The sequence below is a fragment of the Geotrypetes seraphini genome, chromosome 13 (genome assembly GCF_902459505.1).
Source record: "Geotrypetes seraphini chromosome 13, aGeoSer1.1, whole genome shotgun sequence".
NCBI lineage: Eukaryota > Metazoa > Chordata > Amphibia > Gymnophiona > Dermophiidae > Geotrypetes > Geotrypetes seraphini.
Genome location: NC_047096.1, coordinates 70,184,461 through 70,472,818, shown reverse-complemented (window position 1 = coordinate 70,472,818; position 288,358 = coordinate 70,184,461). Strand labels below are relative to the sequence as shown.

At 43.6% G+C, this 288,358-nt stretch overlaps 3 protein-coding genes and 1 long non-coding RNA gene across 8 annotated transcripts; 3 read left to right on the top strand and 1 right to left on the bottom strand.

Moving 5' to 3' along the window:
* The first annotated feature begins 5,134 nt into the window (after positions 1 to 5,134).
* ITGB3 (integrin subunit beta 3) lies at positions 5,135 to 93,997 on the top strand. The gene is made up of 15 exons (XM_033918966.1): positions 5,135 to 5,507; positions 27,324 to 27,409; positions 42,676 to 42,865; positions 44,073 to 44,325; positions 48,384 to 48,546; positions 49,971 to 50,132; positions 50,724 to 50,819; positions 57,442 to 57,531; positions 62,012 to 62,146; positions 62,396 to 62,825; positions 69,275 to 69,497; positions 77,824 to 77,924; positions 78,837 to 78,956; positions 90,590 to 90,756; positions 92,864 to 93,997. The coding sequence occupies exons 1-15, from the start codon at positions 5,432 to 5,434 to the stop codon at positions 92,933 to 92,935; spliced, it is 2,364 nt and encodes a 787-aa protein (XP_033774857.1). The 5' UTR covers positions 5,135 to 5,431; the 3' UTR covers positions 92,936 to 93,997.
* A 6,042-nt stretch (positions 93,998 to 100,039) lies between these two features.
* METTL2A (methyltransferase like 2A) lies at positions 100,040 to 119,311 on the top strand. Of its 3 annotated transcripts, none has more exons than XM_033919044.1 (9): positions 100,040 to 100,184; positions 102,523 to 102,614; positions 103,809 to 104,203; positions 105,032 to 105,081; positions 106,766 to 106,826; positions 108,666 to 108,805; positions 109,145 to 109,251; positions 109,436 to 109,501; positions 118,156 to 119,311. In XM_033919044.1, exons 1-9 carry the CDS (start codon positions 100,093 to 100,095, stop codon positions 118,290 to 118,292), a joined length of 1,140 nt encoding a protein of 379 aa, XP_033774935.1. In that variant the 5' UTR covers positions 100,040 to 100,092; the 3' UTR covers positions 118,293 to 119,311. The 3 variants fall into 3 exon arrangements, with proteins under 3 accessions (XP_033774935.1, XP_033774934.1, XP_033774936.1); XM_033919043.1 differs by having other exon boundaries at positions 103,809 to 104,218; XM_033919045.1 differs by lacking the exon at positions 100,040 to 100,184 and adding an exon at positions 100,587 to 100,605 and having other exon boundaries at positions 103,809 to 104,218.
* A 1,463-nt stretch (positions 119,312 to 120,774) lies between these two features.
* LOC117347734 lies at positions 120,775 to 125,672 on the bottom strand. Its single transcript, XR_004536826.1, has 2 exons — positions 125,605 to 125,672; positions 120,775 to 122,087 (listed from the first exon to the last, which is right to left on the bottom strand). It is a non-coding gene; the product is annotated as an uncharacterized LOC117347734 (long non-coding RNA).
* Positions 125,673 to 131,142: 5,470 nt separating this feature from the next.
* TLK2 (tousled like kinase 2) lies at positions 131,143 to 279,611 on the top strand. 3 transcript variants are annotated; one of them, XM_033919041.1, is made up of 21 exons: positions 131,143 to 131,268; positions 136,757 to 136,839; positions 143,579 to 143,650; positions 159,013 to 159,082; positions 182,674 to 182,717; positions 183,034 to 183,135; positions 188,157 to 188,252; positions 189,764 to 189,856; positions 191,210 to 191,320; positions 205,800 to 205,936; positions 218,445 to 218,597; positions 219,123 to 219,189; positions 242,079 to 242,176; positions 242,343 to 242,424; positions 261,226 to 261,317; positions 265,123 to 265,212; positions 266,097 to 266,266; positions 272,093 to 272,231; positions 272,348 to 272,459; positions 272,881 to 272,988; positions 278,689 to 279,611. In XM_033919041.1, exons 2-21 carry the CDS (start codon positions 136,759 to 136,761, stop codon positions 278,860 to 278,862), a joined length of 2,091 nt encoding a protein of 696 aa, XP_033774932.1. In that variant the 5' UTR covers positions 131,143 to 131,268; positions 136,757 to 136,758; the 3' UTR covers positions 278,863 to 279,611. The 3 variants fall into 3 exon arrangements, with proteins under 3 accessions (XP_033774932.1, XP_033774931.1, XP_033774933.1); XM_033919040.1 differs by lacking the exon at positions 131,143 to 131,268 and adding an exon at positions 131,274 to 131,328; XM_033919042.1 differs by lacking the exons at positions 131,143 to 131,268; positions 182,674 to 182,717 and having other exon boundaries at positions 136,770 to 136,839.
* The last annotated feature ends 8,747 nt before the right edge of the window (positions 279,612 to 288,358 follow it).

Genomic DNA, 288,358 nt, shown 5'->3' with positions numbered 1-288,358 from the left:
GCTTATGGGCATGGGTCCTCTTCTCTATGAGTCCCTAACCCACCCCCAAGATGACTTAAGCTGCCTCTGGGCTGGACGACTAGGCTTTCCTATGCCAGGCTGGTCATGGATGGTCTGGAGGCTGAAATTTAAAGTTGTGAATAAAATTTTTATGGAGGTGGGGGGTTGGTGATCACTGGGGTAGTGTGTGGAGGGTCTATGTTATGTGTTTGAAGTGCTTATCTGGTGAGTTTAGGTGGGTGTTTGTGACTTAGACCATGTCACTAAGTCACAATGTCCAAGTTCCGTCTAAGCTCTGTTGTAAAACTTTCGGTTTTACATGCTGTACGATTAAGTCTAAGCCGGCCCAGGTCCCGCCCAACTCCCACCCTTGACACGCCTCCTGTAATGCCCTGTTTAGCTTTGGACGTTGAGCGGCACTATGAAGGCCTAGGTCGTTTAAAAATACGTCCAAAACTCATTTTTATTATCGGCACCTGGACGTTTTTGAGAAATGTTCGTCCAAGTGCCGACTTAGGCCAGTTTTTGGACATTTTTCTCTTTCGATTATGAGCCCCAGAACATCACCAAACATCAAAAGAGACATGGTTATGGGTGGGGTTGACTTTCGGTGCCACTAAGCTTGATTCTACGTTGAAGGTAAGCACCATAAATGGAGGCCTGTAAAGCCCTAGCCTACATTTCCAGCGCCTACCTTTGACTCGGGGCACAATGCTGAACAGCGCCATTATCAGAGTGACAAGTGACAGCACCGTTTCTTCAGGCGCCTGCCGATTACTTTGCCGCTTTCAGAATCCGGGCCTCAATCCCTCAGAAACATTCTCTTACAGGCTTAAATATTTGAATTATACCTCCTATGTTTTGAGGATTAGGGCCCTGATTCTATAAAAGATGGCTAAAGTTTGATGCCTAGATCGATACGCCTAGCCGTATGCCTGGAACAGACTGCCTGAATCAATACATCATGCTCCGTCCCTGGAAGTGTTCAAATCCAAGCTAAAGGCCCACTTTTTTGAAACTACTTTCAACTCTTAACTCCCCTCACTGCTGTCAGACACCTATACCCACTATAATCTCCCCAACCCTGAAATGTCCTGTCTAAATTATATTGTAAGACCTTCTGAGTAGGGACTGTCTATTGTGCGTACACCTTTCAGCACTATAGAAATAATAAATAGTAGCCAGTCTAGATGCTTAACAATTTTTTTTTTTTTTAAGCCTTAATTGGTGCTATTAATTGAAAATTGCAATTAAATTGTAATTAATTAGATGGTAGGTGCCTATCACTTTGAGGTAGGCGTGTACTCCAAGGCACCGCCAAAAAGTAGAAAAAATGGGCTAAGAACGGAAGCTAAAAACAGAAGCTAAAAAGTTCTTGAAGAATTCAAATTAAAAGGTGTCTTGTGGCCAAAATGCACATAGGACTACGGAGGTAGATGCTGGAGGGTTCACAGATTAAGTTCAGTTGTAATTGTGTATTTAATTATCTCTACAGCCCAGGTACAAAGGCTATTCCATGGATGTTTCTGGTTGCTGAACAAAAAACAATATCCAAACGAACTGCAGCTCAAAGTCGAAAGAGAAGAACAAAGGACAAACTGCAGATGCGATGTACAAGTTGTGAAAACTGATCTTTATTAAAGAAGGTTCAATGTAGCATTCAAAACTGAATAAAAATAATTAAAAAAAAGGTTCTCAGATGTGAGTCCACAGGACCTGACATGGTCCGAGCTTCGGAAAACACTCCTTCCTCAGGAGTCCAAAATTCCAAATGTTTTTGTTGGCCCACATATTTCGCACTGCTGCTGGATAGATTTCATGCGCCTCAAGGCTTCATTTGTTTTGTCTGGTTCTATGAGTCTGCATTTGGAATTTTGACCCCTGAGGAAGGAGTGTTTTCCAAAAACACAGACCGTGTCGGGTCCTGTGGACTCACACCTGAGAACCATTTTTTTATTTATTTATTTTTATTCAGTTTTGAATGCTACATGGAACCTTCTTTAATAAAGATCAGTTTTCACAACCAACTTGTACATCACATCTGCAATTTGTCCTTTGTTCTTCTTTCTGGTTTTTGTACAGTAAAAGAAGCTGAGGCCAATTTATTTCCAGCCTTTTGTCCTCTTTACGTACTGAGCAGGCTTGGCTAGATATGTGACTTTAGATTTGGGGGGTGGGGTAGGTTCTTGCAGAGGGGTGGGTTGTTTCAGATCTCCATATTAAGCAGGCTGATAAACAGCAAAGTGTTCAAATCCTTTTGCCACTCCATTGTTTCAGGTAGAAATTTGGATTAAGTGCAAAATTCAATACTTAACCATCTAAATTAAACTGGATAAAGATAGGGCTATTTTATAATAATAACTTTATTTTTTCTATACCGCCACAATCTTACGACTTCTAGGCGGTTTACACTGAAGAGAGCTGGACAATCAGCGAATTACAGAATACAAATAGTAAAAATACACATATTTCTCAAAGTTATCAGTATGGTGTTATTAATTTTAAAATGGTATCTGATTAGGAGAAAAATCTGTCTTAATTTCTTTCCAAAATGCGCCGTAGGTCAGCCGGGCTCCGTTGATGTAATTACCTAGCCAGGTCTGCTGTTTACTAGTTTGAAACTTAAAAGTTCTGTCCAGAAGGGACCTGTATTTGCAATCAGAGATCCTTGGATAGGCAAAAAGATTACAATTTCTGGTTGTCCTAGTGGGGATGTGTAGCTCGAAATGTGGTAAGAGATAGGTAGAGGCCATTCCCCAAACCAGTTTAAAACAAATGCAAGAGAACTTGAACATTATTCGTGCCTCCATTGGCAACCAGTGTAGTAGTTTGTAGTAGGGACTAACATGCTCGCGGGAAGGGGTAAAACACGGACCTCGCGGATATAAAACCGCACGTCCTTAAAAATCTGAGGTCCATGCCACTTGTAGTTTCTGGCTCTGACAGACCTCGATGACTAATTTAGCGCTGACAGATCCTAATACTTTTCCCTCCCTATGCTGAAACTAGCGGCAAAACTTTTGTCCTGAGGTCTGTGCAACTTTTAGTCTCAGCATAGGGAGGGAAAAGCATTAGGATCCGTCAGCGACTAAAATGTCATAGAGGTCTGTCAGAGCCAGAGACTAAAAGTAGCGTGGACCTCAGATTTTTAAGGATGTGCATTGTGCAGTTCAGATCCGTGAGGTCCACGAGGTCAGATGCACTGCAGACCTTTGCACACATTTTTTTAAACCCCCCCCCCCAGCTATTTGCCATCCAGTGTCATATCGCTGGGGCTCTCAGAATCAGTGCGGAGGGAGAGATCTGGAGGAAGGGACGATCGGGCTAATTAGCAAAAGCCACGGTGCGCCTCCTCCCTCCTTAGCCATTAGGAAAGGCAGAGCTGGGGGCCTGAGCTGAGCGTGCAGGGAAAGCGGTGAAATAAGCTAAAAAGGCGGACCTCAGATTTTTAAGGACGTGCAGTTTTAGATCCGCGAGGTCCATAAGGTCCGTGAGGTCCGCATTTTACCCCTTCCCCATGCGCGCTTTTCTTCAATCTGAATATTAAGTGGACGGCCGTGTTCTGCACTATTCTTAATTTTCTCACTGTTTTTTTAGGTATACCCAAGTAAATGATGTTGCAGTAGTCCAATATAGATAGAACCAATGACTGAACTAGTAGTCTAAAAGATAAAGGGTCGAAATATTTTTTAATGGTCTTTAATTTCCTTAGTGCATAAAAGGACTTCTTGACGTCATCAGTGACACGCCAGAGGGAATCACTGGCAGGAAAAAGCCGCGAAGCAGCCTGCTTAGAGTGAAGCGGTGCTGTTTAGAGTCTCGAGATGGGAGGGAGGGAGAGATAGGAGGGGAGAGTAGCAGTCTGTCCAGGGTGCTCGGCCTGGCGTCATGAAGTTCTTCAGCTAGCAACAGCATTTACAATTCACTGCTGTTGCCGGCTTCAAGCCTTCCTCTCTGCTGGATCCTGCCTACTTCCTGTTTCCATGAAGGCAGGACCTGACAGAGAAGAAGGCCCGAAGCTGGCAACAGCAGCGAATTGTAAATGCTGTTGCTAGCTGAAGAACTTCATGACGCTCCGAGAGAGCGAGACCAAAAGGCTTTGAGCATGCGCAAATGCTCAAAGCCTAGTCCAGCCCGGCACAGGAAGAAGGAGGATCTCTCTCGCACCGCCGAGCCCAGCCCAACCCAACGAGGGAGGATCTTCAGGCACTGGCACTGGCACATCCTGTGCATTGGTGCTGGTGCCGGTGCCCAATCGGGTAAGAGTTGTCTTTGCGGTGCTGGGGGGGGGATGTAGTATCGCGGGGGGGGGGGGGGGGGAGGGCGGGGGTGACGCGAGCAGGGGAGGGAGGATGCCGGTTCACAGGGGGAATGCCGGAGCCCAGCCCAGCCCAACCCAACGAGGGAGGATCTTCGGGCACTGGCACTGGCACATCCTGTGCATTGGTGCTGGTGCCGGTGCCCAATCGGGTAAGAGTTGTCTTTGCGGTGCTGGGGGGGATGTAGGATCGCGGGGGAGGGGGGGGGTGACGCGAGCGGGGGGGGAGGATGCCGGTTCGGAGTAGGCGGGAGGAGGTTTTAGCATGCGCGGTATTCGCGTGTGCGCGCTATATTAAAATTTTATTACATAAATTTCTGTTCCCCGCGCTCTATACCCGTGTGCGCGTTTTACACGGTTGCGCGGTATATGAGTGAAAAAAAATACGGTACATATGGAAAGAGTTCAGAGTTAAAGTCCTGGATAAGTAGGTGGGAAGGGAAGGAAGGGGGTTTGTTCAGAGATGAAAAACTGCACTGGTATGCTAATCTTTGTTTTGAATTTAAAAAAGAAATAGAAGTGAATAAGAAAACAGATAAAGGGGGTGGGGGTATGGGTGGGGTGTGGGCAGGGCAGGGCAGGGGGGCTCGAAGAATTAATCCTGCCCTGGATATACATATAGCATGAACATATGTTATGCACTAGAAACAGATAGATTCGTACTAGAGTCAGAATTCAACAGAGCAGACCATTTCTCAACAAAGACACGCATTAACCAAGCAATTTCTCTTAACAGAATCGTTTTGTTTTTTTTGTAAAACTTCGAAATAGCAGAAGGTGCTCAGAGCTGCAGAGATCTGGAAGCTGAAGTCGAGTTTGAGGCTCTCTTTCCCGGGAGGTAGCCTGGAGCTAGCCCTGCCCATTCCAGAGGGAGGGTTTCCTTTCTAGCTGGAGAGATGGGGGCAAGCTGGTGCCCTAGCCGGGTGGAGGGCACACCCCCCCACCGGTGATTCAAACCTGGCGGAGTCACTTCCTGCTGGGAGCCCTACAGAGAGAGGTGGATGTGAGCACAGCCCCTGGGTCATGTTGTCAAGAGTTTGTGATTCATTTCCTTGAGGGCTGAACAGGATCCAGACAGCTCTGGCAGACTTTTCCATTTGAGGCACAGAAGAAATGGGGAGAAGACAGCTGCTCTTTCACCTGGCTGGCTGCCTCCTCAGCCTGCTGCTGTCCCCTGCTGCAGTCTGGGGTAAGTTGGGAAGTGTGGGCAAGGGACATGATAGAGAGGAGAAAGTTTCCAGGGATCTTTGTACGGATGAGTTTAACCAGAGATTAGACTCAGCCTTTTACGTTGTTTCATTTCTATAACTCCCTATAAAATGTTTTTATTCCGATTTTTATGGTAGTGATCACTGGGAGAGTGTGTGTGTATGGGGGGGGGGGGGGGTCTGTACTTTATGTCTGCAGTGGTTATCTGGTCACTTTGGATACCTTCTGGGCACTTTTAAATTGCCTAAGTCACAACATATAAATTCCATCCAGGCAGCCTTGTAAAACTTTCGATTATCCCTGCGGTACGACTAAATCTAGAACAGCCCACGTCCTGCCCAAATCCCACACTCATCACTCTTCCAAAAATGCCCCTTTCAGCTCTGGGTGCACAGCGGCATTCAGAGGCCTAAAATGTCCCTGGATACGTCTAAAAAGCCATTTCGAGTATCAGCACTTGGACGACCTGCCTTTTAGGTCGTTCAAGTTGCAACTTGGGTGGGTTTTTAGATGTATTTCCATTTCGATTATGAGCCCCATAGTATACATTTAACAAGTTACGATTTGCACTGGATTTGCCATAGCAAATAAATAAATAAACCCAAACCAGCGAGCTATACAATGAATTACATAGGGGTGATGTGAGTCCCTTTCCTGGAGGGCTTATAATCTACCTGAGGAAATGGAAAATAAAATGACTTGCCCAATGTCAATGGCACAGCTGGATTTGAACCCAGGTTTGCCATTTCGTAGCCCAGTAGGTATCAGTCTGACCAGCTCTGCTCTTTTGAGACAACCTTTCATCGAAATTCAGACTATTTTTAGGAAACAAAAGTCGCCATGTCTGTGCCTGGAGTGTTACTGGAAGTGAAGTGTCCTTATAATAGAGTTCACCTGCAAAATATCTTTGATGCTTGCTGAGATTTGGAAAGAAGGTTCCCATAGCTTGGGGTGAAAGAGAACGAAGAGAGAGACTGAACTGGAAAGCCTGGAAAATTCTCTTTCCGTTCCCCAGCTGAGCACTGCTGCCTTTCAGGAGGTCATTTAACCTCCCTGTCTTTAAGCTGTGACTGTAAGCTCAAAGAGATAGGGACATAATAAGTGCTATCATTTGCCCTTCTTCCCATAGGAAGGGGCTCATTTACCCCTGACAGATGTTCCTCTAAGTGGCTCTTCTTTTATTCCAAAAGTTCTCGTGAAAAGTATTTCCTCTGTGTTTGAAGTCACACATGTGTACAGAATGTGTTCGTACTTGGATGCAATCAGGGCCACTTTAATGGATGGTCCCAGTTTTATTACTTTCTGTATTCCTGCCACCTTCTGCCTTCTCCCTCCCCCACTCCCAAGCCAGCCCCTACCTACTTCTAACCCAGGGTTGGGCAACGTTATACACAGTGGGCCTCATAAATGCCTGTACTATCCCTGGTAGGCTGCCACATTACTTAATGTTGGAACCAGAAATGCACAGAGCTCCATATAAGAAAATATTGAACTAAAAATAATGGAAACAAACTGCTACAGTGGCTATTTGAGCTATTTACAAAATACAGTATTTAAAATGGCCAAACTCTGGTTAATTATGTTTTCTGTGTATAGTTCCCATGGTCTCGCAGCTACAGATTGCTCCTACCAGCACCTAATCAAACCTGCCCCCATACTAGGGTTACCAGACATCTTTTTAGAGGACTGTCGAAGTGCCTGGAGGGATTTCCAAAACCCAGAAGTTTGTCCAGGTTTTGGAAGTCCCTGAGCTGAGTCACGTCTGGAGATCCTCTGTGCATGCATGGATGTCTGCAATGAGGTCATTTGCACATGTGCATGCGTGTGATGTCATCATGTCAACATCCATGCATGCGCAGGGGCCCTCCAGATGCGGCCCTGAAAACTGGAGGTTTCTATGGGGTGGAGCTGGGGTAGAATGGGACGAAGCTGGAGGCAGAACAGGGCAGGGCTGAGGGCAGAATGGGGTGGGCCAGGTGTCCTTTTTATTCAAAGAGGAAATCTGGCAACCCTACCCCATAACCTATCACAGATCCACCCATTACTGCAGTTACATGCCACTTCCTTCTTAATGGACCGATTCAAACACACATGCTTCCTCTTCCTGGTCCATGAGAACCTCTGCAAGCCTATGAGGTAACCTTGTCCTTCCATCACCCATGTAGGGTTACCAGACTCCAAGATTTCCTCGGACATGTCCGGAGGTCCAGATAGCTTTTCAAAACCTGGCACTTTGTCCAGGTTTTGAAAAGCTTCTGACATCGGGACGGCATCCACAAACACGCAGATGCAATGAGGTGACATCACACGCACACACGTGATGCCATTGCATTGCATGTGCGGATTAGTGCTGCCCGATACAGGAAAAAAAAATTTCGATTCGATTCAGCCTATTGAATTGTTTTTTTGATTTGATTCGATTTTCCTGCCCAATTGGGTGTTTTTTTCAAACATCATGGTGGGTTTATTTTATAGCCTCTTCACCCCCTTTGCCTTCTCCTAACCACATTGGCGTTTTGGTGTAATCAAAATAAACAAACAAAAAATACTTTTCCTCTCTCTGTTAAATCCTAGCTCACGTTTGTGGTCTAACACCAGCTCGGCAAGATACACGTTTCAAATCTGACATATTGTAATCACAAAACAGAAAATAAAATTAGATTTTCTACCTTTTGTTGTCTGGTCATTATTCAAATCTTGTTGATCCCAAGCTCTGCTTGTCCTCTGATAACTTGCTTGCCAAGGTCTCCTTCTTTCTTCTTTCTCCGTGCTAACCATCCATCTGCCATCTCTAACCTCCCCTTCCATTTCCCTTCCCTCCAGAGGTCTGGCATCTTTCCTTTTTTATCGTTTCCCTCTCTTTTTTTCATCAGCCTCCCTTTCATCTAGCATCTCTCCTTTCTTCCCCACCACCCCAGGGTCCACCATCTCTCCCTTTCTTTTCCCAACTACCCTCCTATCCAGTATCTCTATCCCCACTCCACACCATCCCTTGTGTCCAACTTCTCTCCCTTTCTGTTCCTTCCCTCCCTAAATCCCATTGTCCATCATCTCTCTCCTTCTCCTCTATTTTTAGACCCATTATTTCTTCCCCCCCCAAAGTCCAGCATATGCATGTCTCTTTGAACCCCCCCTTCCATCCCTCCCTCTGTGTACTTCTACACCAGGGCCCCCCTCCCCTGAAGGTCTGTCCCCTCTGAAGGCCTGCACCTCCCCCTGAAGGCCTGCATCCCATCCCTGAAGGCCTGTCTGCCTGTCCCCCCTGTAGGCCTGTCCCCCCGACCCCTCCCAAAGGATTGCTCCCCCCCATAAGGCCTGCATGTTCCCCCTAACCTCCCACTGGTGTCCGGCTTCCCCCCTGGCCTCCCCGAACCATTTACCTTATAGGAGCAGCCTGCAGAGAAGATCGCGGTGCTAGTAATCTTTGCAAACTGCTTCAGAGCTGTTGCCTCTGCCGCGGTCCCACCCCTCCTCTGATGTCAGAGGCAGGATCGCGGTGGAGGAAATCGCTCTGAAGCAGTTTGCAAAGATCGCTAACTCCGTAGATGACGTCACCCACATGTGAGAATATCTGCCTGCTGTCCCTGGATAACACCTGTTACGGTAAGTAACTGTGCTTTCTCTGCAGGCTGCTCCTATAAGGTAAATGGTGCGGGGAGGCCAGGGGGAAGCCGGACGCCAGGGGGGGCAACCGGTAGCCAGGGGGGAAGTCGAACACCAGTATTTCCCGACTGACCCTACCCCCTCACCCTCTAAAGCAGGTGCGACAGCAGCCGGCCAGCAAGAACAGCGCTGCCGCTCCTGCTTTAGGGGCAAGGGGGGAGGGTCATCTGAATCAGGAAGCCAATTGTTTTTTGTTTTAAATCGATTTGAATCGATTCACCCGAAGTGAATCGGTGAACCGATTCGAATTGGGAATTGGGTAATACTAGTTCGGATGTCATCCCGACACATCAACAGGTTAAGGGAGTGGGGCTGGAGGTGGGATAGGGTGTGATGTGGGCGGAACTGGGTGGGCCTGGGGGGCGTGCCAATTGGTCCTGATTTTCCTTCGGGACAATGTGATCAGGACTGGCTCTAGAGATTACGGTGGCAAAGCCCATGGCCCGCTCCCAGTCATGCCCCATCCCAATCTATGCCCCTTCCCCCAGCCAGTTCCCTTTTCCGACGCTACTGCTCAGATGCAGTTTCATAAGCCAACTGCTGCAAGGAGGAGAGGGAGAGCCAGCAACAGTGTCGAGCAGTAGCGTCAGAGGAGAGAGATGCAGCACTTCCCTCCTCTGATGCTGATGCAGACCTTCCCCCTTCGCAGCAGCTGGCCTATAAAGCCACACCCTGCTGGGACCGGACATCAGCATTAAAAGGAGGAGGTGGAGGGAAGTGTTCAAGCCTCAAGGTAAGCTTAATTTATGGGCTAGTGATATCATGGCCCTGGGCATTTGGTGCACTTTAGCACTGGAACCCTGGTCCACCTCAGCTGATCCATAGGTTAAGCCAACCCTGAATGTGTTCTTTTCCTGTGGAAAGAGGGCTTACAACTTGCAGCACCATTGTCCATTGAAAAATCCCAATTGAATCTACTTCCTCAATCAAAATCTTAGGTGTCATCATTGACAACAAACTTTCCTACCGTCCCCAAATTAGAGCTCTTGTTAAAATCTGCTTAGGCTCTTAGATTCTCATTATCTTAATATCTTGATTCACTCCCATGTCACTTCAAAAACAGGCTTAGGCAGGCAAGCAGGAGGCAGGAAAAGAGAAGAAGAGAGCAGAAGGAGAGAAAAGCAGAGCAGAGAACAGGAGAGGGGAAGAAGAAGCAACAAAAGGCAGGAGAGAGCAAGGGGCATCGGTGAGAGGTAACTCTCCACCCCCTGATATCATCCACCAGAGCTCCTCCTTAAAAGGGGAGGGGCCAACAGAGCTCAGTTAAACAGGCTTGAGCAGGCAAGCAGGAGGCAGGAAAAGAGAAGGAGAGAAAAAAACAGAGCAGAAAACAGGAGAGGGGAAGAAGGAGCAACAGAAGGCAGGAGAGAGCAAGGGGCATTGGCGAGAGGTAGCTCCGCCCACCCCTGACATCATCCCCCGGAGCTCCTCCTTAGAAGGGGAAGGGCCAATGGTGCTCAGCCGTTCAGTGTGCATTGAAGGCGAGCATTAGCGAGAGCGCCTTTGCGAAAGGGCCTTGAGAAGGGCCTTAAGAAAGGACGAGCCACCACTAAAGGAGAGCAGAAGGAGACCACAACAGGCGCAGAGGACACACAAACAGGCAGACAAATAGGACACAGCAGGCGCAGAGGACACACAGCCAGGCAGACACAGAGGACACAGCAGATGGAGAGGACACAGAACCTGGCAGACATAGCAGGTACAGAGGACACACAACCAGGAAGACACAGAGGACACAGCAGGTGCAGAGGACACAGCAGGCACAGAGAACACAGAACCAGGCAGACACAGCAGGTACAGAGGACACACAACCAGGCAGACACAGAGGATACAGCAGGCACAGAGGACAGCCACAGCAGACCGGCGAGTGGGCAGCAATGGAAGCAGCAGACAGAAGCAGGATGTTGAGCTACCCAGTTTTCTGCACCATCTGCCATATCTCCCCTCTGGGAGGCGGTCTTATGTATGCGCTCGATGTGGAGAACGAGAGCCTGAAGAAACAAGTCAGACTCCTGGAGGGCAGAATACTGGAACTGGAGGCACTTCAAACAGTGGAGGATGAAGACAGAGATGCAGAGAACATCAAGACAGAGGATGCATAGAACATCAAGAAAGAGGACACCATCGCCGAGAGATGGAGAAGTTCATAGAGGAGGCATACAGGGATGCCGTGGAAAATCACCAGCAACAGTGGAACTGCTGAGATACACCTACAGAGAGTGTGGACCACCCGACGGACAACCACCAGGAAGAAATGTGTGACACAGCAGCGAGATCTGGAAATATGCATCAGCAGGAATATGCAGTGAGAAGCTGTTTGAGACAACCTCAAGGAGAGGGGACATGTCATTTTAGTGAGCATGAAACCTCTAATTGGTTAAAAACTGGGCATTAAAAATTGAATTCTTCCTCTGGTGGAAAATACTATCTCCCCTTCTTCTATTAAACTGTGCTAGCAGTTTTTAGCACAGAGAGCCACGCTGAATAACTCGTGCTGCTCCCGATGCTCATCGGAACTCTAGCTAGCTAGCTAGCGCAGTTTAATAGAAGAGGCCCTATGTAAGCTGGTTGAGGAGACTGGATGAACCATACTCATCTTTTTCTGCTGTCATTTACTATGTACTTTATGGGTGGGGAGACGGACATTATGATTTTGACTCCTTTTGCACATGTCAAGTTTGAAATACATTGTTGGGTGCCCTGGAGAGTGATACAAAAGAGCCTTATTGGGGTTTTGGTTAAGGCATCACTGGATGGCCCAATGGCCCTGCCAGCAGTTCTGTTGGACTGTTACATGGGGAGAGCCTGGGAGAGGGCAGAAGCTGGGGGAGGAAAGAATTGCTGATGGAGTTCGGGGAAGCTTTATCTACTATTCTAAAAACACTCAGAACTGAACAGCCTACAGGACTGGGAAGGAAAGGAAATGAGACACTCGGTGAACTAGTGATGCAGGCTTTCCATTATCAGCTGCCTTCAGGCTGTCATCTCTTCCCCTTCTAACTGGTTGACTAGTGACAAGGAACACCACAATAACCACAGCACATGAATCAGGGACTGCCAGGTATGGGGTGTACATGAAACCCATATTTTGCATTTTTGGGTCATTTTGAGATTTTTTTTAGTCAGTGTTTGAACTTTTTTTTAAACCAAAACCCCAGAGGGTATCCCTATTATCAAGGCTTCGAAGAACACCAAGAGGTGAAGGAATAAAGACCAGTATGGGGGAGGAGAAGAAATATAATTAGACTGCTCCAAAGAGGCTGGGGAGAGGAGTAGAACCTTACATCTACAGACTTGAGCTGCAGAATTTATTTTTTTAGAAGGAATCACTTCTTGGGTCTTGAAGGCAATCACAATTCAGAAGGATAAGGGCCCTCAATCTTGGTATTTTATTGTTGCTTTTAATGGGTTTAGGATCTAGAATGGAAATTGTGCAACAGCATAGGGGGTAGGGAATGTTCTTTGCCACTTGGGTCAATTTTTTGGAGTCACAGTCTAGAGGAGGGGTGTCCAACCTTTTGGCTTTGCAGGGCCGCATTGGCCTAAAAAATGTTTCTGGGGCTGCACAAACGCTGCAGCAAGACAAAGGAGGGAGTCGGCAAGACGGTAAACACCCGGAGGCAGCAGAGGAAAATACTGCATCGCCCTCGACCGGAGCCACACAAAATACTTCACGGGGCCACATGCGGCTCTCGGGCCGCAGGTTTGACACCTCTGGTTTAAAGGCTGGATTGTGCCAGGGAGCAGATTTGCATCACATTTCAAAAACTAGACCATTGTAACATAAACATAGTAAATAACAGTCCATGTAGTCTGACACTGCATTGCATTATAAATTCATTATTACATTAAATTATCTTTTTTTCTTAGTTTTTTTCTGGGCCATTAACGGTAACTATGGCAAATTCTAATCTGTTAACTGTATATTATGTATGCTAGCATGTAACCCATTCTGAGCTCTTTGGGGGGGGGGACAGGATAGAAAACTAACTAAATAAATAAAGTCCACCTAATATTGTTCTTAGGTTCCAGCTACCGGAGTTGACATCAAAGCTCACTCCAGCCTATCATAAGAACATAAGAAGTGCCTCTGTTGGGTCAGACCAAAGGTCCATCATGCCCAGCAGTCTGCTCACACGGGGGCCCACCAGGTCCAGGACCTGTATAGTAACCCTCTATCTATACCCTTCTATCCCCTTTTCCTTCAGAAAATTGTCCAAACCCTTCTTGAACTCCAATACTGTACCTTGTCCTATCACGCCCTCTGGAAGCGCATTCCAGGTGTCCACCACCCATTGGGTGAAGAAGAACTTCCTAGCATTGGTTCTGAATCTGTCCCCTCTTAATTTTTCCGAATGGCCTCTCGTTCTTGTAGTTTTCGAAAGTTTGAAGAATCTGTCCCTCTCCACTTTCTCTATGCCCTTCAAAATCTTGTAAGTCTCTATCATGTCCCCTCTAAGTCTCCGCTTCTCCAGGGAAAAGAGCCCCAGTTTTTCCAATCTTTCGGCGTCTGAAAGGTTTTCCATACCTTTTATCAAATGTGTTGCTCTCTTCTGAACCCTCTCGAGTATCGCCATATCCTTCTTTAGGTATGGCGACCAATATTGGATGCAGTACTCCAGATGTGGGCGCACCATCACCCAATACAATGGCAGGATAACTTCTTTCATTCTGGTTGTAATATCCTTCTTGATTATACCTAGCATTCTATTTGCTTTCTTAGCGGCCGCTGTGCACTGCGCCAACGGCTTCATTGTCTTGTCGACTATTACCCCCAAGTCCCTTTCTTGGGTACTCTCACTCAATAACAGCCCTCCATCGTGTAGCTGTATCTCGGGTTTCTGTTTCCTACATGCAAGACTTTACATTTCTCTACATTGAATTTCATCTGCCATCTCATCGCCCACTCCCCTAGTTTGTTCAGGTCCCTTTGTAAACCTTCGCAGTCCTCTATAGTCCTAGCCCCACTAGATAGTTTGGTGTCGTCTGCAAATTTTATTACTTCACACTTCATCCCTGTTTCTAGATAATTTATGAATACATTGAATAGCAGCGGTCCGAGAACTGACCCCTGCGGAACACCACTCGTGACCCTCCTCCAGTCCGAGTAGTGGCCCTTCACTCCTACTGTTTCCTACCTACCAACCAATTCCTGATCCTTCTGTGTACGTCTCCTTCAGTTTCCGAAGTAGGCATTTATGGGGTACCTATCCAAATCATCTTTGTTTGCGGGATACAGACCATAGAGTCTATCCAGAACCATCCTCATGTTGCAAATTGCTGTATTTCCCATTGAAGCCCTATTCAGGACAGACCAGGCAAGTCTGCCTGGTACCGGCTTTAGTTCATCAATTTATACCATTCATTTTCTAATAGATCTTCTGTGGTTATCCCACACTTTTTTGAATTCAATCACAATTTTCCTTTTCACCCTTGGGAGGACATTTAAGGCATCCACCACTCTCTCAGTGAAAAAGAATTTCCTAACATTACTCCTAAGTGTACCACCCTGCAACCTCAATTTATGTCCTCTAGTTTTACCATTTTTTCTTTCCTGGAAAAAATTTGGTTCTATATTAATATATTTCAAATACTTAAATGTCTGTATCATATCTCCCCTGCCCCTCCTCTAGAGTATACGTATTCAGGTCTTCCAATCTCTTTTCATATGCCTTTTGGCACAAACCCCCTACCATTTTCGTCGTCTTCCAAGTCTTCTTATATCCTTAGCCAGATTGGCCTCCAAAACTGAACACAATACTCCAAGTGTGGTCTCATCAATGACCTGTACAGGGGGCATCAATAACTCCTTTCTTCTGCTGGTTATGCTTCTCTCTATACAGCCCAGCATCCTTCTGGCTACAGCCACCATTTCGTCACACTATTTAGTTGCCTTCAGGTCCTTGGACACTATCAGCCTCTCACCTCCCAGCACATATGGAAACAGAGATTAGGGGTAAATGGACAATACTTGGACTGGAAAAGCGTCACGAGTGGAGTGCTGCAGGGTTTAGTGCTCTTCAACATATTTATAAACGACCTGGAAATTGGTAGTTCAGAGATGAATTTTGTCTTCTGGCCTACATCCTGTTATCCACCCTGGCCAGGTACTTAACACTTTCTGAAGGCAGATGGCTCAATCCTTTCTTTTGTGTTCTTGGGTCAGGCAATAATTCCAGCTGAAGGAGCTCTGCTGAGTCCAAACTTGCACAACATGTTCAAATAAGAATGTAATTAAGTGCAAACAGTTTTTATGTCTTTAATTATCTTTTCCTCATTGCTGAATTGATGGTGTTGCAATGTAAAATCTGTCAAGTAGAATTATTTTCTCCTGCCTGTATTACTGCCTGCTTGATAACTATGGGGATTGGATTCAGCTGCTGCAAAAATGGTGCTGACACTGCAGGATAATGGGCTGTCTTTCCTCTACTGATACTCCAGGGCAGTATATTGTGTTGTGGGAGTTACTGACACAGCTTGGCAGTTCTAGGGGAGGCACTGAGCTTTGGGAGGTAATGTCCTTCCAATACTGACACTGCAAGGCAGTGCTAAGAGAAGTGCTGAGCTCTATGGGGTGCTGTCCTTCCAATACTGATGCAGCAGGGCAGTGCCAAGAGAGACACTGAACTCTAGTGGATGCTGTCCTTCCAAGGCAGTGCTGTTCTTCCTATACTGCCACTGAGCTGCAGGGGGAGATTTAAATGAAGGAACTGCACTGTGAGAGGAGCATTTTTTTCCGCTCCCGGCACTGTAGTGTTGATCCTTCTGAGAACCCTATGGAGGCACTGTCATCGATATTCTTGAAAAGTATGAAAATTCTAAATAGTGACCTCAGGGCAGGATATTTTTAAATAACAAGAGGGTGTGGCCAACATGAAAATCATACTCTCTTAATTCCAAAGATCATATAAGTATTCCATAAATATAATTTATTAGAGCAAAAGAATACCCCAGAATACATTTAGGAAGAGGTGCAGCAGATCAAGATACCAGTGCAAGTAAGAACTACAACTGTGGATGTTTCTAGAGCAACCCAGGCAAAAGTTTCTTCAGTATAAATCTCAAGTTTTGACATTGGGTGCTATTTTTTTTCTGAAATTTCCAGCCAAGTGTATGATTACTTATTTAAAGAAGTCTTATGGCGCCGATCCAAGATGGCAACTGAGAGCAGGACGCGCTGAGTTGCTCGTCTCAGAACAGCGATTTTTGGAAGGAATTTCTTAACGGTAGTTTTACTTACCGTGATGCCTAAGAGACGGGCCGGAGCGCTGCTTCTGCCTCCTGGAGCTCTGGGTCTCAGCAATATTTAGGATCTTCTGAGGCTTATGCAGGAGGTCTCGGCAACATCGGATGGTGGCCTGCTGAGGACACAGGGAGGCGAACCTACGGTGGACACTCTTGGGCCTGACACTACTCTAAGCCCCGATGTTAGGGGGCCGCCCCCGCAGCCTCAGATTACCAGCTCTCCCAGGGGCGGGGAAACCCCGGATTCTGAAGTATTCTTTTCTCCAGAGGCAAGCAAGGATCTTCAGGAGAGCTTGGAGGCTGGGGCTCGTACTACAAGGGCCCCAATGGAGATATATGGGGCACTACCATCTCAGCATGAGGGGGAAGGACAGAAGACATGCCCCAAAGAAAATTTTCAGAACGGTGAGCACTTTACACTCACACAAGCTCCAATTGTATTGATTAAGCCTGCTGAAGTGACTCTAGATTCCATTTGGGACTTAATGGCTGATGTTGTTAAGACCATTACTCCTACCTTTCAACAAATTGAAGGGAAAATTAAGGAACATAATAAAGAATTGAAGGATATAAGGAAAAAAAAAAATACTTCTAATTCATCTATTCAGAAAATTGAAAAGGAAATTATAACATCCAAACAATTGCAAGAGACTTTAGTTAAAGATAATATTAACCTAAGGAAGAAAATTGAAATGCTTGAGAACAGCTCACGTAGTAATAATTTAAGGTTAATTAACTTTCCAAGACTTGATTTGGTAACACCTAGAGATATGCTTAAGAGATATCTAGTGGAAATTTTGGAGATATCTGAAGAATTGTTACCATCATTCTCACGGGTCTATTATTTGCCTGATAAAGGACAAAACCAACAGCAAAAAGAAAAATCTTCAGACCAAGAACCCTTAAATAGTTCACAAATTCTAGAGACATCTGAAGAAATTGGATATGTTTGGAGATCATTTCTGGCCTCTACATTATGTCCCCAGATGCATCTGACTTCCAAATGGCAGAGAAAGTATGGGGCAGGAATTGGGACCTAATCCTTTTCAACATCTGAGAAGGACTTGGCATCATCAGCCACTATGATTATTACTTTAGCCTTACCAATTGATAAAACATGGTTGTTAAAGCTTTACTTTAAAAATAGACAAAAAAGTTTCCTTGGTCACAAAATACAAATGTTTCCAGATTTGGCACAGGAGACGCAAAAGCGCCGCCGTGAATTTCTTCTTTTGAAACCTGGGGTTATTTCTTTGGGGGCAACTTTTTATTTGAAACATCCGTGTAAATGTACTGTGTGTTACCGTATTGTTAAGTACGTGTTTTTTTGAACCATCTCAACTGACAAACTGTGTGGCAATGTCTCGTCTGAATGGAAGTCATCTTTGAGCCCTATAATTTGACTATTGACGACCTCATTTCAGTGCTATAGCTTTCAGCTTCTTGAGTAATTATTAGTATTTTTCTTTATGTTTCATCATTTTTTCTTTTGACTCTTGGATCCTAAGTTGAGGACTTGAGCATAAATAGTAAATTTATCAACTTATGAGTTATATTTACATTGTATTTAATATCTATGCTATTATTGCTTTCTGTACAAGTGAAATACTTGAAATTTAAATTGAAAATCAATAAAGATTTAAGTAATATATCAGAGAAGAAAAAGACTTATCTTTTAAAAAAATTTAAAAAGCTTACCTTTTTAAAAACGCATTCAACCTTTCACCTTCTGTCTATTGATCAGAAGTCTCAAGTCTTGAAACTATTTTACCCTTCCTTTTGCCCATTTCTTTTTTGTTTTTTTTTCTATCAAAGAATTGTAACTTCCCCCCTTTCCTCCACGACTCATGTAAGTTTTACCCAACAACTCTGAAGTTATTTTGTTTGTTTTCATACCCTGTTTTTTTATCAAACTGTACATCGCTTAGTAAACTAAATAAGCGATCCATCAAATATTAATAAAAACTTGAAACTTGAAAACTTGAAGTCTTATGTGGGATTTTTTAACCTCATCAATTAGAGAGATTCCTGTTAGATAAAGAGGCTGTTACTGGGAGTAAAAAAGTGGAAAATTGATGCAAACATTTCCTGTAATGATTTGCAGATTTAAATATTTTTTTCCTTCTCTCTCCCATGATGTGGACTCTTATATTTGCTTTAGAATGTGAGTTTATTATGTATGATCATAAAAAAAATACCCCAACTACAACTGTATTGCCAGCACTGAGCAGGCAGCACCTGGCTCAGAGGTTGTTGAGATTCCAGGCCCTGCAGTCACATCTCCTGCGTGCCTCACTCATAACATTTCATTGTGTGGCTGGCAGCCAGGTGCGTTGCCTATACACAGTACAGATAGGTAATATCCCTGCAAACTTTGTTCTGTTTTTCAGGGCCAGCAGGGTTAGATTTAAACACATGCACAGGGTGCCAAAACACAGCACCTAGGGTGCCAAATTCTGAAGGTGCTCAAAATGGGAAGTGGGACCCTCACTCTCCAGTCTGGGGAATTCCTTTCCCCCACTGGTCTTCTCCCTTTGGATGCCGTAATCTTAAATCCAGTGCCGTGAGCTTGGGCGTGGAAGGAATAAGGGAAGGAGGGTATAGGGTTATCTTGCTCTTCAACTCTTTCTCCATTTCTCTGCTCCACCAACTCTTTCAGTGCCATGTGCTCATCACAACCCCTGCTATTGTGACTGAGAGGAGGAACTGTGAACTCAGCTAGCTCTTATCACTAAACTCAGCTTGTAACATAGAAAATCAACAGTGAGATTTCAGTTTAGCAGCCAGGGTAATCCTGGGTGTTGTCTCAACTCTGTTTTTTTATAGATCCTTCTGCCCTGGTGGAAAAGAGAGACCTCCTTTGTTTGTGTTGATTGTAATAAGACTTTCTCTGTGCCATGTTTCCCAGCTCTAAATGGGGATTTTCCTAGTGGGAAAATGTCCTTTGATGATTCAGGCCCTATGAGTCCCAGCAAACATTTCGGTATAACTTGACCTTCACTAAAGCTAAATCTTTCAGAGAGGTTTAGAAACTTGCCCCACACTTTTTGAAGCCGCATTAGCATTTTTTATCGCTGGCCACAGTGGTAATTTAAATTGTTGTTTGATTTGTACACGCTAGCTCTGAGTATTTTTCTTGATTTCTGATTTTGAAACTCTGGACCGACCAACTGTGAAATTTGGTTGTCGGTGTTTTCCACTGGGCCATTATATTATATTATTTGGCATCCTGCTCCTGATGAAGACACGAAACGGAGCTCTGTCGAGTGGTGATGAATGACGATGAATGACGATATGTTCTTGGTTTGAGTGGTACTGTGTGTGTAAATGTGTGGGGTTGGTAATAGTCTGAGCCCCTGGTTATATGTCATAGTTAATTGTTATAGTACTGATACTTTATTAGTCACTATAGTTGGGTTATATGAGTGATATTCACACATTTTTTATATTTGCACTTGAATGTTTGAAATTCAATTGGTACTTGAGTCATTGTACTTTATTTTAATGAGAAAGATTTTGCTGCTATTATAGACAGGAATTCCTGTATTGGTGCTGGCACTGGCACTTTTCATGAGCATACAATTTGTTATCGTACTGTAGTTATTTGTTTCTCAGGGTCTGGGCAGATTTGCACAATTAGCACAATTTTGCACATTACAATTATTTTAATGGATCCTCATATTTATTTAGATTAACTTTTAGATGTTATACATTAATTTATTAATTTAAATGTTTTAGTATTTATTAAATTTGAGGTTTAAAATCATGCATGTGTAAATCTTTAACCACCATTCACATATTTTCCTTAGTTTTCATAACTTACTATATTTATTGTGTTGGTTTAGTCTGTGATGGGGTATTTGTTTGTTATGTCCTTATATTCCCCTTGTCCCTGAACTATAAGCCTGTATTTTTTCACTTGAAATGAATGATTTTGTTTATAGAAGATGGTCACAGATTTGATGATGTATGAGGCAATTCTCATTCAGACGTACGTCTGGTGCTAGTCACCTGTGAGACTTAGCCTGAGCCAAAAGGTTCCCATGATTCATGGTGGGCTCATACTGATATCTTTGACCTTAACTTCATTACTGTTCTTGTATTTAGTACAGCTACAGACTTCTGACTCAGGCACAAGGGGATTTAGCCAACTTTAGGAGTATTTTGATAATAGTTTTTATTGGCTATATATCTTGTAGGGTTTTCTTTTTTACTCTAGGTTAGCCACGCTTGTAATACTATATTTGCCAAGCTTCTTTTGCCATACTATGCTTGTCATGCTATGCTTCACCATACCATGTTTTATCATATTGTTTTACCATGCTTTGTTAACTCTATTTTACCATCTTTGTCAGACAATGTCCTGCCATGACTTAGTATAAATACGCTTTATTATGTATGCAAACTTGTATGTGTGTAAACTTGTAACCCATTCTGAACTCTCCTGGGAGGACGGGATGAAAAGAATCCCAAAATTAATTAATTATCTCTGACTTGAGTCTTGTTTTTGGAAACTTCCTTTCTAGTACTTTGCGAATGGCAGTATATCAAGTTTTTAGAAATAAAAATAAATAAATAACCCCCCCCCCCTTTTACTAAACCGCAATAGTGGTTATAAGTGCGGGGAGCTGTGCTGAATGCGCCACGCTCATAGAGTTCCTATGGACTGTTTGTAGTTTTTTAGTTAAAACCCTAGGACAACCCATGTACTCAATGTTACAGTAGTTCAGCTATGAGAACAATAAAGATTTAACACCTAAAATAAAAGTTGGCAATTTCAGGTACTTCTTAATAGCTCTCTGTTTCCTCATCAGCAGAAATGACTGTTTTATTACTTTTAATCCACATGAATGCACAGAAATAAAGGCCAACAGAGATTACTCAGCTTCAAGAGGGAAATTTGAGGCCTGCCCTAGAGTATTAGCCCTGCAACACTGATTTCAATGAGTGGAATTAGGGTCTACAGATCCCTTCCTGAACCTGAGTAAATTGGCAGCTCTGTGACAAACACATAAAATAATATAAACTGTAAGCTTTTAGTTGGATTATCATCTTATGCAGATTTTTGGGCATGTTGTCTTATTTTCAATACATTAATTTCAATACCTTATTTTCAATACCTGCAAAACCAGGAAGCAACCAACCTCTATATAAAAACTGTGAGTAAATGACGGAGAAATAACAAACCCCAGTGGTTCTCCGCGGAGATCTCGGAACTTGTAAAACAGAAGAAAAGAGCATGTGTATTCTACAAACAATCAGAACGACTGGAAACCAAAGAAGCCTATCTGGTGAAATCTAGAACTGTTAAAAGAGCAGTCAGAGATGCCAAACTCCGGATGGAAGAAAATTTAGCTAAGAATATTAAAAAGAGGGATAAATCCTTTTTCAGGTATGTTAGTGACAGAAAAAGGAACACAGACGGGATAGTGCGCCTAAGGAAACCCGACGGTAACTATGTAGAATCGGACTCTGATAAAGCCGAACTACTAAATTAATACTTCTGCTCAATCTTTACCTGTGAGGCGCTGGGATCCGGTCCACAGCTGCAAACAAAGGAGAGCTCAGAAGACCCGTTCTGGAATTTTGAATTTACCACCAGCAGCGTCTACCAAGAACTATCAAGGCTCAAAATGAACAAAGCCATGGGACCGGATAAACTGCACTCCAGAGTGCTTAGGGAATTGAGAGATGTCCTGGCGGAGCCGTTAGCCGCACTCTTCAATCTTTCCCTAAGCACGGGAAAAGTCCTATTGGACTGGAAAACAGCTAACGTCATTCCGCTCCACATAAAGGGTTGCAGGTCAGAGACTGCAAATTACAGACCGGTAAGTCTCACATCCATAGTGTGTAAACTTATGGAAACGTTGATTAAACACAAATTAGATACAATTCTAAACGACGAGAGGCTGAGGGATCCCCACCAGCATGGATTTACAAAGGGAAGATCCTGCCAATCCAATCTAATCAGCTTCTTTGGCTGGGTAACGAGAAAGCTAGATAAGGGAGAGTCCCTGGATGTCGTGTATTTGGACTTCAGTAAGGCTTTTGATAGTGTCCCACACCGTAGATTATTGAACAAGATAAGTTCGTTGGGACTAGGAGCAACATTGACTGCATGGGTTAAAGACTGGCTCAGTGGCAGACTTTAAAGGGTGGTGGTAAATGGTACTCCCTCCGAAATGTCGGAAGTGATCAGTGGAGTGCCGCAGGGCTCGGTCTTGGGTCCAGTCCTATTTAATATCTTTGTACGGGACCTGCCTCAGTGACTTCGAGGTAAAATTACATTATTTGCCGATGACGCTAAACTATGCAACGTAGTAGGCGGAGTTACTGGGCCCGACACTATGACACAGGACCTACTTTTACTGGAGAAATGGTCTACTACTTGGCAACTGAATTTTAATGCCAAAAAGTGTAAGGTTATGCACCTTGGTAGCAGAAACCCAAGTGGAACTTACACTCTGAATGGCGAGACCTTAACAAGAATTGTTGCAGAATGGGACCTGGGAGTAATCATTAGTGAAGATATGAAGACTGCCAATCAAGTGGAGAAAGCTTCATCCAAGGCTAGACAATTGCTGGGTTGCATCCAAAGAAGTTTTGTCAGCCAAGAGCCTGAAGTGGTAATACCGCTGTACGGGTCCATGGAGAGACCTCATCTGGAGTATTGTGTTCAATTTTGGAGGCCACATTATCAAAAGGATGTGCTGAGAATAGAGTCGGTTCAGCGAATGGCCACTAGAATGGTCTTAGTGCCCCCAGTGCCACCTTCCTATGTCCATAGTGCCCCTAGTGCCTCTGTCCTGTGTCCCTAGTGCCTCCTTTCCATGTCCATAGTGCCCCAGCACCTCTGTCCTGTGTCCTTAGTGCCCCCAGTGCCTGTCCTGTGTCTCTAGTGTTGGAATCAGGATATTGGGTTTGATGGACCTTCGGTCTGTCCCAGTATGGCAATTGTTATAATTTTGCATATGCTGCCTCCATTGTATGCAAATCTCTTTCATGCATATTCATTTTGGATAGCCTGAAAACCTGACTGGCAATGGGATACTCCAGGACTAACTTGGGAAACACAGCCTTGTGACCTTGGGTGAGTCACTTCTCCTTCCAACTTTATCCAAAATTGAGCTCACTCAAACACTGGTTTGGAAAAACAAGTAACTAGCAGCAAGTTAACAATTTTAATCCCCCTCCCCCCTTTTTACTAAACCGCAATAGCGGTTATTAGTGCAGGAAGCCGTGCTGAATGCTCTGCACTGCTCCCGACACTCATAGGAACTCTATTAGCGTTGGGAGCAGCATGCAGCATTTAGTGCAGCTCCCTGCGCTAATAACCACTATGAGTTCCTATGAGCGTTGGGAGCAGCACGGGCCATTCAGCGCAGCTCTCTGCGCTAAAAATTGCTATCTCATTTTCTTAGAAGAGGGGGGTCTGCCTTGTTCTCCCTCTGGTTATTTCCTCTCCTGATCATCAAAGCTTTCTTAAATTTATAGTCTGATGTACCCCTGGCAGCTTTCCAGTTTCTCCAAAGATGAGATTTAGATTTTCTATTATACTGGATATGCCTTTGAGCAGTTCAGCTGCACAACTAACTTAAGGACCCTGTTACTAAGCCGCAGCAAATTCTGGGATTAGCACATGCTAACCTTGGGTGTTGCTAAGCTCATTTTTAACAAGGCGGTACTGAGGCCATTTTAAATTTATTTTTGGCAAATCCCTTACTAATGTGTTCATTAGTGCACAGAACCAGAAAACATTAACACAGGAACACTTACCACCTTCTAAATGCTTCCTCATTTAAAAAAAAACCCCTTTCACTAAAGTTTGGTATGTGCTAAATATTAAGATGCCCATTTTACGCCTAGGGGTATCTTAGCATTTAGCCTGCATTAAGCTTTAGTAAAAGGGCCCCAACTTATCCAGTTAGTATATGTTTATTGGAATACACTAACTGGATAACACTTCCACATCCATGAAAGGGAAAGGGGATGGGACTTGATATACTGCCTTTCTGTGGTTACAGTCCAAGCAGTTTACATATTATATACAGGTACTTATTTTCAGTGATGTAGCGGGGGTGGGGAGGGGCAGACCTCCCCAGGCACTGGCAATGGGTCTCTGAGAGGCACCTCCCCCAACCTCCCCTTCTTCAAATCTTCTCCAGCAGTGAGCAGGCTGCCCTTTGTGCTGCTTACGCTGGCCTCACCCTCACACTGATGTCACTTCCTGTTTCCAGGACCAAGAAGTGACTTCAGAAGAAGGGTCAGCCAGCGCAAGCACCGGATATGGTAGCCTGTTTGCAGCCAGTGAAGATGTGAAGAGGTACAGGCGTGCAGCGATGTTGGGGTAGCAGGGAGCATGGCAATGTCAGGGCAGCAGAGAAGAGCACATTGGGGGTGCATGGGGCAGCGATGCCAGACACCTCTGCCCTAGGCGCCATCTTCTCTTACTATACCAATACCACTGCTTATTATGTACTTGGGCAATGAAGGGTTGAGTGACTTGTCCACAGTTATAAGGAGCTGCCGTAGTAATTGAACTCAGTTTGACTAGTTCACAGGCCACTGCACTCCAAACTCCTCCACTCCATGACACCACCACCCCTGAAACTAATTTTCAAAGATTCAGTAGCACACCATTAGCATTAGCATTAGCATGCTACTGGTGTGCTAATAGTGTACCACTGTACTACTGCAGCTCCTTATAACTGTGGACAAGTTACAGCAAAACGCTTTAATGGTGTAAGCTTGTTTTTCTGTGTTAAACACGTGTTAACATTTAACATGGTTTGGTGAAAAAGCCCTTTACTGTAGCAATTAAATTTTTGTGAGGAATACAGATACATTTTGGCTGTCTAGATGTGTGGTTATAATAACTCACATTTGCTCAGTTTGCTGGAAAAGAAATCACCTGTTATGCTTGGGTATTGCAGAGTTCTAAAGGCATATTCATTGTATACATGATATATGCTGTGTACACCTAGTAGAAATGATTAATAGTAGTAGTGGTTGCTTTCACTCAATTAGTTTATACATGCATCTGGGCTCTGTAACCAAATTTGGGCACCTATCCGTGGGTGACTTATATAGAATTGGGATACTGACTAGTCCTAGTTTTCTGACGGTTCCCTCTGGTACTCACAACTTGTACAAGAAAGGTCTACAAAGAACACATTGCTCTTTTAGTTTGTGAGCTACTTTTAAAATGACCAAGTCAAAATGGTCTACCAACAATAAAATTAAAAAAAAAACCCACAAAGCACACTGTATGCAGAGAAAATGCTAATTATAATTTATATTCGGGGTTTTTTTTTTCAAAGAGGTCAAGGCAAATGACTTTAAAATATGCAATGTCACCTCAGTAACAACTATACAAAAATAGACAAATATACCCCTTCTCCTTTTACTAAACCGCATAGTGGTTTTTAGCGCAGGGAGCTGTGTTGAATGGGGTGCTCATAGTCTCCCTGCGCTAAAAACTGCTATTTCGGTTTAGAAAAAGAGGGCCATAGAGCAAAATATAGACAGCAGATATAAATTCTCAAAATGGACACATTTTGATCACTAAATTGAAAATAAAATCATTTTTCCTACCTTTGTTGTCTGGTGATTTCATGAGTCTCTGGTTGCACTTCCTTCTGACTGTGCATGCAATATTTCTTCCCTTCTTTCTGCCTCCTGCATGTGTCCTCTCCTCCAGACCTCATTCCACTCTCCAACCAACATCTCTCTCTGTCCCTCCATGAGTCCAACTTTTTCTTCCTCTCTCCCTGCCCCCTCCTCCCCTTTCTTTCTTTCTCTCTCTCTCTCTCTCTGCCCCCTTCTTTCTTTCTGCCTTTCTTTCTCTCTCCCTGCCCCCCCTTTTTTTCTTTCTCCCTTGTCTCTTTCCAGTTAGTTGGTCATTGGAGGAACAACATCCTGTTTAGTTCCAGGAAACATGAAGCTCTGTGTCTTTCTTTCTCTCTCCCTGCCCCACAAGCCACCGTCTTTCTTTCTCCCTGCCCCCATTCCCAGCTACCTACCGACGACGATGATTTCTCCCTGCATCCCCGATGCTCAAAAGCCAGTCTTGTGCATCCACTGCACAAGCGCTGGGTCCACAAGCCTCTTCCCCTGATGTCAATTCTGACGTTGGAGAGGAAGTTACAGGCCAGCCAGGCAGCAATTGGTTGGGCCGGAACTTCCGCTCCAATGTCAGAATTGATGTTGGGGGATGAGGCTTGTGGGCCCAGCGCTTGTGCAGTGGCTGCACGCACTTGGCTTTTGCGGCGTCGGGGAAGCAGGCAGAATGCAAAGGCAATGCGGGTCTATTGCGGAGCCCGGGATGGGTTCTGCGATTGACTCGCATTGCCCTTGCAATCAACTGGCCGATCGCGATCGACCTTTTGGGCACCCCTACTCTAAGATATACAATCAAGACTGGCCAGAACAGTGGCGCCCCCCACACCCTCCTCTCTGTGCCCCCCCCCACTCCTTCCCACCCTCATTTCACACTTGTACTCTCCCCTCCTGTACCTCTTAATCTTCACCAGTGTGAGTGTCTTCTGCAGCATGCTCCTTGCGCCAGCACTGGATTTCTCTTTGTTGTCACTTCCTGGCTCCGTGACCTGGAAGTGATTCAAAGGGGAACCAAGCTGGCGCTCGCAATAGTGAAGATAATATGGAGGTACAGGGTGGGGGGGGGGGAGGGATGGCACGAGGGCAGGGTGGGGTGGAAAGGTGCTAGCGCCCCTACCGACTTGGCGCATGGGGCGATCTGCACCCTTCGTAACCCCCTTACTAAGCCACTGGACCAGAACGATCTCTCCTAGAAATGGGTCACAACACTTGAAGATTTAGGCCACCAGCCTGGGCCAGCCTTTAACCCTGCTTGTATTGCCTTTTGCAGGTTCCAGTATCTGTGCAACCCGAGGGGTGAATTCCTGTAAGCAGTGCCTGGCTGTGAGTCCCCTGTGTGCCTGGTGTGCCCAGGAGGTAAGAAAAAGGTGCACTCTACACATGGCAGACAAAGATGACATTTTTTTTCTTTAGCATAGTCAGTACTGTCAGGAGATGCAGGGGTGACATCCATCAGGATTCATAATGTTGGGTTCCCTTGTGGAATGGGTCTAAGAGGGAGTACTCATACTATTCCAATCAGGTCTTCGTCCTCTCTGGATTATTGTTCACTGGTTTTATAGGACAGAGACTTCTCAAACTTCTAAAACCATTAGCCCTGCCCTCAGCCTCTCAAGCAGTATACTGAGGCAAAGGATTCAGAAGGCTAAACATTTTAATTAGCATCAGGTAAACGTAAAGAAAGAATATCATTCTGTTCAATTTTTACTAGACAGGGTTTCTCTGTATTCTTACCACTTCTCAAATGAATACACGGTTAATCCCCAAGTTTACTTCTTCAATCCATAAAGTCTCCACCTATATTTTCCTTTCAACTTGCCTCCTCTTTATATGGAAACTTCCCCTCCCTCCATTCTCTGAACTCAGAGCTAGAGGGTGGATTCAAAAAGAGGAACTTCAACCACCCTTTGAAGCCACATCTTTTCCCCAAAGTTAGGGTTGTCAGATTTCCTCTTTAAAAAACCGTGAATACTAAAAAACCGCGAAAAATATTCTGGACGGTTCTGCCCCTAACCCCTGCTTCCCCCCAGCTATTTTAAGCCCTGTAAGCCCCCCCTTAAGCCTTACCTGGAGGTCTAGCAGGTTTTCGGGGCAGGAGCTATCTTCCCACGCTCCTGCCCCATGCAAATCGCTCATAGGAAATGGCTGCTTTGAGCTTTCGTTGTAGTCTCGAGAGACTACGGGAGCTCAAGGCAGCCATTTCCTATGAATGATCTGCATGGGGCAGGAGCGTCGGAAGATCGCTCCTGCCCCGAAAACCTGCTAGACCAGGTAAGGCTTAAGGGGGGGCTTTAAGGGCTTAAAATAGCTTGAAAAATTAAAATGTGTTTTTTTGTTTTGTTTAAAAATCATGAATGGGGGGTTATGTGGTACCTAAATGGACGTCCGAACACGGAGCTCCGCTCTAACTCCCCCAGCTGGGAGGCCGACGCTGCTGCTCCGCTTGTGCTGTTGACTTTTGGGTTTGTCTATTGTACTAGATTTTCTCATGGGTGCTGGTAAGATTGCTAGCTTTAATATTGATGGGTTGCACTCTTCTGTTAAGCGTAATAAGGTGCTTCAGAATTGTAAGAAATTACATGGTGATGTCCTGCTCCTACAGGAGACTCACCTTAGTGTCTCTGAGCACGCCAAGCTGAAGAGGGCCTGGGTGGGGGAGGTAGCGTATGCTTCATACAATAGTAGACAACGAGGCGTTGCTATCCTCTTTCACAAAAAACATCCTTGTACATTACATAAAGTGATTCAGGATACTGAAGGCCATTATGTGATTTGGGCCAGGGTCTTTTGGGGGAAAAATATGTCTTTTGCTCCCTCTATGCCCCTAATGTATACTCTCATAGATTTTTTTCTGTATTAGTGGCTGCTCTCACTCCTTTCTCAGAATATCAGCTAGTGTTAGGTGGGGATTTTAACAATACCACTGACCCCCCTCATTGAATTTAAGCCTCCCAAACCTAAATTGAAAGGGGGCAACCACAAAGGGGTGAATTTTGTCATGTGACAGCTGGGCCTAGTGGATCTGTGGCGTATGCTCCATCCTGACGAATCTGACTTCACTTTCCACTCCCTATTCCATAATGTACACAGTCGCCTAGACTCTTTACTGGTGGCCCCTTCTCTTTTGTCAGGAGTATCCCAGGTGATGATCGAAGATGGTGTCATGTCTGATCATCACTTTGGATGGAGATGCTTGACACACAGGTGTCCAGCAGTCGCAAACTGGCTGGCGTATGAATCCCATGCTGTATGAGGATGCAGAGTTTCGTGCTTTGCTTGGACGGCAGTGGGATTCTTATACTGTATAGCCAACAATACTGTTTCCAACATTTCAGAGGTGGTGTTTTGGGAGGACAGTAAAGCTATCTTAAGGGATAAAATCCCTGAGTACACTGCGCGAAAACGGAAAGCTCAAGATAAGGCACTGTTGGACTTAGCACAGCATTTGAGCGTAGTGTGGGGGGATCTCCATAAATCTGGCGCTCCTACTGCCAGGTCTCAATACTTAACTTTAAGACGTCAAATTAATGATTTACTGGCGGACAAAGCCCTTAGGGATATCCGGTTGTACAAATAAGGCAGGTAAATTGTTGGCCTCATTGGTTACTGCAAGGGCTCAAAAGCACCTTATTCCTAAAATAAGGGCCCCGAATGGGAGTGAGGTAATGACTCTGTCAGATATACAGTAGAGTTTTGTTGACTTTTATCAGGCTCTGTATGATCAAGGGACTTGCGACACTGAACAGAGGACTGCCTTCTTTAGGAACCTTCAGCTTCCGACTTTGGGGCAGGAACAACGGGATGTGTAGAACGCTCCTGTGCAAGGGCTGGAATTCAGAAAGCTATTAAGGCCTTGAAGTTAGCTAAAGCACCTGGGCCTGATGGGCTGGGTCCTGAATACTACAAACTGTGGTGGGCCCTTTTCAAGCCCTGTGTAGGGCCGTTTGTCATGGGGGGGTTGTGGTTCTCCCGAAACCAGGCAGGATAGAAGATCAGTTGGGGTCCTACCAGCCCATTTCATTGCTTAATCAAGATATAAAGTTATTTGCAGCCATCATGACTGCTCGTTTGGGCCAGGTTTTGCCCAGCCTGGTTCACCTGGACCAGGCTGGCTTTGTGCCGGGCCGATATTCGTCTGCTAATGTCCTGCGTGCGCTATCGGTGTTGCAAAATCCTGGACTTTTGGGAGGGGTATCCTGGCCAGCAGAACGCCCTCATTGTTAGTCTGGATGCTGAAAAAGCATTCGATAAGGTGTTGTGGGATTACCTTTTTGAGGTTTTGTCCCAGTTGGGAATTCTGGGGAGTTTTCTGGCTGGGATCCGCTCCTTATATGCTCAACCTACTGCCCAGATTTTGGTAAATGGGGAGCTCACTTCTTTCATTTTAGTAAGAGGTACACGACAGGGCTGTCCCCTTTCTCCTGTTATTTGTTTTGGCCTTGGAGCCTCTAGCAGCAAAACTACACCAGCACCGGACCTTGCACGGTATCCAGATGGGATCCCAGGAATTTTAAATTAACTTATTTGCGGACGATATGCTCATCTTTTTGGGTGATGCTGTAACGGGAGTTCCTCAGTTGAGAGCTTATTCAGCAATTTGGTGCATTCTCCGGGCTGCGGATTAACTTCGATAAGTCTGAGACCTTGGCAGTCAACCCTCCTTGCGCTCTGTGGCATGATCCCTCCTTTCCGTTGCAGTGGTCCAAGGGTATGATTAAGTATTTGGGGGTTTATTTGCACGCAGATCCTGGGGTGGTTTATCAGAAGAACGTGCTTGATAAACTGGACGCTATAAGAGCCCAATGCAAGAGGTGGAGCTTCCACTAATGTTTCTTTGGCGTATCGCCCTTATCAAAATGGTCCTTTTACCCAAACTGCTTTATCCTCTTCAAATGGAGCCGCTTTGGATTAAGCAAAAGGATGTGCAGGCTTATAAGGGGGTTGTTTCTTCTTTTGTGTGGCGCTTGCGATGGGTGAGAATTGGGTATCACAAGCTTGTCCGGGAACGTGAGTGGTGTGGCGCGAATCTACCTGATCTGCGTCTTTAAAATGTTGCTGCTCTACTGCGGTGGGTGCACGAAGTATATACGCTCCAGCAGGGTTTTGGCATCTCTTGGGGTCGATCTTTAATATTCTGTGGCAAGGAGTCGGAGCTTATGCCTCTATGCTTCGGCCCTTGCGCATGGCGTGGTGTTAGTGGCGGTCTTCTCTGGGAAAAGCGGTAAGCCCTTCATCCACTTGGAATACTGTATCCAACACTGGTCTCCCTACCTAAAGAAGGATATAACACTGTATGCCAGTTTTTTAAAAAGGTAGGCGCAGATCTCAAATTTAGTGATATAGTAAGGGGGGGGGGGCAGATCATCCTGGGTGCTGTCTTGGTAGGGGCACCAGCACCTCTACACCCCCACGCTATGCTTGTACCTATTTAAAATCTTCACCAGCGCAAGCAACTACTTTTAGCCTGCTACTTATGCTGGCCTGGCTCCCTCTGAAATCACTTCTGGGTTGTGGGGACAGCAAGTGAGGTCAGAAGGAGTGAAAGTGGGCACCAAACTACCAGCAGGCTAAAGAAGCTGCTCGCACAGTGAAGAGGACACGAGTGTGGTGCAGAAAGAGCGGGGGAGGGATTGGTGTGGAAGATGCAGGGAGGTGGAGAAGATGGCACGTGCGACCACCCTGGGCACCTCCTACCCTTGCTATGCCCCTGGCTAGGTGGCCGCAATTATGACGGCTAGTGGTGCCTAATGTAGGCACTTTGTATAGAATATGGCCCCCCTGTGCATTACTAAAATTTTAGCTGCAATTAATTTTTTTGAACTTTTGCTCAAAATTTTGAACTCCCCTCTGTAGTCCAGCATTGCTTTCTCTCCCCTTGCCTTTCCCACAGTCCAAAACCTCAAAAGGCTTCAACACTTGATTTAAGGCTTCAACAATTGATTTAAGGTCTATCTCTATAAGTAATCAGTTAGATGAATACCTTAAATAATCTATTCTTAGACCTCAGCGGTGCTACTGTGCATATAACAATTTCTACACACAGGTCAAAAGCACCAATCTCTTCATCGGTCTAATATTCTTTTCTAAATATTTTAAACTATTTTATACTTCTTTTAAAGTGCTTAATAGTGCATTTAAAGTTTTAATAAATACTCATCTATATAAACACGGCTAGGGGTGCATATTCCGACTTAGGACTATGTTTCGCCACAGGCTGTTTCAAGGAAATCCCCCTTTAAGTTGCCGGTTCCATGTTACCTGATAGAATATTACGATACGGGTAACATGGAACCGGCATGCTGAGTATTTATTAAAACTTTAAATGTGCTATTAAGCACTTTAAAAGAAGTATAAAATAGTTTAAAATATTTAGGCTGGAACACTGCCCATACGCTGAGAGGTTGGATAGGCTGGGGCTCTTCTCTCTGGAAAAAAGGAGGCTCAGGGGAGATATGATAGAGACCTTCAAGATCATGAGGGGCATAGAGAGGGTGGATAGGGACAGATTCTTCAGGCTGAGGGGGACAACAGGTACGAGGGGGCATTCGGAGAAACTGAAGGGAGATAGGTTCAAAACAAATGCAAGGAAGTTTTTTTTCACCCAAAGGGTCGTGGACACTTGGAATACGCTACCGGAGGAAGTGATCAGGCAGAGTACGGTACAGGGATTCAAACAGGGATTGGACGGATTCCTGAGGGATAAAGGGATCGTGGGATACTGAGGGAGGAGCTGGGATGTAACACAAGTATAGAAAGCTAACCAGGTAATAAGTATAGAAACCCAACCAGGTCGTGCATGCGCAAACCGGAGGGTTAGGACTTTGATGGGAAGATAGGACTTCAATGAGAAACCAAGGTGGCAAGGGAGCCCCTTCTGGTGATTCAGACAGGTCGTGACCTGTTTGGGCCGCCGCGGGAGCGGACTGCCGGGCAGGATGGACCTATGGTCTGACCCGGCGGAGGCACTGCTTATGTTCTTATGTTCTTAGAAAAGAATATTAGACCGATGAAGAGGTTGGTGCTTTTGACCTGTGTGTAGAAATTGTTTCCCACAGTCCAGCATCTCTTCTCCCACCTCCCTGTATTTATCTTATCAGGCTTGGCTCTTCATAGGGTCATTGGCAGAGTCAGAAATTCCCACACCCTCTCTGGAGCTGACTCGGAAGCCTTCCCCTGCTGTGTCCTGCCTCTCCCCAGCACAGCTTCCTATTTTGTCTTTGCATGCTGTGATTAAGCACGATTAATTATGCAATTATAATTTTTTAATTGCATGATTAATCATGATTTTAATGTTTAAACCTTGCCCACCCTTACATTAAATACATTTGTAAATGATGAAAATTAGTTTAGTTTACTAAAATCTTGATATACCGTCCCTCAGGGAACTCAGATCTGTGTACAATAAAAACATTAATATAAAATCATAATTACTTTTTATTATCAACTGTTACTGGTAGATATATAAAGATTAATAGATATAGATATATGTTTATGTTATGTTATACCATATCTTCTATATATTAACGTAAAATTGATTTCCTACTTAATTGAGAGAGCCTCTTAAATGTTATGGTTCAGGAGTCACACACATAAATCCTGTTCTGATGTGGAGTTAGGGTGGAGACCTGGTGCCTCCAGGAGGATTGGAAGATGGAAGGAAAAAGTGGATGATATGTCACAGGGACTGGGACATGGGAGCAGCTTAATCGTAGTTCTGTCTCCCTTTCTCCCAGCTTGCATCCAGAGATTTCTAAAAAAGGCAATTTTCCCCTGAAAGCGGAAGCTGTGCTCAATGATAGACAGATGTGATAATTAAATTGAGAGAGTTCAAGGGGAGGGGGGGCTTCCACAAACAATGGTGGTATCCATGGTGGATAGCTGGCAGTAACCCTGAATACTGCCTGAAGTGCCCCACAAGCCCAGAAACATCTGGCCTAGATTTTCATTCCTGAAGTGAAGAGGTCTCCCTTGGGATCCCCAGCCCTGCCTTCTACCTACACATTTAAAGCCACAGTCCCTTTTCATGTTATCCTCCCATTGTTCTGTTCAGACAGAAATACCTTGAACAACTAACTGTCTACATACATTTCTTTTGAAAGCGTTTTTCTCTTCAATTTCAAAGTTGGGAATTAAAGTGTCTCAAATTTCCACAGCTGGGAGGGTTCGTGGGAACCATGTGCTTCTAGATTACCAGGGACTGGTTTTATTCCATTGCATGCTGGAATTTGTAGTTCCTGCTTTTCATACGTCTGTGCATCACACAGATATTCTGACTGGGATTAGTTTGACCTGCAGAAATGGAGATGGTACAAAACATCAGACATTACAGGGATACTGTATATATATGGAAAGCAAGGTTAAATTTGCTCAGCAATGTTGAAACCTCTGAACTGCTCGAATGAACACTAGTTAATATGAACCTACAGGGTTTGTATCCATGCTCTTCTGATTGGTAAAATAAAGATACTTTTAAAAAGAGAATCACACTCCATGGGTGTGCATTGCCTTGCATCAGAATACTGGATCCTGGGATCAGAATTTTCTATGCTAGTCATTCTGCTCTTTTTTGGACACACTAGAACCAACACAACTTCTTCTGCACTCAGGGCAGATATTCAAAATTACCCTCCTCCTCCCCCATCTGTTTTTTGTTTGTTTGTTTTTTAATTTGAGCTCCCTTTAGCGGTGAGGGTAGGGGATTGATTGGAGCAGTGGCTCTGATTCTTTCAGGATCTGCCAGGGCTGGTTAACCTGTCAGTAAAAGCAGTGGCGTACCTAGTATATCTGATACCTGGTGCCAATCATTTTTTAACACCCCCAATATAAATTTTTTTTAGTAATAATCCACAAGTCACACAACAAGGGTACACCTAGGAAAAGGCAGCATCTTAAACGCTGCAGTGAGCACTAGAACATCACGAAGATTGTAAAACTAAACAAGGCAGATTAATACAGATTGATCCTGCACAATCAATGCTAACAGAAAACCTTGTTCTTTTCATGCACACAGAACACAGATACACCCTCGCACAGTATGGAATAAGTAATAGCAAACTAAAAATAGAAATATGTAGACAAACGTTTAACTGAACCACCAAGAAGCTAGACTCTGCATCAATGCACCACAGAAACAGACACATGTTCCTTAATACTGTGCAAAATATAAAGATAGCAGATGTAAATTTGAAAAAAAAAAATCCCAACAAATAACAATCATCACTTTACTAATTAACAAATAAAAAGAAACAAAAAATAGAAAATAAGAAAATACCATTTTGTTGGATTAATCCATTTTTTTCAATTAGCTTTCAGAGGCCAAAACCACTTTCTTTGGGTCAGTACAGTATACTGTGGTTAAAGTATCCTGTCCTGACCTGAAGAAGAGGTTTTGGTCTCTGAAAGTTAGTAAAAAATATATTAAAATTAGTCCATAAAAAGATTACCTTATTTCCATTTTCTATTTATAAACATTTATCAATACAACTACAATACTACTTTATTCTAAAGCAACAAAAATATCTTTCTTCTACCTTTTGTCATTTCTGCTTTTATCATCTACTCTTCATTCCTCTCTCTCCCTTCTGTGCAGCATCTGGCCTCTCTCTCTCTGCCCCTTCCATCCACTGTCTGCCTTCTCCCCCTTCCATATGGCATCTTCCCTCTTTCTAAGCCCCTTCCATAAACTGTCTATCCTGTGCCCCTTCTCTCCTTTGTACATGATTAATTTCAGCTTTACCCCTTCTCCATTTTTCCCTCTCTGTCTCCACCCCCTCCTCCATGCTCTGACATCTCTCTCTTCTACTTTCCTTCCTTCCTACCGTACCCTATAGTCTGGCATTTCTGTCTCCTTCCCTTCTCTCCCCCGCATGCTCAAGCATCTCTCTCCTCTTCTTCCATTCCATCTCTGCCTCTTCTTCCATGCTCTGGGGGTGTACATGTGGGCAAAGCATGTGCAGGCCATGGGCCTATCTCCCAGTTATGCCATTGACATGCTATAAACTCGGATCATACAAAATCCACCTGGAAAAAAATCAACAAACAATGCAAATCACAATTAAAGGACAAGAGAAAAGCACACTACACCAACCTAATAGGCACTGAAACCCAAGACACCAAAAAACTATTCCAAATTCTAAAAACCCTAACTGACACCAAACCCTACCTGACCACTAACAATACTACCCCCCCCTCAGCCACTCTATTAGCAGAACACTTCCAAAATAAAATTACCAATGCAAGAGCTACCCTCAATGACACCTCTACCCATCCTAACAAATTCACAGTTCTCCCCATAGATAGAGATTCTACTGCAGCAGATAGAATATGGTCTCAATTCCCCAACATACAATGGCCTGAATTCAACAAATACTACAAAAAATACAGCCATGCATCCTGTGACCTCAACAACTGTCCACCATATCTCCTAAAAACATCCAGCACAAAATTATTCACTCACCGCTGAGGGTCATTACCGACATCATACCATCCTATTCACAGATAAGTTTTGTCTATCTGGTATTTATATAATCTTTTGGTGGATGGTTGCGGGGACAGTGAAAAACTATGATGGTCCCCTAAATGAACCCCAGTTTGGTGATAACACCAGTCACGGGTTTAGGGTCTGAGATTTTCACAACATTCAATTATTGGATTTAATTATTGGATTTAATTATAAGTTTAACTGTGATTATAGAAGGTATTGTTTAATCACAGATAAAGTATACACATGGTTTGAAGGATTCCTTAAATCAAGAACCTATAGAGTAAAATCAGACAAACAAAAATCTGAATCTTGGTCAAACCCCTGCGGAGTTCCCCAAGGATCCCCTCTATCCCCGACTCTCTTCAATCTCTGTACAGCCTCCCTCAGCTCTCACCTGGACAAACAAGGCATAACCTCCTACAGCTATGCCGATGACATTACCATTCTCATACCCTTCGATCAACCTGAACTCTCCATGACAAACACAATATACCAAACATTAAAATCAATAGCAACCTGGATGAAAGATCACAAACTGAAATTGAACCCAGATAAAATGAAATTCATCCTCCTAGAAAACAACAAAATACCAACCATAACCAACATTGAAATCAACGCAATCAACTACCCCATACAAGCCACCCTAAAACTGCTAGGAATAACTATCGACAGATGCTGCACCATGCAACCGCAAATCAATAAAACAATACAAAAGTCATTCTTAAGCATGAGAAACTTAAGACAAGTTCGGAAATTCTTCGAGAAAACTCAATTCCAGCTCATAGTTCAATCCTTCATACTAGGCCTACTTGACTACGGAAGTCCGACGCAGGCGGGGATCGTGAGAGGAGCCACCGCCGCGTCTTTCAACTAAAAAATACAATACGGCAAGGAGCAGCAGGGAGCAGGGCAGACTGAAAAACTGAACCGTAAGCCGCGCATGCGCAGTCCTACCTGCGGGTCGCTACAGCTCACGGACAACGGACGCACGCGATGGGAGTGCGCATGCGCGGCCTAGCGTTTTATTATATTAGATGATGATATGTTCAGCTCAAAGGATTCCATAAGGAAAGAAGGAAAGAGCCTCCGACTCCCAGCCTACCACTACTCAAGTTTCAAGTTTATTCGTTATTTGATGGATCGCCTATCACAGTTACTAAGCGATGTACATAAACTATAAATATAAGGTAAACAATAACAAGAATATATAAAAAATATAAAAATCTTTTAAAAATAGACCAATTACAACAGGAAACACTAGGATAGAAGGGAGCGAAATACATGTTATGATAGGTAAGGAAGAACATTTAAGGGTAATATACAAAGGGAAAGGGAAAACGAAATAGTTTATTGCAAGTAAAATACACAATTGAACAAAATGAACGGCAGTTATAAAGAGCAATTGGCATTTCAATTAGATATTGAAAGCGTCTTTAAAAAGAAAGCTCTTAAGTTGGCTTTTAAATTTATCAAAATTTTTCTCCTGTCTTAAGTAAAGTGGGAGAGAGTTCCAAGTTTGTGGTGCTGTAACGGTAAAAATATATCGCCTTCGTGTATTAATCATTTTAAGGGTAGGACTACTCATTAGCTTTCAAGTAGGCTGTATTCATGAGCTACCTCATTGGCTCAAAAACCTCCTCCCTATGTTTCTATATTAATTTTATAATTCCCTATCAGTTTTATAATTTCATCATCAAATAATTAATTTTATAATTTTTAATTTTTTTTTTTTTTTTTGTATATATATTTTTTATTCTTTTTTTTAAATTCTTACATCAAGTGAAATACATGTAATACATTCAATTATACAAAAAAAAACACTTGAAATTATCATTAAATTTTCTTACAATGTGAATTAAATAAACCCTTTTTCAGAATTTATATCATATTAATATTACAATAGTTTTCCCTCCCTACCCCTTCTATATGTTCTATACATGTGTTATTATATCTGATCAGTGGAATAAATTGTCAATGGTCTCCATATTTTATTAAATTTATTAATATAACCTTGTTGTAATGCCAATACTTTTTCCATTTTATATATATGACAAATTGAATTCCACCAAAAAGTGTAATTCAATTTAGTGTAATCCTTCCAGTTCTTTTATTAATTTTAACAGGGGTAGCCATACAGCAAATTACTTATAATTTTTAATGTAGTAATAAATCATTTTATAATTTTTAAATAAGTTTTTATATTAAAAACCCTTCTCAGAGCTAAACACTACATTCCAGAGTTGCATTCTTAAACTGGACAAGATTTCCACAGGCCCCAGTGATTTATGTATTCTGTGACTTACATGAACATTTCAATGGACGGGAATTGTAAATGTTTGGGCTTGTTTTGCTGTGTATCTCTTCCATTCCTTTTTTGGTGATCAGTTTCCTTTTTCATGCATAAGGGTCAGCCTTCACTTGCATCTGATGAGAGGGAGGGAGGAGAAAGACGGATATAGGAAAGAGCAGACTTGCCTCTGTTGGAACGCTGTTAGCACAGTTCTGTTCCAAATAAACATTTCTGGAATGTTTTACAAGACGACTGCATTTTTTGGCTGGTCAAATGGTCAGAGAAATGAAATGGGGGAGGGGGGAGGTTAGTGGAGTGATTAGTATGAGGGGCAGAGGAGGAAATAGAGAATTTTTCCTTATTTAGAGAGACCTACTATAGATTAAAATCACATTGACCGGATTCTTGGACAAATTCTGACAGCAAAGCATAACCAAATATTACATAAAATTCAGTATTATATAAATAACACATAACCATTATACAACATATTACATCCAAACAGTGGCGTACCTAGGGTATGTGGCACCCGGGGCCCATAATTTTTTGACACCCCCCCATGTAATAAAATATTTTTTGTAATAACCATAAAACTGAATAAATGGTCATAATAGAAACAGGCAGTGAAAATTTTCTTTTATTGAACCTCATATATGTAACCATTATTCCAAACATACCATAACATAACATAAATTATGTCTGAATTGTCATGACATCAGAAGTACATATGGAGTAGTTGCAGGTGATGCTTGGGACAGTTTTGATTGTGTTAGTTCAGTTTTATGTGTTTTTTGAATAGAAGGGTTTTTATTTCTTTTTGAAGGTTTTGCAGTATGTGGTCGATGTCAATTGGTTGTAGGGTTGGGGGTCGAGTGTTGCAGCTCGAATGGCTAGGAGGTTGTCGAACAGTTTTTTTCTTTTGACGTTTTTGGTTGGAGGGTGTGTGAATGGTGTGTGAGTTCTCCTATGTCTGGTTGAGGTGGATTGAATTATTTAGCTGAAGAAATTAGTTACCCCCCCATTCCACACACATTAATTCTCTTCCATTTTTGTTCCCATTATAAAAAACACTGATAAGTTCTCAGAAAAAAAATACATTAAAATAAGAAGTGAAAACAAAGGCCCCTACAGATGAAAACATAACATAAGAATAGCCTAACTGGGTCAGACCAATGGTCCATCATGCCCAGTAACCCATTCTCATGGAAGCCAATCCAGGTCATTAGTACCTGGTCAAAACTCAAAGAGTAGCAACATTCCATGCTACCGATCCAGGGCAAGCAGATGTTTCCCCCATGTCTTAATAACAGACTATGGACTTTTCCTCCAGGAATTTGTCCAAACCTTTCTTAAAACCAGCTACGCTATCTGCTTTTACCATAACTTCTGGCCACTTCATTTTTAAGCTGAGATCTTTCCTTCCAAACAGAGACTTTGCTAGATGTCAAATACAGCACAAGGTAACTTCACACGGACTTAGCTGTGCAGGAAATGTGAATCTCCTCATACACCCACCATATAGTGCAAAAATGTGCAAAGGTCTGGTTTTTTCTTTCGATCACTACATAGACTAATGCCACACAAGCAGCACTGTTACAAACATATTCTGTAGGTCAGTGCTAAGGTTAACAAAGTTTCCTTCCTTGGACCAGAAGGAGATACTGACAAACCACTGGAAGAGATCCCAAAACAACTACCCAGGAACAACACCCAAAGACCCACTCAGTGTGTGAACCAGTTGAGTGGAGTGGACTAACTGGGGGGTGGAAATGGACCTGGAGTTTGCTCAGCAGAATTTCCCAGATCACCTCTTCCTCTCAACACATTGACACGCTGCCACCACCACCACTAGGAACACCTCACCAGGTAGGCCAGCAATACTATAAACTTTATAAAACACATTATTATATTTTCTTATAAAGCACATATTTTAACTGAACTCTCTGACATCCTCAGCCTTTCCAATCACAAAAATAGAAGGAAGAAAAGTTCCCATTTCCTGCTGTCTCATGTCCCCGCCTATACAATATTTTTCTTCTGCAGAGTGCAGACCCTTCAAAAATCTGACTAAATCCTCATTTCACTTGCATTATAAAGTACTGAGGATGCCATCTCTCCCCAATCCCAGGTCCTAAAGTCTAAGACAGTAGCGCAAACTAGTGCTGCCAGATTCAGGAAAAAAAAATTTGATTCGATTCAGCCTACTGAATTGGTTTATCGATTCGATTTTCCTGCCCAATTGGGTGTTTTTTTCAAACATCCTGGTGGGTTTATTTTATAGCTTTTTTACCCCCCTTTGGCTTCTCCTAACCACACAGGCGCTGTGGTGTAAATAAAATAAAGAAACAAAAAGGACTTTTCCTCTCTCTGTTAAATCCTAGCTCACGTTTGCGGTCTAACACCAGCTCTGGCAGGATATCTGACATATTGTAATCACAAAACAGAAAATAAAATTAGTTTTTCTACCTTTTTGTTGTCTGGTTATTTTTCAAATCTTGTTGGTCCAAGGCTCTGGTTGTCTTCTGATAACTTGCTTGCCAGGGTCTCCTTCTTTCTTCTTTCTCCGTGCTAACCATCCATCTGCCATCTCTGTCCTCCCCTTCCGTTTCCCTTCCCTCCCCCGGATGTCTGGCATCTTTTCTTTTTTTGTCTCCCTCCACAGATCCACCTTTCCTTAACTACCCTTTCATCCAGCAGCTCTCCCTCCTTCCCCACCACCCCAGGATCCACCATCTCTCCCTTTCTTTTCCCAACTACTCTCCTAACCAGTATCTCTATTCCCCTCCCCCTCCACACCATCCCTTGTGTCCAACTTCTCTCTCTTTCTGTTCCTTCCCTCCCTAAAACCCATGTCCATCATCTCTCTCTCTCTCTCCTCTATTTTCAGACCCATTATTTCTTCCCACCCAAAGTCCGGCATATGCACGTCTCTTTGAACCCCTCCCCCTTCCCTCCGTGTACTTCTACACCAGGGCCCTCCTCCCCTGAAGGCCTGTCCCCCCCTTAAAGGTCTGCATCCCACCCCTGAAGGCCTGTCCCTCCCCCTTGAAGGCCTGCCTGCCTGCTCCCCTTGAAGGCCGGCACAGGGGGGGGGAACCGGACCGGACCGGGATCACCCCCTCAGGGCTTGGCACCCGGGGCGGACCGCCCCCCACGCCCCCCCCTTGGTACGCCACTGTCAGATAGCACTGGATCGGATTCAGTGTGAGCAAATGAATTAACAGTTAGATTAATGGTTAAGTTAGCAGTAAATCAGATGGCACTAAATTCACATTAATAGCATTCAATAGCAGGTAAATTAACAGTTAAATTAATAGTTCAGGAACTGAAGCTGCAAATCTCAAGACTGCAACACTGGGTAAATCTTTCCTATTCCCCATCCATTCTTATATCTACTATTCTTTCCATACATCTTCCCACTGTTCACCTTCCTGTTCCCCGTAATAGAATCCCCTAAATAGAAAGTTCCTTGGGGTGAAGGCCCCATTTCAAAGGAATACACCTCAGGCACAAGGACATGGGACTATATTGCTGGAACAGTGTTATCTGGCCAAGGGGTGCAGGGGTTAAATATTTTTTCTTAAATGCTTTTGCCAGTTATTTGCCTTCTGGGAGGAACACTGAGATAAAGAGTCAAGTTAGGTGCAGAACCCTCTAAGACTCAAATCAAACATGAGTGGAATGGAACCTGACTGTTTCAAAAGAGATTAAACCCTTGTACAGATGTACAGAGAAGCACAGCAGATCTTGTCCTTCATAGTGCCAAAAACTTTCGCTGAATGTCTCCAACACAGACCAAGTCCAGCATATTGCTTCCTCTGAATAGATTCTTTTTTGTGTCCTTGGCAGGATTTGGAGAGGGGGGCACCTCGCTGTGATGTTCCAAGCAAGCTGATAGAGAATGGCTGTAGGCAGGAGAACCTTGAGTCACCGGTCAGTAGCCTCAACACTGTAGAGGACAAATCTCTCAGTGACAAAGGCTCAGGAGGATACATTACCCAGTTGAGCCCTCAGAAAATTGAACTCCACCTGCGGCCAGGTAGGGACCAGAATTTACATCCATAATTTGGCACGGTTGTGATAATAATTTTGTCCTGACTTCATGGCTAGAAAATGAATTATATAAATGTTGTTAGAAAATTCCAAACTCACACAAACTGAAAGTAAGCACGCTCATCAATCATTAAGGACTCCTTTTAACAAGTTGTGCCGGTGCGGTAAATGCTTCAACGCTCACAGAATTCCTATGAGCATTGAAGCACTTACCTCACCAGCCTGTGCTAAAAACCTCTAGTGCAACTTGATAAGGGGGGGGGGTAAGATTCATCATCACCAATAATATTTATAAAACATTCCAGGGGGGTAGGAAAAGCTTTTCAACTGGAAAGGTGGGGGGAGGGGGGGAGGCACGATAAGGAGAATTTTTGAACTGCATTGGTAGAAAGATAAATAGACTGTTTTTGAGACTATGATTGTTAGAAGCTATAGTTCAAAATTATTGGTTGAAAAATATTTCTAAGAGGGGAGGTTTTTAGGCCTGTGACTGAAAACGGGGAGCTTTAAATGTTTAAAGATTTTTCTGTGAAACTCCTGTGTATACTTCTAAGGCTTTTTCTGCTCCCCAGAATACTTTATAAATGCTATTGGTGACGATGAAAATGTATGCTTTCTTTTATCAAACCACGGTAAAGCTTTTTACAGCAGGCTGGCGACGTAAGTGCTCCAATGCTCATAGGAATTGAATGAGCGACAGAGTATTTACCTCAGTGGCCCGCGGTAATAAGCTCTACCGCGGTTTGATTACAGGAACACTTAATGATTGGTGGCTGTGCATTTTGAGCTTGTGTGAGTTTGTTTACAATAATTCGCACACTTTCCTACTTTGCATCAAGTTATGAAATGTCAGACAACAAGGAGCAAAATATGCTAGAGTTAAAGAAAGTCAAGATTGGATTTGAATTTAACCATACTGATGTAATTCCTTCCACCTGCTATCTGGTTTAGCCAGACCAATTCAGATTAATTTGGCATGGAACCTTTAATCTAAGGATATGCTGCTGATTGATGTGATTAGAGGAGCAAGTGTGAGAAAAAAGATAAACAAGTTAAAAGTAAAACTTGGGTTGTATTCCTACAATGAAGTTTCCTCAACAGTCTTGACCTGCCCTCATCACACTTGTGCCTTGACATTTCTTCATCGTATGAGCCCCAGCAACCAACACTAAATTTGTTGTCTTCCCTTTCAGATGATGCCAAAACCTTCTCCATCCAAGTACGCCAAGTAGAAGACTACCCTGTGGACATCTATTACCTAATGGACCTTTCACATTCCATGAAGGATGACTTGCAGAAGATTCAAACTCTAGGTACCAACCTAACCGAGAAGATGCGGAAAGTGACCAGCAACCTACACATTGGCTTTGGGGCCTTTGTAGACAAGCCCATGTCCCCCTATATGTATCTCTCTCCAAAGGAGGCTATTGAAAACCCTTGCCTGAAGTAAGTCACTGCTATCCCCAAAGACAACCTATAGAACATGGCTCTTCATTCAAAAACTAGAGTACCAAAGTACAGTGGGGAAGCTAGGGTCATGTACAATTTTGGCCAGTCAGAGTAGACAAGGTGTCATTTTACCAACTGAGGTCGTTAGGCAGGGATTCTAAGTGCTGGCTGTGTATAGGACAGCCTGAAAAAGGTAAAAAATTGGAACTTTGGAATAGGCTGTTTAACAACTGATATAAATCTGTCCTCTATATTAGCCATAAACCTCCTACCATTGGAAGCCTCCACAAGGTGAGTTTTCCATATGATGCTGGCAACCCGGCTCCTGCCCTAGGTGCAAGTATTAGTGCTCTTTGGAGGGCGTATATGTGGTATATTTGGGAGCCATTAACGTCCTTTTGTCATGATTGATGCCATTTTTTGAATATTTTTCTATTAATTATGTAAGATTTAGGGTTGGGTGGGGGGTGGGTTTCCATTATATGAAAATATAATAAGTAGAGGGATTCGAGGGTGGGAGGGGGAGGGTTATATTTATAATTATAAGATATAATGATAAGATGCACAAGTGCTTAGATTTATTTTATTTGTTATACATTTTTGTACACTTGATGAAAGTTTTAAAATGAATAAAGAATTTTTTTAAAAAAAGTGCTCTTTGGAGGACCACTCTGGAATAAGAACAGCAGAGAAAAAGAAAAGAGGGAAAAAAACCTTCCACCAACAATTGCCAGTTCCTAGTTTTATTATCCAGTTCAGTTTGCACTGGTTCTGATACAGCCACACCGGCTGATGATGCTTGGAAAAGATTTATCACAAACAAAGCTCTCCTTTTACAGCAAGTCCTTGTTTCAATCAGGAAAGAACCCCCCCCCCAAAAAAAAAAAATATATATTTTCCTTTAAACCAGGGTTTTTTTTTTCTCACAATTCAGCTTCCCTGCTTTGCACAGTTCTGGGCAGCATTCTGGTTTCAAAAACTTACATACAAGAGCCCCTATGGACCAGCCAGCCCTAGACTTTAGCTCCATGCCTTTTTAGGCTTGGCACAATTATTGTATTGAGCCCACTGTGTTTCTTCAGGAAGTTCTCCCCATCTGACTATCTGAATTATAAATACCCCCCACTACCCTTCTTATTTCTGGACAGTGGGCTGGGAACCCTCTACCCTTGTTTTAAATAGTCTAAGATTCCCCTCCCAAAGTTCCCACTATCAGGGATGTGAAATGTCAAGTCACTGAATCCACTCTGGGCTTTATTTCTCCTTTTAAGGTTAGTTAGCATTACCCATCCCCCCACTTACTATGCTTTGCTTGCATACAGGGATTCTGTTTTAATTTCTGCTATTAGGCAATCCTCACATTCACACATCAAACTCTCATTCATTATACAGTCCCTCCTAAGGACAGAAATGTTTCTTTTAAGTACTTTAGACCAGGGTTGCCCACACTTTATGGACATGAGAGCTACTTTTATAATGACTAAGTCAAAATGATCTACCAACAATAAAATTAAAAAAAAAACACAAAGCACACTGAAAGGCAGAGAAAATGTTAATTATTCATATTCCGGGTTTTTTCAAAAAGGTCACGGCAGATGACTCTATGCAATGTCACCTCAGTAACAAAATACAAAAATAGACAAATACACCCCCTCCCTTTTTACTAAACCACAATAGTAGGTTTTAGCACCGGGAGTTACACTGAATGCCTCGCGCTGCTCTCAATGCTCATAGGCTCCCTGCGCTAAAAAAACACTATTGCGGTTTAGTAAAAGGGAGCCATAGTGCAAAATATAGACAGCAGATATAAATTCTCAAAACCGACACATTTTGATCACTAAATTGAAAATAAAATCATTTTTCCTACCTTTGCTGTTTGGTGATTTCATGAGTCTCTGGTTGCACTTTCTTCTTCTGACTGTGCATCCAATCTTTCTTCCTATCTTTCAGCCTCCTGTATGTTTCCTCTCCTCCAAACCTCATTCTCTCCCCCAATTTTTTCTTTCTGTCTCCCTGTTCCTCCTTCTTTCTGTCTCCCTGTCTGCCCCCTTTCTTTCTTTCTCCGTGCCCTCCCCCAAGCCACTCGGTTTGCTGCCACCGCCATCGGGGAACAGCCCCCAAGCCACAGACGTCCCAAGCTTTCCCTGCAGAAGCATCGCGCTGACCAGCATTCCGCTCCCTGACGTCAATTCTGACGTAGGAGAGGAAGTTCCGGGCCAACAAGGCATTTCTCCTCATTCCATCCAGCCTGAGCCCCATCTCTCCTTGATCCAGCATTTCCCTTCTGTGTCTGTCAGAATTACCATTCCATCTATTTTCCAGCATCACCCTTCTTTGTGTCCATCTCACCTATATCCCTATCTCACCACTTTTTCAGAATCTTCATTTCTCTCTGTCCTTGTCTTTACCCCATGTTCACCATTTGCCCTTTCAATGTCTTTATTCCCCCCCACACACTTTTTCAGCATTACTTCTATGTCTCTATTTCACCTCCTCTTCATGTCCCCTCTGTATCTCTATCCTTATTCGTAGGTCCTGCTTACCCTTTCTCTTCTTTGTGTCACTATCTCCATTTTCAGCTTTCCCCCCTTTTCCTTTGTTTCTGCACCCGGTAGCCAGAATCTTTCCACCCTCCCTCCACTCCGGCCCAGCCCAGTATGAAATATTTCCTTTTGTTTCCCTCCCCTCTCTCTTTCTCTCTCTCTTCTCCTCCCTCACCCACGAGTTCTGCATCTGGCCCTCTCCCTTCTACCTTCACCTGGCAACACCCCCCTGCTCCGCGGCTCTCTTAAGCAACTCGTCAGCAGCGGTGATCAAGACAAGCTGCCGACATCGAGGCCTTCCTATCTCCCTCCCTTCTACCTGCTTCCGGCCACACCCCCCTGCTCCGTGGCTCTCTTCGGCAACTCAGCTGCAGCGATCGACACAAGCTTCTGACGTCGTGGCCTACCCTCTACGAGTCCCGCCTTTGTGGAAAAAGGAAGTTGAAACAAGCGGGACTCACAGAGGGTAGGCCACGACGTCAGAAGCTTGTGTCGATCGCTGCAGCTGAGTTGCCGAAGAGAGCCGCGGAGCAGGGGGGTGTGGCCGGAAGCAGGTAGAAGGGAGGGAGATAGGAAGGCTGTAGAAGCTCCGGAGCATTACACCGACCCCGGCCAGGATGATTTCTTTTTCAGGCTGCCGCTGCCACGCTTCCCTACCCCCCCCCCCCCGGAATGACAAAAACAGCCTAAAGTGGATGCCCGGCGTCGGCGTCTTTGACGTCGGGGAGAGGAAGGCTGATAGGCCCGGTAGATCGGGACGGCAACACGAGTCTATCACGGAGCCCGGGATGGGCTCTGCGATCGACTCACGTTGCCTTCCACGGGGCGGTGAATGGCCTTGTCCCCGTCCCCGCAGAGGCTGCTATTTCTCATTCCACGTTTTGGCGGGTTACCCGCGGCTAAACGCGGTAGCCGTGGGTAAACCGCCACCGTGTCATTCTCTACTTTGTAACTTCATTGAGTGTCCTCTAGTCTTTGTAAATCTCAATGCAGTAAAAAAATCGATCAATTGTACCTGTTTTTACACCACTCAGGATTTTGTAGACTTCAATCATATCTCGCCGTCCCCGCAGGATCTATCTCCATTCCCATCCTATCCCTGTGAGTTATGTCCCTGTCCTTGCCCCATCTCTGCAAGCTTTGTCCTCATCTGCACTTATAAGTGTTCAAGACTCGTGCAGATGAGAACAGAACTTGCAGGGATGGGACAGAGATAGAGAATATGAAACACAATCCAAGCTACTTTAAATGAAGTCCATGTTTTCAAAAGGAGCCAATGTAAATCACACAAAAACTACATTCTCGTATCTAGATAATTGAAAAATTAAGTGAACTGCCATGCTTTCAATAAGTTGCAATTTTTGTAGTAAAACATTGTTTAAACCAAGATGTAAGGAATTGCAATAGTCAAGTTGTTGTAAGATTAACATCAGGACTAAATGAGCAAGTTGACGTGGGTGACCAAATGATCTCAAATTGTCTTGCATTTACCACTGCCTGCATTTCTTCTAGACTAATGTCCACTTGTTTGCCCATGTTTGGATACAAACATGTCCTGGAACTCACTGATGAAGTCAAACGTTTCAATGAGGAAGTACAAAAGCAGAGCGTGTCCCGCAACCGTGATGCACCTGAGGGGGGCTTTGATGCCATTTTACAGGCTACTGTTTGTGACGTAAGAATTTGTTACAAGGCTGTATGACATCGAGTTGTTTCATGAAAGAGTTGCCAGCTTTGTCTCTCTGGTCTTTCCACTGTCTGTTACTTGTATACAGACTATTCACTTGGTTGCGTCACTGGTTTATTGAGTGATGGATCTTCAGAGACCACTGACATCTTTGCTTACAGTGATTGTAACTTACCTATCATGAAGTTCATTGCAATAAGTAACCTAAGAGTTTGAAAGGTTTGAGGTACTCTGAGCCAGCCTTTCCTTTGCAGCATCCCCACCCTTCTCCCTACAGCCAACTTTTGCTTTGTGGTATCCCTCTTCCCCCTCCCCATGGTCAACTTTAGCTTTGTGGTGCTCTCCCCCTGCCTGCATCGGCCCTTTAAGCCATGGGACGAGCGTATTGTTTTTCTCCCATCTCTGTGTTCGCCACCCTGCATAATGGCTGGCACCACCACAGGTTTAAGCATGAGATCAGGAAATACCTGTTCTTTGTGGTAAAACTGTGGCAGTGCCGGTAGCCTTGCAGAGAAAAGAACACATTCTTGCTAGGGTTACAATATGGCTCCAGAAAAAGGAGGATGGGTTGAGATATCCAGGTTTTACTTCCACAGTGGAAGTAAAACCCAGATGTAACAATCTGTCATGCCTCACCCTACAGTGCAGTGGTACCAAAGAGAGAGGATGGGTCCATTCACAGCTGATGCCAGGTTGTCTGATGAAGATCCATCATTCTGGGTGCCCTTTCTAAATTTGTCATCTTGGGGGGGGGCTTCATTTTAACTGATGTCACTGATCCTGGTTCCAAAATAAGCTCTTTTGAATGGTATGAGGGGAGTCATTTCATTGTATTAAGGTACAGTAAAACCTTGGTTTGTGATCATAATTCGTTCCAGAAGCATGCTTGTAATCCAAAGCACTCGTATATCAAAGCGAATTTCCCCATAGGAAATAACAGAAGCTCATGGCTATTTGTTCCACAACCCAAAACCTTTAATTGAAAATACTATTCGTACTTGTATTGCAAGACCTCGCTCATTTAGAACAGTCACTACACTATTGCTGCGTCAGAGAGAGAAGAACCATCGGCTCAGTTGTGATGTGTGTATACTGTATGTACTTTTACTGCAAGACATTGCTTGTATATCAAGTTAAAATTTAATAAAATGTTTTGCTTGTCTTGCAAAACGCTTGCAAACCAAGGTTTTATTATATACTGTATACTATAGCTTCTCTCTCAAGTTCAATTCTTGTGGGCTGTGGAACTCAGTTTAATATTCACGTCTAGATTGAGAAAGTCACGACTTTGGGCTAGACAGCTGAAGCGCTTTCCCCACAGATATTAAATTTGTCAAACCCCTTGCAGGATCATGTCACCCTTTATAACCCCTGTCAGGTTTTAAAATCTGTGTGGATGCATTTCCCTACAGGACAAGATAGGTTGGAGGAACGAAGCTTCCCGCTTGCTAGTGTTCACGACAGATGCCAAGACCCACATTGCTCTAGATGGAAGGCTGGCAGGAATCGTGCAACCCAATGATGGGCAGTGCCACATTGGGTCAAATAACCATTACTCTGCCACCACCACCTTGGTAAGTGCTACAATGGATATCTGTTTTAGGCCTAGGAAGAGTTTGGCTTGCCTCAGGCAATCAACTACAGGAAATTATGAATTGGACCCAAAGATGAGAAATTATTCTCTCCTATAAAAATGCAGAGTGAAATGTGTGCCTTCTCCTCTTTGTTCTTTAGTTGATGGCTTATGTATGGCTTCCTCTTCAAGGAAGAGGTTTTCACCATTCATGGAAACCATATCCCAAAAGGGTTTGTAGGCTAGGAGATGGCTCAGGAACCACTGGAAGATGTGAAAACATAGGGAAGGGAATAGCAAAATGAAAGAAAGAGATCATTTAAAGGGAGATAAAGTGATGGCCAAGGCTGGGCTTGGAAAGACTTCAAGTATCAGCATATGCTGGGATAGAGTTACAGCAGAAGACAGAACTTTCTAGAAAGATGATGAACTCTTTACTTTAAACAGTGCCATCACATCAGGAATAGCTTTATCAGTCCCTCAACCTGATATACACATCTCTGAATTTTGACTCTAAACCTCTGTCATAATTTTGTATATTTTTAGAATCGTATAATATTTATGTAATAATTTTCATATTGGCCTTTGGCAGGATTATCCATCGTTGGGTCTGATGACTGAGAAACTTTCTGAAAAAAACATCAATCTGATTTTCGCTGTGACGAGTTCCGTTGTGGATCTATACAAGGTATGTGTTGCCCCTTTCTTTGGTCAGGGGCAATAAACTGTGTTTGCTTCTCAGATGCCTGAGCTGTTGGGTTCAAACTGCCATGCTCTAAAACCAAATCAAAAGCCTGCTCCACCTTCCGAGCTCCAGCTAAGCTAGTAAGAGAACCCTGTTGCCTCAAAGCCTTGACTTCTCTTTTTTATGCTTCCTTTACTCCACCCCTTTAGGGTGGTGAGGAAGGCTAGAGATGGAAAAGCCACATTTCCAGAAATAACCAAAACCATCAGATAAGGTTTTTCATGTTTCCTTAACAAAGGCTCAAAGGGTAACCATAAACTTCTCTCTCCCCTTCTGCAATATTTATCTATGATGGGCAGCTGTGGAGCACAATTAAAGAAATGGTAGGTTCCAGTGAGAGAAGAGAGACGCAGGCAGATCAAATGACCCATATAGGCTGTACTCTTACTTGAAATATCTGCCTTTCTGGAGCCTGACATCAGCTCAATGAAAAGGCATGGCAGGAGTTTAAAAAGGGAGGGACTTGATATACTGCCTTTCTGTGTGGTTACAATCAAGGTGGTTTACATATTTTTTTTAGACAGGTACTTATTTTGTACTTAGGGCAATGATGTGTTAAGTTACTTGCCCAGAGTCAGAAGAGCTGCAGAAGGAATTGAACTCGCAATCTCAGGGTGTTAAGGCAGCACCGCTAATCACTAGGCCAAGAGATATTTCTATAACTGTGTGTCTGTAAACAGACACCCAGAAGGCTCCTGTCCTTGATAGAATACTAGTGCATATAATTTAGGCATGAGCACTTGCACCAGTCATAGAGTTGTGTCTAAATTCTGGAAATAAGCACATAACTTACATAGAAACATGATGGCAGATAAAGGCCAAATGGCCCATCTAATCTGCCCATCCACAGTAACCATTATCGCTTTCTCTCTCCGAGAGAACCCATGTGCCTATACCAGGCCCTTTTGAATTCAGACAGTCTCTGTCTCCACCACCTCTTCTGGGAGACTATTCCATGCATCGACCACCCTTTCTGTAAAAAAATATTTCCTTAAAGTACTCCTGAGCTTATCACCTCTTAACTTCATCCTATGCCTTCTCATTGCAGTTTCCTTTCAAATTAAAGAGACTCAACTCATGCACATTTACATTACGTAGGTATTTAAACATCTCTATCATATCTCCCCTCTCCCACCTTTCCTCCAAAGTATACAGATTGAGATCTTTAAGTCTGTCCCCATACGCCTTATGATGAAAACCACTTACCATTTTAATAGCCTTCCTCTGGACAGACTCCATGCTTTTTATATATTTTTGAAGTGCAGTCTCCAGAATTGAACACAATATTCTAAATGAGGTCTCACCAGAGTCTTATACAGGGGCATCAATACCTCCTTTTCTTTAGCACTCTCCAGACCAGTAGAGGTTAATCTTTACGAATGGGTATATATCCAATCATGACCAGCAGGTGGAGACTGAAAACAAAACTGTGGAATAGTATATAATATATTCCCTTCTCTATTATCCCAGGACAAGCAGGCAGCATATTCTCGACATGTGGGTGACGTCATCCACAGAGCCCCGTCGCGGACAGTTTTTCAAGCAAACTTGATTGAAGAGCTCAAAGTTTGCTAGTGCTGCCCATGCATGCGTGTGCCTTCCTGCTCCACTAGAGGGCGCATCCCCTCCTCGTGGTCTTCAGTTCTTAGTTTTCCACGGAGCCAGAAAGCCCTGTCTCTGTTCTCTGCGTTTCTCTAAGTGTGTTTCTAGCACTGCGGCTTCTTTATTTTATTTGGGAGTCGCTGTGTGCTTTGTTTGTTTCTTTTTCTTCTTGCTCATGCGTTTTTTTCTCAAAAAAAAAAAATTTCGTCTCGGTGACCGGGGACTCCCAGTTTGCCGTGGCCGCTTGGCTCGCGTGGCTGCGGCCGTTTGACTACCTTATGTCCCGGCCCCTTACCGGGTTTAAGAAGTGCTCCCAGTGCGGTAGGGGTTCAGCCGGGGGAATTCCTGACTTCTCTCGCTCTGGCCTATTTGCCTGTTTCCATTTGGGCCTCTCATCAGCTCTTTCTTCGCTTTGCGATATTGGGTCAGCACTATCAGTTCTTTGTGCTTCCCTTGGGCCTGGCCACGACTCCCTGGACGTTCACCAAGGTGATGGTGGTTGTCGCGGCGGCATTGCAGTTGGAGGGCATTCTGGTGCACCCCTACTGGGATGACTGGTTGATTCAGGCGAAGTCGTTGCAGGAGAGCACCCGGGTTACGGCTCAGGTGGTTGAGTTTCTCCGGTTGCTGGGCTGGGTGGTCAACCTTTCCAAGAGTCGGTTGGTCCCAGCTCAGCGTCTGGAGTACCTTAGGGTTCTGTTCGACACCTCCTTGGGGAAGTTCTTCCTTCCAGAGACCCGGGTAAGCAAATTGCAATCTCAGATTCGCCTTCTTTTGGCGTCCCGGTGTCCTCGGGCGCAGGATTTCTTCCAAGTCTTGGGTTCGATGGCAGCGTTCCTGGACGTGGTGAGGTGGGCGCGGGACCACATGTGACCTCTTCAGTATGCTCTGCTCCAGAGGCACAGTTTGGATGTCCCTGTCCCTCTGCGAGGCTTGGCGCGCTGCAGTCTTCGTTGGTGGCTCCAGACCTCTCATCTGGTCCAGAGGGTAAGTCTGGATCTACCGCAGTGGACGGTGCTTCTCATGGATGCCAGTCTCCTCGGTTGGGGGGGCTCAGTGTCTAGGTCATTCAGCTCAGGGCACCTGGTCCATGGAGGAGGCATCCTGGTCGATCAACATGTTGGAGACTAGAGCCGTCCATCTGGCGCTGTTAGCCTTCCGCTCCCTCTTGATGGGCAAGTCCTGTCGGACAATGCCATGGCAGTGGCTTATGCCAATCATTGGGGCACCAAGAGCGCGCAGGAGGCGGCTCGGCTCGTGCTTTGGGCAGATCACACCTTCTGGACCTCTCGGTCTCTCACATAGCCGGGGTGGAGAATGTTCAGGCGGACTTCCTCTGTCGTCACATCTTAGATCCCGGAGAGTGGTGTCTCAGTCCCGTGGCTTTTCAGTTGATAGTGCAGGCTTGGGGGCAGCCCCTGATGGACCTGATGGCCACGAGTGGCAACACCAAGGAGTCCCACTTCTTCAGTCGTCGCAGGGCTGGACTGGCCGAGGGTCTGGATGCTCTGGTTCAACCATGGCCAACAGAGGGGGCTGTTCCCTCAGTGGCCATTAGTGGGCAGAGTTCTTCTCCGCATTGTTCGCAATCCGGGTCTGGTGGTTCTGGTGGCTCCGGATTGGCCTCGACATCCGTGGTACGCGGATCTGGTGACGCTCTGGTGGTGGATCCTCTTCCTCTGCCTCTCTTGGATGGCCTTCTGACGCAGGGTCCCGTCTCCCTTCTGTCTTATGGCTTGGCTTTTGAAAGGGGTCGCCTTGGTAAGAAGGGTATTCAGATAAGGTGATCTTTACACTCTTAGGGTCCTGAAGGCTTTCTTCCTCTCAGGCTTCTGTGCGGGTTTGGCGCCTCTTTGAGGGGTGGTGCGAGGTGCGGGGAGTGGTCTCTTTTCGCGCTTCTCTGCCTAACATCCTAGAGTTCTTGCAAGATGGCCTGGATAGAGGCCTGGCTTGGTCTTCTCTCCGGGTTCAGCTTGCGGCCTTGTCAGCCTTTCGGGGGTTAGTGACAGGTCAGCATTTGACAGCCATATGGCCTATCTAATCCTACCAATCCATATCATCCACTTTCTCTTCCTCCCTCTAAGAGATTCCACAAGCCTCTCCCATTCTTTCTAGAATTCAGATACAGTCCTCGTCTTCCACTTCCACTAGGAGATTGTTGTACGCATCCACCACCTTTTCTGTAAAGAAGTATTTCCTGAGATTACTTTTGAGTAGGGTTGTCAGATTTCCTCTATTAAAAAAGAGGACACCTGGATCAGTCCCGTTCTGCCCCCAGCCTTGCTGCATTCTGCCTCCACCTCCACCTCCCTTGCCCTGTCCCCACACAAACCTCTCCGAGATTGGGACCACATCTGGAGGGCATCTGTGCATTTGCGGATGTCAACACAATGATGTCATGCGTATGACATGCATATGACATCATCACGTTGACGTCTGCACATGCACAGATGCCCTCCAGGCGCAGCCCTAAGGTCAAGCACTTCCAAAACCTGGACAAACTGCTGGGTTTTGGAAATTCCTCTGGGCACCCGGATAGTCCTCTAAAAAGAAGTCATGTCCGGGTTTTCCTGGACATCTAGTAACCCTACTTTTTATCGCCTTTCAACTTCTATTTTTATAGGGTTACTCCCTCAGAGTGAACCATCATGCTCTTAGGTCTTGACCATACTTGGAATGTTACATAGATGAGGTTTTTTGCTTCTGAAGACTTCCCATCTCATACAGGTTGGGAAGCCACACAAGGCAAGTTTATTTAAGGTATGTTTCCCTTGGAAAATTGCAATTAAACTGTATATACTTGAATATAAGCCAACCTGACTATAAGCCAAGGTAGCCCTTTTCCTCCCCAAAAGGAGGAAAAAGGGTTGACTCGAATATAAGCTGGGGTGTTAATATTCAAGTGCCGTGCTCAGCATCCCGCCCCCTCCTTCACTCCATCCTCTGCCCTGTCAGGCTGTGCTCCCAGTCCCCTCCCATCCTACACTGCCAGGCTCTGCACCCTGTTCTCCCTCCCTCCTTTCCTTCCCTGTACCCTCTTGCTCACAATGCCTTGCAGGCCTTCACCGGACCTGCTGTAAGACCTGGTGGTCCCGTGGTGGGTTAGGCCAAGAGGGATCTCTCCTACTTCCTGTCCTGACCGACTCTAAAAACTTTTACTTCCCTCCCCTCTCCCACATATCTTTTGAATTCCCTGGCAGTCTTGCGGTCTTGCAGTGAGCTGGGACAGGAGGGAAACCCTCCCATCTCTGTCCTAGCCAACTAAGCCAATTTTTACCTCCCTCCCGCCTCCCCCGCGTACCTTTCAATTTCCTGGTGGTCCAGTGGTGAACCAAGGAGGAGCAATTTTCCAGCGCTCCTGCTGGGCGAAGAGCTGCTAGCTGAATGACTGCTGCGAGTTCTCACAAGTACACCAATCTGGGAGTCAAAATGTCTCCTAAATTCCATACTTTAGTCTGAGGTAGTAAACAAATGTCCACAGGTTAGAATAACAGTGCCTTCTGTTAATTCGTAGAATCTCAATTTTCCTGAGATTTCGTACACAGTAACATAGATGTCCTGGAAAACCCGGATATGTCTTTTTTTTTTTAGAGGATTGTAATGTAATGTAATGTAATTTATTTCTTATATACCGCTACATCCGTTAGGTTCTAAGCGGTTTACAGAAAATATACATTAAGATTAGAAATAAGAAAGGTACTTGAAAAATTCCCTTACTGTCCCGAAGGCTCACAATCTAACTAAAGTACCTGGAGGGTAATAGAGAAGTGAAAAGTAGAGTTAGAGGAAAAATAAAAATAAAATAAACATTTTAACAAGACAGCATTGATCTAAATACTTTGGGAGGTAGAAGAGAGGAGAGAAAGGAATAGAAGCAGAAGGGGGAGCCGTTGAACAGTAGAATTCTGGAGAAATTTAAATGATAGAAATAGAACAAAACAAAGACAAAAGGCAAAACAATAGATAAGATTAAAGATAAATCATAAGCTGGAAAGAAAAATAAAATAAAACTTTGTCTTCAATCCACGGTTTCAGCGTCAGTGATGAAGTGGAGCAAGTAAGTTTAGGAGGAGCGATTGACGTTTCCAGAAAGGGATTGTCTGGGATCACAGATGAACTTTCCAAAACCCAGCATTTGTCTGGGTTTTGGAAAGCCCCGACAAGCTCAGGCTGCGTCTGAGAGGGCCTCTGAGCATACACGGATGACATCACACATATCTGCGCATGCTCCAGGCCTTCCAGACGCAGCTGGAGCTCATCCGGAATAAGAGAGGAGGCTTTGTGGGGGTAGGGCTGGAGTTGAATGGGCGGCGTCATATGTCTAGGGTTTCCCAGAGGAAAATATGGTAACCTTATACAATGATGGCAGATAGCAATCAGTATGGTCCCTCTATACTCCCCAGTAAGATGGCTAGAGTCATACTGCTGATCCATACAAATTGTATCCTTCTATGCTCCTGTTTGGGAATTCACCATTTCAAGACTTTCTGACATTGCAGAATATTTATTTTTCACCGGTAGAACTTCATCCATAGAAACTCTATACTTGACTCCAGGGAAGACAAACTCTTCCAATTGGTTTCAAATATATGTTAAAACAGCATCAGATAAAGGGTGGAGCCCTAGGAAACAATCTCCATCACATAACCCATGGCCAGTCATTAAACCTAAGAAGAGCCAGCCTGAGTCAGACCCAAATCCTTTGAGCCCAGCATCCTGTCCCTAACATGGTCACAGAGAAACAGTAGATCACATATCTCATTTCTAAGGAGAAGTAGCGGCTTTCCCCAAACTGTCTGTCTAATGGTTTATCATGGACTTCTCCTCCAGGAATGTAATCAAACCTCTTTCAAATCATGCTATGTTAGTCGACCATCCCCTCTAACAACATATTCCACAACTTTACTGTGCACTGTGTGAAAAATGTATTTTCAGTCTGTTTCTCCTCTCATTTTCTTCCCAGATGTACAGCGAATTGATCCCAGGTACTACCGTAGGGACTCTGTCTGATGACTCCAGCAACGTCATTCAGCTTATAGTGGACTCCTATGAGGTGACTCATTCCTTGCACCAGCTGCCACAGTCTCTAGCATTCTTATACAATAAACCCTGTGCACTAAGTAAGAGCAGCCCCAGGGATTTCCTGGTTATTTCCTAAAAGCGTTGTCTCCTGGTTGTGTGTCCGTTCTTATTGGACCAGAGATCTCCAAACCCACTGAATGTACCCTGGCTATTCCTGGCCTTTCAGCCAACTCCCTCTAACCCCAATTTAAAAATACAGAATTACTACTCCCATAATGCACTAGGAGGTCATACTAGGGAGAGACTGCACTTATCTTACTAGGGAGAGACTGCATTTATCACCTATTGCAAAGCCCCACATACATCACCTCCCACTCCTAGTCCTTCAGTTTCCCTTTTTACATGTACCTTGTACATAGGTAACTATTAGCACTGCCAAGTGAATCCACATCCACCCTGAAGGGGTGATGCTATAAATCAGTGTGTCGCAAACTTTTTAAGCTGCACCACACTAATCTTGGGGCAATGGCTGGAGGGCACCTGGAAATGTGCGGACATTGCAGACATGCGCGGATGTTCTCCAGCTGCAGCCCTGAGCCTTCTGCAGTTGGGGGATGCTGCAGAAGGAGAAGTGAGGAGAAGGAGCATAGGCGCCGGAGCTGGATGACTGACTACAGGATGTGCCTCTCGCCGCAGGAGGCTCGTCCTGCAAGCATTCAGCCAGCGCCTCTCCTCCTCACCGATATCTTGAGGCACACTTGGAATCTGCTAGGGCACACAGTTTGCGATACACTGTTCTAAAGGCTGTCACAGGTCAAGCACTGAGATGCAACATTCAAAGCACTAATTTTATAACACCATATGAGAATCTAGATTCCATTTGAGCATTCTAGTGTGTGAGCATTTATGCGTCAACATATTCGCCTAGGGTTCCATAGTGTTGGTGGAACAGAGTTGAGTTCCTTACATCTGCTCTTTCCTACCTCACTCTCTCCATTTTTCTTTTCCCACACCTGTTTATTATGTCTTTTTATTTCTCCATAACTACTGTCATCAAATATCTTCTGATAAATTCAGTCACTAGCAACCAGTGCCCAGCTGAACATTTCTCAGTATGAGGCTGGATGACTTTCATGTGTTTTATAGAAACACTAGTCTTTAAGCCCATTACATTAACGGGTGCTAGAATATGTATGTGTGTGTGTATTTCTTTCTTTCTCTCTCTTTTTTCTTAGCCTGTTTCTGTATTTCTTTCTTTCTGTCTTTCTTTTTCCTCGGCGGTCCACCACCACCCCTTGCCTGCTCCCCCTGTCCATTCTCCCTTCCTTTTTCTTCCCCTGTGTCCACCACCACCCCTTCACTGGTCCCCTTATCCAGCAGCAGCCCTTCTCCCTTTGTTTTAACTCCCCCCCTGTTCAACAGCACCTCTTTCTTGCTCCCCCCTGTCCAGCAGTAGGCCTCCCTTCCTTTTTTTGCCCCCCCCGTCCATCAGCACCTCTTCCCCTGTCCAGCAGTACCTCTTTTCTGTTCCCCCTGTCCAGCAGTACCTCTTTTCTGTTCCCCCTGTCCAGCAGTAGGCCTCCGTTCTTTTCCCCCCGTCCATCAGCACCTCTTCCCCTGTCCAGCAGTACCTCTTTTCTGTTCCTTCTGTCCAGCAGTAGGCCTCCCTTCCTTTCCCCCCCCCCCCCCGTCCATCAGCACCTCTTCCCATGTCCAGCAGCAACCCTTACCTCCACCGACATCTGCCTAAAGCCGCCGCGGCCTGCAGGCACCGACAGACTCTGCAGCCTACTCCCACTCCTTCCTCGCCGTCTGTCCGTCCCCCTCCCCTCTCCCCGGGAAGCTTTGTTTCCGGCTTTGGCAGCCTCCTGTCTGCGGGCCGGCCGCCCGCGCCGCAGCTCCTCTCTCAATCCCCGCCTGGTGCGGTTCAAGAGAGGAGCCGCGGCGGGTGGGTGAGGAGGGTGAGAAGATCCTGGTAGGTGCGCCTGTGCCCCCCTCCCCCTCCAAATCAGCGGCAGACTGCAAACCGCCAAATGCGGAGAAGACGACAGCCGAGAAAGCTCCACAGTTGCGCGCCTCCAGCCCCCGCATGCGCCCTGAGGTTTAGAATGTTGCCACAGAAGCACACCTCAGGGCGCCAGCGCTGACGAATTTTCAAGAGCGCATGCGCCTCTAGCATTTTATTATTATTGATAGGTTCTGAGTAGAGGACATTAGCTATGATTTGGAGAATGCTGGATCTAAGCATTACAAAGAAGCGCCTATTAAGAGGTCCAGCAACAAGACAATAAACTGCTCTGCTTGACAGGTGCTCAGTAATAATGCCTTGTGTCAGCTCCTGGAGACTCTTTGTTTGGCACCAGACAAGATTGGGTTGAACAGAAGAGAGCGAGTCAAAATCAGAAAGAGCAGATGTTAGGAACGCAACTCTGTTCCACCAACACTATGGAACCCTATGGCGATTACACGCCATAGTCTGGGTATGAGCGTTTAGTATTGATAACAATGCCTCTAATTCTTACTGATCTTTGTGTCTCTGATTCTCATATCTTCATTACCCCCGCTCTCTTTATCATTTCCTGCGCTTTCATGTCGACCCTTTGCCTTTCTTCTACCCTCTGATGGTTTGTAAACATGTAGCTCCTATCCCTAATGTATTTTAGTTTTTTTTGTAACCTCTACTTCTATTGTAGTAGTATTGTAAACCACTTAATACTCACATACTAGCGGTATTTCAAATGTAATAAATCCAATCCAAAATATAGGTGCACCCATTTAAGCCATGTCGATAGGTGTAAATGCACACTTCATTTAATATTCTGTAAGTGATACACATAAATGTTGGACATGCCCATGCACCACCCATACACTTCTCCCCTGTAAAAGTCCCCTCGCCTTTGTGTGCTAGTGGGCACTCAAATCATAGAATACCACTGAGCACGCAGCCAGCACGTATGGTCCATAACCGTAACATTCACTTGCATAAGTGCTAGTATACTACAAATTTGTCCCTGGATTCTATATGTGGTGCCCAAAATTGAGTGCCAATCCAATTAAATTGGCTAACGAGTCAATTAAAGCCAATAATTGGGTACTAATTGGCACCAATTTGGATTCGTGCTCACATCTTGCTTATGTACTATTCTATCCCATAGCTTCCAACCTGAAAGGGGGCAAGGTCATGGGAAGTACATGGGCAGGGTTACCAGATGTCCGGGAAAACCTGGACATGTCCTCTTTTTAGAGGACTGTCCAGGTGCCTGGAAGGATTGCCCAGGTTTTGGAAGTCCTCGAGGTCAGGGCCAAGTCTGGAGGCCCTCTGCGCATTCATGGACATCGACACAATAACATCATACACATGCGCATGAAGTCATTGTGTTGATGTCTGCGCATACACAGAGGACCCCAGGACAGGAGGTTCAGTTGGGGGCGGAGCGGGACCAGGTGTCCGCTTTTTTTAAGGATGAAATCTGGCACCCCTAGTTCAAGGAGAGGCAAACGAGATGTACATACAACCAAAATAGTTACATTTATTGTATTCAAGTCCATAAATATATATCATTTTAAAAAGTCCCAAGATAATAGCGCAATTGGAGAACCAATCTTCTCCACTGAAGTCCTGACTAGGATCTCAGTTTCGGCTATGCCTTCCTTGAGCAGGACTTGATTTCGAATTGATCAATCTGGTTGTACAAAGTATTGAAAGTTCTAAAGCCGTGTCAGTGGGACTTCAGCAGAGAAGATTGGTTCTCCAATTGCACTATTATCTTGGGATTTTTTTAATGATATATCTCTACTTATAGACTTGAATACAATAAATGTAACTATTTTAGTTGTATATACATCTTGCATGCCTCTATCTGATGCTTAGTTTTTACTTTTCCCCGAGGCGAGTTTTTTGTCGTCTTTTTTCTCTTTGTAACCCTAGGTCAGGGGCATTCCTAAAATTTGCACACAGTGTTATAGAATACCAGGGATGTGCACCCAAATTGAGCAGAAACAAGCAAAAGCAGAGATGACCAAGGTGTCAAGCTGGTATACAAACTTTAATTAGAGTCCAACATATACATGAAATTGATGCTGGAAGACTTGCCAAAATACAGCCTATGTGGGGTCTGTGTTCCAATTTGATGCGTATATTAGACTCTAATTAAAGTTTGTATACCAGCTTGACACTTTTGATCATCTCTGCTTTGCTTGTTTCTACTTATATTTGACGCCTGGTTTCAGCAGGCGTAAGCCCTGGCACCCAAATTTGGGGGAAGGGTGCATCAAAATCTACACTCAATGCTATTTTATAATAGGTGTTCATCTCTGATTTTTGAGCACCATATACAGAATCTAGCCCTTGGTGGATAACTTTAGCCAACCTGTTATAGAATGAGAGTGAGTGACCATCCGGCTCCTCGGGGAATCCGTATTCATCCTCTTTACAGGTGACTGAACTCTCCTCCCATGAGCCATCCATTTATCGCCCCTTCACCCATCTTTCATTCGTCTTCTCCCTGCAGAAAATCCGCTCCAAGGTGGAGCTGGAGGTGCGTGATCTTCCTGAGGAGCTGTCGCTATCTTTTAATGCCACATGTGTAAACGGCGAGGTCATCCCAGGGCTCAAATCCTGCTCTGGGCTAAAGATTGGAGACACGGTATGTGAGAGGGCCTGGGAGTGCTGTTTTGGGGGGAGGGGAAGCCTTTGGTAATATGGAGGGTAGGGAAACATCTCAGGGAGAATGGATATGTAGAAGAAGATGGAGGTTAAATACCAGTTTTCAGAGGGGGAAAAGTTTGAAATGGCTAAGGAGCCCACATTTGGCTCTAGGGAAGCTCCTACCTGAACATGCACAGAGAGGGAAACATGAAAAAAAAAATACTCTTATGCCATTTCCCTTTCTTAGGTGACTTTCAGCATAGAAGCCAAAGTTCGTGGCTGCCCTGAGGAGAAGTCAAAAACCTTCACTATTAAGCCTGTTGGCTTCAGGGACACCCTGACTGTCACTGTCAAGTTCAACTGTGACTGTGCATGCCAGGAATTCGCTGTGGCCAACAGTGACAAGTGCAATGGAGGCAACGGGACCTTTGAATGTGGCATCTGCCGTTGCTACCCAGGCCGGCTGGGTCCACACTGTGAGTGCTCGGAGGAGGAGTACAGCCCATCACAGCAGGACCAGTGCAGCCCCCGAGAGGGCTCGCCCATCTGCAGCCAGCGGGGCGAGTGCATCTGCGGCCAGTGCGTCTGCCACAACAGCGACTTTGGCAAGGTGTGGGGCAAATTCTGCGAGTGTGATGACTTCTCCTGCCCCAGGTTTAAAGGAGAGATGTGCTCAGGTGAGTACAGGCCCGGTGGGGTAGAAGGAGGAGGGCGGGGATCTTAGTAGTTGGCACCTCATCAAAAGGTCAGCTGGGAGCAATAACTTGACACAATCCTGTAAGCCAGGGGTAGGGAACTAAGGTCCTCAAGAGCCGTATTCCAGTCGGGTTTTCAGGACTTCCCCAATGAATATGCATTGAAAGCAGTGCATGCAAATAGATCTCATGCATATTCATTAGGGAAATCCTGAAAACCCGACTGGAATATGGCTCTCGAGGACCGGAGTTCCCTACCCTGCTGTAAGCCATAGAGCAGGGGTGTCAAAGTCCCTCCTCGAGGGCCGGAATCCAGTCGGGTTTTCAGGATTTCCCCAATGAATATGCATTGAAAGCAGTGCATGCAAATAGATCTCATGCAGATTCATTGGGGAAATCCTGAAAACCCGACTGGATTCTGGCCCTCGAGGACCGACTTTGACACCTGTGCCATAGAGCTTCCAAGTTAGCCAGTTGTAGGAGTGAGATTTTAGACCATTTCTGGTGCATTATGGGACCTGTTGCAGTGAATTCAATAGAATCAGGTATTCAAATCTCACATTTTTTTAGGATGTAAATTTAAAACCGGTACTAGCCAAAAAGTCTCCCTAGAACCAGTTGAATGTTTTCAGAATAGGCTGATGCCAGATACAGGCAGGGACTTGTAGTTTGGATTAAGTAAGCAAAGATATGAGTATTACCAGGGCTGGATTTGCCTAACCAGCAAAAATGGAGCCAGCTGGTGCAGTGTAGTAGTAAGGTGCATGCCTGTACAACCAGTTAAAACAAATTTGCCAGGTCCAGTCCTTGAGGGCTGCAAACAGGCCATATTTTCAGGCTATCCCTAATGAATGTGTATGAGAGAGATTTATATGCTCACTACCTCCACTCTATGGAGATCTGTTTTATGCATATTCATTAGGGATAGGAGGACGGATTGAGACATCCAGATATTACTTCTGTTGAAAGCAATGAAAGTAAGGAGGACAGATTGAGACATCTGTCCATTGAAAGCAATGGAAGCAAAACCCGGATGTCTCAAGCCGTCCTCCTTTTTCTGGAGCCATATGGTAACCCTAATTAGGGATATCCTGAAAACTTAGCCTGTTTGTGACCCTGGATAGGGTTATCATATGGCTCCAGAAAAAGGAGGACAGATTGAGACATCCGTGTTTTACTTCCATTGCTTTCAATGGAAGTAAAACCCGGATGTCTCAATCTGTCTTCCTTTTTCTGGAGCCATATGGTAACTCTAACCCTAGACTAGAGGACTGGGTTAAGGAATGGTAACCCCTAATTGTGGCAGTTAAATAGATTCAGGAGCAGGAACAATAACCCCAGCACCTCCTCCACCACTACAGTCTGTCAAAAGGGAGAGGCGAGGAGCAAAAAAAGGAACCAACATTGAAATGATCAATTCAGCTTCCTTAAAATTTGAAGGAAAAATGAGGGGGCAAAGGCTAGATGTGTACAATGCCCTTCCTATCCTCTGGGATGCCAGGAGTATTATGTCTCCCTTTTAGTATGTATTATATCTCTCCCACCATGGAGCTGTCCTTCCCCCAGATTTTTCATCATAACACTCTTCTTCACACCTCCCTAGCACTCATTTTCTTCAGTCTCTCCTACCCACTAATCATACCTTTCTCTGTCCTCCACTACTCCACCTCTCCCTTCCTTCCCTGCCCATCCTCTATCTTCATACTGCTCTCCTATTTTTCTGACACCATCCCACCCCTCATTGCCCTCCTCCACCTTTGTTCTCTCTCACCCCCCTGCCCTCTCTAAACTGTTAGAACCTTTTGAGGTACTGTGTATCTGAGATAAGCCATCTTGGTGCTAAGGAACTAAATTAATAGAAACATGATGTCATATAAAGGCCAAATGGCCCATCTAGTCTGCCCATCCGCAGTAACCATTATCTCTTTCTCTCTCCAAGAGATCCCACGTGCCTATCCCAGGCCCTTTTGAATTCAGACACCATCTCTGTCTCCACCACCTCTTCTGGGAGATTGTTCCATGCATCATAGAAACATAGAGTATGAAGGCAGAAAAGGGCTGATGGCCCAACAAGTCTGCCCACCCAAGAACCCTCCCTCCCTCTCATCTATTAAGCATTCCTCTGGAGCGACCCCACCTGTCTGACCCATCGTCCCTTGAAGTCGAGCGTGTTGCTGGCTTCGATTACCTAACTTGGAAGACCATTCCATCGATCAATTACCCTTTCGGTGAAGAAGTATTTCCTGGTGTCCCCATGAAATCTTCCCCCTCTGAGCTTTAGCGGATGTCCTCTAGTCGCCGTGGGACCGATAAGAAAAAAGATTTCTTCCTCCTCCTCAATGTGGCCCGTGATGTATTTGAATGTTTCTATCATGTCCCCCCTTTCTCTGCGCTCTTCAAGAGAATATAAGCGCAGCCTGCTCAGACGTTCTTCATATGGGAGATCTTTAAGTCCTGAGACCATCCTAGTGGCCATTCTCTTCACGTCCTTTAGATAATGTGGCCTCCAAAACTGAACACAGTACTCCAGGTGAGGTCTCACCATGGATCTGTATAACGGTAGTATAACTTCAGGCTTTCGGCTGATAAAGCTCCTTCTGATGCAACCCAGCATTTGTCTAGCCTTTGCTGAAGCTTTCTCCACCTGATTGGCAGCTTTCATGTCTTCCTGGATGATTACTCCCAAGTCCCGTTCTGCTACAGTTCTTGTTAAGTTTTCACCATTTAGGGTGTATGTTCTGCATGGATTTCCACTACCAAGGTGCATCACCTTACATTTTTTGGCATTAAAATTCAGTTGCCAAGTTCTGGACCATTGTTCCAGTAAAAGAAGGTCCTGTTTCATAGTGTCGGACGTAGTTACGCTGTCAGGTTCTGCTGCGCTGCCCACAACGTTGCATAGTTTAGTGTCATCGCCAAATAATATAATTTTGTCACGAAGTCCCTGAGGCAGATCCCTTACAAAGATATTAAATAGTTTCGGGCCCAAGTCTGAGCCCTGTGGTCACTTCCGATGTTTTTGAGGGAATAACGTTTACCATCACCCTTTGAAGTCTGCCGCTAAGCCAGTCTTCCACCCATGCAGTCAGTGTTTCTCCTAGGCCCATTGCATTCATCTTGTTCAATAATCTACGGTGTGGGGCACTATCAGAAGCCTTACTGAAGTCCAAATACACGATGTCCAGGGACTCTCCCCCATCCAGTTTTTTTGTTACCCAGTCAAAGAAGCTTATCAGATTGGATTGACAAGACCTTCCCTTCATAAAGCCATGCTGGTGTGGATCCCTTTTTTTAAAAAAATTCTTTATTCATTTTTACATAGTACAACAAGTGTAACATAGAAACACTTATTCAACATCACTTGATTAACTTACATATATCACATAAATATAATGAATAAACCCCCTCAACCCTGATAATGCATATATTATATAAAATTCATTGTATTAATAATATTCCTAATTACAACTCTTAATACCAGATCTGAGATCCCTCCCCATTCTTTACATATGTCCAACCCTAACCCTCCAAACATAATCATATATTTTATACAACAAACTATTTTCTAAAATATTACCCACCCATCTCCATCCCATCATTACAATTATTTTATCTTTGGGAAAATGTTCATTACTCATTACAGAAATCAGTTAATGGTCCCCACACCTCCTGAAATTTACCAAAATATCCTCTCTGTGTTGCTATTGGGTTTTGAGATAAGAGAAAGTGAGCTGCCAAGTGTGAATATGTATGTGTACTGGCAGTACAGCACACATACCTCCCCAGGGGCAGGGTGTTCAGGAATTTCTTGAAAATGAGGTGCCAGGTTTCTTGGCTTAGCTTTTTTTTTTTTTTTTTTTTTAAGGGGGAGGCGAAAACCTGTCCATAAATGAATACCCAGGGATAAATAAGATTTCTCTGAATGCCAGTGGAAACTCCTTCTGCATGTGATAGCTATGAACTGAATGCCAAATGAAATAATTTTCTCACCTAATGTGATTAGTGTTGCCCATCTTGTCCCTGTTCTTCTTTCAGTAGCTTCTCCATTCAATTCTGGAGGGCTCTTAGAGAATTTGAGGGATGCCTAAACCCATCCCAGTCTCTATTGCTGATATAGCCTACTGGAAGGGTACTTAGAGCCATTAATACCCAAATCTTTGGCCCCATCTCCCTACCACATTAACTGCTACAGGTCATTTATCCTTGGACCCCTAATGAAATCCCAAATACTTGCATCCTCCCCAAAATAAATGGGACTCTTTCAGAACCACTTTGAAGCATGTGCGCCTCTCATTATCATTTCTTTTTTTGAGGTGGGGGGAGGAAAGGATGATAACCACATATTTAAAAGCAGGAAGAGAAACACTAAGTACATTACAAACTTATGTTCTTATGTTCATTTACCCCCACTCTCTGTTTCCTATCCGCCAGCCAATTTTTAATCCATGCGAGTATTTCACCCTCGATTCCATGGCTCGCAATTTTTTGAAGTAGTCGTTCATGTGGAACCTTGTCAAACGCCTTCTGAAAATCCAGATATACAATATCAACCGGGTCACCCTTGACTATCTGCCTGTTTACTCCCACGAAGAAGTGCAGCAAGTTCATCAAGCAAGATCTTCCTTTGCTGAAGCCATGCTGGCTGGTCCTCATCAGATCATGTCCATCAAGGTAATCAATGATACGGTACTTTATCAGCGCCTCTACCATCTTTCACAGTACCAAGGTCAAACTCAGCGGTCTGTAGTTTCCCAGATCTCCCCTCGAACCTTTCTTGAAGATTGGTGTAACATTCGCCACCTTCCAGTCTTCCGGAATCCTTCTCGATTTGATTGACAGATTGGCTATTGAAACAGTTCAGCTATAGCCCCTTTCAGTTCCATGATTACCCTCAGATGGATGCCATCCGGTCTCGGGGATTTATCTTTTTAAGCCTATTAATCTGCCTGCATACCTCTTCTAAATTGATTGTCAACCCCGTCAGTTTCCCGTCTTCGTTTCCTGCGTATAGCCTGTCGGCTTCCGGTATGTTGTGTATATCCTCTTCGGTAAATTCAGATGCAAAAAATGTGTTCAGTTTGTCGGCAATGGCTTTGTCCTCCTTTAGCACTCCCTTTATTCCATGGTCATCCAACGGCCCCACCACTTCCTTCGCGGGTCTTTTCCCCTTAATATATCAAAAGAACGGCTTGAAGTTTTTTGCCTCCTTGGCTATTTTCTCCTCGTAGTCTCTTTTGGCCCCTCTTATCGCCTTATGGCACCTGCTTTGATGTTTGTGCTTTTTCTAGTTTTCGTCCATTTTTTACCTTTTCCAGTCCTTGAAGTCTTCTTATCTCTGATGCACAATACCTGGCAGAGCTCTGGGTTTCTGGCCCAGAAATATCTAAGAAAATGAACAATTTAAATTAAATTATTAAATTATAGAGAGTTGTATGTTTGGGCAGACTGAATGGACTATTCAGGTCTTATGTGTCTTATGGTCTATGTTACTATGTGTGCCCCAAGGATCACCAATTGTTTGGTAGATAAAGATCATAGGTGATTTATACAGGTATTGCCTCCGGCTCCACTGAGTGCAGGTTCATGCATGCTAGGACTAGCCACTAAAGCTCTGAACACCCCCTTTCCCTCCCTAGTCCCTACAAACAAACACCTCTGTTCTATACCCCCCACTGATCATCCCCTATAATAAAACCCTTAGCGCGCATGCACACTTCAAACTCTGTGCATCCGTGCTTCTGTGCCGCACATGCGCAGTGCCTGCCTCAGCTGATTTCCTGCTCCGATCTCTGACACCAGCTGACTTTCTGCCTTCTGACTACGCTGCCGGGACGCCTCTTCTTCTCGCCCCCAGACCAGCAACGGCAGCAGCTGCGGGGCATTTGCTAGGCCAGCCCACTTCGATAATGTGAGGCGGGCCAGCCTAGCAAAAGCCCTGAGACTGCCCGGGCTAGCAGGGAAGGGAGAAGGGGTACTTCTGGACAGGGGGGAGGTAAAAGTAAGGGAGAAGGGCTAATGTAGGACAGGGGGAGCAGGGAAAGGGTACTGCTGGACAGGGGGGGAGGTAAAAGGAAGGGAGAAGGGCTACTGCTGGACGGGGGGAGCAAGGAAGGGGTGCTGCTGGACAGGGGGGAGAGACAGAAAGAAAGACAGACAGAAAGGGAAAAAGAAAGACAGACAGACAGGGGGCCAGGGAGAGAGACAGAAAGAAAGACAGACAGGCAGGGGACAGGGAGAAATAGAGAAAGAAAGACAGGGGGAGAGAGACAAAGAAAGGCAGACAGACAGGGGGCAGGGAGAGAAAAAGAAAGAAAGGGGGCAGGGAGAGAGAAAGACAGACATACAGAAAGAAATGCCTAAGTCTACACATCTATTCTACCACGTGTTAATGTAACAGGCTGAAAAACTAGTATATTTATATTCTTTCCCAGGCCATGGACAGTGCAACTGTGGGGACTGCAGCTGTGAATCTGATTGGACAGGAGATTACTGTAACTGCACCACTCGGACAGACACATGCCTGGCTAGCAGCGGTCTGCTCTGCAGTGGCTATGGACAGTGCATTTGTGGCAAGTGTGATTGTACCCAGCCCGGGTCCTATGGGACCACCTGTGAGAAGTGCCCCACCTGTCCAGATGCCTGTACCATTAAGAGGTAAGTACCAAACCCAGGGAAATAGGTTTCGTTGGTTCATGGGAGTCAGGGGCAACCAGGGGTGTCCATAGCTAGAATCAGCACCCTTTGTAACATGCCCATGGTGCCCCCACCATGCCCACTGCACTACAGTCACCACAAGGAAAACAATGGACAAAGAGTATTTTTTGTGTCCTTGTTTCCCTTACAACCTATGTGGACATACCACCCACAAAAACCTCAGGACAGCCCTGGGGTCAACTATATAATATGGGGACAAGTGGAGACCAGAGCTGGCTGAAGGGACTGTGGAAGGGTTACCATATGGCTCCAGAAAAAGTAGGACAGATTGAGACATCCAGGTTTACTTCCACTGAAAGCAATGGAAGTAAAGAGAACACATAGCGACATCTGGGCTTTACTTCTATTGAAAGTAATGGAAGTAAAACATCTGGGCTTTACTTCTATTGAAAATAATGGAAGTAAAACTCGGATGTCTCAATCCATCCTCCTTTTCCTGGAGCCATATGTGTCACACCCCCTGGCCCCACCTACAAAGTGTCCATAAACTACCTACCGAGGATTTAGACCAAATGTCCTAGCTACCTGGAGTTCAGATGCTCCAAGAAGGTTTCAGGCTTACTGAGAGTTAGGCTGAAGCCAGCATCCCTCCTCTCGAGAGTTACCCTGGATCTCTTGTTTCCAAGAACTCAAAATATGCTCCTTTCTGTTGGGAGTCCATTAAACAACCCCCCTTTCAGTTCAGGGTGAGATCCCTCTTGACCTCCCTCAAAATGTCATCTGAGGATTGAGGGGGTCTAAGCCAAAGCTCCTCTCACTATCAGGAGTCCAGTTTAAGGCTTTAGGAGTCTCTTTTCTTTCAAAATCACCCCTTTTCTCTGCAATTCACTTTTTATGCAAATTAGTTATTCCAGTCCAATGGCAAGTTCATTCAATCTTTACTATTGGGCAACAGAATACTCCGGGGAATAGGGGTAGCTGGTTTCTAACACCACCCACTTAGTCTTTCTCTATGACTAGAATCACCCCATTAGGAACTACAGTAAACCAAATTACTCGTATATCAAAGCGAGTTTCCCCATAGGAAGTAAGGGAAACTCGCTTGATTTGTTCCGCCTGCCCCCCCCGGCCATCGGCGCTGCTCCACCCCACCACATCCCCAAAAGACCCCCCCCCCCCCCCACTCCCGAGGCCACTGGTGCACTTCCACATCCCCCATCTTGCGAACGCTGCCCCCCCGCGAACCAGCATCCTCCGCCTGCCCAAACTGAAGGCTTACCCCCAATCTGGCACAGGCACGCAGCACCTACCCACAGGAGGTGCCGGTGCCTGAAGATCATGTTGCTTGCCGGACTGGGCCTTGAGCATCTGCACATGCTCAAGGCCTTCTGGCTCCTGCCTCTCTCCGCCTCTCAAGGCCCAGTCTGGCAAGCAGCAAGTTTGTGGATGGGGAGACTTGCAAATCAAGTCAATGCTCGGTTTGCGAGTCACTATTTGCAAAAATGTTTTGCTCATCTTGCAAAACACTCGCAAACTGCAGTACCCGCAAACCAAAGTTTGACTGTAGTTGAACCCTGCAATTCCCTGTTTAACCCTGATTACCTATTGCCCATGGGAACTCTGGGGAGAGCTAGACTCCGGTGTAGCCCTCCCTCGGGAAAGTACTCTCTCACGTGATGGGACATACACCCCATCATATACCTCCCCCCATTTTCGAAGGGCTTTTTGTCCTTCTGAATCACTCACTGGTTTGATGCCAGGAGATCAAATCGGGCAGGATTCTGGAAGATGGCGAATGTTGTGCCCATCTTCAAGAAAGGTTCGAGGGGAGATTCGGGAAACTACAGACCGGTGAGTCTGACCTCGGTACCCGGAAAGATGGTAGAGGCACTGATAAAGGACCGCAGCATTGATCACCTTGACGGACACGATCTGATGAAGACCAGCCAGCACGGCTTCAACAAAGGAGAAGTTCTTAAACTAGAAAGCCAACACTCAACCGATAGAGTTGATAGTTCAGGAACCGGTATACCCGGAGGATACCATGTAGGATGATAGAGGGGAGGACTCACCAGGTTACCGTGCAGAAAGATAGAGGGGAAGACTCACCAGAGGAAACCATGCAGGAAGATAGAAGAGAGGACTCACTGGCAAGACAGACCGAAAGAGACACAAGAAGAAAGGAAATGCAAGAATAGAACAGGCCACAAACTCAACACGAACACAGTTGTTATCCAGGGACAGCAGGCAGCTATTCTCACGTCCCACCCACCTCCCCTGGGTTGGCTTCTCTGCTAGCTATCTGAACTGAGGAGACACGCCAGGTGCATCGGGCGGGAAGGCACTCGCGCAGGCGCGGTGCGGGCATCTCGAAACTTCTGAAGTTTCTTCAAGCAAGTATGCTTGTGAGACGTCCGCATCGAGGCTCTGTTGGATGACATCACCCACTAGTGAGAATAGCTGCCTGCTGTCCCTGGATAACAACTGTTACGGTAAGTAACATTGCTTTCTGGACTTAATTCTAAATGGACTGCGAGGACCGACACAAGATGTAGAAGTAGAAGGGATGCTGAGAGGCAGCGATCACAATATGATCCGCTTCGACCTGGATGCAGGGGAGAAACATCGGTCCGGAATGAAGGCCACGGTGCTGAACTTCCGAAAAGGGAATTATGAAGGGATGAGACTCATGGTAGGGAAAAAAATTGAGAAGAGGATAAGCACTGTAAAAACGTGAAAAGGACAAAATCTATATATACCGTGTATCAACAAAGGATCCAAAAGGAAAAAGAACAAAGAACCGGCGTGGCTTACTGTAGAGGTGAAGGAAGCAATCAGAGATAAGAAAACTTCATTTAAGGAAGGGAAAAGGTCAAAAACGGACAAAAACTGGAATAAGCACAAACAGCATCAACGCAGGTGCCATAAGGCGGTAAAAGGGGCTAAAAGAGACTACGAGGAAAAAATAGCCAAGGAGGCAAAAAACAAGCCATTCTTTCGATATATTAAGGGGGAAGCGGTGTGACCGTTGGATGACCATGGCATAAAGGGAGTGCTTAAGGAGGACAAAGAAATCAGCCAAACTGAACACATTTTTTGTGTCTGTATTTACTGAAGAGGGTCTACACAGCAAACCGGAACCCATCAGGCTATATGGAGGAAACGAAGATAGGAAACTGACAGGGTTGACAGTCTATAAGAGGTATGCAGGCAGATTGATAGGCTTAAGAGCGATAAATCCCCAGGATCGGATGGCATCCATCTGAGGGTCATCAAGGAACTAAAAGGGACTATAGCTAAACTGCTTCAACTAATAGCCAATCTGTTGATCAAATCGGGAAAGATTCCGGAAGACTGGAAAGTGGCGAATATTACGCTGATCTTCAAAAAAGGTTCGAGGGGAGATCGGGGAAACTACAGATTGGCGAGTCTGACCTCAGTACCGGGAAAAATGGTAGAGGCGCTGATAAAGGACCGCATCATTGATCACTTTGACAAACACGGATTAATGAGGACCAGCCAGCACGGTTTCAGCAAAGGCAGATCTTGCCTGTCGAACTTTGAGGGAGTAAACAGGCAGATAGACAAGGGCGACCCAGTCGACATTGTATATCTGGATTTTCAGAAGGCATTTCACAAGCTTCTGCATGAATGACTACTTCCGAAAATTGCAAGCCATGGAATCGAGGGTGAAATACTCACGTGGATTAAAAACTGGCTGGAGCATAGGAAACAGAGAGTGGGGGTAAATGGACAATACTTGGACTGGAAGAGTGTCACCAGCGGGGTGCCGCAGGGCTCGGTGCTCTTCAACATCTTTATAAATGATCTGGACATTGGTAGGACTTGTGAGGTGATTAAGTTTGCGGATGATACAAAGTTAGTCAGAGTAGTGAAGACACAGGGGGATTGCGAAGATCTACAAAGTGACATAATCAAGCTTGAGAAATGGACAGCGACATGACATGGCAAATGAGGTTCAACATGGATAAGTGCAAAGTGATGCATGTCGGTAACAAAAATCTCATGCATGAATACAGGATGTCCAGGGCATGGACGTGGAAGCAGATTCCGATAAAGCCGAACTACTGAATGAATACTTCTGCTCAGTCTTCACCTGTGAGGCACCGGGACACGGTCCGCAGTTGAAGGCAACACAAAGCACAAAAGACCCGTTTCAGAATTTTGAGTTCACACCAGGTGAAGTTTACAGTGAACTGGCAAGACTCAAGGTGAACAAAGCCATGGGACCAGACAATTTGCACCCAAGAGTGCTCAGAGAATTGAGCGATGTCCTGGCAAAACCGTTGGCTGAGCTATTCAATCTCTCCCTAAGTAAGGGGAAAGTTCCCCTGGACTGGAAATTAGCTAATGTTGTTCCTCTGCATAAAAAGGGTTGCAGGGCAGAGGCTGCGAATTATAGACCGGTGAGTCTCACATCAATAGTGTGCAAACTCATGGAAACACTAATTAAAAGCAAATTGGACACGATCTTGAAGGGAATCTTCGGGATCCCAGTCAGCATGGATTCACCAAGGGTAGGTCCTGCCAATCCAATCTCATAAGAACATAAGCACTGCCTCTGCCGGGTCAGACCAGGGGTCCATCGTGCCCGGCAATCCGCTCCCGCGGCGGCCCCCCAGGTCCATGACCTGAAAGTGTTCCCTACCAAACCTAAAGTATCCATACCCTATTCGCTCAATGTCCTGTAAGGTAAACCTCTATCTGTACCCTGTTATCCCCTTCGCTTCCAGGAAGTCATCCAGTCCCTTTTTGAACCCCAGAATTGTACTCTGTCTTATCACCTCTCCGGGAAGTGCGTTCCAGGTGTCCACCACCCTCTGAGTGAAGAAGAACTTCCTTGTATTCGTTATGAATCTGTCTCCTCTCAGTTTTTCTGAATGACCTCTTGTTTTAGTTGTCCCTGCTAGTCTAAAGAATCTGTCCCTCTCCACCTTCTCTATGCCTTTCATGATTTTATAAGTCTCTCATGTCCCCTCTCAGTCTCCGCTTCTCCAAGGTAAAGAGCCCCAGCCTGTCTAACCGTTCGGCATATGAAAGGTTCTCCATACCCTTTATCATCCTCGTTGCTCTCCTCTGGACCCTCTCTAGTATTGCCATGTCCTTCTTGACCAGTATTGGACACAGTATTCCAGATGTGGGCGCACCATTGCTCAATACAGTGGCAGGATAACTTCCTTCGTTCTGGTAGTGATACCTTTTTTGATAATGCCCAACATTCTGCTCACTTTTTTTGAGGCCGCTGCACATTGCGCCGCCGGCTTCATTGTGTTATCCACCAATACCCCCGGATCTTTTTCTTGGCTGCCTTCCCCGAGTACCCTCCCTCCCATCGTATAGCTGTACATGGAGTTCCCCTTCCCTATGTGCAAGACCGTACATTTCTCCACATTGAAGCTCATCTGCCATTTTTTTGCCCACTCACTCAGTTTGTTCAGGTCGCTCTGCAGTTCTTTGCATTCCTCAACAGTTCTGACCCTGCTGGAGAGTTTTGTGTCATCCGCGAACTTGATAACTTCGCACTTCGTCCCCGTTTCTAGATCATTAATAAATATATTGAACAGCAGTGGTCCCAGCACTGACCCTTGCGGAACACCACTTGTGACCCCTATCCAGTCAGAGTAGTGCCCCTTTACTCCTACCCTCTGTTTCCTGTCTGCCAGCCAATTTTTGATCCATCTGTGCACATCCCCTTCCACCCCGTGACTCCACAGTTTCTTCAGTAGGCATTCATGGGGTAAAAAGAAAGTTGGACTTGGGAGAGTTTTTGGACGTCATGTACCTGGACTTCAGTAAAGCTTTTGACAGTGTCCCACACCGCAGGCTGCTAAGCAAGATGGAATCGATGGGGTTAGGAGAGACACTATCTGCATGGGTCAATGATTGGCTGAGTGGCAGACTTCAGAGGGTGGTGGTTAATGGTACCCTCTCTAAAACATCGGAGGTGACCAGTGGAGTGCCACAGGGCTCGGTCCTGGGTCCACTCCTTTTCAACATATTCATAGGGGATCTGACTCAAGGGCTTCAAGGTAAAATAACACTATTCACCGATGACTATGTAATATAGTAAGTGAATGCAGTTTAAAGAATTATATGGCGCAGGACCTGCTTAGATTGGAAAGTTGGTCCTCAACCTGGCAGCTAGGCTTCAATGCTAAGAAATGTAAGGTCATGCACCTCGGAAGCGGAAATCCATGCAAGACGTACTTCTTGAACGGAGAAACTTTAACTAGGACTTCAGCAGAACGAGATTTAGGAGTAATCATTAGTGCAGACATGAAAACTGCCAATCAAGTGGAGAAGGCTTCATCTAAGGCAAGGCAGATATTGGGTTGTATCAATAGAAGTTTCGTCAGCCAAAAGCCTGAAGTCATAATGCCGTTGTACAGGGCCATGGTGAGACCTCATCTGGAGTACTGTGTGCAATTCTGGAGGCCACATTACAGTAAAGATGTGCGCAGAATTGAATCGGTTCAGCGGACAGCCACCAGGATTATCTCGGGGCTCAAGGGTCTCTCGTATGAAGAGAGACTGAACAAATCGCTTATTTACTTTACTAAGTGATTTACAAATTTAAAAAAAGGTATAAACATATATCAAATTAGTCATTAAATATGTGTTTAACTGACAGACTTACAGACTAACAGATACATAAGGTAAGAAGGGCAGAACTACAATTGTATTTATTAGAATATAGGTGAAGACATGAATGGAAAAAACAATGGGGAGGGGAAGGAAAAAATAAGAAAGGACTAAAATGAACTTTAAACATAATTAAAGATTAAAAGTGTCTTTCAAAAGGAACTCTTCAGATTACCTTTAAAGCGACTAAAGTCATTTTCTTCTCTTATATATTGAGGTAAGGTATTCCATAGTTGCGGGGCCATTACTGAGAACATGTCATGCCAACGAGTACCAGTTTCAATGAGGGAACTGCTATAAGTTTTTGATTAGTGGACCTAAGGGACGTGATGTATTATGAGGGGAGAATGGGGTGAATGGACAATACTCGGACTGGAAAAGTGTCATAAGTGGAGTGCCGCAGGGTTCTGTGCTTGGACCCGTGCTCTTCAACATATTTATAAACGACCTGCAAATTGGTACGATGAGTGAGATGATTACATTTGCAGACAATACGAAGTTATTCAGAGTAGTGAAGACGCAGGAGGATTGCGAAGACCTGCAACGTGACATAAACATGCACGAGAAATGGGCTGTGACATGGCAAATGAGGTTTAATGTGGATAAGTGTAAGGTGATGCATGTCGGTAATAAAAATCTTATACACGACTACATGATGTCCAGTGCAGTACTTGGAGAGACCCCCCCAGGAAAGAGACTTAGGAGTACTGGTCGACAAGTCAATGAAGTTTTCAGCGCAATGTGCGTCGGTGGCAAAAAGGGTGAACGGAATGCTAGGAATGATTAAGAAGGGGATCACGAGCAGATCGGGCTATGGTACGCCCTCACCTGGAATACTGCATCCAGCACTGGTCGCCGTACATGAAGAAGGACACAGTACTATTCGAAAGGGTCCAGAGAAGAGCGATTAAAATGGTTAAGGGGCTGGAGGAGTTGTCGTACAGCAAGAGATTAGAGAAACTGGGCCTCTTCTCCCTTGAAAAGAGGCTGAGAGGGGACATGATTGAAATGTTCAAGATAATGAAGGAAATAGACAATAGATAAAGACAGGTTGTTTACCCTCGGGAAAGTACTCTCTTACGTGATGGGATATACACCCCATCACAATATGGTAACCCTAGACTGTGGTGTCCTGAGCCAACTTTTGTTTGTGTTCTGGGTCAACTTCTGTGGCCACAGGAAGTTACATAAAAGGGGGTGGAGCATAGCAGAGGGAAGATGCCCAGGGCTGGTGTGAGTAGCATTAGGTGAAACATTGCTGGTACTTGGAAGATAGAGGGTGGCCTGAGGGAGGCCACCTTTATAAGTAGAGGATGGCTGGGAGTGTGGGACACGCTGCTGCTAGTCGGAGGAGAAAGTTTTAACCACTGCAGGGTAGCAGATGAAGCTGGCTCACTTGGTCTGTGTCTTGAACCAAACCTGGTGGAGCCACTCCTTATCTCCCTCTTCTCACATTAAGTAGGACCTTCTGGTCCTCAATTTTTGCTGTGGGATAAGAGCTTTGACTTCTGACACCCTGTCAGATCACAGGTTATTCATCAGCTGGTTTCAAAATGACGGTGAATCACCTCCACAGCTTCCAAGCTGCTCTCTGAAGTTCCGTGATCATTATTGTTTCCACACCTCCCCGATGACTGGTTTCTGTTTTTCCTCTACCCTGCAGGGAGTGCGTGGAGTGCAAGAAGTTTGAAAGGGGTCCCTGGTTTGAGGATAACTCCTGCAACCGGATCTGTCGTGATGAGATTGATTCAGTGATGGAACTGGGTGAGTGCAGGAGAAGTACCCTAGATGTGACTGCATTTACAGTGGGTATAAAGTTTTGGGTAGTACGTGATTCCTAATGATTTTTGTTAGTGAGCAAAAGGTAGAGTTGCCAAATGGCTCCAGATTCACTGTTGCATGTAGGGTTTTACTCTTGTTTTTCTTAGGGAATCCAATTTGGAAATCAGAACAAGTTCCAGCATGCAATGGGGTAAAATCTGGACTGGATCAACCCTGTTGGATGAATCTGGAACCAACTGACAATCCTAGCAGAAGGGGTAATAATAAAGAGCCCAATATTCAACCAGTGGTGATCAACATTTTTGCTGACCGCCACCGGCGTTAAACCCCAAAATTCAATGCAGTTCATGTCTGGGCACCAGCATTGAATTTCTTGGTTTTAAGAGACAGCTAACACATAGCTGGTTCAATGTGATATTCAGTACTTAACCAGCTATGGGTTACCACATAAAGATAGAACTGACTTTCATGAGGTCCTATATATGCAGTGAACCTGGCCAATTAAGTGCTATCAGCAGTTAACCATTTAAGTGCCAGCTCAACACCAAAGTGAAAACCAGCTATTTGGGGGCATTCTGGGGGCAAACTGGTTATTTTCAGCAGTACTAACTGGTTAAATACTGCTGAAAATTAGCAGTTAGCTTCAAACAGGTGATTTAACCAGTTAGGAGCAGTTTCTGGCTAGTTAAATTTCTTTGAATATTGACCCCAAAGATAGAAGTTCCTGCAGAGTGAGCAGCAAATCGCAGGCCATCAGAGAAGGATTTTTAGTTCCAAGTTGTCCCTCCATGTTAAACTAGGACTGGATCAGTTGGGGGAGGGGGATTTGAGCCTGCTGGTGACACTAGCAGCATGTGACATCCAAGCATTGACTGTCTCTCCCCACCTTGCCAGTGGATAATGGAAAGAACGCTGTGAATTGTACATACAAGGATGAGAATGACTGTGTGGTGAGATTCCAGTACCATGAGGATGTCAGCGGCAAATCGATCCTGTATGTCATCAGTGAAGCAGGTAAGTGGGCCCCACACTTGTTCTTTATAACAAAAATCTGATTATTTTCAGTAGAGAACTAAATAATCCCAAAGTCTCCAGTCCGTCAATGTTGTACACCAGGGTTTCATTCAAATTTACTATAGGTTTTTGGGGGCTGAGCCACTTCAAGGCATTTCTCCCATTCTGTGTATCTGGGAAAACCTTGATGAAATCAGCCTTTAATTTATGCAACAATTCAGTAAAAAATGTGTCCAATAATTAGTCTTCACCTTTTATAACATAATAAAGATCACGAAGCAAAAAAACAAAAACAAGTATCCATATACTAAACAGAGCGGGTTGAATATGCGCAGGCGTGAGACAGGAAGAGCATCGGTAAGGGATTAAGGACTCAAGCCAGCCTTGCGCTTATTCAGTCTCCTTAATGCAAATGATGATGCTGCGCATTAGATGAGACATTAGAAACACAGCAACATTCACTTTCCCCGATGAAGGTCAGATGACTGAAATGCTTGAATAAAAACAGAGCGTTGGGCAGATTAAGTTCCAAGACCAACGTTGGATTAGCAGCATGCTTTATAAGCTAAGGGCTCCTTTTACTAAGCTACATTAGGGCTTTAACGCCCGGAATAGCGTGCGCTACAATGCTGCGTGCGCTAGACGTAACGCCAGCATTGAGCCCGGGAGAGGCGTCCTATTCAGAATCGGCCTACACCAAAACCCCGATTCTGTTACAGACGCTGGTTAGAGAATCGGGTTAGATTAGACACGGCCCGCTACACTTATCACGGCAAGGGATCTCTCTGCCGCTATAAGTATAGCGGGCCGAGGCGTGTCCGATCGGATGCCCCCCCTCCGACACTACCGACCGCCCCCCCGACACTACCAACCGCCTCCCCCGACATTACCGATCTCCCCCCCCGACAATATGGATCGCAGGCAGGAGGGTGCCCAATCCCTCCTGCCCGAAGACGGACGCACCCCCCCCCTGGCGCTAACAACCCCCAAACTAACCTGTTCTTCAGGCCAGACGGTTCTTGCCCGTCCAGCTGGTAGGCCCGCCTCGTCGAAATGAGGCAGGCCCGCCCCTTCCCGGTCCATCCCGCCGAAGCCTAAGGCCTGATTGGCCCAGGCTCTAGAAGCCTGGACCAATCAGGTCTTAGGCATAGTGGGTCCGCCCATCCCCACTAAGTCTAAGGTCTGATTGGCCAAGTGGGGATGGGCGGACCCGCTATGCTGACAGCTGATTCAGCATCCCCGCTCTGATGAGGCTCACTTCTGAAGAGGCTCACCGTAGCTGTAATAGAAGTGATTGGGAGAACCAAGAGCGTGCATCCCTGCTCATCAGAATGGGGATGCAGAAGCCTATGGCTGCTCCCACTGTCAGCGGTGTACGTGGAGTATCACTCAGTCAGGGTAAGTATTACTGCTTTTTTGGGTTCCTCTTTAATGAAGGTTTATTATTAGATACGTACATCTTCTATATTATTGATTGCAAATTTGCTGAACCTTTTTTTAGCTTATCAGCTAGTGTTAGTGTTTGTGCGGCCCCAGAAAAATGTTTTCGGCCAATGCGGCCCAGGGAAGCCAAAAGGTTGGACACCCCTGGTATAGATGATTATATACTGTGGACAGAATGTGGACTTAGGATAAGGTATGTTATGTGAGGTCTTATGCATTGAGAACTGCCAATATTATATGATATACCCTCCTCCCAGTTTATAAAATTGGTTTTGGATAAAAGGGAAAGAAAGAACAAGAAATAATTAAATAGATATATTAATTTGTAGGCATATGCAAGCCAAGTATTATTACATGAATTGATCATTAAATGTCCGATAACCCTGTTAGTCTGAATACAAAGATGTTCTCCAAGACATCCACTTAATCTCAGAAACTTATTTCAACAATGCCCTATTCTCTTAAATGTACTTATTGTTTCTTTGGGTTGAGATGCTTTCCCTTATGAACCCGAATGACAGGGGTCAGTACCCTTAGGAATTGCTGTTCCATCAGATGATGGGAAAGCATCGGGTCACTTTCTAGCTACTGATGACTCTGAAACCAGGCAGTATTTGAAAACTGTTCAGCCCTGCTGTGGCTTGTGGTAATCCCTGGCATGAGCTTGTGGTTACCCTTGAAATGCTTCCTACTCCTCCCTGCAGCCTCCACAGTTAGGGATATAATCCATCCACCTCCAGGCTTGGCAATTACAAGGATTTGCAACACTGATCAACTATATCTGGGGATCTTCTTGTTTTGATCAAGGGATTTGGCCTCAGGCTATGATGAGAATGCAGTCTGGCATTTGAAGGATATTTTGCCTATACTAGGGATAGCAGGACTACTTGTTTCATTTCACAGGACATATGCAATCTTGGGATTGCAGCAAGGGCTCTGGATTAGTACCTTAGTACCCCTGTACTAAGGTACTAGTCCAGCCGGTCAGGTTTTCATGCTATCCACAATAGATATGCATGAGATACATTTACAAGCACTTCTTCCACTTTGTGCAAATGTATCTCATGCATATTTATTGTGGGTATCCTGACATCCTCCAGGCTCTGTCCTGTCTGTTTTTCTGCACCATATGCCTGGAACAAACTGCCCAAATCCCTACAATAGGCTCATCTCTGGCAGTGTTCGAGTCCAAGTTAAAAGCCCACCTTTTCAAGAGCGCTTTCAACTCCTAACTCCTCTCACCTTGGGTTCTGCATCCCCAACCCCATATGTCATGTCTGTCTGTCCAAGTTAGATTGTAAGCTCTTCCGAGCAGGGACTATCTATTAAAGGTCAAAATGTACATCGCTGTGTTTGCCTTTCAGCGCTATAGAAGTGATAGTAGTAGTAGAAGTAGTAGCCTGACTGGTTGAGTGCCTCTCAAACTAGGGTTACCATATGGCCCCAGAAAAAGAAGAATGGATTGAGACATCTGGGTTTTCAATGGAAGTGAAACCCAGAATGTCTCAAACCATCCTACTTTTTCTGTAGCTCTATGGTAACCCTACAAAAATTGGATTAAGAGCCCCTGCCTTAGTACTATGTGCAAAATAGTGTAGGAGAGGGTCGAAGTATAAAATACACAATGAAGCAAAAAAAGCACCAAGGACCATCCAGATTCATGTCCTAAGAATAAAACACCATTTCCTGAATCTGGTGCTTTTTTCATTTCATTTAGTATTATGTGCATGAGACACACTTACCTTTGCAAATGTGTCAGCACAATCTGTTCAAAGAGATAAAAAGGGCAAATGTTTCTCGTTCTTCACTCTGACAATCCAATAAAATTGTTTTTACTGGCTTGGTTAAAGTTATCTTTCTGGCCCTAAAGGGAATTCTTTCATGAGAACATCATGGTGCAGAAATGAGAACCATGGTCTTAGGGCTTGGTGACGGTGGTGACAGCAGGCAGGGAACTGGAGTTTGGGCAGATTTTCTCCCTGTTTCTGCTCTGAGGGTACCTGAGAGCTCTTGATTTGGGGGAAGCCTATATATGAAATGGAAAGAAGGGACAGCCGAAGGGCTGGGGGCTCTGTGGCCAAGAGAACGTTGCTACCTAACCTCTGTAAAACATAGATACCTGGGTTTAGACCCCTCCCCCCCTACGCCTACCACATCCATGCTTCCAAGCAGGCAATGTGTGAAACAGTTACTCAGTTGGGTAATAGTAATTGTAATAAAAAAACAAAAACTCTGGCTTCAAATGCTTTTGGTGGGCCATATATGAATGTTGCTCTGGTGCTTACTTCACTGACAACCTTTGGAACACCTACCTTACCGTAATTTCCACTAAAACCCAACCAAAACCAGGATGTTTTTTTGTTTCAGCTGAAACTGAATCTGCAGCCAAAACTGGCCACTTGGATTCAGCTGAAACCAAAGCTGAAAATGATAAAAGCCCCCCCTTCTCCCCCCCCCCGAATATCACCCACACTCGCTCCCTTGACCTGAAAGAGCCTCCCTCCCAGATCTACACCTGAACCTCTCAAGTCCCCTCGCAAGCCTACTGTCCCCACTCACTCCTGCCCTCTTTGGCTCCTGTGTCAAAATGTCTTCTGGGACCTACAGTAGTTTGAAGGTTCCATTTGATGCAGGAGCCAGATTGGGCAGAAATGAGTGGGGACCATTCCTGTCCCCATTAACCCTGGGAGGAGGGATGCTGCTGACATATAGGTCCAGGAAGGAGGTCTTTCTGGTTGGGTGGGGGTGGAGGGGAGAGTGTGAGGGCTGTACAGCACAGTTTCAGCCAAAACCGAAAAAGGACAAACTTGAATCTTGGTCCACTTTCATTGCCAAAGCCAAAACTGAAACTGAATTTCAGTCAGCCTCTCATTTCTACTGCAGTGTTTGCCAGAGCAGCCAGCAAATTATCTCTAATGCAGAGGTTTTCAAGCCACTCTGGTTTTCAGGATATCCACAATGAATATGCATGAGAGAAATTTGCATACACTGCCCTCATTGTATGTAAATCTATGTCATGCACAGAGGGGAAGATTCTCAAATGTTCACGGTAAAATCCGATGGGCTGCTGTTGCAGCTGCTATTGTAATGATTTCAAAAAGGCGAGTTGCTCTTTAAAAAATACGCATGTAAATGAGGTTCATGGAGGGTCACTAAATTTGCATGTGCCGATTGCTGGTGATAGAGATCGGCACATGCACAGAATGAACCCACAAATGAAAATTTTAAAAGACCCCAAATCAAAGATCTGCAGGAAGGATGCCCACTCCCTCCTGCCGCCAATGTCAAGCAACCTCCCCTCCCCCCCATCAGCGGGAGAGATGCCCACTCCCTCCTGCCGCTATCATTAAGCAACAACCCTCCTGGCAGCGAGAGGAATGCCCACACCCTCCCCCCAAAGCCATTGTGCCCCCGATGACCCCAATCACTCCCCCGTTCCCCCTTACCTTGTTTACGAAGGCCAGTTGGAGGGATGCCTACTTCTCCAGCCAGCAGGCCCACCTCTTCAAAATGGCGGGCCTTCCCCTCCCCGGTGCATCCTGGGCTTATTAGCTCAGATTGCTTAAGGCCTTAAGCAACCTGATCTAATCAGAGCCTTATGCCCATTCTCGGCACATCCCAGGATGCACCGGGGAGGGGAAGGCCCGTCATTTTGAAGAGGCGGGTCTGCTGTCGGAGGGAGTAGACATCCCTCTGGCTGGCCTTCCTAAACAAGGTAAGGGGGATCGTTGGAAGCACAAAGGGGTGGGGTGGAGGTAGTAGGCATCCTTCCTGCTGTCAGAGTGCGTGTGTGGGGGGGGTTGCTTAACGTTAGCGGTGGGAGGGAGTGGGCATCTCTCCTGCTGCCAGGGAATGGGTTGCTTAACAGTAGCGGCAGGAGGGAGTGAGCATCCCTCCCGCTGCCGGGGGGGGGGGGAGGGGGTTGCTTGATGGCAGCAAAATTTTCTGGCAGGTCTGAGCTATCAAACCTTACTTTCCTGTCAATGCCTGAGCCAATTAGTGCTCAGGCACTGAGCATAAAATAAGACTAGGACAGCTCAAATCTGCTAGAAAATTTTGCTCACAAATGTAGGACAGCGAGGTTAGGGAATCACCCGGCGATTATAGAGAATCGCCCGGAGTGCTCCTTTAAATATTAATGAACTCGTTGTAATATATTTGCTTGGAAGAGTTGGAGACTGCTAACAAGCACGGAAAAGACCACGGTAAGCAGTTTTGATAATCTGCCGCTAAAATACATGTACGCTAAACCAGCAGCTGGAACTGGTTTAGCGACCATAAAGTTTTGAGAATCTTCCCCTCAGTGTGGGTATTCTGTAAACCTGACTGATTGGGTGTGTCCCGAGAACTAGGTTGAGAACTCCTGCTCCCATTCAATAAATGCAGCAGAACCGGCCTAATCAGTAACAAGCTAGGCAATCGCCTAGGGCAGCAGCTTCTGGGAGGCAGCAAAGAGTGGTTGTAGACAAAGCAAAAGAATAGGTTCCCACCGCTACACAAAATCAAAGAATCATTAGCATATACTTTTTCTTGCAGGAAGGACAGTTTTTCTAGTCCAATTACCTTACCATATATCATCTAAATGTGCATCTTTTATAGGATTTTTGTGAGAAGGATGTTGTTGGGATTATCATGATGGTTAAGTTTAATTGGCAAAATCTTGGAGGGTGTGCAAAGGGTCTTCAAATTAACTGAGAGGGGGTTCAAGTGAGAAGGTCCACCTGGAGTGCCTAAACTCTTGCCTTGGTCTTGATATTATGTGTGATTTTAGGATGGGATGACAACTCAATAAGAATGGACTTAATGCTTACAGTTTACTTGTGGTTGTAAGAGGGTGCCAACTGCACCTACTCCCTGCCCCGCCTCACTCTTTGTGCATATGATGTAGCTCCAGAAGCCAGACATGAGGGAAGAGGTGAGATGCTGTCTCACCATTTCCCTCACGTCTGGCTTCTGGGGCTAGGTCATAAGCATCAGGAGTAGAATGGGGGCAGGGAGGAGTTACAGTTAGCATCCTGAGCTGTAATTAAAACTGCAGGCTGCAGTCAGATGAAAGGGAGACAAGCAAACAAGTGAGACCACATGGGGAAAACCCATGGCCAAAGCTCTGATTTCACTGTGCTCCGAAGCACAGGGGAGGAGTGGGATGGAGGGCAGTGCTAGCCCAGGACAGCTGAGCTCAGCACCCACCTGCAAGATCATGGACTTTGACAGTGCTCATCCACAAAAGATTACCTCTCTCATCTCATGCTTATCCCCTGATTACACCCCCACCCACACTGGTCCATTTCTACAGTACGTATTTAATAGTAACATTGTGTCAGGTTTCCAAACAGGGGAAGGCGGGGAAGTTCAAGGATCACACTTGAGATATACCACCTTTCTATGGTACAACCAAAATAGTTTACATATTATGCACAGGTACTTTTCTCTGTCCCCTGGTGGGCTCACAGTTTAAATGTTTGTACCTGGGGCAGTGAAGGGTTAAGTCACTTGTCCGGGGTCACAAGGAGCTAAAGATGAATATCTTCCCAAAGCACTCTTTCATTGGGTTTGTACATGGGGTTTGACTCCCATAGCTAACCATATCTTGAACCTGTCCATCTGTCTGAGAGAGATTAATGTCTTAGTCTTAATTGGACAGCATGATTCAAAAAAGCAGAAAACTAAGGGGGTCCTTTTACCAAGGTGTGCTACTGCGTCTTAGTGCGTGCTAAATGCTAATGTGTGCTAACGCATCCATAGGATATCATGAACGCGTGAGCATGCGTTAGCATTTATCGTGCGCTAAGACGCACAAGCACGCTTTAGTAAAAAGACCCCTAAGATTAGGATAGCTTGTCCCTTTGTTCTTAGTCTTTTGGATACCGCTCAGACATCCAGGACTCTTTACTTAACTGCCTTCCCCACCATAACTGAATTATCAGCACGCGGTCTGCAGCTGAGACTTTGAAAACTGCAGTCATGGGAAAAGGTTCTTTCCCACGCTCCAAAAATGGATTTTTCACAATCTGTGAATTATTACTGTCTGTCCAACAGGTTCCCTAAGGGATAGAGGAAAGAGCTGCTGGGGAGAGGAGGCAAGGAGTTGGGTGGAGAAGGGAAGAAATGAGGTAGCACCTCCAGTAGCGAAGTCTCTGAACTAAGAAGAAGGATTTGTACTGAGTGTTGAGGATATTGCTACACAGTTAATAAGTTAGCATAGAAATCTTCACTATTATTCAAACTGGGGCCATTTTGTCAAAGACGTTTCAGTATGAGAGCCTGGACTATCAAAGGTCAACACAAACGAAAAAAGGAAGAACCAACAAAATCTGCAGTAAAAGGGTCGAAGACAAAACAAAACAAGGAGAACTGCAGTAACATGTACAACGATACAGGCAAAGTTTATTAAAATAATTGCGGTTAAAAACAACACCTTAAAATTAAACCACGGGATCCAACACGGTCCGTGTTTCAGTACACACTTTCTTCAGGGGTCCTAGGTTGGAAAGGAGTCAAATTGAACGCAAAAAAACATGCTGAAGCCTGTGTGAAGACGAACATCGAAGAGCAGCTTGTACTTGGGCTGCTAGATTTTTTTCGGTTCAATTTGACTCCTTTCCAACCTAGGACCCCTGAAGAAGGCGTGTACCAAAACACGGACTGTTTAATTTTAAGGTATTTTTAACCGCAACTATCAAAAGTCAAAGCAGCTAGTTTACGGGATTTACTTCCATTGCTTTCAAGGCAAATAAGGCCCAGATGTCTCAATCTATCTTCATTACTTCCATTGCTTTCAATAGAAGTAAAATCTGGATGTCTCGATCCATCCTCCTTTTTCTGGAGCCATATGGTAACTCTAGATGGGGAGCAAGAGGGAGAGTCTCACTGCTCAGGTGTTCTTTGAGGGACAGCTGTAACCAAAACATCCATCTGAGGGTAATAAAGGAACTGAAAGGGGTTATAGCTGAACTGATTCAACTAATAACCAATCTGTCGATCAAATCGGGAAGAATTCTGGAAGACTGGAAAGTGGCGAATGTTATACCGATCTTCAAGAAAGGTTCGAGGGGAGATCCGGGAAACTACAGGCCGGTGAGTCTGACCTCAGTATTGGGAAAGATAGTAGAGGCGCTGATAAAGGACCGCATCGTTGACCACTTTGACGGATACAATCTGATGAGGACCAGCCAGCACAGCTTCAATAAAGGAAGATCTTGCTTGACAAACTTGCTGCACTTTTTCGAGTGAGTTAACAGGCAGATAGACAAAGGTGACATTGTATATCTGGATTTTCAGAAGGCGTTTGACAAGGTCCCGCATGAACAACTACTTCGAAAAATTGCAAGCCATGGGATTGAGGGTGAAATACGTGGATCAAAAACTGGTTGGCGGATAGAAAACAGAGAGTGGGGGTAAATGGACAATACTCGGACTGGAAAAGCGTCACCAGTGGAATGCCATAGGGTTTGGTGCTTGGGCCCATGCTCTTCAACATATTTAAAAACGACCTGGAAATTGGAATGACGAGCGAGGTGATTAAATTTGCAGATGATACGAAGTTATTCAGAGTAGTGAAGACGCAGGAGGATTGCGATGACCTGCAACAGGACATAAACGTGCTCGAGAAATGGGCCGAGACATGGCAAATGAAGTTTAATGTGGATAAGTGTAAGGTGATGCATGTCGGTAACAAAAATCTTGTACATGAATACAGGATGTCTAGTGCAGTACTCGGAGAGACCCCCCCAGGAAAGAGACTTGGGAGTACTGGTCGACCAGTCGATAAAGTTTTCCGCTTGGAATGATTAAGAAGGGGTTCATGAACAGATCAGAGAAGGTTATCATGCTGCTGTACCGGGCCATGGTGCGACCCCACTTGGAATACTGCGTTCAGCACTGGTCGCCGTACTTGAAGAAGGGCACGGTACTAATCGAAAGGGTCCAGCGAAGAGCGACTAAAATGGTTAAAGGGCTGGAGGAGTGGTCGTAAAGCAAGAGATTAGAGAAACTGGGCCTCTTCTCCCTTGAAAAGAGGAGACGTTCAAGATAATGAAGGGAATAAACTTAGTAGATAAAGACAGGTTGTTCACCCTCTCCAAGGTAGGGAGAATGAGAAGGCACTCTATAAAGTTAAAAGGGGATAGATTCCGTACAAACGTAAGGAATTTCTTTTTCACCCAGAGAGTGGTGGAAAACTGGAACGCTCTTCCTGAGGTTGTCCAGGGATTCAAGACAAAGTTAGACAAGTTCCTGCTAGACCAGAACGTACACAGGTAAGGCTAGACTCAGTTAGGGCTCTGGTTCCTGACCTAAGGGCTGCTATGGGAGCGGACTGCTGGGCACTATGGACCACTGGTCTGACCCAGCAGTGGCTATTCTTATATTCTAAAGTCTGCTACACATCCTTTCCCTCTCTTCCCCCAAACAAAACCCCAATATTAACACTCTCATCTCCCTAATACACCCATTCCCCAACCCCATCCCAGCCAGTCTCATCTCCCATCTTCTTATCCTGTATAAGCCCCTATCTCTGCCCCTTCCTCCTCCAAGCCAGCTCTCCCCAGTTTATTAATCTCTCCTCGCTTTCTTGGACATGCCTCAGGACAATGTTTTGTTTTTCCTTCTCATACTGTGTGGCTCTCCTCTCAGTGAGTTTCAGCCCCATGGTGCCTAAACTCTTGTGCTGCTCTCACAGTCTCACAAGAATAGCACAGAATCGGGACACTTACGGAGTCTTTACTGTAAGTGTACATTTTTTTTCCTTATGACTCTAATCTAAACTGCGTTTTCTGAATCGCACTATGCCTAAGTAGGTTCAAGGCGACTTACAATGCAATTTAAATAGATACAATATAGTATAGTACAGGATATTCTTGGTAGTAGATTATAATACAGTTTTGAGGGGGGAGGGTAAAATACAACAGAGGAGAGCTAGTACTGTTTGAGAGGGATGAAAAGAGTTAGACATTTCCTTACAGTGCAATTTTAAAAGAGAGATGGTTTACAACTATCCAAGGATGCTAAAAAAAAGGTACATTGATGCCATGAGGTACAGATTGTCTGTTATAGTGCATCGTCAGGTGGTTGAACTGTACATATGATTCAGGAGAGGTTACAGGGTGATTTGTGGGCACATTGGTCAGTTTTCTTGAGTGAGGATAGTGTCGCAATGAAAAATCAAATTAATAAATTATCTGAACAAAGCTGCATGTTTGAGGAGAAAAATCACAAGCTGTTTTGTGGTGGTGGTGCTGACACAAAATCTCCAAAGTAGGGGAGGGAAAGGGATGTAATTGGGGGAAAGAGTCAGACATATAGGGTCAGTGAGAGTTGCAACCTTATCATCAGCTCTGTCTTAGAAGAGCAGAGGTCTGACCCAGTGGTGTAGTGAAGGGGGTGTGTGTGGGGGGGGGGGGTCCGAACCGGGTGCGTTCTTCCTTGTGGTGCTGGTACCCCTCCTGCTCTCCACCCCTTTCCCACTCCTCCCCCTGCCATGCGCCTCTTCCTTTCCCCCCTGGACCTTTTTAACTTCGGCATGAGCAGCCACGAACTGGCTGCTCATGTCAGCTTTGGTGCTCTCTTCCGTGCCTAGGAAGTGATGTCAGAAAGAGCGCCGAAGCCAACATGAGCAGCAAATTTGCGGCTGCTTGCACCGAAGATAAAAAGGCACGGGGAAGGGGTGCACTTGCGGGGGGGGGGGGGGCTGTGGAAGCGGGCAGAAGAGGGGCACCACTGCCTCAGGCGCCACTCACCCCCATTATGTCACTGGTCTGACCAATACAGCTTTCTGGCTGTCTTCTTTTTCTATCCCATCCCCTTTCCATACATGCATCTATAACCAATTCTACAGCACAAAAAAATATTTCTTTTCCAATCTTCAAATCTGGCCATCACTTAAGCGCCTGCTTCAGTGCTTTTCCCCACATCTTGCAAAAAGAATGCATTTCTTGACTGTGCCCAGATAAGGAATATGTCTCCCCACCCGCTGTGCTACAAGTAGCCAGGCTCAGAGACAAGCAGCACACTTCCTGAGCCCAAGGCAAACCAATAATATGAAGACAATTCAGTATTTAGTTTAGAAATGACTTGAAACTGATTTCTCAGCAGCAGATAAGGATGATGAAGAAGGACTTTATAACTTTCTATAGTAAATACATGTATAGATGTTTGGTATTAAAACTACCTGTTGTTTTCTCTCTCAACAGAGTGCCCAGAGGGACCCGATATCCTGGTGGTTCTTTTGTCAGTAATGGGCGCCATTCTCCTAATTGGCTTGGCTGCCCTTCTGATTTGGAAGCTCCTCATCACCATTCACGACCGACGAGAGTTTGCCAAATTTGAAGAGGAGAGAGCGAAAGCCAAGTGGGATACTGTAAGTCATATGCCAGTACAGACCCAAATGGGAGGGGGCTGAGGGAACCTGAGGGAGAACTACACCATACCTCACACATCAGAGCATATACAGGTTAGCTCTAAATGTCTCTTCAAAAAAGTCAATTTTGTCAATAGAAGGTAATGCATATTAAGGATGACTTGCCTGGGAAACCCTAGGACACATTTCACGGTATGAGAACAGAATTCAGGAGGTCTTGGTGTCTTCTTACTGTAAGACTTCAGGGTCATGTACAAACAATGAGATTTTTTTTTCATTCCTGGCTCTTGCATTGTGAACCTGCCGTATAAAGTTGAGGCTGTATGGGGCATCACTGAGTTTTCCATACTAAATTTTCTTGTAGTAGAGTGTGGCTGACTTTCTTGATCAGGATATGAGCTAAGGATGGTCCTTTTTCACTGAAACTGTACATTATGGGGAGAGGGAGGAGGGAATATACACGGCTACCTTAGTAGCCCTGCACATTCAGCTGTGATGTGTACTGTGTCACGGTCTTCAGGAAACATCACTAATAATAAAATCCTAAGTGCGCATGCACACTCCTACCTGCATGATCCGTAGCTCCTTGGCCGGCAGAGAAATGTTAAAGCGTGCGGCGCATGCTCATTCAGCACGGTTTGCATGGTTGGAGCGTGCGCGCATGACGGTTTGCTACGAGTGCGCATGTGGCAGTTTAGTGGTTATTGTGTGCAACACAATGCTTGATTTAAAAAAAAAAAAAAAAAGATAGGTAGAAGAAGGGGCATGATAAATAGACAGGCAGTGGGCAGGGACATTGACAGACAGATATAAATAGAGGAGGGATTTGAAGAGGAGGGCAAACGCGAATGAAGAGCAGCAGCAGCGGCAGCGGTTCGTGCCGGTGGGCCAGGAAGCCGGGATGGAGGGAGGGTAGGAACGGCGGTTTGGGAGCAAGTATTAGTGAGCAGGAAAGAGGTGCTGCTGGACAGGGAGGAGAAAAAACAAAGGGAGAAGGGCTGCTGCTGGACAGGGGGAGCAGGGAAGGGGTGCTGCTGGACAGGGGGAGGTAAAAGGAAGGTAGAAGGGCTACTTCTGGACAGGGGGAGCAGGGAAGGGATGCTGCTGGACATGGGGGAGGTTAAAGGGGTGACAGGGGGAGCAGGCAAGGGGTGGTAGTGGACAGCCGAGGAAAGAGAGAGACAGAAAGAAAGACAGACAGACAGTGGCCAAGGAGAGAGACAGACAGAAAGCGGCCAAGGAGAGAGAGAGAGAGAGAGAGAGAGAGAGAGAGAGAATGAAAGACAGACACACACGTCTATTCTAGCACCCGTTAATGTAATGGGCTTAAAGACTAGTTCCTTATATTTTCCCAACAATACTCTAAAACTCCTTTGGGAATATATTGCACCCAAATCAGTTCCCAGGAACCATGGCTTAGAAAACCGAGCATGAGCTGAATCGGGAGACTTTCATGCAGAAGTTTGATTGAGCGGTATAAAAAATTTTAATAAAACTTGAAACTTGTCATCTTGTAACACTATTGGCTGTGCCTCAAGATTGCTCAAGTGGTTTTTGGGACACCTGGTGGTAGTTTTTTGAACTACATCAACTACTTTTTACCTTTTCTGCTGTTCTAGCTGATTTCATTAAAAAAAAATAAAAATAAAAAAAATTACCAGCTCTTAAAGTCTGACAGGAGTGTTGCCAGTGTCCATAAAGTGCTCACATGTCCAGAGAATTGTGGGGGGATTAACAATATGACCCTCCCTTATTTGCTTAGAAATAAAGTGGGTCCCCATAACTTGCATGAGCAAAATTCCAGCACATGAAAAATGGGGAGACAAAATTTCATCTGTCTTTCACCCCTGAGATGCCAGGTCATTTGATTAATTGCTAGTACAGCCCCTGCAGTTCAATTTCTGCTTCTTATCCACCAGTGATTAATATGGAAGTCATTATCCTTCTGTCTGAATTAGCTGGAAATACTGAAAGAATCCTATCACATGTTCCACTAGAAGTGAAGAAAGGATACAACCTTATTTCTAACCTCTTACCTATATATAGTTAGTAGTTTTTACTAGGTATTATATATAATATGGTGTGTGTATGTGATTTGTCTCTACAGGCCAACAATCCCCTGTACAAAGGAGCTACCTCCACATTTACAAACATCACATACCGTGGCAAGTCAGAATGAGACTCTCTAGTCTACTCTCAAACCTGTGGAGAAGTGTACCCAATCCTGTTTTCTTCACCTGCTGTACCTACATAATTTCAACCACCACACTTGCCAGTGAGAACCAGCTGGCACCTTCTCTGTTTCTGACAGTGGTCTGAGAACAGTCGGCCAGATAGAAGCTTTTCTTTGGCGAGTTGGAGCAGGACAATGCCCTTACAGTATCTCAGGGTCTGAATCTATTGTGGGCAGTGATGACTCCCAGTAACCAAAGAGAGATAGCCAGGGGATTAGAGGGCTCTGTACAGTAATAAAAAGAAATCACAAATACTCTGCAGATGTTGAAGATGGGACAGGATTGGCAGAAGGAGAGTGGGGGGGGGGGGGGGTTCTATGTTCCACTGAAAGAAGCTGGAAACAAATTATCATCATAGCCAGGGATGATTCATGGAATAATTATCTCATCAGATGGACAGATCCTGACTAAGGAATTGGGCTGTTTCAGTAACCTTGCTCTTGGTTCTCTGAGAAGTATGTATGTGTGTGTGTCTTTTTAATCGAGCTCACATTCACACTGTGTCTGTTAGCACTACAGGAAGACCATTAACTGTATGAATTACCAAACCAATGCAGAAACCTCTGTTGACATTTCTTTTTCAAAACTCAAGAGAGGGGTTTGGAGGGTAGGAGGGTTTAGCACCACTAGCATTGATCATAAGCAGCTAAGAGCAGGGTAACCTCCTTTTATAAAGCTTTGATCCCTTCTAACCCCCTCCCCCCTCCAAAATAAATGTGCCTTCTAAAAATGATAAAGCCAGTACCAGATTACATTACATTACATTAGTGATTTCTATTCCGCCATTACCTTGTGGTTTAAGGCGGATTACATATGAATTGTCAGGACATTTAGAGGTACATAAGGAGTAATCTGAACATTTTCTAAGTTGCTAAGGATTGGAGTATTGCAGGTGATGCTTGAGATAGATCTAGCTGTGTTAGTTTGGTTTTATGTATTTTTTGTAGGGTTTTTGTTTCTTTTTTGAAGATTTTGTAGTCTGTGGTCGAGATCAGTAAGTTGGAGAGTTGGTGGTCCAGTAAAACTGGACCACCAACTCTCCAACTTACTGATCTCGACCACATACAGTTTTTTTCGTTTGACGTTTTTGGTTGGAGGGTGCGTGAATGGTATGTTGGTTTTCCTGTGTCTGGTTGAGGTGGACTGAATTAGTCAGTTGTTCAAGTAGGCTGGGCTATTTCCGTTTATGGCTTTAAAAAGTAGGCAGTAGAATTTGAAGAGTACTCTCGCTTGTATTGGGAGCCACTGTGAGTTGTGGTATGCCTCTGATGTGATCGTATTTCTTCTGGCTTAGGGCTGTGTTTTATATTGTTTGTAGTTGTTTTATCATGGTTGCTGGGCAAGGGAGATATAGTATGTTGCAGTAGTCTATTAAACCTAGGACTAGGGATTGTACCACTATTTGGAACTGTTTTCTGTCGAAGAATTTTCGAACTTGCCAGATTGTTACTAGCAATACCTGGATGAGCACTGGCATGAGAAAATAAAGTTTGATTGATTACAGTAAATGCTTTACTATCCAAAACTTTAAATTGCCACATGAGCTTCCTGTCTGCTGGCATATTTTTGTCCATTTGCAACACACAAGCAATAAGACCTGGCCAGGAACAAGTTTTAGACCCTGAGAATTGAACACCAAGGCCCTGACGCTGAGGATTGTCTTACTGCCTTTGGAAAACAGCTCACTTGAAAGAAGAAAAAAAAAAAAGACCCCTAAACTAGGGTTGTGCATTTGTTAGCAAACATTTGGCTTGTCAGCGTGCCTTAAAAATATTAGCACTTTCCATGTATGTTTATTGCACATTGAGCCATATAGTAGCACACATAGTTAATTTGTGGTTATCATAAAGATACTAAATTTTGAAATGAATAAAAATAATGGCCAAAATCTGGAGAAAAGTCCAAAAATTACCTAAAAATGAATAAAAACATTATTCCCCAGATTCTATATGTGGGCATCAATATTTGGACACCGATCCAAGATGTGCACCCAATTAAATTGGCTGAGGAGCCAATTGGTGCCAATAATTGGATGCTAATTGGTACTAATTTGGATTTGCATGTATATTCAATATTACAATGTGTATCCAAATACCATAGCGTGCAACTTGAAAAGGGGTGTGGCCATGGGAGGTACATGGGTGGGTCAGGAGTGTTCCTAAAATTTGCATGCAATGTTATAGAATACCAGGAATGTGCACCCAAACTGGGCACTGGGATTTATACTTGTTTCAGCAGGCAGAAATCCTGACATCTAAATTTGGGCACCAAAATTGGCATCCAGTGATCTTCTGTAATAGGTGCTCATCCTTGAGTGCTTACTATAGAATAGAATTGAGTGCCAGTTTTTCTGGGCACCATTTATATAATTTTCCTCTATGTGCACATCCCTCCCCCAATCCAACATAGATCATAAATGGTCTGTTTTTTCGGTGATAAGGAGCATGGATCAGCAGTAAGATAAAACAGTTATGTGAGTTCATCTGCCCAGTAATGACATTCTCTTAACAATAATTGGTTTCTAATGCAACACTGAACATGATCTGCTGAGGGGGAGGGGGGAATGATCACAGGCTGTGTTTGCATTTTATTATAGGGGTGGTAAGGATCTGTAGATTTGGTCTGTTGCCTGTAAGACTAGAAGAGATGATGGATACTTTTTGTTACTGTCGAACGTTCACATTTCATGGAACCACCGCCATGCTGTCCAATGTGTTGGTAAATAGCTCAGCCCTCACTGTGCTTGTGGTCATAATAAATCTGATTTTGAAGGGACTTCTAATGCATTGAGAAATGCCTGCACTGACTTTGTCTTAGTAGTTTTTCACTGGCACCTGATGCTCTAGCCTCCTGAACAGGTAACATCATCGTGATGCTGATGCCTAGTTGGACCATTCTGCGTCATCACACAACTTCTGTGTGAGCCAGGACTCCAGTGATGATTCACTTTTCAGTCATGTGTGTCTCTCACTCTACTTTTGATAATTTAATGAATTCTACCAATGCATTAGGGTTCTGCCCTGCAGCTCGCTTGACAGTTCTAATACTGGAACTCTCCACACAGCTCTGCTGAAACAGCTCCTTGTTTTTCCATCTGCTACTCTACTAATGTATCGGATTCCTACCCTGCTCTTCCAGGATTCAGGTCCTCTATACAAACATAGCTCTGCTAATGCATCTCAGTTCTGCCCTGCAGCTCCCCTGTTATTCCAGTACTGAAACCTCACCCAATCCTACCTTACTGGTAGGTTGAGCAATAACACAATTAATGAAATAAAAATCTGGTTTTATTCTAAACAATTTTTATTGGTGAAAGGGAACAATATTACAAAGTTTGAATACCAAAAAACAAAGATAATAAAGTCATGTAACTTTGATATGCCACACATTGGCAGACACAATTTTCACCATTTTATAGTAACTCAATAAATAGTTATTCCCTTCCCAAAAACTAATGTTTTTATTCATTTTTAGGGAAGTAACTCAATAAATAGTTATTTCCCTCTCACCTTCCCCTTGGAGATGCTTATGATAATTCCAAATAAAAATCTGCTTTTAAATGTATGACTTGGAAGTACTGATCTTTTTCATTGATGACCTTCTCTGCATTTTGGTTGAATGTAACATAACATTGTGTTTATTAACCTCAACGTGGTTTACAAAAGATTCTAAACAGTAAACATAATCTAAGAAATAGGAATAAGTTAATCAACCAAATATTTAGAAAAGAGATAAGTTATCAACTGTGTAATAAAATGTTTAAGAATAAGTAACAATGATCGAAATTCTTTGTCGTGGAAAGCTACCTGAAACGCTAAAGTGTGATTAAGAAATTTCTTACTTTTGCATCCCTGTACAGAGGGAAAATTGAACAAAGTTTGAGTTTTCCTGCTATGTTTATATGAAGCTATGGAAAGTCTATTAACCAAGTAGAGAGGAGTTGTGCCATATAAAGCTTTATAACAAAAGCAACCCAGCTTAAACAATACCCGGGCCTCTACTGGTAACCAATGCAGCTCACAATAAAAAGACGTGACATGGTCATACTTCTTCAGGCCGTAGATCAATCTAACTGCTGTGTTCTGAATCAGTAGCAATCTTACCAGCTCTTTCTTAGTGATTGTCAGATAGATAATATTGCAGTAATCAAGAAGACTCAATAGTGGCGATTGAACCAGAAGTCTAAAAGCAGCAAATTCAAAATATAATTATGATATAGTATAATTATAATAAAGTATAATTGTTCATAGTTTCCATAAGGTAAAATAACTTTTGCATACCACTACATCTACTGTATCTGATTTGTTTAGGCTCCTTCCTAAGAAAGTCCCTGATTGGTTCAGATGCATTTTTTAAAATCACTGAACCATGATAGAGCACACTGATTCCGTGATTTAAAAAATGCTTTTTTGCCCTATGGAAATTAAAGACCATAAAAAAATATTTTGATCCTTTATTCTTTAGATTATTGGTGCAGGCTTTAGTTTTATCTATACTGGACTATTGCAATATTGTTTATTTAGGAGCTTCTAAGAAAGTATTGAGAAAATTGAGAATAGAGCAGAATATGGCTGTCCGATTGATATTTGGATTGACGAAAAATGACCACATTAGTCCTTACTATTGTTTGTTGCATTGGCTGCCGGTAGAGGCGCGAGTACTATTCAAATTTTCTTGTATCTGTTTTAAGCTGATTTGGGGATTGTCCCCAACTTATTTTTTTATCTCATTTCATGTTGTACAGTCCAATGAGGAAAACTAGAAGTTTACATTTATTCGCTTATCCAAAAATTACTGGTTGCAGATACAAGACTTTTTTTGGATAAGACACGTTTCAAGCAGGTAAACAGCAGTCCTGGTGGGTAAATGCATTGGTCAAGCTATGTAGTCTTATGGTGTATTTCGAAAAGTAATTAAGACGGCGTTGTTTGACAAATTCATTTCCTAAATGTGGATGCTATTGTTAGTAAAATATTGTAATGAGTATATTTAAGAAAATTGTTGTATTTTTAACCTTTTGTATTTCGCTGATTGTCCAGCCTTCTTCTGTGTAAACCACCTAGAAATCGTTTGGTTGTGGCGGTATCCTTCCTGCCTTATTTTTGTTCTGGGTCATCGTTGGGGGTGGGGGTGGGTGGGCAGGGGTGGCATGGCATTTTTTTTTTAATAAGGCAGATGCATGTGTTACACATACACATCTGTGTCCATAGAAAAAACATGGCAGACCTGTCAGTCTAGACATGTTGGGTTTTTCGAGCGGTCCCTTATGGCTTTGCAATGTTAGGCCATCAATCGGATGGCTCATTTTAATATTAATGACCTCATTTTAATAGTAATGAGGTCATTTGAATGAGAATGTACGAACCCAAAGTAAATTTTGAACATCTGGTTAGCAAATTCAGTCAGTCGCTAAACCAATCAAACTGTTTTAGCGACCGTTGGTACACAATCGGAGCATTTAGTGCATCTAGACCTGAAATCACAAGCAGACTCAGCATCAGCGAAGCGTCTATCAAGCACAGGCAGCGCTTGAGTGGTTCAGGGCTGGCTAAGTCAACTTTTATATTGCCAACCTCCATCCCCGCAATCTGGTATCTCTCTCCTTCCTCTCCCCCCTTCTGTAATCCAGTATCTCCCCCTCTACCTCAAGTCTATTCCTTCTGCTGCTGGACCAGGTGAAGCCCTGGCCCAGGGTGCCAGTGATAAAGGATGCTAAAATTCCAGTCTGGTTTACTTAGGGTTACCAGACATCCGGGAAAACCCAGACATGTCCTCTTTTTAGAGGTTCTCGAATGGACTTTCCAAAACCCAGCAGTTTATCCAGGTTTTGGAAAGCCCCGATGAGCTTCATCCATGTCTGGAGGGCCTCTGAGCACGTGTGGATGATGTCACACACATCCGCACATGCATGAGGCCTTCCAGACTCGGCCGGAATTCTTCAGGGAAGAAGATGAGGTTTTGAGGGGGTGGGGTGGGGTGGAACAGGATGGAATTTAAGGTGGGAATCAGGCGGGGCTGGATGTGGGACAAAGTGGGGACAGGGCGGAATGGGGCGGGGCCATGTATCCGGGTCGTAAGGCGCCAAATATGGTAATCCTAGGTCTACCTTCAAACTTCTAGATTTTGACACTTTTTATTACAAATACCCTGAGCCAGTGCCTCACCTGGTCCAGCAGCAGGAGGGGTAGATTTGAGGGAGAGGGGGGAGATACTGGATTACAGATGGGGGGAGGGGAAGGAGAGAGATACCAGATTGTGGGGGTGGAGGATGGCAATACAAGCCACAATCCTTTAAGCCAGCCCTGCTGTGGACAAAGGCAGTGCAATGGTTTGCAGCTTCAGCCTAGTTTTTGGAAAAGGTAGAGTGGATGGAGGAGATGTTGAATTGAGAGGTAAGGAGGAGGTTAAGAAAGGAAGGGGAAACGCTAGCCTGGGGCGGTACAACCTTGAGCCCTTTCTCAGAAGAGGAGGGGGGGGGGGACATGGCTAAAGTTTCAGAATAAAGCCCATCTCTTTTGAGAGTGGTTTTGACTCCTAACTCCTCTCACCTTGGATTCTACATCCCCAACCCTATATGTCCTGTCTGTCTATCCAAGTTAGATTGTAAGCCCTTCCGAGAAGGGACCGTCTATTCCAGTGATTCCCAACCCTGTCCTGGAGGAACACCAGGCCAATCGGGTTTTCAGGCTAGCCCTAATGAATATGCATGAGAGAGATTTGCATATGATGGAAGTGATAGGCATGCAAATTTGCTTCATGCATATTCATTAGGGCTAGCCTGAAAACCCAATTGGCCTGGTGTTCCTCCAGGACAGGGTTGGGAACCACTGGTCTATTCAATGTCAAAATGTACAGCGCTGCGTACGCCTTTCAGCGCCATATAAGTGATACATAGTTCGTAGTAGTAGTTCTCTTTAAGCGGATCACCAGAGGGCACTAATGCTGCTATCGGGTGCCTCACGCCTCAGCACTGGTGTAAGGTCCTGACGCAGGCGTTGTCATAGTAACCAGGATTTCCTTCCCCGCTCCGCCCAATCACCTTTCTTCTTGCTATGACAGGAAATGCTCACGCGTGTGATGATTTCCGTCTTCCTGTCCCATCATGGCGGCGCCCTGCAAAAACTGCGGGAAGAGACCGCCGTTTGGCTCGCGGTTTCTGACCGACCCAGGCAGGGTGTTTCAGCACAACGCCTGGTAAGAATAAAGGACCCGTATGGGGGTAGGCGATAGGAGCTTTCCGCCCCATGGAAGGTGGGAGCGGAATCTCCTGTGTAGCTTTTGTAGTTCAGCGGCTAGTGGGGGGAATGCGAGTGAAGTTGCTCTCGTGGGCTGGAACGGCATGTCTGCATAATTCAGTCAATTGTGGAGGAATCGTCCTTGGGCCGGTGAACATTTGAGAGTGAATGATCCTTTGGGCCAGAGATGTGCACAGAAATAGTGCTGATGGGGAGGAGGAATGCCAGCCCTGCAGATTTTGGGACCAGTAGACTGAATCAGAGTGAAACCAACCATGAACAGGAGTACCAGTTGTCATAGGAATCAACTTTTCAAAATGATTGGGAGTGCTAAACCCAATAGAAATTACCCCTCCCTGCACATAATCAAGGAGTTGTTGGTTGGTTTTTTTTTTTTTTTTTTTTTAAATCAATATTGGGGGTGCTCAAGCACCCACAGAGCTGGCTTCAATGGTAGTTGTAAATAACTATAATATATAGCTTCACATATCATATGATTTGACATCATTGGTATTTTATGGAAAAATCTTTACAATGCAAAATCAAATGAAATAGGGATAAACTCTAGAACAGCTAAAATAGCAGGGGAGCAAGGGGATAAAGGAAAGGTGGCATAGGGATAGGAGACAGAAGAGGGAGATAGGCACTGGTGCAGTTACAACACATCATCAAAGGCCTGCTTAAATAGATGTTTTGAGGGTAGCTCTAAATTTTGGGTGGGAGGGAGGGGATAGTGGAAGTGAGTTTTATAATAGAAGACAGCTCAGCAAAAGAAACTGAGTTTTTGAGTTTTTGTACTGGTTTTAGTTCTAGCAAAACATATCTTGTGCCCTTCAGAGGATATTATTGATGTATTTTCTATGTTTATTAGTTAATTCAGCTGTCTTGTGAATTGTGCTGATGGGCAGCCAATATTGATTTATCATTTGCAGGGCTGTGGTCATACTTTTAGCTTAAATACTTTTAAAAAGCAACAAGTACTGGATTATGAAGTACTTAAGTAAAAGTGGTAAGTAAGGGGTCCAGAAATTGCTTAAAAGTACAAATGTACTAGGGTAAAACATGTTTTAATTACAAAGTAAAAAGTATCATTATATCTGTCCGCTGCTGATTTCACTCCTCCTGAAAGGTCACTTTGGGCAGCCAAAAAAACTAGAGACTTGAAGAAAGCACAGATGGTTTATTAGCATATGTATGCGACTCCCAAGCTGGCTTCAGAAGTGCCGAAACCAGGATGTTACAGAGATATTTATACATTCTTCTGGCTATACAACTGAATTCTAGAAAAAACTTTTCACATGTTACTTTTCTTAACAATCATTGGTTCTCAGCTCACACTAGCAGGTCACTTATCTAGGCCCTACAGTCTTTCTGTTACATGTCATTTATGCTGAGATAGCCATAAGAAGTTAGAATGTCCAAGCTAACACTCAAGGCAGGCAGGCTAGAACATGAGATAAGTTAGGTCTGCAGCTAAACATAATTCAGCATTTTATTAAAGAGAAAACTTAGTTCAACACTTAGGAAAACCAGTCTCAGACTCCTTCACTCCAATGTTGTGTATGTACAACATGGAGGCTGAAGACGGTGACTATTCTCTTCATTATTGAACTTGTCTCATTCATCATTCTTGTTCACCACAGCTGCTGCTGATCACAGGGCCTTGGCTTCTATGCACTCAGCTGCCACCTCCACCCCCTCTGAAAATGACTTCCTATTAGGGAGGGATGTTTCTGGCAGAGCAGCAGAAGTGCAAATGGAAGATGAAGACAGCGATTATTTCCATTCTCTTTTAGTTTGTTGAACTTGATCTTCATTCACCATTCTCACCCCCGTAGCAGGGTGAAAAGGGGAGACAAACCGAGATGCTGAATGGAAATGGGGCACGCTTCCTGTTAAAGTTCAAGCTTTTTTGCAAATGACTTTTTAACTTGAGTACTTCGTTACAAAGTAGGGAAGTATGCAAGAAAAGTAATTGGTTACAAGTACAAAGTGCCTTATTTGTTTTATATCTCATTACAGGCAAAAAGTATATAAAAAAAAAGTAACAAAGTAAAATTATTTTACTACATTGTTACATGGCCCTGACTACACCCAGTACAGTAAAATGTAGCCTTAATCAGAGAGGACAGAATTCATTGTAATGAACAGAAGATAGACATTTGGTATCATAATAAGTTGCAAATTAACAATTAATTTGATGTGGCTTTATTTTGACACAAGCTAGAAGCTGGTTGGCTTGCTTTACCGTTCTAAAGATAAGGACATATTTCATGTTTATTTTTTCCCCCTTTTAGGGATAACGTGGAATGGTCTGATGAGCAGGAAGCAGTGGCCCAGGAGAAAGTTAGAGAACACAGTGAGCAGCTGGTCCCTCTAGAGAAGCAAGGTATTGAAATTTTGGAGAAAGGAACATAAGAATCTCTTTGGGCTGGTAAAATGGTGTCTGGTAAAGTGGCATATGTTTTTAATAGAAATCAATGCTCAGTGAGGTGACAGGCAGATGAAACCAGTTTGGATCTCAGAAATTCCTTTCTTACAAATTGTCTCTTGGAGTACTGTGGAAATTGTAAGAATATTACTGTCTTCTTCTAAATACCCTCTTGCCACCCACCCCTACCAGCTAATATGTTAAGAGCATTTCTTCATAAGAATGGGGATGAGCTAGATGCTGCTAGAAAGTTCTTATTGACTGAATAAAGCTTCTGTTCTATAGCAGAAAAATACCTAGGTACCAGTTCACCTAGGCCTAAAATTCATGGTCTGTGATGTTCCTCAGATAAGCTGCTCTTAGCTTTACTCTTCTCCTCCACTGCCAATTCCAGACTTCATTCCTTTCATCTAACTGCCCTCTATGCCTGGAATAAATTACTTGAGTTTGTCCATCAAGCCCCTTACCTTACCTTGTTTAAAAGCAGACTGAAAACCCATCTTTTTGATATAGCCTTCAATCCTTAACCCTACTCCTCTGCCCTCCAATCCAGCAAGCAGATTAACCATTCCCCTTAACTGTATCCATGACATCCTGTTTGTCTTAGCTGTTTAGATTGTAAGCTCTGTGTACGTCTAGTAGTGCTATAGAAATAATTAATAGTAGTAGTAGTCGCCAAACTTGGATGCAGGTGCTGCCATAGCTGGGGCCAGGCTAGCTTCTGGGCTGCAAAAGGAAGAGGCTATTTGGGAAGGGTAAATAGGGAGAGCAGAAATGGCAGAATAAAGCAACATTTAGATTTAGGACAAGCAGAAATTCTATAAAGAATGTTTTCCACTTACTGAAGACTTTCAAAATATTTTTCTACTGCTGGCCTACATTCATAACATCCCTGGGTGCTATGAGTCTTTGAGGTTTTGCTTTCTAGGGGCTCCTTTTACAAAGCCACAGTAGTGATTCTCTTGAAGCCCATAGGAATGCAGGAGAATCGCTACCATGGCTTTGTAAAAGAGGTCCTAGGTTTGGAATTTTGTGTGAGTTGCTTACATTTTGATCTTTGTCTAGTTGAGCTGTCTCTCTTCTGCATACTTTTTTTTTTTTTTGTAAAGATAAGCTTATTGTTGCTATGGTTGTTTTAATCTCCTTTTACAGTGGAATATGAGACCAAGGCCAGCAAATACTGGAATGATTTCTATATGATCCATGAAAATGGCTTTTTTAAGGACAGGCACTGGCTTTTCACTGAATTTCCAGAACTGGCACCAAACTGGCCACAGAGACAGTCACAGAAACTGATGTCACCAGCGATGGTCTTGCAGAATAGCAGCTGTGAAGGTGCTATTGATCCTAATCAGAAGAGTAGGGAAGACTGGCCCAGTTTTGCAGAGACCCAAATGCCAGAGCAAATGGTGAATACAGAACAGAATCCTCTTCATAAGCGTCACGTTGAAGATTTTGATTTGCTTTGGGACCCATTAAGGAAACTTAATGACATGAAAATCACTGATGACTTCCCAGGGTCCTTGGCCTCATTTCGTATATTGGAGGTACTTTATGCTTTGGTATGAATTTAGATAAATTTCTATTTCAGTCAGCCCTAACAAAGAGGAGACTTAATCTCCAGTACCTTGGCACTGACCCTCAAACAAAACATTGAATTTGGAACTTGGAAGACATGAAATGACTACTTATTCTTCCCTTTTTTTTTTTTTTTCTTCAAATTTTTCACTCCAGCTGTTCACACTATATTCTTGCTTTGTGAGTTGATATGATAACTACATAAAGAGGGGGTGCTGATTGTAGTAAGCACAGCAGCACTAAGTCAGTTAAGTGACATAGTGAGAGAAACTCTAAAAAGTAACATTTACAAGTAAAATTAGTCTTGTTTTGATGGTGGTGTATGTAGTTGGGTTATCTGACTCTATTTTGATTACTACATGGCACCCTGATGGTGATGTTTTAGACTACATTACAGTGAGTCAAAGGGCTCCTTTTACAAAGGTGTGCTAGCGTTTTAGCGCACGCACTGGATTAGCGTGCGCTATAGCGCGTGCTACCTGAAAAATTACCGCCTGTTCAAGAGGAGGCGGTAACGGCTAGCGCACGCAGTATTTTAGCGCGTGTTAAGGCCCTTTGTGAAAGGAGCCCAAAGTTTAATTAACATGTGCTGGATTGTGCCTGGAATTTTTTTTTAAATGTTTTTTGTTTGTATTTTAAAGATAGAGTCTTGTGTTTTTTAAAACTTGAAATGTCATAACTCTTTTCTGTCATGGTTATTTTTTCCCAGTTTTGGATGGCCTTTTATTAATTTTGAGCAATTGTTGTGGGACTGTAAGAATCCGGGAGGAATGATTATTATATTTATCTTTTAACAGGTTGGCTGTGGAGTTGGAAATACTGTCTTTCCAATCTTACAAACAAATAAGTAAGTTTTAGTTTGATCCAAAATAGCCTTTAATGTCAGATTTTGTCCTCTAACTCTAGTGATCTGGCCCTTGAGTTTTCTAAAGAGCAAACATATGGTACGGTAGCTAACCTTTCTGTGTACTCCAGCAGTGATGAGACAAGTAGAGTCTGATTCACTAAGCTATTTTTCCCCATAAATACAGAATGAGTAAAAAAGTTATAATGAATCATTCAGTGTGCTGGGAAGCTATCTTTGCCTGTTCTTGGGAAAAGATTGGTGTAGTCTGAAAATATTCAGTCTAGGGCTTGGTTTTTTTTTGTTCGGAGGAAAGATGAAAGCATATAGTTTTATCCAGAACCAATAAAACCATTAGACTTCTGCACATTTGTCATTGTAATTATATTTTTTTAATTATTATTATACAGGATGGGGCTCATAATAAAATTTTTTTTAAAAACCCAAAACATCTAAAAAGTGGCCTAAATAGGTACAGTGGTACCTGTTTACGAGTGCACCAGTTTGCGAGTGTTTTGCAAGACGAGCAAAACATTTGCAAAATCGGCACCTCAGAAACCGAGCGTCGCTCAATTTACGAGCGCCCCCCTGTGATCTGGCACCCCCCCCCCGACGCGATCGAGCACCCCCCTCCGCAATTGGGCACCCCCCCCCCCCCCCCGCCGCTTCTTACAGTCATCTGGGCACCGGCATGTCCTGTGCTTGGTGCCGGTGCCCGAAGATCGTCCTCCTCTGCTGGGCCTTGAGCATCTGCACATGCTCAAGGCCTGCGAGTTCACGTTCTGAACAATCCGGGCAGGAAGGAGCCCAAATTCTCCTGCCCAGGCGACCCCCCCCACCCTGCCTGACAACGATCTGGGAAGGAGGAAGCCCAACCCCTCCTGCCCAGGCGACCCCCCACTAAGATACGGGCAGGAGGGATCCCAAGCCTTCCTGCCCCGATACAGCCCCCCACGACTGTCCCCCGAATCCCCAATCGGCCCACCGAACACCCCCCACCTGCGAGACCACCCCCCCCCACGCCGACCCTGCGACACCACCAGACACTCTCCCCCCTGTACCTGTAAAAAAGTTGGCTGGACGGACAGGTCCCAAGCCCATCCGTCTGGCAGGCCCGTCATCCATCGAATGGCAAGCCTTAGGGTCTGATTGGCCCAGGCGCCTCAAACCCCGCCCACAGGTGGGGCCTGAGGTTGGGCTATTGCGGCAGGGTAGATGAGCCAATCTCTACTGCCATGATAGTTGCTGGGGGGGGGGGTGGATTCTGTAACCGATGTTGTTTTTGACAGACACCGGTTACAGAATCCAGCTTTTAGGTGAAGGACTGGCTCCTCCTTCACCTAAAAGGCCTGGCTTTGGGCGTTTGGGACTTAGGCTTTTTTTTTTGGTTCATTATATGCGGTAAGTGTAGATGTAGTGGTGGTCTGGGTGTTTAAACAGCTGAACATAGAGGCAGGCCATTATCAAAAAAATCTCATATTGGATGTTTTTTTTGATAATGGACATTTTCCCTGCTTCTACTTTCAACGTTTAGGGCCTTAGGCCAAAAGGGGACTTGGATGTTTTTTTTTTATTATGCCCCTCCACAAGTCTAATGGTGCAGTTGGAAAAGCTGAGAGTAAAGTTCTTCCCCTGTTTTAAACTCCTGGAAAGATTTTGTAACATTGTCTGTCTTCCTCTTCTTCAGTGATCCATCTCTCTTTGTATATTGCTGTGATTTCTCCAGCACTGCTGTGGAACTTCTCAAGGTGTGTGGCATGTGTGTGCAGTATCATAACCCATTGAACCAGGGTGAGATGGAATAATTTCAAGCTTTGGTTTATCACTCATTTTAGAGGCTCATCCTTCCCATGCTTCTTAAAAGCACAGTAATATCTGTATGAAAATCCAGGCATTAAGAGTTAAGACATGCTAGTCATTTCAGAAATCCTAATTGTACTATCCCAATACTCACATTGTGTTCCTATTTAGATTGTTGTTCAGTATTATGGAACATACTCCTCTATCCCAAAATGTCTTAACATGTCTATAGATCAGTTTGAGATTCTTTTATAAAATTGACTTAATTTTTCTTGTATAACCTATGACAGTTGGTGAAATCAGAAAGCATCCATCTGCTGTGAGGTTCAACATATTCATGAATCACATCTGTTCAAGAAATCCTGTATAGGTGGAGTCCCTGTTCCAAAGAGTTGATAGTTTAAGTAAGCACCTGAGTCAGTGGGAGTTTGCAAGTAGCCTCTGTGACAGAAACAGGGTTTTAGCCCTGAGCTTTGGTGTTCTTAGCCCACTACCCTAACCTCAGGCCCTGCCTCTTTTTTAACTGAAAGCTCAGCCCTGCTCTGTATTACCACAACGGTTTAAAAATATAATCGGAAGACAATTCAAAAACACATTATAGTAGGTGTTTAGAAAATGGAATTTTAAATGGTGCTACCTTTAGCATAGGACACGAGTCTCTCCATCTTGTCTTACATAGTAACATAGTAGATGACGGCAGATAAAGACCCGAATGGTCCATCCAGTCTGCCCAACCTGATTCAATTTAAATTTTTATTTTTTTAATTTTTTTTCTTCTTAGATATTTCTGGGCAAGAATCTAAAGCTTTACCCGGTACTGTGCTTGGGTTCCAACTGCCGAAATCTCTGTTAAGACTTACTCCAGCCCATCTACACCCTCCCAGCCATTGAAGCCCTCCCCAGCCCATCCTCTACCAAACGACCATACACAGACACAGACCGTGCAAGTCTGCCCAGTACTGGCCTAGTTCAATATTTAATATTATTTTCTGATTCTAAATCTTCTGTGTTCATCCCACGCTTCTTTGAACTCAGTCACAGTTTTATTCTCTACCACCTCTCTTGGGAGCGCATTCCAGGCATCCACTACCCTCTCCGTAAAGTAGAATTTCCTAACATTGCCCCTGAATCTACCACCCTTCAACCTCAAATTATGTCCTCTGGTTTTACCATTTTCCTTTCTCTGGAAAAGATTTTGTTCTACGTTAATACCCTTCTAGTATTTGAACGTCTGAATCATATCTCCCCTGTCTCTCCTTTCCTCTAGGGTATACATATTCAGGTCTTGTAGTGTATTATCTTTTATAACTTTACATTTTCAGCAGTATATTCTTTGCTCTTCTACTAATTTATTGATACAAGTCTCACATAGTACTTTGGAGAATTTGTAATACCAGAAACTAGAAGAATCTCCTTTTGGTTCACAGGATGCATAAAACTAGAAGTTTTGAAAAGTTGCAGGAAGCTTTACCTGGCTCTTGGTAACAACACCCTGTGTGTAGAGGTTGTTTGCAAAATTTGCTTTCATTCTGTCTAGGGCAGGGGTAGGGAACTTCGGTCCTCGAGAGCCGTATTCCAGTCGGGTTTTCAGGATTTCCGCAATGAATATGCATAAGATCTATTTGCATGCACTACTTTCAATGCATATTCATTGGGGAAATCCTGAAAACCCGACTGGAATACAGCTCTCGAAGACCGGAGTTCCCTACCCCTGTTCTAGGGAAAAGTGATTACATACTATAGGTCCCCAGTATGGGGAAATTCATGTGTGGTTTCTTTTTTTCCAGGGCCATCCAGCATATGATCCTTCCCGCTGTTTTGCCTTCGTTCATGACATAGCAGAGGAGCAGTTTGATTATCCAGTGCCAGAACATAGTCTGGATATTGTCATTCTTATCTTTGTCTTGTCAGCAATTCTCCCAGACAAGTAAGCTCATCCACTCCTTTGTGCCATGCTGCAGCTGCTGTGGATTTAGCAAGATTTAGCCAGTTAATAAGTGGTGAAGAGCATATGTGTGCATGAAAGAAGATACCTTTTTTTTAAGTATGTATAAGATTTCTGCCTTTTTCTGCATTGCATCAGAAAGGCAAGTAGGCAAATATTTGTTAGACTGCTTAGCACCAGAGGTTCCCAAGGCTTTGTAGGGGTAGAAGATCCAGGTGGAATTAGGCTACAGATTGCGGGAGCTGGGGTTAGCCTGCCTTAAGATTGCTGCAGTGCCAGTAATTTGGTGGGTTTTTTTTGTCACTTACCCTCTTTCTCCAGGATGCAGAGTGCTATTAATAGATTAAGCCGGCTGCTGAAGCCTGGAGGGCTGATTCTCTTAAGAGATTATGGACAGTATGACATGGCCCAACTGCGGTTCAAAAAAGGTACCAAATCTCTTCCACTTTCTCTTTTCCTTTGATCAGGTATCTAGGAGACTGCCATTTATCTGCTGGAGTTTCTGTTGGATTCCTATTGCTCTGGTTGCTGTTTACACATATGATCTTCATTATTTCACTGTAGTTTTCTGTTGACCTGCACTGGTGATATTAGTCCCTCTTCCCTCTACAGGTCATTGTCTGTCTGAGAATTTCTACGTGAGAGGAGATGGGACCAGAGTCTACTTTTTCACACAAGGTACCAAACTGAGCAGTTATTATCTAAAAGCTATTTATCTTTCCAGATCATACTGATTTCCCAGAGAATCAAATTCAAATGTAGTGGTTTAAGGGATTCCAAAATTTTTCTGTGACTTTTTTTTATTATGCATACATAGTTACTTTTTATTTTTTCCATCATGCACCGTGTTCCTAACTGGGCTGGGAGGGTATAGATGGGCTGGAGTGAGATTTGATGGAGACTTCAACAATTGGAACCCAAGCACAGTACCGGGTAGAGCTTTGGATTCTTGCCCAGAAATAGCTAAGAAGAAAAATTTAAATTTATAAAATTTAAATTGAATTGGGTTGGGCAGACTGGATGGACCATTCTGGTCTTTATCTGCTGTCATCTACTATGTTATCTAGTCTGCCCAGTTATTTGTATCCATCCTGTTTGATAGAGGCTTGGTTTGCTCCTTACCCAAAGCCAGTATTTGTTCTCTAAAATCTTGGGTACACATAATCCAGTGTGCAGCCACCCACACATCCTTGGCATCAAGTTTTGGTAGCTGCCTACATCATTATAAAAAAGTAGTGAGATGATAACCTGAACATCTAACTTCATAGAGGCATGTGCCCTTTCTGGTGGAGCAACAGATAAAATCTCTTAACTGCAGCTTTTCAAGAGTGGTGTACACAGTGCTCTGTAGTGGGAGGTTTTCCCTGATGAAAGGGATCAGAAATGCAGCTATTGTGATTTTAGGGTTTAAACTCTATATTTGATCCAAAAGATAACTTTATTTCTGAAATTCAAGTTCAATTTCACCATCTCCCTCAGCCAATCATTGAGAGGAGGAATGCTGGCTTTGGCCTAACTCTTGGTAAGCCCGAAACCTTTTCGGAGCATCTAAACTCCAGCTAGCTAGGACATTCGGCCTACATCCTTGGTAGGTGGTGTACGAACACTTGGCCTATACTCCGGTAGGCGGTGAATAGAAACTCGGCCTACACCTTCGGGTAGGTCGGGCCAAGGGTGTGACAAACAGTTTAATGTCATCTGCAAATTTCATCACTGTACATTAAACACACAGGAGATGATCCCTTCTTGACAGAGCCTTATGACAGAATATATGCAGTTCATGTAGGGAAATACAAAGGGATGAAGAGGTAGAGAGGGTCAGGGACTACAGGAGAAATGATAGACAAATAAGGTGCTTTTACAAATCAGTGGGGTTAGGACTTGATTTGAATACTGCCAGAGATGGAGCCTCACAAACCGAGTCAGGTAGGTTGTTCCAGGCATACGGTGCAGCAATGCATAAGGGATGGAGTCGGGAGTTGGCAGTAGAGGATAAGAGAATAGACTTAGTAGATAAAGACAGATTGTTCACCCTCTCCAAGGTAGAGAGAACGAGAGGGCACTCTCTAAAAGTTAAAAGCGGATAGATTATGTATAAACGTAAGGAAGTTCTTCTTCACCCAGAAAGTGGTAGAAAACTGGAACGCTCTTCCGGAGGCTGTTATAGGGGAAAACACCCTTCAGGGATTCAAGACAAAGTTAGACAAGTTCCTGCTGAACCAGCGAACCAAAACAGATCCTGCAGAGAGCTGTTCTGCTCTGCCAGTTGCCCTTTTTGAAAAAGGCAGCCTGAGTTATAGATTTGCATCAGATTCTTAGTTTTAAATCTGACTTCTTTAGCACTCTCCAGACTGATGTAGGATCTTACAAGTGGGTATATATCCCATCATGACCAGCAGGTGGAGACTGAAACAAAACTGTGGAATAGTACACTAAAGGTAGCTTTCCCTATCAATCTTCTTTCAGTCTCAGCAGGTGTGAGGAGCTGTACTCATTTCCCTTGGTAGGGCTGTTGGAATTTGTTTAGGATCCTGGCCCCCGTTTTTGTGTCGGATTGAACTTGGGTGGGCCCTGTTTGGGGGTCTGTCTGACTTTAGGGGTGTCAAACCCGATGGTTCTCATGCTGGGTCCCTCCCCCCCCTTTCCTCCACCTCCCCAACATTTTTTTAGAGGTGCCTCAGCAGTAAGCCTTGCCACAAATTCAAGTAGGGCATACTGCTTTGAGAGCTAGTAGAGTCTGTTCTGTGGAAAAAAAAAAAATCCTGAGGTAGTGCCAGTCTGAAGGGTTGCTTTCCCTTAAAATTTGCTGTAAATTACTGTACTTTTTAACTAACTGGCACTTTTTCTTTAGTTAGGTCGCGTATGGAGCAATGAGCACTTTGCAGGGGAAAAAGTGCTCATTCTGCTCCAGACACGAGGCATTCGGCTCCGTTTGAAGGTGTCCAGAACTCCCCGCTGCTAGTGCCTCACAAGTTGGCTGGGAGCAGTGGGGAAGCCCGATGGGGAGGACCAGTCAGCACAGTTTTAGCAAAGGCAGATCATGTTTGACGAACTTGCTACACTTCTTTGAGGGAGTAAACAGAGAGATAGACAAGGGCGACCCGGTTGCCCTTGTCTATCTAGATTTTCAGAAGGCATTTGACAAGGTTCCGCATGAACGAGTACTTTGGAAAATTGCGAGCAATGGAATCAAGGGTGAAATACTCACGTGGATTAAAAACTGGCTGGAACATAGGAAACAGAGAGTGGGGGTAAATGGACAATGCTCGGACTGGAAGAGTGTCACCAGTAGGTAGCCGCAGGGTTCGGTGCTTGGACCCGTGCTCTTCAACATCTTTATAAACAATCTGGACATTGGTATGATGAGTGAGGTGATTAAATTTGCGGATGACACAAAGTTATTCAGAATAGTGAAGACACAGGGGGATTGCGAAGATCTGCAACGTGACATAATCAGGCTCGAGGAATGGGCATTGACATGGCAAATAAGATTCAACGTGGATAAGTGTAAAGTGATGCATGTCGTTAACAAAAATCTCATGCATATCTCAGGATATCCGGGGCGGTACTTGGAGAGACCTCCCAGGAAAGAGACTTGGGAGTTCTGATCGACGATGAAGCCGTCCACGCAAAGTGCGGCAGCAGCGAAAAGGGCGAACAGAATGCTAGGAATGATAAAGGGGTTCACAAACAGATCGGAGAAGGTTATCATGCTGCTGTACCGGGCCATGGTGTGCCCTCACCTGGAGTACTGCGTCCAGCACTGGTCGCCGTACATGAAGGACATGGTACTACTCAAAAGGGTCCAGAGAAGAGCGACTAAGATGGTTAAGGGGCTGGAGGAGTTGCCATACAGTGAAAGATTACAGAAACTGGACCTCTTCTCCCTCGAACAGAGGAGATTGAGAGGTGACATGATCGAAACATTCAAGGGAATAGACTTAGTAGATAGACAGGTTATTCAGCCTCTCCAAGGTAGGGAGAATGATAGGGCACTCTCTAAAATTGAAAGGGGATAGATTCCGTACGAATGTAAGGAAGTTCTTCTTCACCCAGAGAGTGGTAGAAAACTGGAATGCTCTTCCGGAGTTTGTCATAGGGGAAAACACCCTCCAGGGATTCAAGACAAAGTTAGACAAGTTCCTGCTGAACCAGAACGTCTATAGGTAAGGCTAGTCTCAGTTAGGTTAGGCTGGTCTTTGATCAGAGGGCCGCCGCGTGAGCGGACTGCTGGGCACGACGAACCACTGGTCTGACCCAGCAGCGGCAATTCTTATGTTCTGTTCTCCTACGAAAGGATTTCCTCAGCCGCCGACAGTGAGGGTAAAAAGGATTCCCTTTCCGCCAGTTCGGCTGGGGACTCCCTCACAGCTGTTTCTTTAACAGCTGATGTCGGCTTGCCTGCTTTAGCAGCTGGGACAGTTCAGGCTTCCCAGCTGCTACAGGCCCTTCCATTTTGTCTGCAACCTCAGGTGACCTTCCCCCTGAATTGGAAAAACAGGGGCAGGTTTCTTCTGGGTCCCCTGCTGTGGCAGGGAATCCCATGGGACCCCCAGGCTTTTTTCCCCGATTTAATTTTTGCTTTGTGCAGAGCCTGTTTTCAGGTGGCTGAGGGTCTCACGTGTGCCCAGGGGGTTTTGGGGGGAGTGTTCCCTCTGCAACCCCTGTGGCTTTGCCTTCTTCTATACCTTTGGCGTCCCCTCTTCATCTTCCCTCGTCCAAGTGCCCAAGGGTGTCTTGGGATGAGGATTTGTGGTCGGAGGAGCATGTCAGCTTGGTTGAGGACCTGGATCCTTTTGGTGGCGGGGCATCTGGTTTCCTGCTTTCCAGCGAAGAGGTGTCTGTGGTGTGCCTGTTTCAGAGGGATGAGCTGCCAGACCTGATTCAGCAGGTCTCTTCGGTGCTGTGCTTTGAAGAGGCACCACCCGAGACCCCGCGTGTGGGGGACTTTCTTAGGGGGATCCGCGCTGCTTTCAGCTCTTTTACTATATATTAGGATATTCGGGATTTTGTCCTGGCGTAGTGGAATACGCTGCAGGTGCTGTTTCGGTTGGCGCGTGCCATGGCTCCTTCGTATCCCATCCCGGAGGGGGATAGGGCTACCTTGAAGGCACCGGTGATAGACGTGGTAGTCTTGGTGATTGCTAAGTGGCATACCGTACCTGTTGAGGGCGGTTCTGCCTTGCGGGACTCTGAGGAGCGTAAGTTGGAGACCATTCTTAAACAGAATTTTGAGGTCTCGGCCTTGGGGGTCCAGGTGGATATTTGTGGGGGGCTGGTGGCTTGTGCCATTTTTCGGTGGACCGAGCGTGTCCTGGATCATGAGTCCAATGACTGGTCCTTGGTGGATCAGGAGGTGGCAAAGATTGAGATGGCTGCCTCGTTCCTCTCTGATGCCCTTTATGACTTGGTGTGGACGTCAGCCAAGTCTATAGTTTTTGGAGTGGCCACGCGTCGTACCTTGTGGTTTCACGCTTGGTCGGCGGATCCAAAACTAAGTTCACTAAATTTAGCTTTCAGGTGTCCTTTTTATTTGGACAGGATTTAGATAAGTTGGTTCAGACTCTGATGGACTCTAAAGTGCCCAACTGCCTGAGGACAATGCCCGCCCGGCGGCTCGGTGTGGCACTGCCCGGGGGCATCTGCGGGAGTTCCGGTGTGGCACTGCCCGGGGGCATCTGCGGGAGTTCCGTTGCTGCCATCTTGGCTGTGGGGCTGCTACTTTTCTGGCTTTGGGATTTTCCCAGGGTCGTTTTTATCAGCACATGCAGTACTTTGGGGGGGTCCCGTCGGAGGGCTGGGAATCCCTCCGCTGGTTCCCCCGCTGCCCATCCTGCCCAATGACTGCTTGCCGGTGCCCTCTCTGGTTCCGGTGGGTGCCCGGCTGTGCAAATTTTTCTCCAAATTGGCTGCAATCCGATCAGTGGGTCCTGGAGGTGGTGTGGGACGGATATGCTCTGGAGTTTGCCCGCTCTCTGCCAGATCTTTTTCTAGCTTCTCCGTGTTGGGCGGCATGGAAGATGCATGCCTTGCGCCAGACCCTTCAACGCTTGCTAGATCTCAAAGTGATTGTTCCAGTACCCCCTCAGGAGTGTGGCACCGGCAGGTGCTCAATTTACTTTGTGGTGCCCAAGGAGGGGACTTTTCGGCCCATCTTACATTTAAAAGGGGTCAACAGAGCTCTCAAAATTTCCTCTTTTCGCATGGAGGCACTGCGGTCTGTCATTCTGGCAGCTTCTCTCGATCTGACCGAGGCCTAATTGCATGTTCCAATTCGGGCCTCCCATCAGCGCTTCCTTTGCTTTGCGATCTTGGGTCAGCACTATTAGTTTTGCGTGCTTCCTTTTGGTCTGGCCACGGCATCCTGTATGTTCACCAAGGTTATGGTGGTTGTCGCAGCAGCCTTGCAGACAGAGGGCATTCTGGTGCACCCCTACCTGGATGACTGGTTGATTCATGCGAAGTCGTTTCAGGAGACAAGACAACCAGTCTACGTTTAAAACCTATATCTTATATCTCAAACATCTAATTTTAATCAGTCCTTACTTATAGGACCTAATTTTCCTTTTATTCTTCTTTTCTTTTTTCTTTCTCTCTTCTTTTTTGCTTATTTTTCATTCTTTGCCCCCCCTGATGTTACCCATAAATGTTCTCTTTCTGCTTTGATTGTATTTCACACACCCCTTCCTTTTGTATCTGTACTAAATTTTTTATGTATGCATTATTTTGTAATAAATTGTTGTAAAATCTTTCCCCTATTCTAATTTGTAATACACTTTGAAATATTTGACATTGCATACACATCAAATTTTAATAAAACTTGAGAGCACCTGGGTCATGGCTTGGGTGGTGGAGTTCCTGCAGTTGTTGGGTGGTCGAACTTTCCAAAAGTCGGTTGGCCCCATCTCAACGTCTGGAGTACCTTGGGGTTCTATTCGACACCTCCTTGGGGAAGGCGGGGTGTGAGGCGCTGCAGTCTCCGTTGGTGGCTCCAGCCCTCCTCTCTTGTTCAAGGGACGAGTCTGGATCAACTACAATGGACAGTGCCAGTCAACCACAGTGGAAGGTGCCAGTCTCCTCGGAGCTCAGTGTCTAGTCACTCAGCTCAGGGCACCTGGTCTATGGAAGAGGCGTCCTGGTCGATCAATGTTCTGGAGACCAGAGCCATCCATCTGGCGCTTTTAGCATTCCGCTCCTTCTTGACGGGCATGTCAGTCAGGGTTCTGTCGGACAATGTCATGACGGTGGCCTATGTCAATCATTAGGAGGCACCAAGAGCACTCGGGTGGTGCAGGAGGCAGCTCTGCTCATGGTCTGGGCAGAGTCTCACCTTCTGGACATCTTCGCCTCTTACATAGCCGGGGTGGAAAATATTCAAGCAAACTTCCTCAGTCATCATGTGCTAGATCCGGAGAGTGGTGTCTCAGCCACGTGGCCTTTCAGTTGATAGTGCAGTCTTGGGGTCAGCCTCTCATGGAACTGATGACCACGAGTGTCAATGCCAAAACACCCCGCTTCTTCATTCGTCGCAGACATGGTCAGGCTGTGGGCCTGGATGCTCTGGTTCAACCATGGCCAACGGAGGGGCTGTTGTATGTGTTCCCCCCGTGGCCATTAGTGGGCAAAATTCTTCTCTGCGTTGTTCATCTCCCGGGCATTGTTCATCTTCTCTCTGGGTTCAGCTGGCAACCTTGTTGGCCTTTGTGGGGTTGTTATGAGGTCAGCGGTTGACTGCCATTCCCGATGTTGTTCACTTCTTGTGGGCAGCCAAATTGCTCAAGCCTCCCGTGCAGCCATCGGTTCCCTTTTGGGATTTGAATCTGGTCTTGTCCAGGCTGGTGCACCCACCTTTTGAGCCTTTGGGCGCCTGCTTGTTGAAGTACCTTACTCACTTCTGCTAGATGTGTTTCGGAGCTGCAGGCTCTCTTGTAGGTCTCCTTTCTTGGAATTTCTAGGGAGCGGGTAGTGTTGAGGCCTTTTCCTTCCTTTCTGCCAAAGGTAGTTTCTCCTTTTCATATTAATCAGGCAGTGGTCCTCCCGGTGTTGGGTAGTCAGGAGGGATCTTCCGAGCAGAAGAAGTTGCGCAAGCTAGATGTCTGTTGGGTTCTTCACACTTAAAAACATAATAGCCTTACTGTATCAGACCAGTCATTCATCAAGCCCAGTAGTCCGTTCTCACGGTGGCCAATCCAAGTCACTAGTACCTGGCCAAATCCCAAGGTGTAGCAATATTCCATGTTACCAATACAGGGCAAGTAGTGGCTTCCCCCTTGTCTTTCTCAATAACACACTATGGACTTTCCTCCAGGAACTTGTCCAAACCTTTCTTAAAACCAGCTACGCTATCCGTTCTTACCATATCTTCTGGCATCGCGTTCCAGAGCTTAACTATTCTCTCATGTGCAGAAGACCCAAAAGTTCAGGAAATCAGATCATCTCTTTGTCCTTCTTGCAGGTCCTCGTAAGGAGGATGGCGTTTCCAAGGCTGCCATTGCGCGTTGGATCAAAGAAGTTCTTGTGTTCACGTATCTTCTTCAGAAAAAACCTGTTCCAAAATTTCTCAAGGCTCATTCCACTCAGGGTCAAGCGGCGTCTTGGGCTGAGTCTCGTTATTGCCTCCGGTGGATATTTGTAAGGCTGCTGTTTGGTCTTCCTTGCATTCCTTTGTCAGATACTACCGTGTGGACGTTCAGGCGCGTTGGGACACGGTGTTCGGTGACCATGTTCTGGTGTCGGCCCTTCGGGGGTCCCACCCATGATGGGGACTGCTTTTGTACGTCCCGCTTGTAAGATCCTATACCGGTCTGGAGAGTGCCAAAGGAGAAATTAGGTTATCTGCTAATTTACTTTTTTAGCTTCTCCAGACCGGTATAGGACTCTACCCTATTGTCATGTTGTTCTTGTGGCTGTTGTGCATGCAGATTTTGTTTTTCCTGCGGGTTCTAGTATTTTTCTAGGGCCGGGGAGAATTGAAGAACAGTGGCTGTGGCTCGGCTGGCATAGCTGGCGAGCTGTGGGGACATTTTCTTGCTGGGATCTCTCCTTTGCATTTTCCAACAGCATTTGGGTATGTTAGTTGTTACTCCTGTTTCAAATTCTTAGTTCTGCTTGGTTATTCAGCAGACTGATAGGAATAGGGGAAGGTACCTATTATGTACTATGCCAGTTTTGTTTGTCTCCACCTGCTGATACATACCGCTTGTAAGATCCTATACCGGTCTGGAGAAGCTAAAAGAAAGTAAATTAGCAGGTAAGAACCTAATTTTTCCTTTTCATTATTTCCTAAAGTAGGCAACTGAAGAGCATTCAGTAATGTTGGCTTTTTCACTTAGATGAGTTACACAGACTCTTCACTGTTGCTGGGCTGCAAAAGGTGCAGAACATAGTTGATCGCCGTCTGCAGGTGAACCGTGGAAAGCAGCTGACCATGTACCGTATGTGGATCCAATGCAAATATCACAAACCATGACTTTTGGACAAGAGGCCTCCATTGTATACAGAACTCTCTTAATGTGTGTTTTATTGTGGAAATCCTGGAAATCTGACTGGCTAGTTATGCACCAAAGACTGGGTTGAGAAGCACTAATCTAGGTTCTGTTTTGATGGGCATTGTGTCTGATAAATACCAACTTTTTTTTCTTTCTGGATTTGGTGGTAACTACCACAGATCTATCATTCTGCGTCAGCAAAAGCACTATTCCAGTTGCCACTGGAAACAGTTCCCACAGTTTGCTGCTAGTCTTGGTAATAAACAATGCCTTATTAAGGATATTTTTTATTATTTTAAGATTGGTCCTATTATGGACTATGTGTCCAGCTAAGTGCTTGTTTTCAGTCTCTATGAGATTTAGCCCTCTCAGATACAAACTTGTGGTACATGACAATCCTCAGCCTGGGTTTAAAGGACCTGGAGTACTATTTGTCTATCTTTTAGCAGATGGGAGAGAGAAAGAATATTGGATTGATGCTGTGATTGAAATTTGCATCATTTTAGAAATATGAGACTAGTTTTTTAGCCCGTTACATTAACAGGTGCTAGAATAGATGTGTAGACTTAGGCATTTCTTTCTTTCTGTCTGTCTTTCTTTCTTTCAAAATTTATTTCCGCCAAAGGGGCAGTCTATTACTATAACATGAGTTTTCTGTTGAAGTCATCTAGCTCAATTAAGAAATATTAGAGAGTCTCCTACCCCTATCTTTTGTTTTCCTTATGTTTTTTGGTTTTATATTTCAGCAACCTAACTCTGTCTCCATATATTGTGGACAACCTACTTCTTGTGAAAATTTTCCCTTTCTTTTGTGAAATTGTTATATTTCATTGATTAAGGTTTGTTAACAAGATTTTTTTCTTTTGGACTATAAGATTGTCAAAATTTATAAATGAAGAATTGAAAAAAAAAAAAAATGTCTTACACAGCTCTTTCGTTGTTAACAAGTTATATGACAATATTGCAGTAATTCTCTTATGTAATAAAATCTGTCTTTTAAAATGTTTGGTGTTATTCCTGTGCTGGTGGAGCAGGTTTTGAGCACAGTTTCTCGTGGTACAATCTCAATGAAAAATTAAATATGTGTACAAATGACAAACGACAAACTTTCTCTGCTTTTCTAGAAGAGTGTGCTCAATAACCTACCCTCCCGCTGGCCTATACTGTTCATCTATTGTGTGTATGGAATGGCCTGGGCTTCAGTTAGTGTAATAGCACCCAAATTCAAACTGGAGTATAAGCATGAGCCTTGCTGCAGGAATGAACTAAGCCTTGAGAGCTAAATAGGGGCATATTACTGATAATCTGAAGAACAGTTCCAGCGACCCCTGCGCCTGATTGTCATGTGAATGACATCTGATTTAAATAAAACATCTTAAAGCTGTTCTTTTAGTCTTCTGCAGCTGACATCATGGTTGTTGAAGTTTTCCAGGTCTTGCTGTGGCTTTGATGGCATTTCAATTATCATGTTGTGGCTTTCTCCTCAACTTCAAGGGGGACAACATCTTTAAACTTCCCAAAGCATTTTCCATTCTATGAGAAAAAGAGACCAATGGATTTTCCCACCACAATCACATCGTGACCAATGGACTTTCCTGCCTCATTCACCTCAAGCCCATCAGATTTGAAGACACACTATATATAAAGACAAACTGTAGACCTCAAAACATACCCTGAAGCAAGATCATCAAAACATCAGTTCTACCTACAAAGATGCAGCGAGACCTGGAAAACTGCAACAAGCATCTTAGAAGCTGTTTTTTTGGGGAAAAAGTGATTAGAGGGATGGCCAAATCCAGTCCTCAGGACTTGGAGATACTTCTCAGAATCTCAGTATACATAAGATATTTGCATATGATGCGGGACAATGCTTGTAAAAATAGTTAAGCCCATTTGAAACTTGCATTTAGCATCTTTTGGTTCAACTTTTCTCATGCTGGTATTTTAATATAAAATTGTAAAAAAAAAAAAAAAAAGGATTTCTAAATCAGCAAGTGGTGTTACAAGATTAACAATACTGTGTCCAACCAAAAGGCCATCAAGCTCAGTGTCTTCTTTCAGTATAAAACAAGCCAGGTCACATGGTCCAAAAATGAAAGGGAGATGAATGTCTAATTAAGAGCCTGTACATAAAGATAAGTTACAATGATCTCCATTTTTACTAGTTCAATATTTTTATTGAATTATTTGGAATTAAGGAAAATTATTTAAAAGGAAAAAACAGTTATAGGTTAGCAGAGCTAAAGGCAGCCATTTATCCTTCATTGAGCATTCTCCAGCCTCGACAGAGACAGAAATGTTGTCAGTTGTGAGGGTTCAAAGAAAACAAATCTTTGTGATTTATAATGAATTATACATTTACAAGAATAATGAAGAAAAAAAGTAGCTCCCACGGCTATAATACCAGGTCTTAATAAAATAAATTCTTTACTTTGCCTCTGTGTATCCCAGGCTAAATCTGGAAACATTTGAACTTTAAAACCAAAGAATTCTTTTTGCTTATTTTTTTTTTTTTTAAAGCAATCTGTTTATTAATTTTGCAAAAGAAAAAAGAACACACAAAACGCACGAGTACATGGTAGTCAACAGAATACATGAATACCAACATTCTCCCAAACTTCACCACATACCTAAGCTCCTACCCTCCCCCACCCCATCCAAATCCCAATACAACATGAAACACTCCATTCCAGAGTACACTACAAAATAAAAATCAAACATTAAGCAAATGACTACGAGCTCTGTGTGTTAAAGTGAGCCAAAAGGGTTCCCAGCAAAAACTAAAAGTTCGTCCAAAGAAGAAAATTGTAAACGTTCCATAGAGGCCTGCTGCAGCATCAAAGTTTGCCAGTGAGAGAGCGTGGGGGAATCCGAGGAAATCCAACAGTACAGAATCATCTTTTTCCCCAACAACACTGAGCGAGCCAAAAAACTCCTGAACCCTTTTGGAGAGGGGAGCGGAAGATGGTCCAAAGTGAACAACATTACAGGACAGAGGACAAAATTGTATTTCCACATAGTCTGGATATGTCGATGAATCTGCTGCCAAAAGGTTTGTACCCTCGAACAAGACCAAAACTGATGTCCAAGAGTAGACGGAGAGTAGGAACATTTGAGGCATTGTGCCGAGGCACACATCTTTGCCCGGAATAAATATGAAGGAGACCTATGTAGACGAAGCAAAAATTTGTAGTTCATTTCGATCAGTAGCACATTAGGCATCAAATGAGCCATCTTAGGGATCCCTCTCTTAATCATTTGTGCAGTCACTGTACAGGGAAGATCCAAAGACCATTTTGCAGCATAGGTCTCATATGGAAGTTCACCCAAGCATTCTTGAAGATGACGATGATGGAATCTCAAAGGAATCGGTTCCTGTGCAGATAAACTCAAGACCTCAGATATGGTTTCCATTCGCCGATCAGTAAGAGCGTCTCGCGGTAGGGAATGAACATAAGAAAAGAGCTGAAGATACGAAAACCAGTCTTTCTCCATCCAGCCATGTTCCCTTTTAAGGTCATCAAATGATTTCAAAGACCCATTAGAATGTACCATTTGAAAGACATATTGGTTAGCAGTGGCAGTCCATACAATGAAGGATACAGGGGCCAGTCCAGCTGCAAAGTCCCCATTACCCTGCAATGGTAAACAAGGGGTCACCTGAGATGGTATGTGAAGTTGCTGACACAAGTTTCCAGAGGCTTCTCAGGGGCAGCAAGAAAATGTCCCGTGCTGAAGAAGTCTTCTGAGGCAGGTGCTGTATGTGAAGCAAGTAACTAATATGAAAGGGAGCACAAAGTAAAAATTCCTGTCAAGAAGCTGAAAAGTAACTTGTCCCCCAAAACCAGTCGTTTAAATGTCTCATCTGGCACGCCTGGGATAACAAGCGAAGGCTGCGCAATCCCAAGCCTCCAAGGTCCCAAGGCCGTGCCAGGTGAATGAGAGACAAGCGTGCTCTCTTACCATTCCACAAATATTTTTGTAAACACTTTCCAATGAGATTATCATGTTTAGCAGATAATAAAACTGGTAACATCTGAAACACATAGAGCCACTGAGGCACCAATACCATATTATACAATGCTATTTTTCCCATTAAAGAGAGTGGATATACCCTCCAGGTCTCCAGTTTTTGTTGTGTGGAACGGACAAGAGGGTCTACATTTAAAGCATAAAGTGCAGAGAGGTCAGGGGAGATAATTCCCAAGTAGGTAAGAGTTCCCGAAGCCCATGTAAGAGGGAATGGTCCCTGCCACTGAGTCTGAACTGCAGGAGATAAAGGCAATACCATAGATTTTTGTTTATTGAGTACCAGGCCCGAATACATACTAAACTCATCTAACAATTCCAACGCTCTAGGAAGGGACATGTCTGGATTCCCCAAGGTCAACAAAAGGTCATCTGCATATGCCAAGACCCGCAATTGCGAGTCTCCCTCCGGCAACCCCTGCAGTTCATCATCCTGCAAAATCGTGCGAAGGAAAGGGTCTAAGTACAGAAGGAATAGAAGAGGAGACGGTGGACTACCTTGTCTAGTGCCCCGGGCTATCTGGAAGACCGATGAACGGGCACCATTCACTAAAATACTAGCTGTAGGGTCTGTATATAACAAATGAACCATCTCTAAGAACCAACACTCAAACCCCATATAAGAGAGAACCCGAAAAAGGTAAGCCCTGTTCACCTGGTCGAAGGCCTTGGCCGCATCTAATCCGACTAATACTCCCTGGATACCAGCCTCCTTCGACCTCTGCATAGATATACGAAAAACAACTTCCTTATTCAGAACTTTTCATTCCTTAAACTGAGGGGTCCTTTTACTAAGGCGTGCTAGTGCGTCTTAGCATGTGCTAAAAATTAGCACGTGCTAAATGCTAACATGTCCATTATATCCTATGGATGCATTAACATGTGTTAGCATTTAACACATGCTATTTTTTAGCACGCACTAGCGTGCCTTAGTTAAAGGACCCGAGTTTTAAATTAAAAAAAAAAACAAAACCTAAGGTAGAAATTTATAAACTTAAAATACCACGGCTCTGTCCATGCCAACTGGCTATACAAAATCTGGCATAGATTATACCCAGCTGCAGTGAATTGAGGCTTCCTGCAAACTGTTAAAGCTCCATGGAGGGCAGCTCTATTTAGAGAGCCAGCATGTCCTCGATTAAGTTCAAACAATTTTTATTGATGCAAACAACAACAAATACAACATTAAACTTGTATAACAATAATGATGCATCAAATATAATAATATGATAAACACATTGATGCGGTCAATATTACATACAACACCAAGGTGCTTAGTATAATAATGAGTCATTGACTAAAATACATCCCATATAAATCTAGAAAATACCTTCATCCTCCATCAAACCCCACTCAATCTATGTACGACTACATTTTTAAAATCATTTAATACCCTCTACCTTCCCTCCCCAAACCCTCTCTTCCCTTCCCTATCCAAAGGTACTCTCCTTCATCCCCCATCAAACCTCACTTAATCTATATAAAACTACATGTTTGAATCTATTTAATACCCTCTACCTTCCCTCCCCGAACCCTCCCTTCCCTTCCCCTACCAATGGTACTCTCTACCCCTCCTCAAACTTCGCAGGAACTCCAACCTACCTAGAAGAAATCACAACGCCCCCCACAGAAATCACAGAATCAGCTGCAGCAGATAGAACCTGGTCCCGCTTCTCCACAATACAATGGTCCGACCTTAACAAACTCTATAAAAATACAGCCACGCAGCTTGTGACCTCAACCAATGCCCTCCATACCTATTAAAAACCTCCAGCCTAAAATTCCGCACTCTCCTCAAGCAATGGATACAAACCATGCTCACAGATGGCCTTTTCCCACAAGACCTCTCCGAAATCGTCGTCACCCCAATCTTAAAAGACCCAATCTACTAATCGCGACCCGACTACAAAACTTTCAGAAAAGAAATAAAAACCCTGCTATTCAAGAAATCCATGAAGACTAACACCGTATGAAACATTTCAATCCTCTGAAGCAACCCGCTCTACTCTGTTACACCTCTGGGACATTCCAGAAATCCTCTTCTGTAATCCGCCTTGAACCGCAAGGTAATGGCAGAATAAAAATCACTAATGCAGTGTTCTCCCCAGACATTTTTTCCAGCCGGGTGGCATGAAAAAGTAGCCGGGTGGGGTGCGATGGGAAAATTTGGTGGTGGGGAAAATTAACCCCCTCTTTTACTAAGGTGCGCTAACATTTTTAGCACGCGCAAACTCCTGCGCTACACGAGAAAACTAACGCCAGCTCAATGCTGGCATTAGCATCTAGCGCGTGTGGTAATTCTGTGTGTGCTAAGCACATGCTAAAACCATTTTCGCAACTTAGTAAAAGAAGCCCTAAATGTGTACTATTTTTATTAGTTAATTATTATTATTTTCCAATGCTCAATGACTTCCTTTTTTAAGGTTTGACACTTGTGCCAGAATATTTTTACTTAATTTAAGAAGCATCCAATGCTAGAAGGGAATAATTAGATATTTGCCCTCTTTCAAATGGTATAGAGCAGGGATCTCAAAGTCCCTCCTTGAGGGCCGCAATCCAGTTGGGTTTTCAGGATTTCCCCAATGAATATGCATTGAAAGCAGTGCATGCACATAGATCTCATGCATATTCATTGGGGAAATCCTGAAAACCCGACTGGATTGCAGCCCTCAAGGAGGGACTTTGAGACCCCTGGTATAGATGTTTAAAAAAGGGAAAGGCGTTAATGAAGTCATTAGGTTCAATTTAGCCATTTATTTCTGCATGAATTTAAACAACTAAAAGAAAAAGATAAATATAGCTCATCCAGTCATACAAGAATGGCTCTACAGCAGGAGTGCCCACACTTTTTGGGATTGCGAGCTACTTTTAAAATAACCAAGTCAAAATGATCTACCAACAATAACATTTTAAAAAACACAAAGCATACTGTACGCAGAGAAAATGTTAATTATCATTTATATAACGCTAGTTTTCAAAGAGGTCAAGGCAGATGACTTTATGCAATGTTACCTCAGGAACAACTGTACAAAAATAAACAAATATACCCCCTCCCTTTTTACTAAACCACAATAGCGGTTTTTAGCACAGGGAGATGTGTTGAATGCCCTGCACTGCTCTCGATGCTCATAGGCTCACTGCGCTAAAAACCGCTATTGCGGTTTAGTATAAGTGGGCCATAGTGCATAATATAGACAGCAGATATAAATTCTCAAAATGGACACATTTTGATCACTAAATTGAAAATAAAATCATTTTTCCTACCTTTTTGTCTGGTGATTTCATGAGTCTCTGGTTGCACTTCCTTCTTCTGACTGTAAATCCAATATTTCTTTCTTTCTGCCACTTCCCTTTTCTTTCTGTCTCTCTTTCTTTCTCTCTCCCCCCTGACTGCCTGTTTCTCTCTCCCCCTGCCCCCTCTTTATTTCTGCCTTTCTTTCTCTCTCCCCCTGTCCCCCCCAAGCCATCACGCCAATTTATCCACTTCCCCCATTCTTTCCCTTCCCCCTAAGCCACCACGCCGATTTCTCCCTGCTGCTTCCCTGAGCTAGGCCAGGCATGTACAAGCGCCGGACTCACAAGACTTTACCTCTGACATCAATTCTAACGTCGGAGAGGAAGTTCCAGGCCAGCCAGGCAACGATTGGCTGGCCCAGAACCACCTCACAGAGGTGAAGTCTAGTGAGTCTGGCGCCTGGCCTGGCTCGGGGAGGCAGGAAGAAAAAGATTGCAAAGGCAAAGCAATCGACTTACATTGCCTTTGTGATCTACTGGTTGATCGCGATTGACCATTTGGGCACCCCTGCTGTTATGGTATCCTGTCCTGACCTGAGGAAAAGGATTTAGTCCCAAAAAAACTGCCTTATTTCAATTTCCTATTTATAAACTTTAATTCATACAGTTACAATACTACTTGATTCTACGTAAAGCAACAAAAAAAAAAAAAGATTTCTACCTTTTGTCGTTTCTGCTTTAATTATCTTCTCTTCAGCGTTTATCCTCGCTTCCTTCCATGCAACATCTGTCCTCTCTTTGCCCCTTCCACCCAGCCTCTGCCCTCTCTCTCCCTTCCATCTACTGTCCACCCTCTCTCTGCCCCTTGCATTCTCTGTCCACCCTCTCTGCCCTTTCCATCCAGTGTCCGCCCTTTTTCTGTTCTATATGGCATCTTCCCTCTTTCTATGTCCCTTCAATAAACTGTATATCCTGTGCCCTTTCTCTACTTTGTACATGATTCATTTCAGTTTCACCCCTCCCCTATGCTCTGGCATCTCTCTCTTCTCCTTTCCTTCCTTCCTTCCCACTCCACCCCATGGTCTGGCATCTCTATCTCCTTCCCTTCTCTTCCCCATGCCCTAGCATCTCCCTCCTCCCCCATATGCGCTGACATCTCTCCCCCCCCCATGGTCTGGTAGCTCCTTTCCTTTCCCTCCCTCCCATGGTCTTGCCATTTCTTGCCTCTCCTCTCCCTTCCCTAGTCTTCCTTCTCCCCTCTCTCTCCCCAATTAGGTGCTGCTGCAGCAGCACTTCTCATCCCCCTCCCCAACTGGGTGCTGCTGCAGCACTTCTCTTCCCCTCCCCCTCCTCAATTGGGTGCTGCTGCTGCACTTTTCTTCCCCTCCCCAATTGGGTGCAGCAGCAGCTTTTCTCTCCCCCCCAAAATTGGGTGCACCAGATTTTCTCTTCCCCCCCCAAAAAAAAATAGGCTGCAGCAGCAACATTTCTCTTCCCTTCCCCTCAAAATGGGTGCAGCAGCAGAATATTTTTCTTCCCCCTCCCCTCCCCTATTCGGTGCAACAACAGCATTTCTCTTCCCATCCTTCCCAGCTCACAAACCCGGTAGTCGCTAGGCAAGTTGTAAGCTTCCCTCCATCGCTGACCTATCTTTCATAGATCAGCGATGGAGGGAAGCTTACAACTTGCTGCTTTTACTTGCTTCGGGCCTTCCTCTTTGCCGGGTCCTGCCTACTTTCTGTTTCCGTGAAGGCAGAACCCAGCAGCGAGGAAGGCCCTAAGCAAGTAAAAGCAGTAAGTTGTAAGCTTCCCTCCGGGGCTCTGTGTGCGTGCTGGCTTCCCTTCTCTCCGAAACCGGAAGTTGCGTCCCGTGGGGGGGAGGGAAGAGAAGGGAAGCCGGCATGCACACAGAGCCCCGGAGGGAAGCTTACAACTTCCTCGCTGCCGGGTCCTGCCTTCACAGAAACAGAAATTATGCAGGACCCGGCAACAGGAAAGCCCGAAGCAAGTAAAAGCATGCTTGCAAAAAAAAAAAAAAAAGGCAGGCCTAGTGGAAGCCTTCCTAGAAGCTTCTAGAATATCGCACACCGACTGAGAAATCCCCTGGGAGGAAGTCAGGTGGAAAGGAACCAAGCTGTCAAGTGCAGAGACTGCAGATTGGGGTGCAGCAGCGAACCCCGACTCTGAGACAGCAGAGACAGAAATACAGGCAGCAGAAGAGGTTTCCGGACACTGAGTTGTAGAAGAAGGGAGAACCATGGCTGCCTGGGCCACCGAGGTGCTATTAAAATCATAGCAGCGTGCGTCGATCGGAGGTGCACGAGAGTTTTCAGAATCAGAGGAAAGGGAGGGAACGTCCAATCCAGAAGGAAAGCATCCGCCTCGAGACGATCCGGGGAGTAGATCCTTGAACAAAAGCGAGGCAACTTGTGATTGAGGGGTGAAGCGAACAGATCTATCTGTGGAGTCCCCCATCGAGCAAACACTTGACGCAGAGTCAAGGAATGGAGCGACCACTCGTGCGGCTGAAGGAGGCGACTTAACCTGTCTGCCAGGCAGTTTTGCTTACCCTGGATGTAGACCGCGCGAAGGAAGATGTTGTGGCGTATCGCCCACTCCCAAAGCCGAAGAGCTTCCTTGCAGAGCGACAGGGAACCCGTACCCTCTTGCTTGTTCACATAATACATCGCCGCCTGGTTGTCTGTACGCACTAGGACCATTTGATCCTGCAGCAAGTGACGAAAAGCTATCATCGTCCTGTAAATGGCTCGGAGCTCCAGTAGGTTGATGTTGCAGCGATGGTCCGCATCCGACCAAGGACCGAGTCCGAAGGCCGTCGAGATGAGCCCCCCAGGCGTACGCCGAGGAGTCCATCGTTAGGACTTTCCGAGGCGGAGGCACGAGAAAAAGTAAACCTCTTGAAAGACTGGAAGAGTCGGTCCACCAACGGAGCAAGCGTCTCAAGGAGGGAGTCACCGCAATGTGCTGAGATATGGGATCCCGGATCCGGCCTCCACTGGGACACCAGAGTCCACTGAGGCACCCAGAGGTGCAGTCTGGCAAAGGGCGTCACATGAACGGTGAAGACCATGTGCCCCAAGAGGATCATCATCTGCCTGGCCGAGACCGAAGCCCTCAGGGAGATCTGTTGACTGAGCTGAACGAAGGCGGCTTGCCGAGACTGAGGCAGAAACAACCGGAGGCGAACAGTGTCCAGCATGGCTCCAATAAACTGCAGGGACTGAGAGGGGCACAACTGGGACTTTGGGAAGTTGACCTCGAACCCCAGATGCTGAAGAGAATAGTCTGACGGGTTGCTGAGATAACCCCGTCCCTCGATGGTGCCTTGATTAGCCAGTCGTCGAGGTACGGGAACACCTGGAGACCCCGAGACCTCAGAGATGCCGCCACCACCACGAGGCATTTCGTGAAGACCCATGGGGACGAAGCAAGCCTGAACGGGAGGACCCAATATTGCAGATGAAGGTACCCCACCCGAAAGCGAAGGAAGCGTCGAAAGGCCGGGTGGATCGGCACATGAGTGTAAGCCTCCTTCAGGTCTAGCGAACACAACCAGTCCCCCTCTTCCATCAAGGGATATAAAGTGGGAAGAGAGAGCATGCGGAACTTCTCCTTGACCAGGAACTTGTTCAGCCCCGGGAGATCCAAAATGGGGCAAAGGTTCCCGGTCTTTTTGGGAACCAGAAAGTACCGGGAGTAAAACCCAGAGCCCCGCTGACAACAAGGGACCTCCTCCACCGCCTGCAGGCGAAGGAGGGCCTGAGCCTCCCGGAGAAGCAGGAAAAGCTGCGTGCCGCTCAAAGGATACTCAAAGGGGGGCCGCTCCAGAGGTGAGGACCGGAAATGGAATGAATACCCCTCCCTGATGACAGAGGACCCAAATGTCCGCAGTGATCAGAGCCCAGCGGTGAGAGAAAGCGCTGAGACGGCCCCCGATCGGCAAAGGAGCAGGCTCAAGGGCGGAGGCTAGCCCCCTCCCGCCCAGCCAGTCAAAAGGAGGGTGCCGGCTTGGCCGCAGCCGGGGTCTGCAGCTTCGGCGGGGACCTCTTCTGCTATGGACGCCTTGGAGGTCTAGAAAACGCCGGCGTCGATTTCTGCGGGTAGCGCCAAGGAGGCAATCTATACGATTTTGGAGGAGCAGGCTTCGCCTTGGCCCAGACTAGGGAAGCAAAGGAGCACTCGTGCTCTGAGAGGCGCTTGGTGGCTGCCTCGTTGGAGTAATCAAAGAGTTCATTGCCCAAGCATGGGAGATTCGCCAACCGGTTCTGCAGATTCGGGTCCATATCAACTATACGCAGCCATGCCAAGCGATGCATGGCCACAGCGAAGGCAGAGACCCTAGAAGAAAGTTCAAAAGTATCATAGGAAGCCTGGAACATGTAAAGCCGAAGCTGCGAAAGGGTATCCAGAAGCCGGCAGAAATCTTCACAGCAGTGGACCGGCAAGTCATCCTGAAAAGACGGCAGAGATTTAATGCATTGCTTAAGATAGGACGTGAAAGTAAAGTTTTAATTAAGGACCCTGTTAGCCATCATAGAATTTTGGTACAGGCACCTACCAAACTTATCCATAGTCCTTCCCTCCCAGCCGGGCGGGACAGCCGCATAGACCTTAGAAGGATGAGACTTCTTGAGGGAAGACTCCACCACCAAAGACTGGTGGGAAAGCTGAACCTTCTCGAACCCCTTACAGGTCAGTGATCGAAATCACCCGACCGCACTGAGTGCACTTTTTAAACCCAGTCAAGGGCCGGGACATAAGTCAAAAAAAGAAGGCCACAGCCACACGAGGACAGGCGGTCAAGGCAAACCAGGAGCCCCCGATTCGCCAAAAACATGAAACTGGAAAAAACAACAAAGAAGAGCACAGCGACTCCTGAAAACTAAGTAAAAATAAGAAGCCGCAGTGCAAGAAAGGCACGTAGAAAAAACGCAGAGAAAAGAGACAGGGCTTTCTGGCTCCGCGAAAAACTAAGAACTGAAGACCACGAGGAGAGGACGCGTCCTCTAGTGGAGCGGGAAGGAACACGCATGCGTGGTACAGCACTAGCAAACTTTGAGATCTTCAATCAAGTTTGCTTGAAACGCTGTCCGCGACGGGGCTCCGTGGATGACGTCACCCACATGTAGAGAATAGGCTGCCTGCTTGTCCTGGGATAATACGGGAGCTCTCTGCTTTTTTCCACCCTTCTGCCAGGAAGCACTCTGACAATCACGACACGGGGACGTCAACACCTCCAAGTACGATGAGAAGCAAACTCTCGTCAACTGTCTCCCCCACCTCCTCCATGCAGTAGGCTTTTCTTTCACTCTCCTGTCAGGCCCAGCCCAATTCCACCAGTCTGGTATCTCCCCTTCTCTCCCAAGCCCAACCCGACCTTGCATCTCTCCCGCCTCCACCCCATCCCACCTTCAAACTTGGCTTTGGGGGGGTCGCCGGCAGCGGCTGCAATTCACACCAATGTCCTGCGCCCGCTCCAGAGCGATTCTTCTCCGGCACCCCGCCCCCCCCCTCTGACGTAACTCCTCGCCCTCTGCCGCGGCCCGCCCTACCGGAAACAGGAAGTCGCGTCAGAAGAGGCGGGACGCGGCAGAGGGAAAGAAGTTGCGTCAGAGGGGGCGGGACGCCGGAGGAGGAAAGCTCCGGGGCCGCTGTCGGCGACCTCAAAGACAAGTTAGGATGCGGGGGGCGGGGAGTCTGAGAATGAGGGCGAGATGCCGGACCGCGGGCGGGGTAGGGGAGCGGATGGGATGGGGGGGGGGATGTGATGTCGGATCGTGGATGGGGAGGAGAGGGAAGGCATGCTGGACCGGGGGAGAGAGATGCCAGACCTGGGGATGGGGGTGGGGGGGGGTGAGCTCTGGGTCCTAGGTCCCCCAAATGCGTATGAGGGGCGCTCGGTGTGTGAGTCAAATGTGTGTGGCTTGATATCACAGTGAGAATAGACTGGTCGCTGTCAGAGACAGGATGGAGCCAGGGGCCGACCCAGCACGGCCCGCAGGTTCTTGCCAGATTGCACTCGTTTATGAATCTGCTGGGGAGCTGTACGGGACTGAAGATGGGGGAAAGGGGGGTCACCTGGCAGGAGTTAGGCCCGGGGTTATGTGTAGAGTGTAGAAGGGGGAATTCGAGGCTGTAGCTTCTGTTTAGGGGGGTAAAAGGTGGTGCATCAGGGCGTTGGAGAGATATAAAATGTTGAGGAAGGGGTGAGGTTTTTTTATGCTAGCCTAGTTAGGGCGTTAAAAGCTGTCAGGGGACTATGAGATGACAGAAGGCGTGTGAAGCTCATGCATTAGATGGGGGGAGATTAGTATCTATGTACAAATAGATCCGAGGTCCAGTAGTGGTAGCTTCCCTTGGCAATCGCTACTGACGTTACCTAGTGACTTAAGTTTTTTGCTTTTCTTTTGCCAACCTGAACGAGTTTAATTGTGGAAGTTCTAATCGTTGAAAAAAATGGCCAGATTCTGCAGAGTGTATTGTCAGCAAAAGATGTGTGGCGTGAGCTTTTTCCAGACTACATGGTTTCTTGCTCAGATTTAGATACACAAAGAAGTTGTGAAAGTTTCAAACTCATCTTAACACAAGAAACCGTGCTAAAACATCAGTTAATTTCTGGCATCACATCACTGTAGGGGAGGGATTAATTTTACCACATGATAAATGTTATGCATGGATTTATATGTTTAAAGCATATTAAATATTGGCCCTTAACTTAAAGGACACTTACAGGCTTATGATCACTGTTGTTTCCCACCTTCTAGCCAAACTTTTTCTGATCTTTTCCACATTATAGAGAAGACTTTCTAATTTGGGCCATCTAGCTGTGGAATCTGTGATAACTTTTAAAAGTTTTTTTTTAATAAAGATGTTATAATGCATGAGCTTTTTGTGACCAAAGGTGGTGCATCAGGGCGTTGGAGAGATATAAAATGTTGAGGAAGGGGTGAGGTTTTTTTATGCTAGCCTAGTTAGGACGTTAAAAGCTGTCAGGGGACTATGAGATGACAGAAGGCGTGGAAAGCTCATGCATTCGATGGGGGGGGGAGACTAGTATCAATGTACAAATAGACCCGAGGTCCAGTAGTGGTAGCTTCCCTTGGCAATCACTACTGACGTTACCTAGTGACTTAAGTTTTTTGCTTTTCTTTTGCCAACCTGAACGAGTTTAATTGTGGAAGTTCTAATCGTTGAAAAAAATGGCCAGATTCTGCAGAGTGTATTGTCAGCAAAAGATGTGTGGCGTGAGCTTTTTCCAGACTACATGGTTTCTTGCTCAGATTTAGATACACAAAGAAGTTGTGAAAGTTTCAAACTCATCTTAACACAAGAAACCGTGCTAAAACATCAGTTAATTTCTGGCATCACATCACTGTAGGGGAGGGATTAATTTTACCACATGATAAATGTTATGCATGGATTTATATGTTTAAAGCATATTAAATATTGGCCCTTAACTTAAAGGACACTTACAGGCTTATGATCACTGTTGTTTCCCACCTTCTAGCCAAACTTTTTCTGATCTTTTCCACATTATAGAGAAGACTTTCTAATTTGGGCCATCTAGCTGTGGAATCTGTGATAACTTTTAAAAGTTTTTTTTTTAAATAAAGATGTTATAATGCATGAGCTTTTTGTGACCAACCAGTTCCTTTTACATGATTACCTATGTGGTCTCAAAAGTTCACATACTATTTCTCTTTAATATATATATAGTCTCTTTCAAAGTTGTCATAGTTTCATAAACTACAGAACATTAAATGAGTGCTGCAACAACATTTGTGATTGCATTGATACAGGCAGGATTTCTTAGTGTGATAAGTCCCAAAAGGAAGATTGATAGCTAAGGAGAATGTGCAGTCTTGATGATTCTGGTGTGCACTTTCTTTGCTGTCAGTTTCAGATGTTCTAGTATTTTCCTTGGTCATTTTAAGTGATATGGCTTTAGCTTGCAACTTTTTCAGTAGTAACTCAAAGCAAGTTAGACTCAGGTATATATTTCCCTGTTCTTGGAAGGCCTTAAAACTAAATTTGTACCCAAGGCAATGGCCAATTAAATGCCCAAAGTCACAAGGAGCCTCAATAGAACATGAATCCTGGCTTTTTGATTCCGTTAAGTATGACTGTTGGTTATTTTTGGCCAGGTGATATTTCATTAGATTGATTTGTGTGCAGTAGATGGAAGACAATGGTCTTGATGTAAAAGTCTTTGAAGTAAACCTCTCGTTGAGGCTGCAGTGTTCCCCAAAGCCTATGGAACAAGCATGATCATGATAGGCTATGCTTTATGATTATATGCTAACAACTGAAGGGGCAGTATTCCCCTTTCATATTAAGATGTTTCTTCTAAAGTAATGTTTAGAGCTAGTAGAGATTTTACCAGTTTTTTAATGTTGCTTATTGGATTTTGTTGTGGTTTTGTTATTGAATGATGAGCACTGACTCAAGTGTTCTCCAGTCACACTAAGTTGTTTGTTTCGAGTGGTCTTGCGCGTTTTTGACCTGTCACCGTTTCGAGTCTTTGATTTTCCCTGTGCATGATTTCACATACTGTATCATGGACCTTCTGTTACATTAGCTTAAATTAATATATCTGTTCTTTCCTTTCTGAGAGCAAACTGTTTTTAACTAGACTTTGAGAGTTTATATTGGGTCTTGCCAAAGCTTGTTGATCACTTGTTTCTATGTGTCCAGGTTTGCAAACAAAGCAACCATATGACTTTAGTCAATGATTAATTAAAATTTCTTGATGGAATCTCTATAAGTGATAGTTTTGGTGACACTAAAATGGAGACAATAGAAGGAGAGTTTTTGTGTGCATTTTTAGAGATACTGGAGCTAACTGCATTTGGAAGATGGTAAACATTAATAGGAGAACCTAACCTGATGAGTTAAGAAATCCCACTGGTGGATCAGCTCTGAGGGTTACAGACATGATTATTGCACATTTTATTTGTGTGTTTTGAAAGAGCAGGAGAGTCATGCTGGCCCTCAGCAGGGAAGCTGTGGCAGAGATCATATCACCATCGTACCAGCTTCTTGGGGCTAGAACTTCCTTGTGCACTAGAGGGTCATCAATTGGTAATGATAATTGTCAATCTTCTCCCCACTCCCTCTTATCTTGGAACTGGAGGGACTTCATGCACATCTATTTTATTTTATAATTGCTGCCCTCCCAGGAGAACGATGGTGGCACTAGACAGATCTTTTTTAAAAAAAAATTAATATACTGTGCAAAGTCATAATGTAAATCACATCGAACCCTCTTCTGCAGGGATGATGTGGTATATAAAATGAAGGATTAGATTAGATTTCTGTTTCTGTCTTGGGCCTTGCATACTAAATATGCTTGGTCTAGTTCAGGCCCAAGCAAATCTATGGCTGCAATCCCTTATCTAGCAGCTGGGGCTATAGCAATCGGAAGGGTATGATGGAGAGAAAGCTGAGAAATAGCCCAGGGCCTTTTTCTTTGGTAGGCTCAGAGTTGGCTTTATTTCTATAGTTTTAGCTGGGATCTTTTTGAAATTTGGTATCCTGGCTAACACTCTGTGTTTATGAGCTAAAATGATCAGCTGCTATTTTGATAACAGGAATAATCTGTAACATATTTTCAGAGCAGATACCAGAATAGATGACTCTCTCATTCATAGGTGGAGTTGATTTTAGATCCTTGCAGCTTTGACTGTGTGAAACAGGGAAAGGAGCCCAGGTTTTAATGTTCTTGTAAACTGAACTTTCTCTCAGAGCTTAGTAGAACGTGATGGAAAAATATCCAGATTTGCTTATTGGAAAGGATGGAAACACAAAGCATTAAAACCAAAAATTAAAAAAAATGATTTACTTGAAGAGACTGAGAGACCAATCTAGTTCCCTTGCTAAATTCATTCATGTGGCAGTGGTCTTGGACAGTGTTGAGACTGTTGTTTTCTCTGGGTTGGAGGGTGATGTGGCTCAGCCCTTCTAGCTCCAAAAACAAATGCTGTTAAAAAGATCTCCACATCTATATTTGCTGGTCATATGAAGGAGATGGGATTACATGTACCCTTGTTTGTTTCATATTTTATTCATATTCTGTTGGGCTTTTTTTTTCCTTTTGTCCTTTTCTTCTTAGTGCATTTTATAGACAAGTTCTTCACAGTATGCATAATTGTGTTCTAGAAAAAAAACTGATTTGGATTTATAAATGCAATCAATTGAAATTATACTGGTGTAAAGCTTATCAGAAATAGGGGAAATAGTTGTTTACGTAGCTAGAGCCATTCTTGAGGTTCCAGTGAAATCTCTTCTGTCAACCATAAACAGCATGCATGTTTTTTGCATTGGGAAAGGGAAAGGGTTAGGGTTTACTTCCTTTCTATTGCTACAATCAAAGCAGTTTTCCATGCACTGGGACTCGAACTCAGGTTCCCAGTTCACTGCGCTAATCACTAGGCATGTTGTATGTATGTATGTATGTTGTACTATGTGCATACCTTTAACCTCAAACACTTGGAAAGATTTTAAAGCACAATTTACTTGCTTAAAAAAGTGCTCATCCACAGGACATGTGCAGAAAATTGCTCTCTTCATGTCCCATTAGAAATGCATTCCAGTTGCACTTACAGGGAGAATTTATCGTGGGGTACCAAGTGCAGACATTAGGAGGCTAGTTTTATAAAGGATTGTTTGCATATATAGGGCTTATTTAAAATTATCCCAGGGGTTTTGGGTGTATAAACGTAGAGTGTGAAAAGAAGCCATTTGTGTGAAATGCAAGTGACATTGTGATTTTATATATGAGTGTGTTGTAGTGTGTATGTGTACTTTACATTAAGTATCTATGCTAATTATGTAAATGTCCACAGTTCTAATCTAGGCACGATTTCTGCTACTTTGCTCCTAGTATTTAGTAAAGACACACAGGCTTGAAATAAGTGCCTATTTGACCTTCACAAGAAGGTGGACTGTTATTACCTTCCAAAATTGGTAATTAAATCTGCAGAAAGCCAGGGCAAATATGGTTTTTAGAGCGTACAGGGAGAGGGTTCTGGTTCTGGTTCCTGTGTAGGAAGAGGGTTCTGCTGCAACTGCTCTTAGCAGCAGTGTTTACATTGCTCTGAACTGTGTTTTTGATGACCATCTGTCCCTTGAGTTACTGATTTTGATTGTATTTATTTTTCAGAAATGATGGAAGAGTTGCATAGCCTGGACCCACGACGGCAGGAGCTGTTAGAGGCCAGGTTCACTGGAGTAGGTGTTGCCAAGGTGAGTCCAAATACCTATGACAGCAGACGCTGTCTCGTGTAGGTCAGCTGTGCACACCTGCTTGCGTACTAAATAACACAACTGTGTTAAGTGCTCACTTATTAATAAAGGACTGGAAGTTTATAGCATCCTGAAGCAGTAGATGAGAATGTTGCTTTTGGACTATCTGCTTACTCAATCGTTTCAATAGCCAGAAAGTACTTTCTGGCTTGGCCAAATGTGAACTTTTCTTAACATTCATTTGCCAGCCTGACAGGATATTTTGTTTCCAAAGTTTTTATAAAACAAAACCCACACACCAAAAACAACCTTTGGAAACAAAATATATTGTCAGGTTGGCAGTGGAATGTTAGAAAAGTTCACTTTCCTTGAAATGTGATTTACTGCAGATACAGTGTTCTTGCTTAGCACAGCAATTTACTCGATTTTATTTATAATAGCAGGAGCTAAAATCCAACCCCCCCCCCCCCCCATGACCTGCATTTCTTGTTTTTATACTGTGGGCCACCATTCTGAAGAGATTCCCCCATGAACTGGTGCTTATCTTGCCTTAGGAGTTACCAGATTGGTGTTAGGTGTGCAATTTTAGGAACCTGAGTTTAGATCCACAGACACTAAGGGTTAGATTCACTAAGCAAACCGATCGTGTACCAATCGGTTTGTGACCCCTTTGCGATCCAATTTCCCTTTGGCCCAATTCACTAACCTCTCGTGTGATCCGCTTCTGATCCGCGCATGCAAAGTAGGCAGGGGAACGGCATGCAAAGTAGGTAGGGACCCGATTCACAAAACAAATTTCACGATCCAACTGGGCTGACCGATCAACCCAAGAAGTGACTGCTGGGGACCAGTCGCAAACGTCCTTTCCGACTCCCTTGCCTTCCTGCTCTCTGCTGCCCCGAATCTCTCCTGCCTGCCGCCCTGCTTTCTCCCCAATCGCCGCCTGAATCTCTCCTGCCTGCTGCACTGCTCTCTCCTGATTCTCTCCTGCATGCTGCCCTGCTCTCCCCCCAATTGCCACCTGAATCTCTCTTGCCTGCCGCACTGTGAGCCCGTGGTTTTAACCCGTGGGTTTACAGCGGGTTAAAACTACAGGCTCACGGGGCTTTAAAAGTAAAATAAAAGTCAGCTCTGCTGGTGCTGTGTTTGAGAAGGGAGGCAGGTTTTCAAGGGTCAGCTTGAGAGCAGGAGAGTCGGAGCCCGAGAAAAAAACAAAACAGCAAAAAAAAAAAAATACCCAGACACAAAACGCATGTGCAGACCATCTGCAGGGAAAGCAGATGGTCTGCGCATGCGTCAGGATCGCACACTAGCGATCTGTGCGGGCAGAGGGGGGGGCGTTCCTCCAATCTCTCTCATTAGAATTTTTGGATGTGGTGAATTGATCGGGCCTGCTGGAATCGGCCACGGATTGCCACAGAAGTCAAGGTTAGTGAATCTAGCCCTTACATTCCTTAGACCAACCTTATCCACAGGCAAGTTGCACTTTAATTAATTTTGCAGATAACACTCAGTGTTATACCAGCTTTGAAGAGATGTTTTCCTTTCACACAGAAGAGAGAACCGATGGGAGAAGATTTTGTGTAACTTTTTTCATTTGATGTCCTTGTGTGTGTGCAGTTTCCAGCACTGTCCAGTCCTGTCCTGCCTAGACAGAAAAAAATCACTGGCAGATTAAATTGTTAATGCTTTGGAAATATTCATGAAGAGCCAGTGGGAATCGTTCCCTGTTTTAATTAGTGAAATCAGACAAGGTGGTCTGTTGGCTCTTACTTCTCAGATAGATAGATAGAAAAGCACAAAGGAGGGAATTCAGTAAATGATGCCAAAAAATTCAATGCTAAGTGCTGTTCTACAGTATAAAGGGCGCACACTTTTGTATAGAATAGTGTTTAATGTGGCACCAGACTCGCACCTGCTAAAACCTGATGTAAATGTCGATGCCCAAGTTAGACAGTATTCTTTAATTCCGTGCACAACTTTTTGAAATGCCCATGATATGCTCGTGACCTTGCCCCCTTTTTGAGATATGTGCTATTGGAGTTAGGCGCCATGCCTGATAGCGCATATCCAGATGCGTGCGCAAATTTTAACAAGTGCTGTTTAATATCAATGCTTGGTTGTTAGCGCAGGATTGATGGTTCAGAGCTCATTATCCAATTTATTTGCACGTGTATCACAGAAGCATGCTCAAAGCTGAGGATCATATATAGAATCCAGGAGAATGACAGTAGCCACTGCTTGATAGAAAATATGGTTTACCTTTTTCACAGAGAAAATCCATTAAATGCACCTGCAGTTTTTGATCTGGAAAGCTTAATGGAGTTGTGTTTGAGGACGGCTTTTTGTGTCAGTTTTCTAAGGATTTGGAAAATAGCTTAATATTTTATCAGTGGTATAATAATAAATGTATTTATATACTGCAATACCTCACAGTTCAGTGCAGTTTCTAATAAGAGGTAAGAACTGTAAAAACACAGCAAATTTACACCACAAAACACAGTACATTATATATAAAATGTGACATTAAGAAATTATTAATTTATCTATATTATACATATTTATTAAATATTAACCTTTCATATCAAATTAAACTGTATGGCTAGTGAAAGTATTGCTTTTGAGAGCGCAACTACTTGGGCAAGGATCGAGCCACCTAGCTGAAGGTGTCTGGGGAAATGAATAAATACAGTCCATTTCCAGTGTATCTATAATCCCAGCGTCTATCCCCTCCTGGTTTGTGAGTGTTTATGTGGCTTGGGAGCAGAGAGCCTGAGATATGACACACACAAATATGTATTGGTAGTAATTGGATGTCATGTTAAACCTACCTTATCGAGTCTTTCTGGCCTGTTGGTGAAATTTCCCTATCAGTAAATTTGGTACAGCCTTTCTTGTCTCTGTCCAACAACTTTCTGCCCTTCCCCACTGAACACAGTACTTGTATGCAAATAGTTAATTCTTTCCAGTCTTTGGCAAATGCTTCAGATTTTTATATTTATAGTTGAAGATCATCATGTGGTCTGGTTGTTGTCCTTGTATTATGCCCTGCAACTTGTTTTAGAGGCCTACCCATTGGGAGAAGTGAAAACTGGCTATTTTGTTGCCCCCTGCTTTTTTACTAAAAGGTCATGGATCTGTTCTTTAGTTTGGTTATGCTGTTGTTGTTATTTGTTCTTCTTTGTGTTCTGTGAAATCCTGTGAAGGAAAAGATGAGCACAGACAAACTCCATGCAATGTATTTACATTTCCACTATTAAGAGGTGTAAATCATACTGATCCAAGCATCCTCAAATAGGCAACTGATCAGGAAACTTCTGCAGGAAGGTTTTTGTGCCTATTGGTCTTGGGAGGGAAGCACTGTTAAAAAGTTTTAATGCACTATAAAAACAAAGCCAGGTTTTCCTGGTTCTCGTGCCACTACACTATCCATTAGGCTACCTCTCCACTTATGTTTGATAGGCAGTTAATAAATTGATATGTTAATGCTGCTGATATGTAATTGAATAATCTTACCTCTTGAAAATAAAGACTGTTTTTTATCTCTGTTAATTGATGTAGAGGAGGGATTGAGCACATTAGGTCCTGTGGAAGGATATGGAGGGTAGTGCCATGTTATCCCAGGACAAGCAGGCAGGTATTCTCACATATGGGTGACGTCATCGACGGAGCCCGGATGCGGACTCCTCACAAGCAGACTTGCTTGAAGAAACTTGAAGTTTTGAGTCGCCCGCACTGCGCATATGCGAGTGCCTTCCCGCCCAGCGTAGGGCGCGTCTCCTCAGTTCTCAGTTTTCCATGGAGCCGAGAAGTCCATCTTTGACTTCCTGTTTCAAGGCATTCATTTGTACAATGGAGCACATTGCAAATCAGGTAGTATCAATGCAACTTCCCTGACTTAATGCCCTCAAAATTCTGTTCTGCTAGGTTCACTTAAATATACCTAATATATGACGACATTTTACTGCCTGCATATAATTGGTCATCAATACTTGATACCATATAAGGCACTTGTATGCATATTGGGGGAGTGTCCATCCCCCTCACACAAGAATTCTTAAAAGTTACATTTTAATACCAGCTTATCTAATAAAGAAAAGGTACAGAAGAAACCAGGAAAAAGTATTACAATAAAAAGTATTACAATATACTTACAGAGGAAAAATTATCGTTTCTCTTTAGAGGTCGACTACTGCTCCCATGTGACTAAGTCATTTAAGAGCATGCACTGAAAATCCCGTGTCTCATTGAAAGAAAAGGGGAGTGGCTAATCCACTCACACAACAAACCCTACATTTTCCTATATGCATCCTCCAATACAATTGTTAGAGGTAATTATATTTCAATCTGAACCCTTGAATATGAAAGTTCCTACATTATTAGTGCACTAAATTTAATTCATCATTTTGTATATCCAATTAGCATTTCTAACTTTACCTTGCAAAAAAGGAGAGGGAAACCCCCTCCCCTGGAATGTAATCTCTGTAGTAAGAAGAAAAGTCCATCTCTATACCAACCAGGTCAAAAGCCAAACCTTATCTGTTCTACAGGTCTCTGGAGATCAAATTGGACACACATTGAAACAATGGGACTTCATAAAACTAAGCTACAGCTACAGCCTGTGTGTATCTTCACGGGTCCTAAGAGAATGCTGCTCTCTCCCTGTTTCCAGTGACCTCAGCACAAAAACACATATTTAGATCAATATATTATCCCCTGTTTGTTTTATCTGGTTTGTGTTCTGGCTTCTCCAATTGTAATTTTATCTAGCCATTTAAACCCTCCTCCTTTGCCCTTGGATAGGTCCTTATCTTATAACCAAAAACCCAGATTAGTAAAATCCAGAGCAATGGAAGGAAAATAATGGCTATTTTATTTTTCATGCTTGCCCATTCCACCACATAGCTGTCCATTTTTAATAGGCTGCCATTCCCAGGTTCATTTGAGCCGAAGGGCCACATCATTAGTCCCAGCATATCGTAAAAGGCATTTACAGGGGTAACTAAGTAGAAATGTAGCTCCCATTTTTAATACTGCATCTCACATAGCTAAAAACATCTTCCTACGGTCTTGAGAAGTCTTTGTTACATCTGGGTATATCCAAATTTTTTGACCCATGAAAAGATTCTGCGAGGATTGAAAAAAAGCCTTCATAATTGTGTTCAAGTCCTGTTCAAACACTAGGGAAATTATCAGTTCCATGGTATTAATATAACATAAGAACATAAGCATTGCCTCTGCCGAGTCAGACCATAGGTCCATCGCGCCCAGCAGTCCGCTCCCGCGGCGGCCCCCCAGGTCAGGGACCTGTAAGTGATCCTTTACTTAAGACATTTTGTCCTGTATAGTACTCCTTTAACTATACCCTTCAATCCCCTTTTCCTTCAGGAACTTATCCAACCCCTTTTTGAAACCAAAAATTGTACTCTGCTCTACCACCTCCTCTGGAAGTGCATTCCAGGTATCCACCACCCTCTGAGTGAAGAAGAACTTCCTAGCATTTGTTCTGAATCTGTCTCCCTTCAATTTTCTTGAGTGCCCTCTTGTTCTTGTTTGAATATAGTTACAATTCTTGTTTGAATATAGTTGCAATTCTATATGTATTGTGGAATTCATAGTGTGAAATTATTGTTAATTGTTAAAGTAAAGTGATAAAAAGATAGTAACGTGGTATACTACAGGGCATGCTGAGGCATCCCACGTTAATTTTTTTCTTGTGAGCATGCAAGTCACACACTAAAGGAGAAATTACCTGTTTATTTTCTTTCCTTTAGATGCAGCAGATGAATCCAGAGACCAATGGGACAGCACACATCCACCAGCAAGCAGAGACAGAGACACAGTTTCTTCCTGGGAGCTTTCTAGTTCACCTGTTATATTATTTAAATCCATTGGTTGAGGATTATCAATTTGATTAAGAGGCAGTTTTTCTAAATTCCCAGGCATAAATTTCTAGCACATAAAAGGCATGAGACATTACTAGGTATACCATTGATAATGTCTCATGCCTTTTATTTACTTTGTGTTTTAATTCAACTACTTTGAGAAGACCTATACTGGTTGGCCAGGAGGCTGTGCATCCAAGATATACCCAAGGATAAATCAAGTGCTCTCTATCTCTGCTGGCTGATGGATGTAATCCCACTAGTCTCTGGATTCATCTGCTGTTACTAAAGGAAAGAAAATTATCAGGTAAGGACATAATTTTACCTTCCTGAGTTCAAGGCAGAATAAGCAAAAGATAGCAATAGCAGAAAATGTAAGCAAATCATGAAAAGTATTTCAGTAGCAGTCTGAAAGGGAAAGAAGAGACTTGACAGATAGAATTTTATGGCTATCATTGAAATGCTTTCATGAATCACTTTTCTATTCTAGTATTGCCAAATTTTGCTTATTCCATTTTGATTTGAATAAGGGAGTTTAGCTCTTCAAAGCTCATCAAAAAATGTGTTAAGCTAGTCCAATAAAAAGGTTTCAGCTTCACATTTTTTGTATTGTATTTAGTAATCTTTACTTCTCTGCATTCAAATAGACTAACTGCTTGTCCAGCTCATACTAGACAGTGCTTAGAAATGGATACCCTGCCCTAATATAGGGCAAGTGTGCAACTTTGCTTTACCCTAAAGTTTGATTTTACATGGAAGTCTTACACTGGCCTGTTTGCCTGTGCTCATCAGTGAGGTTGATGTGCCTGATATTAACGTAAATGGGGTCTGCCTTGTTTTTTTTTTCACCACAGGGTCCATTGAATAGTGAATCATCCAACCAGAGTTTGTGTAGCATTGGCTCTTTGAGTGACAAAGAATTGGAGGTAAGAAGAGTCTGTTACAGTGCAGGAAGGACCTGAGCCCATTACTTTTCAGTTCACATGTTTCTGCTAGGGATTCTTATATTTAAAAATATAAGCCATATAACATTTTCCTACAAAAGATTCCGACTTGTATATCATTTATATTTTAATATTGTATTCTGTAAGTTTTAATCTTGTGAGCTGATAAATTTATACATGTAGTAGTTTGTGCTGCACATTGCGTTGGGTGTTTTCTATTAGGGAACAGTACAGAAGATAAGTACAGTCGACTGCACTTAAGTGCATGTTGGTTAAGCACACGCTTCGGTTATCTGCAGCCTACCACCATGGTCCCGTTTTTTGGGGGGTTTTGGTTTTTTTTTTTTTACATTAAAGTCAATGGACGTAAACTCTGACTAATTGCAATTCTGATAAGCACACAATCCGCTTATGCGCACTGATGTTATAGGTACCACCTCGATTCGTTCACGTTACGTTCACTCCGGTTAAAAGCAATCACGTTCTCACGTGAATAAACCATGTGTTTCGGATCATCAGTCTAGGCTTGGCCAGGTGTTAGAACTTTTGAAACTGCATCATGGCTTCGCATAGAGAAAAATCTTTGGCTGAGCGTGTCAACGTGTTGCTCAAAGGTCATTGTCTTTGGCTGAATGTGTCCACCATGCTGGACAAAAGTCATTGTCTTTGGCTGAACGTGTCAATGTCTTAAAGAGACTTGACCAACGGGAGAGTCAGGTCTCTATTGCAAAACATTACAGCGGCACAGTGGCATGATAACCCTCTCTGATCTATTCGTGATCCCCTTCTTAATCATTCTTAGCATTCTGTTCGCGGTGGGAATGATTAAGAAGGGGACTGCGGCGGCGTTTCTTTCTTTGCAGGTTTTCTTCTTTTTGTTCTCTTAGATCCAGAGGAGAGGGAGGAAGCCGGAAAAGTAGAGGGGAGGAGGACTAAGCAGAAGGCAGGCAGATCGGGATCGTGGCGAGAGCTAGCTCCTCCCACCCCCACGCGTCACAGATCGCATCGGCCCGGGCTCCCCTTTAAGAGAAAGGGAGCCGGGGCACGAGGCGGACTGCGGCAGTGTTTCTTTCTTTGCAGGTTTTCTTCTTTTTGTTCTCTTAGATCCAGAGGAGAGGGAGGAAGCCGAAAAAGTAGAGGGGAGGAGGACTAAGCAGCAGGCAGGCAGATCGGGGTCGCGGCGAGAGCTAGCTCCGCCCACCCCCACGCATCACAGGTCGCATCGGCCCGGGCTCCCCTTTAAGAGAAAGGGTGCCAACGGCGCCCAGACGTTCAGCGCGTGACGAAGGCGAGCGGCAAAGGTGCTCGCCTTAGCGAGAGCGCCTTTGCGAAGGAGCCTTGAGAAGGAGCCCAGGCAGCCGAGCAGAAAACCTAATTTTTAAAAAACCTAACTTTAACCTTAAAAAAAAAAAGGTACTTTCCTTCTCTTCTCATTCTTCTCTCTCTACTCTTTCAGCTTCTCATTCTTCTCTCTCTCTCTACTCTTTCAGCTAGCTGCACGCCAGGAACCACTCTCAACCACTGAGGGACTACCTCCCCTCCGGGAGGCGGGCATACATATGCAGTCGATGTCAGGAACTGGATAGCCTGAAGAAGGAGGTCGGGAGACTGCAGATTCGAGTACAGGAACTGGAGGGACTATGCACCATAGAGGAGCAGTGCTGGGAAAATGAAGACACCACCAGAGAGGACCACATCATGGAGCAAGTCAGAGAGCTCGAGAAGTTCATCGAGGAGGCTTGCAGGATGGTGGAGGCACAGGACGACCAGCTCATCAGGAGAGAATCAACAGTCGGACGACAAAATCCACCAGACACCATGAAAGTAGGGCCTTGCGGGGAAACTGGACAGGCAGATGAGGAGGAGACCCAACAGAACCCGGAGGAAGGACTAGGTGACTGCGCCACTGACACAGACCTGAGACCGGAGAGACAGTTGAGGAAGGGGAGATCTGCTATCGTAGTAGGAGACTCAATCCTGAGAGGAGTGGACAGTCACATAGCCGGAGGGAGAGACGACCGACTAGTGACATGTCTCCCCGGGGCAAGAACGAAGGATGTCATCAACAGAATTGAAAGGATCCTGGAAGGGGCCGAGACAGAAGAGACAGCTGTAGTAATCCATGTTGGAACCAACGACATCAGCAGGAGGGACTACAACAGGACTGCACTAACTGATCAGTTCAGGATCCTGGGGAGGAAACTGAAACTGAGGGCATGCAAGCTAGCCTTCTCGGAGATCCTGCCAGTACCGAGAGCGGACACACGGAGGCAGAGTGAACTACAAGCAATAAACGGTTGGCTCAGGAGATGGTGCGAGGAGGAGGGTTTCCTTTTTGTTCGGAACTGGACAACTTTCTTGGGAAAGAATAAACTCTACAGGAGAGACGGACTGCACCTGAGCATGACTGGGACGAGGATGCTGGCACGCAACGTCCAGAGCATCATAGACTTGGCTTTAAACTAAGGAAGGGGGGAAAGCCGACAGTCAATCTGACACATCGGACAAATGTATCAAAAAAGGATACTGAGCAAGGACATTGTAAAAGAGGGCAGGGGACTGAGTGGGAATTTTTGGAAAAAGGACCTACGGGAGCAATACAAGGGCCTAGGGCCAGGGACATTGAGCAAGGACATTGTAAAAAAGGGATTGGGGCTGAGTGGGAATTTTTGGGAAAAGGACCTAAGGACGCAATGCAGAGGACCAGGGCCAAGGATATTGAACAAGGGCACTATAAAAGAGGGCTCAGGACTGAGTTGGAATTTTTTGAAAAAGGACCTAAGGATAGATCGCAGGAGTCTAAGGCACAAATGTCTTTGGTAAGCAGGACTAAAAGAGAACAACGGATCCCAGAGGGACAACCAAAAATGGGGAAACAGGCTGAGGAGTAAACAGATACACCACAGGAGGAGGATGACCGAGACGAGGCTTGGGGACTAGCAACTTACAAGGGGGACGCCAGGAGTGCCAAACCACGAGGAAAACCAGCAAGAAAGGCAAACAACCGGGACTTACATTGCTTGTACACTAACGCTAGGAGCCTAGGGGCTGAAATGGGAGAGCTGGAAGTATTAGCCTGCAAAAAGGGCCTAGCCATAATTGGAGTCACAGAAACGTGGTGGACTGATGACAATAAATGGGATGTGGCCTTACCAGGGTTCAAACTCTACAGGAGAGATAGGTCACACAAAAAGGGTGGAGGAATAGCGCTATATATAAAAGATTCCATACCTTCAACCAGGATGGAACAACAGTAAGGGCGGACGACTTGGAATCATTATGGGTTAAACTACCAGGAGGAGCAGGAACAGACATAAAATTGGGTCTGTACTATCGCCCACCTGGACAATCGGAAGAAATCGATCAGGACCTGGAGGCCGAACTGAGGCAGTTATGCAAAAGCGGAAGCGTGGTGGTGATGGGGGACTTCAACTACCCGGGAATAGACTGGAGCATCGGGCACTCAAACTGTACGAGGGAGACCAAATTCATGGAAGTCACGAGGGACTGTTTCATGGAACAGCTGGTCACGGAACCAACACGGGGAGATGCCACTCTTGACCTAATCTTCAATGGACTAGGGGGACCCGCTAAGGAGGTGGCGGTACTAGCCCCACTAGGAAACAGCGATCACAACACGATCCAGTACAGGCTAGAAATTGGACCATCAAAGGTGAAAAGAACCACAACGACAGCACTCAACTTCAAAACAGGGAATTATGATGCCATGAGGAAAATGGTGGGAAAGAAACTCATCGATACCACAAGGAAGATAGAGTCCATAGAAAAGGCCTGGACCCTACTCAAAGGCACGGTGCACGAAGCACAGAACCTGTGCGTCCCCCAAGTTCAGGAAAGGGTGCAAGAAAAATAGAACAAAAAACCCAGTGTGGATAACAAATGCAGTGAAAAAGGCAATAAGCGATAAGAAGGCATCATTCAAACAATGGAAAAAGGACCAGACAGAAGACAACCAAAAGGAGCATAAAAGACACCAAAAGGAGTGTCACCGAGTGGTTAGGAAAGCAAAAAGAGAATATGAAGAAAGACTGGCAGGGGAAGCAACAAACTTCAAATCATTCTTCAGGTATGTCAAGGGGAAGCAACCAGCTAGGGAGGAAGTAGGACCCTTGGATGATGGAGACAGAAAGGGAGTGGTAAAAGAGGAAAAGGAGATAGCGGACAGGTTAAATGAGTTCTTCACGTCAGTTTTCTCAATGGAGGACACAACCAACATTCCGGAACCCAAGCAGATCGGAAAAGGAGATCAGGATGAAAATCTGGTCCAACTAGAGGTGAGCAAGATGGATGTCCTCAGGCAGATAGACAGGCTAAAGTGCGACAAATCGCCAGGTCCGGACGGCATTCACCCAAGGGTACTCAAGGAACTAAGGAACGAAATAGCTGAGCCACTTCGACAAATATGCAACCTATCCCTAAAAACTGGAGAGATCCCAGAGGACTGGAAAATAGCAAATGTCACGCCCATCTTCAAGAAAGGCTCAAGGGGAGACCCAGGAAACTACAGGCCGGTGAGCTTGACCTCGTTCCCGGAAAGATGATGGAAGCGCTGATTAAAGACAGCATTTGGGAACACATCGAAAACAATGGGCAGCTAAAGTTGAGCCAACATGGCTTCTGCAAGGGCAGGTCATGCCTCATGAACTTATTATACTTCTTTGATGGGGTGAACAGCCAGGTGGATAGAGGGGAATCCATAGACATCATTTACCTTGACTTCCAAAAAGCCTTCGACAAGGTACCACACGAAAGACTGCTAAGGAAGCTATGGAACCACGGGGTGCAAGGGGAGGTCCACCGATGGATCAAAAACTGGCTGGCGGACAGGAAACAGAGGGTTGGAGTAAAGGGCCATTACTCAGATTGGCAAAGGGTCACGAGCGGAGTTCCACAGAGGTCGGTGCTGGGACCGCTCCTTTTCAATATATTTATTAACGACCTGGAGGCGGGAACAAAATGTGAGGTTATTAAATTTGCGGATGACACTAAATTATACAGCAGGGTCATAACCATGGAGGACTGCGAAGACCTCCAAAAAGATCTGACAACACTGGAAGAGTGGGCCAAAAAGTGGCAAATGAGCTTCAACATAGGGAAATGCAAGGTCATGCATATTGGGAAAAAGAACCCGATGTTTACTTACAAGATGGGGGGATCATCGCTAGGGGTGAGCAACCTTGAAAGAGACCTGGGAGTGATGGTGGACACAACATTGAAGGCGTCGGCGCAGTGCGCCACAGCCTCAAGGAAAGCGAACAAAATGTTGAGTATCATTAAGAAAGGTATCACAACCAGGACGAAGGAAGTCATCCTGCCACTGTATCGTGCAATGGTGCGCCCGCACCTGGAGCACTGTGTCCAGTACCTCAAGAAAGACATGGCGGTACTTGAGAGAGTCCAGAGAAGAGCAACTAAGCTAATAAAGGGTATGGGGGACTTCTCATATACTGACAGACTGAAAAGGCTGGGGCTTTTCTCCCTGGAAAGGCGACGACTCAGGGGAGACATGATAGAGACCTTCAAGATCATGAAGGGCATAGAAAAAGTGGACAGGGACAGATTTTTCAAACTAAGGGGAACCACAAGTACAAGGGGGCACTTGGAGAAATTGAAAGGGGAAAGGTTTAGAACGAACGCCAGGAAGTTCTTTTTCACCCAGAGGGTGGTGGATACATGGAACGCACTGCCGGAGGATGTGATAGGCAGAAGTACGCTACAGGGCTTCAAAGAAGGTCTGGACCTAGAGGACAAAGGGATTGAGGGGTACAGATAGGAGTAGAGGTAAGGTTATAGGGACAGGATTAGAGGTAAATTACAAAATTAGTCAAAGCCCGAGATGGTGGCTGCGTCGGGCACCGCGGTGTCGGAGTTCACCGACACGGCGCTCAACAACATTAAAACGGCGGTAGCGCAGGTTCTAGGACCGCAAATGGACACTCTTGCAACGCAAATGACTTGCTTGGAACAGCTTTTGTTGGACACGACAGTCTGGACCACCGACTTGGAGCAGCGAGTGTCCGGCGGAAGACACGCTCAATTCTCATGAATTGGATATCGCGGCCTTGCAAGAAACGGTGCGTCTTCAGGACGATAAATTGGATGACTTTGAAAATAGGTCCTGCCGCAGCAACCTTCGTTTTCTGGGCGTCCATGAAATAATACCAGATGCACGTTTCTTGCTGAGCTGGAAGGTTGGTTGGAGTTGGAATTTCCTGATACTTCGGCACTGGGTCCCCTCTGTTTGGAACGGGCCCATCGTATCGGAGTTCACCCTACCAGGGACTCCAGACCGCATGTGTTGATAGCAAAATTTCTGAATTATCGGCACAAAATGGATATTTTGCGACAATATTGGGCTAAACGAGACACCCTGCAGTTGAGGGGTTCTACTGTTCGCATTAGCCAGGATTACTCAGCTGCTCTTACGGACCGCAGGAAGGCTTTTTATCCTCTCTGCACGAAGCTGGTGGACCTTAAGAAATGCTTTCTGTTTGTTTACCCAGCCTTATTGAAGATCCATTATGATGGTTCTTGGCACTCATTGAATGTTGCTACGGAAGCCGCGGATTACATCAATGTGACCTTTGGCTCTTCTGCTGAGCTTCCGTGACTAATTTCTGGTCTCTGCTGATTTGATTTCCAGCCAGGTTCCATTTGCTTTGATTGTACTGTTGGTATTACTTGTATTACCATTGTTTTTGGAAGGGTAGGGCTCCGCAGGTGTCAGTTACGGGCCTGCTGCATATTCCTTTGGGGATATGTTCTATGGGATTATTTGGGGACATGGTGGGGCTGGGAGTTTTGGTTGGGAACAGTCTACGGGTTTGATATTCTGGGGAATGTTTTTCGTTTTGTTTTGCTTGTATAATTGTTTCTTGAGCAAGTTACTAATTGTATTGCTTTATGCTGGGTGTGATATGGTTAGCACTTGGGTGGGGTTGGGCGCCTGGGTGCAGAATGTATATTTTGCGTTCAGTATGCGCTGCTTGCTTAATGCCCCTGGGTGACCGTCCACTTCGTATTGTATCGTGGAATGTGTCTGGTATAACATCCCTGATCAAGCATACAAAGATCTTGAGACAACTAAAACATCATCGTGCTAATTTAGCCCGCTTGCAGGAGACTAAATTGACAGTGGAGGAACATAAGAAATTGAAGAGAGGCTGGGTGGGCTTTGTATTTTATGCTTCTTCCCCAGGAAAAAAAGGCGGGTGGTAGTTTACTGGTCCGCAAAGGTCTACATTGTGCCATTACTTCACAACATCAGGATTCCCGGGGTAGATATTTACTACTCCACTACAGGGTACAGACTTCAGGCTACTGATAGCATATGGCCCTAACACTCCCAGACCTATTTTGATTCTCTGGTTGCTCTGGGTCTTTAAGACACGTCCCTGACGCTTATTATGGCCGGGGACCTTAATCAGGTGCTGGATGCTACACTTGATTGCTCCGGTCCCGCAGCTCTTTCCCCTGGCACCCCTACTAAAGGTGTTCCTTTTCTCTGTCAATCCTTGGGTTTAGTGGATCCTTGGAGGCTTCTCCATCCTCTTGAACGGGATTATATTCATGAATCTCGCACCCATGGGACGTTCTCCCGTTTGGACTACCTTTTTTCTCAGAATCTTTGTTTCCTTGGATTACTGAGGCGACTATTGACCCGTTAGAAGCCTCGAATCACTGCCTGATTTGGTTAGAAGTTGTCTGGGGAATTTTTCCTATGGGGTCCTCCCAGTTGCGCTTCCCTTCGTATCTGCAGGATGATCCGGATTTTATGGAGTATCTGCGGAAATGTTGGGATGATTACTTGTTGACAAATGGCCAACACCAAACTAGCCTGGGCCTTTTCTGGGAGACCACTAAAGCTGTCATTAGGGGGGCTGTAATAGCTTATGTTGCAGCCCAGAATAAATGTATTTCGAGTGGTGTTATTCGTTTGGAAAAACAATACTCACATCTGAAAGCCTGCTATTTGCGGAATCCTACCCCTGCCTTACGGGAAGAACTTCACTCGGCTCAGGTTGCTCTCAATACTTTATTGCATGATTGTACCAAACATTCCCTCTTCTACCGAAAATATAAGTTTTATCGCTATGGGAACAAAATGGGCAGAATGCTGGCGACTTTGACTAAGAATTGGCAGGATGATAGGTACATATCACAGATTAAGAAGGGCCCCGGTACTTCCCATACAAAGCCTGTTGACATAGCTGAATCTTTTTACCATTATTTTTCGACCTTTTATACTAGTCCGGGTCCTTACTGTGGTCTGGATGTCCTTGATTATCTGGAGGATGCAGGAATGCCGTTCACGGACTTGCAGAGAGCGGCCTTGAATCAACCCTTACAGGGCCTGGAGATCCAGAAAGCAATTAAGAATTTACGCTCTTGTACAGCCCCGGGTTCTGACGGATTCTCGGCTGAATTTTACAAAATGCTATCTCTGCAGGTATGTGAGCCCCTTATGGGTTACTATGTAGCTGTCCAGGAGGAGGGGGTATGTCCAGCTTATGCCAATGAAGCCACAATCACATTGATTCCCAAGCCAAATAAACCTAAAGATGAAGTCGAATCATACCGGCCGATTTCCTTAATAAATATGGATTTGAAAATACTAGCTCATTTGCTAGCCAACCGTTTAACTCCTCTTCTACCTAGCATAATTTATCCCGAGCAAGTTTGCTTTGTGCAGGGCAGACACTCGGTACTGAATGTTCGGCGGGTGCTGTTGGCTGTGGCTAGAGCGCAATTCACTAATACCTTGGGTGTTCTCGTGAGTCTGGATGCGGCCAAGGCCTTTGACCAGGTTCATTGGCCTTATCTTTTCCAGGTGTTGGACTTTGTGGGCATAAGGGGATGGTTCCTGTCCTCCCTGCAGACCTTAGATTCAGCCCCTACTGCTTCAGTCTTGGTGAACGGGATCCCCACTAGATCATTTGCAGTTGGTTGAGGGACGCATCATTGTTTTGTCCCCTGTCGCCCTTACTTTTCTTGCTCTACTTAGAGCCTCTTCTCCGTACTATCCAGAGAGATGATGAATTGGTTGGGCTGCCGGAGGGCTCTTCTCAATTGAGAGTATTGGCTTTTGCTGATGACCTTTTACTTGCCTTGGCCCAGCCACAGAGATCCCTGCCTAGGGCTCTAGAGCTTTTAGACGAGTTCCATCTTTTCTCTGGTCTGACATTGAACAGGCAGAAGTCTATGGTCCTTCCCTTACAAGTGGAGGTTCAAGATACTTGGTCGGGACCCTTTCCTTTAGATTGGGCCTCCTCGTCTTTGCGTTATCTAGGCGTCCTCATACCTCAGGATTTGACGGCCCTTTACTCCCTTAATATACTTCCCTTGCTCGCAAAAATAGGACAACGGCTGCGAGCCTGGCTCTCTTATCCCCTGATCCTTCTCGGCAGAATTGCTTTGTACAATATGATGGTGATACCCCAGTGGCTTTACCTACTTCAAACCTTGCCTCTGCTCCTACAGCGTTGTCACCTTCGGTTACTTCATCAGTCCTTACTTTTATTCTTGTGGGAGGTCAGTGCTCTAGGATTCCTATACATACCCTCACACTCCCTACTGACCAGGGGGGCCTCGGGTTATTACACTTGGGAAGACTAAATATAGCTTGTCAACTTAGACATGTGAATGATTGGTTCTGCGGGCATGTGAATGATTGGTTCTCATTTTTCAGCCACAGGGGTAGAGTGCCTTGCCTATGCCCCCTTTCACTTTAGTTACTTATTACATACTCGGAGTTTGCCTATATGCCCCCAGTCATATGGGCCATGTTTTTATTCCCTATGCGGAAAATTTGGAAATAACTCTGTTCGCAATTGAATATTCGGTTTGATGTGACGCCGTGTCTGCCTATCACAGGCAAATGGGGACTTTATTCCTTGCATGGGTCCTGGAGCGCCCTCTCTGTGGTCTGGGAAGGGGTTGTTTTACTTCTCACAAGTCTTACAGTCTGATGGCACGATGCAATCCTTTCAGATGTTACAAGACTCCTCTCGCTTTGCGGCTGGGGATTGGTTCTCCTATAGTTAGCTACAACATTATATTCATTCTCTACCCAACTTGGCCCTGACTGAAGAGATTCAGGAAAAATTGTCAGAGTCCCTTTGTTTGACCGCACAGGTGCCCACTCCGTTACGTTTCCATCACTGCTTTTTGCAGGAACTGGCTGGTGATCTGGACTATGAGACCTTGCGACAAAATAGACTCAGGATCTACAGCTGTACATTCCTGCTACCATGCTGAAGTGGAGTTTCTAGTTGGGGACTAAACTATTGGCTGCGGCAGGGAAGCAGGAACAGTATTATAAATTCCTGGTTCGAGCCTACTTTACGCCTGCTAGAGCCTACAAAGCACATATTAACTCTACAGACAGTTACCCTAAATATGCTGCTCCCAGAACTTCTCTGGGACATATGTTTTGGTTATGTCCAAGCATACAGGCCTACTGGAGGCGTCTCTGCTTCCCGATCAAATCTTTGTGGAACTGCACTTGGATACCCACGGACACTTTTCTTTTCACTCTGAAACTTTCCTTGGTTCCTGTTCGGCCAGGCGCTGCTGCCTTTGTTCAAAAAGCTATCTTTATGGGACTTAAAACTATTCTTTAATGATGGTTGACGCCACTTACTCCCACAGTGTCCCATTGGCGGACCCAAATGATCCAGTTGGCGGGGTATGAGCGACAGGCTATTTCTGCCCAGGACTCAAAACAGGGCACATTATTTATTCGTTGTTGGTTGCCTTTTTGTTCTACTATGACACGTACTGCTAGAAGTAGATTATTGAATTGGCTTGCTCAGCTTGTTTGGTCTTTGAAGTAGCTGTTCCCAGGGTGGGTGGGGGGTGGGTTTATTCTTTTCATCTTGTGTTCAAACTATATTGTGTGATTGTATGTTTTGATGGTTATTTGAAAATTCAATAAAACAGATTTAAACATAAAGATGTTACTAAATCCAGATGAATGTTATCAAGGGTGAAAGGAGCACTCAAACTTATTCTCTTTTTCCATGGAAAAAGTAAAGCATTTGTTTTCTGTATGTTTAGAGCTAATATGTTGGAATTAAGCCAGTGTTTAATCATCTCAAGTATTTCCTCTTTGTTTTCTGGATTTAGAGGGTGCGAAAGCTGAATATCATCCGTGTATGTAAAGGTTGTGAAGCCTATAGACTGACATAGACTTAGAAGAGGTTACAGAAAAATATTGAACAATAATGGAGATAGGATGGATCCTTGAGGAATGCCATAATTAAGAGTATAAGAAACTGTGTCATTAAAGGTAACTGGATGATTGATTAGAAAGAAAAGAGCTGAATCAATCAAATATTTGGTCACAGATGCCTGTGGATTTTAGTCTATCAAGAAGTAAGGCATGATCAGTAGTGTCAAATGCTGCTGACAAATCTAAGGGAAAGAGGATGACAGAGTTATGGTGGTGTAGGTGATAAAGTATATTTATGGTCAGACCGATCAGCGAGTACTCTGTAGAATGGTTTTTCCTAAACCCTGTCTGATTTGGATGTAAAGCATTAGTTGATTTGACAAAGTCTGATAATTGATCAAATACTATTCTTTCTGTTAGTTTAGCTAAAAACGGAATATTAGCAATGGGGCGATAATTTGAGGCATCCTCAAGGCTAGATTTATAATCCTTTATTATTGGAAAAATTGTGGCAGTTTTCCATGACAATGGTAACGAACAGAGTTAAGGCTATTTAGGATAAGAGAATGTATAAAAGGACCGAAACAGGAAAAAATTTTTTTAAAGATGGACGGAGGAATGATCTCTGATTGGAAGCCCTTTAAATTGACTGTCTGTGGCAATGTGACGCCTAGCTTGGCTCAGAGTCTCGGAGCTTCATCAAGATTGTCTTGCTAATGCTCCTTGTTTGGGCGATGAACTCTTTGGAGCTTCCTTAGATACAATCACCCAAAAGTTAGCTCACAAAACCAGGTGGGATACTTTGGTTAAAAACAAGAAAAAGTCTCTACCTATTCGCCCTTTCAGACAACAGTCTTCATATTAGTAGCAATGTACCACATAAACAAGCAAGGAGGCACGGGCTCTCTCCTGTTGTGTCAGGAAGCCCAAAAAATCTGGACTTGGGCAACAGCTCGCTATCTGTTCTTGAAGACGATCTACATTGAAGGGGAGAAGAATTCCCTAGCAGACAACCTCAGCAGAATTCTTCAACCTCACGAATGGACACTCGACTCTACAACTTTCCAGTCCATCTTTGCTCAATGGGGCACTTGTTTGCGGCTCCTCACAATCACAAGCTGCCCCAGTTTTGTTCCAGACCTTACTCTCCTTTCCGTCTGGCAGCAGATGCCTTTCTCCTGGATTGGATGGGTCTGTTTCTATATGCATTCCCTCCACTTCCTCTCATGGTTGTGAACCTTATTCAAAGTCAAGAGGGAAGCAGCCACCATGATTCTCATTGCTCCACGGTGGCCCAGACAACATTGGTTCACCCTTCTCCTTCAGCTCAGCTCCAGGGAACCCATACCTCTTCCAGTATTTCCTACTCTGCTCACTCAGAATCAGGAATCGCTTCTACATCCCAACCTGCAATCTCTACACCTGACAGCTTGGTTTCTCTCGGGCTGAATTCATCTGTCTTGCGTCTTTCTCAGCCTGTTCATCAAATTCTGGATGCATCCAGGAAACCAGCCACTCAGCAACGTTACCAACAAAAGTGAACTAGATTTTCTTCCTTGTGTCTTCTTCATCATCACGATCCAACATCCTTGGCAGTGGAATTGGTGTTGGATTATCTTCTTCATCTGTCTGACTCTGGTCTCAAGTCTACATCTATCAGAGTCCATCTCAGTGCTATTACTGCTTTTTACATGCCAGTCGAGGGAAAATCTCTCACTGCTCATCCTTTTGGTTTCCAGATTCATGAAGGAGCTTTTCAATGTTAAACCACCTCTCAAGCCTCCACTTGTCATCTGGGACCTTAATGTGGTCCTTTCCAGTTTGATGAAGCCATCATTTGAACCAATGGTCACAGCTCATCTCAAGTTTGTTACCTGGAAAGTGGTCTTTCTTATTGCTCTCACCTATGCCAGGAGGGTCAGGGAGTTACAAGCATTAGTAGCAGATCCACCTTTCACAGTTTTTCATCATGACAAGGTGGTTCTACGTACACATCCAAAGTTTCTTCCAAAAGTTGTTACTGAATTTAATCTCAATCAGTCAATTGTTGTACCAGTGTTTTTTCCTAAACCTCATTCTCATGCTGGAGAAACTGCTTTGCATACTTTGGACTGTAAGCGGGCTTTGGCCTACTACATTGACCGGACAAAGCCACAATGAACATATCCCCAACTTTTCATCTCTTTTGATCTGAACAAGTTGGGGGCATCCTGTATCCAAGAGAACGATTTCCAACTGGCTGGCTGCCTGCATTTCGTTCTGCTGTGCTCAGACTGGACTGGCACTGGAGAGTTGTGTCACAGCCCACAAAGTTAGAACTATGGCAGCTTCTGTGGCTTTCCTTAGATCTGCACCCTTTGAGAAAATCTGTAAAACTGCCACTTAGTCCTCAGTTCATACATTCACTTCTCACTATTGTCTGGAATCTTTCTCCAGATGGGATGGGCACTTCGGCCAATCTGTATTATAAAATTTATTTTCTTAGGCCAAGCTTCCCACCATCCCATCTCTGTTAGCTTGGAGATCACCCATTTGTGAGAATATGCTGCCTGCTTGTCCTGGGATAAAGCACAGTTACTTACCATAACAGGTGTTATCCAGGGACATCAGGCAGATATTTTTACATCCCAACCACCTCCCTGGGTTGGCTTCTTAGTTGGCTTATTTTAACTGAGGGACCGCGTGCCCTACGTCAAGCGGGAATGCACTCGCGCATGCGCGGTTCGGGCTATCACGAACTTTCTAAAGACTTAAAGTGGCGATGCACTTTTAAAGTGGTCCGTACCGGGGCTCCATCAGTGACATCACCCATTCATGAGAATATCTGCCTGCTGTCCCTGGATAACACCTGTTACGGTAAGTAACTGTGCTTAATTGGCTCAATAATTGGCTTAAATTAAATTTTGTTTTCTGGGTGCCTAACTTGGTAGGCACCTATCACTTTCAGCTAGGCGCCTAGATCATGAGCGTATTTTGCTTGTAAGTACCTAAATTGAACTTAGGCTCCAGTATTTAAGTCAAGAAATCCATGGCATAAATAGGAGGCGCCTAAGGTTTTGATGCCTGCCAGCACCTAAGTTTAATGTAGGTGCCGCTAGGCACGATTCTATAAATGATATCTAACATGTGCTGTGCCATTCCAATCCTTAGGTTTATATACCAGGTCTTCTAAATTGGGAGCTTAGCTTGGTTAACATAAAGAAGTGAGGCGATGGAGACTGACAGTTGAAGAACACTGGGCTAAGTCATAGGTCAGACCCCGCCCATCTCCACTCAGTCTCCACCCTCATAATAGTACTAATTGTAACACCATTTTTTCTATTCATTTTTCATATATACATACACACAATATAATTGTATTAACAACACATAATGGTTAACTACAAAATTAAACTACACAAAGCACACTGTATGCTTCTTAATATTCATTCCTACCAGAACACAGAAAACCCCATGCAAATACAGGACCAAAAACTAAAAGTACTAATATATACAAACAAACCCTAAGATGTAAGACTCTGCAGGCAGTACAACCCCAGAGGAAAAGAAAGAAACAAATGCATTTCTTCCTGAACAGACAACAAATTCAATCACTAAATTAAAAAATAAAATCATTCCCCCTATCGTTGTTGTCTTCCTCCCTCCATGCTGTGCCTTGACTTCTGGCCTGCCCCTCGGTGTTATCTTCGGGCTGGCTCCCTCTTCCTCAGTGCTTCAGTACACAAAGCCATGGGCAGAGGCTCCTTGCGAATCTCACGCCTCATCTGGAAGCCTTCCCTCTAACATTGCGACATCAGACGCAGGACGCACGTAGGAGCCTCTGCCCATGGCTTTGTGCACTGCAGCACTGAGGAAGAGCCTGAAGATAACGCCGCGTTGATTGCACCATGTACCGGTGGCTGAAGAGCACTGTCTGGGGCCTGATGCACGTGCCGTCCCTGTGGACAGGCAGGAAATTTCTGCGGACCGGCACCAGTCCACAGACCGGTGGTTGAAGAACACTGGCTTAGACCAATGTAGAAAAATGTTGCTGGTGCATGTGTTTTAGACACTGTTTATAGAGTTGGGGCCAAAATGTTGGGGCCTTTTTTAGATAGATGGTAACAGGTGTTTGATGTCTTCTAAGTCTGATAGGAATTCTTCTTAACAGACACCTGAGAAGAAGCAGAATGACCAGAGAAACAGGAAGAGGAAAGCAGAGCCGTACGAGACCAGCCAAGGTAACATCTTGTCCAAAGCATCCCAGCTTTTTCTTTTCAACAGCTGCCCTACTATTTTAGCCCGTGTATGGGAACTATGGTACCATTTAGAAGTCATCTGTTCCTTTACCTTTCAATTACAGTAGAGGAACATTACAGTTTATAGTTTTATTAGGCTTAATAGACCACCAGACTACTAGAGTAAACAGTGGTTTACAGTTGCAAAATTAAAATAGCAATAAAACAGAGAATGAACTCCATCTCTTTGAAAGGACAATCCTCAAAAGTTTTCCCAACCAAAAAACATAAAAAGTTAAAACCAAAACAAAATAAATCAAACATACTCCTGCTCCACAGAACTCTTCCCTTCCCCTCCCCCAAAAATGCTGCTCCTCTAACAGAGTAACCCCACTCATGAAGCCTTTAAGTCCTTTCTCCAGTTCTCACATTGCCTCCAGTTCCTGAAGGATGCCCGGCTGCAGAAATTGTCCCAAAGCCTGCGCAGCCAGCAGTGCATTGGACTGAAGTTTGCAAAAATATCACCAGTTTTAGTCATTCATGAAATATTTGAAGGACCAAATAATTGCAGCATTTTTGTCATCTTTTCTCTCTGGATACATATGATTATGGCCCATAATTCATGAGCCAAATACTACTGGCCCCTTTTACTTTTGGAAATTTAGATTTTTGCATCTTTCAAGCAATACGGTAGTAGTTGATGAAAAGCAGTTGGCAAATACCTAGCATATACATCAAAGTAAATTATAGGAAAAGCCTTATAAATTCTTTATATGGTTATAGAAGAAATGCTTCACTAACCAAGAAATTCTTGTACAATCCCTCTGGAGCTTGAACTATCGGGGTAATGCATCCATTCCAGCTTTGGCTGCAGAACTTAAAAATAGCACCAACCCCCTCTGCGATGTCACCTGTGTGGCCACTCCCCTTAAAGTTCAGTTTTGATTCTGCAGCCTTGCTGATAACTTCTAGTCTTCTGCTCGTGATTTTATTTCTCAATTCCTAGTATTTTATTTGGTACCGCGGGTTTGCCTTTGTGCTGCGAATCAACTCTGTGCGAGTGATCCTTCAGTGGGAGTTCGCAGACATTTTAATGTTTGTCTGCTTCTGGACGGTGCTCTGTAAGCCTGTAACTGCAGTAAGCCCTCTGGACAGCCTGCAGATTGAATCGGGTCTCCAGGTTCGGGAGCCATCTCTCCCCTGGTTCGTCCGCAAAGGGGTTCAGAGGAGGTATGCCGGGATCGGAACCGTGCCACGTGTCTTCCCTGATTTCCCTGAGGGGTCCTGGTGGTCGTGATCTGAGGTGACAGGGAAGTTGAGGCGGCCAGAAGATCTGAAATATCCAGTTTAATCAGCTCCTGAAGTAATGATCTCCCTATGCCTGTACTGTGTATTGCTGGCTGCCATTGAAATGCATTGCAACACGTCTGTGGTGTCTGTGAGTCACAGAGTTTGCCGATTTGGGGGGTTGCTCAAATCGGGGTTTGGGGGGGGGGGTTTCCTGCATACCCTGGTCCTCCCACCTGTAAAATCCTAAAATTGCCATTTTTAGCGTTTTCCTGTGTTTTTCCTGGGTGTTTTTAATGCAAAATTGGCACCTGCGGCGGCCATCTTGGATTTTCTTAAACATTTTTAAAAGTATATTTTTTGGTCTTAGAAGCTTCATTTTCGCTCCAAACTTCACAGATGGCCACCTCAGGCCAGGATGGCATGGATTCATGCCTTAGATGTGGCGGATGGCGGCTGTATTAGCGGCCGTTTATCCTGTGCGCTGTGGGCCACTTGGGGGGGGGGCGAGACGTGAGCAGATCAAGTTTCAAGTTTATTAATATTACATTACATTACATTACGGATTTCTATTCCGCCTATACCTTGCAGTTCAAGGCGGATTACAAAAGATTTGATGAATCGCTTATTAGAATTACTAAGCGATGTACAAAATCAAAATAGAGTATAATAAAAAGAAACAAATATTTTAACAATATACTTTCATAAAATACAAACATGGGTCGGGAGGGAAAGAATAAAAGTTACAATTTTCAATTTATGGTAGAAAGAATGGAAAAAACAGGAGGGTAAGGGGTAGTTAAACCACAGCATAATTTTAAAATCTCACTAAAAATTTAAATATTAAAAGCATCTTTAAATAGATAAGATTTTAAAAGTTTTTTGAATATCGTGACGTCTTTTTCGTTTCTAATATATTGTGGCAGGGCATTCCACCATTGAGGTCCCCATCACAGAGAATATGTCAGATCTTGTTCCAATAATTTTCAGAGAGGGGACTGTAAGGAGATTTTGACCAGATGAACGGAGTGGGCGTTGAGTACTGTGTGGTATTAATAATCTAGATATAAATTGAGGTTCATTAAAGGCTAGAGTTTTAAAGATAAGCAGTATTATTTTAAAGGTGATTCTATGACCAATTGGAAGCCAATGGGCGTCTATTAACAATGGTGAAACATGGTCATATTTCCTAGCATTGTATATAAATTTAATAGCAGTGTTTTGTATCAGTTGAAGTCTCCTTTTTTCTTTCTGTGTAATGTTAAGGAGAAGTGCGTTGCAGTAGTCGAGTTTTGCTATGATTAAAGAATGAATTAGTATCTTGATAGATCCCGCGCTCCCCTCCTCCTGAGAGGCCCTAATGCCCTTTCATTCCACTGGGATCATGATTACTGCATCCGGGGCGCCTAATTGGGCGCGGATGGCATTTTTGCAAAATGCAAGCGCAATTTTGGGAAAAAGTCCCCGCAGTCTACTATTCCTGTGAGATCTGAGACGCACAGAGCGATTCCGGCTGCTGGTGCCCGTTTTTCACCAGATTTTGGGGCTCTGAGGTATCTAACTGTAAAAAAAATCCAAAAACAAACAAACAAAAAAAACCAGGAGTAAAACGGGCTTTGCCTGTTTCTCCCACTCAGATTCCAGTACAACAGTCTGTTCCACTTTTGGATGCCAGCATGACGATTTGTTCCTTTACTGGGGTACCAGAAAGCAGGTGTCTTGTCCCTGTCCTTGCTTCTGCTTCGGTGTATGTGCCGTTGCTCTCGCTTGTTTCTTCGGTGGAATCAGCAGAGGTGGCTAACTTAGCGGATCTGGGTGTTACCCAGACAAATGGGTTCAGAGGCCTTACGGATCGCCGGGTGGAGTGCTGGCTCTTCATGACTAGCCGCCTGCCCGTCTTTATTTTTTGACTACTGTGAACACGGAACCTGGTTTTAGACCATGTGGTTCCGATAGTATGTACAGTTCAGAGTTCTATGTCTCCGCTGTCTGCCTCCTTGTTGCACTGCGGTTTTTGCAGAAGTGCTGTTAGAAGTTTGGGAGTCCATGGTTCCTTATCCTTGGACTTGGCGAAGTTGTATCCCATGGCATCGGACTTCAACTAGAGACTGGTCCTGCTGACGGTGGTTTCAGCTGTGGCTCAGGTCACTAAGCATACCTCCTTTTCCTCAGATGGAGGGATTGTCCTGCAGGATGTTCAGGCTGACGATTACATTTTGATCTCCAGCGTCGTTCTGTTTCCGCTACAGCAGGAGGGCGAGCTGCGGCAGCCACTTCTGTGTGGCCTGGGAATGTCTGAATTTTTTTGCCCGAAGCACTCTGTAGCATCTTGAACTAAGCTCGGAGCTTCTTCAGGCTCCACTCGGCGAATGACTTGGATTCACCAGTGGTTGGGTGCTACTTCAGCTAAAGGCTCAGTGAGCCGGTTCCTTTTACATGTTCGCTCCTTTTTGGCCAAGGTTTAGATGACCTATGGCCAGTGTTCAGGTCTGTAGCCTGAGGTGCTCCCGGGCTCTAGACCTCATTTGACCAGGGGTGTGGGACGGCCGGATTTTTGTCCCTTTGGAGTTCACCGGTCCTCCGGCAGCGGGACAGCATTTCAGAGCTCCCTCCAATCCTGGCTTTGGAGGTGCAGCACATCCACAGTTTTTCTACTCTCGGCCTTCTGCCCCTTCCTAGAGAATAATATGCCGCCAGGTCTCTGGTGGGGCCCCCTCCCCCTAATTTGGGGGTGCGGCTTTCGGCCTGCCTTCTGGATTGGTAAATGGTATTCTCGGCTCTGTTAGTCCTCGTTGTGCTCAGGAATGGTCTCTAACTACAGTTTGTCCGGCCTCTGCCGGAATTATTCTTGTCCCCTCCTGTGGGAATTCCGGACAGGGCCAGCCAGGTGCAAGCCATGGCGCACAGGTTGCTGGATCAGGCAGCTATAGAGCCTGTCCCAAAGGGAAACTGGGGCACCGGGGGATACGCCCTTTCCTTCATCATGACAATGAAAGTACTCTGAGGATTGCTGACCAATTATGGACCTGAAGGCAGTGAACACCGTCTTGAGTTCCACGTTTCTGGCTGGAAACGGTGCATTCAGTGGTGGTAGCTGTGGCACCCGGGGAGTTTTTGGCTTCCTTGGATTTCTCAAAAGTATATCTCCACATCTCGATTTTTTTTTGTTTTGGTTTTTCCAGATCATCGGAGGTTCCTGAGGTTACATGTTCTCGGGAGGCACTTCCAGGTTGCAGCGTCCAGATCATTCACCACAGTCATGGTGGTGGTGGCTGTCCATCTGCGCTTGCTGGGGGTGCAAGTCCATCAGTGCCTCGATGGCTGGCTAATCAGAGCTCCCTCTTTGGTTCGCCAAGTGGTGACTGCTGGACAGTCTCGGCTGGGTGATCCATCTCATGATGTGTCGCTTTGAGCTGCCGCAGTACTTGGAGTACATGGGGGTCTGGTTCCATGTGGGCAGGATCCAAGTGTTTCTGACGGACTCCGGGACGATAAAGCTTCGGCAGTATCTGCAGGTTTTTGGTCTATTGGTGGCGACCATAGTTGTGATCTGTGGACAAGGGCTCACATCCGTTCTCTTCAGTTGTCTCTTCTGTCCTGGTGGAATCCTCAGCAGGATGTGCTGGGGTGAAGTTGCCATGTTTGGCAACGACTCGCAGCTGTGAGGTGTTGTGGTTGATCCTGGTTTCTCTGTACAGAGGGCTCCCTCTGCGCGTCTTGGTCTGAGTGCCTCTGGCGACGGACGCGAGTCTCTACGGTTGGGGAGCTGATGGTGGACTGCGTTGGAGAGCAGATGGTTATTCAATCGGCTGTAGATGTGTATGGTCTATCTGGCCTGCTACAATTTCACGGGATTCTCTGCGTATTCTTGGACATTGTGCCAGTGATTGCCTATGTCTTCTTGTCAGAGGGGCATGAGGAGTCCCCTGCTGTGCCCAGGGGCTCGGATGCTCGTTGCCTAGGTGGAGAAGCGTCTGCTGGCCTTGTACTCCACTCCTGGATGATAGTGGATGATTTGCCGGTAGACTTCCTCAGTTGTCAGATTTTGGACCCAGGAGAATGGTCCCTGTCCGGGCTCGCGTTTGAAGCCATGTTTCTTCGGAAGGGTCACCCCACCTTCGATCTAATAGCGTCCTCGGGGAACCGGAAGGCGGACCGGTTCTTCAGCCGCCGACGGGAGGTCAATAGAGCAGGGCTCGGCGCTCTGGTTCAACCATGGACTGATGGGGAGCTTCTGTATTATTTTCACCGTGGCCTATGATAGGGCGCGTTCTGAGTCTGATGGCATCTCATGCATATACGGTGTTCCTAGTGGCCCCGAACTTGCTCAGCTGTCCTTGGTACACAAGGCCCGATAGCCCTTCCAGTTCCGGACAGCTTGGTCTTGCGACCTGGGGCTTTACAAGCAGCCTTGAGTGCTAGGGGCTTCTTTTCTGCTGTCATTGCCACGTTTCTTCATGGCAAAAGGAATTCGATGCGGTCAGCCTCCGCGAAGGCCTAGAGGTGCTTTTCGGCCTGGTGTGCAGCAGTTCACATGGATCCCCTGGCCCTATCAGTGGCACCTGTTCTGGCCTTCCTGTGGGCTGGCCTCAGGAAGGGTCTGGCAGTTTCTTCTTCCAGGTCTCCATTGCGGGACTTTTGTGTTTGGGCCCCTCTTCTCTCGGAGGTTCTCGGGTGTCTCCCATGATGTTGTAGGCTTCTTACGGGGGGGGGCGGGGTAGTGGGGAGGCTGCAGCCTCCCTTGCGACTGCCGGATTCTCCAAGGGATCTGAGTCTGGTTCTCCACTCACTGGCTCGTCTGATCTTTGAACCCCTGGCAGGGATTTCTCTGAGAGATGTTGCCGTTAAGACTGATTTCCTCATTATGGTCGCTTCTGCTCAGGGTCTGTCGGAGCTTCACGCTATGTCATGCAGGGATCCTTTTTTTCCGCATTACGGAGTCTGCAGTTATTTTGAGGACAGTGTCTTATTTTCTTCTGCACGTGGGGTCAGCAGTCCATGTCTCCCAGGTAGTTCGGCTACCCACTTTTGTCCTATCAGGTCCCAAGTCTAAGACCCGTGTTTTGCGGTCTCTGGAGGTGCGGCATCTCCTTTTGTGATGCCTTGAGGCTACTAACGACTTCCGTCTGTCGGACCACCTGTTTGTTCTGGCGGGTCCCGCACACCGGAGTCGGCCTTCTTCCGAGGCTACCTTCTTGCGTTGGTTGCATGCGGGCATTTCTGCGGCCCATGTAGCGGCAGGGAAGCAGCCTTCCCTTGGCATGAGGGCTCACTCTCCCGGAAGAAGGACTTCCTCATGGGCTGACTCTCATGTGGTCTCGCCTGAGGAGATTTGTTGGGCAGCCACGTGGGTTTCCCTTCATATTATTTTTCTGGGTTTTACTAGCTTGATGTGGCAGCAATGAGTGTTGCAGCCTTTGGCCCTTCTGTTCTGGTGGCGGGCTCATTGGGCCCCCCCCCCTGAGATTTGGGACTGCTTTGATACATCTTGATAGTTCAGGCTCCAGAGGGATTGTACAAGAATGAAAGATTAGGTTTCTTACCTCTGCTAATCTTCCTTCTTATAGATATCCTCTGGAGCCTGAATTCCCGCCCATCTGTTTTGTCCAATTCGCAGGTTGCCTGCCAGTAACTGGTAAGTTGGCTTTCTCTCTTTGACCAGCGTCGCTAACATTTCCCAGCTTGTCTTTTTATTTAAGCTTATGGGGCCCCTTCTGCTCTTTAGGCTGGTTCCTCAGGTTTGCAGGTGTGAAATGTTTCAATTTCTTATTATCCTAACTTAGCCTTTTATTGGCGGTTTTTGATTATGTATTTGGTTATCATGAGCAGCATTGATTTGTATCGGAGAGTCCCCGCACCCCCTCTCTTTTTCTTGTGTTTCCTGTTTGTATTAGATACTCCTGGCTTTGCTACCTACTGAACTTCAAGGGGAGTGGCCGCACAGGTGACATCGCAGAGGGGGTTGGTGTTATTTTTAATAATAATAATAACAGCTTATATACCGCAATACCGTGAAGTTCTATGCGGTTTACAAAGATTAAGCAAAGGTACAAATTGATTGACTTTAAGAGGGGAGGAAGAAAGTTCTGCAGCCAAGGCTGGAATGGATGCATTACCCCGATAGTTCAGGCTCCAGAGGATATCTACAAGAAGGAAGATTAGCAGAGGTAAGAAACCTAATCTTTCATTCTGCCAAGTAATTGTGACCTGGCTTGGTCACTGTTAGAAGCAAGATACTGGGCCAGATGGACCTTTGATCTGATCCAAAATAACAATTCTTATTTTCCTTTCATCCTGCCATACTGTTCCTTCTCAACCAGCAGATGGAATTAGGGAAACTGTTTCAAACTATGACATCACCAGTATTATGGCTGATGCTGGCTTGAAAACCTCAATATTTCTCTACAGGTAGGGCTGGTGTGCTAGGATTCTTTAGGTAAGCCTGATTACCTGAGATGTCCTGTGTACATCAAGGTTTGGTTTCCTTTGAGCCTTGCTTCTGGGATTTTGTTCTGCAGCTTGTACCAAAGAATGCTTTTTGTTTATATTTTCTCTCCAGCCCCGAGCTTTGGCCAGCTATATGTTGCAGTCTGGCATAGGTCCTTGCCATCTCTGCCAGCCACAGGTTGTAGGCTTCCTGTCTTTCCTCTCCCCTTCCCCTGGTACTTCTGCATAACACGAGTTATAGAGCCCATACCAGACGGAGAATTGGATTTAGGCAGACATTCCATATACTTTATAGCAGGGGTGCCCACACTTTTTTGGCTTGCGAGCTACTTTTAAAATAACCAAGTCAAAATGATCTACCAGCAATAAAATGTTAAAAACACAAAGCACACTATGCAGAGAAAATGTTAATTATCATTTATATTCGGGGGGGTTTTCAAAGAGGTCAAGGCAGATGACTTTAAAATATGCAATGTAACCTCAGGAACAACTATACAAAATAGACAAATATACCCCCTCCCCTTTTACTAAACTGTGATAGCAGTTTTTAGCACAGGGAGCTACGCTGAATGACCTGCACCGCTCTCGATGCTCATAGGCTCCTTGCGCTAAAAAACAATATTGCAGTTTAGTAAAAGGGGGCCATAGTGCAAAATATAGACAGCAGATATAAATTCGGACACATTTTGATCACTATATTTAAAATAAAATAATTTTTCCTACTTTTGCTGTCTGGTGATTTCATGAGTCTCTGGTTGCATTTCCTTCTTATGACTGTAAATCCGATATTTATTTATTTCTGCCTCCTGCATACTTCCTCTCCTCCGGACCTCATTCCATTCCCCAACCAACATCTCTCTCTATCCCTCCATGAGTCCAACTTTTTCTTCCTCTCTCCCTGTCCTCTCCTCTTTCTTTCTTTCTCTCTCTCTCTCTCTCTCCCTGCCCCCTTCTTTCTTTTTGTTCTCCCTGCCACCCCCTTTCTTTCTTTCTTTCTTTCTGTCTGCCTGTCTTTCTCCCTCCCTGCCCCCGCCCCAAGCCACCGTTGCCGATTTCTCTCTGCTTCCTCGATGCCAAGCCAGACGGGTACAAGCCCACAAGCCTTCTCCCCCCCTCCCCCCCTCCCAACCAGGGAGAACAGAACGCAGAGGCAATGTGAGTCTATTGCGGGATGGGCTCCGCGATTGACTCGCGTTGCCTTTGCGATTTACTGGCCGATCGTGATCGACCTTTTGGGCACCCCTGCTTTAATAGTGCCCAAAAGAGACTCGGAAGACTGGAGACCAATTCTGGATCTCAAATCAGTCAATGTAGCCCTCAAGATACCATAAGGAGACGGGGGAATTTCTTGCCTCTCTGGATTTGACAGAGGCCTATCTGCACGTGCCCATATTTCCAGAACACAGGAAGTTCTTAAAGGTTCCATGTCCTGGCGCAGCACTAAAGTTCTCGTCCCTGCCATTTGGTCTGGCCATGGCACCACGCACCTTCACCAAGGTAATGGTGTTAGTGGCAGTGTATCTCTGTAAGATGGGGATACAGGTTCACCCATTGGCTGTTAAAAGCACTGTCCAAAGCCAAAGGCCAGCAGTGCAACTGGTTCAACTCCTGTAAGACCTGGGCTAGGTAGTCAACTTTTGGAAAAGCCACTTGGAGCTGACACAATTCCTGGAGTATCTGGGGATCCTGTTTGACACAAAAGAGAACAAAGTGTTTCTGCCAGACGCCTGCAAAGTGAAACTCACGCAGTAGATCATGGAGTTTCCGAACAGGTAGGCCCCACCAGCTTGGCATTACCTGAAGGTGCTGGGGGTCATTGGTAGCGGCTTTAGATGTGTGTCCCCTGGACAAGAGCGCACTTACTTCCCCTCCAGAATGCACTCCTTTCCTGCTGTTACCCACAAAGGGATGCATTGCAGATGGCTGTACTTTGGACAGCAGAGGCATGGCTAAGTTTGAACTGGTGGCTGGAACCTCAGTCTTTGGCTCAAGGAGTGCCACTCCGCATCTCCTCATGGGTTCCAACCTCTACGGCTGGGGAGTGCATTGCGAGGGACATCTGGTTCAGGGGCTCTGGTCCCCCTCACAGAAGAAATGGTCAATGAACTGGTTGGAACTGAGAGCCATCTGCCTAGCACTGCAGACATTCGGATGCCAACTGCAGAACAAAGGAATGCAAGTTTTCTCAGACAATACAATGGCAATAGCTTATGTCAATTGACAGGGGAGCACCAAGTTTCGAGTTTCAAGTTTATTAGGATTTTATATACCGCCTATCAAGGTTATCTAAGCGGTTTTTACAATCAGGTACTCAAGCATTTTCCCTCTCTGTCCCGGTGGGCTCACAATCTATGTAATGTACCTGGGGCTATGGAGGATTAAGTGACTTGCCCAGGGTCACAAGGAGCAGCGCGGGGTTTGAACCCACAACCCCAGGGTGCTGAGGCTGTAGATCCAACCACTGCTGTTCCACGCCTGGAAGCTCAACTTCTGTTTCAGTGGGTGGAGATCTATCTAATGGCCCTCTCAATGGTGCATGTCACAGGAGTGAACAATGTGCAAGTGGATTTCCTTATCCGAAAAACCCCTAGATTTCGGAGAATGGTCTCTCTCTCCAGAAGCATTCAACAACATCATGAGCTGTTGGGGGTGACAGACGTTCGATTTAATGGTGTTGGGGGGCCAACAAGAAAGCAGCGCTGTTCTTCAGCTGAAGATATGAACCAGGAAGCAACAGCTTAGACACCCTGGTACCACTATGGCCAAAGAGAGGGGCTTCTATATGTCTTTCCTCAATGGCCCATGATAGGCAGAATCCTACAAAGAATAAGGTCACATTTGGGACTGGTTGTGCTAATCATGCCAGACTGACTGAGGCGTCTGTGGTATGCAGATATCATTTGGTCTGCAAAAGGACTGGAGTTTCAGACTGCCTGCCACCTGGGACTACTCACACAGGGCCCAATCACCCTGAAAGATCCGGAGCACTTTGGTCGAACAACATGGCTCTTGAGCATGCAGCCTTAGTATGAAAAGGCTATTCGGACATGGTGATTGCCACTCTTATGATCCAAGAAGAAGTCGATGTTAGCCGCCTATGCGAAAGCCTGGAAGTATTTCCAGATCAGGTGTGCACAGAAGAGTGAAGACCCAGTTTCGGCTCCAGTTTCTTTGATCCTAGCATTCCTGCAAGAGGGACTTGAAAAGGGTCTGGTGGTGGACTCCCTCAAAGTTCAAGTTCGTGTTCAGATCTCAAGTAAATAAGAAGATATGGCCAAGTTTCTGAAGGGAGATTTGTGTTTGCATCCTCCAATATGACAAGCCTTTCCATTTTGGAGTCATAATCTGGTCTTGCAGGCGCTCACTAAAGCTCTATATGAGCTCCTGGATCAGGCATCATTGGTGGACTTCACGGTGAAAGCTGCATTTTTAGTGGTGGTCACTTCAGCTCAGTGGATGTTGTAACTGTAGGCTCTCTCATGTAGAGAACCCTTTCTCAGAATATCGGAGAATGGAGAGATTCTGCATACTGCACCGTCCTTTTTGTTGTAAGTAGTTTCCTATTTTCATATCAACCAAGAAATAAAAGTACCCACCTTCACACCCTCGAGTTTCAAAAAGGGAGATAAAGTCCTGAAACTGCTAGATGTTTGCAGAGTGCTGCTTCATTATCTGGAGGTGTCAAATGAGTCTCGACTGTCAGATCATCTCTGTGAGCTGGCAGGTGCAGCCCGTAAGGTTCGACCAGCTTCTAAAGCGACCATTTCCAGATAGATTCATATGGCCATTTCTTCACCCAATATCAGGAGCAGAAAGCAACCTCTTGTAGTCTTAAAAGTCACATTCCACTGGGGGAGAAGCATCCTCCTGGGCAGAGGCTACAGCAGTTTCTCCTGAAGAGATTTGCAGAGTGGCATCATGGTCCTCCCACCATACTTTCATGAAATTTTACAGGGTGGACATGGTGGCCAAATTGGACTCCACATTTGGATCGCCTGTACTTTCACGAGGTCAGCACCTTCCCAAACAATATGGCCCAACAGTTTTTCTTTCACCAGAAAATGATGAAAACAGGCTATCAGATTCCGATTGAATTCAACGTGGGATATTTCCAAATCAGGGTCTGCAGCAATTTCTCACAGATGGTTTCGCATTAAGTCCTCTTCCACCGGGGGGGGGGGGGAGGCTGTTTGGTTGGGGGGGGTTCTTAAAAAATTGATGACTTGCTGATTGGATTTTTCATTTTCTGTATTTGGATTTTCTTATTGTTGAGCCTGAATATCTTTGGTTGCTTGTCCTGCAATAGTCATCAATAAAAAAATTGTTTTACATTGTCCTCTACCACCAAAGACACCACAGGCCCGCAAGTTGTTACGATGGGCACAATTCTCACCATCTTCTTGTTTCAACAAAACTTCCTCATACTTTTCCTCCAAGCCTTTACAATGTTGTTGAAGTTGAAGCAGCTCCCCATCATGGTCAATAACTCGGTCCTTGAATTCACCCAGGCGTTGTCCCATATCTAACACCGTTTTCTGCAAACCACAACCATCCCTACAGTTCCATTCGCAACACCGGACCTTCCACTGAACTGTCGTCCACAGCCAGCAGCGGCAATTCCTCGTGCCGCTACCCTATTGAATCACTGGTAGCCCATGGCGGGGAGGCCACATCCACATGAACCGTCACCTGGTATGCAAATGTGCACAAGCCCGGCTTAGGTTTTTTGCTAATGGAAGCCATAGCAATGTCAGATGGCCAAATAGCTGTCAAAAGAATCAAAAAGAACTTTTCTAAAGTGCTGATTATAAGCCAGTTTTCATCCGGAGAAGCGGAACTCTAAAGTCTCGCTGCCATCGCAGTGGTGACATCACCGGAAGTCTCAGGAAAACTATTTTTATTTAATTTACACCACAGCACTGGTGTGGGGTTGGAGAGGGCAAAGGGGTGGGTGAAAAGACTACAAAATAAACCTGCCAGGACTTAAAAAAAACCAACAACAACACCTGATTGGGCAAGAAACGTGAATGAAATTGAATTGAAAAATCCAATAGACTGAATTGAATAGAAAAAATTTCCGCTGAATCGGTCAGCACTAGTATGAACTGAGGAGGTACAGGATAGCCTAGAGTGATGGGAGGCAGAATGAAGAAAATGCTAAAGAGGCTCTACACAGATCTTGTGGGAAGGGATTGACTACCTAAGAGTTCAAGAATGATGTGCCTATTTACTAGAAAGGTTACTGAGATAAATATCTAGTCTTTCCTTGTATTTACTGCCACTCCGTACTGCCCAAAAAAGGAATATTTGCTTGTTTCAACTCTCTATTTCTTCATAACAACTCTATGAAAATGATGGTAGCACGCAGTAATAATAACAAATATATTTTTGCTCACCTATGACAATTCCTCAAAGCAGTCTAAGAAAATGATGAAATCAAAATATTTACCAACCTGAAGGTTCTGCCTGTTCAAAGGTGTTCCTTTTGTCATCTTTATTAAAGCACTTCTCATGATGATGATTCATTTGGGCCACTAGACCTTGCATTTCTTTGTTACAGTGTTTGCATTTTAGGTAGAGGAACTTCATTAAAATATTCCCAAACTTGGGTCTCTTTTACAGCCTGCTGTCATTATATGCTTTCTTCTCCAAGGAAAGAATAATATGACAAACCTCAGGCTATACACACAAAGATCACAAGACTTGCGGAGTATTCTTCTCAAAAGGTTTCACATTCATTTTTACTGCTTTCCCCTCCCTCCTTACAATTAGCTCCTTGTGCAGATATATAAACTTACCATTTAAGAGGTAAGGGTTGATTTTATGTATATCGATTTGCAAAGGAACAATAGGGCTAACGTCTTTTTCTCGACTGTATATCACTGTTTTTCAGCATTATATCTGCTTAATTTCTCTTCTCCTCCTCCCTGTTTCTTAATTAAAAAAACAAAAAAAATAAATCCTCTTTCCTCTGTTAAATCTTATTTCCTCTTCCTCTTCATAGGAATAAGGGTAAGACTTATATTAACTCTAAATCCTGGTGCCTGTGGCTAAAGTAGGGAAAATCCTGTTTAAAATCCTGTGTTTTGGGATAGCTACTGATCTGGTATAGAGCCTGCATTTCTATTTAAAATCCTGAGTTTTATCGTGGTATAGAACCTGCATTTCTTTTTAAAATCCTGTGTTTTGGGATAGCTACTGATCTGGTATAGAGCCTGCATTTCTGTTTAAAATCCTGTGTTTTGGGCTATCCACTGATCTGGTATAGAGCCTGCATTTTTGTTTAAAATCTTGTGTTTCGGGGTAGCCACTGATCTGGTATAGAGCCTGTATTTCTGACCTACTAGTTTTCAGCCATTGTGTCTGCTGATTAGTTGTAGAAGGGAGGGGCTCTGATTTACTAGTAAGGTTAACTGCATTATCTTTGGGACAGTGCTGTGAACAAGTCTGCCCTGTGAACTTCTAAAAGCTAAGTTACTCAGAATTTCATATTCTGCACTTTTCACTGTTTTTCAGCTTTATATCTGCTTAAATTTCTCTTCTCCTCCTCCCTGTTTCTTACTTAAAAAAAAAAAACCTTCTCTATCCTCTGTTAAATCTTATTTCCTCTTCATAGGAATAAGGGTAAGACTTATAGTCCCACCCATCCCAGGGACCACTGTTCATATATAGAGACCCAAATAAGCAGGACTACTCAAATCAAGTCACTTCACAACCAATCAAGATGACCTTTATTCTATGCAATCACTGTGGTGCTTTAATTCCAAGACACACTATTTGGAGGCTTAAGGCTTGCCACATCTGTCTTCAACTTGCTAGTATTAAGGAGGAGCTCTGCAAACTTAAACAGGAATTGAATGCAATTAAAGCAGCTTCCATCATTCCACAAAATCCAACTTACCACCTCTACCTCAAAGAATAAATAAATGGGTCACAGTAGGCTCAGGAAGACTGTGACATGTAACACAGAAACATCCACCTTCACAAATATTACCTCTACAGAATTCCTTCGCTCCACTAGTGCAAAGGAAGGGAGGTAGGACTGGAACCAGTGAAGTTAACTCAAGAGAACAAGCGCACCCTAAGCACAAATAAAAAAGCCAAAAACAGAAAACTATTACTGTTGGGGGATTCCATCATCAGAGGCATTAACCTTGGAACACAAGGTGAGGAGACCAAAATAGTGAAATGTCTTCCAGGATCCTCAGCTACCAGGAGTTACAGGCAAATACTGACTGTAATTAAGGAAGAAACTAAGGATTTTAACACTGATGTTGTTATCCATCTGGGAACAAATGATCTAAAAACATAAGCAATGCCTCTGCTGGGTCAGACCTGAGGTCCATCGTGCTCAGCAGTCTGCTCACGCGGTGGCCCAACAGGTCCAGGACCTGTGCAGTAATCCTCTATCTATACCCCTCTATCCCCTTTTCCAGCAGGAAATTGTCCAATCCTTTCTTGAACTACAGTACCGTACTCTGCCCCATTACGCTCTCTGGAAGCGCATTCCAGATGTCCACCACACGTTGGGTAAAGAAGAACTTCCTAGCATTCGTTTTGAATCTGTCCCCTTTCAACTTTTCTGAATGCCCTCTTGTTCTTTTATTATTCAAAAGTTTGAAGAATCTGTCCCTCTCTATTCTCTCTATGCCCTTCATGATCTCTAGGTAGTCTGTTACTTAATACATGAGATAGTCGCATAGGGGACATAATTTTAGAATGAGTTTCCCCATTTTCATCTTTGGCCACAATTTTTACTTTCCTTTTTTTAGCTTTGAGATAATTAGCCAACATTCTTCCCACTTTATTCGAGTTTCCATAATACACAGCTTGTTGAGAAAACATCTTTTTCCTAGCCATTTGAGATGAAATTTCATTATATTTATATTTAGCTCTTAAGAGAGCCTGGAGAGTAGTTTGCTTCCATTTTTAGGCCAATTGAGCTTCCAAATCTTTAATGTTTTGTTCCAAATTTGAGAATTCTAATCTAAGTTTTTTCCTGGCATATGTTGAATATGAAATAATTTGTCCTCTCATGGTAGCTTTGAAAGCTAGCCACTCAAGCTGCAAAACTAGATACCCGGATCTCCAACCTGCTGATGACCACCGCAGACTACAAGACATTCAGAAAAGAAATAAAAACTATACTTTTCAAGAAATTCCTGAAACAGCCCTAACTTCACGTACTATTAACAATGCTAAAATAGACAAAGAATCCACTCTTACTACCCCAGCAATGACAATTGTGCCTCCATTGTAACCCCCGTCTATATACCTCTTGTAAGCTGTACTAATTCCAACCCCTGAAAATGTCAAAAGATCTACTCTTTACCAATCTAGTAAATCAACTGTTCTTCCATTGTTACCTCCGTTTATAAATCTTTTGAAAGCAGCCTTGAACCGCAAGGTAATGGCGGCATAGAAATCCCTAATGTAATGTAATGTAATAATGTTTCTAATGAAACTTCCCCAGAATCATTAATTTGAAAATATTTGTTCATTTTTAATTGAAATTTCTCAATAAAGCTAGAATCTGCAAGCAATGCATTATTAAACCTCCACACAGGTCTATTATATTCTTGTTCTCCAGCTCTAAATTCAGTCCACACTCCACCATGATCTGATAGAATGATTGGATCAACGGTGGCCCTTATAACCTGTTGTGCAAATTAATTAGACACAAAAACATAATCTATACGTGAAAAAGATTTATGAACAAGGGAATAAAAGGAAAATTCCCGAACATTATAATTTAGAATTCTTCATATATCCTTTAACCCACAAGATTGAACCAAATTCTCCAATCCTAATGATTTCAAAATCCTACTAGGTTTTTTATCCAAAATTCCATCCATAACAGCATTGAAGTCCCCTGCCATCACTAAATCAGAGGCAGCCAATGGTAGAATCAACTGTTGAAGATCTTTAAAACATTCAATTTGATTTGATTTGGAAGCTTATATGTTAATGAGCATCAGAACCTGTTCCCCCAAGCACATGCCAACCTTAACCCACCGCCCTGAAGGATCATAAAAAAGTAATTTAAATGAAGCCATACACCTTTTGTTAATTAAAATAGCCACTCCAGCCTTCTTTCCTATCGCAGGAGCAGAAAAACAGTGCTTCACCCATCCTTTTTCCAGCTTACTGGACTCTAAAGCATTCAAATGAGTCTCCTGGATGTAATAAATATCAGCGTCTTGCTGTTTCAGGAAATTAAGAATTTTCTTTCTTTCTTCAACATCTTTATAAATGACCTAGACATTGGTACGATGAGCGAGGTGATTAAATTTGCAGACGATATAAAGTTATTCAGAGTAGTGAAGATTTCAAAGATCTGCAACGTGACATAATTAAGCTCGAGGAATGGGCATCAACATGGCAGATGAGGTTCAACGTGGATATAAGTGTAAAGTGATGCATGTAGGTAACAAAAATCTCATGCACGAATACAGGATGTCCGGGGTGGTACTTGGAGAGACTTGGGAGTTATGATCGACAAGTCGATGAAGCCGTCCGCGCAATGTGCGGCGGCGGCAAAAAGGGCAAACAGAATGCTAGGAATGATTAAGAAGGGGATCAAGAACAGATCGGAGAAGGTTATCATGCCGCTGTACTGAGCCATGGTGCGCCCTCACCTGGAGTACTGCGTCCAGCACTGGTCGCCGTACATGAAGAAGGACACAGTACTACTCGAAAGGGTCCAGAGAAGAGCGACTAAGATGGTTAAGGGGCTGGAGGAGTTGCCGTACAGTAAAAGATTAGAGAAACTGGGCCTTTTCTCCCTCAAACAGAGGAGATTGAGAAGGGACATGATCGAAACATTCAAGGTACTGAAGGGAATAGACTTAGTAGATAAGGACAGGTTGTTCACTCTCTCCAAGGCAGGGAGAACGAGAGGGCACTCTCTAAAATTGAAAGGGGATAGATTCAGTACGAACGTAAGGAAGTTCTTCTTCACCCAGAGAGTGGTAGAAAACTGGAACACTCTTCCGGATTCTGTCATAGGGGAAAACACCCTCCAGGGATTCAAGGCAAAGTTAGACAAGTTCCTGCTGAACCGGCTAGGCTCAGTTAGGGCGCTAGTCTTTGACCAGAGGGCCACCACATGAGTGGACTGCTGGGCACGATGGACCACTGGTCTGACCCAGCTGCGGCAATTCTTATGTTCTTATGAGAGAGATCCCAGGGCATGGGGGAAGGGAAGCAGATGCCAGACCATAGTGTGCGTTGGAGTGGGAAGGAAGAGATACCAAAGCATGGTGGATGGAGTGGAAACAGAAAAATGGAAGGAACCGAGAAAGAAGGCAGATGCTGGATGTAATGGAGAGTGAAGAGAAGATGAGGAAAGCAGAAACTAGAGCTTATAAAAAGTAGAGAAATTTTTTTGTTGCTTTAGAATAAAGTAGTATTGTAGCTTTATTAATAAACATTTATAAATAGAAAATGGAAATCTTTTTATTGGACTAATTTTAATACATTTTTTTACTAACTTTTGGAGATCAAAAGCCCCTTCCTCAGGAGTTTTGCACTAATAAAAATATTTAATGTTAAATTGTATTAAAACTTATGGCAAGGATATCTGGTATTTGTAGACTGGCACACCAGGATCACCCAAGTTTCTAATCTTGGTTTATATTCGAGTCAGCTTTTTTTCCTCCTTTTTTGGGGGAAAAAGGGTCACCTCGGTTTATATTCAAGTATATACGGTATTACATTTCATCCTAATCACAAAGCATTATACCCTAAGTTCTATCATTACTACTACTCTAATGGTGCTGCAAAAATCATTTCCTATTCTACGTATATATCAATTCCTCTTGATATTCTGATTAGCATTTCCTATCTCAGTATCAGGCATGAGCAATGACCACTAAGTGGAAAGTGTAACTCATTTAATGAATCTAGGTCATGGGTTGTTTTATCTTTCCCGTCGCAGATTTCAGTAACAAATGTCCCATTTCATATTTTTCGGTTAGCTTTTTTCCTCCAACCATACAAAGAACATTTCCATCCTAGCTGCATCTAAACCAGTGTTTCTCAACTTTAAGCCAAGTACACCCTAAGTCTTAACAAATATCAAGAGTGCCCCCAGTCCAGACCCACCCAGGCTCCACCCCTGACCCCACCCCATAATAATAGTACTAATTGTAATGCAATTCCTTCCATCCATTTTTCATATACACACAATATAATCTTATTAATACATAATGGTAACCACAAAATTTAAAAAACACAATGCACACTATACACACAGGAAATGTTAATTATCATTTATATTCATTTTTTTTCCAAAGAAGTCAAGGCAGATGACTAAAATATGCACTGTCACCTCAGTAACAACTATAGAAAAATAAACAGATATGATGCAAAATATAAATAGAAGATATAAATTCTCAAAACTGACACATTTTGATCACTAAATTGAAAATAAAATCATTTTTCCTACCTTTGTTGTGTGATAATTTCATGAGTCACTGGTTGCACTTCCTTATGACTGTGCCTCCAATATTTCTTTCACACTTACTCTCCTCCAGACCTCATTCCCTTCTCCAAGCAACATCTCTCTGTCCCTCCATGAGTCCAACTTTTCTTCCCCTCTCATCCACCCCTATTGGCAACATGTCTCCCTCTCTCTCTCACTGTCTATCTGTCTTGAGAGATCCAGGCATCTCTTTCACCCCCTCTACTGCCACATCCAACATTTCTCCCTCTCTCATTCCCTGGATCATGTGCAGCATTTTTCACCACTGCCCCCAACCTCCTTGCTCATTTTTCCTTCTATCACCCCTCTCCAGCACAATGCCACATCTCTCTCTCCATCTCTCCACAATGCCACATCTCTCTCTCCATCTCTCCCTCCATCACTATGTCTAGCTGAGAGAAGGAGATGGAAAGTTATAGGTAGGTGAAAGGGATTGGGACTTGTAGAATGACACGGGAAAAAAATTTGTCCCTGTCTCTGTCCTGTCCCCACAAACTCGGTCCCTATTCTCGCCCCCGCAACCCATCTGATCCCATCCACAATAGTTTTATATTGAACACAGCAAAAATGCTACTTTATCATAAAGCAAAAATAAAGAAAAATATATAATTTTTTTTCTACCTTTGTTGTCTGGTTTATGCTTTCTTCATCTTCTCGTCATTCTCTTCCTTCCATCCACTGTCTCCCTTCTATCTGCCTCTTCCTTATGGCATCTGCTCTATTTCTATGCCTCTACCAGAAACTGTCTGTCTCTCCCTTCCATCTCTCCCTCCCTCCCTTCTCTATTGGTCTGGCACCCATCTTCCTCCCCCTTGCATCCCCTTTAATCTGTCCTTCTGTTCCCTCTCCACTACCATATCCAACATTGCTCCCTCTCGTCCTTCTATTCCCCATGCATCTCTACCTCACTCCTCTCTCTATGCCAAATTTTCCTCCAATATCAAAATGCGCTCCTTCCTCCCCCCTCCTTTCTCTCAGATCATATCCCCTTACTTGTTCGAGCCACACTCACTCCTTCTTCCTTCAGCGAAACTTGTTGGGGGGGATGCACAGGCAGCGGTTCACACACTGCACATGGCTGACCCACAAGCCTTCCCTCTGATATCTGAGAGAAGGTTTCCAGGTCATATATGTGCAGGGTGTGAACCACTGCCTGCGTGTCTCCCCCAACAAGTGCAGCTGAAGGAGGTAGCTGGAAAACGCACACACACACACACCCCGCAACATGGAAGGCTTTCCTCTGACTGGCAAGAAGGTGGGATCTCCGGCAGCGGCTTCAGTGGAGGGTGGCGGGCAGGAAGGAGGGATCCCCGCTGGTGGCTTTGGCAGGTGGGCAGGCAATATCCTCAGGGGCAGCTAGTGCCATGTACCCCAAGGGTACACATACCATGTGTTGAGAAACACTGGGCTAAACTATGTACATCAGTTATTTTTCTTTCTTTCCATCGCCTGTCTCCCACCTACAAAAGGTCATCAGATAGACATTTTCCTATTTCTTCTATGTGTCTTTCCTGTTGACTACATTTGCCCGCATTCTCTCAACCACCACACTATAATTTTCCCTTGTCCTCTCCATCATCAGCTGTAACACAGCTATGAGTTACATTCCAACCACATTGCTCCATTCATTTTGCTTTGTTGTCCTCATACCCCAATTTGCAAATGTCTGCCTTGACATAGACTTATACATTTCTTACTTAATAGCAACTCAAAATCTCCATTCTCTCATATGCCAGCCATGATGTCTCCCAAAGTCATGTGAACAAGAAACGAGAATCTAGTCACTTGTGTGAGCCCTTACTACCTATTTGAACAATTTGCTGATTTGAATGAAGTCTTTTGATGATGATCATCAAGTTGCTAAGACTCAAGCACAAGTCGATGGCACCTATTAATCAGTGTTGCAGGAGAGCAAATGGGTTACCTCTCAGGTAGTGTGGTTCTTGGAACAGTTAGGCTGGTTGGTCAACCCAACCAAGAGCAATTTGGAGCCAACTCAGTAAAGAAAATACTTTGGTGTTTGCTTCAGTGCCCATCAGGAAAAAGTCATCTGTAGTTTCCTGATGTTGAGAAGGGCTATCTATAGGTAATGGGATCTGTGGCAGTGACATTAGAAGTGGTTCAGGGGGCCAGGGCCCACATGTGTTTGCTCCAAAAGGCCTTTCTTTCTCATTGGTTTCCACAGTCTCAGAAGTTGGATGTACCAATAGAAGGCAAGAAGCAGCCTGGCATGGTGGCTCTAAAGTAAGTACCAGTTTGGAAGGGTCATGAGTATGGAAACCCCAAAGTGGATAGATGTAATGAAAGATGCCAGCTTCAAGGGCTAGGGAGTGCACTACCTGTGTCAGGTCCTCTGGTTGAAAAATGAAATAGAGTGATCAGTAAGCAGGTTGGAGACAAGGCCAGTGCATCTGGAGTTCAAAGTTTTTCAGGAGTCACTCCAGGGAAAAGTGGTGTACATTCTGTCCAGCAATACGACAGCCATGGTCTATGTGAATCACCAAGGGAGCAAAAAGAGTTTCCGGGTGGCAGCAAAAGCAGTGAGCCTGAGTAGTCTGGGTAGAGAACCATCTGTTGGCTCTGTCCATGGTACTTATGGCTGGAATAAATAACTACCCAAGATGGCGTGCTGCGGACAATGGCAATTCAGGTTCAACTGAAGTAAAATAAGGTTCTACTTATATGAAGTCTCCCTGATGATGTAATTCGAAACTCAGCTGGAATTGGAGAACAAGAAAAATAAGAAAAGAGCAATGAAATGACTAAAGGTTTTAATATAATTTCCTGATATTGCACGAGCACTTTTGTATAAACAAGAAACTGTGAACTGCAGACCCTTATTGTACATCATCACTGTGGAACATCTATGCTAAAGATAAGTAGCAATTTAAAGTTGGTGTTTTGTGAAGTTGAGTAGATATATAGGTGGGAACATACACGTGCGATGATGGTTCCCAGCAGTCACACACACGGTTACAGCGTTTTGCTAATGACCTGGGTGGAGGAGCACTGAGCACATTGTAAAGAGTCTTTCACTTAACATGGGTTATGGATATAGAGTATTAAGAAAGCATAAGAAAAAATATTTAACAAACAAACAATAAAAAATATTACAGCATTATATTTTTGATACATGGAATAAATAACATGCAGATTTTCTAAACAGAAATATTCTGGACCTGGAAGAATAGAGTTTAGGACAAGTTTTTTAAGTTTCAAGTTTTATTTTAATTTGATGAGTCGCTTAATGAATCTAATGGTGATGGTGACTAATGTAAAAGTGACCAGATTTTCAGTCACAGGAGAGACTGATATTCAGAAGGAATTATGTGCTGGTACAGGGGTGGCCTCCTGTCAGTCTGCTGTATCTGTTCCTGCTAAGGCATTTGGCTTGGCCTGAGAAATCCAAAGGATAGAAATGCATGAAAGACTGGTAATTGCTCGCAGAAACCCTGGTATGGGGATCTAATTCATCTCTTGGTTGAAGAGCCTAGGAAGTTTATGGTCTCTGGCAACCTACTGGAACAAGGTCTAGTGAGGACGCCAGACCTGTCTCCATATTGTCGAATGGTCCAGCTCTTGAGAGGGCATGGTTACAGAATAGAGGATATTCTACCATGCTTCGGTTGAGGAAGAGGTATACTCTCTTGGCATGTGTCGGGGGTATGGTGTATTTTGAGTACTGGTGTCAGAGTGCTACCTGGTCCCACTGAAGGCTTCTGTGATGGAGATTTTGGAGTTTTTACAGGACAGTTTGGACAGGAGGGTTAGCATTAGCCTGCCTTAAGGTACAGGTTGAAGCCTCAGCAATTGGTCAAACTTAACGTGATTGCTTTTTCTTTCCATTACCAATTGTGTTCAATGTATGCATTTGTACATTTTCGGACCCTTTTTTCTCTTAAAAATCTGCCTCTCCAATCCACCCTAGCAGGTAATGTGTGAGTTGAGACTTATGTTAGTTACTCTGCTTGACCAACTTAGCTCTTGTAGCAAAACCTCAAAGTAACTGTGGGTGGAACTTGAGTCCCACAAAAGTTGTGCATGGTCTTAGTCTTTATAGTTTTCTTTCAAAAGTTGATTGAAAACATAGTCCACATATTTCCTGTAAAACAACCATTTCTGAATATGTTTGGTTTTTACAGCAGTTTCAAAGATTCACCCCCTCCCTTTTACAAACCTGTCGTGCAGTTTTTAGCCCTGGCCGCGGGGTTAAAAAGTCTCCGACACTCATAGAATTCCTATGAGCGTTGGAGCTATTACCACTGAGGCTGGCGCTAAACACTGCACTACGGTTTTGTAAAAGGGAGGGGTCAGTTTTGATTTTCTAACTTTCAGGTCGTTGTTTTTTGTTTTTTGTTTTTTTTTCCATTTTCAGGAAAAAGCACTCCTCGGGGTCATAAAATCAGCGACTATTTTGAGGTAAGTTGTTTTGGAATGGAGATACGTCAGCATTCTCTCCCATCCTGATGATCATGTCAGGGTGTGTTCCCAGAGCTGCTTAAAAGTAGGCGCAGATGTATTAAGCATAAGCAAGAACATGACTTGAGATCATGACTTAATGATGAAAAATAAGTTTTGTAAATATAGATATCTGTAGTAGGTCAGAGCCTGCAGTTTGTTTTAATTTGTTCCTGGTCTTGCTATGAGAAGACTTTTGGTTGTTTTAATATCCCTCCTTTGACTGTGTGTATATTTTCTTACTTTTTATTTTTTGTTTTGTAATTTTCCAATATAGTTTGCTGGGGGAAGTGCTGCTGGAACCAGTCCTGGCAGGAGTGTGCCACCAGTAGCCCGATCCTCGCCGCAGCATTCCTTATCTAATCCTTTACCCTTACCTGTAAGTTCTGCTTCAGCTGGTCTCCAGCAACTTCCAAATAATAAGGGGCCCTTTTACTAAGCTGCGCTTACCACAGCTCAAAATAGTTTACCATGGGACACACTCTAGTGTCCTGCGGTAGGTTCCAAATTGGAGTCCTAATTTTGTGTTGTTGCTGGAAGGGACATATCAGAGGCAGAAATTGGGTGTCCCTCTGCTAACCAGTTAGTGCAACTACGTTACCGCGTGCTAACTGGTTAGTGCAGATACTGTGTGAGCCCTTACTGCCTACAAAATAGATGTTGGTAAGTGCTCACTTGGTAACTCTTTATTTATGACGGCTCACTAACGGCAACATTAATGCATGCTAATGTACTACTATCACTACTATTTTCTGTAGTTCTGCCAGATGCTATTATATAATGGGAGGCAACAAAAAAAAAAAAATCACAAATGCAGTTTATCAGTGTTACCAAAAAATATAATCACCCAGAGCTCTACTGGAAACCAGCACTGCACATCCTCAGAGATGGAGGAAAAAAGTCTTAAATTAAAGTGACAGCAAATACAGACCAAAGTCAAAAGCTGCCATAAATACTATCGTAGTAAAAAAACAAACAAAACCCCCCTCCATCTATAATATAGACAGCTAAACAGCTGAAAACAGCTAAACAGCAGAAAAAGCACTGAGGATTAAACATTATGATCACTTATCTGCACATTCCCTAATCCTAATATCTCCAAAAAATCCACTGCAACATATCCAGTGACATGAAATAATGGCACATTTACAGCATATATTCATATCTTATTCCTGACAAAGATCTCTGTTTCTCTAGACACAGCTGCTTCAGGGAATTAGGCATTCTTCATCTAGTGCAATAAAATTCAACATCTCAACTGCCATGTGCTGACCACTCAATCCTTTGATTTAAATCCTATGACCATACAGAATCCAAAACATGTACCGTATCTATCTTTGTTACCTTTGGTCTATGTGCTGCTATGCTCCTGTAAGTTGGTATGTTGAACAGATAGCATGGCAATTTAAAAATTCATATATTTGAACCTGTTACAATATTGATCATCAGAGAGGAGAGGAATCTTTAGTTCATCATTGTATTGAGCATCATTGAGCTTTTGTGGACTTAAACATGTGCAATGATTGATATTATCCCAGACTCTCCAGGTTGTAGCAATGTTTGTAGCAAACTTCACCAAAGGGAATAAAGATGGATACAGTAGAATCTCAGTTATCCGGCACCCATGGCGATTGGTGGATGCCAGCTAACTGTTTTTCTGGTTGATTGAGAGTGCTATGTTAGAAACCTTGTCTAACACAGATCTCAATTCCCCCTCCCTCCCCACCCTGAAACACAAGCACAGCAGCGGTCCAGAGCTGCAAAGCCCCCTCTCTCCTTCAAGCCCCAAAGCAGCAGAAACAGGTGGTAGTCCTGAGTGACGAACTCCCTCCCTTCCTCACCCAAAGTGGCAGCTGGTCAGCAGGAGGCAGCACTCAATACAGGCTGCTCGTGGACAGCCCTGGCAGGGCCTTTCCTCTGATGCGTTGCTTCTGATGCATCATAGGAAAGGCCCTACCGGGGCTGGCCGTGAGCAGCAAGTTTTGAGCATTGTCTCCTGCTGACCAGCTGCTGCTTCAGATAAGGGAGGTAGGGAATGGGGGGTTCATGGATCAGGACCACCGCCTGTTTCTGCTGCTTCGAGGATGGAGGGATCCTCCCCCTCCGGGCTTTGCGGCTCAGGACCACTGCGTGCTGGTGCTTTGGAGCGGGAGGGAGGTGGGGTTTGTGGCTTAGGACTACCGCCACTTCTAAAATGTGCTTTGGGGCTTGAGGGAGGGGTAATTTGTGGATCAGGACCACTGCTGCGCTGGTGCTTCAGGTTGGTAGGGAGGTGAGGTTCACGGCTCAGGACTGCCACCACTACTATTTCTTCAGGGCTTGAGGGAGGGGAGGGGGTTTGCAGCTCTGTATCGCTGGTGCTTCAGAGGACTTTTTTTTCCCCCACCAGCAATTTTTTTTTTTTTTTTGCCAGCTGGGTGAGCGTGCTGGTTAACAGATTCTACTGTACATGTTTTGGATTCTTTGTAGCCATGGGGTTTAAATCGAAGGATTGAGCAGTTTGTTTTTCTGACTCTGCGTCGGCACATGAAATTGAGATGTTATTGGTCTTCTGGTTTTGTTGATTCTGGCACTTTTTAAGTCAGGTGCCATGTTGAATTTTGTTGCACTAGATCAAGAGTGTCAAACTCAAAAACACAGTGGGCCAAAATTAAAAATTTGGACAAAACCGCCTAGAAGTATGATAGGCGGTATATCAAATTTTTAATCAACTTAAAACTTTAAGGCCAAGGTTCGGCAAAAAAACAGAGTGTAAACATAAAAGTGGCCAAAGAAGCATCGCGGGCACATAATAAACTAAAACTCAACAAAAAATATGGTGAAAAATAAATAACAAAACCTTGTGTGCGGAAAGGTTTAAAAATGCATAAATAAAAAGTCTCTGTTGCAGAGTGTGAAAAAAAGCATAGCTGTCCTGCACTAACAAATGTCACAGTATGGCAATAGACCAGTTGTCTCAAACTCGCGGCCCGCCAGGTACTATTTTGAGGCCCTCGGTATGTTTATCATAATCACAAAAGTAAAATAAAACAGTTTCTTGATCATATGTCTCTTTATCTATAAATTACAATATTATTATTAAGACTTAGCCAAAAGGAAAGATTTGTATACTATAAAGAGTTTTACCTCATGCAGAATTGTCATTTCTTTATTAAGACATTAACTATTTTTTTCTGCAGCCCTCCAAGTACCTACAAATCCAAAATGTGGCCCTGCAAAGGGTTTGAGTTTGAGACCACTGCAATAGACCATAGAAAACATAAAACCATCAGCTAATATTTTATGGGAACTTAAGATAACTTAAAATAACTACAGTCAAACCTCGATTTACGAATGCACCGGTTTGCGAGTGTTTTGCAAGATGAGCAAAACGTTGTTGCAAATCATGACTCGCAAACTCAGCATTGACTTGGTTTGCCAGTCCCCCCGCCCGCTAACAGGCATCGCCTCCCCACCCACAAACACTGCTCCCCCCCACGAATCAGCCTCACACCCCCTCGCGAATTGGCATCCCCCACCCAAACTGAAAGCTTACCCCCCAGTGTGGCACAGGGACGCAGCACCAACCCACAAAAGGTGCTAGTGCCTGTGCTCGAAGATCGTGCCTCTCCTCCGACTGGGCCTTGAGCATCTGCGCATGCTCAAGGTCTTCTGGCTCTCTTTCTTTCTGAGAATCTTGGAGAGAGGCGGGAGCCAGAAGGCCTTGAGCATGCGCAGATGCTCAAGGCCCAGTCAAAGGAGAGGCACGATCTTTGAGCACAGGCACTGGTACTTCTTGTGGGTTGGTGCTGCATCCCGGTGCCACATTGGGGGGTATGCTTTCAGTTTGGGTGGGTGGGGGATGCCAGTTCACATGGGGGGGGGCGTTTGTGTGGGGGGGCAATGCCAGTTCACAGGGGGGGGCAGCGTTTGCAGGCGGGGAGGCCATGCCAGTTCATGGGGGAGGGGAGATGTGGAAGCGGGGGTGGGGGGGGTCTTTTGGGGATGTGGTAAGGTGGAGCAGTGCCAGTGGCCAGGGGGGGATGGGAGGTGGAACGAATCAAGCGAGTTTCCCTTACTTTCTATGGTGAAACTCTCTTTGATATACGAGTAACTTGGTTTACGAGCATGTTTCTGGAACGAATTATGCTCGTAAACCAAGGTTCCACTGTATGTGCATGTTAAAAATAAAAAGGAAGAATGAAATAAAGCCATGGTGGCTCTTACCTAGTAGAGACAATCTGTAGTGCTCTGAGCTGAGCAAACCAAAGGTAAAACTGACTCGAAAAACAGCGGCAATTTAAAAAGGGGAGTCACATGACAAGTGCCGTATTCACAACTGTAATCATAAGCAAAATGTGGCACCAAAAAAACGCCCAAAGATCTGAATAAAATGATTTGCTGAATAAAAAGATTGGATGCTAAAGAAATCGATGGTCACATGATGAATTAAAAATAATAAATAAATAAAAGTGAAAGGTCTAAAAACAACTGACACACATTGTAAAGATAGTATAGCTATCCTACATTGACATACCCGATGGGCCAGCTCTAGTAGACATTTAGTATTTTCTTGCAGGCCAGATATAATTACAATGCAGGCCAGAGTTTGACACCCCTGCACTAGATTAAAAACACCTTATCCCCTGAAGCAGCCATGTCTGGCGAAACACAGATCTTTGTTGAGAATATGATATGAATCTGTGCTGTGAATCAGCCATTATCCAGCAATATAAATATATTGCAGTGGATTGTTTGGATTGGGTAATGTGCAGAGAAGTGATCATGTAACCCTGGTGCTTAATCCTCTGTGCTGTTTAGCTGGCACTGCTCTGTATTTTTGATACAGTTTTTTTTTTTTTTTTTGCCTATGATAGTATTTATGGCAGCTTTGGTGTGCATTTGCTGTGCTGTCTCTTTAATTTGAGGCTTTTTTCTCCATCTTTGACAATGTGCAATGCTGGTTCCCAGTAGGTTATTATATGTTTTGGCAACATTGATTTGATAAACTGTGTTTATGAACATTAATGCATGACCTTTTCTGTCTGCAATAAAAATGGCCTTAGCGCATGAGAAAAAACCTACACAAAGGCACGCTAAGGCTGCTTTTTACTACAGCTTAGTAAAAGGACCCGTAAATATAAAAATGAAAGAGACATGAATGTATTTATTTTAGTAGTCCAGGGTTTGTACTTTGTAAGTATTTCTCTGGTTCTATAATATTTTGCATTAATTTTGAAAAATATTTTTAACTTATTCCACGTGCTCACAACAGTAGAAGTGGCCAGTGTGTCATGCCTTATGCCCCCAAGATGATGGTAAATCCTATTATGGGTAGCGAACAGAAGTTGATAACAGAAATGGATGGGGCTGGCTTTACACCTGTGTGTGGAAGCCTCACATTGGATTCCTTCATTGCAGAGTCAGCAAGGTAGCCCCACCTCTACCGGATCAGGGAACATAGAGCAGTCCTGCAGCTCACTAAAGCAGGTGTCCATCCAGCACAGGCACACACAGGTAGGAAGAGTTGTCTTCTTTCTGACACCGGGGAATGAGGTGGCTTCCTCCTAGCACTGTTCAGTAGAAGCTGCTATCGTTCCTCACAGCCTTGTCTTTATATCCATAGTTATATACATAATGGTGATGGGAGTTAGGAATATTTAAAACAAAGTACCGTATTTTCACGCATATAACGCGCGCGTTATACGCGTTTTTACCTACCGCGCATACCCCTCGCGCGTTATACGCGTGAGCGCGGTATACAAAAATTTTTTTACATAGTTCCCACCCTGCCCGACGCCCGATTCACCCCCCCCAGCAGGACCGCTCGCACCCCCACCCCGAACGACCGCTCGCACGCGCTCCCACCCGCACCCGCATCCACGATCGGAGCAAGAGGGAGCCCAAGCCCTCTTGCCCGGCCGACTCCCCAACTCCCCGACAATATCGGGCCAGGAGGGAGCCCAAACCCTCCTGGCCACGGCGACCCCCTACCCCCACCCCGCACTACATTACGGGCAGGAGGGATCCCAGGCCCTCCTGCCCTCGACGCAAACCCCCCTCCCTCCAACGACCGCCCCCCCCAAGAACCTCCGACCGCCCCCCCAGCTGACCCGCGACCCCCCTGGCCGACCCCCACGACACCCCCACCCCCCTTCCCCGTACCTTTGGTAGTTGGCCGGACAGACGGGAGCCAAACCCGCCTGTCCGGCAGGCAGCCAACGACGGAATGAGGCCAGATTGGCCCATCCGTCCCAAAGCTCCGCCTACTGGTGGGGCCTAAGGCACGTGGGCCAATCAGAATAGGCCCTGGAGCCTTAGGTCCCACCTGGGGGCGCGGCCTGAGGCAGTGCACGGAAAGTCAGGGCGGGTGAACGGAGAGTCGGGACAGCGCACGGAGAGTCGGGGCAGTGCACGGAAAGTCAGGGCGGGTGAACGGAGAGTCGGGACAGCGCACGGAGAGGCGGGGCAGTGCACGGAAAGTCAGGGAGGGTGAACGGAGAGTCGGGGAGGGCGAAAGGAGAGTCGGGGTGGCCAGAGGAGAGTCGGGGTGGGTGAAAGGACAGTCGGGCTGCATGCGCGGTATACCCGTGAGCGCGGTATACAAAAGTTTTTGTACATAAAATCGTGGTTTCTGCGCGCTATACCCGTGTGCGCGTTATCTGCGTGAAAATACGGTATTCATAATTGCATTTTGGTTTTGGCTAGTTTGCTTCCCCCATCTTTTTTATTTGATTGATTCTCCTGATGACTGACTAACGTACTTCTGCTGCTATTAACTCTCCTTTTGGCTATTGCCATCTTTCAACTTTACACTACAAATAACTATTTTGTGTGGTTGAGTGTGCACAGCTCTTTTGCTTCTGGATGTTAGAGGTTTGTCTTTTAAACACTAATTCCTTTGGTAATCTGTTCTGAGTTAACTGAAGTATAATGTTAGATTTGCCTTTCTCTGGGGGAAAAATATCCTGAAAGAAGAATAATAGCCTCTTACTATCTCCTAATTCTTTCATTTTCTCTTTTTACAGTCTGACCTCTCAATGGAAAAAATATCTGCTCTAGAAAACAGCAAAAACTCTGACCTGGAGAAGAAAGAGGGAAGGATAGATGATTTGCTACGTGTATGTATTGCAGAAAGTGCATGCAGGCAACATCAGTCCATAACCATCCCAATTCTGACTGAATAGTAATCCAGTACATACAAGCCGTCAGTACTCATGAAATGCTCTCACTCACTGTCTAAAATGCACCTAGAATTTGCTGTATACATCTGCTTGCCTGATGCAGTTTACTCAGATATGGTTTGACCTATGATTACCACTTATTGCTGTAATTTAATAGACAGCTTAAATTCTGCCTTTTGAATGGCTGCTGTTAGATTTGTGTAATGCTGGCAATGAGTTCCACAGACTTTGGAACTCGTTACCAGAGGATGTGGTAACAACAGTTAGCATATCTGGGTTTAAAAAAGGTTTTGACAAGTTCCTGGAGGAAAATTCCATAGTCTGCTAGTGAGACAGAAGTAGGGAAAGCCACTGCCATCCCTTGGATTGATAGCATGGAATCTTGCTACTGTTTGGGATTCTGCCATGGATTGGCCATGTTGGAAGCAGAATACTGTGCTAGATGGAACATTGGTCTACCCCAGTATGGCTGCTCTTATGTACTACTATCCACACATATCCCTACATACCACACAAGAGTAATGATATTATTATGGACTGTTAGAGGTAAGCTTCTCATACCATTCAACAAGAGCTTGTATTCACTGCAAAATCATCATCAGTCCAACAGTCTTTTTTAATTTTTTTTTTTTTTTTTTTTTTAATTTTTAACTTGTATTTAGTTCGATACTGTGTGCAAACTGTGATCTGTTCAAATTCAATTTACTTATTTATTGATTGATTAGGATTTATTAACCGCCTTTATGAAGAGATTTACCCAAGGTGGTGTAAAGCAGGTATAATTCGAGAGGCAAGCACAAGTGAGAAATCCAACAAAACTGCAGTGGTATATCGAGTCAAAAAACAAAAGAAAAAACTGCAGGAATAGTGTACAAGACGCCAAGTCTTTAATGAACAAACATAGATATAATCATAAACATAATCATAAAACAGTTTGTATCCACAAAGGTTGGTGAACCTGAACCTGACACAGTCCGCGTTTCGAAGAAACACTCCTTCCTCAGGGGTCCAAGAGTATATCATATACAGGGAAACCTTTTGGATAACAACTTGAAATAACGATGTGGTGAACAGCTGGGCAAGATGTGTGAGCTCCTACGTGGTGCAGGAACCAAAGCAAAAGTTTGCTATAGAAATAATTAGTAGTTCTTTATGCTAAGCTCTAAATTGGCAGTGGGATATTCAGACATAAAATTTAGAAGCCTGTACCTTTAATTTGGTGAGATGTTCTATTCGCTCTGCTTTAGGTGCTAAGTCACTGCCTTTTGCATTTTTTTTCTGTGCTCACAGGTGAACTGTGACCTGAGGAGACAGGTGGATGAACAGAAGAAGATGCTCGAGAAGTACAAGGACCGTTTGAACCGATGTGTAACAATGAGCAAAAAGCTGCTTATAGAAAAGGTAAGGACGCAGTGATCTACATATGGACTAGAAATTACATTTTGTCCTAGTATTGCACCTTACAAAACCAAAGATCAGAATTGGTCAAGAGTATACCGTATTTTTCGCTCCATAAGACACACTTTTTCACCCCCAAAAGTGGTCGGAAATGAAGGTGCGTCTTATGGAGCGAATATACCCCCCCCCCCCCCCATCACCACCACCAGTACCTTTTTTTAAAATTCCGGTAGTCCAACGCTGTATCTCCTGCCCTTCCCTCGCTGGACGGCTGCCTCCATGCCTTGCGGCAGTAGCTGAGCGAGAACTGACGGCAGCCATTCAGTGAGCGGCACAGGACCAGGCAGGTGCGCGAATAGCTTGCACCTGCCTTGTGCGCCACTCAGCTGCTGCGAGGGAGGAGTAGGAGATACAGCGCTGGACCGCAAGACCTCCGGAATTAAAAAAAAAGGTACCCGGGGGGGGGTCTGCCTGGACTGCCAGAATTTTTTTAAAAAGGTACTGGGGGGGTCTGCCTGCCTGGACCGCCGAAATTAAATAAAAGGTATCGGGCAGGGGGGAGGGGGACGTCTGCCTGCCTGCCTGCCACTAAGCCTGCCCTATATCCTGTCCCAGCTTACCACTAGACTACCAGAGGAGGTACAGGGCAGGCCTAGTGGCAGGCAGGCAGGGTACACCATTTGGTTTAGAATTTTTTTTTTTTCTTGGTTTTTCTTCCTCTACATTAGGTGTGTCTTATGGTCAGGTGCGTCTTATAGAGTGAAAAATACGGTAGTTTTCTTAGTAGCTAGTTGCTCACTTAAAAGTTTAGTCCCATAAACCTACTGGAATCTTCTAATTAAGTTTTTAATGATAACTGTAAAGGAGAAATTAGATCTTCCTGCTAATTTTCTTTCCTTGAGATAAGTCCAGACATGTGGATATATGCCCTCCTACTAGCAGATAGAGCAGAGAATTCTCTGACTTGTGACATCATCCTATTAGTATCCTGTGCAAAACTCTTATCAGCTTGTATTTACTTATCAAAGTTGTAACAAGGATGTTTTTCCAGTCTAAACCAAGGAGCAAATAAACAGCTAAAGCAACAATAGAATCATGTGTAGATATAATGTAGAACATAAGAACTGCCATACTGGGACAGACTAAAGGTCCATCAAGCCCAGTATTCTTTCCAACAGTGGCCATCCCAAGTACCTAGCTAGATCCTAAGTAGTAAAACACAATTCTGTAGCGCCTGTTAGACCGGCATAGTCCTTACAAATGGGTATTATACCTCATTGCAACCAGCAGGTAGAGACTGAGATCAAAACTTGTATATTTGGATAGACTCCCCCCTAACAATCCAGTCTACCTCAGTCTCCAGCAGGTGGTAAGACTATTTCAGCTCCCCTCTTAGTGCTGTTGGAATTTATTTCGGACTCCTGGATTCCCCTTTTGTGCCTGACGTAGCTTGGACGGGTCCTATTTGGTGATCCGTCCGACCTCGGGGGAGTTAAACCCAACAGATCTTATGCTGGATCCCTCCCCCACCTTCCTTCATCTCCCCAAATTTTTGTAGCGGTGCCTCAGCCGGCAGCCTGGCCCCTATGGTTGGTCAGGCTTCCAGCTTTAAGAGCTGTGGAGTCTGTTCTGAGTGAGGGAAAAAAAAAATCCTGAGGCTGTGCTGGTCTAAAGGGTTCCTTTCCCTTTAAAATTGCTGTTTTTACTGTATTTTCTCATCTAACCGGCACTTTTTTTTTTTTTTTTTTCAGCTAGGCAGTTTTCAGCACAATGAGCATTTTGAAAGGAAAAAAGTGCTCCAGGCACGAGGTAGTCGCAGCCGGCCTCTGCAAGCATTATGAATGGTGGGGGAGCCTCATTGGCAGCGGGTGCCGCCAACAGGGAACCCCGCCGCTAGTACCTTGCTAGTTGGCTTCGGATCGTAGGGAAGCCTGGGCTTCCCCCAACGCCCACACTGAGGGTTCCCCAACCGCCGACGGTCAGGGTGCAAAGGATTCCCTTACCGCCAGAGTGGCTGGGGATTCCTCGGCCTCAGCGTCAGGAAATTCCCAGGCTTTTCAGAGGCAGCAGGCCTCTGGAGCTCCAATTTTGGCGGTTTCGGGTCCAATTTCAGCGGGAACCTCCTCCTTTATTTCAGTGTCCTTAGGTGACCTTCCCCCTGATTTGGAGATGCAAGGGCAAGGTATTGCTGGGTCCCCTGCTATGGCAGGGAATCCCTTGGGGCCGCCTGGGGATTTCCCCCCTGAATTTATGTTGGCACTTTGTAAAGCTTATGTACTGGCGACTGGAGGTTCCATATCCACTCCGGAGCTCTTGGGGGTGGGGGGGGGTTGCCCTCAACGTCTTTGCTGGTTCGGTCCCAGACAGCGGTGGCTTTACTCTTCTACTCCTCTCTCATCCAAGCAGCCGAGGTTTTCTTGGGACGAGGATTTTTGTCAAGAGGAGCCAGATGTGATTGATGAGAACCTGGACCTTTGGGGAGATTTCCAGGATTCTCTTGGGGGGTCAGATTCCGCCAGCGGTGGGTTCAAGTGCCCACCTGCTGGTGAAGATGTGTCTGTGGTACGCATCTTTCAGCGGGATGAGCTAATTCTTCCTGTCTCTGTGTTAAAATTTGAGGACACCATGTTGGAGCCCCCGTGTATTGTGGAGGGGATTCTCTCTGCTTCCCGCTCTTTTCCTATGCATCAGGATATTCGGGATATTATTCTTGCACAGTGGCAGGTGCTGGAAACACCTTTTCATTTTTCACGCTCCATGGCCCACCTGTACCCCATTCCTAAAGGGGATAGGGACACTGAAGTCGTTGGTGGTGGACACTCTGGTCTTGGCCATCTCTAAGCGGCATACCATGCCTGTGGAAGGTGGTGCAGCCTTGAAGGACCCTGAGGAGCGTTGGTTGGAGCCCCTCCTTAAACAGTTTTGATGTGACATCTCTGGCAGTCCAGGCGGCGATGTGTGGCGGGCTGGTGGCTTGGGCGTGCTTTCGCTGGGCCGAGCGTGTACTTGACAGTGAATTTGATGATTGGGAACTAGTGAAGCAAGAACTTGTCAAAGTTGAGTTGGGTGCTTCTTATCTTTCAGAGACTTTTGGAGACTTTCTACTTCTCAGACTTATGTGAGGGTTTGGCGTATATTTGAGGAGTGGTGTGTTATGCGTGGAGTGGTCTCTTTTCGCGCTTCCCTGCCTACCATCTTAGAGTTCTTGCAGGATGGCCTGGACAGGGGACTGACTTGGTTTTCTCTAAGGGTTCAGCTTCTGGCCTTGTCAGCTTTTTGTGGGTTGTTGAAAGGTCAGCGTTTGACTGCCATTCCTTATGTGATTCGCTTCTTGCGGGAGGCCAAATTGCTCAAGCCTCCTGTGCAACCCTCTGTTCCATCTTGGGATCTGAATCTGGTTCTGGTGCATCCACCTTTTGAAACTTTGGGCGACTGCTCCTTAATGGACCTTACTCTTAAAGCGGTCTTCTTGGTGGCAATTACATCTGCTAGACGTGTTTCTGAGCTTTAGGCTTTCTCTTGTTGGGCTCCCTTCATGGAATTTTCTAGGGAGAGGGTTGTCTTGCGGCCTGTTCCTTCCTTTCTGCCTAAGATAGTTTCTCCTTTTCATGTCAATCAGACGGTGGTCCTCTCGGTGTTAGGTTGTCGGGAGGGATCTTCCGAGCAGAGACAGTTGCACAAGTTGGATGTTAGTCGGGTCCTTTGCTCTTATGTGCAGAGGACCCAGGAGATCAGGAAGTCAGATCATCTCTTTGTCCTTCTAGCTTGTCCTCGTGAGGTGGATGTCGCTTCCAAGGGTACTATTGCGCGCTGGATCAAGGAAATATTGCTTCCGCTTACCTTTTGCAGAAAAAGCCTGTTACAGAATTTCTCAAGGCTCATTCCACTCGGGGTCAGGCAGCTTCTTGGGTTGAGTCTTCTCTAGTGCCTCCAGTTAATATTTGCAAGGCTGCAGTTTGGTCTTTACTGGTGTCGGCCCTTTGGGGGTCCCACCTTTGATGGGTATTACTTTGGTACGTCCCATTCATAAGGATTATACCGGTCTACAGAAGAAGAAATTAGGTTCTTACCTGCTAATTTTCTTTCTGTTAGCCTGTAGACCGGTATAGTCACCACCCTATCTGTCTTTGTGCGGTGATTGCAGGTTTTTTACTCGCGTGCAGATTTTGGTTTTTCTGCGGATTCTAGTATTGTACTAGGGCTGGAGAGATTTAAGAACAGCGGCTATGGCTCAGCTGGTTTAGCTGGTGAACTGTGGGGACATTATCTATGCCATGTAGATGTTCCAACAGTTGTTTATAGGTGTTTGTTGTTTTTACACTCCTGTTCGGAGTATTTTTTACTGTTTTCGGTTGTAGTCTTTCCTAGATTCTGCTTGGCTATTCGGCAGACTGGATTGCTAGGGGGAGAGTCTATCCTAATATACAAGTTTCAATCTCAGTCTCCACCTGCTGGTCGCAGTGAGGTATAATACTCATTCGTAAGGACTAAAGTGATCTACAGGCTAACAGAAAGAAAATTAGCAGGTAAGAACCTAATTTCTCCTTATTCTGCTTATCTTAGGAATAAGCAGTAGATTTCCCCATGCCATCTCAATAATGGCCTTTGGACTTCTTTTAGGATGTCATCCAAACCTTTTTTTAAACCCCGCTAATCTAACTAATTTCACCACATTCTCTGGCAACGAACTCCATAGCTTAATTACACGTTGTGTGAAGAAATATTTTCTACAGTTTATTTTAAATCGCATGACCTATAGTCATAGTATTTTTGGAAAGAGCGAACAAGCGATTCACACCTACCCTTTCTACTTCACTCATTATTTTATAGACCTCTATCATATCACTCCTGAGCTGTCTCTTCTCCAAACTGAAGAGCATTAGCAGCTTTAGCCTTTCCTCATAGGGAAGTCGACCCATTCCTTTTATCATTTTTGTCACCCTTCTCTGTACCTTTCCTAATTCCACTATATCTTTTTTGAGATACGGTGACTGGAACTGCACATAGTAATTGAGGTGTGGTCGTACCATAGAGTGATACAAGGGCATTATAACATTTTCATCTTTGTTTTCCATTCCTTTCCTGATAATTCCTAACATTCTATTTGTTTTCTTAGCCACCGCACATTGAGCTGAGGGTTTCATTGTATCCTCAACAATGACACCTAGATCCTTTTCCTGGGCAGTGACTCCTAACACAGAACCCAGTATTACATAGCTATAGTTCGGGTTCTCTTTCCCACATGTATCACTTTGCACTTGCTCACATTAAACGTCATCTGTCATTTTGACGCCCAATCTTCCATATTGGTCCTTTTTAAATTTTTCACAATCCTCTTGCGGTTTAACAACTTTGTGTCATCAGCAAATTTAATTATCTCACTAGGTATTCCCATCTCTAGATCATTGATAAATATGTATGTTAAAAAGCAGCGGTCCCAACACAGACCCCTGGGGAATCCCCTATTTACCCTTCTCCATTGAGAATATTGACCATTTAAATACACTCTCTGTTTTCTGTCTTTCAACCAGTTCTCAGTTCATAAAAGGACATTGTCTCCTAACCCATGACTTTCTAATTTCCTCAGAAGTCTTTCATGAGGTACTTTGTCAAATGCCTTTTGAAAATCCAGATACACAATATCAACCAGTTCACCTTTATCCACAGAGAACTCACTTCCAAGCAATGCCATTAAGCTTGCTCTTCAGACTTTCTAACATCAACCTGAGTGGGTTCTGGACTGGTTTGGAGGGACTCGAGGAAAAGAAATTAGAAGGTAAGATCTAATTTCTCCTTCCACCTCATCCCTCTAGATTAGTCCAGATGTGAGAGATATGCCAAAACAGTACCTGCTGAAGAAATAAAGTTTTTACCAATGATGTGCTTGCTTGAAAGGCAGCATCTTGATTAGTCTGAACATTCAGGCAACAGTGTTGCACAGTGGCATACAAAGACCAGATAATTGCCCTACACATCTATGGTGGAATTAATCTGTGCTCTGCTCAAGAGAAACATGTCTCCTGATAGTAAGTGCTTTCAGAATTAGAGGAATAGGGTACTCTTGGACAGTATATGCTGTTGCCATGACTTTCTTCATCCTATCTGCGACTGTTGCTTTAGAAGCCACTTCTTCCTTCTTGGCTCTCCTAAATAGAAAAAACAACAGGTCAGACCTTTTTCTTCTTCAAATACCAGCATAACACTCTCCCACATGCAACCTGTGCAGATGTCTTACGTCCCCACTACATTCGGAGACTTGAAACACCAAGAGAGACATGACTTAATTAAGGAAGAAGGAAGGAACCAGACAGATTACCCACAAAATGACTAGAAAGAGTTCTCGACAAGACACAGTCTGGAATTCTGAACAAATGGACTTGGGTGTGATTGTATGTGATGACCTTAAGGTGGTCAAACAGGTTGAAAAGGTAACAAAAGCTAGAAGGATTCTAGGTTGCATAGGGAGAGGTATGGCCAGTAGGAAAAAGGAGGTATTGATGCCTCTGTATAAGACTGGTGCGACCTCATTTAGAATATTGCGTACAATTCTGGAGGCCGCACCTTCAAAAAGATATAAAAAGGATGGAGTCGGTCCAGAGTGTAGCCACATTGCAGCCCTTGGCCGGAACTCTGCAGTGCCTCTGGTGGAAAAAAAAACCTGTGTAGCCACACTGCAGACCTGGGCCGGGACTCTGCAGTGCCTCTAGTGGCCACCAACAACAGTACACCAGCGTGTGACTCAGACTGCAGTCACCCTGCAGGATTTTCATGGAACTTAATCAAAACACAAACACAGTTATTTGTATGGCAATAATGCAAAATACTTGTCAAAAATAAAAAGTCAGAATGGTATAACGTTCAAAGCAACAAACAAATGTTCAAAACTGGAGATTTCTAATCCTAATGAAACAGTTCTCCCAGTGATTCACACTCTCACAGAGCAATTTTACAATATAGCTTCTTTTTTTCCTCCAATTCTGCTCCTCAGCAGAGCTCAGGTAAGTGCGGTTCATAGGATTCAAAACAGTTCCTGTAGCAAATGCTTTTTAACTCCAATATTCTTGGTACAAACACTAAATCAAAATAAAGCCTCCAACCTAAAATTGTAGCAGGGCTGGGTCAAGAGGAGTCCACTAAGTTTGCTTTTCAAAAGCACACAAAACAGCTTTCAAAATTCCCATCCGGTTGGTAGCAAACTTCTCCCCACTCACTCTTAGCTTATCAAACAATAGTACAATCCAAAAAAGTCTTTACAAGTGACTAGGAGCAGGAAAAGAACCCAGCCACAAAATAAGAAAAAAAAATTCACAGTAGTTCAGCTCAGACTTGGAAAAGGAGTTGCTAATCCTCTTGGCTTCCCCTTGCAGCTTTATCAGACACAAACTGGCTTGTGCTGAAAAAGGTGGTATGGACCCCAGCTTCGTGGACCTCAGCTTCTTCCACACCCAGGTCTAAGGCATTACCCTAGCTTTCCAGAAATGCCCTACTTGGGAAGAGACCCATGTCTTCCCTCTCGCCTCCCCTACCAAGAGCAAACTACTGACCTTTAATGGGGAGGAGCCACGCCCTGCTCTAACTGAGCCTGTTCTCGCCTGGGCTCCTCTCTGGCTCCCCCGGTGGACATTAGTGAAACCGCAGGGACCAAGGCCGGTACAAAGCCTGTCTGGTCACAAGAGAAAGGCTGCTAAAATGGTGTGTGTTTTTCGTGATAAGGAATATGGGGACAGACTTAAAGATCTCAATCTGTATACTTTGGAGGAAAGGCGGGAGAGGGGAAATATGATAGAGACGTTTAAATACCTATGTAATATAAATGCGCATGAGTCGAGTCTCTTTCATTTGAAAGGAAATTCTGCAATGAGAGGGCATTGGATGAAGTTAAGAGGTGATAGGCTCTGGAGTAATCTGAGGAAATACTTTTTTACAAAAAGGGTGGTAGATGCGTAGAACAGTCTCTCAGAAGAGGTGGTGGAAACAGAGACTGTCTGAATTCAAGAGGGCCTGGAATAGGCATGTGGGATCTCTTAGAGAGAGAAAGAGATAATGGTTACTATGAATGGGCACACTAGATGGGCCATTTGGCCTTTATCTACCTCTATATTTCTAAGAATACTGTCTTTAAGGCTTTCTTAAGAGGCTCGAAAGGTGTTCACTTCAAGATAAGCAAGTTCAGATTCCAGGACAGCACAGCCAGATAACTTGTTTTCAACAGCTTCACACTACATAAAAATAACACACTTAAGCTAACCCTGTACTATTGCCACTACCTGCACTTTCAAGGAAACCAAGCATGAACATTTATGCAGACCATCCTGCAGGAAGTCTAAAATCTCTGAGATAGGGTGAATTCACTAGTTTGATGTTTTTTTTCTGGAACACAGTAGAGTGTCTTGACTCAATTGTACTATCACCTCTTTCAAAATCTCACCCTCTCAAGCCATGTCATAAGAGAAGAGATGTGTCTTGCATTCATACTTGATCCTGAACTATCAGACTGTCTATGCTGGGCAAGACCAGAGGGTCCTCTACTTCCAGACTCTTTAGATCCTTCTACCATGGTCTCCTTTGGTAATCTGAACTAAACTTCAGGTGTCTGAATGACTGTCTAAAGTGGCCACAGCAAAAATATATACAGCAGCCCAATCCATAGCCACTATTTTATAACCTAAGAACATAAGAGATGCCGCTGATGGGTCAGACCAGTGGTCCATTATGCCCAGCAGTCCGCTCATGCCGCGGCCCTTTGGGTCAAAGACCATTGCCCTAACTGAGACTAACCCTCCCAGCGTACGTCCTTGTTCAGTAGGAACTTGTCTAACTTTGTCTTGAATCCCTGGAGGGTGTTTTCCCCTATGACAGCCTCTGGGAGAGCGTTCCAGTTTTCTACCACGCTCTGAATGAAGAAGAACTTCTTTATGTTTGTACGGAATCTATCCCCTTTCAACTTTAAAGAGTGCCCTCTCGTTCTCCCTACCTTGGAGAGCACATCTATTCATATGGGGGATTATGTCAAGGAGTTGTTGTCTAGATGGGAACATCCTAGAATAAGTAGGAAAGCAGTGAGCAAATCTGAAAGGAGCTATTGCAAGGGAAAAAATCATTTTGTAAGGAAAGTAAGTAAAAGTAAGAAGAAAAGAAGACCGCTTTTGGTTCTCAAAAGAAATAGTTGACAAGGTAAGGAAAAAGAAGTTAGCCTTCATAAATTACAAAAGACACTGAAAAAGAAAGATGGGCAAAAATATCTGGAAAAGTTAAGAGAAACTGGTAGAATAGTCAGGAAAGCAAAGATATAACTGGAAGAAAAAATACCTGGTACAGTAAAATGGGGAGAGTGGAGAGACAAGACATTTTTTAGATATATTGGTGATGGATGGAAGTGCAAAAGTGGAGTTATGAGACTCAAAGGTGAAGGGGAAGAATATGTAGAAGGTGATAAGCCTGAATTGCTTAACATATTTCTATTCTGTGTTCACAGCTGAAGGGCCAGGAGCAGGACCGCACAAGGCAAATGCAAATAGAAATGGAGATGTGGTAAATCCTGAATGATTTTCAGAGGGCTATCCTGAATGATTTTCGGAGGGTTATGTTCATGAGAAGCTAGTTAAACTTAATTTGGACAGAGGGATGGGCTGGATAGCATGTATCTAAGGGTACTGAAGGACTTAGGGAAGTTCTGGCAACTCCGCTGGCTGACCTGAACAGGATGGGGTACTAAAAAAATTCAAAACATGAAATTGCTGATCTGCTTTTAATGATCTGCAACATGTCGCTGAAATCGTCTGTAGTACATTAAGATTGGAAGGTGGCCAATGTTGCACTGATTTTTTAAAAAGGGTTCAAGGGGAGAACTGGAAATTACAGACTGGTAAACTTGACTTCAGTGCTGGGTAAAACAGTGGAAACAATTATAAAAAATAAAATTATGGAACACGGTCAACAAGGGTTCAGCCAAGTGATGTCTTGACTCATCAATTTGCTTGACAACTTTGAAGGTATCAGTAAACATATGGATAAAAGTGATCCAGCTGATTTAGTGTATCTAGATTTTCAGAAAGCTTTTGACACAGTTCCTCATGAGAGATTCCTGAGAAAATTAAAGAGTCATGGGATAAGAGGCAATGTTCAGTTGTGGATTAGGAATTGGTTATTGGTTAGAAAACAGAGGGTAGGGTTAAATGATCATTTTTCTCAGTGGAGGAGAGTAAATACCTTGTTTCCCTGAAAATAAGACACTATCTTATATTAATTTTGGGCCCAAAAAAGGCACTAGGTCTTATTTTCAGGATAGGTCTTCTTTTTTCATATACAATGATCATCTCTCCCTTCTACTCCTCCATTCCAATTCTTCCTATTTCTTTTCTCTTCCCCACATGTGCAGCATCTTTCCATCCCTTCGTGCAGTGTCTTTCTATCCTTCCCATCCCCCTGTGCAGCAGAACCTTTGCAGCTTGTATCCTTCCCTCTCATCCCTTGTGCAGCAGAACCCTTGCAGCTTGTATCCCTCCCTCCCTCCCCTGCCAACCCTTCCATCTCTCCTGCCAACCGTGAGACCGAAATACTGTACCTTCTAACAAACGGCAGCTTTGCAGCAATGTAGACAGGCTGCTTTGCGGCCTTCTCTTGCCCAGGCATGTGTGCCGCATTGCTGATGACATCATAAGTGATGCGGCAGAGGAATGCCCGGGCAGGAGAAGACTGCGAAGCAGCCTGTCTTCATTGCTGTGACGCTGCTGTTTGTTAGAAGGTACAGTATTTCAGTCTCACGGTTGGCAGGAGAGATGGAAGGGTTGGCAGGGGAGGGAGGGAGGGATACAAGCTGCAAGGGTTCTGCTGCACAAGGGATGAGAGGGAAGGATACAAGCTGCAAAGGTTCTGCTGCACAGGGGGATGGGAGAGATAGAAAGACACTGGCGGGAGAGATGGAAGGGTCGACAGGGGAGGTGCGCGGGGAAGCACTGCTGTCAGCGACTAGGGCTTATTTTTGGAGGAGGGCTTATATTAAGACCTACCCCCAAAATCATGCTAGTGCTTATTTTCAGGATAGGTCTTATTTTCGGGGAAACACGGTTGTGGAGTGCCACAGGGATCTGTACTGGGACCGGTGCTATTTAACATATTTGTAAATGATCTGGAAATTGGAACGACAAATGAGTTAATTACATTTGCAGATGACACAGATCTATTCAAAGTTGTTAAAATGCATGAGGACTGTGAAAAATTGCAGGAAACTGTAAGACTGGGCATCCAAATGGCAGATGAAATTTAATGTGGACAAATGCAAAGTGATGTACATTTGTTTGTTTATTTATAATCCACTTTCAATTCAAAGCGGAGAACAAGAAAACATACACAATAAAATTAACATACACAATATTGACTACACACATACAAGGATACAGCCAACATACAATTCTAAAAACATCCTTTAACAGAACTAAGCAAGACTTTAATGTAGCCACATAATCTCCTTATCACTATAAAACAAATTCAACTCAAGTATTTCATTTGATAAAATAGATGACATTTCAATAATTTTTTTTAACATCTTTATGTTTCCCTAGCCCTATACAAGACAGAACCCCAGTTCTTACAGTTTGTAGTCTCAAATCTTTCCTGGTAGGTTTTGACAGATCTAAGTGTGTAGCTGACCGCAAGTTGGCAATGGTAGATAGGGAGAAATGCAATTGACTAAGTATTTAGGTGATAAAACTTTCACACTCTGGAAAACAAGCACCAGCAGTTTAAATTTAATTCTATTTCTCTCCTTAAGCCCGTAAAGCTTAAGGTAGTACTCAGAAACATTAGGAAGAATAATCCAAATTGTAGTTACAAGCAGAATTTTTAGGAAAGGGATGATAAATAAGACCAAGAATATTGTAATGCCTCTGTAGTGCTCCATGGTGAAATCTCACCTTGTGTCTTAGGTTTAGTTCTGGTCATTGTATCTCAAAAAAGATATAGTGGAATTAGAAAAGGTTCAAAGAAAGTGATGAAAATGATAAAGGTGATGGAACTCCTCTCATGAGGAAAGACTAAAGAGGTTAGGACACATCAGCTTGGAAAAGAGACTGTTTGAGGTCTACAGAATCCTGAGTGGTGTAGAAACAGGTAAGAGTGAATCGATTTTTCACTCTTTCAGAAAGTACAAAAACCAGGGGACAATCAATGAAATGATATGAAAATACTTTTAAAATAAATAGGAGGAAATATTTTTTTACTCAAAGAATAGTTAAGAGGATGTTACTAGAGGATGTGGTAACAGCAGTTAGCATAGCTGGGTTTAAGAAAGATTTTGACAAGTTCCTGGAGGTAAAATCTTTACTTTGCTATTGAGACAGACATGGAGGAAGCCACTGTTTGCCCTGGGATTGGTAGCATGGAATGTTGTTAATATTTGGGTTTCTGCCAGGTACTGTGAACTGGATTGGCCACTGTTGGAAACAGGAGACTGGGCTTAATGGACCATTGGTCTGACCCAGTATGGCTGTTCTATGTTTTTATGCTTCTAGAGTTGGGAGTGGTACCAGAGGACTGGAGAAAGCGGAAGCAAGGAAGAAGTAGGCACCTACAGGCCAGTAAGTCTGACCTCTGTGGTGGTAAATTAATGGAAACGCTTTTAAAACGGAGAATAGTGAAGCTTCTGGAATCTAGTGGATTATAGGACCCAAGGCAACATGGTTTCATTAGAGGTAGGTCTTGTCAGACAAATCTGACCAATTTCTTTGGCTGGATGAGAGAGAGTAGGATAGAGGGAGAGTGCTAGATATGATGTAGTTGGTAGTTGTCTAATAAATAAATTGAGTGCCCTTGGGATGGGTACCAAAGTGATGGACTGGGTTAGGAACTGGTTGAGTGGAAAGCAATAGAGGGTATTGGTAAACGGGGCTCACTCTAAGGAAAGGGATGTTACCAATGGTGTTCTGCAGGGTTCACTTCTTGGGCCTGTTTTTTAAAAAATCCTATTTGTAAGTGATATTGCTGAAGGGTTGTCTGGAAAGGTTTGCCTCTTTGCGGATGATACCAAAATCTGCAATAGGGTAAACACCCTTGATGGTGTGGATAACGAGAGGAAGGACCTGGTGAAACATAGAAACATGATGGCAGATAAAGGCCAAATGGCCCATCTAGTCTGCTCATCCGCAGAGAGATCCCATGTACCTATCCCAAGCCCTTTTGAATTCAGACACATTCTCTGTCTCCACCACCTCTTCTGGGAGACTGTTCCTTGCATCTACCACCCTTTCTGTAAAAAAGTATTACTCCGGAGCCTATCACCTCTTAACTTCATCCTATGCCCTCTCATTGCAGAGTTTCCTTTCAAATTACTCTGCAATGAGAGGGCATAGGATAAAATTAAGAGATGATAGGCTCCGGAGTAATCTAAGCTTGAAGAATGGTCCAAGATTTGGCAGCTAAAATTTAATGCTTAAGAAATGTAGGATAATGTAGTTGGGTCACAAAACTATGAGGGAATGATACAATTAGGGGATGAAGAACTTCTGTGCATGAAAGAGGCATGGAACTTGGATGTGATGGTAAGTGATAATCTTAAGGTGGCCATACAGATAGAAAAGGCAACAGTAAAAGCTACAATGATGCTTGGCTGCATTGGGAGAATAATGTCCAGTAGGAAAAAGGAGGTAATAACACCCCTGTATAAGACTCTAATGAGACCTCATTTAGAATATTGTATTCAATTCTGGAGACCATACCTTCAAAAAGATATAAATAGGATGGAGTCAGTCCAGAGGAAGGTTACTATATATATAATGTGTAAATCGTTTTTATATATTTTTTTAACTCTCCCTTCCAAGTCCCTTGTCTTGTAACTTTGGGGTGATCTTTAATGCCTTTCCTTTCTAAAATAAAACTTAGTGTGTCATTCCTTTCTTTTACAACATTGCTTAAAATCCATCCCCTTTTCTTTCTGAGTGTGCTATTAAAATGCCTGTTCAGTCATTACCTCCTGCCTATTCTTCATGGATCTCCTGTGGGACCATCTTTTTCTACTGCACTGTTTTCAAAATATAGCTGCTTCCCTTTGCTTCCATTTACAGTACAGTTCAAGCTTCTCTTATTCACCTATAAATGTATTCACTTACTGTTCCTCATTGCTTATCTTTTCTCTGTTACTTTTCCTTGTGAAATTCACTCATCTGCCAAGACACTGTTTATACCCTTTCCTCCATTGCTAAATCCATCTCCATCTTTCAACCTTGCTCTACCATTTGCCTGTAACAGACGGCCCCAGCCAACATATCATGCTCTCTCTCAAACTACAAATGCAGCAGATGGAAAAATTCATCTTCTCTGTAATACATTCTCTTAAAATGCTTGTAGTGTAGACTGTTTCTCTTGACTAGACTGTAAGCTTTGTGGAGCAGGGGCTGTGTATATATGTCTGAACAGTACTATGTATTCTAGTAGTGCTTTTAGAAATTATTACTAGTACTAGTACTGACCCACCTCCTTATTTTTGCAGTCAAAACAAGAAAAGATGGCATGCCGTGACAAGAGTATGCAGGACCGACTTAGGCTTGGTCACTTCACGACAGTGCGTCACGGAGCCTCTTTCACTGAGCAGTGGACTGATGGTTACGCTTTTCAGAATCTCATCAAGTAAGAACTTGTTTCCTATTCTCACGGGTGGTGTAGGCATTTTTAATATGGTAACTGAAGAGTATAATGATAAAGACCACAAAGCTAGATTATCTTCCTATTATAATTAAGGATCCCCTGTACTTATGCTTTCTTGAATTTTTTTTTTCTTTGCTGCTCTTGGTTTCTGTCTTGGCCTTACTTTCAAAGCTGTTCATGTGTTCTCCCACCCTTTCTGTGAAGAAATATTTCCTTCTGTTACTCTTAAGGATGGAACTCCTTTCATATGCCGAAACGCTAAAGAGGTTAGGGCTCTTCATCTTGGAATAGAGACAGCTGAGAGTTGTAAGCTCTTTCGAGCAGATAATATTTTCTTACTTTTAACTCTATGCAGCCTGCATTGTCTGGTAGACCTATAGAAAAATTTAATATTAAATTTTTGAAGAGAAAAAAAGTTGTAAGCTCTTTCAAGCAGAGACTATTTTCTTACTTTTAACTGTGCAGCCTGTGCTGTGTGGTAGACTAATAGAAATATTTAATATTAAATTTTTGAAGAGAAAAAAGTTGTAAGCTCTTTCGAGCAGAGAATATTTTCTTACTTTTAGCTCTGTGCAGCTTGCGTTGTCTGGTAGACCTATAGAAATATTTAATAGCAGTAGGTCCTCCAGAAAGGGGGAAAAAAAAAAGAGTCCAGGGCCAGACTTGGCTGTGTTTTTCCCTCTTTGTGACTCTGTTCAACGCTGCTGCATCTGAGAGCACTATAAAAAAATTTAATAGTAGGTCCTCCAGAAAGGGGGAAAAAAGAGTCCAGGACCAGACTTGGCTGTGCTTTTCCCTCTTTGTGACTCTGTTCAACGCTGCTGCATCTGAGAGCGCTATAGAAATATTTAATAGCAGTAGGTCCTCCAGAAAGGGGAAAAAAAAGAGTCCATGGCCAGACTTGGCTGTGCTTTTCCCTCTTTGTGACTCTGTTCAACACTGCTGCATCTGAGAGCACTATAGAAATATTTAATAACAGTAGGTCCTCCAGAAAGGGGAAAAAAAGAGTCCAGGGCCAGACTTGGCTGTGTTTTTCCCTCTTTGTGACTCTGTTCAACACTGTGTACATCTGAGAGCGCTATAGAAATAATTAATAGCAGTAGGTCCTCCAGAAAGGGGGGAAAAAAAAGAGTCCAGGGCCAGACTTGGCTGTGTTTTTCCCTCTTTGTGATTCTGTTAAATGCTGCTGCATCTGAGAGCGCTATAAAAATATTTAATAGCAGTAGGTCCTCCAGAAAGGGGGAAAAAAAAGAGTCCAGGGCCAGACTTGGCTGTTCTTTTCCCTCTTTGTGACTGTGCAGCGCTGCGTACATCTGAGAGCGCTATAGAAATATTTAATAGCAGTAGGTCCTCCAGAAAGGGGGGAAAAAAAGAGTCCAGGGCCAGACTTGGCTGTGCTTTTCCCTCTTTGTGACTCTGTTCAACGCTGCTGCATCTGAGAGCACTATAGAAATATTTAATAGCAGTAGGTCCTCCAGAAAGGGGAAAAAAAAAGAGTCCAGGGCCAGACTTGGCTGTGCTTTTCCCTCTTTGTGACTCTGTTCAACGCTGCTGCATCTGAAAGCACTATAAAAATATTTAATAGCAGTAGGTCCTCCAGAAAGGGGGAAAAAAAAGAGTCCAGGGCCAGACTTGGCTGTGCTTTTCCCTCTTTGTGACTGTGCAGCGCTGCGTACATCTGAGAGCGCTATAGAAATATTTAATAGCAGTAGGTCCTCCAGAAAGGGGGGGGGAAAAAAGTCTAGGGCCAGACTTGGCTGTGCCTTTCTCTCTTCTTTCATTATAGAGTGTTTGGGGCAGGTTAAGCCCAGAAGAGAAAAAAATAAAAATCCTTGTAGCACTCACTGGTTCCTGTTAAAGTGACCCATCTGCTATTCCTTTTTTTGTTCATATCTTGCCCTGCCGTAGTGTAAGTGTGCACTGAATATCCAATAGGCTCCCACGTTACCACTCAAAAGTCTTATTCATAGATGTCAGCCTAGAGGCTTATGGGAAATTATATCAATCTGACCCTGGCATGGGAAGGCAGATAGACCCTTAGTGTAGGGAGACTGTGTTAAGTATCCCTGATATGTTTTAAGTTTCCCTGATTGAATCATGACTAGCTAAAAGGTGTTAATGTCTGATTAAGAGGGTGCTTAGGACAATGGTACACAGATCGAGCCAGAGACTTAATCCCATCACCATGCTTGCAGATGTCACACTCTCCTTTGTCAATTAAATTGACCATTGTCTCAAACAGTTTGCAAGTTCTAAACAGAAAGATACTGGGAGATACAATATTTTCTCTAGTCAGAATAAGATTCCAAGGTATAAAAGCCTGCTCTCTGCTCTATCAAGATATCTCTTTTTCTATGGAGCTATCAAGCTCTCTCTTTCTATCTAGCTATCTCTTGGCTCTTGGCTTGGCACTCTGGTTCTCTCTTGGCTCTCCCTCTCTCTGTCTATCCTTCCCTTTATCTATGGAACACGAAGCTTAGACCATCCCCCTTTTCTCTTTCTCTCTGCCTTTCCCTGAAACTTCACGCTTCCTTCTGGACTCTGTAAGGCAGCAAGACTGCTTTGCTCTCTGCTTAAGTGTAATGCTTATAAATATTACTTTTCTGTAAGACTATTTCTATAATATATATTCTTTATGCAAACACCTCGGGCTGTGCTTCTTATTTGATTCTATCCCTCATGAAACTTCTGTGAAGGAACTGAACCTGGGACCAGCGTTTGTCAGGACGCCTTTCACTTAACCCCTACCACCATACATTGGGGGGGTCACTAACTGAAACTGATTGCTTTTCTTTTCCCCTATTTATATAATATATTCTTTAAACTGAAACTGACAATAGGTACTTTTCATTTTACCAACATGAGTAAAAAAAGTGTTCAGAAAACAACACTGCTCAGTTATTTCAGAAAAGAGACGCCACAAACCAATGAAGGTGCAGCGTCAACTGCTGATGTGGCAATTTCAGACAAAGACATTGCAGAGGCTGGTCCATCAGGGGAAATCTTTTCAGCACACACTCTGCCAATTGATAAATCTAAGCATCGCTTATCCGGCATAAATAAACAATAGTTTAAAGATTTTGATTGGCTAATGGTCAAAGAAAATGGTATGTGGTGCTCATTGTGCATGAAATATTCAAACAAACACCTCCCAAGGAGGGAGTTACCTTGGGTAAATGTGCCATGCACAAGAATTCGAAAAGAAAGCTTGCTGGACCATGAAAAAAGTAAAACACACATTGATTCTTCTTCTGACTTTTTAGGAAAGCGTGTACTAGAGCAAATCGGAATCGGTCAAATTGAAAGATCTGTATCTATGTTAAATAACTTATAGAGAGATGCCTTTGTGGGAGCTTTAAGATCCATGTATTGGTTGGCAAAAAATGAGTTACCACATACAACGTTGTTTGAAAAGCTGTTGGAACACTGTAAAGAAATGGGTTGTTCCTTTTTACAACATCTCAATGTTGGTAAAAATGCCCATTACACCTCAGAAAGAATAATGCAAGAGCTGCTGGATGTCTTAGCATCAGAAATAAAGTTTTAAATACCAAAGCAGTGAACACTGAACAAAATTTATATTAATAAAAACATTTTTAAAATATTAGTTACAGATTCTGGGGGCGTGGCTTGGAGCGCGCACAAGATGGACGTGTAATCGCGTTGCTCCGCTCCCCCCAGGCAATAATTTGGAGAATAAATATACCTTGTAAAAGATTTCTACTGTCGGGTGAAGTCAGTCTGAGGTCGGAAGATGGCCACTACAAAGCAGACAAAGAATGATGCGGCTTTTGTGGCGTCGGGCACGGCGAAACGTGTCAAGCACAATCATGTGACGCTGGCAAAAACAGCACTTCCGGAGGATGATGAAATAGATAAAAAAGAAGTGATGGCTGCACTAGAAAATATACAAAGAATGCTGCAAAAGAATATGGAGTATATCCAGAAAGTAAAGGAAAAAGTTGTCAGCATAAACAAACAATTAGAAATTGCGAATCAAAGAGTGACTACACTGGAGCATAAAATGGAGCAGTTGGAACTAACGGCGGTTCAGTTTAAATTTGACAGTAAAGTCATCTCAGAGCTACAGAAACAGTTGGAAAATTATGAGAATCATGGACGCAGGAAGAACATTAAAATCATCGGGTTGGCGGAAAATTTGGAAGGGGAACATCCGATACAATTTTTGGAGACCTTAATACCAAAATTATTTCAACTGAGCTCAAAACAACCGATTGAAATTGAACGGGCGCATAGAATTCCGTTTCAACGGTCAGAAAGCCAGTCAAAGCCCAGACCGCTTATCTTTAAACTTTTAAGGTTTCAGCAAGCCTTCGAAATCCTGAGATTGGCAAAAGCGGATAAAAACTTGAATTACAAAGGATCAAAATTACTCTTTTTGCCAGATTTTGCAAAGAATACTGCAGCTTTGAGACAACAATTTCTTCAATTAAGACCGCAGCTAAAAGAGAAAGGATTCAAATATGGATTGTACTTCCCTGCAAAAATGAGGGTATCATATGGGAATAAGTCAATATATTTTGAGGATCCACTGAAATTGAAAGACTTTTTTGAATAATTCAGAGCCAATGACTATGTAATGGGATAAAAAGTTTTTGGAATCAAAAGCATATTTAGCATGAATTGCAATATTATTGGATATGCTTTTGCAAATCTGATTTAATGCTAATGATTTGTGAGAATGGATTAACTCTTCTTTTCTTTTTGTATGTTTTTATGATATGAATTTTGAATGCATGTTGATTGGGATTCTTGGTATAAATGTGTTTATGAATTGCATATTTTATAATAACTTAAAGGGTTTATAATTAATATGAAATAAAAGGATTGGGTGGGTTAGGTGTTTATTTTAAGAAAGATCTTATGTAAGAGATATGAAATTTTAAGATATTTTTTAAGAGATTTGTTTAAAACAGATGAATTAATTTTAAATTGATGAAATGAAAAGTTTATATGAATTGGGGTTTAACAGATGAAATTTCTGAATATGAGAAACTAATTAACTCCATAATTGATATGTTTAGTATTATTATTCTATTTATGGGATATATATTGATTATAAAGTATATGATTTATTTTTTTTATATTTGGAATATGAGGATAGATCATTTTATTATATAGTAATGGTGCATATGACATTACTAAAATAATAAAATATAATATTACTGAGGAATGTAATTCTAAGTGGATTAATTGGAAATGTACATGAAGTTAGGGATAGGTGGCTATAAACATGAATTGATAATTTGATAAATTATATATATTGGATATGAATATTTGGTCATTTTAGAATATGAGATATGTGAATTTATGTAATTGATTTGATTTTCAGGGTCATTTTATCATTTAAGGTATATGAAATGGTGTTATGATATAAGTAAGTTATTATTATATTTCTAAAATGAGAGATAATTTATAAAATGCCTGGGGGGGTTGTGGTTGCATATCCTATGCGTGTTTCAAGTTTATCCATTTTGAGGGGAGGGAGGGGTGGGATGGGGGTTGGGGATTTATTCAAATTTAAGGGAAAGGAGAATTTGTTTGATGGGGGAATTATATCATATTTATTTATGTCATGGATTTTATGTGGAGGATGGTGTCTGATCAATTTAATTTATATAAGTTGGAGTATCACTGCTGGTATTTACATGTGATTAAAGATGGAGACTAAGTTTTATTCATTAAATGTCAATGGCCTGAATCACCAAATTAAAAAGAAAAAAATGTTAAATTTCCTTAAAAAGCAGCAGGTGGACGTATATTTCATTCAAGAGACGCACTTATCAGTAACAGAATCTAAAAAGTTGGAAGGGGGCTGGATTTCAAAAGTATTTTTTGCCCCAGCAAATGGGAAAAAAGCTGGGGTTGCTATTTTAATTAGTAGGAAATGTTCAGCTGATTTTAAAATGATAGCAATGGATCCCTTAGGAAGATGGGTACATATTAAAATGAGCTTGGGAAATAATACCCTGGACTTGATTAACATCTACGCTCCTAATACAAATCAAATGGAATTTTTCAAGAACCTACAACAAATTTTACTCCCACTGGCTACTTCTAATTTAGTGGTGGCTGAAGATTTCAATGCTGTAATGGATCCAATTATGGATAAAAATCCAAGTAAAGTTATGAAATCATTAGGGTTAGATAATTTGGTACAATCTTGTGATTTAATAGATATATGGCGTATTCTTCATTTTAATGATCAGGAGTTTTCTTTTTGTTCACAGGTCCATAATTCTTTTTCAAGAACTGATTATATTTTTGTTTCGAACAAATTAGCACAGAATGTAATAAAAGCTATTATAGATCCTATTCTCTTATCTGATCATGGTGCTGTATGGATTGAGTTAAAATATGAGGAAAAGGGATAGAGATCCAAGATGGCCGCATACCTTTAGAGCTGAGGAACGCTCCTCAGAACTCGTCCGACATAAGGGAATTTTCAGAGAGAGGGGTTAGCACTCACAGGTATGCCGAAGAGACGAGGACGGAGTGCTGCTGCTGCCTCTCGGCACACCGGAGGAATCTCGGTCGGCACTATCGACGAACTACTGAGGAGGATACAAAGGGCCCCACCGCCGTCAGTTGTGGGCCCGCTGGAGACGCTGAGAGAAGGCGGGACCGCGGCTAATCTCCTTGGGCCGGACATCACCCTCAGCCCTGACGCTAGAGCGCCGCCCTCACAGCCTCGGACCACAAGCTCTCCACGGAGTGGGGAGACCCCGTGGATTGGATTGTCCCCTCCTCTGGAGGCAAGTTTACCAGCGGAGAGCCTGGGAGATGGGGAACTTCAGCAGGAGAGCCCCATTGGGGAAACCGAGGCAATATCAACGTTAAGTGAAGGAGATGCCCAGAAGGGAAAAAGCCAAGTGGTTTTAACTGACGGCGAGAATTTTTTCACTAATCAAGGTGAAATTTCTATAACCAAACCCACTGAAGTGACTCTGGAATCATTATGGGATCTTGTGGCTAACTTAGGTAAAGCCATAAGTCCCCACTTTCAATATATAGAAGGGAAACTAATTGAACAAACAAAAGAGATAAAAGAACTTCAAAATGATATGCTTTCGTCTAAAGTGACTAGTGGGAAAATGGAACAGGACTTGATATCTTTTAAAAATGTTCAAGAGACATTAATTAAAGACAATACAAATCTTAGGAGAAAAATTGAGTCTTTGGAAAACAATGCTCGTGGTAATAACCTAAGATTGATTAATTTCCCAAGGGTCGCTATGGTGTCCCCTAGAGAAATGGTTAAACGATACATAAAAGAAATACTGGGAGTTACGGAGGAGTGTTTGCCTCCATTCTCCCAGGTTTATTATTTGCCTACAAAAAATCAAGTTCAAAATCAAGTTCAACAACATGTGACTAACAACCAAGAGGTATTAGATGTTTCAACTTTACTTGAAAATATTGTGTGTCTGGATGATAAACTTATTATTATCTTTCAAAACGACGCCTCAGCCCCACCACTCCACCGCATATAATATTTCATACCGCGGGAAGCATATTGTGGCGCTTCATCATTGGCTGTCGATTTTTTGAAAAGTATGTTTTTAATTTTTTTAATAATTTTTTAAATTCTTTTTTAATACTTATTTGTATGAGTTCTTTAGAAATAAATATTTCAAAACAGTTTGGAATTGTTTCCCATTATCTTATATACTTTAAAAGTAGATAGTACTTATCCTCAGCCAAAAACCCAGGGAGTCAGACCCGACATGTTTCACACGTACTGGTGTTTTTTCAAGGGTCTCCCAAGGGTGCCGCTGTCATCCGACTCCTATAGTTTGCGAGAAAACTATAGGAGTCGGATGACAGCGGCACCCTTGGGAGACCCTTGAAAAAACACCAGTACGTGTGAAACATGTCGGGTCTGACTCCCTGGGTTTTTGGCTGAGGATAAGTACTATCTACTTTTAAAGTATATAAGATGATGGGAAACAATTCCAAACTGTTTTGAAATATTTATTTCTAAAGAACTCATACAAATAAGTATTAAAAAAGAATTTAAAAAATTATTAAAAAAATTAAAAACATACTTTTCAAAAAATCGACAGCCAATGATGAAGCGCCACAATATGCTTCCCGCGGTATGAAATATTATATGCGGTGGAGTGGTGGGGCTGAGGCGTCGTTTTGAAAGATAATAATAAGTTTATCATCCAGACACACAATATTTTCATATTTACAAGATTGGACTGGATATATTACATTTACACTTTTGCCATATTTTATTTGCTTCAACTTTACTTGAGACATCAGATAAAGAATTGGCAACTCCAGCGACATTAATTCTAACAGTGGCTCTTCAGCCAGATAAGGCATGGATTTTGAGACTATTCTTTAAAAATAGACAAAAAGAATTTTATGGACTTAAAATCCAGATGTTTCCCGATCTCTCACGTGAAACGCAGAAGCGACGACGTGAATTTCTTCTTTTGAAGCCAGGTGTTCTAGCTTTAGGGGCTACTTTTTATTTAAGGCAACCTTGTAAGTGTATAGTGAATCACCGTCAGATTAAGTATGTTTTCTATGAACCTTTTCAGTTAACTAATTTCTTGGTATCATCTCTTCTGAAGGAAGAACATCATTAGCTCTTTAGATTAATATAGGCAATAGCCCTCAGCTCTATAGTTTTATATTAGTGATTATTTTCTTAATATTCTCGCATTTTGTTAATCTTGGATCCTAATGTAGGACTTGAGTAAAGTTAGCATATATATTTTTTCTTTTCTTTTGTTTTAATGTCAACCTGATGGAATATGTTCATATGTTAAACTTCTTTGTGTACAAGTTAATATGCTTGATATAAGTTTGAAAATGATAAATAAATAAATTAAAAAAAAAAATATGAGGAAAAGGATTATTTTAAGCCTATTTGGAGATTTGATAATTCTTTGGTTGCAGATTCAAATTTTATTGAAGGTTTTAAATTAAAAATGATTGAATTTTTCCAAATTAATACAACTGATGATATTAATATAGAAGTGTTATGGGATGCGTTCAAAGCAACTATGAGAGGTAATATTATTTCATATTCGGCTTATATTAGGAAAAAATTTAAGGAACAATTTTCTGATTTAGAGAAAGAAATTAAAATATTGGAAAGTAAATTAATTAATAGATGGGAATGGAATACATTGCAACTATTATTAAAAGCAAAAGCTAAGTATAATGAATTTCTTCTAAATTTGTAAGGAATGATTTGTTTTCTCAACAAACTCAATATTATGGTAATTCAAATAAGGCGGGAAGGTTATTGGCAAATTATCTTAAAGCAAGGAAAAGGAAAACAAAAATTATTGTAATAAAAGATAAGAATGGACAGTCACATAATAAAATTGAACAGATTCTAAAACAATTTTTTAATTTTTATAAAGATCTGTATTCTTCTGAGCCTTATAGAGATAGAGAAAAGGTTGGAATAGAGTTTTTGAGCTTAATTAATGGGCCACAAATTCCTGAACATATAAAAGTAAGTTTAGAAGAACCTATATCTCTAAAAGAGTTAGAAACAGCATTGAGATCTCTTAGAGTTGGATCCGCTCCAGGTGGTGATGGTTATACGGTAGAGTTTTATAAATCATTTCAAATTACAGTGGTACCTCGGTTTACGAGTGCACCGGTTTGCGAGTGTTTTGCAAGACGAGCAAAACATTCGCAAAATCAGCGCCTCGGAAACCGAGCGCGCTTCGATTTGCGAGCGCCCCCCCTGCGAACCGGCACCCTCCCCCCCGCGATCCGGCATCCCCCTCTCCCCGCCGCCATCGGGCCCCCCCCCCCCCCGCTGCCACCGGGCACCCCCCCGCCGCGACCTGAGGTTCCCCCCAACCCACCCGAACCCTCTTCTTACTTTTCTGTAGCCTCCACAGCGGCACCGGCACCAGCATGTCCTGTGCGTGGTGCCGGTGCCTGAAGATCTGCTTCCTGTGCAAGGCCTGAGAGTTCACGTCGAACGTGAACTCTCACGTCGAACGTGAACTCTCAAGGCCCAGCACATAATAATTATTTCAGCAAATAATAATAAACTTTTAATGATTATGACAGGAGTTGCCATTCAGCATATAATTAGGAACTGGAAAGATCATACAAGACTTAACTATACATTTTGGTGGAATTCTATATGTTATATATATAAAATGGAACGAGTTCTTGCTTTGCAAAAAGGAAATTATACTAAGTTTAAAAAATATTTGAGGGCCATTGATTGTATATTCGAATGATTAGACACCTTTTAATAGAAAGAATGATATGATATGGGATTGGGAGGGTATAATGTATAAGATTAAATAAAGTGTCTAATATGTTTTGGAATGGGTGGGGGGGAGGGGGATAATCTAGAATTTTTTATTTAATAAGTTGTACAAGTGAATTATATGAATATTTAATTATTTATTGTATACTTGTTGTAAGATGTGAAAATGAATAAAGAATTAGAAAAAAAAAAAATATTAGTTACAAAAATTTCATGCTACCTGAGTATTAGAATAAAACAGTGCGAAAAGCTCTGAGAAGCAGGGTGATGGCGAACTAAGTCTCGCTTTATGAACATTTGTGACGCATATTTTGCACTTGATACATTTTTGAGGTTATTTTAACCTTGACAAAATCATACATTTCCTGGATCTCCAGAGACTCGTGTTCCTTTCTGTGTATTTGGATTTGCAACCCTGTCGGCGGAACACCAGTCCCTTCCCTTGGTTTTGTTTGCTTTCAACATATTCTTAACGATGACATCTAGATCCTTTTCCTGGGCAGTGACTCCTAACACAGAACCCAGCATCACATAGCTATAGTTCAGATTCCTCTTTCCCAGATACATATGTTCTGTCATTTTGTTCTTTATAATAGTCTCTACCATTTTGCCCGACATCAGACTCACCGATCTATAATTTCCTGGATCATCTCAGGAATCCCCACCCTCCAGTCTTCTGGTACTAAGCCGGATTTTAAAGAAAAATTACAGATTACTAACAATAGCTCTGCAAGTTCATTTTTCAATTCTATCAGCACTCTGGGATGTATACCATCCATTCCAGGCAATTTGCTACTGTTCAGTTTATCAAATTGACCCATTACATCATCCAGTGTTACAGAGATTTGTACAAGTTTCTCTGTTTCATCAGAATTGAATACAATTTTGGCCACCAGTATCTCCCCCAGTGAAGACCGAGGCAAAGAATTAATTTAATCACTCCAATATGTCCTTGTCTTCCCTGAGAGCCCCTTTTATCTCTCTGTCTTCTAGTGGTCCAACCATTTCTCTTCCTGGCTTCTTGCTTTTAATATACCTAAAAAATATTTTTACTGTGTGTTTTTATTTCCAGCGCAATCTTCTTTTCAAGATCTCTCTTCGCCTTCCTTATTAGCACCTTGCATGTGACTTGACATTCCTTGTACTGTTTATCGTTATTTTCAGTTGAATCCTTCTTCCACTTTCTGAAGGATTCTCTTTTAGCTCTAATAACTTCCTTCACCTCACTTGTTAACCACGCTGGCTGCCATTTGGTCTTCCTTCCTTCTTTTTTAATACATGGAGTATATCTAGTTTGGGCTTCCAGGATGGTATTTTTAAATAACATTCATGTCTGATGTTTGTTTGTTTTACCTTTGCAGCTGCACCTCTAAGTTTCATTTTTACCATTCACCTCATGTTATCATAGTCTCTCTCTTTTTTTTTTTTTTTTTTTAGTTAAATGCTGCTGTATTAGATGTCCTGTGTAAACTTATTTCAGGGCTTATATCAAATCTGATCATGTTATGATCACTATTCTCAAGTGGCCCCGGCACCATTACTTCCCTCACCAATTCATGCGCTCCACTAAAAACTAGATCTAGAATTGCTTCACCTCTTGTTGTTTCCTGAACCTGCTGTTCCATAAAGCAGTCCTTGATTTCATCAAGGAATTTTATCTCCCTAGCATGCCCTGATGATACATTTACCCAGTCAATATTGGGGTAGTTGAAATCATCCATGATTACTGTGTTACCCAGTTTATTAGCCTCCCCAATTTCTGATAAACATTTCAGCATCTGTCCATTCATCCTGGTCAGGCGGACGATAGTACACTCCTATCACTATACTTTCCCCCCTTAGACATGGAATTTCTATCCATAGGGATTCCAAGGTGTGTTTTTACTCCTGTAGAATTTTCAGTCCATTCGATTCAAGACCCTCCTTAATATATAATGCTACGCCTCCACCAATTCGATCCACCCTTATACCCCGATATAACAGTGTCCCATTGGTTATCTTCCTTCCACCAAGTGATGCCTGTTGTATCTATCTTTTCATTTAGTGCAATATATTCTCACTCTCCCATCTTGTTTCTTAGGCTTCTGCAATTTGCATACAGACACTTCAAGTACAAAGACGTGCCAAATTATCAATAGAAGAACCTTTGTCCAGCACTTTCTTACAGATGCTCTTGTACTTCATGTGTAATTTTGTATTGTCCAGGCAGCAGGAGAGGATAAATTCTCAGAGAGAAGAAATAGAAAGGCAACGAAAGATGTTGGCGAAACGGAAACCTCCTGCCATGGGGCAAACACCACCTGCAAATAACGAGCAGAAACAGCGCAAAAGCAAGACCAATGGGGCAGAAAATGAAGTGTAAGTGACTTTATCCCTTAGTGAACTAGAGGTGACAATTATCTGAGTAGAAACCCTGAACTGAGATGGAGCATCTTCAAAGTTCTTTTTTTTTTTTTTAACCATATGTGATCCTACTTTACTCAATCCACTGACTGGTTTAAATTTAAATTGAGCCTTTCTTTGATGTAGCAGAAAATGAATTTGCTCATGGAACCCGCAAAATGTAGCCTTTGGAGGAGGTGGAGAAAAATAAAACCAAGAATCCTATTCAACGCAGACAGCTTTACATGTTCTATGTTTGAGTCTTATTCTCAAACTTGTATGTGGTGGTCGCAATTTCACCCAAGCCAAGTAATCACTGTGCATGGGTATTAGAATTAGAATTTATTATGGTAGGATAACAAAATAAGCTGTCTTTTTTTAGAACCAGTTTCATCCTCTTACCTGAGCTGAGCATCATGTATCTATATTTTATATAAGCATGGAATATTACAATATAAAAATTGAGGTGTTTGTGAAATGCTCTTTCTCTGTTTCATGCAGATTAACATTAGCAGAATACCACGAGCAGGAAGAAATCTTTAAACTTCGATTAGGTCATCTTAAAAAGGTAATCAGCTGCTCCCAAATAACATTCAAACCTTTCAAGATAATCTCATCCAGTTACTAGGTCCAAACTTCAGTGGACATATAATCTTAAATATGTGCCTTGGGCAGTCAAACAACTCCTCATTACAAGCAGAGGTGTCCTTGAACTGAAAGGATTAAAATAATCAAAGATAATGAGGAAGATCTAAGACAATAAATTGAAGCATGCTGCATTAACATTGGAAAATCTTAAATTTATATGTTCTAGTACTAAAATTTAAAATAACAGCTGAGGCACAAAAATTGAGGGGATATGAGAGAAACAGAAATTATTTAGAGAAAACCCAAAACAAACTACTGGTTCAAATAATTAACATCCCTTCACAAACACATGATAAACTGGAAAAAAAAAATCAATTGATCAGGCAGTCAGATTTGATACCACATTGGATAATAGCAGAAAGAACACTTCTGTTTCCAAAGAGAGATGCAAGTACTTTGTTTCCCCGAAAATAAGACAGTGTCTTGTATTCATTTGGGGCCCAAAAAACGCACTAGGTCTTATTTTTAGGTAGGGCTTATTTTTTTTCATGTACATGATCATCTCTCCCTTCCTCTCCTTCACCCAAATTCTTCCTCTTTCCTTTCTCTCCCCCACATGTGCAACATCTTTCCTCCCCTCTCACCCATCCCCTTGTGCCTTCCCTCTGCAGCATCTTTCTATCCCTCCCATCCCCCTATGCAGAAAAACTTTTGCCCAGCTTCCATTCTTCCCTCCCTCCCATCCCTCGTTCAGCAGAACCCTTGCCCAGCTTCCATCCTTCCCATCCCTTATGCAGCAGAACCCTTGAGCACCCACCACGCAGCCAAACCCCTGCTGACCCTCCATCCTTCCCACCCAACTGAACCCCGCCGACCGCGAGCCATAAATACCTTCTTCAGTGCAGCGTCGGGCCAGCAGCACTCTAAATAGGCTGCGCCGGGGCCTTCTGTGTGCCACGTTACTGATGATATTATCAGTGATGCGGCAAAGGGCATTCCCCAGCGAGAAGGCTGTGAAGCAGCCTGTTTAGAGTGCTCAACGCTACTCTGGAGAAGGTATTTATGGCTTGCGGTTGGCGGGGTTCGGCTGGAAGGTCAGCGGGGGTTCGGCTGGGCGGGGTGTAGGGCTTATATTAAGACCTACTCCGAAAATCATGCTAGGGCTTATTTTTGGGGTAGGTCTTATTTTCAGGGAAACACAGTAACGTTGCCAAATATTATAAATCGATAACTTGTCTACCTATAGTCTGTAAGCTGTTCATACTAAAGGCTACTATAATGGTGCATGGTCTTCATCATAAGGCGTATAGGGTCAGACTTAAAGATCTCAATCTGTATAAGAAAGGCAGGACAGGGGAGATATGATAGACATTTAAATACTGACATGATGTAAATGCGCACAAGTCGAGTCTTTTTTTCATTTGAAAGGAAGCTCTGGAATGAGAGGGCATAGGATGAGTTAAAGAAGTGATAGGCTCAGGAGTAATCTAAGGAAATATTTTTTTACAGAAAGGGTGATAGATGTGTGGAATAGTCTCCTGGAAGAAGTGGTGGAGATGGAGACTCTGTCTGATTTCAAGAAAGTCTGTGATAGGCACATGGGATCTCTTAGAGAGAGGAAGAGATAATGGTTACTGCAGATGGGCAGACTAGATGGGCCATTTGTCCTTTATCTGCCATCATGTTTCTATTGGCATCTAATGTAGTGATCATATTGACTCTAATAACATCATGGCAATAAAGCAGAAGGGCAATAAGAGTGGAGCATTTGGAGCAAAAGATCAGCTCTTGCTAAATAAGGCCATCATGACTACTGCTAAGAAAAATAGAAATCTCAGTGTAGCCTGTGATAGCATGCTGCACTTCTGGATATAAATTGTCTTGAAATGTACCAAATAAACACCAAAGTGACTGAGAGCATTGGTTTACCACATTTTCATGGTGAATCTACACTCCTAGCTATATCCTAATATCAGGATCTAGCAAGGAATATTTCAGGAAGACTGTTTTGTATAGCATTTAATCTTTTTAGCAAACTTCTTAACTCTTGGGTTATGGATTTATTCTTCATTCTGGAACTGGTGAAGACCCAGAAGTTATATCACACCTATTGTTTGTAGATGATTTGAAGCTCTACAGTTCCAGCATTCAGCATTTAACAGAACAACCCTAATATAAAGCTTTTCAAATTACATCAGGATGACTTTTGGCCTGGATAAATTTGCTAAGGCAACTATCCTATGAGGGAAATGAAGGAAAATATGTATCTGATGATTGCCATCAAGGAACTTGAAGGGGTATATAAATATCTAGTAATCAAGGGAAGAGCAACAATCTAGCGTAAAGTATTGAGAGAAAAGGCCAGCAAAGAGTATTACAGGAGATTAAATGATATTTAAGTATTCCAACATCAAAGAATAAGATACAAGCTTGCAATTCCTGTTTCTTTAGCAACTCTCCAGACCAGTATAGCTATAGATCTTATAGATGGGTTATATCTTATCATGACCAGCAAGTGGAGACTGAGGCAAAACTTTGGATTAGTACATAATAGATGACTCCCCCTTATTCCATCAGTCTTCTTTCAGTCTCCAGCAGGTGTGAATGAGTTGTACCCATCTCCCTTGGTGTTGGAATTTGTCCCCTTTTTAGTACCGGATTGAGCTTGGGTGGGCCCTGTTTGGGGGTCCGTCCGACCTCATGTGTGTCAAACCTAGCGGATTTCATGCTGGGTCTCTCTCCCCCTTTCCTCCACCCCCCACAACATTTTTTTAGAGGTGCCTCAGCAGTAAGCCTTGCCACAATTCTGCTGCCTGGTTGACCCGGAACTTCCTTTCTGATGTTAGAATTGACGTCAGGTGGGGAAGGCTGGTCCCGACGCTTCTGCGTCCTCTTTACGGCGTGGAAGCAGGGAGAGCTCAGAACGTGGCACCGGCATGTTCCCCAAGGGCGGTGGCTTGGGCGAGGGCAGGGAGAAAGAAAGAGAGAGAAAGAAAGAAAGGGGGGCCAGGGAGACAGAAAGAAAGAATGGAAATAGAAAGGGGTCATGGAGAGAGAAAAACAGACAGAAAAAAAGGGGCAGGGAGACAGAAAAAAAGGTGGCATGGAGAACATAAGAACATAAGCAGTGCCTCTGCTGGGTCAGGCCAGAGATCCATTATGCCCAGCAGTCCACTCAGGTCCAGAACCTGTATAGTAATCCTCTATCTATACCCTTCTATCCCCTTTTCCTTCAGGAAATCATCTAATACCTTCTTGAACCCCAATACTGTACTCTGTCCTATCATACCGTCTGGAAGCGCATTCCAGGTGTCCACCACCCTTTGGGTGAAGAAGAACTTCCAAGCATTGGTTCTGAATCTGTCCCCTCTTAATTTTTCCGAATGCCCTCTCGTTCTTGTAGTTTTCGAAAGTTTGAAGAATCTGTCCCTCTCCACTTTCTCTATGCCCTTCATGATCTTGTAAGTCTCTATCATATCCCCTCTAAGCCTCCACTTTTCCAGGGAAAAGAGCACGAGTTTCTCTAATCTTTCAGCATATGAAAGGTTTTCCATACCTTTTATCAATTTGCATTTGCTCCTTTGCATTTTCCAACAGCGTTCATGTTTTATTAGTTGTTACTCCTGTTCGGAGTCTTGTTTTTCTGTTTATAGTTTTTAGTTCTGCTTGGCTATTCAGCAGACTGATTGAATAAGGGGGAGTCACCTATTATGTACTATTCCAAAGTTTTGTCTCAGTCTCCACCTGCTGGTCATGATGAGATATAACACATCTGTAAGATCTATAGCTATACCAGTCTGGAGAGGCTAAAAGAAAGAAAATTAGCAAGTAAGAACCTAATTTCTCAATTTTTTGTATAGCTTTGGGAATTGTGAACTATCCTCTTAAATACTTTGAAAAATTTTACAGGGTACATCGAAGAAATGCAAATCAAAATTATTTATTTACAGTATTTGTAGCCTGCATGATTTGTACAATTCTCAGGTAACAAGTGATACATACATAATCTTCATAAAATAAAACAAAATCTAACCATACTACATAAATAACCTCACAGGACTAACGTCCAGAAAATGAATACAATAAAATTTAACTTGTGTCCTGCAAAATATACCCGTCTATTTAATATGTTCCAGAGAAATTAATTTTCCTCAAAAACCTGCTGTAACAAAAAGTTTTTCAGTTCTCTTTTAAATCTCGGTACTTCAGTCTCAGAACTTTGTTTTGCTGTCAGCTTCTGTGGTAATGTGTTCCAAAGGCTAGGTTCTGCAGTATTAATAATGGCCAATCAGTATTCCTTCAATCTCAACTTATGGAAGGAAGGAACTTCTAAAAGTGCCAATCTGGCTGATCTCAAAGCTTTGCGTGGTTGGTATATCTTCAGACTTGTGGAAATAACAGAAAAGTTATGGTTAAGACTTTAAAAACCAACAGTAAAATTTTAAAGCAAGAAAGGAACTAATATAGTAGATGACGGCAGAAAAAAAACAGAATGGTGCATCCAGTCTGCCCAACCTGATTCAATTTAAATTTTTTAAATTTTTTCTTCTTAGCTATTTCTGGGCAAGAATCCGAAGCTCTACCCAGTACTGTGCTTGGGTTCCAACTGCCGAAATCACTGTCAAAACCTACTCCAGCCCATCTACACCCTCCCAGCCACTGAAGCCCTCCCCAGCCCATTCTCCCCCAAACAGCCATATACATACACAGACCGTGCAAATCTACCCAGTACTGGCCTTAGTTCAATATTTAATATTATTTTCTGATTCTAGATCCTCTGTGTTCATCCCACGCTTCTTTGAACTCGGTCACCGTTTTCCTCTCCATCACTTCTCTTTGGAGCGCATTCCAGGCATCGACCACCCTCTCCGTAAAGTAGAATTTCCTAACATTGCTCTTGAATCTACCACCCCTCAACCTCAAATTATATCCTCTGGTTTTACCATTTTCCTTTCTCTAGAAAAGATTTTGTTCTACATTAATACCTTTCAAGTATTTGAACATCTGAATCATATCTCTCCTGCCCCTCCTTTCCTCTAGAGTATACATATTCAGGGCTTACAGTCTCTCCTCATATGTCTTCTGGCACAAGCCTCCTATCATTTTCTGGACCGCTTCAAGTATTCTTATGTCTTTCGCCAGATACGGTCTCCAAAACTGAACACAATACTCCCAAGTGGGGCCTCACCAATGACCTGTACAGGGGCATCAACACCTTCTTCCTTCTACTGTCTATGCCTCTCTTTATACAGCCCAGCATCCTTCTGGCAGCAGCCACCGCCTTGTCACACTGTTTTTTCGCCTTTAAATCTTCGGACACTATCACCCCAAGGTCCCGCTCCCCGTCTGTGCATAACTGCTTCTCACCTCCCAGCATATCGGGTTCCTTCCAATTATTAATCTCCAAATACATTTCTTTGCATTGAATTTTAGTTGTCAGGCATTAGACCGTTCTTCTAAGTTTTGCAGATCCTTTTCCATATTTTCCACTCCCTCTTTGGGGTCTACTCTATTACAAATCTTGGTATCATCTGCAAAAAGGCAAACTTTTCCTTCTAACCCTTCAGTAATGTCACTCACAAACATATTGAACAGGATCAGCCCCAGCATTGAACCCTGAGGGACTCCACTACTCACCTTTACTTCCTCCGAGCGACTTCCACCACCCTCTGGCGTCTGTCCGACAGCCAGTTTCTAACCCAGTTTACCACTTTGGTTCCTAACTTCAGCCCTTCAAGTTTGTTCAAGAGCCTCCTATGAGGAATCGTATCAAAGGCTTTGCTGAAATCTAAGTAAATTACATCTAGCATATGTCCTCAATCCAGCTCTCCGGTTACCCAATCAAAAAATTCAATCAGGTTCGTTTGGCACGATTTATCTTTTTTAAAGCCATGTTGCCTCGGATCCTGTAACCCATTAGATTCAAGAAAGTACACTATCCTTTCTTTCGGCAACACTTCCATTATTTTTCCAGCAACACTTCACTATCCTACAAAATATAAAGTAAAGAAATAATCTTAAAGCAATGATGCAGCTAAGACAATCATTGAATAGGGAAGAATATTAAGTCAGGGATCAACATTAAAAGAAAGCATCAGCATCAAAATCGACTACAAACAGGTAAATGAACTCCTAAGGGAAAGTAATTTTCCTGGATGGGCCTAATTTTAAATTAATTAAAGGTCAAGGAGAAGAGGTGCCAAAATTGTACATTCCTAGAACTGAAACAGAAATGGGCCTCGTAGAAATAGCATATAAAGCTACCATCATAGATCTCCAGGCCTAATTAACAATATCAAAAAGATTTAAACACATCAACATTTTTTTGTGTATGAGATCAAGCTTCCAGAATCTAATTCCAATATTAAGCTTGGATATGCATTCCGAAGAGCAGAAGGATTGAGTGAGAATTCACCTGTAACTACAAGAATGGAACCAACAGGACCTGCAAAGCAGGAGAAAAAAGGTTTTTTTAAAGTAGAAGATCAGCAAACAAGAAAAACTAAAAGGTAAAAGCACAAACACAATGAGAAATACTTCAGGAACTGTATGTGTATCAAGCTTATGATTAAGGAGAAGAAAATTGAAACCTAAGATGAGAGATTGATAATTGCATCCCAGGATAGTGAATTTCCAATAAGAAGGTTCACAGCAAGTATAGACAAAATTGGTATAACAGACATTTGTAGATTATGTAAGAAAGGGCTGGAAATGGTTTCTAAACTACTACTACTTTTTTTTTTTTTTTTAATATTCTTTATTGATTTTCCAAATGGTCAACAGTGCAATACATGAACATGTACATAAAATATTTCAAGAAAAGCACAATCATCTTTCAGTAATACATGAACAATCATTTTTTAACCCCCTCCCACCCACCCACCAATTGATTACTCAAGAAAAACATGAAATATATATACAGTATATAGATTCCTTCAATAACCTTTCCCATTCCTTCAATAACCTTTAGCATCTATAAAAATTTAAGATATTCCCAACCCTCCCATCCCACCTTTGGATATGTAAGTTGTATCCAGGCATAAATTAATATACCAGTCAATTATTATTAATAAAATTAGTCAACGGACCCCAGGTCAGTTGAAATGATTTATTATTACCCCTTTGATCGGAGAACATTTTCTCAAACTTATAACACATGCCACCAAAAAGTGAAATTTAGCCGATCAAAGTTTTTCCAATTTTTTGTGATCATTTGGATTGCTATCCCAGTCATGATTCCTAACAATCTATTTTTGTGTCTATCGATTGGTGGCTTAGGGGATAGTAATGTCCCACAAATTACCGTATCATAAGATAGCGGAATCACAGTCTCTAGAACCAAATTAATATGATCCCCAGAACACCAGAAGGTAAGTATTAGTGGACAATAAAAGAGCAGATGATCTAGTGTCCCAATATCGAGGTAACAGTGCCAGCATCTATTTGATTTTGAACTATCTAATTTCTGTAAACGAGCAGAGGTCCAAAAACTTCTATGTAACAAAAAAAACCCAAGTTTGTCTCATAGGTGCTGACTCTGTACATCTCATCCTCCAAGACCAAATTCGTGGCCATTGAGTAGCAGAAATCTGTTGCTTAATCTCAATGCTCCAAATATCCCGAAGGCTTGTTTTTGTTTTCTTATTAAAAAATTCAGATATTAATTTGTATCACTTGGCTGCCTGATGTCCTAGGAAATCTGTCTGGAAGCATAGGACCGGCAAGCTATACTGAGTTTTTAAGTTTCGCATTCAGGGAACCCCTTCTGGATGGACTGCTTCAACTGCAACCATTTATATATTTGAGACTTTGAAATACGGAATGTTTGTTGCAGTCGTGAAAAATCAAGCAGCTTCCCATTTGATAATACATCATCCAGAGTAAGTATGCCCACCTGCAGCCAATGCTTCCAGAGGATCTTAAACTCGCCAATTTGAATCTTGGAGTTCAACCATAATGATTGATACGTGAATTTTTTTTTTTTTTTAAATATGTTTATTAAAGGAACATTGTTGGATGCTTCTTTTTTGTTCTTTTTTATAGGAGTTATAACAATTTGGCCCAGGTCTTCTGGGAACTTGCCAGCGGATAGTTGTAGGTTGATCCAGTTTAGAAGTTTGGCTTTGAAGTTAATGGGGGCAGATTTCATCACGTTTGGGGGGCAGGGGTCCAATCTGCAATATGATTTGGCGTATTTGTTGTAGTACTTGATGAACGTTTGCCAGTCAGTCTCCTTGATGTTTGACCAACTTTTGAAGAGTCAGGGTCTTGGGGATGGCGTAGTTCCAGTGGGAGTCTTGGGTGCTTGGTAGGGCATGTCTTGATTTTGTTATTTTTGAGTTGAAAAAATCGGCCAGGTCGTCTGCTGTGATCATGGATTCTTCTACTGGGTTTGTGTGAGGGTGGGTATCCTGTACAAGTCATTGACTAGTTTGAATAATTTGTTGCTGTTTAAGGAGGTGTTACCTATAATGTGGGCATAGAAGGTTTTTTTTCTTCTTTATGATAGTGTTTTTGTAGTTTTTTAGCATTTGGCGCCAAGCGTCTCTAGACTCTGGTGATCCTAACTTTGTCCATTTCCTTTCTAATCTTCTTTGTCCCAAGGAGCTCTGGGTCAAAGTGGAAATCGGTGAACTATTGCAAAAACTTGCCAACCTGCCAATCAAAACAGGACAGATACCGGATGACTGGAAGATAGCGAACATCACGCCGATATTTAAAAAAGGATCAAGAGGAGTACCGGGCAACTATAGACCTGTGAGTCTCACGTCGGTCCCTGGGAAGATGGTTGAGGCGCTGATCAAGGATAGCATAACCCGGCACTTAGACACACACGACCTGATGAGAGCCAGCCATCATGGATTCAGGAAGGGGAGGTCATGTTTGACGAACCTACTTCAATTTTTTGAGACAATAAACAAACAAATTGATAGCGGAGAACCGGTGGATATTGTATACTTGGATTTCCAGAAAGCGTTCAACAAGGTTCCACATCTAAGACTCCACAAGTAAGCTGCAAGGCCATGGAATAGAAGGAGACCTACTAAGATGGATAGGCAAATGGCTGGAGAACAGAAGGCAGAGAGTGGGCATAAATGGGAAATTCTCAGACTGGGAGACTGTGTCTAGCAGTGTGCCCCAAGGCTCGGTACTTGGGCCTATCTTATTTAATATCTTCATAAATGACCTAGAGGATGGAACATCAAGTGAGATCATCAAGTTCGCAGATGACACAAAGCTATGCCGGGCAATCAAATCGCAGAAAGACACCGAGGAACTCCAGAGTGACTTGAGCCTATTGGAAAATTGGGCAGACAAATGGCAGATGAAGTTTAATGTGGAAAAATGCAAAGTCATGCACTTAGGAAGAAAAAATAAGGAACACAAGTACAATATGTCAGGTGCAACTTTGGGAAAAACCGAACAGGAAAGGGACCTGGGCGTATTAATTGATAGGACCCTGAAGCTGTTGGCGCAATGCGCAGCGGTAGCGAAAAAAGCGAATAGAATGCTAGGCATGATAAAGAAGGGAATCACAAGTAGATCGGAGAAAGTAATACTACCGCTTTATAGAGCGATGGTCAGACCACACTTGGAATATTGCGTCCAACATTGGTCCCCATACCTAAAGAAGGATTTAAAAGTACTCGAGAGGGTGCAGAGATGAGCAACAAAGCTAATAAAGGGCATGGAGAACTTGGAATATGAGGAACGACTTAAGAGACTGGGATTGTTTTCCCTTGAGAAGAGGAGACTGCGAGGGGATATGATCGAGACTTTCAAAATACTGAAAGGAATCGACCAAATAGAGCAGGATAAAAAACTATTTACATTGTCCAATGTGACAAGGACAAGAGGACATGGACTAAAGCTAAGGGGGGACAGGTTCAGGACAAATATCAGGAAGTTCTGCTTCACACAACGAGTGGTGGAAACCTGGAATGCTCTCCCAGAAGAGGTAATTGCGGAATCCACCATTCTAGGGTTTAAGGGTAAGTTAGATGTACACCTCCTTATGAGTGGCTTAAGGTGACATAGGTAAGGGTAAGCTAGATGCGAATCTCTTATGAGAAGCTTAGAGTGATATGGGGACTAATACTATGCCAGGGTACACCTGGCGAGGCCTCCGCGTGTGCGGATCGCCGGACTTGATGGACCTGGGGTCTGTTCCGGAGATGGCACTTCTTATGTTCATACACAGACGCTCACACTCCCCCCCCCCCACGTCCCCTCCCTCATCAAACCCCCAATTGCTTCAACAACACCATAAACCAGTCCAGTCCATGACCAGTGGCCAAGAAAAACAGCAGAAAGAAAATGCAGAGAATATGATAAGACAACAACACCCAAACTGTAGAGTGCACTGATCCCCACAACACCAAAACCAAGGTGGTCCATAAATTGTCTAACAGAGCCCCAGAGGGAAAACCAGCAACACGCAGACGCCGTCTCTCCGAACAATGCAAGAGCAGCTCCCAGCAACCAAGGCAGCTAGGAAAAGATGTCAGGATCCTCCAGTGTGTCGTCCCCCCCCCCCCCAAGCAGGCAAAGGAGTAACCCTGCAGAGTGAAGAGTCGGGGAGAGAAAGAGAATAGTTCAGCACTCTCCAAGGCAGCAGCTCCCATAGTCAGCAGACATACAGGCAGCTATAAAAACTTCCCTATTGGGTCGGCAGACTCTCAATAAAGAGCTTCAGCTCCTCCACTTTAGACAAAGTAAGAGTAGAGGAAGGCAAATTTGATCCCTCTCGCGACCAGTTGAGAGCAGTAAGTCATGAAGATTCTGCAACCTTATTAGAGAAGTCTTGAAAAATCAAAATCCTGGTGCCCTCAAAGGCCAGATGCCTAGATTTCTTGAAGAGATCAAGAAGGTGAGTCTATATGGCATAATTATGGAATCGGGCCAGCACAGCTCTTGGCCTGCCATGGCCATCACCCTTTCGACACTGCCCCACGCGGTGTACGTGCTCCACCACCACAGGGCCCATTTGCTCAGGCAGGCCCAACTCTTTTGGCAACCACCTCTCCACGAAGTTCAGAAACTCAGGGTCTTTAACACTCTCCGGGATCCCAATAAGTCTGAGGTTCTTTCTTTGGGCTCTATTTTCTTGGTCCTCGACCTTCTCCATTAGCTGACAGACTTGAGTTTCCAAAGAGTCTAACCTGCCATCCACTGCTACCGCGTGATCCTCCTGAGCCAACAAGCATGCTTCCACCTGCTGGATTTGCGCTGCGTGGCCCGCCAGGACATCCTTTAATTCGTCCATCGAGGCATGCAGTTTTGCAAGTTTGTCATCCAGCATTTGTGACAAATGCCTCATGGACACCTGCAGCACTTTGTTGGGGGAACGATCCGCTGGTACATCTGTTTGTGTCCCCGCCATCTTGCACGATTGGGCCACACTACTTTTTGCCACTCTGGGAACTTTAGGCGGCATCCCCTGCGCCGCTAAAAAGAAATCACCGCCCCGCCAGCCACAGCGATGCTCCCCTGTACAGGCTCACTCAGGTGCTCCTTCTAAGGAGTCCCCACCGGTCATGGACCAAAAATAAGAGGGTTAAATCGGGGAGTCGAAGCGGAGCTCTGTGCCCAGACATTCATCCAGGAACCAGCCATCACGTGACCCCCGACACGTGGATTTTTCTACTGGAATATCTATTAAGCTGTTAATAAATTTCAAAGTTTTCCATGTGGCTAATAAGATACTATTGTCCTTATAAATTCTTGGTAATTTGATACTCACCATATGACATAATCGTAATGGGGACATAAGTTGCCATTCTAGAAATAACGTATCGGGGAGATGTTCCATAAGCTCAGGAAGGATCCAATACATACCTTGACGCAGTATATAGGCCTGATGGTACCTATAAAAATTTGGGAAATTTACCCCACCTGCCGCAATTGTTTTTTGTAGCGATACTAAAGCTATTCTAGCAGTTTTACCCAGCCAAATAAATTTAGTGAGAATTCTATTTAATTTTTTATAAAAGGACCCCTGAAAATAAACTGGCAACATACCCATTTGGTAGCAAACTACAGGCAACCGCCTGTGTGTGCAGTGGATCGACAACTACTCTGCACTGCATCGTCGATCCACTGCACACACAGGTGGTTGTTTTTTACCCATTTTAAATTGCGGTTTGTTGTTTACCTTATTTACCATGGACCCCTGAAGAAGGCGTGTTTTCCGAAACACAGACTGTGTTGGGTCTTTTGGTTTGTAAAAAGGTAATATTGGTTACCGCATTTAATATTGGGTAAAATAAACTTTGCCTGCATCTTGTACATATCAGTCTGCAGTTTCTTTTTTGTTTTTTGCTTACTGTTTTTATACTGCAGACACTGTTGGGTTTCTTTTGTTGCTAGTTTCAGGATTCCTCAAATGAAGTAAAATATCTGCGTAAGGAATACCCTGAATCTCCTTTGCCTGTTGAATAGCCAATAGCAAGGGTTCCAGAACAATATCAAACAGTAAAGGAGATAATGGGCACCCTTGTCTTAACTCCCCTTTCCAGCCAAAAACATTCTGAAAAAGTATTATTGATATGCAATATGGCAAAAGAGGAACTATACAAGGTTTGAATCATTTGTATAAATCCAGATCCAATACCAAACCAATCCATTGCTTGGTGCATAAAGGTCCATTCTACACGATCAAAGGCCTTCTCTGCATCCAAAGATACAGAGAAGGCCGGATCTTCCATGATTTTCGTTAAATTTAACATATGAAAAGCCAGTCTGGTGTTGTTTGAAGAATGTCTTTGAGCAACGAAACCCGTTTGGTGCATACCAATAATATAAGGGAGAGCCTTGGCCAAGCGTAACTTAGCCAAGAGTTTTCCATCTACATTAATCAAAGAAATAGGCCTGTAATTTGAAACCAATAAGGGATCTTTATTTGGCTTTGACAAAACAATAGTTAAAAATTCTGCCATAGTACCTGAAATGCAACCTTTAGTTAGTTGAGCCTGATATAGATATAAAAGATGAGGTAATAGGGTAATTTGGAATGATTTGTAAAACTACAGTGAAACCGTCACCACCTGGAGCGGATCCAACCTAAGGGACTTCAACGCTGCTTGAAGTTTTTTCAGTGATATAGGCGCTTTTAGATCTCCTATTATATGCTCAGGAATTTTTGGTCCCTTAATTAACTTTAAAAACTCTAATTCTTCAATTTCTTTATTTGACTAAAGTTCAGAAGAATATACATTTTTCCCTCCGGATTCGCGGGGCATAGGGGCAGAGCCGGACCGCGAACGGTGAACATAAGAACATAGAACATAAGCAGTGCCTCCACCGGGTCAGACCATAGGTCCATCCTGCCCGGCAGTCCGCTCCTGCGACGGCCCAAACAGGTCACGACCTGTCTGAATCACCAGAAGGGGCTCCCTTGCCACCTTGGTTTCTCATTGAAGTCCTATCTTCCCATCGAAGTCCTAACCCTCCGGTCTTGCACATGCACGACCTGGTTGGGTTTCTATACTTATTACCTGGTTAGCTTTCTATACTTGTGTTACATCCCAGCTCCTCCCTCAGTATCCTACGATCCCTTTATCCCTCAGGAATCCGTCCAATCCCTGTTTGAATCCCTGTACCGTACTCTGCCTGATCACTTCCTCCGGTAGCGCATTCCAAGTGTCCACCACCCTTTGGGTGAAAAAAATCTTCCTTGCATTTGTTTTGAACCTATCTCCCTTCAGTTTCTCCGAATGCCCCCTCGTACTTGTCCCCTTCAGTCAGTGAAATACCATGAATATCTTCTGGTCTGGCTCTGACCCACCCCCGCCTTCCTCCCGGCATCTCGGCCTTATTTGGTGGTCTAGCGGGCTTTCGGGGCAGGAGCGATCTTCCTACGCTCCTGCCCCGTGCAGATCACCAATAGGAAATGGCTGCTGTGAGTTCCTGTAGTCTCTCGAGAATACGATGGGAACTCCCCACAGCCATTTCCTAGTGGCGATCTACATGGGGCAGGAGCGTAGGAAGATCGCTCCTGCCCCAAAAGCCCGCTAGACCACCAGGTAAGGCTGGGACGCCAGGGGGAAGGCTAAACTATGTTTTTTTCCCCCCTCCCCCAAAAATCGTGAATATGTGAAATTGTGATTGCCGAAACTGCGAATGGGGAGGGGGAAGTGTAAAGCTTTATAGAATTTCAGAAATTGATTTAAAATATGTCCAATTTAAGAATGAGTATTCCCCTTCTCATCTTTAATAGCCACAATCTTTACTTTTCTTTTTTTGGTTTGAGATAGTTAGCCAATAATCTTCCCGCTTTATTCGAGGTTCCATAGTACAGAGCCTGCTGAGAAAACAAATCCTTCCTGGCCAGTTGTGAGGAAATCTTATTATATTTATATTTAGCTTTCAAGAGAGCCTGTAAAGTAGTTTGTTCCCATTTCAAGGCCAACTGTGATTCTAAATTCCTAATATTTTGTTCCAAATCAGAAAATTCCATTTTTAGCATTTTCTTAATATGTGCCAAATACGAAATGATCTGCCCTCTCATAGTAGCTTTGAATGTTTCTGAAGAGTTTAATCTACTACTACTTCTTGTTTCTATAGTGTGACAAAACATGCACAGCACCAAGCTGGCTGCTAAATGCTGATGGTGGAAAAGTTTTATACAGAAAGGCACACAACATTGGAAACTCTGTAAACATGTGCCAGAAAAGCATTGGGATCATACCCCTAAGAGAATTTAGGAAAACAAAGAGGTTATGATAACCTAGGTAGGATATCCCCATCCCAACTGATTAAAAAGCTGGATGCAAGAAAACCAGACATAGTAGTAAAAGAGAAATTACTAGATAGATCTTGTCAGAAAAATCTGATCAATTTCTTTGAATGGGTGACCAGAGAATTGGATAGAGGATGTGCACTAGATGTGGTGTATTTAGATTTTAGCAAAGCCTTTGACAATGTTCCACACAGACATCTAATAAATAAACTGAGTGCCCTCGGGATGGGTCCCAAAGTGACAGGCTGGGTCAGGAACTGGTTGAGTGGAAGGCTGTCGTTATCAATGGAGATCGCTCTGAGGAAAGGGATGTTACCAGTGGTGTTCCTCAAGGTTCTGTTCTTAGGCCTGTTCTTTTTAACATTTTTATAAATAATATTGCTGAAGGATTTGTTGGGTAAGATTTACCTCTTTGCAGATGATTCCAAAATCTGCAATAGAGTAGACATGCTGGATGGTGTGAATACCATGAAGAAAGACCTGGCGAAGCTTGAAGAATGGTCTGAAATTTGGCAGCCAAAATTTAATGCTAAGAAATGCAAGGTCATGCATTTGGGCTGCAAAAACCAGAGGGAATGGTACAGTTTAGGGGGTGAAGAACTTATGTGCACAACGGAAGAGTGAGACTTGGGTGTGATTGTATATGATGACCTTAAGGTGGCCAAACAAGTTGAAAAGGTAATGGCGAAAGCTAGAAGGATGCTAGGTTGCATAGGGAGAGGTATGGCCAGTAGGAAAAAAGAGGTATTGATGCCTCTGTATAAGACTGTGGTGAGACCTCATTTAGAATATTGTGTGCAATTCTGGAGGCCTCACCTTCAAAAAGATATAAAAAGGATGGAGTAGGTCCAGAGGAAGGCTGATAAAATGGTGTGTGGTCTTTGTGATAAGGCATATGGGGACAGACTTAAAGATCTCAATCTGTATACTTTGAAGGAAAGATGAGAGAGGGGAGATATGATAGAGACGTTTAAATTCAAAACTCATAAACAAATGTTATTAGCCAAGTGGTGTGGGTACCCCCTGAAAAATAATTTAAATTCAGTGGAGAAAAAGCCTCAACTAATAATGATATGCAGACGGCAACCCAATGAGTTTTTTAGCCGTTCTAATTCTGTATCACAGGCAAAAAAGTCCACAAAGTTTCAAAATGTAATTTTTCAAAATGGGAAAAAATCCCACCACTGTGAACAGGGAACAAAGGAAAAAGAACAAGAGACACAGTTCACTTATCTTCGTTGATGTCAACCATTCAGCATAACATGCTTCATCCAGAAGATAAGTGAACTGTGTCTCTTGATCTTTTTCCTATGTTCCCTGTGCACAGTGGTGGGATTTTTCCCATTTTGAAAAATTACATTTTGAATCTTGGCTAATAACATTTGTTTATGAGTTTTGAATTTATATTTTGTTATTAGTAGTAGTATTCTGGAGAGACCGTTTAAATACCTACGTAATATAAATGTGCATGAGTCGAGTCTCTTTCATTTGAAAGGAAACTCTGCAATGAGAGGACATAGGATGAAGTTAAGAGGTGATAGGCTCCGGAGTAATCTGAGAAATACTTTTTTACGAAAAGGGTGGTAGATGCGTGGAACAATCTCCTGGAAGAGGTGGTGGAAACAGAGACTGTGTCTGAATTCAGGAGGCCCTAGGATTGGCATGTGGGATCTCTCAGAGAGGGAAAGTGATAATGGTTACTGTGGATGGGCAGACTTGATGGGCCATTTGGCCTTTATCTACCGTCATGTTTCTATGAAAGAGAGAAGATCCTCAAATACCAAGAAATGCAATATTCCAAGACCAAGAAACTATAGCAAAGAGAGAGAAATATTTCTTAATGTTTTGGGTGCCACAGGCTTGATCAAAAAGAATTTCTAAACACACCCGGATAGGTTACTTATACATGTTACATCTTACAGACTCCACAGGGAAGCTTTTCTTCGGCACTTGCAAGTTCTGTGGTGAGTATTGCTAGTAAATTTGAGAGTCAGAAATCATATTTCACAAACCCTGCTTAGGATCAATGTTCATTCCTATCATGGTATATGCATTTGTAGAAATTGCCTCCTGAGGAATGGAGATGGAGTTGGAACCTGTCTCCAGATTTAGTCATGTGAAAAAATTAGAACACCCCATGAAATTTTCAGTGTTTTCTTAAGAAATGTTCACATATCGATGTCAGATCTTTTTTTTATTTATCTCTGGAAAAGAATGTGATGTAATTGCAGATAAACAACAAACATTTTCCTTGATTTTACTCATGAAACAAAAGATATCCACAAAAATATTTATTCTAACTGAGGAATAAATTAGGACACCCTAATAGCTAGTGTTACCCCCTTTGGCTGAAATAACTGCAGTGAGACGCTTCTTGTAAACATCTACCAGTCTCTGACATTGGTGGTTCTTTCTTTTTTTTTTTTAATTTATCAATTTTAAACATTATCATTTTATACAAATAATAATAAGAAAAGAGACAAAGAAAAACCAAAATTTTACAGAGATTGAAGGATATTCCTTACAACATTACCCTTTTACCTCTTCTAGTCCACATAATGGGAGAATATTCCTGAAATTAACTTAAAAATACAATAAAATATTATCATGATCTAATCTAAGATCTAATTTTATGGTGCAAAATACTACTAAACTCCATTTATAATTAATTCAGATGGGATCTAATTATTAGTTTCACGAAGCTGTAAAAACTGTTCTAACTGCATAGAGTCCCAGAATACATATTCTCATTCCTTAAATTTCACTAAGCATTTACATGGAAAGTTTAAGTAAAATGTGGCTCCCAGAGCCAACACCCTTGATTTCAAGTTTAGAAATGTTTTCCTTCTCAGTTGTGTTGTCTGGGCCACATCGGGAAATATTAATACATTATCTCCACAAAACTTTGCTAGCTTATTTTGAAAATAAGCTTTCATAATTAAGGATTTGTCTAACTCTCTTGAACAAGTCACTAATAGGGTAGACCTAGTTTGGATTATGTCCTGTGAATCTTCAAGGAAACCAGTTAAATCAAATTCTATCTGTTCCAACTGGTCTACACCTAATTCTGCCGGAACTTTCTTTTTCTGTGGAATATAATATAGGTTTGTTAAGGGCAAAGTATCTGCTTCTGTCAGCCCCAAAACTTCTTTAAAATATTTCTGAATCAAAATTTCTGGGGTCAACAAATGAGTTTTTGGAAAGTTGACTAGACGTAGATTTTTTGCCCATAAAATATTTTCCATTTTCTCAAATCTATTATAGATAATATGTAAATCTTTAAGGGTTGAAGACGATAATGTTGATATCTGGGACTCTGTTGTCAGAGTTCTTTTCTCAATAATTTTCAAGTTTGAATCAATATTTTCCAGCTTATTAACTACTTCCTTTGAAAATTTTACATTTTGTGTTACCACTGATGTTAATAACCCCTCTACTCTGGTATTAATTAACCACAAATCTTTAAGGGAAACTTCCTGTGGCTCATGCCGGGTTCCCGAAGCAACTAAAGCCTCCTCCCCGCCTTAGGTATCTCCTCATAAATTAATGAGGAAGGTACCAATTGCTCCAAAGAAACCACGGGATGAGAATTGGAACCATTCTTGGGATCCAAACCAACAGTTATCAGGTGGAGGAGGAAGAGTTCTTTCTAGGGGGCTGAGCGATGCCCCTGATAGTGAGTCAGCACCCCGAATACTTCCAGATAGACACGAGGTGTTTGTCTATGGGGCCAGCCATTACTGGTGTCGATACTTTCGCCTTCCCTTTTCTTTTCCCCATTAGATTTTAAATAATTATTTCCATACATACAGTTCTGACAGTCCCTCATGTCTCCAAGGGGTGGCCACACCCTGCAGCCACATGACGCAGTCACGGCATCCTTTTCACTCTCGAGTACAGGACCCAGCTGACGTCGGGGCTTCTGTCTCCACGGGTGCCCGCCAAGATTCGGCACCCGAAGTCACCAGCTCTAGTTGTTATACAGAGTGCTGCTATCAGGAACAGGAAACAGTCCCCCGAACACTGCACCTCAAAATCAGATAATCTCCGATAGTAAGCAGTCGCGGCATCCTTTTCACTCTCGAGTGCAGGACCCGGCTGACGTCAGGGCTTCTGTTTCTGCGGGTGCCCGCCAAGATTCGGCACCCGAAGTCACCAGCTCTAGTTGTTATACAGAGCACTGCTATCGGGAACAGGAAACAGACCCCGAACACTGCACCTCAAAATCAGGTAATCTCCGACATTGGTGGTTCTTGAAGCCATCTACCAGTCTCTGATATCAGTCTAAGGAAAGTTTGGCCCACTCCAGAATGCAGAATTCTTTCAGCTGTGAGATGTTTGAGGGGTTTCTTGCATGTACAGTCCGTTTCAAATCATCCCACATATTCTGAATGAGATTAAGATCAGGGCTTTGACTCGGCCACTCCAGGACTCTCCATTTCTTAGTTTTTAGCCAATCCTTGGTGGATTTACTGGTATGTTTTGGGTCATTGTCGTGTTAGAGGGTCCAGTTCTGCTTCAGCTTTAATTTTCTTACAGATGATCTCACATGTTCCTCAAGCACCCTCTGATGCATGGTAGAATTCATGGTGGATTTTATAATGGTGAGCTAGCCAGGTCCTGCTGCAGCAAAGCATCCCCAAACCATGACACTTCCACCTCCATGCTTCACAGTTGGTATGAGGTTCTTTTCCTGGAATGCTGTATTTGGTGTACACCAAACATGTCCTCTTTTCTGCTGCCCAGATAATTCAGTTTTAGACTCGTCCATAGAACACTATTCCAGAAGTCCTGGTGTTTGTCTACATTCTCTCTGGCAAACTTCAGTCTATCTTTGATGTTTGTCTTAAAAAGCAAAGGTTTCCTCCTTGCACACATCTCATGCAAGTTAAATTTGTGCAGTCTCTTTCTGATTGTAGAGGCATGCACTTTCACATCAACAGTAGCAAGAGCCTGTGTTGACATTTTAGGGCTTTTGGAGACTTCTTTTAGCATCTTGAAGTCTGCTTTGGGGGTCAACTTGCTTGGACAGCTAAACCTGGGCATGTTGGCAGTTGTTTAGAAAGTCCTCCACTTGTACACTATTTTCTGGACCGTGGAATGGCTAATGTCAAATTCTTTTGAGATCTTTTTAAATCCCTTACCAGACTTATAAGCTGCTGCAATCTTCTTTCTGAAGGCAGCTCTTTTGATCTCACTATGGTGTTCACTCTCACTGCAGCAGTCATGAGCACACCAAACTAAATGTCTGAGGTGTAAGTAGGGCAAACCTCCTTCAAAATGCTGAGTAACAATGTTCTAATCATGTGCACCTGATGTGATACACCTGTGTGTGATTTGAGCCACTTTAATTGGGTGGATATGTGGGGGTGCCCTAATTTATTCCTCAGTTAGAATACACGTTTTTGTGGATATCTGTTGTTTCATGAATAAATCAAGGAAATTTTTTGTTGTTTAGCTGCAATTACATCACCTTTTTTTCCCCAGAGATAAATAAAAAAAAGATTTGACATCAATATGTGAACATTTCTTAAGAATTGCTACTGCTGGGTCAGACCAGTGGTCCATCGTGCCTAGCAGTCCACTCCCGCGGCGGCTCCTAGGTCAAAGACCAGTGCCCTAACTGAGACCAGCCCTACCTGAGTACCTTCCGGTTCAGCATGAACTTTTCTAACTTTGTCTTGAATCCCTGGAGGGTATTTTCCCCTATAACAACCTCCAGAAGAGCGTTCCAGTTTTCCACCACTCTCTGAGTGAAGAAGAACTTCCTTATGTTTGTACGGAATCTATCCCCTTTTCACTTTAGAGAGTGCCCTCTCGTTCTTCCTACCTTGGAGAAGGTGAACAACATGTCTTTATCTACTAAGTCTATTCCCTTCAGTATATTGAATGTTTTAATCATGTCCCCTCTCAGTCTCCTCTTTTCAAGGGAGAAGAGGCCCAATTTCTCTAATCTCTCGTTGTACGGCAGCTACTCAAGCCCCTTAACCATTTTAGTCACTCTTCTATGGATTCTTTCGAGTAGTACCTTGTCCTTCTTCATATGCGCCAACCAGTGCTGGACACAGTATTCCAGGTGAGGGCCTACCATGTGTCAGTACAGCGGCATGATAACCTTCTCCGATCTTCTTAATCATTCCTAGCATTCTGTTCGTCCTTTTCGCCACTGCCGCGCATTGCTCGGACGGCTTCATTGATTTGTCGACCAGTACTCCCAAGTCTCTTTCCTGGGGGGGGGGGGTCTCTCCAAGTACCGCCCCAGAATCCTGTATTCGTGTATAAGATTTTTGTTACCGACATGCATCACTTTACACTTATCCACGTTGAACCTCATTTGCCATGTTGCAGCCCATTTCTCGAGCGTGCTTATGTCACATTTCAGGTCTCCGCAATCCTCCTGCTTCTTCACTATTTTGAATAACTTCATATCATCTGCAAATTTAATCATCTCACTCGTCGTACCAATTTCCAGATCATTTATAAATATGTTGAAGAGCACGGGTCCAAGCACCGACTACTGGTGACACTTTTGCAGTCCAAGTATTTTCCATTTACCTCCCAGTCTCTGTTTCCTATCCAACAGCCAGTTTTTAATCCACGTGAGTATTTCACCCTCGATTCCATTACTCACAATTTTCAAAGTAGTCGTTCATGCGGAACCTTGTTGAACGTCTTCTGAAAATCCAGATATACAATGTCGACTGGGTCACCCTTGTCTATCCGCCTGTTTATTCCCTTGAAGAAATGCAGCAAGTTCGTCAAGCAAGATCTTCCTTTGCTGAAGCCATGCTGGCTGGTCCTCATCAGATCGTGTCCGTCAAGGTGCTCAATGATGCGGTCCTTTATCAGTGCCTCTACAATCTTTCCCTGTACCGAGAACACATGACTGTAGCTGTATTCTATCACCAAGTTACACTTACATATACAATACCCAATCACTTGCGTTATGTTTGGCCTGTGTTATAGCTCGCTTTCTGACATTTCTGTTCTAGAATGTCTCCCTCTTATATTTTTAAGTTTTTAGTTCTATTTAGTTTTATTTTTTTGGTTTCTAATTTATTTTGTTCCTTTCGTCTACCTTATTCATAGTTTTATAGGGTTCTGTACTTTTTTTCTTTTAATTTTCACTTGGGCGAGTCAGAAAACATCTTGGATAGGAAGAGTTTGACAGTTATAGAATCACAGCATAACTGTCTAGTAACCTAAAGGCAGGGAAAGGTTCATTTTCAGCAGAGGCCCTTCCTACCTGTGTGTGGTGACTGGAGATCGCTGCGGGGAGATGGTTGCTGGAGGCAGGACCAGTGGAGGCATGGTTGATCGCTGCTGGTGGTTGCCTAGGATGGGGTGGCGGCTGCTCTCTCATAGGGGAGGAGCTGGTGGTGTCTCCGGATCCGTGGAGTGGGACCATGCCGTGGACTCCTCCTCCCGGTTGTCTAATGGAGGCAGAGTGCTGTATTCTTCGGGAGCTGCCCACCGAGAACAGTGCGGCCCGGCACTGGATTGTTCTATCTCTGTGCATCTTCTGCCTGGAAGCGATGAATCAGGGCTGCAGCAGCTGGAAAGCCTGAGTGATATTTGTCCCGTCTGGACTTTTGCCGTTGGGATTATTTAAAATGTGCTGAGGCAACAGAGCTGCTTCAGGAAATTGGAATTCTGCCAGACTTATTTGATTTTGTTTTCCAATTTTTTCTTCCAGTTTATGAATTATTTTAAATTTATTCCATTGTTTTACCCCTATTCTTTTTATTTTATTAACTGAATTCTACTGTTAACAGTTCCTCCCTTCTGTTCCTTTTTACATATATAATTCATTTAGATATCATTTACATAGATGGTGCTCCTATCTGTAAAGTTAGGAATTTCTATGAAATATTCTACATACTTCTCCCCTCTACACTCCTTCCTTCCCTCTATAGTCCTCCCTACCCTCTTCTAACCCCTTTCTCTGTAATGTCGCCTAGAGCTTGTATAGGTATGTGCGATGCACAAATGGAAGAAATAAATAAAATAAAACCAATTTTAATAATTGTAAGGGCTCAGCATCTCAGGCCCATTTGATGTTTGTCGGCAAGGTTTTAAATTTTATTTGTGATTTGAACATTGAAGGTTTCTTTCATTTTCATTTAAAGGAAGAAGCGGAGATACAAGCAGAGCTGGAACGGCTGGAGAGGGTTAGGAATCTTCATATTCGAGAACTAAAAAGGATACACAACGAAGATAATTCACAGTAAGTGCTCAATTTGCACTACATCTGAAATACATTATATAGGACACTGAGGAAGAAAACATCACAGCTGCTTGCAACAAAGGAACAATCAAGAATATTGTCTACACTGAAGAACCTGTTTTAGAAGGGTACTGTAGTTGATTTGGATGTTGTTTTCCTTCTTCAGATTCAAAGATCATCCGACGCTAAACGACAGGTATCTGTTGCTGCATCTTCTCGGGAGAGGGGGTTTTAGTGAAGTATACAAGGTAAGCCAGTTGGATAACGTGTTCCAAAACCATTTAATAAGTATTTTTGTTCCAGTTTATAGATACATTAGCTAGATTTCTGTTGCAAATTCTACCTTATCAAACACCGAATTAAGAACATATTTTTAGATTTAATCCTTGCATGTGTTCCAGATTGAAAATGCAAAATATTAACACAGTGCAACCACTTGGTCTGCAAGTAATTTCCTGGCAATTAGCATTCTGGTGGAAGGACTTTCTTGTCGACATCGACATATTCAACTGTGATTCCAGTTGTTTGGGTTGTCAGCCCTGTTGACATCATCTCTTCTAGTGCTGCCCGGTTGAGTTTTTTGATTCCGGGGACTCTTTCACTTGAGTCTTCTCAGCTTTTGCCGACTCCTATCCCATGACACTAGCTGTCGTTGCAGTAACCGGTGTCGGTATTCTGGTATGGGAAGGCTTTGCAGTCCTCAAGCTGTATTTGGCCTTCAACTTTGACTCCTTGATAGTCTTGGCTTTGACTGATTGAGAGGGTGCTTCTTAATCACATGTGCTTTTTTTCCCTTGAGTGGGGTTCGCAAAGCCTTCATAATTGCACCATTAGGGAATTTTCTGTAAATGCATTCCTTTGGGAGTTGACTTTGTACAGTCATTTCTTTCCCTACGGAATTTATTTTCCTTCCTTGTCCTTATCTCCTCCAGGGTGGTTTGCTTCCCTTCCTGGATCTCTGTGGGGACTTTTTGACATGTCCTATGAAGTAGTTCCCATGTGTCTTTGTTTCCTTCCTGGAAGAGTTCCTCCTCACGCCTAGTTGTGTCGTCCCCTGTCTTTCTAGGCAGAGTGCACAAGGCTGGGGTCCGGTTAGCCAAACCGGCTTACTAGATTCCCCTACTGCCTGAATGGTTTTCCTTGGCATTCATTGGTGTACACATTCCTTGTAGCCGCTTTTCCATTTGAGTACCTGTTTTTTCAGATCTGTTTTTTACAGATCTGGTCTCCATCTGAGTGTTTGTCTTTATCATTACTCAACAGGTCAAATTATTGAATATGTCTGATTTGGGGACGTGTTCCTGGGGCTGTGCTGGAACATGTTTCCTCTACATTATGGACCTGGTGAGTTTTCTCTAGCCGCATCTGTGTAGCAGTTTTCACTGTCACGGTGGCTATCTTCTCAGTCTTCCTGTACTCCTACGAGCCTAGGCTCTCCGAGTTTTCTTCATCTGGTGGCTTTATTCATTAATCTTTTCCTCCTGCTCTCAGACTCTTTTCTTTTGAGAGTCTGCGTGGGATCTTAGGCAGTCTTTCCTGTTTTCTCCTGCTAATTCACCTTGAAGGGTTCTCTTGGATTACTGGTCTTTCTCTTAATTGTCAAGGCCACTGGATGACTGTGTTTTTTCAGGATTTCATACTTCATGGCTCTGCTTCCTGATTTTCTGGGCAGCCGCCACAGGTTCCAATTTATACGGCTTTCAAGCTTTGTTTTTCAACCGTACTCCTTACCAGCTTTGTTTTTTCCTCCCAGATTATTCAGAGGGTGTCTCTGATTGTGCTGGCCACATCTATTCGATTACAGGGCCTTCTTGTTTTTTCATTGTTCGAACATCCGTTTTTTTACCCAGTTGTTTTTTCAGTACCCGTATTCATGTCTGTGTTTCTTTGGGGTACTTCTTGACACATGTTGTTCCTTTTGAACAACAGGCATTCTCCTGTTTCTGTTATGCTCGGTCTTAGGCCCAGTACTATTCAATATCTTTGTAAGGGATCTGCCTCAGGGACTTCGAGGCAAAATTACTTTATTTGCAGATGACACTAAACTATGCAACGTTGTAGGCAGCGCGGCAGCACCTAACAGCGCAACCATGCCCGACACAATGGAACGGGACCTAATTTTACTAGAATAATGGTCCAGTACTTGGCAACTGAATTTTAATGCCAAAAAATGTAAGGTAATGCACCTTGGTAAAGGTAATCCATGCAGAACGTACACTCTGAATGGTGAAAACTTAACAAGAACTGCAGCAGAACGGGACTTGGGAGTAATCATCCGGGATGATATGAAAGTTGCCAATCAGATGGAGAAAGCGTCAGCAAAGGCTAGACAAATGCTAGGATGCATTAGAAGAAGCTTTATCAGCCAAAAGCCTGAAGTTATACTGCCGTTATACAGAACCATGGTGAGACCTCACCTGGAGTATTGTGTTCAGTTTTGGAGGCCACATTATCAAAAGGATGTGAAGAGAATGGAGTCGATTCAGTGAATGGCCACTAGGATGGTTTCAAGACTCAAGGATCTCCCATATGAAGAACATCTGAACAGGCTGCGCTTATATTCTCTAGAAGAGCGCAGAGAAAGGGGGGACATGATAGAAACATTCAAATACATCACGGGCCGCATTGAGGTGGAGGAAGAAATATTTTATCCTATGGGTCCCATGGCGACAAGAGGGCACCCGCTAAAGCTCAGGGGGGGAAGATTTCATGGGGACACCAGGAAATACTTCTTCACCAAAAGGGTAATTGATCGATGGAATGGTCTTCCACATCAGGTAGTTGAGGCCAGTACCACGCTCGACTTCAAGAGACGATGGGACCGTCTGGTGGGGTCGCTCCAGAGGAATGCTTAAAAAATGGATTCTCGAGGAGGGAGGGTTCTTGAGTGGGCAGACTTGTTGGGCCGCCGGCCTTTTTCTGCCGTCACACTCTTATGTTTCTATGACAGACTGCCATTACATCTTATGCAGTCTCATTAACCTCGGCGTCAGGCATTTCCTTAGCTGAGCCCCAGGAGAGACTCAGCATGGACAACGAGATGTCGCTGAGCCCTTTGGGACCTGACCCTACTCCACCCCCAGCTATGGCAGCGGCGATCGACCCCTGTGATGAGGGACCTCAGGAGCAACTGAGTGTGGAGGCGATACCATTGCCGGCAACTCCGGGGGGAGCATCGAATGGAGGAGAGGCACTGAGCTCGGGGGAGGAGAGATCCGGGAAGTAAGGAGGACACCCAAGCAAGAACTTCCTCAGTTACCTGAACTCAAGCCCCTCGTCAAACCAGCAGTGGTTACTTTGGACTCACTTTGGGGAGCCATAGAAAACCTGCAATTGATATGTTCTGGGTTTATTTCCCTTATGGCTAATGTTTCAACCAAAGTTAAACAACTTGAGACTGATATACAGGATCAAAAAGAGAAGATGGGGGAGATCCAGAAGACTATGGTAGAGATAAAATCCTCAACTAAACAACAAGTATTGGATAAAACTTTGTTTTGTGTAAAATAGAAAATCTGGAAAATCAAAATAGGAGTTTAAATCTAAGGATTTTGAATTTTCCTATACCTAAATTTAAAACACCTAGGGAGATTTTTAATGATTTCTAACCTCAACATTGAAAATATCGAAAGGGAATCTGCCCCCTTTTACAGAAGGCTAAGAGAGTTGAACGTAACTATAGATAAAGAAATATCAGCAATTTTGGAATCATCAGACATTGAATTAACAGGACAGGCTACATTAATAGTCTCTTTGGTTTTTTACCAGGATAAAGACTCAATTTTGAGGCTTTATTATAATTTAAAGCAAGTTACCTATTTAGGAGAAAGAATATTTGTATATCCTGATGTTTCCAAATGGACACAATTAAGAAGAAAGGAATTCTTATGTTATCATGATAAAGTGATTTCATTGGGTGCCTCTTTTCAGTTAAGGTTTCCATGCAAGTGTTTTCTTTTGTATCAGAATAATAAGTATATATTTTATGACCCCGATCAGTTGCGTTTCTTTTTAGAAGGGAAAAGGATTTCTTTTGCACCCCAGTGAATGATAAAGTAACTCAAGTCTGTAATTAAAGCCAAAGTTAATGTTCTAATTTCCTATAATAATATTGATAAGGTGTTTTTCTTTCCTGGAAGAATTTCTTTCTTGCCTCCTTCCTCCTTAATTTGAGGACTATGTATTAAGGTATATTGTTTCACAGCCAGTTTGGGCTTAATTATAATTTCTAAATCCATTAGTAAATTGGATGTATTAATTTCTGTGAATTTCCTGATAAGCACAATTATGTACTTAAATGAAAATCAATAAATAAAATTTAAAAAACCCAAAACAACTCAATTTGGATCAAAATTGGTCTATATGAACTCCTCAGGCCAGGATGCTAAGGATTCATGCCAGATTTATGATGGATGGCCAGTCGAGGACCATCCATGTTCCATGTGCCACATGACACGTGGCAATGGTTTAGCCTCCTCTACTCCCTCTGGAGGTATGGGGTTCCTCTTGGATTGAGTTCCAGGTCAGAAATCCCGCTAGAGTTGAGAACTGGTGAAAGGATGTCCCAGGCGAAGCACAGCTACACAGCTACTGTGAAACCCCAGAGTGGACCACAGGAGCACCTACCAGAGCCTTCTCTGGGTATCCTGGTCTGTTTTTTGCTGCAGAATTTATAAGCATGATGTACGAAACATACCTAAATTACAATGGTTGCAATGTCCCCTCAAGGGTCACGATAGTGCTAGCGCCAGGGGTTATTCCCTCTAAGGGTGCATTTTCCCTGTAGCAAAGCCATGTGCAAGATGCAAGGATACAATCAAAAGAGAACTGGGATAAAGTGAATTCAATATTTATGCCTTTATTGTCCCAGTTTGGGTCCTTGGTTTTAAGAGACTCGGCATTGCACCTAGGAGAGTCAAGGTTTCAACCAGGATCTCAGAGAGAACCCAATTGTGCACAGGCTGTTCAAACTATCAACACTTTAGAAGATTTATTTATTTATATATTTATTTTTGTATTTATAAACCACTTAAGGCCTAAGTGGTTTACATTCAGGTACTCAAGCATTTTTCCCTATCTCTCCCTAGCTAATGTATCTGGGGTAATGGAGGATTAAGTGACTTGCCCAGGGCCACAAGGAGCAGCGTAGGATTTAAACCTAAAACCTCAGGGTGCTGAGGCTCTAGCTCTAACCACTGCGCCACACACTTCCAACATTTGCTGAGTCTCTCCAAGAATTAAAGATAGAGACTTCTCAGTGCTCGCTAGAGAATGACATGGTGAAGAAAACCCACGGTGGGCCAGAGTTTGCCCTCAACTACGGAGACGCTAAAGCCTGAGTTACCGCAGGCATGGGGACAAAACTTTTCACCACCCACAAGAATGGTGACGAGCCTCGTTCCCGCAATTGAAAGCATCACTCATTGCTTACTGCTATTCACCAGCAGCCATGTTGTCCTCATCATTGCCGACGTGATGCCGTGACCGTCATCTTTGTGTTCTTTTCCCTTGCCTTGACTCCTCCCCCTAGAGCTCCCAATTGGATCTTAATCTTCTCCTCCCCCCAAGCTATGACCCAGTCGCTACTGCCACACACATTTTCAAAACCCATGTGGTGGGCGCTGTGCAGCAATAACAAGTCGTAGAGCCCAGAGGAGCAGATTCTGACAAGGAGGTGCTACTGTACTACTACTGCAGAGTCAGCGTCGTTGGCGAGCCATGAGAATCCCACTCCTGATCTAAGGTAAGGCCTCACTTTTCTGGTATCCCTCTGCTGCTAAGAAGTTTTTCTTCACTCAACGTGTGGTGGACACCTGGAATGCGCTTCCAGAGGGCGTAATAGGGTAGAGTACGGTACTGGGGTTCAAGAAAGGATTGGACAATTTCCTGTTGGAAAACGGGATAGAGGGATATAGATAGAGGATTACTGCATAGGTCCTGAACCTGTTGGGCCGTCGCGTGAGCGGACTGCTGGGCACGATGGACCTCAGGTCTGACCCAGCGGAGGCATTGCTTATGTTCTTATGCTGGTCTTCGATTGATTTGTTCTGATCCAGATGGAGTTAGGAGGATATCAAACTGAGATGCCTATATTGGTGCTTCCACTGCTGCTGGAATGGCAACCGGGATTAGGATGATTCTTACTCCATCTGGATCGGTGACACCAATGATAATTAACATTTTCTCTGCATACAGTATGCTTTGTGTTTCTTTTAATTTAGTGGTTACCATAATAAATTAATATGATTAATTAATATTGTTTGAGGCTGGTATGGATGCTGCAGAGGCAGTGATGGGGACAGTGGTCTCAGAGACGTGGGGTGGTGATGGGGACAAATTTTTTCCCCGTGTCATTCTCTAGTGGTTGCTCATGAGCAACACCAAGGCTCAGTCCACATGCTTTCCCTCCCATCTGGACATTTCTAAAATGTTTGCAGTTCATTGGGAGGTCCCAGAAAGATCCCTTCAGGTGGCTAAGGCAATGACAAAACTACCCGGTAGATGCTGAATTTCATCAGCTGTTCAGTCCACCAAAGGAGGATTCCCCGATGGCACAGTTTACAAAGCATACCTCATTCCTCAGTGACGGGGGAGTGATATTGAAGGATAAATAGGACTACATGCTGGACTTTGTCCTTAAGAGACAATTTGAAATTGTGGCATTGGGGTTGAAGGCGGCAGCAGAGTCATCATACATCACACAAGCTTGCTAGTCGAGGTTATGTTGGGCTTCAGGAGCGGATCCCTAGTTTCCTGTGATGGGAGTGGATTATGTATCAAAAGCTAGTGCTTTTGACAGTACTTGGGAGGATCTTCAGTCCAGAGATCTTTTCAAGGCTCGAGATACAGATTTGGAGGTGCTTTGTGTCCCCAGTCCTTCAGATCTTGCCACACAACAGCCCCCAAGAAACATTTCTGATGCAAGGTCAGGAGCTGTACCTCCAAGAATAGGAGGGAGGTTGTCAGCTTACTGGGAGGTGTGGGCAAAGATCATATCAGATCGCTGGGTACTGGAAATTATTCAGGAGGTGTATAAGCTCAAGTTCTTTCATCCCCTCTTTCTAGATTCTCCAGAGAGGAAGCCAGAGAAGGTGGTCCGAGTTAGAGCGACAGTAAAGAGGCTAGCAGCCATAGAAGCCGTCACAGATAAAGAATCTGGGTCAGGCAGGTACTCCATATACTTTATCGTATCCAAATGAGACTCAGAAAACTAGAAGCCAATCCTGGATCTGAAATCCATCAATGTGGCCCTCAAGATACTGCATTTCTGTGTGAAAACGGTAAGGTCGGTCATTGCCTCCTTGGGGCCAGTGGAATTTCTTGCCTCGCTGGACTTGGCAGAGGCCTATCTGCATATCCCTATTTTCCCATATCACAGGAAGTTCTTGAGGTTCCACATTCTGTTGCGCACCCCTTCCAGTTCTCGGCTCTTCCATTTGGACCGGAGGATGTAGATGTAATGCTAGAGGAGAAAACATAACAAGGAGGGGGTATGGGGACTATCTCCAAGAAACAAGTCTGCAATAAGGAATAAAAAAAATAAGATCTTAACCTGCTAATTTTCTTTCTCAAGTGTCTCAGACAAGCTTGAACCTGCTCTATTTTAGCACCTGTTCTGTTATTTAAATAATTTGCGATTTTGTCAAAAGGCAAAAGAGTTCTGTCTCCAAGATTGAAAGCTACTGGAAGGTCATCTAATTCCAAGATATTTTTTTAAATGCTTTTGGTCGTTCCCTTGGGTTCTTGGGAATTTGAGTTCTACTATTTTGGTTAGGCAATAGATACGCCTGGTTCAGAGCTGCCAAGGACATTCCTATATCTAGTAGTTCTTGGTCCCCATCTGTTGATAGGAGAGTGCATACCCACGTCAGGACTGGTCTGGAGAGATTCAAGAAAGAAAATTAGGTAAGATCTAGTTTTCCTTTCACTCAGGGGATAGCTAGCCTCTAGAACTGTAGCCTCTAGGGCTGACAATCTGCTTTGATACACACTGAGGTATTACAGAGCAGCCCAGAGGGATGGGAAGTGGAGCAGAAAAATGTAAATGAAGCTCTCTACATAGAATCTCGCAACCAGAGATACACAATCCAAGCGTTCCAGAATGATGTGCCTGTTAACTAGAAAGAAGATTATCAAGATAAGTACCTAATCTTTCCTTATAGCAGTGTGATGCTAGGTTTCATATTTGAGTCACCAGCCAGGAAAAGAATCTAGTCATCATGGATAATATGCTGAAATTTTCTGCTTAAAACCAGAAAATATTTCGCTGGATAATCAAAATCACCACACAATAGAATCCATTATAAATATAGTATATGTCAAATATATAAATATTAGTGCAGTGCAAAAAATGCAACTTATCAGCTTAAAATATTGAACAAATAAACTGTGGGGTCGATATTCAGCTGGCAACGATCATATGACTGCTACTGACATTATGCTTGGAAGTTCAGTGCTGGGCCCATGTCAAGGCTTCACCATTGAATTTCAGGTTCCTAGAGCCAGATACACTTTTAGCCGGTTAAGTGTGATATTAGTACTTACCAGCTATAGATTATTGCATGTAGAACTGACTTTTTATGTAGACCTATTTATGTGGTGATCTTGACTGGTTAAATACTGAATATTAGCCAAGTGCCTACTCCACCCTTAAAATAGCCAGTTTTGCTTTAAGCACTAGATGCCAGATAAATGTAATTTCTGGTTGTTACTATAAAAAAATAGGCTTAACTAATACTATACCCCATACTATGTTATACCATAAACTGTTCCAGACAAACTACCAGACATGTGGTAGGCAAAGCGTGCCAAGTTTACACTTAAATTCCTGCCAGAAATTGACTTTATTTTCATTTTTATTTTATCTTCATTTTCTTAGAATTTTTTTCTGGTTGCTTGAGTTCTGGTTAATTGAGTTCTGGTTAACAGAGAGTATTGTGTGTGCTACTGAAAATGACTGGTTAGCCCCAAAGCTTCCTGGCCAGTTAAATCGCTTTGAATATCGATGCCTGTGAAAATAAAATTATTGTGAAATAGATGAAGCCCTCAGAACCATATGTCACTCACTAATATAAGTGTGTTAGTCATTTTTAAGGGTGATATGATTTCATCTTTTACATGGCTTTTTTAAATTGTAACCAGTGCACAATGTGCAAACCACTTAACTAGCGAGAGAAAAAATCTCAACCAGTTCTTTTCTTAAAATGTTGACAAGCTGACAAAAGGGGTTTGTACATAAAGAAAGCAAGCAGTACTTGCTGCATCTTGCAGATATATTTGCAAATATCTTTCATGTCTCCCCTAAATTGCTCAACCCTGCAGGTTTCACTTAAGAACTTGAGTAAGGTTGCCAAAGAGCTGTTTACACTGTTATAACCTCCTTCAAAATAACAGCACTTTTCCGTCTCCTGCAAATTCTTCTGTTGCTGTCCATTGGTTCAAGTTTATCAAGTTTCAAGTTTATTGACTTTTTAATATACCGACCATCACATAGTATCTGGCCGGTTTACAATAAGATTTATAAAAATTTTAAATATAAAATGTAGTGAGTGAACATTAAAACATAATTTGACTAACATGAACGTGTGGATAGGAGGGAAAGGGAGGGGGAAAGTTACATATTTTAGAGAAGAAAGGGAGAAGTAGGGATGGGAAAAGACATATTGGGTAGGATCGCTTTTTTAAAGCGGTTGGATGCATGAATTGGAATCGGAAGAGTTTATGAATAAAGTAAATGAGGAGAAGAGGGAAGAAAAATAAAAAATAAAACTAAAAAAAGGAAAATGCATCTTGAAATAGAAATGTCTTCAAATTGATCTTGAATTTGTCTAGATGTTGTTCTTCTCTAAGTTGTTGAGGTAAAGCATTCCATAATGTAGGGGCAACAACTGTAAAATTTATTTTTCGAGTATTATAGAATTCTTTGATAGAAGGGATTCGTAATAGTTTTTGGTCAGTAGACCTCAGAATTCGTGGAGAGCTATGGGGGATGAGAAGTTTATGAAGAAATAGAGGCTGGTTTGTGAGATTTATTTTGAAAATAAGCAGGATGACTTTATAGGTTATGCGGTGCGCGATTGGTAACCAGTGTGCATCTTTCAAAAGTGGAGTAACATGATCATATTTGCCTATTTTATAAATGAGTTTTATTGCAGTATTTTGTATTAATTGTAAACGGCGGGTTTCTTTTTGTGGGAGACCAGTATAGAGTGAGTTACAATAGTCTAAATGAGAGATGACAAGGGAATGTACTAGAATTGTAATTGCTTCTGTTCCTAAGATCGAGGTTAATGAACGGATAAGACGGAGTTTGAAAAAACAAATTCTTACAACTGAACTGATTTGGTCGTGAAAAGTGAGATCCTTATCGATTATGAATCCCAATAGTTTTATTTTTGTTTCCATTTGTATAGGAGTGGATTTAATAACAATTTTATCTGGCAAAGATTCACTGTTTTTAATTGGTAGAAGTAGAGCTGAAGATTTTTCGATATTGAGAGACAATTTGTTAGTATATAGCCAGTCATGTATAGTGTCAAGTTTATGATTTATGTCTGTTACGTCTGAAGTATTAGAGGTGCTGATTGGGTGGAGAAGTTGAATGTCATCTGCATAGGCGAAAATAGTGAAACCAATAGATTGAGCTAGTGTGAGGAGAGGAGAAAGGAAAATATTAAATAGTAGTGGGGATAAGATAGATCCTTGTGGAACTCCGTAGGTCAGTGAGATAGGTTGAGAAATTTCATTTTTTACCTGTACTGAAAAACTACGTTCAGTAAAGTAAGAGATGAACCATTGATAAGCTGGACCTGAAATACCGCAGTCTTTGAGTCGATTTAGAAGAAGTGAGTGATCAATAGTATCGAAGGCTGCGGAAAGGTCAAGGGAAATAAGAAGAACCGATTTTTGGTGCTCATGATAGTAGTGAATAGTGGAGATGAGGCCTAGCAGAGACAGTTCGGTCGAGTGTGAAGAGCGAAAGCCTGTTTGACAAGGATGAAGGGCATTAGTTTTTTCAATGAATTCAGTCAATTGGGTATGGATGATTTTTTCTGTGAGTTTAGAGATGAGGGGTAAATTGGCAATGGGACGATAATTTTTTGGCTGAGAAGGGTCTAAGTTGTGCTGTTTTAATTTTGGAATTATAAGTGCTGTTTTCCAAGGAGTAGGAACTATGCGGTCAGAAAAGGATTTAGAGATCATTTCCCAGATAAATGGACCAAAGAAGGAAAAGTATTTTTTGAGGAGGAGAGGGGGTATGCTCTCTGTTAGAGTATTAGAAGTGTTAAGCGATTGAAGAATAAGAAGAAGATTAGCTAAAGAGGGCATTTTGAAATTTGAGCAGATGCTGAAGGAGAGGTAGGAGGAATCGTCTATAGAGTATGAAAGGGGAGGAGTAGGGGAAGGTCCTAAGTTTGACCTGATGTTTTTAATTTTGGTATCGAAGAAGAGTGATAACTCTTTTGCTGAAGGTTGTGCAGCTGTAGGAATGAATTTCTTTTTAGAGTAATTGGAGAGAGATTGAACTAGATTGAAGAGCAATGATGAGTTACGGGTGGTAGAAATGAGTTTAGAATAGTATTCTTCTACAATGGTCCAGCATTTATCCCTTTCACTCCTGCCCACCAGCCCCATGCCCAACATTTTTCCTATCACCCCTTCCAGTCTGTTTGAGGATCTCATGTTCTGAAAAATCAGATTATATTTCTTTCTTTCATCAAACTAATTCTTTGTTTTAAATGGAAGACATCCTAAAACTATACTGAAAGTGCACTGAAGCTCCCTCCCTCAAGACTGTACCTCTCCCAAGTGCTGCACTTTGCAGGGCAGCGAGCCCTGCTTTTTCTACCCCCTCCCACTAGACACTACCTCTCCCAAGTGCTGCTGCACTTCTTCGCAGGGCAGCAGGCCCTGCCTTTTCTGCCCCCTCCCGCAAGACACTACCTCTCCCGAATGCTGCTGTACTTCTTCACAGGGCAGCTGGCCCTGCACGCTACACATGGCTGACGCGAAGCCTTGCCTCCGAAGTCAGCTCTGATGTTGGGGGAAGACTTCTGGGATAGCTACCTGTGGCGTACTAGAAGCACTGCATGCTGCAGGAGGGCATGAAAAAAAGACGAGCCACTCGGCTCGAGCTGCCTCCCAACCCCGCGGGATCCCAGAGACCAGAGGGGGCGTCCCCACGGGATCCCTGCGACCAGAGGGGGCATCCCCACGGGATCCCCGCGACCTGAGGGGGCATCCCCATGATTTCCCCATGACCTGAAGGGGGAACAAGCAAGTCCCTTGGGATTCCCGTCATCCCTGTTCCAGTGCAGCTCTCTACTGTTGACGTGAGGTACTTGTGGCCGACCTGTGCAAGCATTATGCAGGTCGGAGTGGTGGGGGAGTCTCGTCTGCAGCGGTTGCCGGAAGCCAGGGCACCCTGCCACATGTACCTCGTGAAGGATTTCCTTACTACCAGAGCGGCTAGGGATTCCCTTTTCGCGTTGGTCAGTTCCTCGGCCTCAGCATCAGGAAAGTCCCAGGCTTTTCAGACACGACAAGCTCCAATTTTGGTGGTTTTCGGGTCCAGTTTCGGCGGGAACCTCCTTCATTTCTGTTACCTCAGGTGACCTTCCCTCTGTAAAGGAAATACAGGGGCAAGGTATGGCAGGGTACCCTGCTGGGGCAGGGAGTCCCTTGGGGTCGCCAGGGGTTTTTCCCCCTGAATTTATGTTGACACTATGTAAAGCTTATGTGCTGGCGGCTGGAGGTTCCGTGTCCACTTCGGGAAGGGGGGGCAGGGGGTTTGCCCTCAAAGTCCTCCCCAGTGCGGCCCCGTTCAGCGGCGGTTTTGCCCCTCCTTTCATCCAAGCACCCGAGGGTCTCTTGGGATAAGGATTTTTGCCGGAATAAAGAAGATGATGAAGTGAGGTTAAATGGAACCTTCCACAAATATGGGTGAACCCACTTCTGAATGAACTCTATACAGGAGGGGGCGGCATATGTTCAAATTTGAAAAGGGTTAAATCTTAATCCTTAACTCTTATTGCCACCTCCTTCTTGATGTTATGTGAAATTCTTACTGCTACTAATTTGATTTATGAATAAATTTCAATAAAGATTATAACAGTAAGTTTTGTCACTTATCTTTATTATGCAGCATTACTAGCCAGCAGTAAGATTTTCACAGTTTTGATTTCGGGTGTCCTTTTCTTGAGCCTTTTTTTAACCATGGCTCTCATGCTGTCGTAATTCACTTTTCTGAAGTTAAAGGTTGTGGTTTGAGTCTTGGTTCGTTTCCCCTTTCCGATACCGATTTTAAAATTGATCTTGTTGTGATCACTCGTCCCTAGTGGGACCGTGACTTCCACGGCTGATGTCCTTCCAGTTATGCCATTTAGGACCAAGTCCAAGGTTGCGGTTCCTCTTGTCGGTTCTCCCACCATTTGTTCCAGGAAGCAATCTCCTAGACTTTAGATCTAATCGATGTACTCTTTCAACTGTAATTGTATTCCAGTCTGAACGTTTTTACCTTGTACCTATTTGCTTGTTTCTATCCTGTATCAGACTGAATGTTTTGTTTTAATTTGTATTTCATTCTCTAACTGTATGTTTCTTTACTGTAAACCGCTTTGAACTTCTGGTATAGCGGTATATAAGAAATAAAATTATTATTATTATTATTATTACCTGTGGTAGATGTGGTGGTTTCGGCCATCTCTAAGAGGCATACCATGCCTATTGAGGGCGTTGTGGCCTTGAAGAACCCTGAGGAGCATAAGTTGGAGTCCCTCCTTAAACACTGTTTTGATGTGACAGCTTTGGAAGTCAAGGCGGCGATGTGTTGCGGGCTGGTGGCTCGGGCGTGTTTTCGCTGGGCCGAGCAAGTGCTTGACAGTAAATCTGAGGTTAGGTAATTGCTAAAGTGCGAAGTGACAAACATTGAATTGGGTGCTTCTTCTCTTTCAGATTCCATGTATGACCTCTTGCGAGCTGCCAAGTCGTTGGCTTTTGGAGTGGCAGCATGCTGTACCTTGTGGTTTCACGCTTGGTCGTCAGATACGGCGTCCAAAGCTAAGTTGACAAAGTTTCCCTTTAAAGAGTCCTTTTTGTTTGGTGAGGACTTGGAAAAGTTGGTTCAGACCTTAACTGATTCTAAAGTGCCTCGTTTGCCTGAGGATAGGCCTAGGCCGCTGGCTCAGGGTGGTGCTGCTCGTGGGCGTGATTTCTGCTGCTTCCTTTCAGTCTCTTATGCTCTCTAGAGGCAGGTTCTATCAGCGCATGCAGTCCTTTTGTGGGGCCTGTCGGGATACGGGGAGCGCCCCCGCTGGGTCCCCTGCTGCCCACCCTGCCCAATGACTCCTTGCCAGTGCCCATCTTGGTTTCGGTGGGCGCCAGGCTGCGAGATTTTTCTTCAAAGTGGGCAGACATCACGTCAGATCAGTGGGTTCTGGAGGTGATTCGGGACCGTTATTCTCTGAAGTTTTCCCGTTCCTTGCCAGATCGTTTTCTCGTTCCCCCTTGCAGCTGGAGTGGAAGCAGAAGGACTTTTGTCAGACCCTTCAAAGATTGTTGGATCTCCATGTGGTGGTTTCAGTTTCCCCACAGGACTGGTGCATAGGTTGATACTCGATTTACTTTGTGGTGCCAAAAAAAGAGGGGACCTTTCGGCCCATCCTAGATTTGAAGGGGGTCAACAGGGCTCTTCAAGTGCCTTACTTCCACATGGAAACTCGGCGGTCTGTGTTTCTGGCAGTTCAGCCAGGGGAGTTTCTGACCTCTCTAGATCTGACGGAGGCCTCCTTGCACATTCCTATTCGGACCTCCCATCATCGCTTCCTGCACTTTTTGATCTTGGGGCAACATTATCAGTTCTGTGCACTTCACTTTGATATGGCCACGGCTCTGTGACGTTCACCAAGGTGCTGGTGGTCGTTGCGGCAGCATTGCGCAAAGAGGGCATTCTTGTTCATCCTTCTCTGTACGACTGGTTGATTCATGCAAAGTCCTTCCAGGAGAGCACCCGGGCAACGGCTATGGTGGTGGAGTTTCTGCAGTCGCTGGGATGGGTAGTCAACCTTTCCAAGAGCTGGTTGTCTCCATCTCAGCACCTGGAGTATCTAGGAATGCTGTTTGACACCTCCTTGGGGAGGCTCAGATAAGCAAATTGCAATCTCAGTTTCGCCTGCTTATGGCGTCCCAGTGTTCTCGGGTGCAGGATTTCCTCCAAGTCTTGCGGTCGATGGCAGCTTCCCTTGATATGGTAAGGTGTTCTCGGGCCCACACGCGTCCTCTTCAGTATGCTCTTCTTTGGAGGTGGTCACCTCAGAGACACAGTCTGGATCATCCTGTTCTGCTTTCAGGCTTGGCTCGGTGCAGTCTTCGTTGGTGGCTCTAGACCTCCCATCTTGTACAAGGGGTGAGTCTGGACCAGCCACATTGGACGGTGCTACTCAAGGATGCCAGTCTTCTTGTTTTGGGAGCTCAGTGTCTAGGTCACTCAGCTCAGGGCACCTGGTCCACGGAGGAGGCTTCTTGGTCGATCAATGTCTTAGAGACCAGAGCCATCTGTTTGGTGTTGTTGTCCATCAGAAAGGGCTGGAAGGCTAAGTCAGTCAGGGTTCTTTCAGACAATGCCACGGCGGTGGCCTATGTCAATCATCAGGGAGGCACCAGGAGCACTTTGGTGGCACAGGAGGCAGCTCTGCTCATGGTCTGGGCGGAGTCTCATCTTCAGGACATTTCAGCCTCCCACATAGCCGGAGTGGAGAATATTCCCACAGAATGGTATCTAATGAATGGTGGCCTTTCAGTTGATAGTGGAGTCTTGGGGACAGCCCCTCATGGATCTGATGGCCACAAGTGTAAACGCCAAAACACCCTGCTTTTTCAGTCATCACAGGGATGGTCAGGCCGAGTGCCTGGGTGCTCTGGTTCAACCATGGCCAATGGAGGGGTTGTTGTATGTGCTCCCTCCGTGGCCATTAGTGAGCAGAGTTCTTCTCCGCGTAGTTCGACATCCATGCCTTGTGGTTCTGGTGGCTCCGGATTGGCCCAGGCGACCGTTGTATGTGGATCTGGTGGTGGATCCTCTTCCTCTGCCTCTCTCGGACGACCTGACTCAGGGTCCCATTCCAATGTTCAATCCGGGTCCCTTCTATTATACGGCTTGGCTCTTGAAAGGGGTTGCCTAGGTAAGAAGGGGTATTCAGATAAAGTGATCTCAACTCTCTTGGGGTCCCAGAGGCTTTCTGCCTCTCGGGCATATGTGAGGGTTTGGCATTTATTTGAGGAGAGGAGTGGTGTGCTAGGCGTGGAGTGGTCTCTTTTCATGCTTCCTTGCCTGCCATCTTAGTGTTCTTGCAGGATGGCCAGGACAGGGGACTGGCTTGGTCTTCTCTCGGGGTTCAGCTTCCAGCCTTGTCAGCCTTTCGTGGGTTTTTGAAAGGTCAGCGTTTGACTGCCATTCCTGATGTGATTCACTTCTTGCAGGCGGCCAAATCGCTCAAGCCTCCCGTGCGGCCTTCTGTTCCATCTTGGGATCTGAATCTGGTTCTGTCTGTTCTAGTGTGCCCACCATTTGAACCGTTGGGTAACTGCTCTTTGAATGACCTTACTCTTGAAGTGGTCTTCTTTGTGGCCATTACTTCAGATAGACATGTTTCTGAGCTGCAGGCTTTCTCTTGTAGGGCTCCCTTCTTGGAGTTTTCTAGGGAGCGGGTTGTCTTAAGGCCTGTTCCTTCTTATCTGCCAAAGGCAGTTTCTCCTTTTCATGTCAATGAGGCTGTGGTTCTCCCGGTGTTGGGTAGCCTGGAGGGCTCTTACAAGGAGAGACAGTTGCGCAAGTTGGATATCAGTAGGGTCTTTCTCTGTTATGTGCAGCGGTCCCAGGAGATTAGGAAATCAGATCATCTCTTTGTCCTTCTCACGGGTCCTCATCAGGGGGATGGCATTTCTAAGGCTACTAATGCGCACTGGATTAAGGAGACTATTGCTTTCGCTTATCTTCTGAAGAAAAAGTCTGTTCCTGAGTTTCTCAAGGCTCATTCCACTCGGGGTCAGGCAGCTTCTTGGGCTGAGTTTTCTCTAATGCCGCCAGTGGATATTTGCAAGGCTGCAGTTTGGTCTTCTCTGCATTCCTTTGTCAGACACTACCGTGTGGATGCTAAAGTGCGTCGGGACGCAGTATTCAGTGAACGTGTTCTGATGTCGGTCCTTCAGGGGTCTCATCCTTAATGTGTACTGATTTGATACGTCCCATTCATAAGGACTATACTAGTCTACCAGGCGCTACAGGAGAAATTAGGTTCTTACCTGCTAATTTTCTTGCTGTTTGCCTATAGACTGGTGTAGTCCCCCACCCTATCTGTCTTTGTGCGGTGATTGTGGTTTTTTGTTTTGCTCGCCCACAGATTTTTTTTTATCTGCGGGTTCTAGAATTTTTCTAGGGACGGGGAGAATTAAGAACAGCGGCTATGGCTCAGCTGGTTTAGCTGGTGAGCTGTGGGGATATTTTCTATACTTGGGTTTAGTTCTACACATGTTCCAACAGTTGTTTACCTGTGTATGTTGTTTTTACACTCCTGTTCGGAGTGTGTTTTACTGTTTTCAGTTGAAGTCTTTCCTAGGTTCTGCTTGACTGTTCGGCAGACTGGATTGTAAGAGGGGAAGCTATCCTGATATACAAGTTTGTTCTCAGTCTCCACCTGCTGGTAGCAGTGAGGTATATAACACCATTCGTAAGGACTATACCAGTTTACAGGCTAACAGAAAGAAAATTAGCAGGTAAGAACCTAATTTTTCCTTTTCTGTCCTCATGTGTCTGAGACCAGTCCTAAAACTGGTCTATTTTAGCACCTGTTCTTTCTTTAAATGATTTGAAATTTTGTCAAAAAGCAGTAGAGTTCTATCTCCAAGATTGAAAGCTACTGGAAGGTTGTTCCTCTGGGTTCTTGGAAATTTGAGTTCCACTATTTTGGTTAGGCAATAAATACTGCCTGGTTCAGGGCTGCCTCCAACTGCTGGTAGGAGAGTGCAAACCCACCAGTCAGGACTTGTCTGGAGAGATTCAAGAAAGAAAATTAGGCAATATCTAGTTTTCATTTCACTCAGGGGATAGCTAGCCTCTAAAACTCATTCCGTGATGATAAAGCCATAAGCAGTTAGCATTGTTGGGTTCTGCGGAGAAATTGTTTTTGAGCAAATGTTATATTTTGGGGAAAAAATGTATCTTGAATTTTTGGCTGGCGGAGGTTCCTCCCTCCTTTTGGTATTGGCGGAATAAATTACATGCCCTTTTTGGATGGGAGGCCCTCCTGGCTTCTTCCTCTCGCCGCCGGAGCAGAGACTTTGTGCACATTTGGACTCCTTATTTGGACAGTTTGTCTCCCCGGATGCGCAGTCGTATCTTGAATAGCCTACATGCATATTCTATTCCGCCTGTCTGATGTGGGGGGGTGGGGTTGGGGGGGGGTGATGGGCGGGGGTTTTTGGGGGGGTAGGGGGGGGTTGGGCTACTTTGTAACCTAAGAGGACATCAGAGTCCAGTCCTCTTGGGGGTAGGGAGCTCTGTTTTCTATGTTTGAAATGTTTTTGCCCTGCTGTGTCGTTGTGATTTGGTTGTTGCTTAATAAAAACAGATTTCACATAAAAAGATTTGGACAAACTCATAGAAGAAAAGTCTATAAATCATTAAGGTTGACCTGAGAGAAAGCCACTGTCTATCCCTGGGGAAAGTAGCATGGAAACTATGTACTTTTTTTAAATCCTCCCAGGTATTTGAACATAAGAATTGCCACTGCTGGGTCAGACCAGTGGTCCATCGTGCCCAGCAGTCCGCTCACGCGGTGGCCCCCAGGTTTAAAGACCAGTGCTCTAAATTGTGGCCTGGATTGGAAATAGTATACTGCAATTGGTGGATATTTGGTCTTATGCTCTTATATTTGCTTGGTGCTGTAAGCAGTGTCTCTTAAGGAAGTAAATATTCTCTTGCAATTATGTGATGCCAGTTTTGACTGTTTTTTGGACACTGTTATATTTTCCTTGTTTTTTCCTTTCTTTTGCAGGCATTCGACTTAACAGAACAGAGATACGTAGCTGTGAAAATTCACCAATTAAATAAAAATTGGCGGGATGAAAAAAAAGAGAACTATCACAAGTAAGCAAATTTAAGTGAAGCCTTGTTTAGTACAGAACAGGAAGGTTTAGCTTTACTTTATCTCGTTGGATGTGATTATGTGCACTCAGCTGTGGCATAGCCACGGGGCCTTAGGGGCCGCCCCCCCTATCCTGAATGATCGACGGATATGCCCAAGCTCCACCAGTTGAAGAGCTCCACAGCCTGAACTTCCCCCAATTTGAAGAATTCAGCAGCATGCTTTCAGGTTGCTAATGCTGGCACTCCGCATGCAGGAACAGAGCTTGGCAAGGCTTGGGCATCCCTACCAGCAAAGATAACATTTTTAACTGGGGGGAGGGGCGGAGGCACTTAGAAGAGAGAACCTGCCATCCCCCCCCCAAAAACAAACAAACCTGGCTGCTGGCTACACTCCCAGCATCTACAGTTTAATTTCTAGGGAACTGACATAAGAACATAAGAATTGCCATCTCCGGATCAGACCCTGGGTCCATCGAGTCCGGTGATCCGCACACGCGGAGGCCCCACTATGGTGTACCCTGGCATAGTTTTAGTCCCCATATCACTGTATGCTTCTCAAGGGAGATGTGCATTTAATTTACCCTTACCCGTATCACTCTATGACACTCTTAAGGAGATATGCATCTAATGTACCCTTAAATCCTAGAACGGTGGATTCTGCAATTACTTCCTCTGGGAGAGCATTCCAAGTGTCCACCACTTGCTGCGTGAAACAGAACTTACTGATATTCGTCCTGGACCTGTCCCCCTCAGCTTCAGTCTATGTCCTCTTGTCTGTGTCACATTGGACATTGTAAATAACTGCGTTCCCTGCTCCATTTTGTCAAATCCTTTCAGTATTTTGAAAGTCTCGAACAGATCCCCTCGTAGTCTCCTCTTCTCAAGGGAGAACAACCCCAGTCTCCTAAGTCATTCCTCATAGTCCAGTTCCTCCATACCTTTCACTAGCTTCATTGCTCATCTCTGCACCCTCTCTAGCAGTTTTATATCCTTCTTTAGGTATGGAGACCAATGCTGGACGCAGTATTCCAGGTGCAGTTTGACCATGGCTCTGTAGAGCGGTATTATAACTTTCTGTGATCTACTCGTAATTCCCTTCTTTATCATGCCTAGCATTCTATTTGCTTTCTTCACCGCTGCCGCACATTGTGCCGACGGTTTCAGGGTCCTATCTACCAGTACACCCAGGTCCTTTTCCTGTTCGGTCTTTCCCAGAGTTACACCTGACATACTATACTATTCCTAGAATTGAAAGATAAGGTTAAATCGTTGGGTGCGAAATTTCAATTGCGTTATCCCTGTAAATGTGTAATTTACTTGGATCAGAATAGTTATGTTTTTTATAAACCTTCACAATTGCAGGTTGTTTTTTTTTTTTTGGAAGGGAAAGGAGTCTCAATGCAAAGCCCTTCTTGGAGTTTTCTATTGAACGGGTAGTGTTGAGGCCTGTTCCTTCTTTTCTGCCAAAGGTAGTTTCTCCTTTTCATGTCAATCAGGCAGTGGTCCTCCCAGTGTTGGGTAGTCGGGAGGGTTCTTCTGAGCAGGAACAGTTGCACAAGCTAGATGTCTGTCGGTTTCTTCACTCTTCGATGCAGAGGACACATGAGTTCGGGAAATCAGATCATCTCTTTGTCCTTTTTGCAGGTCTTCGTCAGGGGGAAGGCGTTTCTAGGGCTACCATTGGGCTTTGGATCAAAAAGACTATTGCGTCTGCATATCTTCTTCAGAACAAACCTATTCCAGAATTTCTCAAGGCTCATTTCACTTGGGGTCAGGCGGTGTCTTGGGCTAAGTCTTTGCTAGTACCTCCAGTGGACATTTGTAAGGCTGCTATTTGGTCTTCCTTGCATTCCTTTGTCCTGTGTGAATGTTCAGGTGCCGAGAATGATGAGGACTGCTTTGGTACGTTCTGCTTGTAAAATCCTATACCGGTCTGGAGAGTGCTAAAGAAGGAGAAATTAGGTTCTTACCTGCTAATTTAGAACATAAGAACATAAGAATTGCCACTGCTGAGTCAGACCAGTGGTCCATCATGCCCAGCGGTCCGCTCACGCGGCAGCCCTCTGGTCTAATTTACTTTCTTTTAGCTTCTCCAGATCAATATAGGACCCCACCCTGTCTATTGTCGTGTTGTTCTTGTGGCTTTTGCACATGCAGATTTTGTTTTTTTCTGCGGATTCTAGTATTTTTCTAGGGCCAGGCGAGCTGTAGGGACATTTTCTTGCTGGGATCTCTCCTTTGCATTTTCCAACAGCATTTGGCTATGTTGGTTGTTACTCCTGTTCGGAGTCATGTTTATTTCTGTTTCCAGTTCTTAGTTCTGCTTGGCTATTCGGCAGACCGATAGTTTTTCTCTGCATTGTTCATGACCCAGGCCTGGTGGTTCTGATGACTCCGGATTGGTCCTATGTCCATGGTACTAGGATCTGGTGCAGCATCTGGTGTTGGATCCTCTTCCTCTGCCTCTTTCACCCAATCTTCTGACTCAGGGCCCCATTCCCATGTTCGATCCGGGTCCCTTTTGTCTTATGGCTTGGCTTTTGAAAGGGGGCGCTTAGATAAGAAGGGATATTCAGATAAAATGATCTCCACCCTCTTGGGGTCCCGGAGACTTTACACATCTCGGGCTTGTGTGCGGTTTGGCGTATCTTTGAGGATTAGTGTGGGGGCGCGTGGAGTGGTCTCTCTTCGCGATTCCCTGCCTAATATCTTAGAATTATCCCAGGACAAGCAGGCAGCATATTCTCGACATGTGGGTGACATCATCCATGGAGCCCCGATGCAGACTGCTTTTCAAGCAAACTTGATTGAAGATCTCAAGTTTGCTAGTACTGCACCGCACATGTGCATGCATTCCCGCTCAGCTAGAGGGCACGTCTCCTCAATGTGGTCTTCAGTTCTTAGTTTTCCGCGGAGCCAGAAAGCCCTGTCTCTCTTCTCTGCGATCCTAAGTGCCTTTCTCGCACCGCGGCTTTGTTTATTTGTTTTTCCAGTCGGAAGTCGCTGTGCGACATAGGTACCTATTATGTACAATTCCACAGTTTTGTTTCAGTCTCCACCTGCTGGTCATGATGAGATATATAAGAAAATAAATTAGCAGGTAAGAATCTAATTTCTCTTTATATACCGTATATTAACTATACAGTTTACAAAGATTACAGTCATAACTGGCTAAGCACCACATATAAACACAATTGCAGAACAGCACTCGTAAAAAAGGAAAAGAAACCTAACACAGGAAAGTGCTAACAAACAATTGAGTTTTCAGCATTTTCTTAAAATTCATCCTCCCAGCACAGTATCGCAAAATTCCAGGCAACGCATTCCAAAGTTTAGCACCCTGCCACAGACAGCATTGCTGCACCAATCCTAACAGAGATTTATATCTTACCCTCTGAGCTCAGTTTCATATTATTTTCTGATCTCAGACACCTTCTATTGCTATTAACCAGAAACATTTCTAAGTGGATCACATATGTAAGAACTAGATAATTGACTTAGAAGGCATGGAATAAAGCCTAGATATTTTATTTTTCCTCCAACACATGTTAAGGGATAAAACCAAATCCCACCTCTCCCTGTCATCCCTGATTTCCCTTGATTTAATCTTAGGCCCAAAAATAAATGAATCCAAACAAGCCAACACCCAAGACAGCGAAAGGTGGGGGATCATTAAGAATAGCAAGATGTTCACAAATAAAGCTACTCTATAACCCTAAACGGTTTACAAAATATTAAGTTTTAAGACAATATAAAAAACAAATAAACATGTTTTTGTCTTGGTTTTTTTCTCCCTTTCTCCCAGACATGCCTGCCGAGAATACCGAATTCATAAAGAGCTAGATCACCCACGCATAGTCAAGCTCTATGACTACTTTTCACTTGACACAGATTCGTAAGTATTCTACAGTTATTTTAATCCTTATGAGAAGTAGTTGTGGTGGTGTAGAGTAGCAATAAAGATAGAGGCTGGTAGCAGTCTAACCAAGGCCTGAGCTTTTGAAGATTCATGAAAATAGATTCTCATCATCAAAATTTCATATCTCAACAATCTCATTAGCCTATAAGGTGCCACCAGCCTCTTTCATTGTTACTCTCTCCTTTGAACTGTTTTTCTTTTCTTACATGACCAAAGCTTATCACTTATTCTTAGAATTAAAACATGACAGTAGGTAGTAAATATCCTTACCAAAATATTTAAGTTTATATGCAAATTACTAACTAGCTAGCTGGAAAAGGCACAGAAGAGAAATGGGAAGTTATTGGAAGAGATTTTAGAGTTGCCAAGAATTGTATTCACCCTGGGAAAAAGAATGTAGAAGTATTTCTTATTTGTGGTTAAAGATCATGCATGGAGAGTTAGAGCAGCAGGCTGGGTATCCAGGAAGCTAGGCTCCTTGTGATCTTGGGTAAATCACTTTACCTTTTCTTGCTCACTTGTCAACTTAAATCATAAACTCTCTTTGAAATAGGCAGCTTTCTGCTACATCTGAACTAAAACTACTGATTTGAAAAGGCAAGTAATTAAATTCATCTAGAGTAGGGCAGTCTTGATGGCAAACTTGAGAGTTAATTTTTCATCTTTTTGTCATAATTCTATCCTTGGTTGATTTATTATTGCTATTATAATATATCTTGATTGATTTTTGATTTTTTTTTTTGATTGGTGCATATAAAATAATAAATACATATCATCCAGAGATTGGCTGCATAACCAAGAAAAGGGCCCGTTAAGGGCTAGAGCACAGATTAACATAATGAGCTGGTTTCTGCCTTCAGGTTTTGTACGGTGCTGGAATACTGTGAAGGGAATGACCTGGATTTTTACCTGAAACAGCACAAACTGATGACGGAGAAAGAGGCACGCTCCATTATCATGCAGATCGTCAACGCATTAAAATATTTAAATGAAATCAAACCACCCATCATCCACTATGACCTCAAGCCTGGTAGGTCCTGTAGTTTGCCTGTATTTGTCAGCTATTTCTCACCTTCTCCATGTTTCTCTCTCACTCTCGCTCTCAAATGACATAACTTAATATTTTATTTGTAATCTTCAATAACTTTCAGTTTAGTGCAGAGTGCTGTACACTAAAAGACATAACCAGGAACAATACATAATTTGATACGTCATCTAAATACTTCATAAGTTTTTGAACACAAAAGCAACAAAGAGATTTCACTTTCCAGTCGCTCCGCCTGGAAAGGAAACAGCTTCTCCACGTAGCACAATTGAATTTTACCTCTAATTAAAGGAAAAGTAAAACGATTGGTGGTACTTGTCACATGCACAAAAGAGGAAAGCCCTGAAGTGTTCTACCATGTAATATGGAGCCAAAGCATGCCAACTTAAACAGCACCCTGGCATGTACCGAAAGCCAATGGAGGTTAGCATATAAAACAGAAATATGATCCGGGTTTTTTCCAAGAAAAAAAATCAGATGCAAAGTAGTATTCTGGACTGTTTGTAGCCTCTTTACCTGTTGCTGCAAGCAGCTCAGATAAATAGCATTACAAAAATGCAGCATACTTAATATTAAAGCTTAAGAACATAAGAAGTTGCCTCTGCTGGGTCAAACCAGGGGTCCATCGTGCCCAGTAGTCCGCTCCCGCGGCGGCCCATCAGGTCTATGACCTGTAAGTGATCCTTTGTCTAAAACTTGTTTCAAGTTTTTTAAAATTTGATATACCGCTTATAATATGTCTAAGCGGTGTACATAAATTTAAAAAGGCCAAAACTGAAACTCAGCAAAGTAACTTTGAATTCAACAAAGCTTACACATGATAATTTAAAAAAAAACCAAAAACTGTCTGAACTATCAAATTCACTTCTTGGTTGCATGAAAAGGTGTGTATTCTTATGAAGTAGCTAAGCTCATAATCAGTTTGTTGAATAAAACATGAATATTCATTAATAGTGGAATGTCGATCTCTGGATTTGATACAGGATCTATTAAGTACTTCTGGTACAAAGGGCATATGAGTCCTGACTAGGTGATTTCCCTATACTCGTGAGTTGATTGCAGAAGGATGAAACATTCTTCAGCGCCACCTTCTTCAGTGACTAAAGCACCCTTCAGCTTTTCCTTCTACAAGCGAGTTGAGAAGATAGTGCAATTCTGATCTGCTCTGATAACTTTTTATTTATTTTTTTGGGGGGAAGGGGGTTATCCAAGTTCGAGGCATTTTAGTGCTTGAGAGGACCTCGGTGACCCTGGGGCAGCTCTGCATGGGAGAGGTGGCAGACTCTGTAAGAGGTCTGCAGCTAGCAAGACAACCCTCAGAGTTCCTGTCTGGCTGGTCTGCATTTGAACTTGCATAGCTCGGGATCCATTCCCCTCAAAGCTGATTCAGGTGATTCAGTGCAGGTTGCTTGGTCCCGGTATCTGTTCAGCAAGGCTTAATGAGTTCCAGCCGCATGGTTTCCTCCCCTCGCTCACATGTGGATCCCTGGGGGATGAGGTCTCAGTCAAGCTTTTGTTTGACTGGTAGCCTGAAAAATCCATCACATGTACTAGTTTGCTGATTGAGGCAGTGTTTCTTCCATTTCCAGCTTGTGTAAAAGCTGAAGCAGGCTAGCACTAGCACAGACAATACTATCTATTATTGTTTATATGAAAATTAGGGGGGGTCTGAATTTGCAAGTTTTCAGCATTTCTGGGGCTATATTTAGGGTTCCCCACTTCTAAAAACCCCTTCCCAGAATTTTTTGTCCTTTTAGTGCAGTAGTCTCAAACTCACGGCCCGCCAGGTACTATTTTGAGGCCCTCGGTATGTTTATCATAATCACAAAAGTAAAATAAAACAGTTTCTTAATCATATGTCTCTTAAGCTATAAATTACAATATTTTTATTAAGACTTAGCCAAAAGGAAAGATTTATAAACTATAAAGAGTTTTACCTCATGCAAAATTGTCATTTCTTTAATGATACATTAACTATTTTTTCTGAGGCCCTCCAAGTACCTACAAATCCAAAATGTGGCCCTGCAAAGAGTTTGAGGCCACTGTTTTAGTAGGTTTTGCTGGGTCTTTTTTTTTTTTTTTTTTTTGCGCAACCATGCTGCTGCTGCAGCCATCTTGGATTTCCCAATTTTGTTTCATCAGCTTCCATCTGCTTGAAAACCCCTCGTTTTGATTTTAAAATGCTTGAGATGGACTCTGATAGAGATCCCTTTATCATGTTAGATTTGCAAAGGACGAATGGTTGGAACAGCGGCCATGCGTCATGTGCCACAGGGTACGAGAAGGAAGGATGGAAGCTTTACCACTTCTGGTGTCACTAAGACTGGAGGATCACAGAGGGCTTCATCGGGGAAAAGAATCCCACCAGAGCTTTTGGAAGGAGACTGAGTGAAGTGCAGATGTGTGGACCCTGTGGAGCCTTGGAAAAGACAAAGCGGGACCCTGAAGGGTGCTGCAGGGCCCCTGGTCTGGGTTTTACCATGGGTTTTGTCAGCTTAACTGTGGAAAGCCTATTTAAATTGTCAGGGGTCTCCTACTGCGGTCAAGGGAATGAGGAGAACTGCGCAGAGTGACTTGGTCTCTCCAGGTGCATGCTCCCCAGCAGAAAATCCTGAGCAGCAGCCAGAAGATTGATCAGATAATGATTGGGGGGTCTGGAAGTCAGATTTTATGCCTTTACTGTCCCAGAGTGAATCATCTCTCCTGGGAGTTTTGGGGCTAGGTCAGAGGCTGGAGTTCAGGAGACTGGAATTCCCCTTGAGCAGGAAGAGGACTCGCCAGTCTGCTGCCTCTTTAAAACATCTGCATTGCTGAAATTTATTCTAGATTCTAGACTCGATGGGCCTCGGCCTTTTTCTGCCGTCACTTTCTATGTTTCTATTGCTGCTCAGTGCTCAATTATAAGAATAGCCTTACTGGGTCAGACCAATGGTCCTTCAAGCCTGTTCTCACAGTGGTTAATCCAGTACCTGGCCAAAACCCAAAGAGTAGCAACATTCCATGCTACCAACCCAGGGCAAGCAGAGACTTCCTCCATGTCTTAACAAGACTATGGACTTTTCCTCCAGGAATTTGTCCAAACCTTTCTTAAAATCAGCTACGCTATCCGCTTTTACCACAACCTCTGGCAACGCGTTTCAGAGCTTATCTATTCTCTGAGTGAAAGAAGATATCCTCCTATTGGTTTTGAAAGTATTTCCCTGCAGTTTCATCGAGTGACCCCTAGTCTTTGTAATTTTTGACAGAGTGAAAAATCAATCCACTTGTACCCGTTCTACTCTACTCAGGATTTTGTAGACTTCAATCATATCTCTCCTCAGCTGACTCTTTTTCCAAGCTGAAGAGCCCTAACCTTTTTAGTCTTTCCTCATACAAGAGGAGTTCCATCCCCTTTATCATCTTCTTTGAACCTTTTCTAATGCCACTATATCTTTCTTGAGATAAGGAGACCAGAATTGAATGCAAAACTCCAGGTGAGGTCGCACCATGCAGTGATACAGGGGCATTATAACATTCTTAGTCTTGTTAACCATCCCTTTTTTAATAATTCCTAGCATCTTCTTTGCTTTTTTGGCCGCCGCCACATATTGGGCAGAAGGTTTCATCGTATTGTCTACCATGACACCCAGATCCTTTTCTTGGGTGCTAACCTCCAAGGTAGACCCTAGCATCCGGTAACTGTGATTCGGGTTATTCTTCCCAATGTGCATCACTTTGCTTTTGTCCACATTAAATTTCATCTGCCACTTGGACGCCCCTGTTGGCTTGAATGCATAACTTTCTATTTCATTCTTATTTTCATTTTTATTTCACATTTTTATTTTTCATGTTTTTTTCCAACCTTTTTTCAACATACGTCACTACGTTGATGTTGGTGTGCTGCTCTCGTGAGGTTTTCTGGGCGTTTTTTGAAATATCTCTGACGCCATTGTTTTTTCCTTTCCGTGCAGCTTGTATTTAATTTTGTCAAGCTCCAGAGAAATATGCCTATATTATTGGTGATTGCTTGTCGTTTCAGAGAGGACTAGTTTTTCCAACATTCTAGCTACTCAGCACTTCAATCTCCGCTCCTGAAGAAGATATTGAAACAGAGTTCTGTCGAGTGGTGATACAAATTTTGATACTATTTAGCTAAGTACTTCCTGATAATGGACTTTTTCTGTGACTTCTTAACGATTGCACTTGCACTTAATTATTCTCTCATGAAGATTTGCAATGAAACTTTTGATGAATTATTGATTAATTTATGATCAATATTTGATGAATTTTTTTGATGAATTTTGAACAAATTTTTACTGAGTGATTAAAACATTTTGCATTCTTTTCTCACCTGGTCTGATTTTAGGCGGAGGGTGTATGAACTTTTGTATTAGTAAATATTAAATACTGGACGTAATGATGTACGGGGCAGGTCTTATTTAGACCTTGTGTCTGGTGCTAGTCACCCATGAGATTCTGCCCGGGGCCTAATTCTGTTCCGAATATTGAACGCAGCCCATACTGATGTCCTATTAGTAACATTATCCCAGTATAGCACAGTTACTTACTGTAACAGTTGTTATCCAGGGACTGCAGGCAGCTATTCTCAACATATGAGTGACGTCTTCCACGGAGCCCAGATGCGGACAGCCTTGCAACGTTGAAGTTGTGCATAAGTCCAGTTTATTGATACAAGTTTCTATTCTGACTCTAGTTTTACACCCTGAGGCAGCAGACTCGTGAAACGTTGGCCACCGTCGGTGTACCGATCAACTGAAGATAAGTTGAAAATTTCTTTCTTCTATCACCTTGCATAGACAGCCCTGCTTAAGGTTTTTTACACTTTGGGAGTGCAATGGAGGTTTTATACCAGTGAGGTTATCACCCAACCACCTTGGACCACCATTGTGGTGGTGGGAGGGCTTCAGTCTGAGGCTTTTCCTCCATTTTTTTGAAACACTTCCTATTTAAACCAAAGCAGCACTGTTCACTTTGCATATGACATTTCTTGCATCTTTCTTGTGAAAGTGTATATTGGAACAGTATTGAGTTTTCACATATCCAAGTTTATCTTGCTTGATGCATAAGTAGGAAGCCATCGATTCACTAAGCAGAAGAAGAAACACCAATTGAGTTTGCTGATCCAAAATGAAGCGACTGCTGAAGACCAGTTGCTTACTGTCCTTGCCGACTCTCCTGCTCTCTGCTGCGCTGAAATCCCAGTATCGAGGTTACAAAACAATCTGAACTTCCTTCTGCAAAAAGTGCAGTGTGAGCCATGGTTTTAACCCATGGTTTTAAAGCGTGTTCTGTTCCATAATCTGGCTGCATAAAGCATATTCTGTTCCATAATTTGTTCCATAATCTGGCTGCACAAAGCGTGTTCTGTTCCATAATCTGGCTGCACAAATTGAAATGATCCTTTTAAAATGTCCACTCGTAGGACCAGCAAGTAAACTGCAGCCACCCCTCCCCCTTTATTTTGACCTCGCTTGTGCAAAGAGCAAGCAAATGTGCAAATCGCATCTACAACCAACAAGGATAATCTACGCATGCGTAGGGCGTGAGTTCGATCAGATCATTTGCATGAAGAATCTGTAGTGAATCGGTCGCTTGGCAAAACTCGGCCAAGAATCACCCAACAACGATGTAGATCGGTGAGTTTAGTGAATCTAGGCCTTTGTGTCTTGACTTCTTAATTCCAAAGTAAATGGAATTACAGCAACTTCAGAATATTCATAACACACAATTAGGCTTATGTGCCATAATTTGGATGTTTCTGTTCTCTCAGTTGCTCTTTTATGCTAATGACATTCTCTCTTCTTCCCTCAGGTAATATTCTTCTAGTCAATGGTACAGCCTGCGGAGAAATAAAAATCACAGATTTTGGCTTATCTAAGATCATGGATGATGACAGTTACAATTCAGTGGATGGGATGGAGCTGACATCACAGGGAGCAGGCACTTATTGGTGTGTATTAGGAACAAGGGGTGTTTGTAAACCAGTCTCATTTGAAGGATGTTTCATACCTGGTTTTCCTCTTGTCTGATCACCTCCCTACATCATGTCTTCTCTTGGTTTATCAGGTATCTGCCACCTGAATGTTTTGTAGTTGGCAAAGAACCTCCAAAAATCTCTAACAAAGTCGACGTCTGGTCAGTGGGAGTCATTTTTTACCAGTGTCTCTATGGCAGAAAGGTAAGACATTTGCTCAGTGTGCTTACAAATAGAGCTGCTTTAACTCCTATTAAGTTAGATTTTTCAAGGGGGGGGAGTTGAAAATGGATTCATGGTTTATGAGTTTTTGAATGTATTGTACTAGGTCAAATCTGTTCAGACAACTGAGCTGATGTTTCCAATTATTTTGAAAACATCTGAAAACGTGGCTATTTTCAGAAATGTAATTTCCGCTGCTCTCTATATAACCGCTAATTCTTATTATATTTTCCTTTCTTAAACTCTTGTAAACAGTGTCGAGCTCTGTCCTTATAGAGAAGATACGGTATATAAGCTTAAAGTTTAGTTTAGTCTGTAGTGATGCAATAACATTGAATATGTTGCAGTGATGCAATAACTTTGAATATGTTAACCATTTGTTTTTTTGGGGGGGGGTTTCCAGCCATTTGGCCACAACCAGTCTCAACAAGACATTCTCCAGGAGAACACAATCCTTAAAGCTACTGAGGTGCAGTTCCCTCCAAAGCCAGTGGTCACACCTGAAGCAAAGGTAAAACTTGGAACTCCTCTATGAAGATTTATTTGTGATGGACCAAGTGGGACATGGCATCTTTTGTGCTGACACTGTAGGCAGCATTTACTTATTGGAGATGTTACTCTGACAACATCTTCAGGCCAAGAAAGAAAAGGAGACAAAGGGAGCTGATCTCCTAAGGGGAAGGAGTGATATGCTTAGATCTTGAGGGTAGGGAGGAGATGAAAACTAGAGAAAATACCTGGTCTGTGCAGTAATGGGTTTGTAGTAGTGCTGCCTGGTTTGCCGATTTGAATCAATTCACCAATTCACTCTAGTGAATTGATTCAAATCATTCGTTGTTTGAAAAAATCAGACTCACCGATTCAGTGACCAATACCTCCTCCCTCACCCCACCTGTGAGATCGGACATACCTTCAAGCCTCCTAAAGCAGCAGCGGCAGTGACCGGCCAACTGAGGCAACACTCTGAGCGGACTGCTCACAACCTGCCCCACTAGGGCCTTCCCTATGCTGCATCATCTGTGACATCACTGATGACACAGCAGAGGGAAGCCCTGGTGGAGCAGACTGCAATCAGCCGGTTCACAGCACTGCCTCTTCAAGGCCATTCACCGCCACACCACTGCTGCTTTGGGAGGCCCAGAGGTATGTCAGGTCTCACAGTGGGAGGATCGGTGGGGTGCTGCTCCATAGGGGGATGGGAGGGAGGGATAGAAAACTACACAGGGGGATGGAGGGGAGGAAAGATGCTTCACATGGGAGGAGAGGAGACAGGAAGAATTGTTGGGGTGGAGGAGAAAAAGGGAGAGATGAAACAAGTAGAAAGGGGTAAGAGGTAGAAATTCTGCTTATAGTGGAGGAGAGGGAGACATGTATGGAGAAGAGAGAGGGAGAAATGTTGGACATAAGGTGGAGGGCAGGGAGAGATGGTGCATGGGGAGAGAAAGAAATGTTGCACATGATAATGGAGGGGAAGAAGAGAAAGATACTGTATGGAGGGGAATAGAGAGGTTTGATCCAGGGCACAAAGCAGGGAGAGAGAGATGGTTGACAGTGGGAAAGAAACAAATGTTGGATATGACAGTGCAGTGGCGTACCTAGCATATGTGACATCCATATGTAATCATAAACTAACCCCCCCCCCCACACACACACTTTTACAAAACCTTAGCCACAGCGGTAACATCTCCAACGCTCATAGAATTTCTAAAACCGTGTTATAGTTTTGCAAAAGAGGGAGGGGGGTAAAATAGAAATATATAGACAAAATTTAAACTGAACCACCAAAGAGCTGGACTTTGCACATAATGCAACACCAGAGAAACAGAAAAAATTATGCATATCCCCTAATAGTGTGCAAAATATAAAGACAACAGATGTAAATTTGAAAAAAAACAGAGAAATAGCAATCATCACTTTACAAATTAACAAGCACCCCCCCCCCCCTTTTATGAAGCTGTGTTAGGGCTTTTATTGCAGGCCACGGTGGTAAAAGCTCCAACGCTCATATGAATTCTATGAGCATTGGCGTTTTTACTAACGTGGCTTCATACTCTCCCTTTTTTATTAAGCCACATTAGCCTTTTGTTATCGCCGCCTTGGCAGTAAAAGCTCCAGCGCTCATAGAATTCCTATAAGTGTCAGAGCTAATATTGTCACTGCTTCATAAAACAAGGCCAAAGGGGGGGAATAAAACAAAACTGGAAAGTAAGATACCATTTTATTAGACTAATACATTTTTCAATTAACTTTCAGAGGCCAAAACCTCTTTTCTCAGGTCAGTAAACTGCATTTACGGTGTCTTCACCTAGGAAGGGGGTTTTGGTCTCTGAATTAGTCAAAAATGTATTGCAATTAGTTCAATAAAAGGATCACCTTATTTCCATTTTCTATTTATAAATATTTATCAACACAACTAACATAGTAACATAGTAGATGACAGAAGATAAAGATCCGAATTGTCCATCCAGTCTGCCCAACTTGATTCAATTTAAATTTTTATTTTTTTTATTTTTTTTTGAAATTTCAAATAATGTTTACAAAGAAACATAACAGGATATGGAAACATAACAAATCATTTTATATAACTATTATCATTACAAAATCAGAAATTCCATTTAGCCCTCATTAAAAGAAGAGGCGCACTAATAACAGAAATCTATTTCAAAGGAAAATTAAAGGAAGAAAGCATCTTCCTTCTATATAAGCATCTTTTTCAATAAATAGTTCAATAAATAGTTCAATAAAAGGATCACCTTATTTCCATTTTCTATTTATAAATATTTATCAACACAACTAACATAGTAACATAGTAGATGACAGAAGATAAAGATCCGAATTGTCCATCCAGTCTGCCCAACTTGATTCAATTTAAATTTTTATTTTTTTTATTTTTTTTTGAAATTTCAAATAATGTTTACAAAGAAACATAACAGGATATGGAAACATAACAAATCATTTTATATAACTATTATCATTACAAAATCAGAAATTCCATTTAGCCCTCATTAAAAGAAGAGGCGCACTAATAACAGAAATCTATTTCAAAGGAAAATTAAAGGAAGAAAGCATCTTCCTTCTATATAAGCATCTTTTTCAATAAATAGTTCAATAAATAGTTCAATAAAAGGATCACCTTATTTCCATTTTCTATTTATAAATATTTATCAACACAACTAACATAGTAACATAGTAGATGACAGAAGATAAAGATCCGAATTGTCCATCCAGTCTGCCCAACTTGATTCAATTTAAATTTTTATTTTTTTTATTTTTTTTTGAAATTTCAAATAATGTTTACAAAGAAACATAACAGGATATGGAAACATAACAAATCATTTTATATAACTATTATCATTACAAAATCAGAAATTCCATTTAGCCCTCATTAAAAGAAGAGGCGCACTAATAACAGAAATCTATTTCAAAGGAAAATTAAAGGAAGAAAGCATCTTCCTTCTATATAAGCATCTTTTTCAAATCAGGCTCCTCAATTTGAAAATAGCTATCTCACCCAACAAAATATATAATCCCCCATTATTTTTGATCAACTGAGCCGGATCCCAAAAAATATAATCTGTACTTTGAAAAGTCACCAAGCACTTGCAAGGAAACTTCAGAAGAAATGTGGCACCCAGTTCCACAACTCGAGGTTTCAAGGCTAAAAAGCCCTTCCTTCTGAGGTGGGTCGATCTTGCCACATCAGGGAACATCTGAACCTTAGCTTCATGAAATAAAGCATTTTTGTTTTTAAAATAAAGTTTAATTTAAATTTTTTAAATTTTTCTTTCTTAGCTATTTCTGGGCAAGAATCCAAAGCTCTACCCGGTACTGTGCTTGGGTTCCAACTGCCAAAATCTCAGTCAAAACCGACTCCAGCCCATCTACATCCTCCCAGCCATTGAAGCCCTCCCCAGCCCATCCTCTCCCAAATGGCTGTATACAGACAGACACAGACCGTGCAAGTCTGCCCAGTACTGGCTTTAGTTCAATCCTAAAGCAAAAAAAAAATTCTACCTTTGTCTTCTCAGGTTTCTGTTTTCCTCATCTTCTCTTCACTTTCTTCCTTCCATCCACTGTCTGCCCTCTCCCTGCTCTTCTAAATGGCATATTCTCTCCTTCCAGAAACTGTCTGCCTCCCCTTCCATCTCTCCTTCCACCCCCATTGGTCTAGCATCCATCTTCTTCTCTTCCCTCACCTCCCCAATGGTCTGGTATCTCTCTCCTCTCCTGTCCTTCCTTCTCCCACACCCCTTGGTCTGGCATTTCACTCTCTCCTTCCCTTTCCTTTTCTTCCCTCAACTTCCTTCTCAATTTATTTTCTGCATCTGTGTAGATTAAATTCTTACTACCCAGTTCTCAATTTCCCATTTCATTGTATCTACCTACAGCTTGCCACCTCTTTCCCTCACCCCCTCCAGTATTTCACTAACTTTATCCTCTTCCCCCCATCCTGCATGTGCCCTTTTTTATTTATCCCCTCCTTCCACCCAGCATCTTCACCTCTCTGTCCACTTCCATCCAGCGTCTGCCCCTCCCCCTCTTTCTCTGCTCCCCTCTTTCTTTGTCTCCTCCCCACTTCCTTCCAGCATCTGCTCCTTTCTCTCTCCCATCCCCACTTCCATCCAGCATAGGCTCCCCCTCCCCACTAGCATCCAATGTCTGCCCTTTCTCTCTCCCCCTCTTCCATCAGTATCTGCCCCTTCACTCCACTTCCATCAGCATCTGCCCCCTTTCTCTCCCTCCACCACCCTTCCATACCAGTCTCTTGTTCCCTTCTCCCTCCCTCCACCCTAATGCCATTGAGTATCTTGCCCCCTCACTTCTCCACTACTGCCGTATGCTTTCCTAAACCACAGCAGCGGCTATAAACTTAAATGCAATCATCAATCTCGGGACCTTGCTGCACCTCACGCTGCCAGCTCTATTCCAGAACAAGAAAGTGACGTTGGAGGGGTGGACCGGCAGGTACAGGAAGGTCCCGCAATGAATGAATATAAAGGAAAGCAGCAGCAGAGTAGGGTGGGAGGTTCCAGATTCAGTGTGCCGGCTGTGCACCCCAGCAGCAGTTGTAAACCTAAATTCAGTCATTGCAGGACCACCTTGCACCTTCTCGCAGCTGCCGACTCTGCTCCAGAGCAAGGAAGTGACGCCGGAGAGGGTGGATCGGCAGCTACAGGGAGGTGCAGGAAAGTCCCACGATGACTGAATTTAAAGTTTACTGTCGCTGCTGCTGGTTCAGTAAAGCAGCAGCGACAGAGTAGGACGGGAGGTCCAGAGTCAGTGTGCCAGCTGTGGACCCCCTTAGAACATGCACCCGGGACAGATCGCCCCGCCCTTAGTATGGCAGTGGAAAGTAGAAAAAATAATTTTATTTTCTATTTAGTGATTATAATATGTCAGATTTGAAATGAGTATCTTGCCAGAGCTGGTGTTAGACAGTGAGCATGAGAGAGGAAAGGTCTTTTTTATTTGTTTACACCACAGTGCCACCGTGGGGTTAGAGAAGGCAAAGGGGTGGAAAGGCTACAAAGTAAATCTGCCAGGATGTTTGAAAAATAAAAACACCCAATTGTGTGAGAAAAGCAAATCGAATTGAAAAATTTTTCCCTGGATCAGGCAGCACTAGTTTGTAGGGTTTCTGTTCTGGCCACAGTTGCAAGAAATTATAGATCTTATTTTTTATCTATTTATTTAAGTATTTATATACCACATATAATCTAAGTGGTTTACATGCAGGTACTCAAGCATTTGTCCCTATCTGTCCTGGTAGGCTCACACTCTATCTAATGTACCTGGGGCAATGGGGGATTAAGTGACTTGCCCAGGGTCACAAGGAGCGGCATGGGATTTGAACTCACAGCCTCAGGGTGCTGAGACTGTAACTCTAACCACTGCACCACACACTGTAGTATGCAGGATTAGGGATGATTTGGGTGAGAAAGATAATGGAGAAGTAGCACACCAACACCCCCCCCCCCTTTTACAAAACCACGAAAGAAGTTTTTAGCACTGGCCGGCACGCTGAATGCTCTGCACTGCTCCCAATGCTCATAGGAACTCTATGAGCGTTGAAAGAAGTACAGAGCTTTCAGCGTGCCAGCCAGCGCAAAATAACGCTTTCGTGGTTTAGTAAAAGGGGGGTGGTTAATACAGTTGCATGCCCATGCTACATCTGAGCAATTTGCATAATGGATTTATATTTGCACTTCAGGCATTTATCCGCCGCTGCTTGGCCTACCGGAAGGAGGATCGGATAGATGTTCAGCAGCTAGCCTGTGACCCCTACCTGCTTCCTCACATCCGGAAATCTGTATCCACCAGCAGCCCAGCCGGAGCCGCCATTGCATCGACTTCTGGATCATCCAACAACAGCTCCTCAAACTGAAAAAGAGCCAGATATTCACTCAGCCAAAGGCCTTTTTTCTTTTTCTTATTTAAAAATAAAAAGGCAACAGAAAAACAAGTTTAAAAAAAAATTTTTTTGAAGAACAAATTTTGAATTGAGAAAGTTGGGAATGGTCCTGGTAGAAACATAACACCAGATACTGCCCCTCCCTCTATACCGTTTGCTTGGTTTCTGTTTTCCCATCCATACAGCACGAGTGCATTAAGCATCTCTTCCAACGCAGCACAGACCGACCTGAAATGGAGCTGCTACCCCGACCCTTCTTCAAGGGGCTGAACGATGCGGTTCTGATCTGCTGTGAAAATGGGTTTTCTTTTGCAAAAAGGGGGAAGCTGTGGAAGAAAATGGGAACACAAAGTTGTGTCTCAAGGACTGCTGGCCTGTGGACTTGTTGCAGGCAGGAAGCAGTCATGACAAAAATCTACTTCAGATGAATACTGACTTGTACAAAAAATAAAATGGCAACAAAAGGCTGGGCTAGTCCAGTATTCATATTTAAACTGTTGTTTTGAGGGTTTTCCCCTCCTCCTTCTCTTTTTTAAATGTAAGTAACTGCTCCTGGAAGAGAAAGAAAACAAGAACTTTGGAAGCACAAAGCATTCATCCAGGAGACTATTTTTTTGACATGCTGCCCTTAAAAATGCAAAAGTTAAAAAAAAAAAAGGAAAGGAAAGAAAAGAAAAGTTTTAAAACAAAAAGTTGGTAATGCCTGTTCTCGGCAATAGTTAAGTGTTTTTATCCCTAATAATTTCAGGTTTGAAGGTGGGGAGGGAATTTTTTATATATATAATATGGAAAAAAAAAAAAAAGAAATTTGGGGGGGATTTTTGTTTGTTTTTTCTTTTTTCTGATGATAAAAGTGAAACCCGTATTGCCTGATACATGTTAGTATGACTATCAGTTTTCTCCCCTCTTAGCAAAAATATCTGGTTTTGTTAAAATGGGGGTGGGACAGTAGGGTGGGAAAATAAATTTCCATAGGTGCTTTTGATCTTGTATTCACTTTAATACTTTCTTTCCTAGCACAGCATATAAACAGTTAACAGTTCCTAATTTATTTGAAATAAACATACAGTGGTACCTCAGTTTACGAGTGCATCGGTTTGCGAGTGTTTTGCAAGATGAGCAAAACATTCACAAAATCGGCGCCTCAGAAACCGAGCGTGCCTCGATTTACGAACGCCCCCCACCCACCCCCCGCGATCCGGCACCACCTGTTCGCGTCGCACCCCCCTCCCCACTGCGATCCGGCATCCCCCAGGCACCCACCCACCCACCCGATCACATTCCTTACCCCCATTTGGCACCGGCACCAATGCACAGGACATGCCGGTGCCTGAAGATCTGCCTTCTTCTTTGCACTGGGCTTTGAGCATCTGCGCATGCTCAAGGCCTTCGGATTCCCGTTCTCTCCTTGATTCTCGGATCTCCGAGAAACTCAGAAAGAACGGGAACCTGAAGGCCTTGAGCATGCGCAGATGCTCAAAGCCCAGCAGATGCTCAAGGCCCAGTGCAAAGAAGAAGGCAGATCTTCAGGCACCGGCACTGGCATTGTCCTGTGCGTTGGTGCCGGTGCCAAATTGAAGTAAGGAATGTGATCGGGTGGGTGGGTGGGTGCCTATGGGATGCCGGATCGCGGGGGGGGGCGCCAAGAGCGGGGGGATGGTGGATCATGCGGGGGGGGGCGACACGAGCGGGGGGGATGGCGGATCACGTGTGGGGGCCTTCATGAGCGGGGGGAGCAATGCCGGTTTTTGGGGGGTAGAGCAGCGCCGCTGGCCTCGGGGGATGGTGGTGGGTGGGAACGAATCAAGCGAGTTTCCCTTAGTTCCTATGGGGAAACTCGCTTTGATATACGAGTATTTTGGTTTACGAGCATGCTTCTGGAACGAATTATGCTCGTAAACCAAGGTTCCACTGTAATTGCAGTAGGCCCTTGGAATATTTCAGCAGCTGTGCAGTGGACAGAGATTGCTGGCTGCTGAATCATGACTTGCTTATTATCCATGCTATAAACATTGTATATTTCTTAAACTCTATATAAAAACTTCAACTACAGTCATTTATAGCTGAATTGCTTTTAAATATATTTACAGAAAATAGACTCTCCTCCCTTCCTGAAGTATTGCAGTTCTAACTCTATGAACATGAGACTTCCCTAGACTCTATTTAATTTCTTTGTTGTATGATAAATGTAGAAGTAAATGATCTCAAGCCTGTCTAAATAAACCTAAACTCCCCCCATTTTCTGAAATGTTAAATCTGAAACAGCCATTGAAAATATTAAAAGAGCTATAGTTTTCATTGTGATTAGCATGAGAATTAGAAAGGCTGATCTTGAAGCTGTCTATAGATTTGACAGCAGGAGATAAGTGCTGCATGAGAAGCATATTTTGGAACGGGTTTTGGTGGGAGGGCATATTCCCACTGTTAAACTGTGCTGATGCTTAGATTTGCTGCAAAGTGGGACACATACCAGCTATTCTAAGCAGAGGCCTTGCAGGAGATTGGGGGAGGGGTGGGGAGAGACCTAGTGAGAACATGTGGCAGCCAGCTTGGAATCTTCCACAATTTCCATACGTGGCAGGAAGCAGAAGTTTAAAGATGGATGGAGGTCAAAAATGCAGATTAGTCTAAATGAGACAACCACAGCAATTCCCAATTCAGTTAATTTGATTAATGGAATTGCAAGACGCTTAATTATATTGGCTGAAAACATTACTAGCCTGACCTTCAGATTATTGGAGGCATGCATCCTGCCAACTGTACTGGGCAGCATTTAGAAGGGAGATAAGTGCAGCCTTTTAAGTATTGGCCCCCACCCCCCAGAACTGTCAGCAGTAATTCAGCCAAAGCTGTTTAGATTTTAACCTGCGGTAGCTACATCTTTATAATACACCATCCTTTATGCATGAATTAAGAATTGGAACTTTTTTAACTGACTACATTTCCTAGGACTTTACTGTAAACTTTTTCAGAATGAACAGAAAATCTGTAGGGAAACGTGTATCAAAGAGATTAGATTGCTAGCTGTCTGGTCTTATTAAGGTTCTCAGGGGGGAGAGGATTGAGGAAGAGCCACTGTACTGCTGTTCCATCAGAAAAAATAAAAATAAACCCACAATATTTAGTACAGCTGTCCCAGAGCGTTACAGTATATGTGGGAGCTTTTTTTGCCTCCTTCCTACAATTGTCATTCTTTGTCACAGCCTTTTCTCCATTATTCATGGACAAGGTTGTAAAGTGAAACAAACGTCCTGGGCCCTTACTCCGAGGGCAACTGCAGTTTCATGTAGCTATGTGGACTTCCTTATATTGGTCCATTAACCATCATATGTGATGAGAAATATTAAGTACTGTATATTGGGGAAGTCTGTTCTTGCTTAAGTGACTTTTCATCCTGATCATCTTGGGCCTTAAACTAGATTATATGGTCACCCTTGGCTATGTTGTGCTTCTTCATCCTCTGAAGGAGAAGAGGGCATAGTTTGGAGTTTGGTCTACTACACAAAGAAAGTGCCATTCCCTCCTCAATAAGTACTCTAGCTGCTTCCTGGGCCCCCAGTTTTGAGGCAGTTCCTTTTATAAACTTGATTGAATGGCATAGTGCAGCTAGGTACATGACATTCAAAAAAGCAGCAGATTTCAGAAGAAATTACTTTCAGATCAGATCTAGCTTTTTCAGTGCAGTTAATCATGCTACTTTACTCACTTTGTAATACTGCATCCAGTAGCACTAGCACCTCAACAGCTCTATTTGTGGAAGTCTGGTTCCAAATTTGAACCAAGTCTAAACCCACCCTCATTCCACCCCCTCATTGATTCTTATCTGTTGATGTAAAAAATAAAAAAAAATAGTCCTCATAGCCTGTGTGTTGGGGGGAGGCTATCCTTCCCAAACATGAAAATGCATGTGTTGTGTAAGTGTCCTAATTCCTTTGGACACTTTTTTTCTTTTTAAATTACTAAATTACACTTGTGTCAGATTAGCTTCTTGCTGCTTTGTGGCCCAATCAGAGGGCATGCTGACAGTGTTAACCATTTCTGCTGCTAAATTTGGTAGCTGATTGAAGAACCTCCACCCCTGAATGGGAAAGCCTTTGTTAATATGGGTTTCACTTTTAATAAGTAGGGATTTTTTCCATACTGTTCATTTACTTGAAAAATGTGTATAAATTTTAACTTAATGCTAGGCCTAACTGTTCTGATTATCCAACCAATTGGAAAAAAAAACAAAACAAAACATGAATATTAAAATGCCTTTTTGAGAAATGAAGTGGCTTGCATTTTTTTTAATTTTTAAATATTTGTTTAAATATAAATCACAGATATAGCAGAAACTGACCTTCAGAGCTCCTCTGTCCCCTACCCTTTCTAGCCTTTTTCCGTGAACCACCTGCACATTTTGGCACACCAAAAGATCTAGAGACTCTTGCTAAAACATCAGAGATCTAAATACCTACATCAGGTGGCTTATTTCTGGTGGTAATGACAACAAAATCCCAGTGCAAAGCCAAAAATCTGCACACTATGGAACCCAAGATGGCTGCCACTTCCAGCCCTTTGAGTCCTTCAGTGTGCTTAGCGTGGACTTCAGAAATCATAGCTGAGATCTACAGCAGTAGAGGCAGCCTTCAATTATATGATAGTTTAGACATTGCAATTCTAGAATGAGATCAGGTGTGAGAGGCCAATGCAAACCTAATCCAGCTTGAAAAAGCAAATGGCAAATCTGGAGCGGAAGACTGACTTGGAAAACCACTCCAAACACAATAACTTATGCTTAATTGGCCTACCAGAGTCCATAACAGAGAGGGAGCTACTGGGTTTCCTGGAGACTTGGATCCCTCAGTCCCTGCAGCTTGGGGAGCAGTTGCACTCATTCTAGATTGAGTGTGCGCATCAGCTTGGGCCCAAATGTCCGACAGAGATCTGGCCTAGAGTAGTGGTCTTCAGGATTCAGAACTACTCACACCAGCAAGTCATCCGGCAAGCTCTCAGATTTGGTAATCAGTTGTCATCCAATAATACACAAATATTTTGCTTTCAAGATTACGCAACCAGTGTCTAAGCACAACTCTGAGCTTTTGCCCCAGTGTATACAGCATTGTTTGCCAAGAAAGTAAGGTTTGCACTACTCCAGCCTGCAAAGCTGAGAGTTTTCCATGTGGGCCAGATTCAGTTCTTTGATGCAGTTAATGAAGCAAAGTTGTTTGTAGTTAACTTGACAGAAGACTCATCCTCCTACCTGACAGGAATAGCCTGCATGTTTTACACACGTATACTAATGGGCTGAGAAGTTGCTATAATGATATTCAAACAGTCTATACCAAATGAAAAACATGCTGTTGTTAAGTATAATTGGAACACTATTCAACACACATAACTAAGACTTAGTAAATAATAAAGGACAATGTGAAGGAAAACAGACCTCAATACATTCGTTCTTGGACCTACAAAGGTACCCTTTTGGAACCCATATCATCATGGGTCTTAAAAAAAAAACAAACTCCACACACCAAAACTATAAATCATTCACATCTTGCCTATTATTCTCAGTTCATCAATCATAAACTTGAAAGATGATGGCAACAATTGGGTAAACGGGATGCCTACAACAGCTACAAAAATGTAGTAACTTTAAAGTACTGTCCCGGAACCAAATTCACTTATAGAGAAATGTCCAGTCATCTTCCACACCACCGGGGCAAACCGCCACACTTCTCCCGACAAGGGTCCTCCTGTTTTGCAGGAACAATTGCTATCTTTTCAGGCAGCCTTATGGACTAGGGATTTAACTCATATATTCACCCACAGTTTGTAAATCTGGGTGTTAAAAGGTCTGTTTTTCTCCACAAGGGCCATCTTTGCAAACTGCGTTCCACGTTTTTTGGAGATCTCTAACTGAATTCCATATGTATTTTTCATACAGTTCTTCACTGTCAGTTTAATTTCCATCCTATAAATTCACATAGAATTTTTCTTTTTTCAACCATCTTTATTTTCTCTTCTTTATTAATTTCCAGGTACTTTAGTTAGATTGTGAGCCTTCGGGACAGTAAGGGAATTTTTTAAGTACCTTCTTACTTCTCATTTATAATCTTAATGTATATTTTCTTCAAACCGCTTAGAACCTAACGGATGTAGCGGTATATAAGAAATAAATTACATTACATTACATTACATTAAAGACTGAAATTCCTCTGACATAGCTCAATGGATCGGCAAAACAGGAGGACACCTGTCGGGAGAAGTGTGGCAGTTTGCCCCGTGTAGAATGGCACTGGCAGTAGCCAGGTGGGGGCGCTATGATATACCGTACTGTAATGAATAGTGTGTAAGAAAAAATTTGAATGTTGTAGATTTTTTCTACATAAGTGATGCCTCCTTTCCATGTGATTCTGGATAAATCTAGTTAGATGCATATGTGATAGTTAAGGCCACACCCAATAGAAACTTATGAAAAGGTGGTACACAAATATAAACAAAGTGACTATGGATTGCAGCCAAGGCCAGAAAAACACTACAGATTAATATTAAGGAAAAGCATAATATTCTCTTTATGTATTTTGCTGGATTAAGCCAGATCATATAGAGCAGTGATCCCCAACCCTGTTCTGGAGGACCACCAGGCCAATCGGGTTTTCTGGATAGCCCTAATGAATATGCATGGAGCAGATTTGCATGTCTGTCACTTTCATTATATGCAAATCTCTCTCATGCATATTCATTAGGGCTCAACAACAACACACTCCTAATTTGCCAAACAAATCCTAAAGTAGAAAAAACAAGGAAGGCAACCAAGTCACATCAAGGTCTGCGTGGGGGGAAGCTCAAAGTGCCAAACTTGGCTCACAATTTATAAGCCAAATACAGCGTAACATGTCAAAAAGCATGTCACACTGTATAATGTTATAGGGCGCTCTCAGTGTGAACCCTCAGTGATAGGAGCACAGCTCCGACACTTCACTTCTGGGTCAAGGCGATAAGCCTCCACCCGCACACCATCATCGAGCGCCCTGTGTGTGCAAGAATCAAACCAATCAACAATCAAAGTGAGTAAATGAAACTCAACACAAACAACCTGAGCGACCCCCACACAAACCCTGCCAGCCAAACCCCCTCAAAAAGCACGCACAAAATCACAAACAAAATCAAAAACCATACCAAAAAGGGAAAAACATATCCAAAAATGAGCAATACTTATCCAAAACTGTCACACAAACGGAAAAACCGCGCCAGGAGGAAATGAGAATGAGGATTGTTGACATATGATAGGCTCAATAAATTGCCCAAATTTTTGGGACGAGAATAAGCAATTCTAGGCAATTCTCTAAAACTGTCATGAATGCCTAGAATATGCCAATGTTTATGAATAATGCTGGCCACTGTTTGAGCTTGGTCAGAAAAGGAAATGACACATACTTGACGATCAATATTAGTACTATTATGAGGATCCAACAATAGCTCAAGGTTAGCATATCGAGCTCTATGATAAGCACGTTTGATAACCTAATCAGGGTAGCCCCTGTCCTTGAAGCGATGCATTAATAACTTGGTTTGGGTCTTGAACTCAGAGGTAGTAGAACAGATCCACCAAATTCTTAAAAATTGGCTAATGGGTAAGGACTGCTTCAGTCTAGAGGGGTGACAACTAGAATAATGGAAGTAAGTATTACGGTCAGTGGTTTCCTGTGGACTGAGGTGGACAATTTCTGAGCTGACTTAGTAACCACAGTGTCCAAATAGGTGATTTTTTTGTCTGTCAATCACAGCCGAAAATTTCAAATGCATGTCCAAAGCATTAAGCCAATTTAAAAAGTCATAAAATTTTTCCAAGGAATCAGACCAAATTAAGAAGATGTTATCAATATAACGCAGCCATAAGGAAACAGAGGCCATCCACGTGGATACATACAGAAACTTTTCTTCAAAAGCTGTGCCCATGGCTACCCCGTGGGTTTGAAGATAAAAATCGCCTTGAGCTTCAAATAAATTTTTTTGTAGCACCAGAGAAGCAAGTTCTATAAGAAGGAGCTGCCATTCCAACCATAACCAATCCAGGAGACTTTCCATGAGATCCGGGAGGATCCAGTACATAGCCTGACACATAATATAGGCTTGATGGTACCTATAAAAATTTGGAAAATTTACCCCTCCCTCCGCAATTGATTTTTGTAAGGTTACTAAAGCAATTCTCGTTGTTTTCCCCAGCCAAATAAATTTGGCAAGAATTCTATTTAATTTCTTGTAAAAAGATCCCTGAAAAAACATAGGTAACATGCCCAATCGGTAGCAAACCACAGGCAGAATCATCATCTTTACTGTCGGAACTCTCCCCAACCAAGCCAAATGTAATGGGTTCCATTGCTCACACATATCTGAGACTTTAAGCAATATAGATTTTTCATTTACCTTCTTCGATTCTTCCAATGTTCTTTGAATCCAAATACCTAGATATTTTATACCCTTCTCTTTCCAAAGAAAAGGAAACGTGTCAAATAAACCTTTTGGGCAGTGGACATTTAACGGAAGAACTTCTGATTTACTTAAATTAATTTTATAACCAGAAAATTTTCCAAATCTTTCAATCAAATCTAATAAATAAGGAATGGTAATTTCAGGGTTCCTCAAATGAAGCAAAATATCATCTGCATAAGCAGAGACTTTATATTCCCGACCTGCATAAGGAATACCCTGTATCTCCTTTGTCTGTTGAATAGCCAAAAGCAAGGGTTCCAGAACAATATCAAACAGCAAAGGAGAAATGTGTTAGTTTTGAGAATTTGCATTTGCTGTCTATATTTTGCACTGTTCAGGAAGAAATTCATTTCTTTCTATTTCTCTGGTGTTCTACATGTACTGCAGCACAAGAAAGGCCACTTTCATGATACGTAGACCACGGGGGATCATCTGTTTCTTACAGTATTCGAGTAAAAAAGTATAATGGAATCACTTCTCTATTTTTTTTTTTTTTGAAGAATCATTTTTATTAAGTTTTTGAAATACAGATCATCACACACCGACAACCACTGACAAGAGAAAATGCTGAAACAATCGGGTCTTACGTGTCATTCCTTCACGAAAACCCACGGAAACCTAACCCACCCAACTGAACCCCCCTCCCCACCTCCCCACCCCAACCTCCACCCCCACCCCCAGCACTCCAGTGTCAAAAGTTCAATAAAGAACTGCGAGCTCTAGGGGACAATCCCTCCCAAATTGGAGCCCAGATTCTCCTGAATTTCCTCCAAGCCCCAGGACCACCCCTCCGAACATCCAGGTATTCAAATTTCAAAAGAGTAAACAGTTCATTCCTCCACATAGTAAGGGTTGGCACTTCAGCTTGGCGCCACAGCAAAAGAATACACTTCCGGGCCAACAAAGAGGCCTTTTGTAATAACAGGTTGCCCCCTCTGGACAGTCCCAAACGGATCCTCTGAGAAAAAAGCAGAACATCTGCTCTCAAGGGAAT

Coding starts and splice junctions, on each gene's coding strand:
- ITGB3 (XM_033918966.1), top strand. CDS start 5,432: ATGGGGAGAAGACAGCTGCTCTTTCACCTGGCTGGCTGCCTCCTCAGC. Junction 44,326..48,383: donor ATTGAAAACCCTTGCCTGAA/GTAAGTCACTGC, acceptor CATTTCTTCTAG/ACTAATGTCCACTTGTTTGC. Junction 57,532..62,011: donor TTATAGTGGACTCCTATGAG/GTGACTCATTCC, acceptor TTCTCCCTGCAG/AAAATCCGCTCCAAGGTGGA.
- METTL2A (XM_033919043.1), top strand. CDS start 100,093: ATGGCGGCGCCCTGCAAAAACTGCGGGAAGAGACCGCCGTTTGGCTCG. Junction 108,806..109,144: donor TCAGCAATTCTCCCAGACAA/GTAAGCTCATCC, acceptor CTCTTTCTCCAG/GATGCAGAGTGCTATTAATA. Junction 109,502..118,155: donor AGTCTACTTTTTCACACAAG/GTACCAAACTGA, acceptor TTTTTCACTTAG/ATGAGTTACACAGACTCTTC.
- TLK2 (XM_033919040.1), top strand. Junction 191,321..205,799: donor AAAAGCTGCTTATAGAAAAG/GTAAGGACGCAG, acceptor TTATTTTTGCAG/TCAAAACAAGAAAAGATGGC. Junction 266,267..272,092: donor CCACTATGACCTCAAGCCTG/GTAGGTCCTGTA, acceptor TTCTTCCCTCAG/GTAATATTCTTCTAGTCAAT.